The 288358-nt window shown below is 43.6% G+C and overlaps 4 protein-coding genes, 1 long non-coding RNA gene, 2 other non-coding genes and 1 pseudogene across 19 annotated transcripts; 3 read left to right on the top strand and 5 right to left on the bottom strand.

The window, feature by feature from the left end:
- Positions 1-49174: 49174 nt before the first annotated feature.
- LOC130839459 (U6 spliceosomal RNA) lies at positions 49175-49272 on the bottom strand (annotated as a pseudogene).
- A 7909-nt stretch (positions 49273-57181) lies between these two features.
- Positions 57182-66866, top strand: LOC130839290 (DNA replication complex GINS protein PSF3-like). Its single transcript, XM_057713412.1, has 3 exons — positions 57182-57553; positions 64606-64839; positions 65207-66866. The coding sequence occupies exons 1-3, from the start codon at positions 57368-57370 to the stop codon at positions 65435-65437; spliced, it is 651 nt and encodes a 216-aa protein (XP_057569395.1). The 5' UTR covers positions 57182-57367; the 3' UTR covers positions 65438-66866.
- A 51154-nt stretch (positions 66867-118020) lies between these two features.
- On the top strand, positions 118021-160101 carry NDRG4 (NDRG family member 4). Of its 5 annotated transcripts, none has more exons than XM_057712671.1 (17): positions 118021-118099; positions 137662-137756; positions 142813-142857; positions 150278-150383; positions 150638-150758; positions 150849-150911; positions 151049-151109; positions 152266-152352; positions 152429-152485; positions 152858-152961; positions 153808-153864; positions 153956-154007; positions 155364-155411; positions 155589-155624; positions 155734-155785; positions 157123-157161; positions 157963-160101. In XM_057712671.1, the coding sequence occupies exons 2-17, from the start codon at positions 137685-137687 to the stop codon at positions 158115-158117; spliced, it is 1155 nt and encodes a 384-aa protein (XP_057568654.1). In that variant the 5' UTR covers positions 118021-118099; positions 137662-137684; the 3' UTR covers positions 158118-160101. The 5 variants fall into 5 exon arrangements, with proteins under 5 accessions (XP_057568654.1, XP_057568652.1, XP_057568653.1 ...); XM_057712669.1 differs by lacking the exon at positions 118021-118099 and adding an exon at positions 118700-118766; XM_057712670.1 differs by lacking the exons at positions 118021-118099; positions 157123-157161 and adding an exon at positions 118700-118766.
- A 925-nt stretch (positions 160102-161026) lies between these two features.
- On the top strand, positions 161027-166746 carry SETD6 (SET domain containing 6, protein lysine methyltransferase). Of its 2 annotated transcripts, XM_057713650.1 has the most exons (9): positions 161027-161092; positions 161314-161403; positions 161484-161628; positions 161708-161849; positions 161987-162181; positions 162314-162434; positions 164406-164586; positions 164739-164881; positions 165044-166746. In XM_057713650.1, exons 1-9 carry the CDS (start codon positions 161066-161068, stop codon positions 165344-165346), a joined length of 1347 nt encoding a protein of 448 aa, XP_057569633.1. In that variant the 5' UTR covers positions 161027-161065; the 3' UTR covers positions 165347-166746. The 2 variants fall into 2 exon arrangements, with proteins under 2 accessions (XP_057569633.1, XP_057569634.1); XM_057713651.1 differs by lacking the exon at positions 162314-162434 and having other exon boundaries at positions 164339-164586.
- Positions 166747-166994: 248 nt separating this feature from the next.
- CNOT1 (CCR4-NOT transcription complex subunit 1) lies at positions 166995-273872 on the bottom strand. Of its 8 annotated transcripts, none has more exons than XM_057713643.1 (49): positions 273707-273868; positions 246241-246516; positions 232492-232599; positions 231843-231941; positions 231418-231486; positions 231271-231325; positions 230593-230796; positions 229194-229362; positions 227773-227899; positions 227514-227624; positions 222281-222451; positions 221737-221864; positions 219529-219769; positions 216207-216326; positions 215321-215443; positions 215001-215152; positions 203002-203152; positions 201606-201807; positions 200386-200532; positions 199127-199251; positions 198619-198905; positions 197450-197528; positions 194929-195159; positions 194454-194594; positions 193207-193386; positions 191600-191716; positions 191146-191256; positions 190702-190779; positions 190351-190528; positions 189386-189516; positions 186540-186836; positions 185690-185830; positions 185492-185596; positions 184774-184893; positions 182968-183159; positions 182271-182413; positions 181687-181795; positions 181406-181575; positions 180495-180747; positions 178282-178530; positions 177134-177297; positions 176811-176928; positions 175540-175641; positions 172978-173151; positions 171583-171732; positions 170721-170901; positions 168773-168905; positions 167498-167632; positions 166995-167319 (listed from the first exon to the last, which is right to left on the bottom strand). In XM_057713643.1, the coding sequence occupies exons 2-49, from the start codon at positions 246340-246342 to the stop codon at positions 167241-167243; spliced, it is 7152 nt and encodes a 2383-aa protein (XP_057569626.1). In that variant the 5' UTR covers positions 246343-246516; positions 273707-273868; the 3' UTR covers positions 166995-167240. The 8 variants fall into 8 exon arrangements, 6 of the variants coding, with proteins under 6 accessions (XP_057569626.1, XP_057569629.1, XP_057569628.1 ...); XM_057713646.1 differs by having other exon boundaries at positions 180516-180747; XM_057713645.1 differs by having other exon boundaries at positions 200401-200532.
- Positions 192489-192627, bottom strand: LOC130839409 (small nucleolar RNA SNORA46). Its single transcript, XR_009049815.1, has one exon. It is a non-coding gene; the product is annotated as a small nucleolar RNA SNORA46 (small nucleolar RNA).
- Positions 202566-202701, bottom strand: LOC130839412 (small nucleolar RNA SNORA50). Its single transcript, XR_009049817.1, has one exon. It is a non-coding gene; the product is annotated as a small nucleolar RNA SNORA50 (small nucleolar RNA).
- A 5173-nt stretch (positions 273873-279045) lies between the features above and the next one.
- LOC130838997 (uncharacterized) lies at positions 279046-281945 on the bottom strand. Its single transcript, XR_009049748.1, has 3 exons — positions 281766-281945; positions 281548-281665; positions 279046-280599 (listed from the first exon to the last, which is right to left on the bottom strand). It is a non-coding gene; the product is annotated as an uncharacterized LOC130838997 (long non-coding RNA).
- Positions 281946-288358: the final 6413 nt, after the last annotated feature.

Raw genomic sequence — 288358 nt, 5'->3', positions numbered from 1 at the left:
ATTTACTTAATTAGGTTAAAGAACTCCCCTTTTATGTACAGGTCTTATTTTGTTTTAATCAAAATCTGGGGTTGAATTTTGTCAAATAATTTTTTGGTGTCAAGGAAGGTAATCATATGGTTTTTCTTCTTGAATTTGTTAGTGTGATTGATAGAATGCACAGAATTTCTCAAATTAAACCACTCGAATTTCAGGGATTAATGTTTTATCTTTTTATACACTACTTTTCTCCAATGTTTTATATAGAATTTTTGGCATCTGTGTTTGTGAGTTAGATTGGCTTGTAATTTTCCTTTCTTGCTGTTGCATCAGTTTTGAGCCCCTGTGGAATTAGCTGGGAGATAGAAATGGTCTGTTCTCTGAAATTTTGCAGAACTCATTTGAGAACTATCTAGGTCTGGCATTTGCAGGGAAATTTCTAAACGCTGGTTAATTTTTTTAGTGCTTCTAGGCCTATACAGACTGCTCATCTTGAGGTAGCTTTGGCAAGTTATGTTTTTCTAGGAACTTTTCCATTTTTTTAGTTTTCAAATTATCGGCATGAGGACTATAGTACTATTATTTAAACTCTCTATTGTAAAAGCTAACATTCTCTTTTCACTCCTAATATTGTTTATTCATGCCTCTGTCTATTCTTTGTCAGTTTCTCCAGGGTTCCAGTTTACCTGTGTTTTCAGACTAAATTTTTGTCTTTGCTGATCTCTTTGTCTTTTTCTTTTTGGGGGTTTTTTAGGATTTTTTTTTTTTGGGTATCTTTGTATCTTTGGTTTTTTTAAAATTAATTAATTTATTTATTTTATTGGCTGTGTTGGGTCTTTGTTGCTGCACGTGGACTTTCTCTAGTTGCGGCAAGTGGGGGCTACTCTTCGTTGTGGTGCACGGGATCCTCATTGTGGTGGCTTCTCTTGTTGCAGAGCATGGGCTCTAGGTGCGTGGGCTTCAGTAGTTGCGGCACATGGGCTCAATAGTTGTGGTACATGGGCTTAGTTGCTCTGCAGCATGTGGTATCTTGCTGGGGCAGGGATCGAACCCATGTCCCCTGCATTGGCAGGAGGATTCTTAACCACTGCACCACCTAGGAAGTCCCTGTATCTTTGTTTTTTAGCTTATTGCTGATATCTTTTTTTTAGTATTAGTACTGGTTTATTGCTTTGTATCTTTGTTTTCTAGTTTATTATTTTCTGCCCTTATATTTATTATGCCTTCTTCTACCTTCTTTGGGTTTGTGTTCTTTTTCAAAAATTTCAGGCTGGACATTCAGCTCATGAGTTTTTTGCCCTGTTTCCTAAAATAAGCATTCAAGACTTTGTATTTCCCTTTAAGTTCTACTTTCTTGTCATCTCTTAAGTTTTGATACTTGTGCTTTTCTTATCATTCATCTCTTAAGTATTTTTATATTTCCATTATGATTCTTTTTTGACTCTTGAACTACTTAGAAGTGTGTTTTTAAGTTTCCCAATGTATGACTAGTTTTATTTAACTCTTACTATCCACTTCTAACCCAATTGGTTAGAGAATATCTGTATGATACTGGTTCTTCAAAATCTCTGTGGCTTGTTCTGGGGCCTAGTGTATAATAAGAAAGTTTTTAACTGTTTCATGTTTGCTTGAGGAAAATGTAAACTGTCTATCCCCATCAGTTCACCTTCAGCTTGTTAATTGTCCTCTTCAAATCTTCTGTATCTCTAATTTTCTGTCTGCTTGACATGTCAATAATTAAGAAAGGTGCCTCCTATTATGGTAACGTTGTCAATTTCTTCCTATGGTTATAGCAGTTTTTGCTTTATGTGTTTTGAGGCTATTTTATTAGATATATATATCTAGAATTGTCATATTTTCCTGGTGAATTGAACTACAGTTCTCTATCATTACTCTCTGTAGCTACATTCTGTAAAGTTGTGGTAACCACTGAATTAATGGATACTGAGCCATTGTTCCTAGGGGAAATATAAGGTTAGGTTCCTGCGAGCCACTCATTATAACATTTTCATCAACTAATCAATATGCAATCTTGTTTTATGTGTGCTTCTGTCTAAAGGCACCTTATTTAATATATATAGTGTGTTCATTAACACTGAACTTGTGGCCAGCAGCTCTGTAACTCATGCCTGAATGAAGCTTACCTAACCCATGCATTTTCTCAATAAGGCACATCACAGCCTTCTTGCACAGAGGAACACTAGATACCAGCTCGATGCTTGGGGACCATTTTCAACAGCAAAATCACCAACAAAAAGCACAAAAATACAAAAGCCACAGCACTAAATAGACAGCAAAAAGGATTACTTGTTTACAGTATGAACTAAAACAGGAAGGCAGAGCTTGACCTTGTTCGGCCTCAGCTGGGAATGTGCGTGTTGGGTGACTCAAATTTTTTGTCACTCTGTGCCTGCCTGAAAGTGACTGTGAAGCACTGCAAGTATTTATTTCAGGGTTAAAATAAAGTTCAATGAGTTGGCAAATCCGCAAATACAGAATTCATGAATAATATGTATTGACTATATTTAGGATCTCTATCCCTAAATAATTCCTTTAATCTTAAAGTTTATTTTATCTGACATGAGTATAACTATGCCTGCTTTTTATCTGTTGATGTTTCTTTTTCAGTGCTTTTACTTTTTTACTTTCAAACTTTCTGTAACCTTATGCTTCAGATATATCTCTTCTAAATAGTACACTGTCAGATTTTTTAAAAAAAAGAATCCAATCTGGCAATCTGTCTTTTTAATTGGCCTGTATACTCCTTTTATATTGATTGAGATTATTGATATATTTGGAATTTTTTTTACTATCCTCCTTTTTAAAAAAAAATTGTTTGTTCTGCTTTTTCTGTGCTTTCCCCCCTTCTTGCCGTTTTGGCTTGTGTTTTGTTTTGCCTAGTCCACATTCTCTTGCTACTGGTTTGAAATTTTTACACTCTATTTCTATTCTTGTAGAGGGTACCACTCAAGTTATCCCACCATACACATTTACCTTCATCACCTCTCACATTAATTTTTATATAAGCTCCCCCAGGATAATACTACCACCTTAAAATGCTTGCATTTTAATCTCCTTCTTATGATTTACATGCTATTGTCATTCCATATTTTAGCCCTTTCTTTAACCCCATACATTATACTTTTTAAATTATTATGATGATTATGATGGTGATTTTATTCAGACGATTGTTTGCATTTAAATAATATTTATTATGTTATTTTCTCACTGTTCCTTTTTGTATCTTAGACTTTATATCTACATCTTGTATCTCTTCCCAGAGAACATCTTTTAGAAATTTCTTTAGTACGGATTTCTTAATGACAAAAATTTATCAGGTTGTGCTAATCTGTAAATGTCTCTTTGTGTGCATTGCAAGAAAACATCTGTTTTCTCAGTCCTCAGAAGGTATTTTCCCCCTCTTTTCTAGATTCCATTGTTTAAAGAAGGGTCCCCTCAACCTGATTGTTGTTTCTTTATAAATTATCTGTCCTTTCTCTCTTTTAAGACCTTCCTGTTTTGAATGCACTATGCTTTCAGTAAGATGAGTTGAAGCATGAATTTCTTTTCATTTATGATTTTCGAAGTATGTTATACTTCCTGGCTTTGTGTTTTTATGTTTTCTTATAGATTCTGGAATGATCTCAGCTATTGTCTTTTCATGTATTGCCTCTTCTTCAGGATCCCTATTCTTTACTTCTGGGACTCCAAGTAGACATATGTTAGACTGTCTTATTCTATCCTTCACATCTCTTATTATCACTTCGTTTACATCTGTATCTTTTGGTCACTGTGCTGCATTCTGGGTGACTACTGTGGACACACATCCTAGTTTAGTAATTCCCTCTTCACCTGTGTCTAATTTGCTATTCAACCATCCTCTGGAGGTTTTTTCAGTTCAACAAAGAAACAGTTTTATTTTTTGAACACCCATTTTTAAGGTCTCTCTGTTTGTCCCTCATTGTATCTGGTTGGTCCCCATCTTTGTCATGCGCATACTTTATTTCTTTCATCGTTTCATATATATCTGTTCTATATTTGGTATCTGGCAGTTCCAAGATCCGTTATGTGTGAGGTGGAGGAACTCGAAAGATGTTTTCTCTGTTATCTGCTAACTCTTAGACAAAGTGGCTTGCCTTCCCAGTGCCTTCCTGATGATGGGAGTTAGTTTCTTCCTTACCATCTCTGGGGGTCCTCTGGATCTAAACTGGGGACACTTTCTCCCAGAGAGTTTGTTTCTGCCTCTGGTCACCAGAGGGCGCCACTACCAGGGACTGTGGCTTGGCTTCCCACCCTCCCCACCAATGAAGTATTTTAACAGCTGTGCTGCTGAGAGCACCTGCCCCTAAAGCAACTGTGTTAACAGCTCACTTTTCTTGAACTCTTCTCCTGAAGCTTGTGGGAGCAAAAATCAGTCACAGGGTGTGTCCTCTGCACTGTTTTGCACTGAGAGGCTCCCCAGACCACCCAGTCTGCAGCGATGCTGGAAACCGAAAAGCCTGAGCTTTCCCGCAGACCACACGTTAGACACTGGACCCGCAGCCTCCCGAAGGAGCTCCGTGTAATTTCCAGGTAGTCGTGGTGGTACTTCCTATTTCACTTTTGGATTTCTTTGCTACTACTGTTTGGTTTTCTTCATCTAGATTTTTGGCTGCTTTCTCAAACACAGCATACTCTGATTCATTTATCCCAGCAGAAGTCAATCACACTTCGATCCCAGCCACTCCTTTGCTGAATTACAGTATTTACGCTTCTATTTTTCATTACTATTTTTATACTTCATGGGACCTCTTTTGGCCATCCCCTCATTTTTGTGAATTGGGGCTATAGCACCGCACAGACCTGATATGAGAACGAGCCCGGGGTGGACCTGTGACCCAAGGCAGACCCATCAGATCCTCCCCTCCCTGGAATTCGAGTCTTGAGCCAAAGGGCAGAAAGACCAAAACAGCTGGAGCCCCTGGGCCTGGCCAACAGCAGGCCCTGCTGGCTCTGCTACCACATTGAGGGTTCCTCCCTGACACCCGGATCTTCTATAAACTAACTCAGATCCCGCCAGCAAACGTCTTTATTGTGTAAGAGTCAGAGGCCGTTTCTGCTGCTTCTGACCATAGAAAACTTGACTTATCCACTGGTCTTGTGCTCGGAGTATGTTTTATGCCTCAGAATTTTTATGACATGTCTGGTAAATGGCTATTGCCTAATAAGCTCTCTTCAACAATAAGAACAACAGGGGACTTCCCTGGTGGTCCAGTGGTTAAGACTCCGCACTTCCAATGCAGGGCGCAGGTTCAGTCCCTGGTTGGGGAACTAAGATCTCATACACCGCGGGCACAGCCCCCAAAAAAACAAAAACAAAAAACAAAAAAAAGAAACAGAAACAATAAGAGCAACAGCAGTCACTGACAAACAGTGATATTCTCCCACTTCAGTCTGTAACTGGGTGACACACATTATACAACAGCTGCACTGCAGCATCACTTCCATTCAACATGAAACCTTTTTGAAATTTTAATCCTTTTTATTTTCATAATTCTTCATCACTGATTTTCTATCAATGTCGATCGTAGTTCTTACTATGGCTTAGTTTGTAATGCAGTCATAAGTTGCATTTTTCTGATACAAACACATTTTATTTGCATATTAAACAGAAAGGAATATTTCGTCTCCTCCTCAAAGAAATACGTCCTCACACTTTTCATGAAACATGCAACCTTGTCCATTGATCTTCCATTTCCTAATTTTTGATAGAGACTTAGGTTCAAACATTATTTCACATTCTTCTTCACGCAGCTATGAGAAAAAAGACAAGTGTGATGCTGAAACACGACTGATCCCTGTCAGCGTTGTTGTGGTGGAGTTGAATTGGGAGCAGTGGGAACTGCGGGGCTGGAGACCAGGGACCCTCTTTTAAGAGGGTAGCCACAGCCAGATTCCATCAGCAGCCACCAGCTTGCAGTCTGTGTGAGAAAGAAAATCTTGCCTACTATTTAGGAGGACAGAAAAGTCCAAGGCAGGCATGAGTTTATGTGCACACAGGCATTAACGGTTTGTAGGGCAGAGGGAACTAGGAGGTTTGGACTTTTTTTTTTCAAAGATTTATTTTATTATTTATTTATTATTTATTTATTTTTGCTGTGCTGGGTCTTTTTTGCTTCGCGCGGGCTTTTCTCTAGTTGTGGTGAGCGGGGGCTACTCTTTGTTGCGGTGCTCGGGTTTCTCACTGCGGTGGCTTCTCTTGTTGCAGAGCACGGGCTCTAGGTGTGCGGGCTTCAGTAGTTGTGGCCCATGGGCTCAGTAGTTGTGGCGCACGGGCTTAGTTGCTCTGCGGCATGTGGGATATTCCTGGGGCAGGGATCGATCCCATGTCCCCTGCATTGGCAGGTGGATTCTTAACTACTGAGCCATCAGGGAAGCCCCAAGCTTTGGACTTCATCTTCAAAATTTAGACCTACAGACCTCCCAGATCAGAGTCCCTGATGCACCTTTGAGTGTCCAAAAGCAGAGGCAGTGACCCCATATGGCAGATCTTTAGTGGCCCAGGTCCTATACAACCACTGCCTCAGCAGCCACTGAGGACTGGAAGGATGAAAACCAAGTATTCCAGGGAAACCAAGTATTCTCTCATTGCTTAGGACTGGAGATGACCGTAAAATGCACATGCACGCACATACAGATGTGTGCAGATGTGCACATATACATGCAGGCCTGCACATGAAGAGCTCCCATTCCTACCCCTCTGCCCCCACCATGCACATGGCCCCTTTGTCACTCAGGTGACTGACTGGCATTCTGCAGGTTGGAACTGGCCCATCTGAGAAGTCAGTTTGGACCCCATAGAAGTGAATAAAACTGGAATTATTTCCAACGATTCAAAAAATCCAACGATTTCCCATAAGATTATGGACTTCTGACTTCCCTTAAAAGAAAAAGAAAGAGAAAAGAAAACAACCTCAAAACATCTGGTAACATTGGGCCCACATTCCAGCATGGCAACTTAGAGCTCCGAGGTAGCTGCCCCCTCCATACCAGCTGTGCTCTCAGAGTGCCACAGGCCCCACCACTCCCTATTATCTTACACCAGCATGCCACGTTATGGTAGAGCTTCGAGTAAAGGGGAACATGAGGAGAAGATGGGGGCACAGGCTGGGAGCAGGAGAGGAGTAGGAGAAGAGAGAAGGGTAAGGTAGGATGGATACTTCAATCTTATAGACGGGTACCAAGTGACTTCAGAAGACTTCCTCCGTCTGCCACCCATCATCATGATTGCCATGTATTGGACAGCAGGGCTGTCATATTTTCTGGAGGTTACGTATATTATTTTAATTCTTGCAACACCCCTGCTAGATGAGTTTTATTACCTCCATTTTATAAATGAGGAAACAGATTCAGGACATAAGTACCTCGAGCCCAGATTTTAATCCAGACCTGTCTGACTTTCAAGCCTTCCCACCACCTTTTTTAATTTAAAAAAATCTTGAAAATACAAGCACAAAGGGTAATATAACGAGCACTCATGAGCAAAAGTTAATTGTTTTCATATTTTCTTTTTAAAAATTAACACGCAATCAACAAAGTGAAAATGCAACCTATGGAATGGGAGAAAATGTTAGCAAATCATATATCTGATGAGTTAATATCCAGAATATATAAAGAACTCCTACAACTCAACAACAAAAAACCAAGTAACCTTATTTAAAAATGGGCAAAGAACTGCATAGACACTTCTGCAAAGATGATATACAAATGGCCAACAAGCATACAAAACAATGCTCAACATCACTAATCATTAGAAAAAGGAAAATCAAAACCACAATGAGGTATCATGTTGCACCCATTAGGATGGCCACTATAAAAAATAGCAAAATAATAGAAAATAAGTGTTGGCTAAGATGTGGAAAAATTGGAACCTTTGTGCACTGTTGTTAGGAATGTAAAATGGTGTAGCTGCTATGCAAAACAGTATAGATGTTCCTCAAAAAAAAAAAATAGAACTATGATCCAGTAATCCTATATCTGGGTAAATATCCAAAAGAATTGAAAACACGATCTCAGAGATATTTGCACACCTGAGTTCATATAAGCACTGTTCACAATAGCCAAGAGGTAGAAGGAACCCAGATGTCCATCAACAGATGAACGGATAAAGAAAATGTGGTGTATATCCGGGATATATATCCAGAGTACACAATGGAATATTATTCAGCCTTAAAAAGAAATCCTGTCACATGCTGCAACATGGACAAAACTTGAGTACATTATGTTAAGTGAAATAAGCCAGTGGGACACACATGCGTGCATGCGCACACACACACACAAATTACTATGTGATTCCACTTGTGTGAGGTGCCTAGGCTAGTCACACTAAGCAGAAAGTAGAATGTTGGCTGCCAGGAACTGGGAGAGAGGGATGGGGAGTTCCAGTTTTGCAAAATGAGAGAGTTCTGGAGGTCTATTTCACAACACTGTGAATATGTTAACACAGCACTACTGAGATGTACACTTAGAAATAGTTAAGATGGTAAACTTTGTTATGTGTTTTACAATAAAGAAAAGGAAGAAATTAATATCACAGGGGCCAGGGAAGTCCCTGATGTGGCCCAACTGGGCAGTCTCTTCCCCTCCCTCCCAAGGTCATCATTGACCTTGGGAGGACCTTCTTCCCAAGGTCATTACTACCATGTTACTACAAATCACACACGTATCCATAAACAAGACACAGCATTTTGTGTGTTTTTAAAACGGTCTCATACCACATATAATATTCTGCTGCTTGCTTTTTCACTCCACTTTAAGATCTACTCCGTTCAGTTTAATTGCTGTCAAGCAGTCCATCCTATGAATAGGCCTTGGTTAATTTACTCATTCTCATGCTGATGGGCATTTGAATTGTTTCCAATGTTTTGAATATTAACAAATAATCCTGCAGAAAGTGTTTTTGTACAGGTCTCCATATGGAAGCGTAAAGGATTTTTTTGTGTAATCCATGACACTCAAGAAACATCATTGCTTGACTGTGGTGAGTCAATGTAACAATTAGTTTTCCTGGGAGGAAATTTCTCGGAATATAAAATAAATCAACTTATTGTATCTCTTAATGTCGATGACCAAAGCCCTGAAGGAAATGGAAAATGTGACCTAAACATGTTTTGTTGGGGCTCTGGGATCCTTTACAGCAAGAATCTGATCTAGCAGCAAACCTGTATATCTTGCCTCCTCCTCCTGCTCTCCGTAGGGCTGGCCAATGCCCAGTTCCCCCAGGACCCTCTTGCTGTACGGGAGGCTTGGAGTTTCCGAGGCCATGGCATCCAGCCACAGGCTGGCACTATTCAAAGGACAAAAGCCACCCTTTTCCCAAGGATCCCCTTGCAGATTGCATTGAAGACTTCAAGGTCTGCTTTTTCTAGTAAAGATAGCTGTGCTCAAGGCTACCGATGCCTTTAAGAACAAATCCTGCGTGGCCAGTACTCTTCAAGCTGTACATAGAAGGGGGTGCACTCAGTGCCGGGACCTCCAAAAGGCCTTGTTCATCTATTATTGAAGGAGAAAAGCAAGCTATAAAACAGGCTGTGGACTGTGAGTTCATCTCTGGCTTTTTTTTTTTTTTTTAAGTACATTATGAAACAATAGACTTGGAAAGCTAGCCACACCCCTGAGGAACAGATTAAGAACGTGTGTGTCGGTGGCGGGGGTAGTGGCGAGGAGGTAGGGATCTTTTGCTTTGGGCTTCTGTATACCTCTCTTGAATCAGCACATGTTCCTCTTACATACTAAGGAACATTTACCAGATGCAGGCTGCAGTGCTCCTGTGCAGCTCAAATGAGCAGCGTTAATTTTTAAAACATTTTGTTATAAATAATTATTAACAAAGATTATCGTACTTCAAAAAAGACATCGTATCTTTAACATTTATTGGCCAATAAGCACTTGCTGAGCAAGAGTTAGAATGAGGAGATCTTTTTTCAGAATCAAATATGATGTGTCTAAATTAGGGAAGGACTTCCAGGTGTCCCTCACTATAAAATAGAACAATGGAAGAGACTGGTGACCCATCTGTCAGACTGGCAGTTAAGATATTCAGCCTCACTGCAGAAATAGATATCCTAGATTCATCCACATCAGCTTATTGAGACAGAGAGGAGGGACAGGAAATTTGGGGCAAAAAAATACCTCAACTGACAATTGCGTGAGATGGGAAAAAAGCTAGCAGAGTGTCATGATTGTGGCCCAAGTCATCAGCATGGCCCCAATGCAGGCTTTTCCCCAGCTTGCTTCTCTGCACCTCACCCCTGGCCCACCCCCTCCACGGCCTCCTGTGAGTCCTGCCCCCTCACGACTCTCCCTGCCTCCTCCAGTCCACCCTCCATCCTGTTGCCAATCACCTTATTCCAGGTAGCTTTGCCTAGATCTCTTCTCCTGCAGACAAGAAGCCCCGGCATGGCCACGAACACCGCTGCCATCCGGCTCCTGCCAACCCCTGAGCCTCACCGCTTCAGCCCCCCTCTTCTTGAGCACCCAGCTCACCAAACCTCACCACATCAGCAGTGCCCCAGGCATGGTCCCGCCTACCCTCCTCCTGGAAAGTCTCTGTATCCCTGCCCCCACCCCCTGTCCCTGACGCTGATAAATCCTGCATTTTATGTATAGCGTCCTTAAGACTCAAGTCTACCTTCCCCACTTAAAACAGCTGCTATTAATAATAGGTAAGATGTGTTATTGTATTAGCTCATTTAATTCTCACACCAAACCTGAGTGGTAGATATTATTATTGCCATTGTACAGGTGAGGCAACTGAGGCTCAGAACGCTTAAGACTGAGGCTGTGAACCCAGGTCTCTGTCACTCCAAGTGCTGGGCTCTTATCCGCGGAGAGACATGAGAATTGTTTGTGGGCATGTGCGTCATCTGCATGGAAACGTGAGATTTCCAAAAGGAGCGCGTGTGTGTCATTTGCCTTTATAGTCCTAGGAATGAACTTGACCTGGTTCCTCACTGTCACACACTCATGGGGGAAAAAACCACTTTCACTTAATAACATCTTTGATGAAGCCATTAAAGTCAGTAATTGTTTTAAACCTTGACCTTTGAGTACGTGCATTTTAAATATTCTGCATGATTAAATAGAAAATAAGCATAAAACATTTCTTCTGCAAACTGGAGAACAATGGTTGTCTCAAGGAAAAGCACTTCGTGATTGAGTTGCCAGCCAAACCAGCCCCCTTTATTATGAAACATCATTTTTTACTTGACAGTATGACTTACAAACGATGGTCATTCAGACGTGAGTATTTAGCAGGCATTTTCTTGAAAACAAATGAAGTGAAATTATCATTTCAGTGCAAACACTGAAATATTTGTTGACGATGAAATCTGAGCTTTCAAGTGAAAATCAGCATTTGGAAAAATTATATTGACTGCTGTGAACTTGACAGCTTTCCAGCACTTACACACTTTTCTGATGGAATTGGTGGTGATACTAACAAACATGATTTTAAGATTTTACATAATGAAAACATTTGGAAACTCTATACAACTCAGTGAACCAATATTTTCCAAATGACCAAAACATGATGTTAAAAAACCTATGTGTGGTTAAGAGAGACCTTCAAAGGCAGACCAACGAATTTCAATATAACAGAGTACAAACAATCTAGTGATATGTTTTCTGATTCCACACTGCAACTAACCTTTAAGGAAAAACTATCAACTTTCAAGTTTTGGCAGGGTATCAAAGAAGGATGCCTACAAGTGTCTAAATAGGCCATTAAAATAGCCTACCTTTTTCAACTACCCATCTGTATGAGGCCAAATTGTCTTCATATACTTCAACTAAAATAATATTGCAACAGATTGAATGCAGAAGCAGATATGAGAATTCAGCTGCCCTCTGTTATGACAGATATGAAAGAGATTTACAAATATGTACAATAATGAAACTCTTCTAATTGTCTTTTGTCCTGAAAAAATATTTTTCACAAAAATTTGTCAACATGTAATTGGTTTATTATTTTTTAAAGAACTAAAAATTGAATAATAGCTTTAAATGTTTTAATTTCTAATAGTTTACTTTTGGTAGCTATACTCTATATAAAGAAAAGTTCTTTGGAGTCCCTAGTAATGTTTATAGAGTAAATGATTTCTGAGACCGAAAAGTTTGAGACCCACTTGTTTACAATGATAATTTGTGTTTAGATCTTTTATCTGAATATCCCGCGAGGAGACTGACCTCAGGGCCTTTGCACTTGCTCCCTCTGACTCCCACATTCATCATGTCCAGTATTGATGATAACGGGATGTTTGGAGGAGACTTATCCATCACCTCCCCTTCTCTGACATGAGCAGTTGTCATTTTCACTAAGCTGAATACTGTCCTGAATCATCCCCTATACAGAAAATCTGGAGTGCCGTTATTTAGGTTTTAGTCTAAATGTCACTTCCTTGGGGACACTTGGCCTGAACCTCCCCTCCTCCACCCCACCCCATAGATCAGAAATAGGCACTCATAGCACCCTCCCAGCACCTGACACGGGGGAGAGTGTAGAGTGACTTCTGAGCATATTCATTTCAGTCTTCCTCACCTAAAGTAGTTCCATAAGGCTATTTTCTTGTCTCTTTCGTTCACTGCTGGTTCCTCATTTTCTAGGACATTTGAATGAATGAATGTATGTGTTCAGCTGCGTGGGACCAGCTGAAGCTGTGGGCTGTGGGCTTTGCAGCCGTGCATGTGGGCATGTAGCGTGGGAGTATGGCTGATGCTTCACGTGATGTGTGAGGATTTTTTTTTTAAACCAAACCACAGTGAATTTCATTACAGAATCTATCTTTCAGAGCATTTATAAAACAAGGTATCGCTGTGTTGAGTGAGAGAGATGGGAAGAAGGGGGGTGTGCCTTGGATCATCACAACCTCTACCCCACCCCGTTCTGTTGCTCCTGAAGGGTGATCGCATTGAAGGAGAGAATGGAGGGACCAAGAGAAGGAATTAGGTCACCTTTTTCCTGGGATCTCCTTTCACTCCTTCCTCTCCAAGGAGAAGGCAGTGTGCACATAAGCATTTTTATCTTAATGTGGATTTGGAAAATGTGCAATTCAGAGAGGCCCTGTGTGGATTCAGTGGCAGACCCAGAAAATCACTTTTAATGATGAGGAAGGAAGGGAATGATTGTCAAAATATGAATTCATTAAGGCCTATTCACCATGGGCCTATTCTGGCAGTAAAGATAATTAAGCTTAAGTTTTAAAGGTCAGTTTTAACTGGCTCATGAGGCAAATGGCAAGGATGACATCATCCTGGTCCTCTGTATCTATAGCAACGGAATTTCTGAGCCGTGATTCAACATCAAACCAGAACTACTGCATTAGTCCCAGCAACAGCCCCAAATAAATATTCGAGAAAGTAGGTGAACTTTACACAGCCTCTTGGGATATTTCAGCCATTTACTGAGAAAACAAGCAGTAGAACCGGCCGTTAAAACTGCCGGCTAATGAAGCCAGGTCACCTGCCCCAGCCTCCTCTTGCACATGGCCCCAGAGGAGGATCACCCCCAAATCAATTGCTTTTCGTTCACTTATTGGTCTAAAGCTGGAGATCTAAGGTGGCATAAGAAGATGATTACTTGGGCATATGAATTATCTTAAAAAAAAAACTGTTTTCTTCCTGATCATAAAAATAATGAATAATAAGAAAACAATGCAGTCGTCCCTCTTTATCTGCAGTTTTGCTTTCCGCAGTTTCAGTTATCCTGGGTCAACCATGGTTGGAAAATGGAAAATTCCAGAAATAAACAATGCATAAGTTTTTTTTTAAATTTTTTACAATAAACTACATATATTTAGAGTGTACAATTTGGTATCCCAATCTCCCAATTCATTCCCCCCCCCCCAACCCTCCCTGCTTTCCCCACTTGGTGTCCATATGTTTGTTCTCTACATCTGTGTCTCTATTTCTGCCTTGCAAACCAGTTGATTTGTACCATTTTTCTATAGTCCACATATGTGTTAATATACGATACTTGTTTTTCTCTTTCTGACTCACTTCACTCTGTATGACAGCCTCTAGGTCCATCCATGTCTCTACAGATGTCCCAGTTTCATTGCTTTTTACAGCTGAGTAATATTCCATTGTATACACAATGCATACGTTTTTAATTGGACGCCATTCTGAGCAGCGTGATGAAATCTCGTCCCACCCAGGGTGTGAATCATCCCTTTGTCCAGCATATCTATGCAGTATCCACTCCCCACCATTAGTGTAAGAAAAAACACAGTACAGGTGACCCTTGAACAACACGAGTTTAAACGGTGCAGGTCCACTTACATGCGGGTTTTTTTTCAATAAATAGTTACTACAGGATCCAAGGTTGGTTGAATCCAAGAACAGAATCATGAGTACAAAGGGCCGACTGTAAAGTTATACTTGGACTTGTGGATTTTCAGTGGCAAGTGGGGAATGGAGGGGTCGGGATCAGAGCCACTGACCCCTGAGTTGTTCAAGGGTCCAACCAACACATTGAACACGTCAAACGTACGCAACGTTATACGTCAATTGCATCTCGGTAAAAAAATTTTTAATTAAAATTTTAAACAGTCGCTATCACAACTTGAGGCTTATTCTGAGCTCAGTTACATCTTAAGTGTTTTTGTTGTTTATTTAAAAACATATTTTGAGATATAATTCACATACCATACAATTCACCCACCTAAAGTTTAAAATTCAGTGGTGCTTAATATAGTCACAAATTGGTGCCCCCGCCACCATTTTAGAACACTTTCATTACCACTAAAAAAAAAAAAATCCATACCAATTGACAGTCACTCCCTATTTCTCCCCAATGCCCCCTCTCTAGCCGCAGGCAACCAATAGTCTGTTTTCTGTCTCTATGGATTTGTCTATTCTGGATATTTCATTAAAATGGAATAACTATATGGGGAGAGAGGGAACAGAGAATGACTGCTTAATGGATTTGGTGGTGATGAAAAAATTCTGGAACTAGATGATTGACAACATTGTAAATCTATTGAATGCCACTGTACACTTTTAAATGGTTAAAATGGTCAATTTCACACTATGTGTACTTTACCATAATAATTTTTAAAAATCCAAACTAAGGGAAACCAGTATTTGTGAAGTCATTGGACAGGATCATATCTAACTTAAGAATTAGTCATGAACATTTAAGTGAATATTTAAATGTTGTCATATTGTATTAACAGAAACAGACATTACCAGCAAAATATCACCCAACACAACAAATATTTAAGCTTATTTAATTAAAACAAGGAGTGTAGGCATTTCGTTTCTTCAACAGCAAGGTATAATAATTTTAACAGAACAAACATGGAGTTAAAAATATTTTAGCTGAAAATATGAAATGTGCTTTTGCTGCATTTTAGTAGATAATATGAGGCAGGTGAGTGTGAAAGCCTTGGAGTGTCAGGGTGAGGCTGGCTTCACCTTGCTCTTTCTCTTTATTTACAGGAATGAATGATATAACCCTCCAGCTTTTTCAAGTCCCTACAGATTTCTCTCTTGAACAGCATTAGGCTACATCCACAGAACAAACTTCTTCTTCTTTTTTTTTTTTTGCTGCACCTTGTGGCTTGCAAGATCTTAGTTCCCCAACCAGGGATCAAATCCACACCCCCTGCAGTGGAAATGCGGAGTCTTAACCACTGGACCACCAGGGAAATGCCCAAACTGCTTCTTCATTGACTGCTGCCCAAGACCTTCCCTCTCCCCTCAAGACTGCCTGGTTCAGCCTGCGCACAAGGGAGCAAGTCATCTCCCGCAGAGGCTGTCGGATCCTGAAGGTGATCACACACAAAGAAATGGCATCAAATTCTAGAGCATGTGCATAACATTGGGAGATCAGCTTGATGATGGATGATGACTTAGAGGGCTGGGATAGGGAGGGTGGGAGGGAGTCTCAGGAGGGAGGGGATATGGGGGTATATGTAAAAATACAGCTGATTCACTTTGGTGTACAGCAAAAACTGGCACAACTGTGTAAAGCAATTATATTCCAATAAAGAGCTTAAAAAAATTCTAGAGCATAGAATTCAAAGCATCTACCATGTTTGTGCTAAATGTCCTTTTGGTTCCATGTGGAGGAAACTTAGGTCAGTTTCTGAATGGTTTGGGACTTGTAGAAATCAAATGAACCAAGAATACTGCAACCAAACAGGCATACGGCAGTTTGTGACATTGGCTGCACATTAGAATCATCTGGGGGCTTTTAAAAACCTCCATGCCCTGGTCCCACCCCAAACCAATTGAATCAGATGCTGCGTGTGGGACTCGGGCACGAGCAGTGCTTTAATGCTGCCCAGGTGATTCCAATGTGCAGAGGAGGCTGGCTGTAATGGCGTGAGACGCTTGACAATTAAGAGGTCTGAAATGCCTTCCAGCCACCAGCACTTTGCAGAAATAAGCCTGTAGGAGGAATGAAAGTCCCACTCCCAAAGGAAGCTTCAGAGGTTCTGTCCTGAAAGCTCTGGGCAAGCTGAGCAGATGGAAGACACACGAGGAACAGGTGAACCATGGTTCATTCGTCACCCACCCCCGCTTTGCTCAGTCCCTCACTCATTCACTCAACATTTCTGCGGCTCCCCTCTGTACCAGACCCTGTGCTGGGCCCTGGGAAACTGAGCTCAGCGGAAGGCCTGGTGCCGGCCCCCAGGAAGCTCACAGTCAGGCAGCCAAGTGCAGGAAGTGCTCAGAAAGAAGAGTGTCCTGTGTGTCCTGGAGAATTCAGGGGAAGGGGCAGGAGCAGGGGGCACCCTTGAAGACATCTTCCTAAGGAGAGGACAACTGCTTGAGATCTGGAGCCGGGCCAGGTGTGAGGTAAGTGCCGCACTTCCAAGAAATCAGCAGCGAGTGCCCTGTGGGTGTGGTTCTCAGAACGGGCTGCACCCTGGACTCACCTGGGAGCTTCTAAACGCATCTGAGTCTGGTCACACCCCGGAGGCTCAGGTTTAGTTAGTCTTTGATGGGGCCTGGGCATTTACATATTTTTTTAAAATATCATTATAATTTTTATTGTGAAATTCACATCACATAAAATTAACCATGTTAAAGTGAACAATTAAGTGGCACTTAGTACATTCACAAGGCTGTGCAGCCACCATCTCTGGTTCCAAAACATCTCCATTGCCCTAAAACAAAACTCAGCATGCATTAAAGAGTCACTCCCTGTTCTCCCCTTACCCCGGCCCCTGGCAACCACAAATCTGCTTTCTATCTTTATAGATTTAACTAGATATTTCATATAAAAGGATATTTCATATAAAAAGGAATCACACAAGATGAGACCTTTTGTGTCTGCCTTCTTTCACTTAGCATAATGTGTCCAAGGTCCATCCATGTTGTAGCCTGTATCAGTACTTCATCCCTTTTTAAGGCTGAATGCTGCTCCACGATGTGGATATACCTCAATCCGTTTATCCATCATCTATCAGTAGACATGTGGGTTGTTTCCACCTTTCAGCTAGTGTGATTAGTACTGCTATGAATGTTGGTATACAAATGCCTGTGTAACATCTGCTTGCAAATATTTTGGGTATGTACTAGACATCTATAGGTTTTTAAAAGCTCCCCCTAAGATTCCAATATGCAGCCAAGGTTGCCAATCACTGAATTGGAACAGTGGTCCCCAAACTGTGGTTCTGATTTAATAGATTTTCGGGCCTTGGCTCTGGAGAGAGTCATTTAGTGACTCAAGGACTCTCTCCATGGCCTCCTCTCCATCTCGGCACCTTCTTCCTCTGTGTTGGCAGGCCAGCCTACCTGTCAACTGCAGGAGCCTCTGACAATGTGCCCCTCATCAAGCCCAGGAACAGCCCCTTTCCCTTGAGAAGGGGAAGGCCCCTGACTCCCCCAGCTCAGGGTCCCCAGTGCCCTCACAACCTGACGTTATGAGTGCCCCCAGGTGAGGCCAAGATGCTCTTGACCCTTCCTGCCTGGGCCAGCCTGTGGGCGATTCTCGGGCACCCACATCCGCCGAGAACGCGTCAACATGTTGAGAGATGGTGCAGTCTGAATTGATCTTTAAAGCCCAACACCCTCCAACTCTATAAGGACATAGTCGGGCCGTAGCTGCTTTCACCATTCACATGGCCCCGCTGTACATCCCGGTCTGAAGCGTTGGTATCTCAGTTACAAGTTGCCACCACAAACTTATTATATCTGTGTGACTAAAAGGCCCATTCCGGTGATTTTCGCCAAGCAAAGGAAACTGTTCCAAAAGTGATCAATCAACCTCCAGAGATAGAAAACCACCAACAATTTTCACATGCACTTCTTCAGTTCCAAAACAATTAAAGTTCATGAACACTATTTAAATAAATCAAAATTGTATAGATTCTGGCGCCAGTGTCAATTTCAAGGACACTGTGGTGTGACATTTTGCAGGGATTCAGCAGCCTCTTCCCTCATCTAAGAATTGGAAAGCCAGGGAAGCATAAGGCTTGTTTGCCACAATACAAAGGGTCAAAGTAGCTCTAAAAAGCTCAATCAATAAAGGGCAAAACTTTGGGAAATACTCTTATCTCCACAAGTCAGGGAACAAAGCCAGTTAAATACACAGAAAAATACTTATAACATTTATTTTTAGTACAGGCCAAACTCTCTACTCAAGGTGTTAGCACATATTATCTCATTTAATCCTCACAACAACTTTATGAGGTAGAATTTCTTATCCACATTTTAAAGATGAGGCAACTGAGGCCCAGAGAGGCTAAACAACTTGCCCAAGGTCACACAGCCAGTTTGAGTAGTGGAGCTGGGATGCAAACCCAGATCTGTTGGACTTCAAGGTGTGTGCTCTAAATTACAAACATTTGCTTGAAAAATATATTTCAGGAAAGGAATGACCTACTGATCTGCACAGATGCTGCTTGCACTCAGAGTGGTAAGATGGACCTGAAAAAGCATATTCACTGGGCACGTCTGAAAAACAGAACATGATGTGAGCTAACTGCCACACTGTGCAGTCTGAGGCAAGGGACCTGGTGAACATTCTTGCTCAGTATTGGGTGTAAGCAATGCTGAGTAAAAACTGGTCACTGCTGGCACACCACTTCCTATAATGAGAGGTCTAGTTATTCCTATGGATACCAAAGCAACGTGTTTTGTGAAGAACTTATGGGTTAGATTGATCTTGAAAATGTAATAATTCATAAATCAATACAATTCTTCCTTTCCTCCTTCCTTCCTTCATTCTTGGGTTGCACACGGGCTTTCTCTAGTTGTGCTGGGTGGAGGCTACTCTTCATTCTGTTGCATGGGCTTCTCAGTGCGGTGGCTTCTCTTGTTCTGGAGCACCGGCTTTAGGAGCACGGGCTTCGGTAGTTGTGGCTCACAGGCCCTAGAGCAGAGCAGGCTCAGTAGATGTGGCGCTCAGGCTTAGTTGCTCCGTGGCATGAGGGATCTTCCCGGCCCAGGGATCAAACCCATGTCCCCTGCATTGGCAGGTAGATTCTTAACCACTGCACCACCAGGAAAGTCCAAAATTCCATACTTTTAGAGCTTCTATTTTGAGTTTGTAAAACATTCATTTTGGACAAGTTGTTCCAGAGGCTTAGAGGATTCCAGGAGAGTCGCAACAGAAATGGGAACATTTTTTTCTCAACTGAGTAAGTTTTGAGCTCACGTTTACTTGCACATAAATCACTCGTGTTGTCCAACAAAGTCCCGCCAGAGAACTCGCGTTCATCCCCAGAGTCGCGCCGCCAACCAAATGCCACCGCAGCGCCTCCGGGCGATGCTCATTTCGGCCGGTAGGGGGCGATCTTGCTCGCAACGTACTAAATTCGCGTTTCGCAAAAGGGCAGCCAGACGCTGCGCTCCAGAAAATCAAAGGTTTCTATGCTAAGGGTTCCTTGGCTGCGATGCTGTTGTTTGCAAATAGCAAGAGAGAAGTGCTCAAAAGCAAACCAGGGAAACCTGGCTTTAGAAGGAACTGCTTTAAAAAGAAAGAAAAGGGAGGAAGGGAAGAAGATGGGAAAGAAGGAAAGTGCCTACTTTTGTCAACTTATTGAAAGTGTTATAACTGTAATTAAAATTTTGGCTTTTTTTTTCTTCGTTGGTGTCATGTGGCTTTCGCATTTGCCTCATTTTCCAAGGCGGCTTAGCACCTGGACTTTGAAACGCACTCAAAGCAGATGCTGAGCAGGCTGACTGGCGCTGCAGGAAAGTGTGGGCTGCCCTGGGTGGCAGCCCTTAGAATTCTAGTTCTGTAACAAAAGAAACTTGGGGGTCCGGTCGCTCCTCGGTTTCCCTTGCAGCATTTTAGGGACACGCTGTGAACCAGGAGGCTGAGAAGCGACCCCTTTATCGGAGCGCCTGTTTTTGTGTTGGAAATAAAAGGTAAGACTCCATTTGATGAGATTCCCTGTTGCTGGCAAAACAAAGCAACCAACACAACACCCTCAAAACCCACCATTTCCCAAAGACCCAGGGGTGTCAAGTGGCGTGGGGAGGCAGCTGCGGACTGTATTTCGCGTCTCTTGACTCAATAAATAAATGAGGCTGGCAAAGACAAAGACCCCTACAGAAATGCTGTTTAAACTGTTACGGTCATTTTGAACAGATTCTCAAACATGAGTGTTTGTAAGCTTGAATTGTGAATGAAAGTTCAACAAACTCAAGCTTCAGAAAGCTATAATCAAAAAACATTTTATTTTTTTAAAGGTAGTATTTTATTTTATTTTATTTTATTTATTAGTGCATTGGGTCTTCGTTGCTGCCCGTGGGCTTTCTCTAGTTGTTGGTTTTGGGGGGGGGGGTGCTATTCTTCATTGAGGTGAGGTGGGCTTCTCAGTGCAGTGGCTTCTCCTATCTTGGAGCATGGGCTCTAGGCATGTGGGCTTCAGTAGCTGTGGCTTGTGGGCTGTAGAGCACAGGCTCAGTAGTTGTGGCACACAGGCTTAGTTGTTCCACAGTATATGGGATCTTCCCAGACCAGGGCTCGAACCGTGTCCCTCACATTGGCAGGAGGATTCTTAACCATTGCACCACCAGGGAATTCCCCAAGAAACATTTTAAAAGATTACTAGCACATAATCCTTTTCGGATTTGCACAAGTTAGAAGTATTCTAAAAACTCTTGTTTGGGTAGATGGAAATGGACATCCCTGCATAGAGCACAGAGGAGATTTTCCAGGAGCACACCTGAAAATGGGATTGTATAACATCCGTGAGGTTAGGGGCAAGTACTGGGCAAGAGAAAACACCTACTGGTCTCATTCAGACCTCTCTCTGGGGAGAGAGTCTGTCCTCACCTGGCTGGCAAGGTGGGGCAACTCCCCACTGCTGGGGCTCCTTCTCTCCTGCCCTGTCTTCCTCAGTCATTGATTGAGCGCCATGTGGTTGCCTCAAGGAAAAGCACAGTCAAACTCTTTGTTCTAGCTCAGATGGCAAATGGTAAAGGACCACAATGGGTAATGTCGGAGTTGGAAAGGACAGGACTCAGACTGCCACCCCCCTCAGTTGGCAGAAGCGGGGCTTAGTGACTGGCCTGGGTCACCTTGAATAGCACAGCTGGGCTAGAGGCAGCGGACCGGATGCTCGGTTAGGAGTTTTCTCCACTGTATCCAAAGTGACGCGGACCAGTTCAGGGGGACTGCGCACATCAGAAACTGCCTTGAAATGGCTCATGACCAAGTCCCTAGAGAGTTCTCTTTTGGCCACTGATGGAACTTAGTTCCCATGATGTGAAAACCAAAGGAATGATGAGTTTTCAGAAGATTCTGGTTGTTTTATTATTTTTATTATTATTATTAAAAGAGCTTTTAAAAAATAAATTCTGCAATCCCCTCTTTTACTCAAAGTTGGTGTTTAATACGTATTTTTTTGCTTGATTGACTAGAAATGGTTCCAAATTGAAGGTGTCAATTCATAAATTCACAGCAATGTCAAGATTTTCAAATTTCTCTCTTTTAGGCCTTCTCCCCCCTAGACCAGGCCTCCTGAAATGTTTTTCTTCTCTCTTAAAGTTATTCTCTGGATCACTCATTTGGCGTTTAATCTCATACAACCTTTCCTGTTACTTGTTTCACACACGTTTTATTTTCCCACCAACGTTGTCCTCTCCTCAAAGGCTAGGCTAGTGTTTTATGTGCCTGCAGTATCCAGTCAGTATCTGGTACCGTTCCAGGTACAGAGAGAAATTCTGAAAACACTATTGAAGAGAAGAGTTTTGACAACTTAATTTTTTAAATTTGCACATTTTGTTCAAGTTTTTTTTTTAGTTTTTATTTTATTTTTCATCATGGTAAAATTTAAATAACATAAAATTTACCATTTAAACCATTTTTAAGTGTACAATGGCTTTAAGTACATTCAAACTACTGTGCAAGCATCACCACCTTCCATCTCCTGAACTTTTCTCATCTTGCAAAACTGAAACTCTGTCCCCATTAAATAATATCTCCATATCCCTCCCTTCTTCCCGTTCCTGGCAACCATCTTTCTACTTTCTGTGTCTATAAATTTCACTAGTCCAGTTATATTAGTGGAATCCAAGAGTGCTTTTCTTTGGGGGACTGGTTTATTTCATTTAGCCTATGTCTCCATGGTTAATCCGTGTTGTAACATATGTCAGAATTTCCTTCCTTAAAGCTAAATAGTGTTCTGTTGTATGTGTATAACACATTTTGTTCCTCCATTTATCTGTTGATGAATACTTGGGTGGCTTCTGCCTCTTGGCTGTGGTGATTTATACTACCGTGAACACAGGTATACAAATACCTGTTCCAGTCCCTGCTTTTAATTCTTTTGATTATATACCCAGAAGTGCAATTGCATGTTTAATTTTGTGAGGAAGCACTTGCTGTTTTCAATAGTGGCTGCACCATTTTACATTCCCATGAGCAGTACACAAGGGTTCTAATGAGCTCACATTTTCACCAACACTTGTTATTTTCTGTTTGTTTGTTTGTTTGTTTTGTATATTGGCAATCCTAATGAGGGCGAAGTGGTATCTCGTGCTTTGGGTTTGCATTTCCCTTCTGATTAGTGATGTTGAGCATCTTTTTGTGTACTAACCGGTTATTTCTATATCTTTGTTGGAGAAATATTTATTCAATCCTTTGCCCATTTTAAAAAATTGGGTTATTTGTTTTTATTGTTGAGTTGTAAGAGTTCTCTATTTTTTATTTTATTTTTTAATCCTTCCTTATTTTTTTCCTTCCAGTTTTGAGATATAATTGACATACAGCACTGTATGAGTTTAAGGTGTACAGCATAGTTATTTGACTTACATACATCATAAAATGATTACCACAGTACGTTTACTGAATATCCATCATCTCATACAGATGCAAAGTTAAAGAAATAGAAAATGTTTTCCCTTGTGTTGAGAACTCTTAGGATTTAACAACTTTCATATGTAATGTACAGCAATGCTAATTATATTTATCATGTTGTATATTAAATCCCTAGTACTTATCTTATAATTGAAAGTTTGTACCTTTTTTCTTTTTTTTTTGAAGTTTGTTCCTTTTAACTATGTTCATTCAATTCCACCTTCCTTCCCCTCCCATCTCTGGTAACCACAAACCTGATCTCTTTTTCTATGAGTTTATTTTTGAACTATAATTGACCTACAACACTATGTTAGTTCCTGGTATATAACGTAGTGATTCAATATTTCTATACATTTCAAAATGACCACCATGATACAAAAATACATCGTACAAAAATATCATTATTGACTTTATTCCTCACACTGTACATTTAACACCTGTGGCGCATTTATTTTGTAACTAGAAGTTTGTGCCTCTCAATCTCCCTCATCTATTCCTCTCCTCTCTTCACGCCCCTCCCCTCTGGCAACCACGTGTTATCTATGACTCAGTTTCTTGTTACGTTATGTTTGTTCATTTGTTTTTTTGATTCCACATATAAGTGAAATCATGTAGTATTTGTCTTTCTCTGACTTATTTCACTTAGCATAATACCATGTAGGTCCACCCATTTTGTTGCAAATGGCAAGATTTCCTTCTTTTTATGGTGAATAATATTTCATTGTGTGTATATACTACATCTTCTTAGCACTTAGGTAGAGTGAGCACTTAGGTTGTTTCCATATCTTGGCTATTGTAAATAATGCTGCAATGAACATAGGCGTGATTATACCTTTGTTTTCTTCAGATAAATACCCAAGAATGAAATTGCTAGATCATTTGGTAGTAGTTGTTTTTTTTAAGGTATAATCTTTATTTTTATTATTATTTAAATCCATTTTCTTTTTTTTTCTTTTTTTCTTTTTTCTTTTTTGGCTGTGTTGGGTCTTCATTGCTGCACGCAGGCTTTCTCTTCTCTTGATGCAGAGCACGGGCTCTAGGCGTGCAGGCTTCAGTAGTTGCAGCATGCGGGCTCAGTAGTTGTGGATCACAGGCTCTAGAGTGCAGGCTCAGTAGTCATGGCCCACAGGGTTAGTTGCTCTGCGGCATGTGGGATCTTCCTGGACCAGGGATCGAATCCATGTCCCCAGTACTGGCAGGTGGATTCTTAACCACTGTGCCACCAGCGAAGTCCCTCATATGGTAGTTTTATTGTTAATTTTTTGAGGAAAATCTTCCATACTGTTTTGCAAAGTGGCTGCATCAATTTGCATTCCCATCAACAGTGTGAAGCGGATTCCCTTTTCTCCACATCCTTGCCAACACTTGTTATTTGCTGTCTTTTTTATAATAGCCATTCTGACAGGTATGAGGTGATATGTCATTGTGGTTTTGGTTTACGTTTCCCTGGGAATTAGTGATGCCGAGCATCTTTTCACCTACCTGTTAGCCAGCTATATGTCTTCTTTGGAAAAATGTCTGTTCAAGTCCTCTGCCCATTTTTTAATTGGGTTGTTTGCTTTTTTGATGTTGAGTTAAACGAGTTCTTTGTGTAGTTTGGATATTAACCCTTTATTGGATATATTGTTTACAAATGAACTTTCCCATTCAGTAGATGACCTTTTTGTTATGTTGATAGTTTCCTTTACTGTGCAAAAGCTTTCTTTTTTAAATTTATTTTTTATTGAAGCATAGTTGATTTACAATGTTGTGTTAGTTTCAGGTAAACAGCAAAGTGATTCAGTTATATATATATACATGTATATATAATTTTTTATATTCTTTTTCAGATTCTTTTCCCACATAGGTTATTATAAAATATTGAGTATAGTTCCCTGTGCTGTACAGTAGGTCTTTGTTGTTTATTTCATATACAGTCGTGTATATATGTTAATCCCAAATTCCTAATTTAAGGTTTTTAATTTGATGTAGTTCCATTTTATTTTTGCTTTTGTTTCTCTTGTCTGAAGAGACACATCCAAAAAGATATTGCTAAGACCAATGTCAAAGAGTGTACTACCTATGCTTTCTTCTAGAATTGTTATGGTTTCAGGTCTTATATTTAAATCTTTAAACCATTTTGAATTTATTTTATGTATGGTGCGAGTAAGTAGTCTGGTTTGATTCTTTTGCCTGCAGCTGTCCAGTTTTCCCAGCACCGTTTATTGAAGATGCTGCCTTTCCCCGTTGTATATTGCTTTTTTTTGTCAAAGATTAATTGACCTGTGTAAGTGTGGGTCCATTTCTGAGCTCTCTATTCTGTTCCATTGATTTATGTGTCTGCTTTTGCACCGGTACCATTCTATTTGATAATCATAGCTTTGTACTATAGTTTGAAATTGGGGGACCTGTTACCTCCATCTTTACTCTTATTTCTCATTGTTTTGGCTATTTTGGGGTCTTTTGTGTTTCCATACAGATTTTAGAATTATTTGTTCTAGTTTATTAAAAATGCCTCTGAAATTTTGATACGGATTGCATTGACTCTGTAGATGGCCTTGTGTTGTATGGATATTTTAACAATTCTTCCAAACCATGAGTACATAATATCTTTCCATCTGTTTGTATCATCTTCAATTTCTTTCATCAGTGTCTTAGTTTTTTGAGTATAGGTCTTTTACCTCCTTAGTTAGATTTATTCCTAGATATTTTATTATATTTTATGTAATTATAAATAGGATTGTTTTCTTAACTTCTCTTTCTGATAATTCATTATTAGTGTATAGAAACAAAACAGATTTATGTATATTAATTTCGTATTCTGCCATTTTACAGAATTTATTGATGAGTTCTAGTAGATTTTTGGTGGCACCTTTAGGATTTTCTGTGTATGGTATCCTGTGATCTGAAAACAGTGACAGTCTTACTTTTTCTTTTACAATTTGGATGCCTTTTATTTCTTGTCTGATTTCTGTGGTTAGGACTTACAATACGATGTTGAATAAAAGTGGTGAGAATATGCCTCCTTGTCTAGTTTCTAACCTTAGAGAAAATGCTTTCGGCTTTTTACCATTGAGTATGATGTTAGCAGTGGCCTTGTCATGTATAGTCCTTGTTATGTTGAGGTATTGATATATTCCCTCTACACTCACTTTAAGAGTTTTTACCATAAATGGATGTTGAATTTTGTCAAAAGCTTTTTCTGCATCTGAGATGATCATATGTTTTTTATTCTTCAGTTTGTTAATGTAGTGTATTACATTGACTGATTTACAGATATTGAGCCATCCTTGCATCCCTGGGATAAATCCCACTTGATCATGGTGTATGATTCTTTTAATGTACCGTTGAATTTGGATTGCTAATATTTTGTTGCAGATTTTTGCATCTATGTTCATTAGTGATATTGGCCTATAATTTTATTTTTTGTGATATCTTGGTTTTGGTATCAGGATGATGCTGGCCTTGTAGAATGAGTTCAGAAGCATTCCTTCCTCTGCAATTTTTGAAATAGTTTGAGCAGGAGGTGTTAACTCTAAATGTTTGGTAGAATTCATCTGTGAAGCTGTCTGGTCCTGGACTTTTGTTTATTAGGAGGTTTTTTTTTTTGTTTATTTTAATTACTGATTTAGTTTCATTACTGGTGGTGGTTCTATTCATACTTCCTATTTCTTCCCTGGGAAGAAATAGAAATCTTGGGAGATTGTTGGCCTACAGGATCAACGTAACATATTTTCATTATTGGGTAAAACTCCCTCCTTCTCAGAATACCTTGTAAGGAGCTGAAGATGTAGGCGTGGTCCTACAGAAGCAACTAACAAAGGAAAAATGATAGGCAAGGCCATCTCAGGAAAGTTTGTTGCTCTTGGAATTTTTATAGGCCAAATGATATAAATTTTATCTGAAAGGCATATGCAAGGCAACCACGTAGAATAAAATCATACCTCAGGAAACAAAGGAGGACTAGTGAACATGTAACTCTAATCATAGGAGAAGGGAGGGAGGAAGGCTTGAAATATGCACTGATGGCAACTTTGTGCTTATCCTGGTATCAGAACTATCAAAAGCTTCAAGTAAAATTTCCAAAAGATCTTGCTTAATCCCAAAGTGTTTATTTTTTAGTCACTCATTTATGGTATCCATAAAGTTACTTATGTCTACTTTATATGATTTAAAGAAGTTTCTCTTATAATTTCCCCAACTTTGAAAGCTAGCACTTTTTTTTGTGAGCTCACATGAAAATATAGAGTTCACGTGAACATGAACACTTAAAATATAAACTATTCTCAAGTCACCAAAAACATTTGAAGTGTCACAAACACATTTTTATTATATTCTGGTTTGGTATTTTCAAATTTTTAAGAATCATGAGTCTTTATATTGAAATGTAAGTTGACCTTTTTCAAACACTAGTTTTTATGAGAAGAGAGATTGTAAGAAAATAAAATTGATGTGTGTTGTACCTAGAAATTCACGTTTATGGGGAGTTCTGAGAAAGTAATAATGGCAATAACATTTTAGAGTTACTGCTTACTGGGTTGGAGATGATTGTAATAAATGTTTCTCTGTGATGTTGCAAGCTATTCATCAGAGAAAAATAAGTGTAATATATTTTCCACCGATAGGTGGCAGTATTTGTAGTCTCAGCATCATCTTTATTAAAGGGAAATTATTAGAAATAATATTTTTGCAATAAATTTTAAGACTTTTTATTACAAAACATTTTAAAGTTTTACATTAAATGTAGAGAGAGTAGTAGAATGAACCACCGTGTTCCCACCAACCCCTTCAACCATTACCATGGCTGGTCTTGTTTCATGAGCCCATATTCCCTTCTCCACCATCTGGATTATTTTGAAGCAAATCCTGGATCATATGAAATTAAAATAGAAAAATAAAGTTATGATGCCACCTGTCAAACACTTCCAAGAAATTGTAGTAGCACGCATGGAATCCTAAAAAATAAGTGGACCAATAAGAAACAAACAAAAAGCAACCTTCTTGTTAGGAAGATGAAAAGCATTGAATATCATATCCTATAAAACATGACAGGCTAAAACTATCAAATAACGTAAGAATGTTTCTATTATATTATGCGTAGAGTGTATGCAGGTGACATAAAAGGTGATGCTTTGAAAGAAGAAAGCTTTTAATTTTTTTAAATTTTTTTAAAAAGTGGTTACTAAGTTATAGAAATGACAAAACACTAATTGATAGACTATATGACACGCACATCCTCCCTGAGGGTTAAAAAAGTGACAAGACCAAGTTAGAAGTTTTGGTAGGGTGAGTGATTAGATATGTAAAGGGAATACAAGTAAGCAAGGGGGATGGAAAATTACCAACTTGTTAGAACAAAGCAGTGACAGCTGCTAGCTCTAAAATTAGGAACAGAGACAAGAAATTTTCAGAGCACCACCACCAAATCAAAGGCTCCATCCACCCAGCACCTCCCAGAAAGGTTTTAACCCCTAAAAGAATACAACGAAAACAGCTCCTTCCAGAGTGATAATTTGGCAGCTGTTCCTTTCCCGAAACCTCAATGCTCTGAGTCTGAGGCCGTTTCTCTAACAGAGGGCTGCCCTTGGACGACAGCTCAGATTAAAACCAAGGGCAGAGATTACGCATCTTTTTAAAGACTCATATTTTCTATAATTCGTTGAGACTTTTATGATTGCACAGACAGCCTGAAAGTCCAGTCCCTGTGACTTACACCTTCACCATACTCTTTGAGCTCTTCCAGCCTAGACTCTGGAAAGAAAATGATTCCCTAAAGCACTCTAGTTGCCTCACAAGGACCATGAACGTGTCTAGGTACCTGGGTGGTAGATTCTTTCACCTACCTGAAGTAGAAACTTAGCCAGTGCTACTTAATTTAAAAAAAAATCACACATATTAATCTTAAACTGAGAACTTCTGTCCTCAGGATAAATAGAAAGTCTTTTGAGGAGCCCAAGACCTGGCTTCTAGTCAGGCTGCTGTCCCAGGATGCCAAGGACATCACGCAAGCCACATGGGGCTTTCGTTTCCTCCCCCAAGAGGGAGTATGGCCTTACCTACGTCACAGGGATACTGCTAGGAACCACCAAGAAACAACCATAAACACACTTTAGAAAATTTCAGGTGCTAAAAAGTTAGCTGACCCAAGTGTTTCTTTTACTTTCTTTCATCATTGGTTATGTATTTTTTACACTAGTGGGGTCATTTGCTATTTTGGTGGCCTGGCATCAGCATCCCCTTCTGTTGGTAACAGTACATTTGCCCCTCGGGCCACCCCCTCCTTGTTCTCAGTCCTGTGCTTGGGTGCACTGGACCCCCCCCCACACCCCCCCAGTGAGGGGCCCTGTGGCTGTGCATGGGCTCTAGGGGAGAGATGAGTGTCCTTTCTTCTCTTTTCTTGCTGGACTTGAACCTGGAGGGATGGAGGGTGGGAGGGAGAACCCTGAACACCTCGCCTCAACATAAAGCCTGAGAATGAAGCCAGCTCCAGAGCAGAACAGAGCCAGTCGACCAAGAGATGAGGCCCGGGTGCCTCACCTTAAGGTCCCAGAGCCAGCTCCCTGGGGGCTGCTCAGTTATGTCAGTGCCTTCATTTTGCTTAAGCCAGTTGGGGCTGGATCTTCTGAAACAATTACAAGAATCCTAACTGATGAGACACACAGAAAGACACTCACACACAACCTGGTCCCTCACAGCATCACATGGGGAAATTAACTACATCACAAACTGAACCTGACAGATGCATTTAGTCACCAACTAGCCTATGGATTCTGGAGCTAGTCTTGATTACTTCCAAATTAGAACTCATAAATAATGTCTAAAGTGCCTCATTTCGCTTCCTCTTATGCTCTCAAGCAATCAGGGATATACCATTACTTGGAATTGTGAGAATTTCTATGATAGGATGTTGGTTGCTAGGTGGAGAGAATTATCTAAGTCCTATGTATTTGAGAATAATTGCTGTGTGATGGAATTAATGTGGCAATCTTCTCTGCAAAGAAATAAATTTGTGGATTATATCCGTTTTCTTGATCACTTGAAAGCTGAAAGTGCTCTTGCACAAAAACTAAAAGGAGGGGTCCTGACCATCACCTCTCCAAAAAGCTGGAATATTGGTACAATTTTTGGTTTCTACTGTAAAATGCCAAAAATGTAAATTAAGATATGGGAAGAGGTAAGAAAAGCATAAAGTCGAGTTTTGGAATCACTAAACAGGGGAAACATTTTTTAACATAACTTTTCAGAAGTATTTTTGCTGGCAGTACACTGATGCTGTTAGGACCTCCCTAGAACTCCTTTCAGGGAAAGGAGGCACTTTTCAATTCTATCTACCATGATTCCTTGATTGGAAAATTGTAATCTGTGTGGAGCAGGGAAATGCCAGCACTGTGTAGATCAGGCTTTCTCAACTCCAGTGCTACAAACATTTTGGACCAGTAAATTGAGGGCATATTGTGGAGGACTGTCCTGTGCATTCTAGAATGTTGGGCAGCATCCCTGGCCTCTACCCACCAGATACCAGGGGTACCCGTCCCCCAGGGTAACAACCAAAAATGTCTTCAGACATTGCCACATGTTCTAGGGAGAGGGCAAACTACCCCCAGTGTAGGACCCCTGGTTCAGCCACTGAAGCAGAAATGCCACCAGGTTGAAACTGAACTGGTTACATACTTGCAGGCTTGGGATACCACCTGGTACAGTCATTATGAAGATTAATGAAGACGCTGTCTACTGTGGCCCATTTGGTAAATTCCAAAAAGTAAAATGCGAGCTGATAGTCTTACAGTGGTTACATAATCAGACTATAATATACTTAGAATGTTTATAAACTGTATGCAATTTCAGTTCAGTGACGTTCCTTTAAATCATTATTCTAGTGTAAACAACAACTACAAAACTATAGGGTTTATATGATTCCACTTATATGAAGTACCTAGGATAGTCAAATACCTAGAGACAGAAAGCAGAAGGGTAGTTGCCAGGGGTGGAGGGAAGGGGGAAATGCAGAGTTATTGTTTAGTTTGTATGAGTTTCCATTTTGCAAGATGAAAAGAGTTCTGGAGACGAGTTACACAGCAACATGAATGTATTTATCACTGAACTGTACACTTAACATTGTTAAGATGGTAAATTCTGTTATGTGTATTTTACCGTAATAAAAAAAAATTACAGAGTTCACCGCATTTATAGTGGGGAGAGAGTAAACATTCTCCACACTTTAAACTTCCCTCGTAGTTTTCTTAGGTTAATGAGCACACAGAAGGGCTTTGATTGGCCTGACTTTGGAAATGCCCATATGTGGACCAGTCAAAGGATGACAGGATGGGGACACATGATTTTCCCAGGCTGCAGAAGAGCAGGAAAGACCAGATACCTGTCCCTGACCCAAATAACTCTAGCCAGGGTGTGAATCTGTTGTGGCCACCTTTTATCCAAACCACATGACTGAGTGGGCAGAGAAACAAGTTCCGGAAAAAGGTGGGGAGGGAGGGAGGTTCAGGGCAGACAAAACAATAACTGAAGAGTCCAATATTCAACCACTATAATTATGATCTAGTATTTTCTGTCCTAGTTCCCTCCTGTTATCCCTGTCACCAAGTTGAAACTGAGCGGGTTACATACACATAGGACTCGGAATACCATCTGGTACAGTCATTATGAAGATTAATGAAGAGTTGCAGCCTTCTGCAATGGGAAATATGATTTACAAAAACTAAGCCTATGCTGCGTAAGAGCCTGCATTGCGTAGCCCGGGAGGAGTGTGGGGTTGACACGGTTGGCTTTCTCCATTGCCTCATCAATTAAGGCATCAGACATTAGGATGTCCAGGACAGAGCTGCACCACCATCAGCTTTAAGTCCACAAACCTGAACTTATAACTCAGCTTGAAGGGGGCAGGGGAGAGCTGGTTCACCTGTGGGAGCCTCGGTGTCCTTGTGAAAATTAACCCAGGTAGCAACGTAGAGCATTCATATCAGGCAGGCTTTGGAAGAACACAGGTGCAGGCAGGTAATTGGGGCATATCGTGAAAAGCGTTGGCAGTGGGAAAGATCAGACTCTCACCCAGGGACTGCCCCGCTGCAGTGCCTCACAAAAACAGCCGCCACCAGCCAGCCTGATGGAGACCGATGTCGTTCGTGGCAGGAAGAATGCAGCCCAGCTCTGGGGACCAGATGATTTTTCCTCCCCTCTGCTGTGGGTGTTCCTTCATCTCAGTATCGCCTCCTCCTCCCTCCCCGTGCTCTTGCTCAGGTCACTTCACCGCTGCCCATCCACCACTGGGCCCTCACTCTGCACCTTTTCTCTACCTGATTGCTTCTCTTTTTTCCTCAGAATCAGGGCCTGTTGGTCTTTCGCCATGCATCTTTGCAGCTTCCGCTTTTGCTGCTAGCCAAGTCGCCCTCTACAGGTCCCAGCTGAAATTCCCAGGAGATAATCTAATTGGCCCAGCTATTCGCCATCATCCTGATTGGTAGAGCTTTTTCGTTTGGGCCCTCCACGGGCTGCCATTCTCGTTGGATGGGCTGGCCTGAGCCAGCTCCTCATCCCTGGTTCGGGTACCTGTGGTCCAGGAGTGAAGTTTCATGATATAGAAAGTGGGCACCTGTGGCTGCTTCCTCTGCACAGGACTAGATCAGAGTTTTGTCATAGGAGAGGAGGACTGCAATTACGACAGGTACCATCTTGACCTAGTTCAAAGCCCACATATACAGAAGGCAGTCAACACGTGTTAGCTCTTATCCTTAGGACATCCATGTACTGTGTTCCAGCCACTGTGTTGGGTACCAACGGGGCACGGATGGAAAGATTAAATCCCTCCCACCCTGAGTTCACCATGGAGTGAGGCAGGCATGTAAGTTAAAGTGTCGTATGGGATATGGAAGGTGTGGAAGAGATGCTCTGGGAGCCTGACATAAGGGCAGCATGGTCCAAAGAAAAAGTTAGATGGAGAGGGGCACGATCAAGGATGGCCCTGAATGTCAGGAGTGTTTCCCTGTGGCCACTGGAGGGTTTTAAAGCAGGGAGCAATATTTGGGTACAATCAGGACAGCAATGTTGATGTGGGGCTTTCCCAGCTCCCTTCTGGTTCCCTCACCCCATTCCTGGGCTGATGCTCCAGATCAGAGTGTTAGGGTGGTGAGATTTACAGATGTGCAATTTACTTACAAAGAACAAAAGAATAGAGGTGGAAAGAGAAGACTGGAGAGGAGCTCCTACAAGTGGGATGCAGGGGGATATTTTTGGTGGAGAACGATACGAATGGTACACAGGGAATTTTTTTTAATTGGCTTTATTTTTAGAGCAGTTTCAGGTTCACACCAAAATTGAATGGGAGGTACAGTTATTCCCCGTACCACCTGCCTCCACACATGCAAAGCCTCCCCAGCTGTCAAAATCCTACACCGTAGAGGCACATTTGTTACAACTGACGAACCTACATTGACACTTTATCACCCAAAGGCCATAGTTTACGTTAGGGTTCATTCTTGGTGTTGCATATTTTATAAGCCTGGACAAATGTATGATGACGTATCCACCATTATAGTATCACACAGAGTAGTTTCACTGCCCTAAAAATCCCCTGTGCTCGGCCTAGTCATCCCTCCCTCCCTTGAACCCCTAGCAACCACCGATCCTTTTACTGTATCCATAGTTTTGCCTTTTCCACAATGTCATATCGTTGGAATCATACAGTGTATAGCCTTTTCAGATTGGCTTCTTTCACGTAATAACATGCATTTAAATTCCCTCCATATCTTTTCATGGCTTCATAGATCATCTCCTTTTAGCACTCAATAGTATTCCCTTGTCTTGTGCACCGTGGTTTATCCATGCACCTACTGAAGAACATCTGGCTGCTTCCAAGTTTTGGCAATTATGAAAAGAAGTTGTGATAAACACCTACATGCTGGCTTTGACGTGGACATAAGTTCTCAGATCCTTTGGGTAAATACCAAAGTGTGCAATTGCTGGGTCACATGGTAGCATATGTTTAGTTTTACAAGAATCTGTCAAACTGTCTTCCAAAGTAGCTGTACCATTTTGCATTCCCACCAGCAATGAATGTGAATTCCTGTCGCTCGACATCCTCGCCCGCATCTGGTGTTGTCAGTGTTCTGGATCTTGGCCGTTCTAATAGGAGTGTAGTAGTATCTCATTATTGTTTTAATTTGCATTTCCCTAATCACATATGATGTTGAGCATCTTTTCATATACTTATTTGCAATTCACGTATCTTTTTTGGTGAGATATAAGGTCTTTGGCCCATTTTTAATTGGTTTTTTTTTATTGTTGATTTTTAAGAGTTCTTTATATATTTTGGATAACAGTCCTTTATCAAATATGCCTTTTGGAAATATCTTCTCCCAGTCTGTGACTTGTCTTCTAATTGTCATGTCTTTCGCAGAATAGAAGTTTTTATTTTAATTAATCTAGCTTATCAATTATTTCTTTCATAGATCATGCCTTTTGTTGTTATATCCCCCCAAATCGTTACCATATCCAAGGGTATTTAGTTTTTCTCCTATATTATCTTCTAGGAGTTTTGTAGTTTTACATTTTGCACTTCAGTCTGTGATCCATTTTGAGTTAATGTTTGTGAAGGGTGTCAGGTCTGTGTCTAGCATCATATTTTTTTGCATGTGGGTGTCCAGTTAGTCCAGTACCATTTATCTTTGCTCCATTGTATTGTCTTTACTCCTTTGTCAAAGACCCGTTGATTATCTTTACGTGGATTTATTTCTGGACTCTCTTTTCTGTTCCATCGATCTGTCTATTCTTTTGCCAATACCACACTGTCTTAATTACTGTAACCATATAGTAAAGAAGTGTCAGTCCTCTGCCTTTATTCCTCTCCTTCAAAATTGTGTTTGCTGTTCTTTTGTCTCTCCATATAAATTTTAGAATCAGTTGATCTCTACAAAATAACTTTCTGACATTTTGATTGCGTTGAATCTATAGACCAAGTTGGGAATAACTGACATCTTGATAATATTGAGCTCCCTATCCGTGAATGTAAAATGTCTCTCCATTTATTTAGATCTCCTTTGATTCCTTTCATCAGAGGTTTGTAGTTCTTCTCATGCAGATCTTATACATATTTTGTTAGATTTATACCTGGGTATTTAATTTTTAGAGATGCTAATGTAAGTGATATTGTGTTTTAAATTTTGGATTCTACTTGTTCATTGCTGGTGTATAGGAAAGCAATTGGCTTTTGTATATTAGCCTTTATCCTACAACCTTGTGATAATTGCTTATTAGTTCCAAGATTCTTTTATGAATTCTTTTGGATTCTCTACATAGAAAATCATATCATCTGCAAACAGAGACAGTTTAATTTCTTCCTTCCCAGTTGGTATACCTTTTATCTACTTGTTTTGTCTTATTGCATTAGCCAGGGTTTCCCGTATGATGCTGGAAAGGAGTGGTGAGAGAGGATACCTGTTCCTTGAGGGAAAGCTTCTAGTTTCTCAACATTTTTTTTTTTCTTCAGAAACATTAAACAACATAAAAAGTTACAATGATCCATAATACCTCTGTGTGTGTGTGTGTGTGTGTGTGTGTGTATAAAAACCCATTCCTCTAATCTTTCTCTCTCCCTCCACTGCCACCTTGCCCTGAGATCACTACCTGTTAATAATTTTGTGCGTTTCGTGCTTAACTTTTTCCTACATATGCTCACATATACTTTTAAAAAATGTATTGTATCGAAGATTAGTTGATTTACAATGTCGTGTTAGTTTCTGGTATACAGCAAAGTGATTCAGATATATTTATATACATTCTTTTCCATTATGGTTTATCACAGGATATTGAATATAGTTCCCTGTGCTATACAATAGGACCTTGTTGTTTATCCATTCTATATATAATAGTTTGCATCTGCTCATCCCAAACTCCCAGTCCACCCCCACCCGCTCCCCGCCCCCACATTCACATATACTCTTTGGAAAAACATAAATGGAACTGTGGTACTCATCTTTGTTTGCAGCTTGTGGTTTTTTTTACTGAAGAGTATGGTAATCATTTTAGCTTTCCAGGCCAGTGCATATAAATTTACCTTATTCTTTTAAATGACTGCATAATAGGGAAAGAGGATTTGGGGAGGCAGTGTCTGGGGTTAAGAATAGGACCTCTTTAGATATCCTTTAAGATGTAGAGGTGAATGTTGGCAGTATTTTTAATTAACTTTGGTCCCTGGGGTGTGTTTCTTTGAATGTCAGCCAAGCTGAGATAGGCACTGGGAACCCGAAGATTTATTCAGTGTATGTGAGAGAGATCCTTAAGACAGTGGGGTGGAGGATAGACTCATGGAAGATAATGTTTAGACTAGAAAGGGAAAAGGGAGTAAACCCAGAATATCTCCCTGGAAAGAGAAGAAGGAAAAATGCAGCCAGGAAGAGAGAGTAAAAGAGAAGTACCGGGGAAGAATGCTATCCTGAAATGCAAGAGGAGAAAAAGATACCAAGAAGAATGGAGTAGCAAATAGTATGCTTCAGAGAAGCCAAAGCAGGTAAGATCTGCAAAGGGTCCATTGGATTTAGGAGGTGGTGGGTAAGTTCAGTGACATGGAGGGAGCAGAAGCCAGAGCACCAGGCTATATAGCAGGTGTAGGAGTGAATATGGAGCAAAAGGTGGGCACAGCGAGGATAATACTGGGCTTTAAAGAAATTTCACTCAAGATGAAAGCAGAACCGTTAGACAGTGACTAAGATGAAGTCACATGAGGCTATGGGGATAATTTTGAACTCATATCATTGTTATATAGAGAGATGAAAAAAATCGAAGTTCAGAGAGTCCTCTTCAATTTTATAAAACAAACTCTGTCAAGTTAATGAGGCTTACATAAGTGAGTCAGACCCCATTAAAGCATACGTCACTTGGCTGCTATAGGTGCCTGGCCATGACTCAGAAATGCTGACACAGAGCCACGTGGCATCATATATTACTAAGCATCGCCTATGCATTGTCAAACAGAGATTGCAAAGTTTACACAGTGGCGCACAGCTGGCAGACCAGACCAGAACTATGGAAGTTACATTTCCTTTTGTGGAAACTTTGGGAACCCGTATTTTATTAGAAAATGACTTGGGATTATGAAAGCTAAGCCATAGTTACTGAAAAGTTGCAGCTTTTTTCATACTTAAGCCTCTTGAGGAAAAAAGTATGACTCAGAAATGTATCGATTCAATTCCACAGGCCTTTTTTTCTGACTCAAGTAATTCGTCTTTAAAAAAAAAAATAGATGCAGTGTGGTACCGTGGTGAAGATCATAGGCAATGGAACCCAACGACCTTGAGTTTGGATCCCAGGTCAGCTTCCTGTGAGCCAAGAGACCTGGAGCAAATGCCTGATTTGTAAAATAAGAAAAGTTACAGTTCCTGCACAGGGAGGGGTTTGGAGGGCAAATAAGGCCGTGCAGCCGCAGCATCTGCACAGGGCTGGCGCTTAGGAGGTGCTCAGTAAGCATGAGCTGACATTCAGTTCTCTGGGATCGGCAGGCAGACACTGGTACAAAGAGAAGTGCAGGCACAAAGGGCTGAAGGCAGCAAAGACCATGACCTGCCTGGGGGAGGAGAGGGTGCTGGGAGGAAACCAACAGGGAGTGTGGTCGGTAGGGTGGGAGCAAGATATATGGAGCTTCTGTTAGGAAAAAACAATAAAACGAGAGTCCAGGTAGTACTGATATTTTACACACACACACACACACCCCACATGTTACCAGAGGAGTCTTTCCTGTGCTTTGCTAAACCTAGGACAGAGATATTATCTGAGCTACTCCATCTCTCAGTGTTAAGTGACAGAAAAACAGAAACCCAACTTCAGGTGGCTTAAGTCAACACTGGAAGGTACCCTCTCATGTCACTGAAAGCCAAAAGGGATGTCTCTGGCATAGCTAGATCCAGTGCCTGAAAGAGGCCCCAGCCTTGCTTGCCCCACCTCTCAGCTCACCTGTCTCTGCAGGCTCCCAGGTTAGCCAGGTGCTCCCCTCCAGGCTATGGGGATAATTTTGAACTCCAGGTAACCAGAGTTACCTTCACAGCATCCCCTGATCCCAGGATGGGTGTGGTTTGGTCACACACCCAGTTCTTTACCCCATCACTATTGAGAACAGGAAGGAGGAAGGTGCTGATATTCTGATTGGCCAGCCTGAGTTCCACGACCACCCAGGTCAACTTGGCAGAAACCACATGGACTGAGAGCAGGGAAGGGCCGTTTCCTAAGGGCAAATGAACAGTGACTAGATTCTGACCTGACAGAAACAACTCACGTTCTCCATCGCTTCTGTCTCAGAGGCTGGAAGTACTTCTAATGTTTTCAATCTACAAAAAATTAAAAGTCTGAATAAATGCTTCTGCATACTTTTTAAAGGCTCCAATCTTCTGCAGCAGAGTTTTTCAGGCTTGTCACTACTGACATTTTGAGACAGATGATTCTGTGTTGTAGTCAACATCCCTGGCCTCTACCCAGTAGAAAGCAGTGCACCTACCTCCTTTCTCCCTTCTGTTTTGACAACCAGAAATGTCTCTGAAAGTTAGCAAATATCCCTGGGGAAGCAAAATCACCCCGTTGAGGATCACTGCTAGAGGCTATGTGATTTCCCCAGGTTTATTTTTATTATATTTATGCAGATAAAATCCAATTTTATCAAGTGATTCTAACTACAGAAGGTTTCTCAGGGAGTACAGCTGGCATTTGGGGAGCAGGGGGAAGAAATCCTGTCCAAGTAACTCGAGTGAAAGGAGGGTATCATAAAAATAGAGTCCTCACGTAATCCAAAGAAGGCTGAATCCACAGCCTCCAGGGAAGGGTCCCCCTCAACCCCTCTCCCTCTTGCTCTGTTTCTCTGTTTCTCCTCTGGTGTCCGGTGCTGACAGCGGCTGCACTTTGTTGTCAGTTAGCGCAATAGTCAAGGGAGGAATCTGATTGGTCCAGCCCATGAGTCGTGCTCTGCTTGGATCAGAGGTCTGCCTGTCCAATCAGCTGTATCCCAGGCTGGAGGGAAAGTAAGATCCTGTGCTTCATAACCTGTGTTTCCAAGAACAGGGGCTGTGACAGGGAATTCTCCACATATGAGACCTCGGTTTGAACGAGCAGGTGAATCAAAGCACATCTACCATATGATGGAAGGATGGAGGGGAAAAGGTACCGAAGTGTAAGACATGGTTTGCCTAGCACTGACTCAGTTTTATTTTTTAATTTTTAAATTTAAGAAAATTGTATTGAGGTAAAAAATATATAACAAAACTTGCCATTTCAACCAGTTGAGGTGCACAGTGGCATTAAGTACATTCTGCATACAGTATGTACCTTAAGTACACACTATGGCATTAAGGATATTCACATTGTTGTGCAACCATCACCACCAACTATCTCCAGACCATTTTCATCTTCAACTGAAACTCTGCACCCATTAAACAGCTCCCCTGCCCTCCCCCCCAATTCTTGGCAGTCACCATTCTCCTTTCTGTCTCTAAATCTGACTACTCTAGGGACCGCTATAAGTGGATCATATGGTGTTTGTCCTTTTGTGACTGGCTTATTTCACGCCCCATGATGTCCTCAAGTTTCATCCACGTTGCAACATGTGTCAGAATTCCCTTCCTTTTGAAGACTGAATAGTATTCCATAGTATTGTGTAATCCACATTTTGTGTATCCATTTATTCATCAGTGGACACTTGGGTTGCTTCCACGTTTTAGCTGTTGAGGATGGGACTGGCTCAGTTGGGTTTGTTGCTATTTTTAAGAAAGTCTAATATTCTAATCTTAAAATGGAGGACTGGACATTTCAAATTGATCTTATATTTTAGCATTAAGTTGAGACTGTCATTTCAGAGATTATTCTGATCTGCTGCAGAGCACTGACCAAAAGAGCTTTCATAAAATTATGTATTTTACCTCTTTTTATAGCTTTATTGAAGTATAAATGATAGACAAAAATGTACATATTTGATGTACACATTTTTTAAAAAAGTATTCATTATTTATTTATTTATTTATTGGCTGTGTTGGGTCTTCATTGCTGCACATGGGCTTTCTCTAGTTGCAGCGAGCAAGGGCTACTCTTCATTGTGGTGTGCGGGCTCCTCCTTGCCGTGGCTTCTCTTGTTGCAGAGCACAGGCTCTAGGCACATGGGCTTCAGTAGTTGCGGTACATGGGCTCAATATTTGTGGCTCACGGGCTCTAGAGTTCAGGCTCGATAGTTGTGGCGCATGGGCTTACTTGCTCCGAGGCATGTGGAATCTTCCTGGCTGAGAGATCGAACCCAAGTCCCCTGCATTGGCAGGCAGATTCTTAACCACTGTGCCACCTAGGAAGCCCTGATGTATACATTTTGATGAGTGTGGATATATGCATACATCCATGGTTCATCACCACTACAAAGAAATAAACATATCTACCACTTCCAAAATTCCCTTGTACCCCTTCACTTTGTGTGTGTGTGTGTGTGTGTGTGTGTGTGTGTGTGCTAAGAACATTTAACATATTTATCTTCTTAAGGTTTTAAATGCATTCTGTTAATTATAGGCATTATGTCATACAGTTGATCTCTAGAACTTATTCATCTTGTGTAACTGTAATTTTATATGCATCGAAGGACAATTCCCTATGCTTTCCTCCCTCATCCTCTGGCAACCACCATTCTATTTTCCACTTCTGTAAGTTTGGCTATTTTAGATACTTCACATAAGTAGAATCACACAGTAGTTGTCCTTCTGTGACTGACTTATGTTATTAGCATAATGCTTCCCAGGCCCACCAGTGCTGTTGCAAATGGGCGGATTGCCTTCTTTTCTTAAGGCCCAATGATATTCCATTGTATGTAGACACCACATTTTCTTTGTCCATTTGTTGATGAATGTTTGGGTTGTTTCATCTCTTCGTGATTGTAAATATGCTGCAGTGAACATGGGGATGTAGATTCTCTCTTCAATATCCTGACTTCAATTCTTTGAGATATGTACCCAGGAGTGGGATTTCTAGATCATGTGGTAGTTTTATTTTTTTAATAAATTTATTTATTTATTTATTTATTTATTTATTTATTGGCTGCCTTGGGTCTTCATTGCTGTCTGCAGGCTAGTTGTGGAGAGCCAGGGCTACTCTTTATTGTGGCACGCTGGCTTCTCACTGCGGTGATGTCTCTCATTGCAAAGCATGGGCTCTAGGCGCTTGGGCTTCAGTAGTTGTGGCATCTGGGCTCAGTAGTTTTGTCTCATGGGCTCTAGAGCACAGCCTCAGTAGTTGTGGTGCACGGGCTTAGTTGCTCTGTGGCATGTGGGATCTTCCTGGGCCAGGGATCAAACAAACGTCCCCTGAATTGGCAGGTGGATTCTTAACCACTGCACCACCAGGGAAGTCTTGGTAGTTCTATATTTAATTTTTTGAGGAACCTACATACTGTTTTACACGGTGGCTGTACCATTTTGTCTTCCCTCCAACGGTGTACAGGGTTTCCGGTTTCTCCACGTCCTTGCCAACACTTGCTATCTTTGTTTTTCTGATACTAGCCATCCTAACAGGTGTGAGGCAGTATCTCATTTGTGGTTTTCATTTGCATTTCCCTGATGTTTAGCAATGTTGAGCACTTTTTTCTTTTTTTTTCTTTCTTTTGTTTTGCTTTTGTGGCCCGAATATTTGGTATCATATCCATGAAATTATTGCCAAGCCCAATGTCATGAAACTTTCCCCTTATGTTTTCTTCTAGGAGTTTTATAGTTTCAGGACTTATGGTTAAGTCTTTAATTTGGGACCAAGTCAGTTTTAACACTAAAAGTCCAGTGTCCCAAGAAACCCCTCAGTCCCAGACAAATCAGGACAGTTGATCACCCCAGACATGCCAGCTAGTGCACTGGAAGCCAAGACACCAGCACAAGCAGGCAAAGGCGTCACCACCAGTGATGCAGGATTTTGATGCTCCAGGAGAGGCAGCCCTTCCTGCACAGCCCCTGAGGACTGACCAGGTTAAAGACAGATGCCTCTCAGAGGTCCCCAATAGAGAGCTCTGTCCCAGTGACAGATTCCGTGCCCAAAGGGGACACCGAAGATAACTTTCACACACGTAGCCTTTGCCTAAGCCTGGCCTTATTTGTAAATACCTAAGTGCATTAAAGATCTAACCCCTCAAAGCTGAGAGGGTTTTCCAATAACAAGAAACATTATAAACAATCATGAATTTTCAGTAAATCTGAGATCCGTTTCTTCCCTTGTGTTTTTGTGCATTATTTGTTAAACAGGCCAGCTGCCAAAATGATCACTTTTCTGTATTTTTGTTTTCACACTGCATTGCTTGCAAAAAAACTGAATGCTCAGTTTCTGGCATTAAACGTGTTTTTTGGTATCACTGTCAGCATAACCAACAAGGCTTCTGTTTTTCATGGTCTGTAATGTGGCTTGTTGTGTGATAAGAACAGGAACAATAGGTTTTGGGGAGGTGTAATGTTCTATTTGCACTGGTTTCCCAACTGCTAAGCACTGACAGATTTGAGTGTCTTTCAGGTCTGAAATATTTTAGATCTTTGGTTGGAGATGGGGGGAGGGAAAGAGATTTTTTAAAAAATAAGTTCTTGATCTGTTCATCATGGAATCAAGTTATACTTTTTGTACTTTAAATCTCACATTTAAAATTTTAACTGTGTGATACTGTCTTGTCTACTACTAGAGTGGGATGTAGGATTTTTTTTTTTTTTCTCTTTTGGTGGGATCTTCCTGGAGCAGGGATTGAACCCATGTACCCTGCGTTGGCAGGTGGTTTCTTAACCACTGCGCCACCTAGGAAGCCCCGGGATGTAGGATTTTTAAAGTGTATTTTTTAGATGCTTCAGTTAATTTTTCTATTTTTTGTTAAATCTTTATCTCCTAAGAAGAGGTTTCATCAACAGATATTAGGCTAACACGATCAACTGTCAAGGAGTTGAAAGAATTCAGTAATGATGACATGATATTGATCATGTTAAACTAAATAAACTGGGTCCATTTCTAAAGGTCCAACAGCCCCATGTAGCTTCACCGCAAGGGATCAGAATCGTGGGAGAGGCATTTCCCCATCCAGCAGGAGCGTGGGCCTTCGTTATCTCTAGCACCCCCTCCAACTCAACATGTTAATACATAAGAACACCTACGTGGCTGGGTCTGAGAGTTGATTTTAAATTTTAAATTATGTGTAATGATATTTCATAAGTTAAAAGCCTCCCCTGGGGCTGAGCTGTGGTGGCTTGGAGCAGAGTCACGGGCTGTCTACACAGCCAGCAGCAGAATGTTGGCAAACGGAGCCCTGTCAGTACGTGGGGTGCAGTGACACCCTTCCCCACCCCAGATTTCTAAGTTAGGAAGCACAAGTGGCCTTCTGAAGGGGGTGCAGGTTGCTTGCACTGGCCAAGCATCCATTTCCCCTCCTCGCAGTAAAAGTCCTGATTTTCCCCACGGAAAGGGGCACAGGATCTTTATAGGATATAAAGTGATGATTATAAGTGCTCATCTTTACTTTCCTTAAAAAATATTTATTCAAATTTCACATTTGCTTTGTTTTTAAATTTCTTGGGGTTTTTAATATGAAAGTAATGCAGGCATAGGTTTAAAATATCAAACTGTGCAAAAAGTTATATGGTGGAAGGCAAGTCTCCCTCCTCCTTTCTCTAGTCTCCTAGTTCTCCTTCCTAGAGGAAACTAGTTATCATCTTCATTAATATGCATATTTTATTAATATGCAAAGACAAGCATATCTGTAAATAGATATCACTCCTTTTTATAACAATAGTATCACGCTACATACATTGTTCTGCATCTTGCTTTTTTTAATTAAACTTTTAAAGATAATTGTAGGTTCACATGCAATTATAAGAAATAATACAGAGAGATCCATGTATCCTGTACCCAGTTTCCCCAAATGCTAACATCTTGCAAAACTGTTATATAATATCACAACCAGGATACTGACTTTGATAGACTTCACCCGCCTTATTCACATTTCCCCACTTTTACTTGTACTTCTTTATGTGTATTTAGCTCCATATAATTTTATCAAATATGTAGATTCATGTATCCAATACCACAGTCAAGATATAGAACAGCTCCATTACCTCAAGGATCTCTCATGTTGTTCTTTTATTACTATTTCCAGTGCCTTCCTATCCCCTCTCTGTTCCTGAATCCCTAGCAACCTACTCATATATTCTCCATTTCTAACATTTGTCTTTTCAAAAATGTTATGTACGTGGAAACATACAGTATGTAACCTTTTGGTACTGCATAATTTCCTGGAGATTCATCCAAGCTGTTGCATGCATTATATCAATAAGTCATTCATTTTTATCGCTGAGTAGTATTCCATGGCATGGATGTACCACAGTCTGTTTAGCCATTAACTCGGTAAAGGACATCTGGGTTTTTTCCAGTTTTTAACTATTATGAATAAAGCTGCTATGAACATCCATGTACAAGCTTTTTTTTTTTTTTACAACATAAGTTTTCATTTCTCTTGGATAAATGCCCACATTACAATTGCTGGGTCATATGGTAATTGTATGTTTAATTTTATAAGCAATTGCCAAACTTCTTTTAAAATTACCATTTTACCATCCAGTTTCTTTGCATTTTTATCCGCATTGGGTGTTGTCATTATTTTTTCTGCAAATAGAAAGAATTTTATTCCTTCCTTTCCACACTGTATGTCTTTTTTCTTTTTCTTTTGCCTTACTGCCGTGGGTTTTTTTTTCCCCACTTACGAATGTAGCTGTCTGTTCATGAGATTTTCAGATGAAGATCTTTTTCCTCCTTTTCATGTTTTTTTGCTTAAGGGTGAAGCGTTGGTGTCAAAAATCAAGAGATTCTGCAGTTTGTTTAGCATCACTGACACATGTTTGATAAACATAATCACTGGTTTTCCTCAGTTTAATCCCTTTGATGCTGTCAAGTGTGTTATGCATGTTGAACTTGATGCAGGCGTCATTTGGCTTGTGTCACTAATTGTACTTAATCTATCACCTCAAATCAATACTGAGTAAATCAGATTTAAAGTTGATATTTTCAGGTGTGTACTTTGGGCTTGCATTCTTTATCCGTTATCTTTATAAATAAAATCGACAGTTTTTTTTTTTTTAAGAATATAATTGGGAATCAGATCAGATCGGTAATATGAATCAGCCTCATTCTTTTTAATGGCTTCATAGTGATGCATAGTAACATGGCCTCATTTACCAGCATCCTATTGATAGGCCCTTAGTTGAGGCTAATTTTCTACCATGAGGAATAATGCTTCAGTGAATGTCCTTGTGCATATCTTTTCATACACATGTAGGAAATTATAGAAAAAATTCTAGAAATAGAATTACTGCATAAAAAATATGTTCACTTTATATTTTGATAATAGCTAAGTTGCCCTCCAAAGAGATCAAACCAACTTATAGTCCTAACTAACGCAGTGTCTTCTCAATTTTTTAAAATCTGTGCCAATCTGATGGGTGAAAAAAGGATATCTTTTTATTATAGTTGCTGAATTTTGAGATGAAGAGTTTAAACTTTACTTGAAATCAAATTGATAAAACTAAAAAGCAACTCTCTAAAAACAAGGAGAGTATGACTTTATCTTTTCACCTATCAAAGTTAAATAATATTACTATTTTTTATTCAGTGCAGGTCTCCAGGCTGTATTTTAAAAACAATGTAGAGTTCAGGACACATTTCGTTCATGTGTATTGAGGCAGCTTTCGTTGAGGCACTTTAGCAAACAATCCCCTAATACCGGTTTATGTCAGTGAGTAAAACTGCTGCCTTCAAGGAGCGTGGGGTCTAAGCAGAGGAGTCCAAAGAATTTCACTGTAATACAGTACGTATTAGTATAACTGTCTAGAGTGGATGCTGCTCTATAAGACAGAGGGGAAAAGGAACTTAGCTGAATGTGGAGGTTAGAGAAGGCTTTGTGGAGGAGAGCACTTCTGAGCTGAGAAGTAACAGAGGAGAGTGGAGACCAGCCCGGTGAAGACAGGTGGAAAAGGCAGTCCAAGCAGAGGAAGGCATGGCCAAGACACGGAGGCATGAGCAAACTGGAAGAGTGAGGAGCCTGCCGGAAACCCGGCATTTCTGGAGGGACAGGCAGGGGATACAGAAAACTGCTCAAATTGAACACACCCTCGTCGTCAGCACCCGGGCCAAGAACGAGAACATTACCAACATCCTGGACCCTTGTGACCCCTTTCAGTCACTACACCTCCAGGGGTAACTCTCCTGACTTCTATTGCTGTAGATCTGTGTCATCTTTATCAAAACGTTGGAATCCATCTTTATGAAAACAGTGGAATCATACAGTATATATTCTCTTGCGTCTGTCTGCCTTCCTTTAGCATGTTCACCCACCTCGTCCTGTGTGGTTGTGTTTTGTTCATTCTCGTGGGTGTACAGCCTTCCAGTTTATGAATATACATTTATCTGTTCATTCTCCCATTGATGTATATTTGGGTAGTTCTCAGTTTGAGACCTCTATCCACAGTGCTTGTGCATCTCTTTTGATGAAGATGGATATGGATTTCTTTGGGGAGAGGCGTTGCTGAATCATAGGGTAGATATACGTGGGCTTTAGTAGATTCTGCCAACAGTTGTCCAAAATGGTTGTACCATTTATGCTTCCACCAGTGGTCTCTGAAGGAATTCCACTTGCTTCATAGTCTTGCCAACACTTTCTGTCCTTTTCATTTTGGCCATTCTGGTGGGTGGTATTGCATTTTGGTTTCAATTTGCATTTCCTTGATGACTAATGAAGTTGGGAACATTTTCATAATTTTCCCTGATCTCTTTTTCCCTCAAGCTTTTTATTACAAAAATTTTCACATTCAGAAAAGTTAAAAGAATTGTGTAACCGACACTCATGTATCTAGGACCTAGATTCAAACAATTGTTAGCCTTTTGCTCTGTTTACTTTGTGCGTGCATGTGTGTGTGAGATTGTTTTGCTGATTCATTGTAAAGTAAGTTGGATCATAATGACACTTGATCCATAACTACTTTAGGAAGTAGCTCCTAGAAATAAAGACATTTTTCTATACAACCACAAAACCGTGATCATATCTAACAAAATTTACAATAATTTCCTGAAAAATATTATCTACTAGCCTATGTTCAAGTCTCCCCACTTGTCCCCAAAGTATTTGCCACCTAGTTTTTTGAACCAGGAGCCAATCAAGGCTGAATTATTGTATTTGGTTGCTACAGCCCTTTAAACTGACCCATCATCTTCCCCCGCCTCTGTGACATTAACTTTTGGAAGGGCCAAATTATGCTCTGGTTGTCAATATAAAGAAAATTTTAACTTCAGTGGCTTACAACCACTATTTTATATCTCACAATTTTGTGGGCCACAAATTCAAGTCATTCTTTGTTTCACATGACATTAACAAAAGTCAGTGGTGATATTCAGTTGGCAGATAGACGGGATGGAGGGTCCAAGATGGCTTTGCTCTCACGTCTGACACCTTGGTTGTGATGGCTGGAAGGCTGGCTCAGCTAGGAACACCCACCAGAGCATGTCTTTGTAGCCCTTCAAGCATGGTGGCCTCAGAGTAGTCAGTTTTCTTACATAATGGCTCATGGCTCTGAGAATGAGTGTTTTGGTGAGTAGGACTTGCATTCCTTTTATGACCTAGCCTCGGAAGTCACATAGCATCCCTTCCATCATACACTATGGTTTGAAGAAGTCACAAAGCCCACCCAGCTTCAAAGAATTTGAAGCTATGTTTTAAAAACTGCCACGGTCTGCCTTCTGGCCACAAATCACAGATCTTCCTCAATCGATGATGAGGGTGCACCCTGACGGACCATCATAAAGTGAAAACATCACACGTTGAAAATGCATTGAATACACCTAACCTACCCAACATCACAGCTTAGCCTCGCCTGCCTTAAACGTGCTCAGAACACATACGTCATTCTACAGTTGGGCAAAATCATCCAACGGAAAGCCTAGTTTATAATGGAGTGTTGAATGTCTCATGTAATTCACTGAACACTGTACTGAAAGGGACAAACAGAGTGGTCGTCTGGGTACAGGATGTTTCATACGCGTATTGGTTGCTTACCCTGGTGATCTCCTGGCTGACCAGGAGCCGCGGGCTCGCCGCCACTGCCCAGCATCATGGGAGAGCATCTCACCGCATACCACCAGCCCAGCAAAAGATCAAAATTCGAAATGTGAGGTACATTTCTACTGAACGCCTATCACTCTCGCACCGTCATAGAGTCAAAAAATTGTAAGTAGAATCATCATACGTTGAAGAGCATGTGTATTTGCCTTTCTCTCACGTGCAGAATACACACACCCTTTCCAAGAGTCCTCCAAAGTCTCATCCCGTTATGACATCAGGATCAGGCTCTTTCCTATGGAGCTGCTGTTGGACCACCCCCTTAGAAGTCTTCGAAGCACGATTGTCTAGCTGAGAGGAGCAATGAGGCAGGCCCGTAAGGTTCTTAGAGAAGTTTTTGTATACCTGAAAGCGTTAGGGAGCATCACCTGAAGTCTTTCTGAGGTCAGAAACTTCTGTTTTACAATCAACGCACCAGAGTCCCTGGGACAATATTTTACTAGGTGCCCTATTAGGGGGGCACCATGTGCTGATTTTGTCTACTTGTTTCCTCTCAGTGTCCTTTAACTTTTTCTTAAACCCCTCCACTCCCACATTTCTTGTAGAGTTGAGTCTAGAGGCTTGATTGGATTCATGGTAACTATTTTGGCAAGAATACTTCATCGGTGATTCAGCATACCTTATACTGCATGACATCTATAGACACATAATATCAGGTTTTCCCATCATTAGTGTGTTAGGTATGACACTTCCGTAGGCTGGTAACCATCAGATCTTTGCGTTGTAAAAGTGCTTTTTCTCCTTTGTGATTAGCGTGTCATCTGTGGGGCGATACTATCAAAAATATGGAATGTTTCACAAGTTCCTGTCATCCTTATGTCAGGGGCCATGCTAATCTTTCTGACATTCTTCCAGTTTTACTCTGTGCTACGGAAGCAAGACCTGACCTGGCTCTCAGATATGCAGATATCCCATCTCTGGCCCTAGCACCTCCTCCTGCTCCAGGTATCTGTTGACTGAGCTTAGAATATCCCTGAACTGCTCTACTTTCCTTGGTAGTAGGTTTTTTTTTTTTTTTTTTTCTCTCCATGTTTATGCTGTGTTTTTCTTTGCTCCAATTTTTCTATCAATCTGATCCCATCTGCTTTCTATCTTACAGTAATTCATGTATAACTGCTCTTCTTGTGGCACTCTTTATTACTTTCCTGTGTTTTTATGGGTTTCATGTATAGACATGAAATACCTACAGAGAGACAGAAGGTGTCGTTTCAGGACACGTGAGGCAGGAAGTAGGAAGGGTGGTGTGTGTGGTTGTGTTCAGACATCTCTAGCTCATCTTTGCTCTTGGGAAAAGGTATTGCTGGGTAAAAAAGAGCAATTATCAGAGGATGAATATGGAAACCAGACTGGATTGTGCCCTTCTCCCAAATTCATGTATTGAAACCCTAACTCTGCAACATGACTATATGTGGAATTAGAGCCTTTAAAAAGGTAATTAAGGAAAAATGAATTCGTAAGGGTGAGACCTTGCTCCAATATGACTGGTGTCCTTGTAAGAAAGAGGCACCAGGGATGTGCACACACAGAGGAAAGGCCATGTGATGACACAGCAAGAAGGTGCCGTCTGCAACCAAGGAGAGATGCTTCAGGAGAAACCAACCCTGCTGACACCTTGATCTTGGACTTTCAGCCTCCAGAACTGTGAGAACTTTTCTGTTGTTTAAGCCACCCAGTCTGTGGTATGTTGCTATGGCAGCCTTAGCAAACTAATACACAGATCGTGGAAGACAAATGTGACTTACCAAGGAGTTTAAATGTATTCTGTAACCCATGGGGAGCCGTTTGAGTTGTGAGAAGGGGAGTAACAGGATCAGGTCTTTGGGGTGGAAAGATCACCGTGAGAGTAGTGCAAAGGAACTTTGGAAGAAGGAGAGACCAGAGGCAGAGAAAATCCCGTCAGGAGGCATTTTGGGAGTACAGGTGAGACGTGGTGAGGCTTGAACAAAGGCAATTTGATAGACAAAAGAGTGGGGAAAAAGATAGAATTAGCAGAATCTATGGAGAGGCTGGATATGGGGTGATGAGACAGGAAGTCACCCTGAATTCCTCCCAGGGTCCTGAATTGGACAGTTGTCGTCGTGGGCATTTGTCTTCTACCCAGCTTCCCCTTTCGTAAAAGCACCGAGATTGTCACGCAGGAATTGGCCTCCAGTCTCCCCTGCTGTGCAGCCCACGTGCTTTAGGGAAACTGACCCCATCCCAGCTTTAAAGGTGGGCCTTGAGTGACTTGTGCTAATTAGCTTATTCCATTGCTCAGGCTCTAGCTTTGGGTTCAGGAGTGAGCATGTGATCTAAACCTGCCAGAAAGGGTGAATGTCAGAACTCTCTATTGGGACCGAATGATCTCCTTGTTTGGACAAGAATAAAGACCCTGGTAGACCTGACTTTATTGGCAAACATCTTGGGACCCCAGAGGAGTGAGCCATAACCGGACATGACTGTGTCCAGAACAAAGCAGAGATTAGATTCCTAGTGACATCCTTGGGTGGCTGTTGGACCAACGAACCATGAAGTCACGGACTCAAGTTTTGGAGTCTAGAATCCCTGGTCACTTAAGCTGATTTGAACTGGATTCTCCTGTTACTTGACATAGGAAGATACAGGTAATCAGGCAGATGGTGAAGCCATTAACCAGCCTATGAAAGGCAAAAGGAGGGGCTGGTTTGTAAGGCGAGAAGTTTGATCTTGAACTTCCACGATCCCACCATCTTTGCTCGAACTTGATCCTGGGGTCTGGGATGACCCATCCTCGCATTTGTGGGCCTGCTGGAAAAGCCCTACTCACTCTCGAAGGCCCCATCCTGACACCCCTGCCTCTGTAAAGCCTTTGTAAACCCCTCTCCTGTCCAGGTCAGAATTCCCCATTCCTCCTGAACTTCCACGACATTTTGGACATGGCTCTGTCGTAGATTTTGCCACTTCATGTTACCATTTCCTTCTCTGGGAACCAATCTCCTCAAAGCCCAGAACACATCATATTGTTCTACACGTGCATGTCGGTAGCCCCAGGGCATCTAACAGGTGTCTGAACATCCTTTTTTTTTTTTTTTTTTTTTGGCCACACTGCTAGCATGTGGGATCTTAGTTCCCCGACCAGGGATCGAACCTGTGCCACCCTACAGTGGAAGCGTGGAGTCTTGACCACTGGGAAAGTCCAAGGTGCCTGAACATCTTGATGACTAAGTGACTGCTGTTCTTCCCCCAGAGTCCCCTTAAACTAATGGGTTTATTTGCCACTCCACTTCCTTTGGACTGAGAAAAACTGTGGCTCTCAGACCATGGATTAAATTATATAATAAGTTACCAGAAAAAGATAAAAATATAAGAATGGGAGGAAAGTGTATTTTTATGGAGCTGGGAATACAGAAAAAGAAAAGTTGGACTAAATGAGTTACTTCTCTTATGATGATGCTATATCTGCCCCTTCGTCAGGTTCTGAGGGTGACACACACAAAGTCTCTGAATATGTAAGATGGATTTACAATTTCTGCAGAAGATTGTGGGAAGAATCTAAAATCAGCACTACCCACACATAAGGTCGCATTATGCCCATCCATTTATTTTGATCTCATTGAAGGCGTTTTGAAGCAGTGCTCAAGAAATAGCTCAACCAAAAGAACATTTAAATTATGTAAAAATGAACTCCAGTGATTTAAATCCATTAACCTTACATAATAAGATTTCAAACATAGTCCTGTAATTTCAAAACTAAAAAATATTAAAGCGTTTGAGCTCATAGGAGATAAATTCTAACCATGTTTGCACGGAAAAGTTGAAGAATAACCATTTATCATCTTTGAGTACATTTAGAAACTTGAATCGGGGGAGGGGAAGAATGATGATAGTTATTTAACAAATGTTTATTGAGTGCTTGCTATGTGCCAAGTACCGTTTAGAATGTGGAGGATACAGCAATGAACAATGAGTATTTGATGAATAACGATGATATGACGATATTTATTGAGCCCTTACTATAGGCCAGGCCCTGAGCTAAGCACTCTGTATAGACTGGCTCATTCATCCCACGTTCACCAAAACTCTTGAGCTTATCATATTATCCCCATTTTACAGGTGCAGAATATAAGCTTCCAATCGGTAAGTTACCTGAAGTCACAGAGCCAACTGAAGTGTTGGAAGTGGCACTCTACCCAGGCCTGTCAGATCCCAGAAGTAACACAGCAATTGAGTATAAATGGCTGATGGAAATGTCTCATAGGTAGGAGACTAAGCCATTTTAAATTTTGTTTACTTTTTTTTTAATGTCCCTCCATTTCCATTCATCAATTTTATTTACTTATTTTATTTTTTGGCTGCATTGGGTCTTCATTCCTGCATGCAGGCTTTCTCCAGTGGCGAGCGGGGGCTACTCTTCTTTGCGGTGTGCAGGTTTCTCATTGTGGTGGCTTCTTTTGCTGTGGAGCATGGGCTCTAGGCACGCAGGCTTCAGTAGTTGTGGCCCACGGACTTAGTTGCTTCATGGCATGTGAGATCTTCCCGGCCCAGGGATCGAACCTATGTCCCCTGCATTGGCAGGTGGATTCTTAACCACTGCGCGACCAGGGAAGCCCTCCTGTTGACTCTTTACTTAAGCATTCCATTTCCACAGTTGATGTAAAGGTCAAATTCAATAGCATTGCACCAAACTAACAAGCTTAAGTGAGCAGGGCCCAGTCAATGAGCTTTCATCACGACATTATTAATGACCAGATCTCGTGGATGTAGAAAGTTGGGTGTGACTAAACCTGTACCTTGACAAAGTATTTTTAACCACTTAAATCCAATGTTTTCAACATTTCACTGCTACTCTTTGTGCCTGTTGTAATATCTGCACATCACTTGTACTATTAGTTACTTAAAACTGATTCATTGTTTTTACTTCATGTTTTAAACAAAATAACATCACTACTATAAATAAAGACTCACAAATTCATTCAATAAGTATTATGAAGTGCCTACCATGCACTAAGCACTGGAGATACAGCAGTGAAAGATACACCAAAAAGAATCCCTGCCCTGGTACTTCCTAGGTGGTGCAGTGGTTAAGAATCCGCCTGCCAATGCAGGGGACACGGGTTCAATCCCTGAGCCAGGAAGATCCCACGTGCTGCGGAGCAACTGAGCCCATGCACCACAACTATTGAGCCTGCGCTCTAGAGCCCATGAGCCACAACTATTGAGCCTGTGTGCTGCAACTACTGAAGCTCACGTGCCTAGAGCCTGTGCTCTACAACAAAAGAGGCCACTGCAGTGAGAAGCCCGCGCACCACAATGAAGAGTAGCCCCCACTCACCGCAACTACAGAAAGCCCGTGTGCTGCAACAAAGACCCAACACAGCCAATAAATTAAAAAAAAGAAAGAATCCCTGCCCTCATGGAGCTAATGTCCTAGTAGGGGTGCCAATAAGCAAGATAAACAAAATACATAGGACATGAGAGAATGATCAGTGCTGAGGGGAAAGGGCAGGGGATACTGGGTGCCAGTGAGGGAGGGTTAAACGTGTAGGTAGAGTGGCTAGCGAAGGGCCCATTGAGAATGCTTCATTTACTCAGGTGACTTTGGAGGAGACACTGAACAGAACCAGCCATGTGGAAATCCAAGAGAAAGGGAACCTAGGGAGCAGGAACAGACAGTGCCAAGCCCTGAGGAGTGAGTGTGCCTGGGATTTTCAAGGAACAATAAGGAGGTCATAGACAGAAGCAAGACAACATAGGAAGCTACTGAAAAATCCAGACAAGAGATGATGGTGGCCTGGACCAGAGTGATGGACAGTGGTCAGATTCCGGAAATATTATGAAGGCAGAGCCCACATTTGCTGATGGACAAGTTAAGGGTGTAAGGGGAGAGGGATCAAGGAACATCCTAAAACTTTGGGCTAAGCAAGCAACTGGAAGGATGGTGTCCAATATATTGCTTTGTTTCTTTCCTTCCCCTGTTCCCCTGTAGGTCCTCCCCCAGCCCCTACACCCAGGTCTGGATTTCTGTCCCTTGTACCACAGCCTCCCCACTCAATGGAAGAAATTTAGAAAGCACTGGTATTCAAAACAAAACAAAACAGAACAAAACAAAACAAAACAGATTTAAAACTGCTTGTGGTTTTGCTTTATCTAAAGTCTGTGTATGCTAAAACAGTTCTACAATTTTGCAGTCTTGAAATGATTACAGTGGGAAAATGATTCTATTTTTCAGGGATCCAGCAGATACCTTTCAGAAGACACAAATTCCATACATGGTAGATATACTGAGTATACCCTGAATATTGTAAATATACTGAAATTCTGTTCGGTGTAATTCTGGTATGTAGATTGGTTGGCTGGGGACTAAGGGACACAAGCTTTCTTAGAAAAAAGGAGCATTGCTGGCTCCTATAATTTAAGCTATAAGCAGATCTATACTTGATAAACACTGTGCCACTTTTGTCAGTGAATTAATGCAGTTGTTTAGCATCGGAAGCTCAAACGTTCGCTCATTTCACTTTTTCTGGCTTATTCACTTATTAGTTCAAAGAGAAACATGACAAAATTGAGAAAAAATATACAAGCAATGAATAATAGTTTCATGATGAGCCTGGACATTAAATAAGAAAAACAAGTTACTCTGATTTTATCTTAAACACTGGCCTGTTACCTTAGTATCAAAATAACTGCGGTATTTGAGTTTAGAGCCAATATTCTAGTCTCTGTACAAAAATAATGCCTTTCTTTGGCACTGATAGATCATTAAGCATCCATCTCAACTGTTTCAACATAAAAAATAGCTTACTATCTTTGTCAGCAAATAACCTGCATTGCCTTCAATTAGACAAATTAACTTATATTTCTATCTCAAACTATATCCAGAACCCTACATCCATTTCATCAGGGAAATCATAAGTTTTGGATATAAATTATGTTTATTTTTGTATTGGATAGTATAGCAAACTGAACATTTCAAATATGATAAAGAAAAAGATTCTCATGTAACTACCACAAAATAGGATAACCAAAAGTTCAAGGATGGTTTCTCCACTGGGCTGCAGACCTGCCTCTTCAGCGGCTCCTGGACTCCATGAGTACCAAACTGAACTCATATTTTGCCTCCAGCTGCCCATATTCCTGTGCTATTAGTGACACCTCCATCCACCTAGTCAACCAAGTTAAAAACCCGAGTCATCTCTGACCCTTTCTGTCCTTTCCTTCCTACATTCAGCGACTTGCCAGGTCCTGCCCACTGAACAGCTTCCAAACTGGCTTCCCTGCATCTATTCTCTCTCTTCTTCACCCTACTGCCAGAATTCTCTTCTTAAAGCTCAGATATATGTTATTACTTGCTCAAAAACCTTACACTTTTTTTCCCCATCTCCTACGGAATAGCCTAAACCCTTAGAAGATTACTCAAGGCTTTCCGTAATTTGGCCTACTCTTCCACAGCCTCTTGTTTTGACAATACCCAGGATTTAACTTATAGAGGTCATTGAGTAATGACACAGCGTGGTCAGTGCCACTGAAGGAAGTTATATTGCTCACAGTTCCCAAGGGGCACATCATGCCACGCAGGGCCACATGGGGAAGTACCAGGGTCAGTCAGGAGGCAGAAGGAGTGAGGGGAGAATATAGCCCAGAACCTTTACTGTGGTTTCTGTGGGAAGAAATGGGTGAGGCGGCGTAAGCAAGTGTGAGCAAACTTGGGATTGGATAGTTTGGATCAGATTGGTCTCTAATTGTCCAGCACTTGGCCCTGGGGGGATTTAGGGCAGGGAAATATTGCTTGGTATGTGGGAGTTAGATAAAGAAAGTGGTTGGGATATAGGCTTTGGATCAGTTGCTTTGTCCATGGAAGGCAGGCTCACAGGCAAGTTGTTTGTTACTCTAGGAATTAGCTCACCCTGGGAGGAACAGTTCCTCCCGGGGCTGCAAGGCCCCAAGATGTCAAAGCATCGTAAAATACACAAAATAAAAAACATGGTTAGTACACATTCCTTCCCCATGAACCTGCTGCTCACAGCTCTAGTCACCCCAGAAAATGTCCTTCTTTATAAATTCTGTAATGCCTTTCTCAACACTCTGCCACCACCCATAGCCCTGTGCCCTCAAGTCTGATACATGTCACATGACTCTTTCCCTCTCCCTCTCCCACTGACACAGGCACCCAATCTATAGAGTGGCTGGCCACCTATGACCAATGTGGCCTCTCTCGAAGAGATGAACTGGGCCGATCAGATTCCCTCTTTTAAGGATTTAAAATAAAAGCCACAAAAGGAGATTGCCGCTTGATGTTAAGAACTGGAGGGTTCTAAAGTAGACTCGGGACCCTTGCAAGCCATGTGGGCTGGTGCTCCTTCCTTCCTCCCACTCTATTTTATACGTCCTCCAAAACACTACAAATAGTCCATAATAACTATCTGGGGCTAGTACTAGAGTTTTGTTTTGTTTTGAATGTATGTTTCAAAAAAAAAAAAAAAAAAAAAAGAATGTATGTTTCAAGTACCAAGATCAACAGAGATTGGCACACTGTAGTAAACAGCTCAGAATGGAGCAAGCCTGGGAAAGAGGGCGCAATGATATCTTTTTTTTTTAAGTGTTTAAAATTTCATATAAACGTTTAAAGGACCACATACACACAATCCAGCGCAAACGCATCTTGCAGTTTCAAAGGCATTCCCAGTTGCTCTTTAAGTTCTCGCGCTGGGCTACAAAGCTACAAGAGAATCTTGGGGCAGGTGCACCTACTGCTCCCGCACCCCACGGGTAGCGCGAGACCAAATCCTCAGACTTTGTCGATTGCTTCTGCCTGGCCGGACGGCCTGGCTCGACTGCTCCTGTCTGTCCCGCCCCCGGGCGCGGGAAAAGAGTTGAATTCAGCCTGGCGCCGCGGCCACCGCTTCAACCGTCACGATCCTGACCGGCCTCAGCCGCCTCCTCCTTCTTTTACATCCCTGACTCCCCGAGGTCTCCAGAATCACGAGCGCGGAAACGGAGAAGCTCAAGGCGCCGCCATGTCCGAGGCTTATTTCCAGGTGGAGTCGGGTGCGCTGGGGCCTGAGGAGAACTTTCTTTCCCTGGACGACATTCTGATGTCCCACGAGAAGCTCCCGGTGCGCACGGAGATCCCCATGCCGCGCCTCGGCGCTTTCTTCCAGGACCGGAGCGGAGGGGCCGAGACTGACAACGCGATCCCTGAGGTAAGCGGTCCCGCCCGTAAAGACTACAACTCCCGGTAGGACTTGCGGGCTTGAGGCGCTGCGTCTCCGGGCGCGCTGCCCTCTGGGATCTGTAGTTTTACGGGGAGGCTGGGCCGTGCGCTGAGAAGTCCTGTCCTCTGGTCCCGCTCCCGACCTAGCTTTCGCCACTCCTACGGAAACTAAATTTATGCTGAGTTGTCAGGCTCCGTCTCTCCAACACGGATTTCATTTTTGAAACTATCCAAATCCGGCGGTGTCTTTACACCCCTGCGTGTGTTGATGGTTAAAGATTGGCGCCTACGGAATTCTTGAGGACCAGGGTTCTGATCACTTTTGCCTTAAAACAATAGTTTTGGGTTCTGTAGGAGCAGCTGATGTCTGGGAACCGCAAATTGCTAGATTCATTCCTGCGTAATGATGATGGTATCATCAGCCATTTCCTGAGGGCTTTGGCCTGGGATGGCGTTTGGGGGGGGGGGGGGGGGGACTATACTTTTCTATCTAATACCCTTTTAGTCCTTAAACAGCCCTGGGTGGTGTTCTATACAAGGAAATTGAAGTCTGGAAAAGTTGGGTATCTTGGGCAGGGTCTCTTTGTGAGTGGTGAGCTGGGATGCGAACCTAGGACTGCATGACTTCAAATTCGAGTTTGTCCCAGGAACATGGGTTGTTATTTTTGATTTCGTATTTAACCTAAGTTTTGTTCAGAAGGGTGCTTTTTGTTGCTGTTGTTGTTTTATTTTTATGTTTTTAAATTTTTGTTTGCATTGGGTCTTAGTTGCTGCACGCAGGCTTTCTCTAGTTGCGGCCATCCAGGGGCTACTCTTCCTTGTGGTGTGCTGGCTTCTCATTGCAGTGGCTTCTCTTGTTGTGGAGCACTGGCTCCAGGCAGGTGGGCTTCAGTAGTTGTGGCTCACAGGCCCCAGAGCACAGGCTCAGTGGTTGTGGTGCCCTGGCTTAGTTGCTCCGTGGCATGTGGGAAGCCGGGCCCAGGATGGAACCCATGTCCCCTGCATTGGCAGGTGGATTCTTAACCACTGTGCCACCAGGGAAGTCCCAAGAATGGTGTTTTTGTTTGGTTTGTTTTGAGTTGATTTTTATCAAAGTAAGGCATATACAAAGTTTAAAAAGTCAAACAGGGGCTTCCTAGGTGGCGCAGTGGTTAAGAATCCGCCTGCCAATGCAGCGGTCCCAGCTCCAGGAAGATTCCACATGCCACGGGGCAACTAAGCCCGTGTGCCCAAAAAAAAAAAAAAAAGTCAAATAGTACCAAAAGATTTATAACAAAAAATAGCAGGCCCTGCCTTGCTTTCCCTTACGTCCCTTTCCATTTCCATAGTGTCTACTTTTTTCATAGCTTCTTCAGAATTCACCTCCATATTTCTAAATGATGTTCTTAAATTTATATTGATTTTTTAAAAATTTCGACATTATTTATTGACTTTTCATTATAGTAGTTAAGGATTTAGTTCTGTTACACACTGACAAATAGAGATGTGCCATCCCAATTTTGTTCCTATTTCCTTCATTTTTACTTAATGTCCTTTTTCTGTTCCGGGATCGCACCCAGGACACCAAATTGCATTTAGTAATCGTGTGTCCTTAGGCTTCTCTTGGCTTTGACAGTTTATCAGACTTTCGTTGTTTTTAATGACCATGGATTTTGTGGAGCGCTGGGCAGGTATTTTGTTGAGAATATTTTTCATTTGAGATTTGTCTGATGGTTTTCTCATAATTCGACTATGTTTTGAGGAGGAAGACCATAGAGGTAAAGTTCCAATTTTACCACATTGTATCAAGGGTACATGCCATCGGTATGACTTATCATGTTGATAGGAACCTTGATCACTTGGCCAAAGTGGGGTTCCTCAGGATTCTTCATGATAAGTTACTCTTTTTTTTCCACCTTTCCAAACTGCTCTCTCTGGAAGGAAGTCATTATGTGCAGCCGTACTTAAGGAGTGGGGAGTTGTGCTCTACTTCTTTGAGGGTATTGAGTCCACATAAATTATTTGGGATTCTTCTGCACGGGAGATTTGTGTAGGAAGGTTTTGTCTGCTTGTTTTTAAACACATTGTTTATTTTCAAATTGAAAGGTTGTTTATTTTCCTCAGCAGATTATCCACAATGATTCAAGATTTATGTTATTATTTATTTATTTTTATTTTTGGCTGCATTGGGTCTTCATGGCTGCACTTGGGCTTTCTCTAGTTGCTGCGAGCGGGGGCTACTCTTTGGTGTGGTGTGTGGGCTTCTCACTGCGATGCCTTCTGTTGTTGCAGCGCATAGGCTCTAGGCACTCGGGCTTCAGTAGTTGTGGCACACAGGCTTAGTTGCTCCGTGGCATGTGGGATCTTCCTGGACCAGGGATCAAACCTGTGTCCCCTGCATTGGCAGGCGGATTCTTAACCATTGCACCACCAGGGAAGCCCAGTGTAGGAAGGTTTTTTTTTTTTTTTTTTTCCCTCCCTTCCTTGACGCCCCCGCCTCGAGTCCCCCCCACCCTCCCTGCCCCAGTCCTCTAAGGCATCGTCCATCCTCGAGTTGGACTCCCTTTGTTATACAACAACTGTAGGAAGGTTTTTAATGACATATTTAATTTCATTCATAGACACAGGACTATCAGATTTTCTATTCTTGTTTTACTCTTGATACATTGTTTTTTTCCCTTAGGAATTTGACTATTTCATCTAAATTTTCAAATATAGTGGTATAATGTTGTTCAAAATATCCTTTTACAACCTTTTAAACATCTATGCGGGGACTTCCCTGGGGGTCCAGTGGTTAAGAATCCACCTTCCAATGCAGGAAACATGGGTTTGATCTCTGTTCGGGGAACTAAGATCCCACATGCCTCAGGTTTACGCCACAACTAGAGAGCCCCTGGGCCACAACTAGAGAAGCCCGTGCGCCACAATGAAGAGCCCATGTGCTGCAACAAAAGATCCCACATGCCGCAATGAAGATACCATGTGCCACAACTAAGACCTGACACAGTCAACTAATAAAAAAAATTTTTTTAATTAAAAAAAAATCTGTACAATTATAGCTGTGTCCTGATTTTTATTCTTGATATTGAGAAAGTATCTCTTTCTTAATTAGTCTTACTAGGAGTTTATCATCTGTATTAGTCTTTTTTTTTTTAATTGGCTGAATTGGGTCTTCATTGCAGTGTGTGGGCTTTCCCTAGTTGTGGAGAGCGGGGGCTACTTGTTGCAGTGGCTTCTCTTGTTGCAGAGCATGGGCTCTAGGCGCACAGGGTTCTCTTGCGGCACGTGGGCTCATTAGTTGTGGCTCGTGGGCTCTAGAGCACAGGCTCAGTAGTTTGTGGCACACAGGGTTAATTGCTCCACAGCGTGTGGGATCTTCCTGGACCAGGAACCAAACCAGTGTCCCCTGCATTGGCAGGCGAATTCTTAACCACTGTGCTACCAGGGAAGCCCTGAATTAGTCTTTTAAGAGAACTAAGTAATGGCTCTGTCGACTTTCTCATTTGTACTTTATTTTTAGGTCATTAAATTCTTATCTTAATTAGTTCTTTCCTTCTACTTTGGACTAAAGTTTCTTTGTTTTCTTCCACCCACTCATATTTTGAGATGGGTACCTAGGACATTGATTTTTCAGCTTTCGTTTTTGCATTTTTAGCTGTGCATTTCCTCTAGCTTTAACTACATTTCACAAGTTTTAACTTGATTTTCTAATTTCTATTGTGAATTCTTCTTTGACTCATCGATTATTTAGAAGACTGGTGCTTAGGTCCAAACATTTGGAAATTTTGCTATGTTCAGTTCTGGGTTTTGATTTCTGGCTTAATTCCCCAGTCACCAAAGAACATAGTCTGAATGATTTCAGTTTTTTGAAAGTTAACACTTACTTTAAGCCCCAGCATAGGATCCATTTAACCATTCTATATGTGCTTGAAAAGCTCCATATTGTGAAGTCATGGTCTGCAATACATAATTTATATCTGTCAATCTGGTCAAGTTATTTGTTTTGTTGAGACTGTCTGTGTTCTTACTGATTTTTTGTTGTTTGCTACTTCTCATTTATCTAAAGAGATATGTAAAAAAAAATTTAAAAAATAGAGACATGTTAATGTTTCCTATGATGATTATAGATTGGTCGATTTCTCTTTTTGCTTCTGTTAGATATTTATATTTTTCTTGTGGATTTAAGGACCTTTTTATTATTGTCACATGTCCCTCTTTATCTGTAATAATGCTTCTTTCTTTTGATTACTGTTTGCCTAACAGTTTGTCCATCCTTCTATTTTCAGCCTTTTTATATCTTTGTATTTATGGTATGACTCTTAAGCAGCATATAGTTGGGTTTTGTTTTTATTCGGTTTGACAGTTTTTAAATTGGTATATTTAGTGTGTTTACATTTACTTAATTATTGATTTATTTGTGTTTATTTTTACCTTCCTACAATTTTCTTTGTGTTCCATCTGTTTTAGGTTCCTTTCTCTTTTTTTGACTTCTAGTGTATTAATCAAATTTTAGTTACCAATTTTCCTTTTTATTATTTATTCTTCTGTTATTTTTGTGGCTACCTTAAATATTACACAATCATTTTTGACTAACAAGAATGTTATGTGAATTACTACTTTCACCACTTCACAGTCAGTGCTAGAACCTAAGAACATTTTAACTCCATTTTCTCCCTCCTTTCTTTTATGTTATTATTGTCATGTATTCTAATTTGACTCATTTTAAATCCAACAAAACATTATTGTTATTATTATTTATTGTTATCATTATATTTACCCACGTATTTACTCTTTCCATTACTCTTTTTTTTTTTTCCCCTGCATTTCTGTAGTTCTTGCTGGGGTCATTTGCATTCTCCCTTCTTGATTTCTTTACTCTGGGTCTTCTAGTAATAGATTCTCCATTTCTATCTGTACAAGAGGTCCCAAAAACCAAGCCCAGGTTTGATGATTCACTAAGAGGACTCACAGGACTCTTCAGAGAGTCATGCTTATGTTTAAATATTAATACAGTAAAAGAATACAGAGCAAAATCAGCAAAGGGAAGGGTGCATGAGATGAAGTTTGCAGGAGACCAGACACAAGTTTCCAAGAGTCTTGCTCCAGTGGAGTCCTGCAGCACACAGTTAATTCCAGTAATGAACTGTGACAACATATGTGCAGTATTGTCTACCAGAGAAGCTCATTAGAGACTCAGTACCCAAGGTTTTATTAGGGGCAATTTACATAGGTACTCTCTACCTAGCACGTACCAGGATTCCAGACTCCAAGAAGGAAAACAAGGGTTCAGTATGAACCACATTGTTTATACAAACAGTATAGGTGCATTGAGGCACTCTTATCAGCCCCAGGAATGGTGGGAGCTCTCTTAAAATCCAAATTTCCAGATACGAACCAAGGACTATCCTTTAAGCAGGCTTTTTTTTTGGGGGGGGGTGGGTACCAAATTACTTTATTTGAAGGAATGGTACTAAGGAAAGAACTTGTAAATGTTTTGGTACAACTTATAGAAAAGGTAAAGAGTAACCCAAGCATGCATGCTAAGCAGGCCTAAGGAGAGCAGTCTCAGGCTGCTGTGTTAACTCTTTGGTGCACACTTCCTGTCTGGAAATGCCTTTATTTCACCTTCGCTTTTAAAGGATATTTTCAATGGGTATAGAATTTTAGTAAGCAGTTATTTTCTGTCAGTGCTTTGTAGTTGGCTTTAACTCTTATTGTTTCTTCTTTAAAGGCAATATGTTCCTCACCTCCACCAACAGCTGCTTTTGTCTGTGTCTTTGTTTTTCAGCAATTTGAGGAAGATGTGCCTTGCTGTGGTCTTATTAATGGTTATCCTTCTTGGTATTCAGAATGTTCCTTGAATCTGTGATGTTATGTTCCTTTGAATTTTGGAAAATTCGTGGCCATTATCTCCAGATAGTTCTTTTGCCTCAATCTTTCTCTCCTCCCCTTCTGGGATTCAAATTACATGTATGTTAGACTTTTTTTTTTTTTTTTTTAACCATATTCTATATGCCTCTTAGGCTCTTTTCTGTATTTTCTCTCCATGCTTAGTCTGGTTATTTTCTACTGATCTTTTTTCCACTTCAAGATACTCACTTCGTCTATGTTAAAGCTGGTAAACCTGTTAAATTTGAGTTAATCTAGTGAGTTCTCAAGGTCAATTATTGCATTTTTTAGTTCTGGAATTTCCATTTGATTTTTTATTTATTTTAAAGTCAGTGCCTAATTGCTCTTGATATTTGGTGCCAAATATTGGACTTTACTTTTCTCTCTTCTTTCTTGGATCTTGACCCCTTATCTCCGGGCTGTTTGGGCAGCTCTGAACTCAGTATTTTTCTCCCCAGTCCTGTGAGGTTTATCAAACGCTCTGCTCACACACCCCTCAAAGCCGCTCCCACCTTTTACAGCAATTCTCCTCTGTGAGAGTTTTGTGCCTTTGTTGCCTCCTTAACCCAGTTATGCTTTCCTTTTGTTTATTTATTTATTTTTGGATATTTCTCTTAACTTCTTGTCTATCATGGCCACCTCATCTTATTTACCAATTCTGTTAAGGCTTTAAAAAATAAGGAGAGACATTTACCTTTTCTGTCATCTTTAAAGCTGCATAGTGGGCTGAGGAAGGGCTGTAGCCTGAGCTCAGGCTGATCCCATTTTCCCAGAGAGGTGCTTGGCATGTAGTAGGCACTCAGTCAGTGTGTATGTGGAATAGATATTGAATCATCAAAGAAAGCAGAAATGTTTACTATACCTCTGAAGTAGCTACAATTGGACAGTTTTTATTTATGTTAGAAAACTTTCCCTTTGTGCCACATTTTTGTTCTTCACTATGTTTTTGGTATATAAATCCTTTTTCTCTCTCCTTTCCATCATGACATAAAACTGTAGCCCACACAGTTCATTTCTTCAAGTCACAACTACATCTTCTGTACTTGACAGTCACTCCCCCTAAGGAGAACAGGCAGTATTGATATTCCTTCAGGCCATGTCCATTTCCTTTTTGTCACACACATTTACTAATATGTTACTTGTTTTGAAAACCTACAATCCTGTGTGATACAGGGCACAAAGCTTGAATTCCCCTTGTGGCTGGCAAAAGGACTTTTTGACAACAAGCGCCGGATCCTTTCTGTGGAACTTCCCAAGATCTATCAAGAGGGTTGGAGGACCGTGTTCAGTGCAGATGCCAACGTGGTGGACCTCCACAAAATGGGGCCACATTTCTACGGGTTCGGCTCCCAGCTCCTGCATTTTGACAGTCCAGAGAATGCAGACATCTCCCAGTCTCTCCTGCAGGCAAGTAATTGACATGAAAACCTATGGCACTGCACGTCTCAGGAGCCAGCCGGCGGCTGCCAGATGTTACTCTTACCCAGGGGAGTGTATAATTTATACAGTCAGTTTATTGTTATTCCAGGTCAGCCTACAATTAGACTGTGTTTGTCGATTATATATACATGTAAATATGGCTTGTCTGCTGCTCTTCATATTTGCTTGCTAAGAGTTGGGACCAACAGGAAGTCCTGGAAATAAGAAAGGGTGACTGGCAGAAGAGACGCAGACCTCCTTCTGACTAAGTCCCAAACCAGATTCATGCCTTTCGTGCCATTTAAATGTTCAAGGATAAAAATGTATCTGATTTCTCTCTCTCTCGCTTCTTCAGACGTTTGTTGGATGTTTCCGCCGCATCATGGACTCCTCCCAGAACACTTACAACGAAGACACTTCAGCACTGGTAGCCAGGCTAGACAAGATGGAGAGAGGCTTGTTTCAAACAGGGCAGAAAGGACTGAATGACTTTCAGTGTTGGGAGAAGGGGCAGGCATCTCAGATCACAGCTTCCAACCTGGTTCAAAACTACACAAAGAGAAAATTCACTGACATGGAAGACTAAAGGCCGGAAGAATACAGAATTACTCCCTGTAGACTTATCCCTCTGTGCGTCCTTGATAGGAGCCTAGTTGACCTTGTAAAGGGCCAGAATCATGTCCCATCCTGTGACTTATTTCCTGCAGTAGTGTTGGGAATGCTACCATCTGGTGAGGAAAGGATGTGCTGGAGGATGTCCCTGGCCCTATAAGTCTTCCAGGACTATCCCACCTGCTGACCCACAGCCCAGGCCTACTTAACCCAGGAATCCACAGCCAAGGAGAAACCAACGTCCTTCATAAATAAGGATCATTAATACGCATATCGCATTAGAGTTAGAACTGGGTTTCCTCGTGCCCAGAAGTTTGAACGGCCTTAGATGCCCAAGTTTCACTAGCTCCAAAGGACGGGTACAAATGGGTCTTCCTAGCCTGTTCACAAAATGTCCTCTTGAGCTTAATTGCCTCATCTTCCTTGTGGTTGCACAAAGGACAGTACCTCTAGGATGCTGGCCCTACTTGTAAGTATCTCCTGCCACCTGCCTATGGGGAGTTACCCAGTTTCCAAAAACAGTCGCCAAGAATGAGGAAGGAAAAAGGGAAAGACCAATGAGTGGTGTTGCTTTTACTGAAGAGCAGACGTTGCCTTCTTCTTCTGTGAGGAGGGCTTCGTGAACTGGACTTCACATAACTCTGCCGTCAGCCGAGATGGGACATGGTTAAACTGAGCTTGTTTTTGCCTCAGAGATCTTTAGAGCCCCCGCACAGTGATTCCATGCCCTCCCCAGGAACGCTGTCAGGGAGTCGTTTGGAATTGCAAAGCAGTTATTAAAGGGTGTTACCCAGCCCTCACTACATTGAAATCAGGACTTCAGTGTCGCTGGTTATGAAGAGCCCTGCTCAAGAAGCTTCGCATGGCAGATGCAAGTGGGCAAGAGACCTTAGTCATGCCTTTTTTCTCTTCAAGAAATTTTGCAATATTATTATATAGTGGATTCCTGACCAGTTGCTGAGAATCTGTTTAAGCAACCACAGAACTCTTCCCCTGGAGATCAAGGAGGAAACCTCAGGCAGAGTAGGAAACAGCATCCCTGGGACCCACTGGACCTTTTGAAGAGCAGTTAGCTCCACACCATGGCTCCCCCTCCAACTTCCCACAACTGGTGAAAATTGCCTTTGTTGTTGGAAACTACAGTGGGATTTGGGTCTCCAGGTTGTGCAGATGTCTTGATGCAGACTTAGAATGTCAGAGATGGTTTTTAAATGCCGGTTTTAAGTTGGAACTGATGTTTTTATAATTTGATCTTGATGCTAAATAAATGATCTACTTTGCACGTGAATACATTCTGTACAAGTGCTATTTCTGTAACTCGAGTACTACAGATGATCAGGCAAAGCTATCAGAGAATTTTGTTATTGATCATATTTGACAGTAATGCCCCAATAAATCCACGTTTTAGCAACTGCTCCTTTGTTTGCCCAGTACTCATAAATATGGGGGACATTCTCCAGGGGGATGTGCTGTGTCCTCGATAAAGGACTTCCATTGCTGTCACAGCATTTACACAGTCAGGGCTCCAGAGATAATTCATAGTCAGTGAGCAAAGCATATTGTTTAATTTTTCACAGACAGCTTTCTTTTTAAAGTCAGTCCTAAGCCTGCTGCCACTTTTTTCCTTATTAAAAAGAATTTTGCTTGGGGGCCACATGCCAAAAATATGTGGGTACACACATGCAGAATTTATTCCATTTTAAATTCTGAACCAATTATATTACAAGGAGCTTCTGAAACCCATTTCCAATTATAAATTTGCCTTCGAGCTTGCAATTACTAACCCTCCCTCCCCTCCCCCCACTGCCGCCAACCGTCCCCCAAATCAGTCTTTTGGGTTACGATTTGGTCCCTTCAAAGAGGTGAATTTTTTAAAATAGTCAACAAATTGGTTCAAATACCAAATCATTCATAAAATCAAGGAGGGCAAGTGTGCTCTTTCCCCTTAAAGGCTCTGTTCCCAAGTAGCTGTGGCCTTACTTACATGCAAAAAAACCTGTCTTCAGGTTTTTCCCTGGGGTACAAGTTGGGCTGCCCAGAGGAGGGCCCCAAGGCTTGCTCTCCCAGGTCAGTTCCTCCCTCTCTCCCGACCTCTGCGTTTTGGACGGCTCCTTGGTCAGTCCTTGGATCCCTTCTAGCCATTCTGGCTCCCTCCAGTGTTAAGTTTTAAATACCACCATCTATATGCTCATGACTCCCAAATTCCATTTCCAGCCAGACCTCCCTTCAACTCCAGACTTGCAGCCAAGCACCTTGACCTTCCACTTCAACATCTGACCCCGCGTGGCTAAAACGGAGGCCCTAATCTTAACTCTCACAGTCTCCTCCTCCTATCATCTTTCTCATCTCTGTTTTTGACAACTCCTTCCTTCCTTACTATTCAGGACAGAAATGTAGGAGCCCTCCTTGGCCGTCTTCCTCTTACTCTCTATACATCTTTTGGGTCAACCTTCAAATCATTGGCAGAACCTGCCCGCCTTTTCCCCACCTCCACTCCTGTCGGAGATGGTTGTGGCCACCTCCCAACTCCTTCCCTGCATCCATTCACCCTCCTCCTGCCTTCAGACTCTTTCTACCAGGGCAGCCTGAGTGGTTAAATCAGATCTTATTACATCTCTGCTCAAAACTACCTCTTGTCAGAAAAAGGCCACTCTACCATAACAGTACCATTTTTAAAAAGTCTATCTTTACCCCAGTGATTGGGTATTGAATTTTCTTACTGCTTCTATAGCAGAAGTAATTTGTTCCTAATTTTAAATAAAAATTTCACCTTCTGCCTGAAAGATTTCTGAGCATTTTATAGAGCTTCTTGTTAATCTCCCAGCACCACTGGGCCTGAGAAGTTTCTGGAATACTGTGCCTGATGTAGTGAAGTTGGAATGCAGGAATATTGAGCAGCTCACTCAAGTTCGTATAAAAGTCAAGTCCTGCTCTGAGTCTTTCTGTTCTCTTCTGTTCCACCATCCTTCAAGAAATTCCAGGAGAGTTTTTCATCTTTACGCCTGGGACAATGGTGTTTAAGTGAAAATATAACATTTTTACACTGATCTTGGCAAAAGAAGATAATTGCAGAGGCTGTACATGCGTTTCTGGAAGTAGGTATCTTTATGTTCAAGAGAAAAATCTATACTTGAAGTAACTTGTTGCACAAAATATAGGGTAGATGCTTAAACTATAAGAATTACTGCAAGAACCTTAACTTCAATAGCCCTTATCTAATATAGGTAAGCTGAAAATATTGATTACACATAGAAACAATTTTTAAAACACAACTAAGTGCCCTGAACCTAAGAAAATTGCCTAAAATTTGAAATTCTCTTGCTAACTCTTGATAGTGGCATTTTGAGTGAACAATAAATTTCCCATGATTAACAAGTAGTGAGTAAAATGTACAGTGAGTCAAGGGCAAGTCTGAGAAAATATATAGCTACCCTCTTACGAGAGCAAGTGATTAACACAGGTGACAGGCCCAGCCTGCTTTTGTTTGAGCTCATTTTGTTGCTTTTTCCAGGCTTCTGCATTTCTGCCTCGCTAATCAAAGCAGACGTGGTGCAACCAGATACAGCCAGACACAGCTTGCTTGCCAAGCAGCCTTCCTCTAGGACACGAAGTGAGCATTCTCCTTCCTGGGTGTGCTCTCCTGTTGCCTGTATTGTGGTCTAAAGGAAGGTACAAAGGAGGCAACGCCCAGAAGCCAGGGGTCTCCTATCTGTCAGAGATCGGAGTCAAGTCAACTAAAGGGGCATCATTTCTTTACTTATGTATTTATGTATTTATTTAGGTTGCATTGGGTCTTCGTTGCTGCGCGCGGGCTTTCTCTACTTGTGGTAAGTGGGGACTACTCTTTGTTGCAGTGCCCGGGCTTCTCATCGCAGTGGCTTCTCTTGTTGTGGAACACGGGCTCTAGGTGCACGGACTTTGTTGCTCTGCGGCATGTGGGATCTTCCCAGACCAGGGATCGAACTTGCATCCCCTTCATTGGCAGGCGGATTCTTAACCACTGTACCACCAGGGAAGCCCCTAAAAGGGCATCATTTCATTAAACTTTTTTATTTGGAAATAATTTCGGATTTATACAATAGTTGTAAAGAGAGTATAGACAGTTCCCCTATATCCTTCACCCAGCTTTCCCTAACATCTTACATAATCGTGGTATGTTTATCAAGCACTATTAACTAAGCCACAGGCTTTGGTCAGATTTCACCAGATTTTCCACTAGTGTCCTTTCACTGTTCCAGAATCCAATCCAAAGTTCTATGTTGCATTTAGGGAGCAATAATTTTTGAGCGTAATTTTGGAAAGCAAACAGCATCAGACTCTTCCCTATATTAACTTCAGAAGGTACGCTTATTGGAAAGGCGTCTTTGCACTGGGCTGCATAACTGGGGCCAACTAGGGGCCTAGCAGGGCTTCCACAGGAGCAAGCTGCCAGTGAGCTCGTCAAGAAGCAAAAGAGCACTTGCTTTGCCCCTGAAATTTTCACTTTTTCCCCAGTACTTGCATCTGAAGGGAAAAGGCCTCTTTCATTTTACTTAAAACTTTTCGCTTTCTCTCTCTGACAGCAGTAACTTGGTTTTCTCCCTCTTCCCTTCTGGCACATACTAGCTAATTTTCTTCATGCCTGAATGAGTTTAGAATGAGCACGGCTTTCTACACCAATATTATTAACAAATGTCAGCACAGCTCTGAAAATAGTGCCTGGGAACTGCTGCTGTTTCAGAATCCGTAAAGGGAGCACAGAGAACCAGCTACTCTTTGCAAACATCCCCCACCTATGGCCAATTTCAGAAAAAAAAAAAAGCTGAGAGGTTTGTATCTCTATGTCATTCTCTGCTCCCGTATCACCCTTGAGAGAGAAGTTTCTTGGATTCTCACATGATTCACATGACTCCCTTTGGGCAAATAAAATTCTTCCCTGAAGACAGTTTCTTTGGATGCAGGAAAGCAGGTGAAGAGCTAAAAGGTACAGATGCAGGTGCAGCAAACGAGACAGGTGAGAGAAAGAAGGTGTGATTTGTCAAAGGAAAAGTGTGGTGAGGAGGCATTTTGATGCTTGAAGACAGACAGAAACCAGTGTTAAAAGCCGCCATTGCTGGGGTCACTGGAGGGAGAGATGACAACGGTTGTTCCCGGAGAGTGGCTTTATCTTAATGGGAACAAGAGGCCTTGGCGCTTGGCTATCTCTCAGGTTCAAGAGCAAAACATTTAAAAAACTTTTCAAGACACTGTCATTTTCTAATTTAGCATTTTATGTTCACGCATTTCTTCATCCAAGAGTCCAGATAAAATTGAGTGAAGTGCCTCTCTTCCTGTCACGGATCAGTCCAGGAAGTGTTTTCTCAGATTCTGAGCCAGCTCAGCCCCTGATCAACATTTCAGAGGATTCTGCTGGCTGAATTTCTAGATCGTTTCAAAGATTTTTAGGGAGAGCTCACCATATAACACAGTACATCGTGTTCATGTGTAGTCAGCAGTGATAATCGAGCCCTCCAATTTTTAAGGCATTTTTAAAAGAAATCAATAAAAATTGGAAAACCTCACTCCATTTTGGAAGACAGTTATATCCATAGACCACTGTGATTTGAAAAGGCTTTTCTGCCACTGCAGGTTAAACAAAGAAACCATAGGAAAAAATGTCTTGGCTTATTGTAGATGCATCTGTCGGGAGAACAGTGTTTAAGCTGAGTTCCACAGAGGTGGACGGATTGCCTTGCTTAATTACAGCTCAAGCATACCCACCTCCTTCAGTGTCATCCACACCATGTGGCAAGTTCCCTTGGGAACCCGTGTTGTGAAATAAATCTCTTAGGAAAGAGCTTATGTCTCCAGGTCCCGAAGATGGCCTTTCACCCAGGGAAGCCAAAGACAGAGAAATAGTGTAGGGGTGACTTCTTAGTAATATTCTCTGTGGGACCCCTTTGTTCAGTGATGCCACGCCTATTCCCTTCTAGAAGTGTAACGGACGGTAGATGTCTGCGCGATGGCCCACTCATTCCCTGTCTGATTTGGGCCAAAGTGTAGGAAGGTGCAAGCCAAACAGTTTTCCCAGTTTGAGGGTGGCCTGGGAGGCGGGTCAGCCACCTCCCAGCTCGCTCTCTCCTTCTCACAGGATCACTCTTTGTGCCTCTTCTCACCAACCTTCAGCCTCAAAGAAGCTGCACCCAGAATTTGTTTTGGAGGCCTCAAAGGCAGGGCCATGGCTGCCCCTTCCAAATTCTTCCCAAAATAAACAGATGGTGGAGGAATGGAGAGTTTATCGACTCTTCCTAAATTGGTAGCTGCTACCCAGTAGCTTAGAGCTGAAGGGGCCCATAAGGATTAACTGTTTTACAGGCTGATAGAATAACTATCATGTTACGTTTAGCACATGTAAAAGAATTCCTATAACATATCTTTAGATTATGAAGTGTTATAATAACAGGAACACCCAGGAACTACCACTCACTTAAGTTCTAGAAAAAAATCAATGCCTCTGGTTTCTTCTGCATAGTTTCCTGCTGCCCCCTGCCCCCAGAGTTACCACCATCGTGGGTTTTATGTTTATTATCCCTTGTCTTATATATGTAATGAATGTTATTTTGATTTTTTTTTTTAATTTATTTGGTTGAGCCAGATCTTAGTTGCAGCAGGCAGGTTCCTTAGTTGCAGCTCAAGGGCTTCTTAGTTGTGACTTGCTGGCTCCTTAGATGCAGCACGTGGGTTGCTTAGTTGCGGCTTGCCAGCTCCTTAGTTGCAGCACGTAGGCTCCTTAGTTGAGGCATGCAAACTCTTAGTTGCGGTATGCATGTGGGATCTAGTTCCCTGAGGAGGGATCAAACCCATGCCCCCTGCATTTGGGAGCGCAGAGTCTTAAGCACTGTGCCACCAGGGAAGTCCCTGATTTGGTTTTGAATTCTGTAAAAATAATACCCTGCCACCCACATGCTTCCTTCACTCAGTTTTATGTTTTAACTTTCAAGCATGTTTTTGCAGTTCATTTTTACTGCTGAATGTTACTCTATTCTTGGAACATGCCATGATTTCTATAAGCATTCTCTTCTCACTGGACATTTGGTTCGTTTCCAGTCCTTTTTTCTATTACAAACATTGTCACCGTGCCCATTCGTCCTCACATATGAATCTTTATTTAAGAGTTTCTCTGGGCTGAGCTTCACCTAAAAGTAAATTGCTGGCTTGCAGGGTCTGCGAGTGCCCCACTGCACAAGATGCTGCCAGAATGCGCCAATTTACTCTCCCATCTGCCATGTATGAGTCCTCATTATTAGATTTCTTGAGTTTTGCCCAGTTAATGGGTATAAAATGATACCTCATAGTGATGCAGATTTGCACTTTCCCGAGCACTAATGAGGCTGAGAATCTTATTATATGCTCATTGGCCATTCACGCTTCCTTTTCTGTGAAATTCCTTTTTGTGTCTTGCTCATTTTTCTATGAGGACGTTTGTCTTTTTCTTGCTAATCTAATAGGAGTATTCTGGATACTAATTCTTTGTCAGTTATCTGTGTTGTAAAAAGTCTCTCAGTTTGTGCCTTGTCATTTAATTTTCTTTGTAGTATTTTTTGATGCATAGAAAAGTTCTTAACCTACCTTTTTTTTAAAAAGAAAATAGGCACAAATAAGAAAGAGGAATGTTTCAGTATAAAAGTGTCACTGTAGAAGAATGAAGTCAGACCCTTACCTAACACCACATACAAAAATTAGCTCAAAATAGGTTAAAAACCTAAACATAAGAGTTTTCATTTTGTAAGATGACAAAGCTCTAGAGATCTGTTGCAGAACAGTGTGACTATATATAACACTGTTGAACTGTCCATTAAGAGTGTTTAAGATGGTAAGTTTTAGGGTTTTTTTTTAACCACAATTAAAAACTTTTAAGTGTTGTAGCTAATAATATCTGTTATTTATTGAGCATTTACTTTGTGCCAGGCACTGCAATATCCACTTTATACACATTATCTTGTTATTTCATTTATTCTTTACAACAACCCTGAGAGAGAAATTACTGTTTCCCCTCATTTTCCAGAGACAGAGACAGGCTCAGTGAGGTTAAGCAACTGCCCAAGGTCACACAGCAACAAGTGCTGAGCCCAGGGCTGGGACCCTGAGCCAGCTAATCCTGAAGGGAGCTCTTCGCTGCTCCACTCTACTCTCCAGGAAGCAGCACAGCCCAGCCACAAGCCATGAACATCCACTTCCCACCACACCACCAGGCATCTTTCTCTTCAGCTTTGGGCCTTCCCACACAGCTTCTTCAGGCATCACCACGCCATCACTCCTAAACATCTCCTTTGGAGAAATTGGCCTCAGCTATGCCTATGTCACGTAACCATTATCTGCAATACAAACAGGACTCCTCTTTCTGTTTCAAAACACTGCTCATGTCATTGACAATTCATGCTCATTCCTGAGATACAAGTTGCTATTTTTGAAAAGTTATTTTGCATGGCATCTTGCCCCAGGGGCCCTTGGCCTGCTTAATCTGGTATCTCAATTGGCAGAACACAGTGCAGCCCTCTGGATTTGATTATGTGTCTAAGCTGCAACTTTGGCTGTTCCCAAACCTCCCCTGCCTCCCTCCATCCTCCCCTACCCCCCTTACACCACCCCCCCGCCCTGCTCAAAACAAAGTGCTCAGTGGCTGATGGTTGGCCCGCATGGCAGGGAGGTTTGCAGAAAGAAGAACCCACAGGGCAAGCCTGGCTAATTTTCCGGCCTCTTCCAATGTGGACTTCACTGAGAACAGAAGCTAATCCCATTCCTTTGCTTCTCCAGTGATGCTCTGCCCTGTGCCAGCGCTGGGCACGGGTCTACAGTGGGAGTGGAATGGTCACTCCTCCCTGCCCTTGTGGAGTTTACACTCTCAAGGGGGGTTAGACCTGATAAACACAAGATCTGTGATGTGAATTAAAGGGCATGTGAATAGGAACAGCTCGGGGGACCTTCTTTAAACTGTGTTCATAGAAAGCCTAGGATATGGAGTTGAGTTAGGATATGGAGTTGGCCAGGTGAAGAGCCGAGGGAAGATCATTCCAGGCAGTGAGGGTAGCAAGTGCCAAGGCCCTGGGGCAGGAAAAGGTGGGGTCTGTGGCTTAGCCTGTTCTGAGGAAGGGAAAGCAGGCCTGGGTGGCAGGAGCATGGAGGGCAAGGATGAGAGTGAAAGAGAGTGAAATGGGGGAACGAAGCAAGGGCCAGACCTCCATCCTCCCCATCGCAAGCAAGAGGCCATGCAAATTGCTTGAGAGCCTATGACCGAAGCACCGTCCCAAGGCCGGGGGAGGGGCAGGAAGGAAGGGCCTCCAGGGGAGTGACATTTTTTTTTTTTAATTTATTATTTTTTGGGGGGTACACCAAGTTCAATCATCTGTTTTTATACACATATCCCCGTATTCCCTCCCTTCCTTTACTCCCCCCCCCGCCGAGTCCCCCCGACCCTCCCCGCCCCAGTCCTCCAAGGCATCTTCCATCCTCGAGTTGGACTCCCTCTGTTATACAACAACTTCCCACTATCTATTTTACAGTTGGTAGTATACATATGTCTGTGCTACTCTCTCGCTTCGTCTCAGCTTCCCCTTCACCCCCCGCCCCCTCCCAAACCTCGAGTTCTCCAGTCCATTCTCTGTATCTGCGTCCTTGTTCTTGTCACTGAGTTCATCAGTACCATTTTTAGATTCCGTATATGTGAGTTAGCATACAATATTTGTCTTTCTCTTTCTGACTTACTTCACTCTGTATGACAGACTGTAGTTCTATCCACCTCATGACATATAGCTCCATCTCATCCCTTTTTATAGCTGAGTAATATTCCATTGTATATATATGCCATATCTTTATCCATTCATTTGTTGATGGGCATTTCGGTTGCTTCCATGTCCTGGCTATTGTAAATAGTGCTGCAATAAACATGATGGTACATGTTTCTTTTGGGATTATGGTTTTCTTTGGGTATATGCCCAGGAGTGGGATTACTGGATCATATGGTAGTTCTATTTGTAGTTTTTTAAGGACCCTCCAAATTGTTTTCCATAGTGGCTGTACCAACTTACATTCCAGGGGAGTGACATTTAAGCAAAATCCTATAGCAGTGATTCTCAAAGTGTGGTCCGCAGACCAACAGCATCAGCACCACTTGTGAATTTGTTAGAAATGAAGGTTCTCAGGGCCCACCCCAGACATACTGCCTCCCCGGAGCACAAAGAACCAAGCCTGTACCCAGTAGATCCTCTATTTACTGAATGGCTGAAATGCAAGCTGTCCAGCTCCAGAACGTGCCCCAGTGTTATTAAATGCAGAGTCCTGTGGTAGAGGCACACCAGGGCCAGTGGGTCATACCCCCGCCCCCCACACGAATAAGGACAGGGCCCAGCTCAGGTGGGTCTGGCTGATGTCAAGGTGCTAAAGTAGAGAGAGAAATGCATCCCTACAGCTCTGCCAAGAGAAACTTCACAGTGGGCTTCAGTGTGCCCTGGGGCAGTGCTTAGACTTTTACAAGGTGTGGAAGGAATTAACATTCATTGGAAGACTTTAAAAGGGTTTTGAGTTACAAAAATCAGGCAAAAGACAAACAAACAAAACAAACCAAAAACCCACAAACAACCAAACAAACACCAAGCAGGAGGGAAATTATGTTATCTTTAACCTCAGTTAACTCAAGACCAGCTGCAGAGGATGTTACCAAGTTAGATGTCTGTTAAGAAAACCCACCTTGGGGCTGAGAACAAGCCTGAGATGTCAACCCCAGGGGTCTTTTTGAACAGAAAGTTCTCTGCCTGCAATCAGAACAGAACAGAACACTCACTTCTAAAAAGCACCTCCTCCACAGCACTGCAGAGCGTCAGGCCTGGACACTTTAATTGCTGAGAGAAACAAGTTAATGGGCTTTTAATAAAAATAGAACCCAAATAGGTGTCTTGAGTCCCCTATTTGTTTGCAACGGGGTGCTGCCAGAGTTTCAATTCCACAGGTATTAGAGCTGGTCCCCTTTATGCGGGGAGACCCTGTTGAGAATTACACAAGGGAAATGGGCTCATGGATTCAATATTTTGAAAGTCCACAAAAAGCAGTTGGAGAACTTTCTCAATTATGGCCTGTTCTGTACAGGAAAAGAGAGGTCAAAACATGTCCCCAAACCACTACAGGCATTAAAAGCTTGGGGGTGGGGTGTGGTCAGTGAAGTCCATTGGCTGCTCCTCCAGCCAGTTCAAATCTTCAAAGCGTAAATAGGGTGCTGGTTTTTATCTCATTAGTGGTTTTAGGCAGGACCATTTAGTAATGATGGGCCCAGGCCCTGGGCTGAAGCCACCCAAGTTTGAATCCCAGCTTGGCCACTTTAGAGTTGCCTGGCTTTGGGGGCAAGTTGGTTATCTCTGAGCCTCACTTTCCACATCTGTAAAATGGGTGCTGTGATTGTACTGGTCTCGTAGGGTCTTGAGAGCACTAAATAGGTGGTCTGTAAAGTACTTAGAGCAGCGCACCCCCGCCCTCATAAGCCCTGGAATAAATAATGCTGGCTAGTCCGGGACATTGGGAATCAAATAAACGTGACGATTTCAGACAAGCATAGACCCAGGAAGCAGGTACACAGGCTAATGTGATGGAGAGACTGGGAGTGAGAAGGTAGGGGTGTAAGGAGTAGCCAGGCTCACAGAGCCAGCGAAAGCAGGTGGGAAACAGCGCCGAAAGGCCAGGGCGGCTGGAACCCAGTCGAAGTGAGGGAAGCGAGAAGTGTGTAGCCGGGGCGAGGGCCAGATCCTACAGGGGCTCGGAGATCAAGGCAGAGGTATTATTATAAAAGCAAAGAGGGAACAGGGAAGCAACCGAGCTGAGTTGCCTTTTTAAAAACTGGGAGACCATTCTGGCTGCTCTGCAGGAACAGACTAGGAACAGACGGGGCCCGGGAGGCATGGCCTTTGGGAGTAGGGAGACCCGTTAGGAGACTACTGTGATCTTGCAGGGAGAGACGGAGCTGCCTGGACCAGCAGTGGGGACGGAAGAAGTGAAGGGAGCAGAGGATGCGGTGATGACTGAATGTGGGGGAGGGAGAGAAGCGCAGGTCCAGAGGACATGCAGGTTTGCGGCCTCGGAAGCTCTGCGAGAAAGCGCCAGGGAGAAGCAGGTTTGGGCCACCTGGCTGAGGACGCCGGCTGTGGTCCCCCCGCCTTTCCCGTGGGCGCGCTGTGTGCCATTTCCCACTTGGCTTTTGTCGCTTCGTTTCCACACGGCTCCAAGATCCTCATGATGGCTGCTCACGCTCAGGGCATAAGAATGTGCAGTGGGGCTGCACCCCCGTTTACAGAACCATCTGCCCCTGCCCGGTGACCAGCCTGTTTCCAGTCCTGGCAGTAACCAGGACCGTGGTCCTTCCTGAGACGTCCTGGCGGCTTGGACGTGGAGCCCCTGAGCAGCCCCATGGTGGGGGGAAAGCATGTTGGAGTCCGGAGGTTTTTTAATTTTAGAACTCTTTTGTAGTTCAACTGTGTGTGTTTTATTTGGTTACATAAATAATATGGAAAAGATTCAGACAATGCAGAACAGAACATAAAGTCCCCTTCACCGTTACGTCCCCCGCCCAGCTCCCAGTGCCTCCCTGCAGGCGGCTTCCTTCCAGTCCCCTTTCAACGCCTTTACACTCTTACTCACATCTTTATGTTTATTGGACCTTATTATACATCTGTTCTGCAACTTCCCTTTTTTTTTTAACAATGTATCTTGTACAAGAGTCAGAGATCTAGCTACCTTGTTTTCTTTTGAATAGCTGCACGGTTTTTATAATATGGTGGTATTATATTTTATTGAATATTTTGTTTATTTTATTTACTCCCCTTCTCTGAGGGTTTGGGCTGTTTACTGATTTTCACAGTGCTGCCGTGAATGTCGCTGGACTTATGTTCAGGCTCACAAGAATTTCTCTCAAACAGATTCCTGGAAATGAAATTGCTGGATCAAAGGGTATGTACACTTAAAATTTTCATAGCTACTTCCAAATTATCTCCCCCAAAGCTATTATTTTCTTTTCTTTTTTTTAATTTTTTGGCTGCATTGGGTGTTTGTTGCTGTGCATGGGGTTTCTGCAGTTGTGGCAAGCAGGGTCTACTCTTTGTTGCAGTGCATGGGCTTCTCATTGCAGTGGCTTCTCTTGTTTCAGAGCACAGGCTGCAGGTGGATGGGCTTCAGTAGTTGCAGCACTCAGGCTCAGTAGTTGTGGCACTTGGGCCTGAGAGCGCAGGCTCAGTAATTGTGGCGCAGGGGCTTAGTTGTTCTGCTGCATGTGGGATCTTCCTGGACCAGGGATCAAACCCATGTTGTCTGCACTGGCAGGTGGATTCTCAACCACTGTGCCACCAGGGAAGTCCTAAGCCGCCTTTTTCTTTAAAAAAAAAAAAAAAGTTCCTTTGGTTACAAAATGTAATTCATGATGTTCTTGCAAAAAATGTACAGAATACAAACAAGACCAGAAAAGAACTTTTAACACACTCATAATTCCATCACCCAAGAATGACAGCTGTCATATAATCTAGTTATTTGAGCTTTTTACTGTACATATATGTACATATGGGTTTTTAATGAAAATGTGGTTATAATGTGTAGTCTTTTTAGAAACCTGCTTTTTGTAGTTTATATCTCATAAGGATCTTTTCAAGTCATTATAGAGAGTCTTCTGGGGTGACATTCTAGGTCATTAATGTGGTTTAGGGACAAGAGGAGGAAACCTTATGTGGAAGGAGGGAAACTAAAAAGAATTTTTTTATTACTGTGCTAAACAGTTGATAACCCATGTGTAGGATATGTTCACCTGAACTATTTATGTAGAAGGATTATCCTACAACCCTGGTTCTTGGATGTCTCTGAGAATCTGATAAAGCCATCTCCTTCCCAGCAATGTGTATGATCACACAATTTATATATAATTTCAGGAGTCTATGTCCCCCCTCCCCCCTACCAAAATGTCCCCTGTCTACAACATCATTTTAAATGGTTGCATTGAATGCCTCAGTGTGGCTGGAGCACAGCTCGTGTAACCCATAGGGTGTTAAGAATATGGACTCTCGAGTCAGACACACCCCGTCAGATCCTGGCTGGATTGCATGCTCTTCAGTCCCTCAGCCTGTTCCCTCACTTGTAAAATCCAGACAATAATAGGTGGGTTATAGGGTTGTCAGGAGGTTTAAAGAGTTCATGTGCATAAAATGTTTAAAACAGGGTCTGGCACATGGTAAGTGCTCATTAAACGTCAGCTCTTATTATTGCCAGTGTTTGGCTTTTGTAACATTTCTAAGTCTATTTTTGCACAATTCTGTGATGACTTCCCAGGGATAAATTCCTAGATGCGGAAGAGCTGTGTATTTATAAGATTTTGGATACATAATGCAGAATTCCTCTATAAAGATTCAGATTCAATCATTATTCTAGGACTGGGTTTCCAGCGGTAAACAAATGGATGAAAATCCCTGCCTTGGTGGAGTTTACATTAGAAACGGGGTAGACAGTAAACAAAATAGAGGCCTATCAGAAAGAGACGAGTGCTATGGAGAAAAAGGAAGCAGGGATGGGGGTGGGAGGGCTGGGATGAGGTGGGGGTTGCAGTTCTAAAGGGGCCTGAAGGAGGGAGGGAAACAGGAGGACCAGGGGGAGAGGAACGTTCCAGGAAGAGAGAATAGGTACGAAGGGCCTGGGGGCAGGAACATGCTGGATGTGCCTGAGGGGGAACCAGGAGGCGGGAGGACAGAGCCAGAAGCGGGCAGGGACACTCCAGGGAGGGTCTGCAGCTGAATCAAACTACACTTTGGGAGCAGTTTTAATTCTGTCCAACGATCAGTCTAGGAAGGATGCAGTAGATGTCCAAGGGGACAGTTAGAATGAACTGACATGACGTCTTCCTTGTTTCAGTCTATGCTTAAGGGCACTAAAAGGAAATGACAGCACTCATCGTTTCTCCAAGAAAATCAGAGGTTCCTTGCTTTCTGAGTAAAACATGTGAATGTCTCACATACTCAAGTCCAGTCTTTTTTTTTCTTCCTAGAGCAGTAAGAGCCAAGAATAAAATGAAAAGACACAAGCTTGTTTTGTTTGTTCCTGGGCTGTGTTCCCAGGACAGCCTGTTTGCCAGGTGTGTGATTTTGAGACAGTATTTCTCAGGGGAACTCAGGTCTACAAGTCTGAGATGACCTTGCCAGGGTCGAGTGTCCCCAGGTCCCAGGCCTCACCCCCTCCTGTTTTCCCTGCCTCCCATGGCCACAAAGCATCAGCCCCAGAGACGCACACAGAGGGCAGAAAGGCCAGCTCAGGGGTTGCAGGTCATGGCAAAGAAGCAACAAACCACAAGTTCATCTTGGGGACACTGTGGCGGAAATAAGTGACCTGGAATTTCTACCCACTTCCTCCAACTGCAGAACCTCCGCTTCAAATAAACTAGGAAGTTCTGAGGGCTTGGGAAGGACCAGACTTTGAGCTGAAATGGTTATAAATGAGGGGAGACGAATCTCGGTATAGAATTGAGCTGATGGATGTGCCTATTGCTATATGGGGTCAAAGCTATTCCCAGACAGGACGCTTTCGCCTCCTGTTTGGGCGTCATCTGCGCCTTTACCTGGCAGTCCCATTTGTCACTCGGCTTGTTGACAATATGTCATTGATTGCCTCCTGTGTACAGTAGGCACAGGGCCAGTGCCACAGGAGAGGATATAAAGAATTGTATCTGGAGGAGGTGCCCGTTCCTGCTGGGGAGGGAGGGACACTTTGCTTCACTGGTTGGCTAAGTGCCCCACAAGGCTTGCCTGCTCCAAGTTAACAGCTGTTTCTCTGTCTCCCTTCTCTCCCTTCCTTCCCTCTCTTCTTTCTGTTTTCCAGATGGTACAATTTTATCATTATAAGGTGGGCTTAGACACAATAGATAATTTCTCCCAATAACTATACCTCAGTTTATTTTAATTTTTTAGCAAGCTTCAAGCAAGTTTAAATGCTCATTGAAAAAGATAAAACTGGGTTTCCTAGGTGGCACAGTGGTTAAGAATCTGCCTGCCAATGCAGGGAACACAGGTTTGAGCCCTGGTCCGGGAAGATCCCATATGCCGCAGAGCAACTAAGACCGTGCACCACAACTATTGAGCCTACGCTTTAGAGCCCATGAGCCACAACTATTGAGCCCATGTGCTGCAACTACTGAAGCCCATGCGCCTAGAGCCCACGCTCTGCAACAAGAGAAGCCACGGCAATGAGAAGCCCGCACACCACAACAAAGAGTAGCCCTCGCTTGCCACAAGTAGAGAAAGCCTGCGTGCAGCAATGAAGACCCAACACAGCCAATAAATAAATAAATAAATTTATAAAAATATATATATAATAATGAAAATTTTAAATGCATTAAAACATAGATAAAACTATGTGAAAACATCCAAAGACAAAGGGCAAATCTTCACCGTTTTTACTTCCTGCCCTTCCTCTCCTGAGATGCCCACTGTTAACATATCAATATTTACTTTCCAGCTAAGACCCTTTTTCATGCTCACACCTATTTCCACATACAGTTTTTATACAGAAAGAGAGTATAAGCTCCTGTCTAATACACTTCCGTGGTCTCAGCTCCAGAAACATGATAGACATTGAAAATATTTGTGGAACAAGTGAATCAAGAATTTCTGAAATTTGTCCTTCTCATTCAAAAATGCACCAAGGACACCCTGCCACCGTCCTCCAGCTCATTCTTTTCAAGGCTGCGTAGTATTCTATAGGGTGTCTGCACTGTTGCTCAACCACAGCCCTATTGCCAGACATCAGGCTTCTCTGTGCTTCAGTATTTGAAGTCCTTGCACCTACGTCCTCCCACACTCCTGTGAGTATTTCCGTAGGCAACTGCGGTAAACAGAATCATGGCTTCCCAAAGATGCCCACAGCCTAATCCTCAGAACCTGTGAGTTTGTTTCCTTCCAGGGCAAAAGGACTTGCAGGTGTGATTAAGCTGAGGCGCTTGAGCTGGAGAGAGTCTCGTGGATTATCAGGTGTGTCCAATATAATCCTAAGGCTCCTTATACGAGGGAGGCAGGCGCCTCCCCGTCAGAGGAGGAGTTGCAGAGACGGAGCAGAGGGAGGAGGCGCGGGGCAGGAGGAGCTGCGCTGGGCTGACAGAGCAGAGGTGGGGCTGACGCCATTGCCGGAAGGCGCCGTGAGCCAGAGGAGGCGGGCAGCCTCCGGGAGGTAGAAAAGGCCAAGAAATGGGTTCTCCTCTAGAGCCTCCAGCAGGAGTGCAGCCATGCCGGCGCATTTTGGACGTCCGACCTCCAGAAGTGTAAGGTAATCAATTTGTGGGGCTTTTATTTCCATTTTTCTATTGTGATAAAATACGTATCATATAAAATTATCTTAACCATTTTTTAAGCATTTTATTTACTTATTTTAATTTTTACTTATTTATTTTTGACTGCACTGGATCTTCATTGCTGCACACGGGCTTTCTCTAGTTGCAGCGAGCTGGGGCTACTCTTCATTGCCATGCACGGGCTTCTCATTGTGGTGGCTTCTCTTGTGGAGCACAGGCTCTAGGCACTCAAGAGTCAGTAGTCGTGGCCTATGGGCTTAGTACTTGTGGCACACAAGCTTAGCTGCTCTGAGGCATCTAAGTTGCACTGTGCCACCAGGGAAGTCCAAGTCTGGTTTGGTTTTGCTTTTCTATTTTTTTAAAATATAAAGGGGCTAACACTACTGGGCATATACCCAGAGAAAACCGTAATCCAAAAAGAAACTTGTACCACAAGGTTCATTGCAGCACTATTTACAATAGCCAGGACATGGAAGCAACCTAAATGCCCATCAACAGATGAATGGATAAAGAAGATGTAGTACATATACACAATGGAATATTACTCAGCCATAAAAAGGAATGAAATTGAGCTATATATAATGAGGTGGATAGACCTAGAGACTGTCATACAGCGCGAAGTGAGCCAGAAAGAAAAACAAATACCGTATGCTAACTCATATATACAGAATCTAAAAAAATGGTACTGATGAACCCAGTGACAGGGCAAGAATAAAAATGCAGATGTAGAGAACGGACTTGAGGACATGGGGTACGGGGAGCGAAGGGGAAGCTGGGATGAAGTTGGAGGGTAGCATTGACATATATACACTACCAAATGTAAAATAGATAGCTAGTGGGAAGCTGCTGCTAAACAGGGAAATCAACTCGATGATGGGTGATGACTTAGAGGGCTGGGGTAGGGAGAGTGGGAGGGAGTCTCAGGAGGGAGGGAACATGGGGGTATATGTATAAATACAGCTGATTCACTTTGTTGTACAGCAAAAACTGGCACAACAGTGTAAAGCAATTATATTCCAATAAAGAGCTTAAAAAATATAAAGGGGCTAAATCAAAGCTGATTGGATTAGATGTAGAATACTAATGTGTGTAACTATGTCAGGGACTAAACTAACCCCTGGAGACACAAACATCCGTGAGAAATTCCATGCTCTTGGTGATCAAAAATGAGTGTGTAAAACCCTAGAGAAGCTTTAAACAGTTCAAAAGCAGTATTTCCTTTCTGCTGAAGTTTTGCAGACTTTGGTAGTTGTAGATTCTTTTTTGCTGTGCTGTAAAAAAAAAATTATTTTAAAACTGAAAATTTTATTTACTCATTCATCTATCAGCGGACACTTGGGTTGCTTCTATGTCTTAGCTATTGTGAATAATGCTACCATAAGCACTGGTGTACTAATACTTCTTTGAGATTCTGCTGTCAGCTCTTTTGGATATATATCCAGAAGCGGAATTGCTGGATCACATGGTAATTCTATCTTAAATTGTTTGAGGAACCTTCAAACTGTTTTCAGTAGCACTGTACCATGTTTTTATATTCCCAGCAGCAGTGATCAAGGGTTCCAATTTCTCCACATCCTCACTAACACTTATTTTCTGGTCTTTTGTTTTTGTTTTTGTAGTAGCCATTATAATGGGTGTGAGGTGGTATCTGATTGTAGTTTTGATTAGCATTTTCCTAATGATTACTGATGTTAAGATTCTTTTCATGTGCTTACTGGCCATGTGTATATCATCTTTGGAGAAATATCTATTCGAGTCCTTTACCCATTTTTTCTGTTTTTTTCTTTCTAACACATTTTTTTTATTTATACAATTTTTAAGTTACACTCAATTTTTACAATTATTACAAAATATTGGTTATATTCCCCATGTTGTACAATACATCCTTGTAGCCTCTTTTATACCCAGTAATTTATACCTCCTTCTCCCCCACTGTTGTATTGCCCCTCCTTCCTTCCCCACTGGTAACCACTAGTTTGTTCTCTGTATCAGTGAATCTGCTTCTTTTGTTGTTGTTGTTATATTCACTGGTTTGTTGTATTGTTTTAGATTCCACATATAAGTGATATGATACAGTGTTTCTAACTTATTTCACTTAGCATTGTGTCTTCCAAGTCCATCCATGTTGCTGCAAATGGCAAAATTTCATTCTTTTTATGGCTGAGTAGTATTCCATTATATATATTGTATCACATCTTCTTTATTCCACATCTTCTTTATTCATTCATCTGTTGATGGACACTTAGGTTGCTTCCATATCTTGGCAACTGTAAATAATGCTGCTGGGAACAGTGGGGTGCATGTATCTTTTCAAATTAGTGTTTTTGTTTTTTTCAGATGTATATACCCAGGGGTGGAATTGCTGGGTCACACGGTAGTTCTATTTTTAGTTTTGTTAGAAACCTCCATACTGTTTTCCACAGGGGCTGTACCAATTTACATTCCGACTAACAGTGTGCAAGGGTTCCCTTTTCTCCACATCCTTGCCAACACTTACTATTCATGTTCTTTTTGATGATGGCCATTCTGACAGGTGTGAGGTGATATCTCATTGTGGTTTTGATTTGCATTTCTGTGATGATTAGTGATGTTGAGCATCTTTTCATGTGCCCATTGGGCATCTGCATTTCCTCTTTGGAAAAATGTCTATTCAGTTCTTATGCCTATTTTTTAATCGGGTTGTTTTTCAATGTTGAATTGTATGAGCTGTTTATGGATATTAATCCTTTATTAGTCATATCATTTGCAAATATTTTCTCCCATTCAGTTGGTTGTCTTTTGGTTTTGTTGATGATTTCCTTTGCTGTGTAAAAGCTTTTATAAGGTTTTGTTTGTTTATTTTATTGGCTGTGTTGGGTCTTTGTTGCTGCACACGGGCTTTCTCTAGTTGCGGCGAGCAGGGGCTACTCTTCGTTGTGGTGTGTGGGCTTCTCATTGCGGTGGCCTCTCTTGCTGCAGAGCATGGGCTCTAGGCACGTGGGCTTCAGTAGTTGTGGCACATGGGCTCAATAGTTGTGACTCACGGGCTCCAGAGCACAGGCTCAATAGTTGTGGTGCACGGACTTAGTTGCTCTGTGGCATGTGGTATCTTCCTGGGGCAGGGATTGAACCTGTGTCCCCTGCATTGGCAGGTGGATTCCTACCCACTGCACCACCCAGGAAGTCCTGCAAAAGCTTTTAAGTTCAACTAGGTCCATTTGTTTATTTTTGCTTTTATTTACATTATACCCTTATCATATATATGATTTGCAAATATTTTCTCCCATTCTGTAGGTTGCCTTTTTACTCTGTTGATATTATCTTTTGATGCACAAAATTTTTAATATTCATGAAGTCCAATCTATCTTTTGTTGCCTGTACCTTTGGTGTCATATTCAAGAAATCATTACCAAATCCAATGTCATGAAGCTTTTTTCCTGTTTTCTTCTAAGAGTTGTATAGTTTTGTGTCTTACATTTAGGTCCTGATCCATTTTGAGTTAATTTTTGTACTTGGCATTAGGTAGGGGTCCAGCTTCATTCTTTTCCGTTGTGGATATCCGGTTTCCCCAGCACCATATTTTAAAAGATTGTTATCCTCCATTGAATGGTCTTGGCACCCTTGTCAAAAATCACTTGACCATGTATATGAAGGTTTATTTCCAGCCTCTTTATTTAATTGGTTTGTATTTCTTTTGTTAAGCCAGTACTACACTGTTTTGATTACTGTAGCTTTGCAGTAAGTTTTGAAATCAGAAAGGGTGAGTACCCCAGCTTTGTACTCCCTTTTTAAGATTGTTTTGGCCATATGGGGATCCCTTAAGATCCCATATGAGTTTTATTTATTTATTTATTTTTAAAAGGGTTTTTAAGAAAGCTCTCATTTAAAAAAAATATTTATTTTGTTTTATTTTGGTTGTGCTGGATCTTCGTTTTGACAGGTGGGCTCCTTAGTTGTGGCTGGAGGGCTCCTTAGTTGCTGCTTGCCAGCTCGTTAGTTGTGGCATGTGGGCTCCTTAGTTGCGGCTTGCCGGCTCCTTAGTTGTGGCATTCAAACTCTTAGCTGTGGCATGCATGTGGGATCTAGTTCCCTGACCAGAAATCAAACCTGGGCCCCCTGAATTGGGAGCATGGAGTCTTAACCACTGTGCCAGCAGGGAAGTCCCCCCATATGAATTTTAGAATGAGATTTTTATTTCAAAATCACAATGATGTTTTTTGAAGACAGAGATTACAGTGAATCTGTAGATAACATTTGGTAGTATTGACATCTTAATGATATTAAGTATTCCAATTCATGAACATCAGATGTGTTTCCCCTTATGGCTCTAATTTCTTTCAGCAATGTTTTGTGGTTTTCACTGTACAAGTCTTTCACCTCCTTGGTTAAGTTAATTCCTAGGTATTTTATTTTTGATGCCATGGTAAATGGAATTTTCATAATTTCCTTTTCAAATTGTTCATTATTAGTGTATAGAAATGCAACTGGTTTTTGTGTGTTGACTTTGCATCCTGCTATTTTGCTGAATTCATTTATTAGCTCTAATGGTTTTGGTTTTGTGTTGCAGAGTCTTTCGGGTTTTCTACATAGACAGGCATATCATCTGCAGAGATAATTTTACTTTTCCAATTTTGATGCTCTGCATTTCTTTTTCTTGCCTAATGCTTCTGGCTAGAACTTCCAGTACTATGTTGATTAGAAGTGGCAGAAGTGGGCATCCTTGTCTTGTTTCTGATCTTAGAGGAAAAGCTTTCAATATTCACCATTGAGCATAATGTTTGCTGTGGGTTTTCCCATGTATATGGCTTTTATTGTGTCGAGGTACTTTCCTTTTTTCCTTAGTTTGCTGAGTGGTTTCCTTTTTGTTTTTGTTTTTATCATGAAAAGGTGTTGAATTTTTTCAAATGCTTCTTCAGGAGCCATTGAGATGATTACATGGGGTTTTTCCCCTTCATTCTGTTAATGTGGTATATTACACAGATCGATTTTATGTTGAATCATCCTTACATTCCAGGAATAAATCCCACTTGGTGAGGGTATATAATCCTTTTAATATGCTGCTGAATTCAGTTTTCTAGATTTTGTTGAAGATTTTCCCATCAGTGTTCAAAATGGAAATTGTTGTGGTAGTTTTTGAATTTTCTTGTTTGTTTGGTTGTAGTGTCTTTGACTTAAGTATCAAAGTAATGCTGGCCTCATAGAATGACTTAGGAAGTGTTTCCTCCTTTTGGGAAAAACTGAGGAGGATTGATATTAGCTTTTTTAAATGTTTGGTCAAATTCACCAGTGAAGCCATCAGGTCTGAGGCTTCTCTTTGTTGGGAGATTTTGATGACTGATTCAGTCTCCTTACTAGTTATAGGTCTATTCAGAATTTCTGTTTCTTCATGACTTAGTCTTAGTAAGTTCTATGTTTCTAGGAATTTGTCCATTTTATCTAGGTAATCTGATTTGTTGGCATACAACTGTTCATGGTGTACTTATCCTTTTTATTTCTGTAGAAATGATAGTAATGTCCCCAGTTTCCTTTCCGATTTTAGTAATTTGTCTTTCTTTTTTAGTCCATCTAACTAAAGTTTTATCAATTTTGTTGATCCTTTCAAAAAACCAGCTTTTAATTCCATTGATTTTTCTCTACTTTTCTATTCTCTAATCTTTATTTCCTTCCTTCTGCTAGCTTTGGATTTAGTTTGTTCTTTTTCAAGTTCCTTAAGTTGTAAAGTTAGGTTCTTGATTTTAGTTTTTTAATGTAACTGTTTATAGCTATACATTTCCCCCTTTAGGACTGCTTTTGCTGCATTATAGTTTTGGTATGTTGCATTTTTGTTTTCATTAAAACTAAGGAGTTTCTAATTTACCTTGATTTCTTCTTTGACCTATTGGTTGTTTAAGAGCATGTTGTTTAATTTCAAAGTATTTATGAATTTTCCAGTTATCGAAGGAAGTAACAGTAACAGTATCCCGTGGTCGGAGAGAATACTTTGTATGATAGTTATCTTTTTAAGTCTATTGAGACAATTTTTGTGGCCTGACATATGGTCCAACCTGGAAAATGTCTCTGTGCACGTGAGAAGAATGTGCGTGCTGCTGTTGGTGGGTAGAATGTGCTATGTCTGTTACATGTAGTTGGTTTATTGTATCAGTTTCGTTACGTCTGTCATCTTGCTCTATCCATTATTTCTCTTTTCAGTTCTGTCAGTTTTTGCTTCATTTATTCTGATTGTCTGTCATTAGATATGTAAATGTTTATAATATTACAGCGAGAAGATATATTGAACTTCTATTAATACAAATGTCCACTTTGTTTCCTGTAAACTTTTTGGATTTAAAGTCTGTTTTGTCTGATATTAGTATAATCACCCCAGCTCTCTTTGGGTTACTATTTGCATGGAATATCTTTTTCCATTCTTTCACTTTCAGTCTGTTAGTGCCTTTCAATCTATATGTGCTCTTTGATCTAAGGCCTCTGTGGACAGCATATAGTTGGATTATGTTTTTTTATCCATTTTGCCAATCTGTCTTTTGTTGGGGAATTTAATCCACTTACATTTAAGAGTAATTACTGATAAAGGGAGACTTCTGTCATCTTATTTGTTTCCTGTGCATTTTATAGCTTTGTTTTTTACTTCCTGCATTACTGTCCTCCTTAGTGTTTAGTTGATTTTTTTTTTTCTGGTAGAGAAATGTTTAAATTCCTTTCTCATTCCCTTTTGTTTATATTCTATAGCTGTTTTCTTTGTGGGTACCATGGGGATTACATTTAACATGCTAAAGTTATAACACTCTAATTTGAATTTATACCAGTTTAACTTCAATACTACATAAGAATTCTGCTCATTTATAGCTCCACTCCCACCGCTTGCTGTAGTCGATATCACAAAATTACGCCTTTATACATTGTGTACCCTAGAATAATGTAAACTAATAATGATTTTTTAATGCATTAGTCTCTTAGGTCATTTAGAAAACATAGTGGAATTAGAAGCCATCGTTACAATAATGTTAGCTTTTATAATTGCCTGTTTATTTACCTTTATTATCTTTGTTTCTTCATATGGCTTCAAGTTGAATTTTTTTTCTTTCTGTTTCTCAATCTTAATTATTTCCATTGTCCTATCTTCAAGTTCACTGATTCTTATGCCTGTTCAAACTTGCCTTTGATACACATCAACCGGTTTGCAAGGCAGAAATAGAGACACAGATGTGGAGAACAAACATATGGACACCAAGTGGGGAAAGCGGGGTGGGGAAGGTTGGAGGGAGTGAATTGGGGGATTGGGATTGCCATATATATGTTACTAATAAGAAAAAAAAAATCAAATTGTACACTTTAAATATATACAGTTTAATGTATGCCAATTGTATCTCAATAAAATTTCTTAAAAAACATAAAGATTATGTCAAAAAAAACCCAAACAAAAGAAATTTGCCTTTGAATCCCTCTAGTTAATTTTTCATTTCAATTATTATACTTTCCAGCTCCAGAATTTCTCTCTCTCTTTTTTTTTTTTTTGGCCACGTTGGGTCTTCGTTGCTGCACATGGGCTTTCTCTAGAAGAGCAGGGCCTGCTCTTCGTTGTGGTGCACAGGTTTCTCAGTGCAGTGGCTTCTCTTTTTGTGGAGCATGGGCTCTAGGCATGCTGGCTCAGTAGTCGTGGCTCGCAGGCTCTAGAGTGCAGGCTCAGTAGTTGTGGTGCATGGGCTTAGTTGCTCCGTGGCATGTGAGATCTTCCCGGATCAGGGATCGAACCCGTGTCCCCTGCATTGGCAGGACCACTGCACCACCAGGGAAGTACCCAGAATTTTTCTGCTTCTTTTTAGGTTTTCTTTTTAGGTTTTCTGTCTTATGATTGATGTTTCCACTTTTGCTCATACATTTTCTTGACTTTTTCCAAATCGTCCTGTAGTTCTTTGAGCATCTTTAAGACAGTAATTTTAAAGTGTTTTAAGACAGTTGTTTTGTCTGCTATATCTGCATCAGGTATGTTTCAGGGACAGTTCCCGCTGGGTTTTTTGTTTTTGTTTTTTTTCCTTTGAATTGGCTGCACTTTTCTGTTCCTTTGTATGCCTTATGATTTTTTTTTGGAAAAATGTTTGAATATTTGGATTTAATAATATGGTAATTACAGAGACCAGATTCTCCCACTTTCCCAGAGTTTGCAGGGTTTTGTTATTGCCTTTGTTTATAGCATTTTCCCCCATTGCTGTAGGCTATTTATGTGCCAAGGATCAGCTGAGGTATAAATTTAAAGTCTTGGGTCTTTTCGGAGCCTTTCCTTGGGCATGCACGATCACTTGCTAACTTCCCCCATATTTGCAGTTGTTTTGAATGTCTGATGGTTAATTTTGTGTCAACCTGCCTGGGCTAAGGAATGCCCAGATAGCTGGTAAAAAAAGTATTTCTGGGTATGTTTGTGAGAGGGTTTTCAGAAGAGATTAGCAAAGAGATTAGAAGAAAATCAATCCATTGAGTAAAAAAGATCTGCCTTCACCAGCATGGGCAGCCTTCATCCCATCCATTAAGGGTCTGAACAGAACAAAAAGGCAGAGGAAGGGCAAATTATCTCCCTCTTTTTAAGCTGGGACATCCATCTTCTGCTGCCCTCAGAGATATCAGAGCTCCTGTTTCTTGTACCAGCAGCCACTTACCCCCCGTTCACGGGCCTTCAGCCTTTTACTGAATTATACCCTTGGCCTTCCTGACTCTCCAGACTGCAGATGGCAGATCCTGTGACTTCCCAGCCACCATAACATGAGCTGACTCCTGTGATAAATGTCATATATATATATATATATATATATATATGTAGAGAGAGAGAGCTCTATATAGAGATATCCATCTACATATCTCTTTCTCTGGAGAACCCTAATACAGTATCCTAATCTTTAATGTTTGGCTCTAAAAAAGAGGAAAAAGAGAAAAATGAAGAGGGGAGAAAAGGGCACCAACCCTTTAAATCCCCTGGGAGTCCCTTCAGCTGGAGGGGGAGGGGCAGCAACAAGCAGATCAGAAGTAACCACGGGCAGTCAGAGCACAGATCTCCAACTTTTGGAGCACAGGGGCTGCTTTTGCCCACCCTGGCGCCCACACGCTGTGTGCAGGCTGCTCCAGGAACGTGTGCAGAGCTGCCCACCATGGGGATGGGGGTGGTAACTGCTATGCTCAGAGCTGAAACTGACCAAAATGAAGCACAACCTACCTGTCCAAGCCTTTCCTTCAGTAGACTCCAGAGTTCCAAAAGGCTTACGTCAGATAGATTCTGCCTGTGTAATTGTCATCTGGGGGCGGGGGGGGGTGGGGGGGGAGTTCCTGGTGCTTCCCATCCCACTGCCTTTCCAGAATCTTTTCAATCTGTGTTCTTTTAAGCCACCTAGTTCATAGTCATTTGTTACAGCAGCAGTAGAAAACTAATTCAGCAAGAGACCTAGAAATTGTTAGTTCAAAGTGTAAACTCATTTTCTCAGTTCATGTATTGTCTCTCACATACACACGATTTCCATCCTGGTCGTTGCCCTCCAGACAATTCCCAGTGAGCCCATGTTCCTCTCAAAATGTCAGTCCCAGAATGACCCACTTCTGTAGAGCCTGCTCACTGGTACAGAGTAAGCATGTTGTTCGATTTCATCAGCGTGACTGGGAATCTCTCACTAAGCTCTGCTCATTAAGCTAGAAATGAACCGAACCTAAATCTACCTCAGTCACATCTCTTCTGTCCTATTCTTGTGTCCTTGGTTTGTTTTTGACCTTGCGGCAGGATTTTACTTTTATCCTTTCTAAACTTCATGTTGTCTAATTAGTGAACTATTAACATCTTCACCATCAAACTACTGACTAGCTGTTTGTTGCCACTTCAGTTCCTTGTGCTTTCAGAGAATAGAAAGAGTAGGTAGATTTGCCCCCTTAATCTCAGAGGAAGCTAATAGAGGCAACATTATAAATAGAGTAGGTAAAAGCCTTCATATCAAAAATAGCTCAGTTTCAGGGCTTTAAATGCCTAAGATGTGATTTATAGGGGAAAACTTCACCAGAAAGCCCAGCTTAGAGCAGGGACTGAATTTATGTTGAGAATTTATTCTGTCGTTAGTGCCAGAGGAGTCAGGATATCCAGATGTTGGCCCCAGATGCTGCAGGCCTCATCCAGTGCCGGCAGAGAGGAGGTGCCCCTGGGAGCCCGCAGGCTGTGCGCCCGTGGAACAGGCATCTCCCTCCAGGCCCCCTGCCCCATCCCAGGGCCCTGCTCAGTACTTGGCCAAGAAAGCTCTCAAGGATTGATAATTCCTTGGCTCTTTATTGTCTGATGGGGATGGGTGGTTTTACAAATCCAAAGCAAGTTAGAGTTTTGCGAGAGCCAATTCCATCCCAGCTCCTTTTTTTTTACAGAAAGACAACCAAGGCTACTTTGTGTAGACATCGGAGTTCTCTACGTTGTGCTTTGTGGAAAGGCTCTGTGGGCATTTTCCACTCCAGCCAATGGCAGATGCACTGGGCCAGACCAGGAAAATTGCTTCCAGACGAGGCTCGCACATACTTCTGTCGGAGGCACCGGATTCATTTCCTAGGGCTGCTGTAACAGTGCCACAGACTGGGTGGCTTAACACAGTGGCAATTTCTTTTTTTTTTTTTTTTTAAAGATTTATTTTATTATTTATTTATTTATTTGGCTGCCTTGAGTCTTCGTTGCTGCCCACAGGCTTTCTCTAGCTGTGGCACGTGTGGACTACTCTTTGCTGTGGTGCACGGGCTTCTCATTGCAGTGGCTTCTCTTATTGCAGAGCATGGGCTCTAGGCACACGGGCTTCAGTAGTTGTGGCCCATGGGCTCAGTAGCTGTGGCGCACGGGCTTTGTTGCTCTGTGGCATGTGGGATCTTCCCAGCCCAGGTATTGAACCCATGTCCTCTGCATTTGCAGGCGAATTCTTAACCACTGCGCCACCAGGGAAGCCCAACAATGGAAATTTCTTGTCTGCCAGTTCTAGAGGAGATGGTCTGAAATCAAGGTTGGCAGGGCCACGTTGGCAGGGCCATGTTCTCTCTACAAGTTCCAGGGAAGATCCTTCCCTGCCCCTGCCAGCATCTGGTAGCCCCCAGTGATCCCTGGCATTGCCTGGCTTGCAGGTGCATCACTGCAGTCTCTGCCTCTGTCCTCACACAGTGTTCTTGCTGTGTGTCTCTGCATCTTCCCTCTGCACGTGTCCATCTCTGTGCCCAAATGTATCCTCTTCTAAGAACACCAGTCCTATTGCAGCAGGGTCCACTCTATTGGGGACCCTCTTCTTAAACTGATCCCCCCTGCAAAGACCCTGTTTCCAAATAAAGTCACATCCACAGGTACCAAGGGTTAGGACTTCAACATCTCTTCTAGGGACACAATTCAACTGTAATAGGAACCTTCTACCAGGAGATGGAATGAAACAGGTAGCAAAGGCCCAGGGATGCTGGTTCCATTAGCTGTATCCTAAGTGAGATATGAGGACACCTGGACAGGCAGCCCTCACAGCTAGTATTCCTGGCTGACCCTGAGGGGAATTGTAGAAGGAAGGCCTGGTACAGAGCCTAGTCTCTGTACTGTCTTTTTTTTTTTTTTTTTTTCTCATTTTACTTATTTCTTTATTATTTGTTTGGGGGTACAACAAGTTCAATCATCTGTTTTTATACACATATGCCCGTATTCCCTCCCTCCCTCGACTACCCCCACCCTCCCCGTCCCAGTCCTCTAAGTCATCATCCATCCTCGAGTTGAACTCCCTTTGTTATACAATAACTTCCCACTGGCTATCTATTTTACAGTTGGTAGTATATATTTGTCTATGCTACTCTCTCACTTCGTCTCAGCTTCCCCTTCACCCCCTGCCTCCTCCCAAACCTCGAGTTCTCCAGTCCATTCTCTGCATCTGCGTCCTTGTTCTTGCCTTGTCACTGAGTTCATCAGTACCATTTTTAGATTCCGTATATGTGAGTTAGCATACACTATTTGTCTTTCTCTTCTGACTTACTTCACTCTGTATGACAGACTCTAGGTCTATCCACCTTATTACATATAGCTCCATCTCATTCCTTTTTATAGCTGAGTAATATTCCATTGTATATATATGCCACATCTTCTTTATCCATTCATTTGTTGATGGGCATTTAGGTTGCTTCCATGTCCTGGCCACTGTAAATAGTGCTGCAATAAACATTATGGTACATGTTTCTTTTTGGACCATGGCTTTCTTTGGGTATATGCCCAGTAGTGGGATTACTGGGTCATATGGTAGTTCTATTTGTAGTTTTTTTTTTTTGTTTTTTTTTATTTTATTTTTTTGGGGGTACACCAGGTTCAATCAACTGTTTTCTTTTTTTTTGTTTTTGTTTTTATTTTTTATTTTTATGGCACACGGGCTTAGTTGCTCCGCGGCATGCGGGATCTTCCTGGAGCTGGGATCGAACCCGTGACCTCTGCATTGGCAGGCAGACTCCCAACCACTGCGCCACCTAGGAAGCCCAATCAACTGTTTTTATACACATATCCCCATATTCCTTCCCTTCCTTGACGCCCCCCCCTCGAGTCCCCCCCACCCTCCCTGCCCCAGTCCTCTAAGGCATCTTCCATCCTCGAGTTGGACTCCCTTTGTTATACAACAACTTCCCACTGACTATTTTACAGTTGGTAGTATATATATGTCTGTGCTACTCTCTCGCTTCTTCTCAGTTTCCCCTTCACCCCCCGCCCCCTCCCATACCTCGAGTTCTCCAGTCCATTCTCTGTATCTGCTTCCTTGTTCTTGTCACTGAGTTCATCAGTACCATTTTTAGATTCCGTATATGTGAGTTAGCATACAATATTTGTCCTTCTCTTTCTGACTTACTTCACTATGTATGACAGATTGTAGTTCTATCCACCTCATTACATATAGCTCCATCTCATCCCTTTTTATAGCTGAGTAATATTCCATTGTATATATATGCCACATCTTCTGTATCCATTCATTTGTTGATGGGCATTTAGGTTGCTTCCATGTCCTGGCTATTGTAAAGAGTGCTGCAATAAACATGATGGTACAAGTTTCTTTTGGGATTATGGTTTCCTTTGGGTATATGCCCAGGAGTGGGATTACTGGATCATATGGTAGTTCTATTTGTAGTTTTTTAAGGAACCTCCAAATTGTTTTCCATAGTGGCTGGACCAACTTACATTCTCACCAACAGTGCAGGAGAGTTCCCTTTTATCTGCATCCTCTCCAACATTTGTTGTTTCCAGATTTTGTGATGATGGCCATTCTGATTGGTGTGAGGTGATACCTCATTGTGACTTTGACTTGCATTTCTCTGATGATTAGTGATGTTGAGCATCTTTTCATGTGTCTGTTGGTCATCTGTATGTCTTCTTTGGAGAAATGTCTATTTAGGTCTTCTGCCCATTTGTGGTGTACTGTCTTTTTTTTAAAAAAAAATTTATTTATTTATTTGGCTGTGTTCGGTCTCAGTTGTGGCACACGGGATTTTTTTTTTTTTTTAAGTTGCGGAATGGAGGGATCTTAGTTGCAGCATGTGGAATCTAGTTCCCCGACCAGTGGTGGAACCCGGGCCCTCTGCATTGGGAGCTCGGAGTCTTAGCCACTGGACCACCAGGGGAAGTCTTCTGTACTGTCTGAGAGCCCTTCTCAGACCCAGACTTGCTTCCCTGACCCAGCAAAGCTAGCTCTGGAGTCCCTCCGTCACCTGCCTCAGGATCCAGTTAGCAGCTGTCACTTGTATCAATGTCACTTATTCCACCCTCAGTCCTTCCCAAAGCAGTCCTTCTACCCCCCACAGCTTCCCCTGAGAAGAGCTCTGGTTCATTAATGTGATTTTTTTCCCTTCTCGCTGTGTTTCCAGTGTGTCACGGTGGCTTGTATGCAGTGGCATCCCGGGCAGCCCCGGGCCCACCAGCCCTTCAGTTTCACTCTCCTCGCAGCTCTTGGCCGTGGAGTGTGAGCTCCCCATTCCCGGGCCTCGTTGCCGGGGGAGCCTCTGTGCTTGGGTGTTTTCTGGTTCCAAAACATTGCCAGTGACCTGCTTGCTCTAATCCTGATGAGACGTCTCACTTCAGTAAAGATTTGCAGACACATCCAACTCTATCACCTGGAAAATACCAAGAACCATCGTGTCCTGTTTGTGTGGGGCCGCTCAGGCTCATCGGTTCCACAGGGGCAATGGGGGGCCCGCGTTGCTTCATTCCAGGTTCTTGCATCGTTGCCTGGAAGCATTTTCCAAGCCCACTGCAGCCTAGATAGAAAACTGCAGCAAGGCTTTCCATTAGGTGGTTCTAGAAATGCCACCTTAGAGAACCATGAACTTGCCTGCAAGTGACAGGACCACAGGTATTAAAGTGTGAGATTGCCTCTCTGTCCCGGGCCCGCTGGCGAGGACCCTGACATCACCCACTCCATTTCCTCCCATGCCCTCCCTGGAGGGCACTGCCATTGCCCGACAAGCTCTGGGAGACAGAAAGGAGAAGAACTGTCCTGAGGGAACTAAGGTCTGTGGCGGCACCTCTGCAGCAAGTGGCAGCCAGGGATGCTGTGCAGATGTGTCCATTCAATACCCTGTGAGCGGTGCCTTCCAGAGCTGGGCTGTGGCTGCAGTGCAGCGGCCTGGCATGGTTGGGGCAGACATGTGTGAGTGAAGGAGAAGTTTCCTGGAAAGTGTGCATCTCATGGCAGCTGTGTGATATTATGGAGAACGGTCACTAGACTGAAAGTGCCCGTGCTGTCTGTACCTGGACCCCCTTTGTGCTCAAAAAGACGAGAACTCTTGTTGGAACTTCAGTGGGCTGTGTTTCCTTGAGACCCTGCCCCAGGATTGGACCACGTGGGTGTCAGAGCCTCAGTGGGGTTCCATGTGCTTTGCCCCCTGTCGTCCTCACAACACTGAGATGGTGGTGGTGGCGGTATCATCCCCATTTTACAGATGAGAAAACCTAGGAACAGGCAGATTAAGTGACTGGTTGAAGATCTCCCATGACTGGCTTGTGCAGAGCTGGGATTTAGAACCATGGCCTGGACGCCTCACTGCTTCCTGCCTCCTTGGAGCTGTGTGCCCTGAGTCAGAACGGCCCAGCCCAGAGTTGGGAATCGGGTGCTCCAGGGCCTGGAATGGGCCAGAGCTCTCAGAACTGTAAATAGACCCCATTCCCAATGGGACGTGCTGTGTGGAGACACCAAGTCTCCCTGCAGCCCAGGAAAAGCGTCAGCAACGCCCATGGGGAGAGTCTGCAGGGCTGCCCATCCCCGGGAGGGCACGGAGCTGGCTGCAGGCCCCGCAGGGAAGGAAAGCCAGCCCAACCTGCCTCCTGGCTTTATGCCTTTCTCCATTTTGCCTAAGAACAGAGGACATCCTCTGGACATCCTAGGACTTCACAGGCCATAGGGGCCACAATGGCCAAGAAGAGGTAAATCTGAGTGGGTCCTTCCCAGCCGGCTGTCAGCATGAGATTACACATAAGTGACAGTTTCTGTAATTACTATGCTGTTTATTCTGAAGTAAGGGTGGATGAGAGTCAGGGCTCTAGAATCAGTGCCAGGTTCAAGTCCTTGTTCTTCTGTGGTATTGCCTCGTGACCTCAGGCAGATGAGCCAGCTGGCAAGACTCCGGCCTTGGACTTGGCTTACCCTCACGGCTGCTTTCCCTCCAGACCAGCACCCATCCCCCAAGCCAGCACTTGGGTGGTGCCGAGACTCATAAGTGGTATGAACTAGACTTCCTAGCATCTCCCATGAAGACATACCCAGAGTTTGGGGTTCAGGCAGCCCACAGGGAGGAAGAAATTATCTAGATCAAGGGAGCCCAGAGCCTGGGCACTTTACCCGGGTGGCTGGAGAAGGGGCTGCACCAACCCACAAGGCTCCCCCTCTGCCGTTCCAGTGACCTCTGGGTCACACACTGCCACATCTGCTAAACATCCGCTCATCCCTCACGTGCTCATAGGGAGCCACCCAGTCTACGGCCCTTTTTACATCAGCCTGAGCGAAGATGCTGCAGCTCCAGGCACAGAGTGTGCTTCTGAAGCCTCTGGTTCACGTCCATCATTGGGTTCAGGGCCAGGCACCCATCAGCCAGGGAGCTGCACCCACTGTCGTCAGGTTCTCCAGGACGGATGACTGACACTGCATTGCCTGTCTGCTTCCTCAGAACTGAGCCCCCAGCTTAACCGCCACTTGGTACCAGACTCCCCGTGTGCAGCCCCGAGCTGGCAGGGGTCTGTGCCCGGTCGCTATTCCCACAGACCCCACTCCAAGGGAAATCTCTGCTTGACTCCCAGGCCCCCAGGATCTGACATATCAAAGCCTCCAGCCCCTCCCCCAACCCAGGTCGAAGGGCTGCGTCAGGAACACACAGGGCATGTGGGTGTTCATAACACAATAGGCTGGATTCTTTCCCTCGTCAGACTGAGGTCTGGTGCAAAAGAAGAGACTGGGAGGGGCTCACGTGTGAGAATAGGATTCAATTTCTGGAGGATGAGAGGCCAGGCAATGGGTGCCTGTCCAGAGAAACGAGGTGTCTCAACAGGCAGGTGTACAGAGCACAGCAATAGGAAGTTCATGCAACGCACAGGAATTAAGTGCCTGCTGTTTGCCAGGCACTGCGGGGCGGGGGGGGGGGGGGGGCGGGGAGGGTGCTCTGGGATACAGACAGGACACGGACCATGCAGGCTTAGAAGTCAAGCTCTAGAATCAACCACCCCTGGTCCAACCCTGGCTCCTCCATTTAGCATCTATGTGAAGCCAAGAACACCTGTTTTTTTTCTGCCAACATCCATTCTCAGCCCCTCTGGTAACTTTACCCCTATTGTTCTCTGGGAAACCACTCCTGTGGTTCATACTGTCTTAGATAAGTTGACCTCAGCCCAGTTCCTGGGGAAGAGTGTGGGATCCCCCTCACACCAAGCCAATCACTGCCTCCCGTCCTCCCAGCCATGGCAGGAGCAGGCATGTGACCAAGGCACAGCCTTGGTCACGACCCTAGACACCCATGAATCCAGGGGAGAGATGGGATCAGAAGTCCTATCTCCATCCGGCCACTAGACAGAGCCTGAAACTGAAGCAAACACAGCAGAAGCAAGAGCTAGAAATGAGGAGAAACAAGGCCTGATAGCATGTGAGTCCTTGGGTTAGCCAGGCCTGAAAGAGCTGCATCCCCACACCTCTCAGTTCGATGAGTAAGTTAATTACCTCTTTTAACTTAGTTCTTATAAGCCAATTTAAATTAGGTTTCTGTCGTGTACAGCTGTTTTAATACAAATACGTACCCAAAGCAATTGCAGATTTATGAAAATGGGGAATGAACCAAAGACAACAGTGTCTCCAGGTTGTACCTGGTCACACACGGTTGATGAGGGGTTATTGACAAGGGGCTGATTCATAGCTAGTGTTGGCGAGTGTCTGATGTAGGCAGAAGGGCTTTTCATCTAAGTGGCTTTGTGGATACCAGATAAAGCCTGACCTTCTTCCCTTCTATTCTGAGACTGCCTCACAGGCAGACTGGTTACTCCTTGGATACCCCAAGGGGTGAGCTTAGAGGTTTTCAACTCCCCACCCTGATAGCCTGAAATGGCCATAGCTCCAGGTAGACTCTCTGACCCCTGAGTGAGCACTTTCAACTCTTCCAGGAAAGGGATTCTTAGATCAAGAGAAGGGCAAGGAAAGGCACATTTCTGGAGAGGAGGCCACCTGAGCAGGAGATGGAATTCTACATCCGTGTGGGGAGGGGAAGGGGACTGTTAGATCTCCCTCAATGCACAGGGTCTGGTTCGCATAGGTGCTCAATAAACTGGTTCTTCCATAGATATGAATGAGCAGACCTCACAGAGGGGCAGAGTATAGAGACGGTTATCATACAGAGAAATTCCCAAGACCTCAGAAGACCTTGGGATATCACTTGGCAGAATGTGCCTCAAATGTGTCAGATTTTTGCCACATTTGCAGGCCACCTGGCTGTTATTTACTTAATATTTTTATTTAAAGTATCCCCTCCTTTTTTAACTTAAATAAATATACCACTATGGCAAAATACATGTACAATGCAGATGCAATGATTCTAAGCCTGTGGCTGGTCTCTTTGTTAAAAAGAGTTAGCAAGAGCTAGGGAGGCGTTAAAGCCACCCAGCACCTAACAGAGACTTCCTCTTTGTATACTCAGCCCAGGAAGGAAAGACTTACTGTGAGATGTACTGCATTTAATTGTGATTTCACTCAAGATCATCATGTATATCTTCTGTATCCTCGGAGATAGCGGCATAGCTCAGGGATGTTATGAATTCCATTCCAAACTACTGCAGTGAAGTGAATGTTGCAATAAAGCCAACAGATTCTTTGGTTTCCTAGTTCATGTAAAAGTTATGTTTACACTATACTGTGGTCTATTATTTATTGTAATGGTTAATTTAAATGTTTAATTATTTAATGTTATAATATTGCAAGAATTACGAAAACATGACAGAAGCATGAGGTGAGCAAATGTTTTTGGAAAAATGGCACCTATAGACTTGCTCAATGCAGGGATGCCACAAACCTTCAATCTGTATGAAACGTAATACCTATGAAGTGCGGTAAAGCAAAACACAATAAAACCAGGTGTGCCTGTATGTCCTGAGCTGCTGGGACACTCAGTACAGAAATGCAGGACACTGCTAATCACTGGCCTGCGGTCTCAAGGCTGTGCCCTTGGCTGGTCCAGTGAGCCATCCTTCCATCTCTCTGGGCTACCGTCTGGGGCTGCTCACTTTCTTTAGGTTGAGGTCCTGGGTTTCTCTCCTTGATTCACAGGAGGCCAGCTGGTGCTTGGAGCTAGACTAGGTTGCCCAGAGCCCTCCTGGTGAGATCCCCATTCTTCTACAGGCTTATTTACCATCATTTCAAAGTGGTGATGAGGAAAAACAGTGTTTCAAGTTGTCTGTAACAACTCTTGTGATATGAAAATATCTGATTTCTCGTGCAGTGAAGACACTAGTACTGCCAAGATGACTGGTTTGTCACCTACAACCATAATTAAGGGCAGTGCTGAGTTGCAGTTAGAGCTTTGTGAAAAGAAAGACACAATCTCTTTTGCTCATTGTTTTGAAGCATAGATTTTATTATTATTCAGGTATGGTAAGGCCAACAGATCAAGGGATGGTTGCCATTGAGAAGATAGCTTGTGACTCACAGATTCCAGCGGAGGGGTGTGCTGTGCCACACAGGACCAGGCTGGGGGCAAGCACTAGGGAGGGCGGAGGAGCAGGAGGAGAGATGGCTGAGAGCCTTTGCTGCGGTTTCTGGTGGGAAGGAACCAGTGATGCAAGATAAGCAGGCTTAGGATTGGCTAGTTTGAATCATTTCAGTGCGCTCTGGGGTGTAGGGGCTATTCTGGTTGGTACCTGCCCCCGGGAGACTAATGTAAAATGGTTCAAACCCACTTAGGAAGAGGGAAGGGTGTTATCGTATAAATCTAATTATATATCTACCCTGTGACCCTGAAAGTCCTCTTAGCTTCTTAGCTAGGAGAAATTAAAACATATGCTCACAAAAAAATTGTAAAAGAACGTTCGCAGCAGCTTTTTTCATGATAAACAAAAACTAGAAATGGCCCCTGTGTCCATCAACAGGAGAATGGGTAAACTGTGGTTTAAAATGGAATCCTACTTGGCAATAAAAAGGAATAAACGACGATACATGAGATAACATGGATGAATCTCATAAACACGTTCAGTGGGAAAAGCCAAACAAAAAAGAGTATATTTTATTTGTATGAAATTCTAGGACAGGCTACGTAATGCACAAGGGCAGCCGCCAACAGCAGAGGATTATTTGGACCAAAATGTCAATAATGCTGAAGTTAAGAAAATGATGGGAAAAAATCAGAACAGCGGTTGTCTCTTGGAGGATGGAGACGGGGATTACCTGAGGATGGCCATGAAGGAATTTTCTAGGGTGTTGGTAATGTCTCATATTTTGAATGCAGTTCGGGTTAGACAAGTGTATACATCTGTCAAAATTCAGTAAATCCCAGATATACTTAGGATTTTTGCATTTCATTGTATATTAAGTTTGATTAAAAACTGAAAAAACTTGAACCTTAATGAATGACATGTATGCCGAAGTATGTAGGGGAGTAGACACTGATGTCTGTAATTGTTTGAAATACCTTAAAAAATAAGATGTACTGATGAATGGATAGAGGGATGGATAGATGAATAAATATATGTAGATATTGAATAATTATTTTTTCTTTTTTAGAACTTTATTAAATTGTAGTTGATTTACAGTACAGTATTAGTTTCAGGTGTATGGCTTCAGATTCTTTCCCATTATCGATTATTATAAGATATTGATTATAGGTCCATGTGCTATACAGTAAATCCTTGTTTGTTTCTTTTATGTATAGTGGTGTGTATCTATTAATCCCATACTCCTAATTTATCCCTCCCCCTCCCCTTTCCCCTTTGGTAACCATAAATTTGTTTTCTAGGTCTGTGACTCTGTTTCTGTTTTATAAATCAGTTGATTTGTATTTTTTTTAGATTCACATATAAGTGATATCATGTGGTATTTGTCTTGTCTGACTTACTTCACGTAGTATGATAATCTCTAGGTCCATCCATGTTGCTGCAAATGGCATTATTTCATTCTTTTTAATGGCTGAGCAATAGTCCATTGTATACATCTATGTACCACATCTTCTTTACCCATTCATTTGTTGATGGACATTTAGGTTGTTCTCACGTCTTGGCCATTGTGAATAGTGCTGCTTTGAACATTGGTGTGTATGAATCTTTCTGAATTAGAGTTTTCATCTTTTCCGGATATATGCCCAGAAATGCGATTGCTGGCTCATATGGTAACTCTATTTTTAGTTTTTTAAGGAACCTCCATACTGTTCTCCAGAGTGGCTGCACCAATTCCTACCAGCAGTGTAGGAGGGTTCCCTTTTTTCCAAACCCTCTCTAGCATTTATTATGTGTAGACTTTTAGGTGATGGCCATTCTGACCTGGGTAATTATTTACATTAAATTCTCTTCCTTCAAATATTTGATGTGGTTTCTGTCACCTACATGGACCTTCACAGATATATCCAGTGAGCAGCCATTCTAAAAGGCAAATATGATCATGCCATTACCCTGTTTAAGACCTTTTAATAGCTCCCCATCTCTAACCAGATAAACTGCTTAGCCCATCATCCAGGGCTCTTCAACACCCAGCAAACACATACACACTATATACTCTAAATTGTAGTCACAGCCAGCAACTTGCTGTTTCACCAACACAGGTCTAGCTTTTCCACAACCATCACCCTTAGGAGACTTTGTACCTCCTCTTTCTTTGCCTGGACTGTCTTTCTTCTTCTCCTGGAATGTCACCTGCTCCTCCTGGTAAACGTCTACTTGTCCGTTATTGCCTCGGAGAAGTCCTTCTTGATTTTTCTCAGGGAAGGAAAAGAACTGCCTCTTCTGGGCTTCCCCAGGGTCCTCCCAGAGCACGTACCCCACTGTGTGAGTGCTGACACCACTGCCCCCCCAAGAGCAGGGGCTGCTCAAGGCTGGGAATCCACCCTCACGCCTTCCCGCATCCTGTGAGCTTAGAACACTGCTGGCACTGGGCAAAACGCGGTCATATTTTTTAAGTGAAAACATATAGAAACAGATCCATTTGCAAATTTAAGTCAAATCGTGCCCAAGGGTAAAGAAAAGTGGTATCGAATGTTTCACAAATGATAACGTTAACATTTCAAACACTCAAGTTCCATCCCATCTTTTTAGAAACACAAAAATTATTTTAAGAACATACGTGTTATCCTGGGTCTTGTTTTCCCTTTTTGCACAGAGGTCTCCCCATTTTCAGAGAGAGGTCTGCTTCTCGGAGCAGCTTTAACACATTCATAAAAGATCATTTGACAAGTTTATAGTTTCATTTAACAAATTCATAAAAGCTAGGCTTCCCTTGACACTTTGCCAGAAGGATCTCCTCTTATTGAATGCTCATTCTTTTTAATGATAATAACTTTATTCTTATTTTATTATTAAAATTATACATGCTTTTGTAAATTAAAAACAATGGAAAATAAAACAGGTAAGAGATGGGTAAAGAAGAAACTAGAAACTTCCTTAAAATCCACTACCCAGAAATAACCATTCTTAGCATTTGGTGAACAGAATGCACCAGTAAGAACTCAAGCTGCCTCTTTTAAAAATGATCCAGTACTTTAGACTTTTCATAATTTCAGACTGTCCTTCTGCCCAATTGCTGAGTCTGGGCACACAGACAGTCAAGGCTTTACCTTTGGGAAGCAGACACCCCAGTCACAAGACACAGGTCTCGGCTCTGAGATCCACAGGGCTGCGTTCAGAGAGAAAAACAACAATGGGAAGATATCTGGAGGGTAATGAAATGACAGTCCAGTGAACATGTTTCAAAAGCACACTCGTTTTTGAAAGACAGAACTATTAAATTAGCAAAAAGGCATACATTAGACCCAACAGAGCTGAGTTTCCAAATGTCTTTTTGAAATAATTAACTCCAGGCATCAGGGATCAAGTATATTCACTGCAAGTAGAAAGTGGCTGCAGGACCCGAAGCTGGAAGGTGGACCTGGAGAAGGGTGTGTGGAAGATGGCTGGAGGAGGCGGCTATGCCAGGAAAACAGGCATTTCCACTAACATGAGGAATCTCTTGGGAAGAGGAGTGAAGAGCACAGGCTTAGAGATCCAGGCTAGAGTCTTTATCCACCACTTACTGGCGGTAAGATTGTAGTAAATTTCCCCAAGCTTTGATCTCATCTATAAAATGTGGATAATCTGTTACTAGTTCATAGGATTATGGTGACACATATATAGAATGTTTCAGATGGATTAGCAGTTGGTGGTCAGCACTCAGCACTTGCAGGGGATTACTGTGGTTGCTCCTAGGATGAATGAGATGGAAGAGGGTCACAGCCAGTTCTGGGGAGGGATGAGACTTAGCACCGCCAGGGTCATGAAAATGACTTGGAACCTTAGAACCAGACTTGCTGATTCACTATAGGCAAGGAATCACACAGCAGGATTAAAGCAGGCAAAGTCGGCCTCGAGAGCCTATGAAAACATAGATCCATCCTGGTGAACTAGTCAGCTATGGCTGTAATAATACTGTGTAACAAACCATCCACAAATTCAGGGGCTTACCACCACGCGTGTTTGCTTTTCTTGCTCGGGTCTGCATGCTGGCTAAGGCAGTTCTGCTGCAGTCCACAGGGCACTGTCACGCCTGCTCCCTGAACCTCATTCTGTGGCCCAAGGTCTGTAGGTAGCAGCTACCCAGTGTGTGTCCTTTTCAGTTCAACAGGCAGGCGTACAAGGGCAGGCTCTTTAAGTTGAGCTCCCAGGTCTGGGGAAGACTTTGCTGTGATCCAGCTTTGCTCACTCCCCTGTGCTTCTAGGGAGAGACATCCACAGAGCAAACATCAGTTGTCCCAGGTTCAAGAACAGTTATGGTGATTGGAAACTGATCAAGCTACAGAAACCAACAATGCTAAACTGGAGGAAGTGGGAGGTGGTGAGCTTTGGGGAAGCCCACTCGTTCCATTTTCAGGGTCCTAGGATGGAGGACAAGGAGCCAGAGAGACAGGACTCTGGGAGGACTCATTCCAGGGGCATCTGGAAAAATCCCCAGTGGGTCCTTGGTCTCTAATTTCTCACAGTGGGCCACCTGCTTTGGAATCGTTGAGGAAGCTTATTAAAGGCACAGATTCTTTGGTGCCTGTAGTCCCTCCTAACCAGGGTCCTGGAGTCAAGGCTTAGGGGCTGTGAGGGTCACAGGGTCTCCACATGATTCTGAGAACCCTCAGCTAAGTCACTCAGGACCTGGGAGTTTTGAGTTTAAAAGAGAGGAGGAGGAACAAATGCCTGCCCTCTGGTTTTATGTGCTAACATGTGCCAAAAGCCTTAAATTCTGAGGAAAAGAGAGAAAGTTCAGTCCAAGGAGCGATTTCTGTAATTTCCTGGAGTTTTCATTCTCGTTTTCCAGAATTCCATGGTGCCAGCCATGGTGTGAAGCAACTGCTAACTTCAGCTATTGCCCATTTTACGGACGTGGAAACGGAGGTGACGGGGACCCAACTGCTGCCTAGACACTTACCAGTCAGGTCAGCAAGCATTTAGCTTCTCCTTCCCCCTCCCCAGGTGCCCTTCCTCCTGAGAGTTTGTGATCCAAGCTGGTCTGTCCTTGCCTAGAGGGAGGCAGGATAGGGTGCCTGGTCAAAAGATGTTTATCAGTGTCCGCTGTCCCTCAGGCCCTGCGCTGGTTGCTTCACAGGCATTGTCTTATCTAATCTTCGACTCAGGGAAGTAAAGAAGGAGGCACATGAGGCACAGAGAGATGAAGCAACTTGCTCAGTGTCACACAGCTCTAAGGCTGTGGGATCCAGGGACCCTGGGGGGGTCCTGCTCCCAGCCTTAGCACTTGACCTAAGCACCGCTTCCCAGTCCCCACGGTGACGTAGCTTTTGTCTACAAGACCCAGAAGAGGCCACTCACACACGTTCAACTGTGAGCACTTAAATCCATGCCCCTCCCCTGCCCCATGTATAACATCATACACACACACACGCCCTTCTCTCATGACACACATGCACACGTATGCACACACACATACATACACCATCCACCCGTGCACACACACTGGCACCTCGAGCCAGGGCCATGTGGAGGAGATGGTGAATTTGAACTGTGTGGCTGTCACTGCCTTGCTCAGGAAGCAACTGTGTCAACTGGCTCAGCAAAGGGGAATCTGCTCATAACACGGCTCCCATGGGTGGGGGGTGGGATGAGGGGACAGGCCATGCCACACCCCAGGAGCCTGCCGAGACCCACAGAGGCCGCAAGGGGGAGGGGAGAGGAGAGAGTGAGGATGAGGGGGAAAGAGCTGCCCTTGGTCCTCTCCAGGGGATGCAGCGAGGTCACAGCCCTGGCAGGCAGCATCTGGGCGCCTGCAGGAGGTACGTAATGGGCCGTAAATAATGCATCAGGGTGAGGCGGGGGCAGCTGGTGGAAGAGAGAGACTGTGGATCTGGAGCCAGGAGACCCAGGAGGGGATCCCACCCGTGCTATGAATTAAGGGAGGCTGGGACCTCCCTCTCATGAGCTCTGTTTCCCAAAATGTAAGCCATGGGCCCTAATGATAATGACCAGCCACTGTGAGGAGGACAAGAGAAAACAGGATGAGAATGAGTGTGAACAGAAAGGTGTTTCCAAACATGAGGTGGGGGTATTGCTATTGTAGTCATTATTCCACCTAGAGGCAGTAGAGCCCAGTGGGTAAGACGAGAGACCCTGGAGCCCCCCTGCCTTTGTTCAGTCCCAATTACGGGCTGTGACTTTACCTTCTAGCCCTCAGTTTCCTAAGCTGTAAAGTGGGGGTGACGATAGCACCCATCACGTGGTGTTGCTATGAGAGCTGAGCGGGTTAAGGATGCTTGGTGCAGTGCCCAGCACAGTGGAGAAGGACACAGGAGCTGGCGCTTCCCTCCTCTGGTGGGTTGGCATCATCGTGGCACGTGCACAGTGGGGCTTGTTATGGATGGAATGTTCGTGTCCCCCAAATTCATATACGGAAGTCCTGACGCCCTGCGCCAAGGTGATGGTGTTTGGAGTTGGGAACCTTTGAGAGGTGATTAGGTTATGAGGATGGGGTGTTCATAAATGGGATGAGTGCCCTTATAAAAGGATCCCACAGGATTCTCTCTGCTGTCCCCAATGGGAGGACACTGAGAAAATAGCTGTCTGCAACCCAGAAGAGGGTCCTCGCCAGGACCTGACTGTGCTGGCACCCTGATCTCAGACTTCCAGCCTCTAGAACTGTATAAGCCACCCAGTTAGGGTATTTTGTTATAGCAGCCTGAGCTGACTTAGAGCGGTTAGGACCTTCCAGCAGGCGTGGAGACTCAGTGCATGGCGTCCCCTCTGCTTATGGAAGCAGCGGTGTGCACCCAGAGATGGCACTCTCAGGCCTGAGGCCATGGACAGTCCAGGATGCTGACTCTACCTGCCCAGCAGCACGGCTCACTCTCCCTTTCCCTACAAGGCCCCTCATGTCCTTCTCTGTGACCCCACTCAGCCCAGCCTGCCAAGCCAATGGCTTGGTCTCAGAACCAAACTCTAACACATCTTGAGACCTCCCAATAAGGCCGCGGATGCAATAAATCCAAAATATACAAAAACACTTTTTTCTTATATGGCTCTCCTGATATGAAGTGGGGGTACCTACAGTAATAATCCAGTTCAGCTCAACAGTCATTTAATAAGTGACCACGAAATGTGATCTTCAACATCGGGCATTGGGCACAATACTCGTTTTTATTGTTGATGTGAAAAGCTACTACATTAGTGGCTTAACATCACGCAAATTAATTTGCTTATAGGTCTGAAGGCCCAAAGTCTAGAATGGGTCTCCCTGGGTTAAAAGCAAGATGTTGGCGGGACTGCACTCCTTTTGGAGGTTCTAGAGGAAAATCCATTTCCTTGCTTTTCCCACCTTCTAGAGTCCATCTGCTTTCCTTGCACATGGCCCTTCCCTCCATCTTTAAAGCCAGCAATGCTGTCAAGCCACGTCCCCATGCTGCCGTCTCTCTGGTCCTCTCCTGCCTCCCTCTCCCACTTTTAAGAACCCTTGTCATTACATTGGGCCCCCCCAGATGACCCAGGATAATCTCCCTGTTTTTAAGTTTGCTGATTGGCAACTTCACTTCACCTGTAAACTTCATTCCCCTCTGACAAGTAATGCAACGTATTCCTGGGTTCCAGAGACTATGACAACAACATGTTTGAGGGGAGGCATTATTCTGCCGACCACAGATCATCCACGGTAAGCTGAGTGCTGCATTGCATTCACTTATTTATTCAACAGATATTGGTGGAGGGCTTCCCCCTACTGAGCCCATCCTAAGTACCAGGCCCAGTGCTGGATGCTGAGGCTTAACAGCCAACAAGACACGATCCCTGCCCTCAGGAAGCTCATGGTCCAGGGTGGAGATGGCCCAGCACACAGACCACCACTGTACAGTTGAGCCATTTACTTCACTTCACTTCTCTGAACCTGTTTTTTCATCTGTATCATCAGAAAAATAAAGCTACAGCTATCTCTGCAAATGGTGGGAGAATCAAATGAGCTAATGTATGTAGGTAATGCCCTTAGCACTGTTCCTGGCATATAGAAAGGGCCTCCTAAGTGGTAGACTATTATTATTTGTATTATTATTATTAATCATTATTGAGAATGTGGTATGATGGAAGCACAGAGGAAGGGAGTCAGGGAATCAGGGAGTCAGGTGAAATCTAAATTGACACCTGCAAGGATGAGCAGGATTAGCCCAGGGAAGTGTAGGAAGTGAAAGGAAGGGATCCCTGGGCAGAGAGAGTGCACGTGCAAAGGCCCTGTGGTGAACAGGTCTCTGGATCCTCATGATACCCCAATAACCCACTCCCTTCCTGCTATGTACCTGAGTGTGTTCCCACTCCCAAAGTCCAAAAGCCATAAGGACCTCCTGGCTTCTAAACACCCAGCTCCAAGGCAGTACTGTACTCATCACAAAGATCCCACCTGCCCCCACACCATGTGCCTGAAACCACAAAATTCACTGTCCTAACAGCCACTTATGAATGGGCCCCAACTAGGCGCTGGGCTGAAGGCTCTACAGTTAGCAACTCACTAACTCCTCACAGCTATATCATTAGACCCGTTTGAGAGAGGAGGAAGCTCTGCAAGTCTGTGAAACTTACCCAAGGTCACCTTGGTTGTAAACGGTGAGACCCAAGGCTGTCTGACTCCCCATCTTGAGGCCCGCTAGGGTCAACAGTCCAGGCCTTTCTTTGATGGCTCAGCTCCATGCACGGGGGCTGGACCATGAGGAAATGGGATGAAGTGGGACCTTAGAAGGACATCTGGCTGTATAGCACAGGGAACTCTACTCAGTGTTCTGTGGTGACTTAAATGGGAAGGAAATCCAAAAAAGCGGGGATATATGTATACATATAGCTGATTCACTTCAGTGTACAGCAGAAACTAACACAACATTGTAAAGCAACTGTCCCCGATTAAAAAAAAAGAACATCTGGTCTTCTCTAGAGTTTGTACTAGAGGTGCCTGGAACCTGGGGTAAGGGCTGCACCAGGGGCCAGGGCATTTGTTAAAAAGAACAGGCTCCTCTCTCTCCCAGGATAAGCTGCAACAGCAGCAAGGCCCAAGAAGAGAAAGGACAAACTGGCTTGGACGCTTAAGGGAGGGTTCCAGACTGAGCCTTCCTACCCTCAGCAGGGCCTGGTCCTTCCCAAGAGCCGGGACACGTGACCCAGAGCTAATGCAAGAGCCAGAGGGAGCGTCTCAGCCCGTCTGTTCCTTGACTGGGGACAAAGCTGTGCGGACAAACAAGAAAAGCATATGTATCAGATTCACAGTGTACGCGGGTGGCTCCTGGCCCCTTCCCTCATCTTCGGAGCTAACAATGTGGGGCCACCCGTTTTCTCTTGGGGAGTGCTAACCCCATCACATCATGATGTCTGGACCACCTTCTTGGAGTTAAACCTCTTTTCTTGTATGAAATCACAGTGAAAGCAGGTGACTGTGTGTGTGTGTGCATGTGGCAGAATAAGTGCTTGGCATCTGCGCAGTACGGGGTTAGCTCAGCAGGCTTGGGCCGCTTGAATCCTGTGCTTTGCAAGGAAAGGACTGCCCTTGACGCTCCTGCTGCCTGACAGGAGTGTTTGTCCATGTTTGAGGCCTTGGGCCACCTTGTAGAGGTCGGACCAGATAGCTTTCCCTCACAGTGTGACCCCTGAGGAAAGCCTGTGTTTGGATGCCCGAGGCCCCGGGCCACACTGTATGGGTTTGACTAATGGGGGCCTGGAGACTGAGTAGCTTAGATTAGTCGCTCAGGTGCTATGTGCCGATGCGACCGACTCCCAGTGAAAACCCTGCTCCCCAAGGCTCCGGTGAGCGTACCGTCGGTACTCTGCTTGTGATGTATATCAGTGCTGGAAGCATTGACGGTGCCCCCGTGCGACTCCACTGGGAGGAGCCCCTGGAAGCGTGTGCCTGGAGTCTCCTGGACTCCACTCGTGCACCCTTTCTCTTCACTGATTTGATCTGTGTCCTTTCGTTGCAATAAATGGTAATCATGAGGGAAACGGCTTTTCTGAGTTCTATGAGCCTTTGTAGTAAATCATCAAGCTTGAGGGTGGTCTTGGGGACCCTTGACACAGCATCCTATGTCAGTTCTTCAGTTTCTGTTATCTGGAAACTTGGTTGGAACCTCTGATTCAACCCAATCCTGTCATCATGGTGCTGAGGACACGGGCCCCCAAGAGCGGAGTGTGCTCAGGGCAGCCCAGCATAGGGTCCACCCCAGGTGTGGGTCGTGGCACCCCAGCTCTAGGCATGGCTTTAGCTCAGGAGGCCATTCTCTCCAGAACTTCATGACAGAGGCTTTTCCAGACACGTGTGTTCTCTTTGGACGGAGAATGACTTAGCTCTCCTCCAAAGAGCAGATCTTAGCTTTTCGTTTGCTTTCTGCAAATTCTTGTCTACCCAGGAGCTCCCTGGGGCCCACAGGGGAAGCTGTGCCTCCTCCCTGCCCTCTTGGTTCTCCCTTCCCACTGAGATTGGGGGTGATCAGGCCCCTCAAGCTCATGACTGGGGCCAGCCGCAGAGTTAGGATCAAGGAAAGCCTGGAGGGCCACCCACCACCCATCAGAAGAGCTGTCTTTCCCTGGAACATTTCCTACCCTTCAGGGGAAACCGAGGCAGGGAACGCTGAGCTCTGGTCCTTGTGACAAAGTGTAGACTTAAAAACATTCGTTCCTGAAACGGGGGCCAAATCGTTCCCTCCAGGCCTGCCTTAGGTTTGTTTGTTTAACTTTTTATTTGAAATAATTATAGATTTACAAGAAGTTGCAAAAAAAAGTGCAGAGAGGTCCTGTGTACACGTAAGTAAGTTTCCCCCAGTGGTAATACAAGTACCAGATCAAAAAAAAAAAGTCAGTCTTTAAAATGAAATTAGCACAGTTGGGAAGGTGGGGCTGGAACCAGTCCACACTTTCCCCAGGATGCCCCCAAGAACCTGCATAGGTATTAGTCCAGTCAGGAGACCAAATACAGGTCTCCTTTCAAGGATGGGTGGGCTGGCCTTGGTGCAGGTCAGAGACCAAGTAGCCAAGCAGAGGGAGGCTGCGAAGTGGCCTTAGGAGGTCATCCAAGCTATGTGGGCAAAGCAGCATCTAGGTAGATTGCTAGCAACGCTGTTTCCAACCATCAAAGATTGGAAACATCCCATTTAAATGCCCAACAGCTAAATGCCCAGCACTATGGGACTGGCTAAGAAAATACTGAAACACCCACACAATAAACACAGTGCAGCTATTATAAAGACGTTGCAGAAGAATACTTTTTATCAGGGTAAATGTTCATGATATACTGGCAAGTGAAAAAAGATAGAGTGGCAAAAATAGGTGCAGTATGATGCCTTGGGGGGAAACTCTCACACACACACACACACACGCACACACACACACACGCACACACACACACACACGCACGCACGCATGCGCGCGCGCACATGCAGTGCTGAAAGACATACTCCTCCCTGCACCCCACCCACCTCAATGTTAACATGTTAACACTGGTTATCTTTAGGCAATGGAATCATGAAGGATTTTAGTTTTTTCCTCTGCATTGAGTTTTCTTCACTGAGCATATATGACTATGGGGAATTTTTTAAATATGTATTTTATTTATTTACTTGGTTACATTTTATTTATTTAGTTGGTTGCACCAGGTCTTAGTTGTGGCAGGAGGGCTCCTTAGTTGCATCTCACTGGCTCCTTAGTTGCAGCTCACCAGCTCCTTAGTTGTGACATGCGAACTCTTAGTTGAGAGTGTGTGAGATCTAGTTCCCTGACCAGGGATCAAACCCAGGCCCCTTGCATTGGGAGTGCGGAGTCTTAACCACTGTGCCACCAGGAAGTCCCTGACTCCTGGAATTTTAAAAATATATTATTTGATCCACTCCTTGCCTGGACTCAGCACACATTGGGGCTCCCTGTGTCTGGTAAAGCTTCCCACGCATTCTCCAAGGGAACTGGAGGGAGCTCTGCTGTCCTCTGGGATGGGAGAGAACAGAGTCAGGTGTCTGGACTTTCCTGGAGAGCTTAAAGGGCAGGCACTGCAGGGGGAGGGTCTTTACGTGTTATGGGAGAAAGGGGGTGGCAACATAGCCAGTGACTGGTCCTGGGTGGGCCAGGAGCAGGGAGCAGATAATGCTGGCTGGTGAAATTTCAGAGTCAGCCTGAGACCAGGCACTCCCCGCTGTCCATTTGCCCATTCCAGCTTCCTTACCATCTGCTCACACACACCCAGCCTTCTCCACCTCCATCTGGGAGCTCCTGTCAGAGGGCAGGGCTGCAGCACACTCCGCTATGTGCCTCCCTGAGCTTAGTTAGCAGGGACCCAATGTAGGATGGATGGATGGACGGACGGACGGACGGACGGACGGACGGATGGATGTTCTCCCCCAATCACCCGCTCTTCTATCTCCATCTGCTGACCTTCCACCTCTATGCAGGCTCAGATGCCTCTTCCTCCATGAAACCCTTGCTGGCCCCTCCAGGCCCCCACTGTACCGTATAGTAACCTCAACTGCACATGTTAGCAGAGTCTGCCCAGTACCCAGATGATGGGACTCTGAGATGGTTTCCTCCACTGGTGCACAGACCTGAAAGGCAAGGTCAGTGTCTGGTCTGCTCTGGTTCTCCAGTGCACTCAGCACAGGGCTTGGCACCAAAGAGGCACTCAACCAAGCATATAAAAGAAGAGAAAAGATCCTCTCTTCTCTCCCCGAGGCCATCTGACTCATCATTAGTGCGTGGGGAGTGTCCGTGGGGAAGAGGGGACGTTTCCTGCTCCCCCTCCCCCTGCTAAGAGAAGCAGCTTCCATGGCCCCAGGCTCCTTTGCACCCCTGACCCCACCTGCTGGTTCTTTTCACTTGCTCCCAGTCATGGTCACGAGGGGACTGGAGAGGGATGGTGATTCAGCCCAATTCATCACCACAATGGAAAAACCCAGTCACCTGTCCTCCTGGCAGCGGGACCAGAGCTGCCTCTGCATCTGGAAGGGCAGCAAGCCATATGGTTCTCAAGGTCCTTTTGTCTTTCACCTGCTGAAAAATCAAAGACTAAAGGATGTAGGAGCATCATGGCTTGACACTGTAGATGTGCAGTGTGATATGACTCTCAGAGACCCTGAATGGTGTGTTCCCTTCATGTCAGGCTCTGAGTTAAGTGCCCATGTGCGTCATCTCACAGCAGTTTCACAGCAAGGCCATTATGATCTGACGTGGGCACTGGTCACTCTTTTGGCCACCAGCATCTGGCATGCCCTTCCTACAAGGCAAAGTCCACCTCCCACTAGAGGACCTGAAAACACATTTTCCCAGCCTCCCTTGTCGCTGTGACAGAGTACCTGATACAGATACCTCCAATCAGATATCCCATTCTTGACTGTGAATTAGAAACTGGTGACATGAGCAAGCCAAGGCCACACCGAATCCATTCTGGTGACAGTGCAGCAGCAGAGCAGCGCCTCTGGCTTCAGAGGCAACCATGGTCCTGATGCCAACATCCCGTGTCCCTGCCCAGGGCTGGTGCTGGCTGCAGCGTCTGTGCCGGGGGATGGCAAGGAGTGGTTCTGACACCAGACCGATGCTGCAGGGTTGGGCCTGGCTCCTGAGATCCCCAGGGCTGCCCATGGTCCTTTTAACAAAGCCCTGTTTTTCTTGATTCAGACAGAGGAGGCTTCTTTTTCCTGCAATCACCCAGACTGTTGGGTTAGCCTGCGTTTCCAGAGGGGGAAATGAAGGCTCAGAGAGATCTTCAGATAGGCTGGGTCTCCGTCTCTAGCTGAGCTCCAGGCCACTCTCCTCCGCAGTCTGCAAGTGGGAAAAGGGCAGTCCAGAGAGGACAGCGACTTCTGCAGCATCTTTCAGATAATGAGGAGCAAGGCTTGAGGGACATGTCTTAGATGCTCCCTGTCCCAGCCAACAGCTTGGCTATCTGCCATGCTCTGCTTTCCTCTGTTAAAAACCCTGCCACCCAGCCTGCCCCCAGACACTGTGCCTGCCCCTCAGGGATGAAGAAAAGCCCCAGAGTAGAAGGAACTGGGAGCTTGTCCTTTTGCTGACTCAGCTGGGACTCCTCTGCCCAGCACGCGTGACTCCTCCAGAAGGGGTCAGGCCCCCCTCCCTGCCTATCCCCTAAGCACCTTTTCTTGATGCAGTAGCCCCCGGGAGGGCAGTGTTCTTACAATCACATTGCTGCATCATCTGTTGAGGCTCTACTTTTTAGGCGTTCAAATCCTCAACCGGACCCCCCCCCCCCCCGAATACCCACTTGGGGTTCATGAATTATCTGAGCCAGGTGGGTTGGTCCACATTAATTCAAGTCTATGGCAGACACCATTCTGCACACAGACAGACGTGTCATAGTATCAAAGCTCTTTTTAGGCAGTCTTTTATAATACATTCTCCTGGGGCCTGTATTCCTCCAAGGAATTCAGGACAGGCTAGGCCTCATGAATTATGCTACTAGAACATCAACAATTAGTTGTATTCAGTGACTAGGTCTGAAATCATTGGAAAGGGTAGAATTCAGAAAAGCCTGAAAGAATCTCTAATGCAGTAATAACAGTTTTATCATCAGTAATCACAGGGACTATTGAGCACTTCAACCACGTGCTCTAATACCAAATACTAAGCATTTTATGCCATCATTTAACTCTTAGGAACCTTCTGAGGTCAGCAGCATCCCAGTTTTACAGAGTATGACATAAAGCCTCAGAGAGAATAAGTCACACAGTCAGGAAATTATAGATCCAGCCTGTGCTCTTAAGGATCGGTTCCAGGCTTGTTATATATAGAACCACAGCTTCCTGGATGTTTTGGACATAGAGGTTTACTCTGTCACCACCTCCCCTCATCATCCGCTTTACAAAGGAGGAAACTGAGAGGCAAGGATTTCCCCAAGGTGAGCCCCAGGGTTGTAAGGAGAATATATATTTATACTGCACCCCAAGAAGGAATGTGCACCCCTCTGGGGCCACCAAATCTTACTTCCTAAACATTAGTGGGCCTGGAGCTGAGGGAAAGCTGGACCTCATGACAAACCGGCCCAGATAAAGGTCCAGTGAAGGGGGAGAGGCCTTGAAGGATCCTCTTGACCTCTCAGCCCGCGCCATCCCGGACCTCCCAGATGACCTGGTCCAACGTGGTCACTCTGCACCGAAAAAGCTGGAATTGGGATGGGCAGAGCCCCACCCAAGGTCAGTGGCAGAGCTTGAATAGAACCCAGGTCTCCAGGAGCCCTCCGCTTGAGCTGTCCTGCCCCAGTAAATTTTTTCAGGTCATCCTATTTTCATTCCCTCTACAGTAAGACTCCATCCAGGGACTTTGGCGTTCCCTCTTTTGGGGTAACAGGTGAAAGCAACATCACTGGGCCTGACCAGAGTGCGCCTGAGGACCGAAAGGGCCCCCAGTTCCCTTTCCTGCTCTCAGATAGTGGAGGGTGAATGGAGGAGAGCAGGGAGCTCGCCACATTGTGTGTGTGTGTGGCGGGGGGTACCTCGAGGGCCCAGAACACCTTTGCCTGGAGTCACTCCCGCATGAGTTTCCCAAAGAAACCCTCGGGCTCTGAACACGGGGGACGACGACCCTAGGTCCCCTAAGCACCTGGCTCTTCCTGAACTCCCAGGGCTTCTCCCCAGCGGTTCCCAGGCGGCGACAGGGGCGGGGAAAGGGGGGGGGGGGTGCTGTCTCCTCCGGGTTCCTGGGGAATCTAAACAAAGACTGGGGCCGAGACCGCTCGCTCCCGCGGGAGCCCGGCGCGCGGCTCCCCGAGGACTGGCGGGGCGGGCGGGGCCTCCCACCGCACCCGCGCACTCCCAGCAGCCGAGACTCTTCCTCCGGGCGCCTGCGGGAGGTGAGGAGCAGGCCGATCGACCTGGGTGTCTCTGCTAGGTTCCGGGGTCCGGGCGTCTGGCTCGCCTGCCCGCCCACTGGGCGCTCCTGCTGCCGCGGGAGGAGGGAGCCGAGCGCCCAGCACCGCCTCCCGGGTCCAGCCCCCGGGCCGGGCCCGGCCGGGGGGCCGAGCGCCCACGCTCCCCGCGCCCACGTGGGCACGCCCCCCGCGGCGCGCCTCCCCCAGGCCCGGCCCCCGCCCCCGGCAGCGGTGGCTCTGCGGAGGGGCCCCGGGCTGCCGGCACCTGCACCCGCGCGTTGGCGGCAGCGGCGCCGAGGCCCGGCTCCCCGCCTGCGCGTCTGTCTTGCTCGCATCACCCTAGGTGAGTCGGCGGCGCCCCGAGGCCCATCTCCCCCCCCCCCATCCCCCGGCCGCTGCGGCCGCGGCCGGCCCCCCGGTGCAGCCCCCGCTCTTGACCCAGACCTTCGAGCCGGCCCCCTTGTCGCCGGGCCACACTTCGCCTACGAGGGCGGAGCCCCCTCCGCACCCCATTCCGCCCCGCCCGGGCTCTTCCTCCTCGCCCTCCCGGCCAGACGCGGGGACCCCCAGGGCCACGGCCCGGCCGCCGCCCGCGCCTCCCTGATCGCGACATCGGGGGCGGTAGGGCCTCTTTGTTCGGGCGGCGGGCCCAGGGGCCCCCTCCCGCCGCCTCCCGGAGTGTCGCCCGCACCCACCCCGCGCCGTCTCTCCGCCTCCCGGAGTTCACCCCGACCAGGTGGCGGCGGGCGCCTTTTAGGGGTGCGCGGTCGTGCAATTGGTGGATTTTTTTCAACCGGTTTGGAGGGGGGAGCGCGGCGTGGGGGGGCGGCGAGAGCGCTCCCGGCTGCTGCTCCTGCTTGGCTTCTCGCTCTCCGGCTGCTTGCCTCCTCGCCTCCCGCGCTCCTCTCCCCGGCTCGGCTGAGCGCACTCCCCCGACGCCGCAGCCCCGAGCCGGGCAGCGCCGGGCGCAGAGATGAAGGTGCTGGGACACAAGATCGAGCTGCTGACAGGTACCGCCGGCGCATCCCCGCCGCCGCCCCTCCTCTGGGCCCTCGCCGCCCGCTACTTTCCGAGTTGGAGCGGGAGCGGGGCGCGGTGGCAGCGGCCGGGGGTTTGGGGTGGCTTGGATTCGAGCAGGAGGGGGTGCAGATAGCAGCTAATTCCTAGCTCGTGCGCTGCGGGTTCCTCTGCGGAGCCCGGCCCCGAGAGAGGACTTGGGGCGGTGCCCTGCCCGGCTTTGCTCTGTGAGTCCCCTGGGCCCGGTGTCCGGGGTGGGTAGAGCGCTTGCCGCCGGGACGCGGGTTTGGGGACTGGTCCCTTGGAGTCTCCGACTAGTCAAGCTCCAGTCAGTTTGCCAAAAGGGAAAAGAGAGCTTAGAGCCCCTGCCCTTCAATCAGTGTTGCTTGGTCCCCCCAAGAAAGGAGCTCCCTGGGCTGCCAACAGGACCTCTGCCGTGGGCCTCTGATTTCCTGCTTGCTGACCATCTGAGCACCTCTCCCTAGGAGGAGAAGTTACTTGCTGGGAGTAGGGGCCAAGTGGCCAGGAAAGTGGGAAGCCAGATTGGGCCCTGATGACTGGAGAACTTCAGCCTTGGGGCCCCTCTGAAGAAGTGGCCAGACACCCCACTGGACACCATATCCTGGGTGCTGTGGCTGGAGATAACAGAGGATGCTGGGTCTGCCCAGAAGGGGAGGCAGGAGAGGGGACCGGGGGCTGAACGGTGGAGCACTCTCCCAGGCAGGAAGGGCAAACTGTACAGGTCTTCCCAGGGTAAAGGGGTGAAGAGACCTAAACAGGAGGATGGGGGCTAGGAAAGGGAAACGGTCAGGAAGCCCAGATCCCACCAGGTCCTGGGCTGTGGAGGTGCTCACTCAGTGTGTACTGGGTGGACACATGGATCCATCCAGCCTCTGGTACCTAGGAGGTTTGATCTCTGATCTGGAAGACCTTACCATCTGGTGCAAGGGAACAGAGCCCGGGAGCCCTGTTACAAGACACGGAAGGGGGCAGCAGTGTGGGGACACACTCAAGAAACAGGCTGGAGTCTGAGGTGGGGGCAGGAGGGGAGCAGATAGATTTGAGCACCTGGCAGCTTTTGAACTGGACCCTAAAAGACAGAATTTTTATTAATAGAATGGGAGGTGGCATTACAGGCTGAAGGATGGAGAGACCAGGATATGCAGAGGCCCTAGGATGTGAGAGGAGGCTTGAACTGGGAGTGATGTGATGTGAAGCGGAGGCTGGAGGGTCTGGAGTATGTGGGACGGGGTAGGGTAGGCGGTGGGTGACGTTTTGGGCTGTGGGTACGTGTTTAAGTAGCAGTGGCCACTCCTTGCCTCATGCCAGGCTCAGAGAGTGGAGAAGGTGGGCGCTGCTCCTAGGGCACTGGAAACGCTGGCCAGGCGCTCAGAAGTGCCAGGTCTGAGTCCAGTTAGCCATGGGGCTGGTACCCCCGCCAATCCCTTACCAACTTTCCTTGTAGCGCTCACCTGAGGCGGGCCAGTCCTCCTGACCTCAGAGGGCACTGCATGGGCGGCCGAACGTGTTAATGCCCCACAGGGAAATTTTCACCACCCCATGGGTTTTTAGAGCCCAGCATACAGGACAGAACTCCTAGATCCTTCCGTTTCTCCTCTTCCAGCCCCAGAAGGAACTGGAGAAGGAATGTCTGTGGGAGACATGCATGGGGGCTCCAGTGGGGTCCCCGTACAGAGTACCCTCATCTTCTGGGTACGTGGGTCAGGGTCCCTCCTCCCTCATCAGACACGCTCACCTGGTTCTCGCAGACTCTCTATGCCCCTGGCCAGGCTGGAACAGGACTCCCTTGGACACTGTCATCAGTCTCGGGCTCCCATTGCACCTCTCACCAGGCCCTGGGAGACAGGGCATCACCCTCAGTGGTTTTTCCAGCCTTCGCTTTTTCTCCAACTCCCTCCCATCCTCTTCCCCATCCCATTGATCTGGGTTCAAATCCCAGCCCCAGTACTAGCCAGCTGTGTGATTTCAGATAGGTTACTTAACCTCTCTGACTTCAGTTTTCTCATCTTAGAGATGGAACTATTGACCCCTCCCTCTGAGAGCTGGCGTGAGGCTCGCTGAGATAGCACAGGTGACACACCCCAATGGGACCTGGCCCTGGTGGGCGTCTCGAGGGCTTCCTCTCCCCTCGGGTTCCTTGGTCTCGGCTGTCCCAGTGATGGAGGACTACGCCTGCCCTGGCTGGTTGGCTGCCAGGAAGTTGGGATCTGTCTCCACTCACTTTATCCCTGTCATATGCACCTGTGAGATCCTGACCGTCTCCTCTGTTGGATGATGAGCAGCTCACAAGGTGGTGGCCAGTTTGTTGTGGTGGCATACAGCAAGTGCTCAATAATTGTTGACTGAGTCCAGGCTGAGCAGCGACTCCAGGATAATTTCTCAGAAGTCTCCAGGTCCTGCCCCCACATCAGCATTAGGAAGTTATTTCACTGAACCTTTTTGTGAAACTCATGTTTATTTAGCTGTTTATAATTTTCACATTCTCCCATTTTATTATCATATGATCATTTTACCAATGAGGTCAGTCTCGGCCTCACGCCATATGGCTGAGAAGAGGTGGAGCTGGGTTTCACATCTGAGTCCTGAGTCTATGTGTTTCTATCTGCCTGGCTCTGGGCCAGACTCATAGCTGTTCTACACGTCACTTCCTCATCTGAAATAGGTTCATTGCGGTACCTTCCATACCGTTGTGAGACTGTATGTAAAACATTGACAGCAGCATCTGGCAGGCAGGCAGCAAACGGTAGTTGTCCCTGAGCTGCCTCCTCTGTGTCCTGGGGTCTCCTCCCCTTCCCGCTATGCTCCAGTCCCTGGATTCCCTTCCTCAGGGAAGTTCCTCCACAAGGTTCTCCACACAATCCAGGCCTCCCTGAGACGTGCCTCTGGGGCACCCTGCTTTGGCCTCAGGCTCCCGTCACATGGGACGGGGGAGACAACATCTGGGGTTGGGCCCTGCTGGCCGGACATCCACAGCTCTGACAGCAGGTGGGCAGAGCCGGGCACCCGCGCTTACGGGGCGGGCAGGATGCCCACGAGTTGTCCTGCGCAGCCCAAGCGTGTCTTCTTGTTCCAGAGAGAAGGGGCCGTTCCTTCATGGGTGAGCAGGGCTTAGGCAGCCGGCACATAGTTTCCAGATGCTCTCACAGAGTCCTGCCAGGGTGGGGAGGGCAGGGATGTGCGAGTCAGAGGACGTGAATGTCATGGTTTCCTCTCTGCTTCTCGGCTCCCGAGCAAATTCTTAATTTCTCCAAGCCTCAGTCTCCTTATCAATAAAATGGGAATAAAGGCCCTTCCTCATTAGCATGGTAAGAAGGAGCCCAGGGCTCTGTCCTGCCCACACACAAACTCCCTGCAGTCCTCAGAGGGGAGACTCTCTGTGCCTTTTTTTCATTTCTTAGTGAGATGGTGAAAAATGGGATATTCGTCTATTTGCAAGTGGAAAGGTAATGGTTTTAGTGCATTTATACTCCAACAGTCTGTCTCCAAGATGGTTCGGAGTCAGCTCTAAAATGGCAGATTTGGGGCTCTGAAATAGTCCCTTGGGAGTCTCAGTATTAGACGGTGGAAATTTTTAAAAACATGCTTTATGTGTGATTAGAAAGCAAAACTTTTGCCAGCTCAATCTGGAATTTTGGTGTCATTTTAATGCATGGAATGTGTATTTAAATAGTGTTTGAGGGACTTCCCCTGTGGTCCAGTGGTTAAGACTCCGAGCTCTCAATGCAGGGGGCACAGGTTCGATCCCTGGTCCAGGAACTAAGATCCCACATGCTGCATGGTGAGACAAAAACAACCAAAAAAGAAACCCTAAAATTCTATGTTGAATAAAAACATCTTCCATAGAATAAAGGCAAAAATTTTTTAAAAATAGTGTTTGATTGTTGGCAGGTGTGTTGACCCATATATTTATATGTGGGGGAAACTGAGGCATAGATTTACCCCCCCCCACCCCCAGGAGGCTGAAAATAGGACCCTGAATCCTAATTTCCAGTTCATCCATTTTAGTCAACTTCACTGCTTCACTGGGGCACTGATGGTGTGAGGGGACATGTGGTCGTGGTCAGCTAGAGGAGGGGAGAGCGGAGCAGATCATTGAGCGGGGTGTGGGAGGTGGGCAAGTTGTCCCACTGGTCAACTTTCAAGAAGGGCAAGTTGGCGATGATGTATCGAAAGCTTAAAAATATGTATGATCTGTGACCCAGCAGTTGAATTTTTCAGAACAAATAAAGATGTGTTCAGAGGTGTTTGTTCAAGGATGTTATCCCGTAGTTGTTTATAGGAGAGAAAAACAAAACAAAACTGGAGACAACCTAAATGCCTAATAGTAGGGGAGATTAAACAAACAGGAAACCCCAGGCTGTTGTGAATTATGTCACCAAAAGTTATTTACCCACCTGAACAGATGTCCCCTTATATACATGTAATAACATGGTGACAGCTCACCCTTACATGGCATTTGTCTTGTGCCAGGCACAGTCCTAAGCACGTTCTATATGTTAATTCATCATCATAACAGCCTTCCGAGGTATGTGCTGTTATTTCCTCCTTTTAACAGATGAGGAAACTGAAGCACAGAGAGGTTAAGTAACTTGCTTAAGGTCACACAGGTGGAAAGTAAATGGCTGAAATTTGAACCAGGATATCTGGCTCCAGAGTCCAAAAGATGTTTCAGAACAGTGCTTTTTTGTTAAAAACAAACAAACAAACAAACAAAACCCACCTCTTTTTCAGTATAGAGATTAGCACTGAAAGTGAAAGGAGATAAGCAAAAATGTTAACAGCGGTTTCCTCTGGTTACTAGTATTGTATGTGATTTTTTTGTTTTGTTTTGTTTTGTTTTTTTGGCACACGGGCTTAGTTGCTCCGTGGCGTGTGGGATCTTCCTGGAGCAGGGATCGAACCTGTGTCCCCTGCATTGGCAGGCAGATTCTTAACCACTGTGCCACCTAGGAAGCCCGTGTATGTGATTTTTAACTTCTTTTTGCTCTTCTGTTTTTCTTACTTTTCTCAGTGAATATGTATTGTGTGAAATTCAAGTTCTATTTTTAAAAATGAAAAATTAACACATGTACAGGGTAAAGTGCTAAGCACTAGGATTCTGATGAAACCAGAATTCCTGCGGGAATTCTGAAGGAGAGCTGAAGTCCAGTGTTGTGGGAGGTGACGTTGTTGAAAACTCGAGAGAGGAAGAGTCATTCACCGTAGATATTGACGTTGGCTTTCCATAAGTACAGGGTTAACACAGATGGAGTCATGGGGGTGTGTGCGTGTGTGTGTGTGTGTGTGTACATGTGTGCTAGGCTGAATTGTGACCCCCAAACATATTCAGAACCTAATTCCTAGAATCTGTGAATGTTATTTTTTGTGACACAAGGGACTTTGCAGTTGTTAAGTTAAGGATCTGGAGGTGGGCATCATCCCAGGGAGCCCTAAACGCAGCCACACACATCCCCATAGAGGGAGCTGGAGGGAGACGTGATGTGACGTCTGCAGCAAACTGCTTCCCTTGCTCCCACTGTCGGCCTTGCACATGGAGGAAGGGGCCACAGTCAAGGAATGCAAGGGACACAGCTCTAGAAGCTGGAAAAGGAGGGAGAACAGATCCTCCCCCAGAACCTCCAGAGGGAGAGTGGTCCTGCCAACACCTTGATTTCAGCTCAGGGCCGCTGATTTTGGACTTCAGACCTCCAGAAATATAAGACAATAGACAGGTCTTGTTTGAAGCCACCAAGGTTGCGGTGATTTGTTACAGCAGCGCCAGGAAACCAATGCAGGGGTGTGTGCAGATCAGACCTGGTGCCTCGGCCTCAGCAGAGGCTGGCCTCATGGCCGTAGGGTTGGGGTCTGGAAACCTGCTTCTGATCAGGGCCTGCTGTTTGAACGTGGGCTGAGCCTGGCTGAGCCCACAGAGTGGTCCTGAGAATCAGCTGGGAGGGCATCGTGACACTGTTTTGTAAGCAGAAGCGCAGGCGTTGATAGGACGTGAGTTTCTGCTCGCCTAACACAAAGCTGGTCTCTGTGTTGTAACAGAAAAGCTCTCATGGCATGCCCTTCCAACTTTCCTTAATCCTCAGGTGCTTTAAACTCTGAACCACAGGTGAAAGGTACACTGCAACCAGAGTGACCATATGTCTGAAGCCCATAGCCAATACCTTTGAGGACCGAGATGGTTTTTCAGTTTGCATGATGGAGGGGAAGGGGGCAGGGCAGGCGCTGTGTGCCTGGTGATGCTCCAGTCCTGGGCAAGTGAGAATCCTGGCCTGTCCCACCTGAGCACCACCTGTTCCTTGTCCATCAGGTGAGTGGTCTAAGCCCACTGCTCCCAAAGCCCTTGCAGCTCCAAAGTGTTTGCTGTGAACCCAGCATACTGGGGCAGGGCAAGGAGGCGCAGTGGTCAGGGGTGGCCTGGAGGTCCCCTGCAATCTGAAGTGGGCATCCAGGAAGACCACAGGCCCTAGAACATTCTGGGAGTCCTTTTTTTTACCATTGCTTCTTTCGATTCATCTGATGGAAGTGCCTGGGTTGGAGAAGGCCTGAACTGCCAGAGTTGACCATGGCGTTGCCATTCAAGTGTGGTGGGGAAGCCCTGCCTCCAAGCCCATGAGCCCTCTGACCCCACACCTGGACCTGGATGCCCATGTGTGATTGCCAGACAGATGGGTTGGATGCTGGCCTTTGCTTGGCCTCTCTGGACCATGCAGGAGAAAAGATCTTAGATGTTATATTAAGTCTCTTGGTTGCAAGTGACAGAAACTGAACTTAGAGTGACGCAAAGAAGGGAAACTCGGGTGTCTATGCAGCACAGTGGACCTAGGGCCACTCAAGGCCATCAGGCTCTGTCTGTCTCTCCCCAACTCCTGTCAGGTCCCTTCTTTGGGTTGGCTTGGTCCCAAGTCAGTCCCTTCCTTATGGTGGCAAAATGGCTGCTGGCTCACAGACCATCCTCCTGATAACCCCAGCAAAGAGCTTCTCAAGGATTCCAGCAAAGGCCCTGCCCTGATTGGAGCCCGCACCCCTCCCTGAACTGTCCCTGAGGCCGAGTCGTGTGCTGTGTCCACTTGGTTTCCCCAGCCCCGCCTGCCTCCCCTGCTGCTCCTGCACACTCTCTCTTCCAGCGCTTTCTCCTCATCTCCTTTCTCTAGGTCTCATCCTGGGACCGCTTCTCTGTCCTCACTCACCCCCTCGCTGACCTCATCTATCTCGTGAGCTCAGACACCCTCTGTGGTGGTGTCTGCAGCCCCAGCCTCTCCCCTGAAGCGCAGACTCTTGTAACCACCTGCCGTTTGCAGCCACACATGGCTCAGGTCTAAGCTAAAACCACCTGGGCTTTCCCCCAACTTCCTTTTACCTAGGTCTTCTGGACGCGTGAATGGCAACTCTCTCCCTCCGGTGGCTCAGGACGAAACCCAAATCACCCTTGACTCTTCTCTCTCTCATACCCCACATCTCATCCATCCGCAGCTCCCGCTGGCTCTACCCTCGGAACATACCCAGAACCTGAGGACGTCCCGCCACCTCCCCCATGCCGTCTCTCTCCTGGATTAGTGCAGTGACTGGTCTCCCTGCTTCCACCCTCACCCCCTACATCTTTTCTACACACAGAACCTGGAAATCCTATCACATCATCCCACTGCTCAAAACCCTCCAAGGCACCTCACTCAGGAAAAGCCAGAGTTTTTCTAACAACATTTAGACTCAACGTGGTCTGATGCCCCTACCCTTCCCTCGTGGTCCCCGGGCCCCCGCCCCCATCTCCCCCGACTCCTTCTGCTGCAGCTGGCTTCCTCACATCTGCCTGAACACGCCAGGCAAACACCCGCCTCACAGCCTGAGCGCTTGCTGTCTCCTCTGCCCCGAGCGCTCTTCCAGGTATCCACAAGGCCGCCTCCCTCACCTCCTCCACGTGTCTTTGCTCTTGTCACCTTTTCAGATCGCAGCCCCCAGCCCCGTGCTCTCTCCCCGTCTGTGACATTGCTTCCCCGTGCACGTGCCATGTCTGTATATGTATATACTTAGATTTGTTGATTGTTTGCCTACCCCTCCCCTGAAAGTTCCACAAAGGCAGGACTTTTTGTCTGTAATGATCAGTCTTTTATCTCCAGTGCCTAGAATAGTGCCCGGCACATAGTAGCTGCTCAGTCAGTATCTGGTGAGTGAATGAATGAAGGACTTAGGCCTGGGCCCCTTGGCCGCCCCCGGGGGTGTGGTCATCTGTGTAGCACATGCACTGAGGATGGGGCCAGGGTGCCCCTTCCACAACTAGGTGCTGTTATGAGAAGAAATGGCCTGGGGCTGAGCCGCTCCCCTCTTCTGCAGACATCGTATGTGAGGCAGGAAGTCCCTGGGCATTGCTCGAAGTGGGTGCTTCTCTGCCAGGTGAGTGTGTTCTTCAAAATACAAATACATGAGCCAGTTCAGAGGGGAAGGGGGCTTTCCAGGAGAGGAATACCCAGTAAGAAGGCTGTTCCTTCGGGCTCTCTCTTTCCTGCAGACCTCTGAGCTGGAGGAGGCTTGTTGCCTTGGTTTACCCTTTGAATCATGCACAAAGATATCCAGGACAAGTGTATCTGTATTTCTGGGACATTTGCCAAGTTAGGCAAAGATACAGGACTGAATTGAGGCACCTGTGTGAAAGAAATGAGAATTTGTGGCCAAAAGTGCCAACCTGAGCTTTTTAAGCTTTGAATGTGGGTCATGGTTACGTGTGTTGATGCAGTTACTGTGAGCTTGTGAGGGGTGGGCTGGAAGGTGCTGGCTCACTCCTTGAAGCGAAACTGCTGCCCGCTGCAGACAGGAGGCTGCAGGCTCTGGGCCAGCCCTGGAACGTCCCTGTGTCCCCTTGGGCAAGCCACCTCCTGTTCCTTTTCTTTGGGTTCCTTTAGCATGTTAGGCTGGGTCTCTAAGAAAATTGTCCCGAGTTTAGATTAGCTTCAATGACATGTGGCAGAAAACCCAACAGAATAATAGATAAAACAACAAAACAGAAACAGACTCACAGATATCGAAAACAAACTTATTGTTACCAAAGGGGAAAGTGGGGGGAGGGATAAATTAGGAGTTTGGGATTAACATATACACACTACTATATATAAAATAAACAGGGACCTACGGTATAGCACAGGGAACTCTGCTCAGTACTCTGTAATGACCTATATGGGAAAAGAATTTAAAAAAAAAAAAAAAATATATATATATATATAAACTGAATCACTTTGCCCAGCACCTGAAACTAACACAATATTGTAAATGAGTTATACCTCAATTAAAAAATAGATTAAGCAAGATAAAAGTGTATTTCCCTCTTTCATAAGCAGAGTCTAGAGACAGGCTATCTAGAATTGTGACTTCATGATTCTTAGGAACATAGACTTTTTCTGTATTGTCAGTCTGTCACCTTTAGTATCCAGCCGCAGGGTCCAAAATGGCTGTTCAGGATCCCACCATCACATCTGTATCCCAGCTAGCAAGAGGAAGGAAGGGTTGAAGAATGGCATATCTCCTCCCTTTAAGACCACTATCCCAAAGTCACATCCTTCCATTTACATCTAACTGGCTGATTGTGGTCACATGGTCATAAATTGGCTTTATTCCCATTGTCTACCTGCTCTTCTAAAATTTGGGAATCTATTATTAAGGAAGAAGAGAAGAATAGATTTGGGAGGACAGTTAATAGTCTCTGCCCCAGTAGGACTTTTTACTGGCTCCGTACCGAAGCTGCTCACATGAACGTGTTGTTGGGATTCCAGTTCTGTCTGCCCTTGCCCTTGGTCTGGGGATTGGAGGTTTATTATGTCTTTGTTTAATACTTGGAACCACGCTGTGTACATAAACAGCATTCACACATTGGTGCTGTGCCTCAATAGAAGAAAGTTTTACAAAAAGAGCTACGTTATGGCAACTCTAAGATGCACCTTTTTTTTCATAACCTCTCTAAAATACAGTCTGTGTTGGTGAGGTGGGCACCAGGACTGCTCTCCTTGCCATCACATGTACACCAGAATTTGCAGCTTGGAGGGAAATCCTGGATTCAGTAGTGGAGCACTCTTGCAAAATGCTGCACCACGGATGATCTTAACGTCAGAGGAGCAGGGACTTCATGGAAAAGCACAGCCAGCAGCAACTTCAAGCCGGAGTGATTCGGAGGCATCAGACCCTGAATGTGAAGACGTTTTAGGAAGACCTGACACAATTTATTTCACTATGTTTTCTTTTTTAAGGATTTACAAGTGTTATAAGCAACTATACTTCAATGCTTAAAAAACAAATTTATCAGAGTGATAGATGGTTTTAAAAACTTGGGTCTGGGACTTCCCTGGCGGTCAGTGGCTAAGACTCGGAGCTCCCAGTGCACAGGGCCTGGGTTCAATCCCTGGTCAGGGAACTAGATCCCACATGCATGCTGCAGCTGAGAGTCCTCATGCCACAACTAAAGATTCCACACACAGAGATGAAGATCCCATGTGCTGCAACTAAAACCAGCACAGCCAAATAAATATTTTTTAAAAATTTGGGTCTAAGTCTAAAAGAATAAAATATCTAAAAAATAAAGTAAGTACCAAAAGTTCTGAATGATAAGAACTCATTATATAAGTAGCAGTTCTGAAATTACTTTGTGTGTCTACTAGGAATGAACAAACAAAAATATTGGGGAGCGACTTCCCTGGTGGTGCAGTGGTTAAAAATCCGCCTGCCAATGCAGGGGACACAGGTTCGAGCCCTGGTCCAGGAAGATCCCACATGCCGTGGAGCAACTAAGCCCATGCGCCACAACTGCTGAAACCTGTGCACCACAACTACTGAAGCCTGTGTGCCTGGAGCCCATGCTCTGCAACAAAGAGTAGCCTCTGCTCACCACAACTAGAGAAAGCCGGCACAGCAACGAAGACCCAACACAGCTATAAATAAATAAATAAATAAATAAATAAATAAATAAATAAATAAAGTTGGGGATAATTAGAGCTAGGTTTCTCATTGTGGAAGAAAAACAATTACAAATTTACAAATAAAGGGGGGAAGTTAGAATATACTGCGTGGTGTTGAACTGGAATTAGAGGTATCAGTATCAATTCCAGATTTTTAATAGATATACAGATACGTAGATATGGAATGTGTGTGTGTGTGCGCGCGCCTGCGCGTGTGATTGAGACAGAAAAAATACAAGATGAGGTTGGAACATCATATAGGGCTAGAAAATTAGAAACGACTCAAAAAAATGGTGAGCACATGGTGAAAGGACCCAAGAGCCAGCTTTTTGGAACTCCCAATGGCCAAATCTGGCACAATCAGAACAATGAGATAATAATAGGAATTGATTATAATCTGTAGAATAAAATAAGTAATTGAATAAATAAGTAAATGGAGAAGAAAAGACAGCTCTTTTTCTTCCAGGAGAATTTCAATTAATAAATGTAGAAGGGATGATGGAAATAGAAGATTATCGTTAAGCAAATACCACAGGAATAACTGTGGGCAGGCATCACCCGTGGTTGCTAAAATTAGTGGGCGAAAGTCTGATGAGAAGCAGGATGTCTGCATAGTCTCAAAGTATCTTCCCACAAGATACGTATTAATTACAAAGGGAAAAATAGTAACGTTATACTGGAGAAAGCTGGCAGACACCACCTGAATCGGGTGATCAAGCTTAACGTCCCCAATAATAAGGCAGACTGACATCATGTGCCCCATGAAATGGTACACTGACCAGGTCACATCTCTTTTGCTGTATTCTTGATAAAAATGCATAACCTCGGTCTAATCATAAGAAAACAACAGACAAACCCAAACTGCGATATATTCTACAGATTTAACTAATCAGTATTTTTCAAACATCAGCACCATGAAAGGCAGACTGAGGAACTGTCCCCAATTGGAGGAGACTATATGACAACTCTGTGCAGTGTGGCATCCTGGATTGGGAGACTATTGGGAAAACTAGTGAAATTCATCTAAGATCTGCAGATTGCTTCACCATATTGTATCAGTGTTTTCTTTCCTGGTTTCTCTAATTGTAGTAAGGTTCTGTCCATGGTGACATTAGGCAAAGCTGAGTGAAAAGTACGTGGGAAGTTTCTGTGCTTTGTTTTTTTCTTTGATTTTTCTATAGATTTGTAATTATTCCAAAATAATAAGTTAAAAGATAGGGGACATTATTCTGTCTTAACGTAATTGGCAGTGTTTTTACTCTTTTGGAACATAAAATGTTAGTGTCAGCTATAATCAGTGGTATCCTAGATTTGATAAAATCTGCTGTGTAGAATAAAGTCTCCTTTTAGACCCTTCCGAACCCATATCGTTCCCCAGAGGCGAGCATTACAGTTACCGTGATTCATCTGAGGACCTATTTTTTAAAAAATTTGCAAATGTATGTACCTATATGGTGCCTATATTTTTCACATAAATGGGCTTATTTATTTAAACTTATTATTCTGTGACATGCATTTTTCTCTTAACTGCATATTTTAGGATGCTTTCTCTATCTGTTTGAGTGGAGCTGCCTTATTTTTTACATAGCTGCCTGGTGCTCTGGGGTGTAGATGTGCCATGGTTTATTTAACCACTCACCTGATGCTTCTTTGGGTGGTGTTTACTTTTTTCCTGTTCCAAAGAGTGCTGCAGCGAGCATCCCTGTGCACAGCCTCTTAGTGTTTTTGTTTAGGATAAATGTCTAGAAACAGAATTGCAGAGTTGACAGGTATTTGCATTTTTACAAACGACCAACTTGCCCTCCAAATAAACTGCCCACCGCAGTCCAACCAACGGTGTATGAGTGTATAAGCTGTTTCCCCAGAACCTCACCGATGCTGAATGTTATCAATCATCTAATACATTGCACTCTGGGTGAAGAACCATTCATTCACTTGTTCATTCATTCCATCTCATTCAACAAAAACATATCAAGTGTCAGAAAATATTAACAATTGATTTTGTTAGTATTGTTGTTGTAGTGATATGATGGGGAAAAGCATTTCAGGCAGAAGGAACAGCATGAACAAAGGCACGTGCCTCCTGTGGGTAGAAAGGGCCTACTGAGTCAGCTGGGGTCTTTAGCTATGAGTGTCAGAATCCAGATAGGGCTGCCTTGAGCACATGGGAGTGTGTGTGAGTGTGTGTGTGTGTGTGTGTGTGTGTGTGTGTGTGTGTGTGTGTTGGCAGGATGGCGGTGGTTGGGGGCGGATCGGAACTCCTAGACCCAAATCAAGGAAGAAGCAGGAGAAGTGGTCTAGTTCAGGGTGGGCCTAAATCAAGTGGCTGTAACTAGAGAGAGGAAGTGGAGGCTGGGCCAGAACAGAAGATCATGTTCCCTGCCTCCTCCTGTTGGGCCGTGTACTCGGGGAGACAGAATCTGTATAGGGTAGGGTTTAAGAGCACGGACTCTAGGGTCCCTTCCTGGATTGGCAAGTCCTGGGGACGTGCGCCTGTTTTTGTCTCACCTGTGAGGTGGGGATGCTGAGGGAAGGTCTAGTCCCCATCCAGCCCTACCCCCAGTGCTGTCCCAGCCCTCTGAGGTCAGGATCAGGGCAGGGAGAGTGATACAAGGGGCCAGCTGCCCGGATGGCTCTAAACCCTCTGCACAGTGCAGCTGGAAGTTGAGTACCTGATTTTGGGGGTCTCTGAATCCTGGGGCTTCTTTTCAAACCACAGTGCTGGCGTGGTGTGGGTGGAAGGGCATCAGGCGCCCAGGCTGGAACGTGAGTCATGTGCCTGGCCTTAGTGGTGTCCCTCTTAATCTGTGGCACAGACCCCTCCCCCAGGGCGGAGCTGGCCAGGCCAGGTTGGCTCTGCTTCTTGTTCCATTTGCTTGTGGCTTTTCACATGATAACGAGACCTTATAACCAGGACTTTGAGGTGTGTACCATCCACAGCGCATCTTGGAGCAAGACCTTGACCATGACCTGCCAGAGGCTCCCTCACTCCTACGGTTGAAAAAAGAAAAGCCATTCCACAGTCTTGCTTCTTTTGTCGCTTGGTTTCACCCTGTCCCACAAGGTCTAGTTCGTCTGCATAGGCTAACTTTACCCTATTGATGTCGGGCCTTCCTTTACCTTCAGCTCTTGCATTTCTTGGTGGGACACGTGTGGGTGTTTTGGGATGGGGAGCGATGCTTCACTGTACAGCTGTCCCCACACAGCCTTCCTCGCCCCTGGCTCCTGGGCACTAAATGCTGTAGGATCCCCCGGGTGCTAAGACCACCCAACATCCCCATGTGTATTTCCAAACGCCCCCTACTGCTGGCTGAGCAGTGCTTCCACTCAACAGTTGCTTTATTCCATAGCTTATGTAACTGAAGCAGTTATTGACAAGGCTCAGGAATGAGCATAGTAATTGTTTATATATATATTTTTTTAATAATTTTTTATTTTATTTTATTGTTTAATTTATTGGCTGCGTTGGGTCTTCGTTGCTGCTCATGGGCTTTCTCTAGTTGTGGAGAGCGGGGTTACTCTTTGTTGCGGTGTGCAGGCTTCTCATTGCAGTGGCTTCTCTTGTTGCAGAGTATGGGCTCTAGGTGCGTGGGCTTCAGTAGTTGTGGAGCACGGGCTCATTCGTTGTGGCTTGTGGGCTCTAAAGTGCAGGCTCAGTAGCTGTGGCGCATGGGCTTAGTTGCTCCGAGGCCTGTGGGATCTTCCTGGACCAGGGGTTGAACCCGTGTCCCCTGCATTGGCAGGTGGATTCTAAACACTGTGCTACCAGGAAAGCCCAATTGTTGGTATTTTTAACCCTAATAAGTCTGAGGGTTCACATGGCTCCGTTCTCAGCATAGAATCACATTTAAAGAAGCACAAATCAGCAACCAAAAGTAATTGAAAGAAAATGAAATCCTCTTAAAGAATCCACCTACATTCGTGCTGCTGGGGAGCTCCTTTCTGTCACCCAGCCAAAGAGCCCGGGTTTTCTCTCCCTCATCCCTTTCCCATCCCTTTCTTGGAAACATCAGTGGAGCCTCCCTGCTAGCAGGTATGAACCCTTCCTTAAACAGGAGACAAGAGAAAAAGAAACTCCAGGGTTGTCTTAAGTAGGCAGAAGAAGTTTAGGGCCCCAGTCACCTATGTTATCTTTGTCTCATCCAAGTGGGTACAGAAATCTCCCATTTAAAAAGCGTGTTTCTATCTGTTGTCTCTGTTGTACCTCAAAGCTTTCTGAGGTGGGCAGAGGAAGGCTACCACTCCCATTTTGCAGATAAGCAATCCTCTTAGTGATCTGCCCACAATAAAGCTAGCCAGTGCGTGAGACAGAAGAGATTCCAGTGACTCCAGGCCTAACCACTGAGAAGCTGAGGGCTGGAATTCATCCCAGTCCCATTTGCTTCTAAATGGGCCCATTCCCATTTAGGGAACCTGGGATGAAGAGGGGGAAAAAGGCAACGTGAAAAGGTCCATTGCTTTGCTTCACAGCCCCCGGGATCTCCCACCCCATCTGCCCTGTGCTCCCTGACGCCTGACAGACCTGACTCGGGCCTCCCTGTGGGAGGTTGATGGACTCTCACTCTCTGTTGAAAAATTTTTTCCAGCTTTATTGAAATACAGCTGACATATAACATTCTATAAGTTTCAGGTATACATTATAGTGATTTTGATAGGAATCTCATTTTCTTGTCACATCATCTAACTGCTTTTTTTTTTTTTTTAACCATAACTTTCTTAGCAAGAAACTTGTCAGCCACCACCCTGTGGGACTATCGGCTCCGGCCTCTGTTCTGGAGCACCGCCCCTTCCCCCATCACCAGCTGCTGGGCCCCGGGGCTGCCCCTGTTCTCCACGGGCTGAGACATCCCCAGGGCTCTGGATCCGGAGGTTTCTCTCTGCAGTCCCCTTGCCCACCACCCCCTCCATCACAGGCCATCTGTCCCTGCACCGCCCACTCTCAGCCCTTTTAACAGCACCATCCTTGGGGAGGATGGTCTCCAGCGTGGTTTCATAACAGGCCTGGGAGAGGGCGGGGACACCCCAGCGCTGCCGAAGCGTTGAATGGAATTCGGCTACAAAAGCCCTAATGAGGGAAGACTTTTCCAGGATGGGGGCCCTTCCTTCAGCTCCCCACTTGGAGGGATGGGTGAGTGTGCACACATCAGAAAGGATGGGAGAGAAGGTGGGGGAGAGGGGAGAGGACGCCTTTCTAAAAATACAGCCCATCTGCATTGTGTTAGCTGGTTTCCCCGGAGACCACTGGGAACAGAGAGCTCCAGCGTGGCACTAAGGTGCAGGGACCTGGGCGCCTGGGTGGGCAGGGACCTCCCTGCCTGGCCTCTTCATGCTGGGGACAAGGCTTTCCCGGGGGGCTGCACAGCTCTGGACTGACCTTCCAGGAGGCCTGAGTGGCTAGCAGCTCTCAGCCCAGCCTCAGCACATCTCAACCCCAAACTAGACTCAGGTGGGGACACCCATGCGCTCCCAAGGCACCATCTTTGTAACATTCTAGAGGGCTGATGCTTCCTGCTTCGGACAGGATGGAAGGAAGCCCAGGGAAGGTCTGGAGCTGCAACCTGGTCTCAGGACTGCCCTGCCACAGAAATGGGTTCCATCTGAGGCTGTGTGCCCTGGGGTCCCAAACAACCACTGTGCCAACTCCCCAGTCACTAGGGCTTCCACAGGGAGAAACCAAAGGAGCAGGGATGGGCAGGGATGGGGGGCACCTTCTGACCAACCAGCTAGTGGCATTGTCAGCCTTCCGGGGCAGACGGGAAAGTCTGAGGGCCTTCCTCTTAAGAAAGACTAAAAATAGAATTGGGAAGGAAGGGAAGAGGGATGGGAGGGAGGATGGGAGGAAGGATAGGAAGCCATCCTTCCATCCTTCCCGGTCAGGTGGCCGTGGTGTTACGGAATGAGCACTGGACCAGGCTAGGAATCCGAAGACCCCGTTTCCAGGCCTGGCCCCATCTGGGCAGCCATGGGGTCTCTCTTAGCCTTGGTTAGCTCATTGCATTTCCCGTCAGGGTGAAATCTAACAGCACAGGAAAGTACCTGGGGAGCCTTGAGGTGCTTTGCTAGGACAGAGAATTGTTAATGATCTTCCAGTGGTCGTTCTTACATGTTCTTTTACTGATTTCAGACTGTAGACCCTAGTTTTCAGCCCCTCACCCAGGGCTAATGCCTGCTAACTTTATGAAAAGCCTTCCAGGCTTTTTCGTGGAATTATTCATATTTCTCGTAATTTGGATAATACTGTTTTATAACTGCTTTTTTTTTTTAAAAAATCTGTTACATTTTCCCATGTTATTAAAGAATCTTTTACAAGTTATTGACCCATAGTTTGTCTAGTGCCCTGCTTATTGACATTTAGCTTTTTTTAGAGGTTTTTTTTTTTTTCCCCGATTATAAATGGCACTGTGGTGAACATTCTTACAGATAAATCATTAGGTGCTGTCTCTGGTTTCCTTAGGAAATTTCTCCCAGGGAGAGGATTGCTGAGTCCAAGAGTAAGAACCTTTTAAATGATTTTAATTCATTCTGTAAAACTGTCCTCCAGAAATATGTATCAAATTATACATTCACTAGCAGTATAAGAAAAGTGCCAGTTTTGGTGCATCTTTGCCAGCAATGCAAACTTTGCCAATTCCATTGGAAAAAAAAAAAAAAGATTATCTTTGGCTTCTAGTGAGCTTTAATATTTTCCCGTGTCTTTACTGGCCAATTGTAATTCTTTTATGAATTTGCATCTCATATCCCCAGCCCAGTGTTTCTCTCGGTGCATTATGAGTTGAACCATCCTGAAATCAAGTGAGGAGTGGCGGTGCCAGGCTAGACAGATTGTGGGGTCCTGGCACCCTCTCTGCCTGCCTTATCCCACCACTGGATCCTCCAAACACACACACATGTGCACATAGGACCCATTCCTCTCCTTAGGTTCAGAGGCCCAGGGTCTCCCAGGAACACGCAGCCATTAGGGCCTGGGCCCCTCCACCTGGCGGCTGTGGGTTCAGCGATCACCGTGTCATCCCTCCCTGCTGGTGGTACATCATGGCCAGCACCGCCTCCTTCAGTGTCACTCTGCCTGCCGCACTGCCAGCCCCCCCTTATCCGCTCTCAGAACCATCTGTACTCAGGCCTGTCCTTCCAGGCACTCAGCACGGCCCTCAGCTCTGTTCTGCTGTGTCCTCCCAGACCCCACTGTCCACTTCTGACCACAGGGGCCTTCTGACCCTGTGTTTGGCTTCCCCACACTTGTCCCTCTGCTTCTTTTTTTGTTTGTTTCACTTATTTTTTTATTCTTTTTCTTTTTATTGGAGTATAGCTGCTTTACAATATTGTGTTCGTTTATGCTTTGCAGCAAAGTGAATCAGCTATACGTATACATATATCCCCTCCTTTTTGCATTTCCTTCCCATTGAGGTCACCACAGAGCATTGAGTAGAGTTCCCTTGTGCTATACAGTAGGTTCTCATCAGTTATCTTAAATGAAGTTTACTTGAAATTGTTTCAGGGGTCATCCTGTATTGTGCTGCTTTGCTTTTCAAAACTTTTTTCTTTTCTTTCTTCCTTCCCTCTTTCTTTTCTTTTCTTCCTTCCTCTCTCCCTCCCTTCCTTTCTTCCTCCCCGCCCCCCACTCATCGTTCTTTTTTCCCTTTTTTGGGGGGGTGGGGAGGGAGGGAACAGTTTTAACTTTTGAGAACAAATAATACAATAAGCTTTCCTGAGACAAGCAGGCGAGTCTTGCAGACGGAGCCTTGCTGCCCGGGTGACGCGCTGCGCTAGGCCTGCACTTGGAGACCAGGGCTCCGGGGGTGGAGGGGTTGGTGTGATGCCGGATGCCCCCTGCCCCAGCCCGGACATGCTCTGTCCTCTCGGCCGGCGGGAGAGTCCGAGCAGGGCCCAGGCGTCCCCGCCTCAGCAGGCCCCAACCCTCGTCCTCGCCCTCGCCCTCCCTCCCCAGGGCTCCTGCTGCACGACGTGACCATGGCCGGCCTGCAGGAACTGCGATTCCCGGAGGAGAAGCCGCTGCTCCGGGGCCAGGACACCGCCGAGCTGGTGAGTCACCGCTTCGCGGTTCTGGGGCTGAGGGCGCCACCTCGTGGCCAAGAAGGAAACTGCGCGCCTTCCCTCTCGTCTTGTTGATGGCTGGGAGCTGACCCTCCATCCCACGAGCCACCAGCCAGGAATTCTCACGCCACCCTGAGACGCCTTGTCCCCGCCTTGGGAGAGTTCCCGGCCGGGCTGAGCGCCCACGCGACTAAAACCCAGCCAACCTCGCTGTGACTTTGGCTGTCTTTGAGGCTGGGAGGCTCTTTGGAAGATTTATTCCCATCTCAGTGATGAGAAAACTGAGGCACAGAAAGGTTAACTTACTTGGCCAAGGTCACACAGCTATCAGGGAATGAGGCCGTATTCAACCCCTGGTTCTGGAAGGCCCTCGAGCCCCACGAGGGTCCCCACTGGGCAGTGCTGCCTCTAACAGGGGCTCGATGCTTCTCCACGTACCTGGGCCTTTCATGTCTGCAGCTTCTCTTTTTTCTCCTCACAAGCTTCTGAGGTAGGAAGGAAGGCAGTGCCTCCAGGAGCAGTAGGACCAAGGCATTCAAGGTCATTATTTTGTCCCAAAGGGCCCTCGTCCGGACAGCAGGCGTTAGATTTCCAGGGTTATTTCTACCCGCGCTTTCTTGTCGTGGTGATGCCCAGCCGCGCTTCCCTTTCCCTCCCTGCACGCGGAAGCTGTGGGTCCGCTGCTTGAGAATGCTGAGGCATCACAGCTGGTTATGGGCTCCCGGCTTCCCCCCTCCCTCTGCAGATGGAGAAGCCGGGAGCCCAGTCCCTGCATCCTCGGCACACTTGCCTCTGCCCTGCCTCCCGCAGCCTCCCTCCAGGAGGAGGTGAGCCCGAGAGAGCCGCTGAGCTCCACGTGTTGGGACGGAGTGGCTGTCCAGGCGCCAGGGGCCCAACCACATGAGGCCGGCAGTCCTGTCCCCAAGAAGGGTACAGTTTTGCAGTTTTGTTTTTGCTGCACCACTTGCGGGATCTTAGTTCCCCCACCAGGGGTTAGAACCCAGGCCCTCGGCAGTGTGAGCTCAGGGTCCTAACCACTGGACAGCCAGGGAATTCCCAGGGCGCAGTCTTGTTTTTAAGACAGAACCTCGAGTTAACTTATAAGACTTGATTACCTAGGGGCTGCCCCCCGGATGGTCAGGGAACAGCCGGTGAGCCGGACACTTTGTAGTCTCTTGATTCTGATTCTACTCCCTCCCTATTCCAAGCCCCCATCATCTCTTGCCCAGGTGCTTCCTGCTGGTACGGGCTGTGCATCTGTGGGCGGCACAGAGAGCTGAGGGCACCTTGGCCTCACATGTTCTCTTCCACTCCTCGCCTTGGCAGGGCACGCCACGAGATGCCCTCACACCCCTTCTTTCTGCCTGAAGGAGCCTTCCCACTGGTCTCCTTACTCTGTACAACCTTTTAAAATACATCACGTCATTCCTGGCTTTCAAGTGTGCTCCATTCCCTTGTTCCAGCCCTTCCTGAGTCCTGCCCTTGGCTTGGTAAGGCACCCTTGTATCCTAATTATAAATCTCCCTTTTTTGCTTAGGCTGACAAGATTCGATTTCTATTACTGGCCACCATTCCTCCTGAGGCCTGTTTTTAACTATTGTTCTTGGCTTTGGTAAGGTACCCTTGTAATGTAATGTAATGTTTTTTGCATAAGTCAAAAAATAAATAAAACACGTCATGTCACTTTTCTGCTTAAAGGGGGCCAGTGGCTGCCACAGCACTGAGAGTTACGCCACAGTCCCTCCTGGGGCCCAGGACGCACCCCCAGCCCCTCCGCCACGCTCGCCCCCCGCTCCCTCCTCCCCCGTCTCCCAGGCTCACTGCTCTTCCTTGACCAAGCTGATCATATTCCCAGCTGTTCTCTCTGCCTGGGATACACCAGCCGCAGAGCTTTTCAGGGCTGGCCCTTCATTTTATTCAGGCTCTGCTCAAATGCCCCTCCTGAGAAAGGCCTTCTCTGACCACGGGGTCTCATATTGACACCTGCACACCCTCCGTGCCTGGCCCTAGTGCTCACCACTCTCGGGCCCTGCCCCACAGGCTCCGGGGGGCACAGACCCTGTCCGTTTTGTTCCCCGGTCTCCCCAGTTCCTAGCACAGTGCCTGGTACACTGTAGGCTCTCAGTAAAGACTTGGGCCCAGTGGAAGCTATAGATTGTGATGCAACTCGGAAGAAAGAAGTTTTTCAGAACTCTCTGAAAAGTTCCTCCTCCCCACAAACAGCCTGTCTCTGGAGGCATGCAAGCAGAGACCAGCCTCTCTGTGAGGGCATGGTGGGCCGGATGGTGGCTCTCGGGGATCCCTGCACCCATCCCCTGGGCTCAGGGGTGGGAGGGGCTGCCTACTGGTACGGGGTGTGCGGCTGTGGGCGGCACAGAGAGCTGAGGGCACCTTGGCCTCACACGTTCTATGCCTGTCTTTTCTGCTCCTCACCTTGGCAGGGCACCCCAGAGATGGCCCCACACATCCCTTCTCTGCCCAGCCTGGCCCAGCACCTTGCTGCCCCTCCCTCCCTGAGTCCCTTTGACCCGCTCCCTGGCTCTGCCTTCTTCCTGCTGCACTTGGCGTCTCTCACCTCATCCCACCTGGACCAGAGTTTGCCCCCTGCACGAGGGTCTGCATCTCAGTCCTCCACGGAGGCCGCGAATCCCCAGTTCAGTTTCTCTGCTTTCTCAGGTCAGCACAAGCCCCGTGGACCTGGTCACTGGTCACATCTGCTCTTTCCAAGGCATATTAATGGCCCCGTCCTCAACCCCCCAAAATCCTCCTAGGCGCTCCCAGAGTGGCCTTTCCTGATTTAAGTGACAACTGGTGCAGTCCTGTCTCGGAGTTCTGCCTTACTCTCTGCCTCTCTCTCCCAGGCGGTTTCACCCCCAGACAGATTCCCCTGTCCAGCTGCATGGGATGAAAGTGCCTGTCCTTTTCACTTTTTAAGTCTTCCTCAACCTGCCAGGTGCAAATTCCCTGAGTCCACTGAGGAGCAAATACTTCCACACGAGTACCCGCCATCCCTCTGCCATTTCAGACGCACTTGCCTCTGAAGTCCTTGCCTCGTGTGTCCAGGGCTCCGTGGAAGAATCGCTGATTCTCCCCACGCCCGCATCACCCACCTGGGTCTCTTTAGGCCACTCTTGGGCCTCCTCACCTCCTGTCAGCTGGACCCTCTCTCCCACTAGTTTTCCTCAGAATGTTCATGTGGTTCCTCCCAGGTCTCTGGATCGGCTTGTGTTATTCCTGCCGTTTCTTGGTGTGGGGTCCTGCCTATCTGAAGCTTCCCATCCCCTTGAAAATCTCCTGCATCTCTTTCCCTGGCCCGCCTTGAGTGAGGTCTTCCGGTGAGAGGATTCATCAATGACCAGCCTTGTCCCTTTCCCCCAGCCCCCGCCCCGTCCCTTGGAGGGTCCAGGAGTGGCCGTCTCCATGCTCTCCTCCCCTCCCCACACAGAGCCCCCAGGCCCTGGAGGAACCAGGAGCGGAGGATGGCTGTTGTTGATGTCACCTGAAACCTGGCTTTCCTTTTTGGTGTGAGAGCCTCTAGCGCTGTCTGATTTTCTCCACCACCCCTCCAACTCCAACTGCCAGAATGCAGGTGGATGAACTTCTTATTTTGAGAGTAAAATATCAGCATTGCTGGTTTTCATTCTTTTCCTCCCCGCTCCTGTGATTTGGGTTCATTTTCCTTCTTGTTGCACTAAGCAGCCCTGCCCTGCACTTGCTGTCCTCCCATAACATCCTGGTTCTAGTCTGTCTCATTTATCCACAGATGTATTCAGTAGCTTCTGTAGCGCACAGGGTCCAGTGCAGGAGTGCTGAGGACAGAGTGACTGCTGTCTGTGCCACTCATTTAATCCTCACAGACACTGAGGCTTGGAGGCTAAGTGATCTTCCCACAGTGAGTGAGGGGAGCAAAGAGGGTTCTAGACAGACACAGGAGAAGGCAGGCCCCGGATCACTGCTCTTCCTGGATAGGTGAGATCCCCCTATGAGGTTTCCTTCCCCAAAAGAGACCCAGGGAGGGTGCAGAGTGTCCGAGGGCTGACAGGCTTGCATCAGGGAGAGCCTGGCAACTCAGACACATGGGGTTCGGGCCCCCACTCCTCTGCTCTCCATCTCTTTTAGACAGTGGGTGTATCTAAACCACACTCCCCTCATTCATGAAGTCAGACTTGCTCATCCAGATCTGTTTGTGTCTGAGGAGCCTGGTCCATACCAGGCGTTATGCTGAGAGCTGGGCTCGACATGGTCCACACCCTCCCGGCACCTGCAGTCTGGGAGGGATGCGCGCCAATCAGAGACTCACCCCAGTGAGCATAAAACGAGCCTAAAAGCAGGGGAACCTCAGTGCTTTGAGGGCACGGAGCAGGGAGGTCTGCAAATGTGGGAGCAGCTGTCACAGAGGCCCAGACAGCGCCTTTGTGCGGGTCAGAGAAGCCTTCTTCTCCCTCGAGGCGTGGGTCTCGTCTTCCCTGCAGTGGGTGTGATAGTCAGGCCTGCCTCTGCCCTCCTTCCCTGGCCTCTGCATTTGTGCCCTGATGGTCCCCCTCGAAAACCATCTGTGGGGGCAGCGGGCAAAGTGATGCACAGCAAGAATCTGGGGTCAGAGATTATTCCATCACTTTCTAGCCCTGTGACTCAGCCTCTCACCTGCAAAGTGGAAATCTTCACATTTTCAATTAATAGGGTAAAAAAAATTAATAGGTAAAATCAACGTGTGTAGCTGCTCGTAGCCTCATCTGTCAGGTACTTAATGGCCTGATACCTGGCGCTTGGAAAGCCCTGGGTTACTTTTGTTAACATTAAGATAGACTCGGGCAGGACTTTCCTGGCAGTCCAGGGGTTAAGACTTCGTGCTTCCACTGCAAGGGGCCTGGTTCGATCCCTGGTTGGGGAACTAAGATCCCACATTCCCATTCCTCATGGTGTGGCCAAAAAGAAAAAAAAAAAGCAAGGCTGCTCAAGGCAGAGCCCCTGTGGCTGCAGCCCCCTCCCCTCCTGGGCCGGCCTGGGGCCTGACAAGCCACCCCTTCTGTTTGCCTCCCTTTAGGAGAACTCTGACACCTTCCTCTTGGCTGTGGACACAGACTGGAAGGTAGGTCTCTGCTCAGCCTCCCCAGATGCGGGACCAACTGATGGCTGGCCCTTCCCCCACCCAGCCTGTTTCAGAGGAGGGTCACAGCCCTTCTCTGCGCCCCCAGCCTGAAGCCACAGGGACTGAGCATTGGAAGCCTCCAGGACCACCCCCGCTGCCTTCGCCTGCCCCCTGCCCCGTGGAGAAATGCCCCCCTCTCTCCCTGAACAGGACAGGGAAAGAAGGGGAGGTCTGGGGGAGTGAGGATGCTGTCTTCTGAATCAGCACTTTCCTCCTATGAAAAGCCAGGATGATGCTCTGAAATAGCTCTTGTTTCCATGGCAGCAGTTGCCCAGGACAACCATGTCCTCTTTAGTTTGATGCCAGATTCCCTGTAAAAATTGAAATCATTCTTTGTTTTTATCCCCCCACACGATGATTTCTGATTTTGCTCACTTGGCCCACCATTTCTCCCCTATGAGTCCCAGAGTGGCTGTTTATTTCCGGGTCTCAGAAGACATGTAATAGCAGACACAATGGGAGCCTCACAGGCTGCCAGGGCCCCACTGGCCATCAAAACCTACTGAAGAGCAATTATATTCCAATAAAGAGCTTAAAAAAAAAAAAACAAAAAACACCTACTGAACAAAGTCAGACCTTTCTGGGACCTTCCTCTTGGCTGGCGGGAGCTAGCTCTCAGGCCACCATCCAATTTGGGTCAGTCTCCTAGCCCCATGACAGCCTCAGCCTCGTGGTCTGGACGCAGGGGTGACGTGGGAGGGGGGGCGGCCTGCCAGCTCCTCCCCCAGGCGTGCAGATCTGCAGCCAGGATCTGGGGATCTGAGGCTCTGGATCCCAGCCGTGCTTTGGACCCTGGGTCACGCGTCCCTTCAGGGATGCAAGCAGAGGCGTCAGGACAGCCCGTGTGTACAGGCTCTACTCTCCTGGGAGTGCTAGCTCCACACACAAAGGTCTCTGGAGCTGGGCTGGACTGGAAGGGGCCTGGGGGAGTGGGGAACAACGGGGATCCTGGGAGGAGAGAAGGGAGGGATGTGTCCACAAGGTGGCCCAGGTCCTGACGGCCGGAGTCCCCTTTGTCCCCCCTGCTCCAAATGAGGGCTGGAATGTGTGAAGAAACAGCCCCGCCTCCTCCGCAGGGCAACCAGCCCCTGCCAGACGTAGAGTGGGACTCCCTGGATGCCAACAGAGGTGACTGCCAGCCCCAAAACACACCCTGAGAGGTGGCTTGGAGGGTGAAAGAGGTGACGAGAATCCCGGGGTCCTCTGCACCCACATGCCGGGCCTGGAATAGGGCGGTCCCTGCACATTTGTGCAACCCTGTTTCTCAAGATCCTTTGGTTGGTGAAGGGCTGCGTGTAGTTAAAGGCACTTTACTGTCTACTCTGGGTGCACCACAAAGGCTGCTGTTTTTTGGGGTTTTTTTTAAAATTATTTTCTTTAGTAAAGCAGCTGCCAGGATGGCCCTTATCTGGGGGCAGAGGACACACTAGAGCCAGGCATACCCGAGTCCAGGTCCTGGCCCTGCCACGTGACCTCCAGCACAGGTCACTACCTCATTGGTAGAGTGAGACAGGCAGCTCAGACCTCCCTGGGTGTTTGTAGGGTCGGGGATGGCACCTTAGGGCTGGGCACTCAGACCCTGGGCTGACTATGACTAGTGGCCACTAGAGCCAGACCCACTGGCTGTGTGATGTTGGGCAGGTTACAGAACCTCTCTGTGCTTCATTTTCCTTGTTTATAAAGTGGGTGTTCAGAGGATAAAATAAGGTACCGTGTTCAGAGCATCTGGATGGAGTCTGGCACGTGGATGGAGATACGGCATTAAGCATTTGCTACTCTTAATAATGTGACCTCAGGCCAGAGTGCTAAGATGCTGGTAAGCGCCACTGCTTACTAGCTGAGTGGGAGAACTTACTTCTCTGTGCTTCTGTGCTTCAGATTCTTCATCCTTTCTCATAGGTTTGTGGGGATTCTGTTGGTACCCTTGGTCCTTACACTACCTGTGCAAGCAGCTACACTGCTGTTCTCCCATTTACAGATGTGGAGGCTCAGAGTAGTTGACTGACTTGCCCCGAGGTCACACAGCAAAGACTAGCAGGGCTTGGCTAGCAGGACCTGAGCCTGCCTTATTCAGCGACAACTGTACCACCTCCGGGGAAGAGCCAGCAGTTTGGAGAGGCACACAGATTATCCCATGTCTCCCCTGGGCAGGCCTGGGGTCAGGTCTGCAGTGATGTGTGCAGCTTTTTCTCATCCTCATCCTAGCAGCTTTGTGAGGGAGGCACATTTCTTGTTTGACAGTTGGGAGACTAAGGCACAGAAAAGTTTAAAAGTCTGGTCCAAGATCACCCAGCTAGTGGTTGGGGAAGCTGGAGCTTAAACTCAGGTCTGTTGATTTGAAGCCATTGAGCTGAGCAGAACTGGGGGGTCATGGTTTGGAGGTCTCCCAGGTCTAATGGTGCAAAAGGCCACTGAGAGGTTCAGGTGGGCACAAGGTTGGAGACCATGGACGGGTGGGATTTTAGTGGCAGAAAGGGTGGGAAGGCACCCCACCCTGCCATCTTCAAGAAGCACATGGGAGGATCTGGTGGGCAGGTCCACGGACAGAGTTGTGTGTGCACACTGCCTCGGTTGCCAGAGCCTCTTCCTGTGCCACAGTGGTGGCAGGGAGGAGGGAACATGGCCAGGACATGAGGGGCTTGGGGGACACCCGTTCCACACCCTGGCTGCCCCGGGAGAGCACAGGCCCCAGCACGCTGCACTAGGCCCGCATTGCATGAGGTCAGAGGGGGCAGGGGAGGTTATTGATGCCCCCCAGGCAGAGGACATGACCTGGAATAGCATGCATGGCAGGTGCTGACCAGGTCACTAGGCACCCGGAGACGGGGAAGTGACCGCCTTCCCCCAGGGCAGCCAGCCAGCGTGCAGGGCTGTCAGCACAGGCAGGAGCGAGTGGCGTGTTCCTTCCCCAAAGAGACAGAATGGGGGCACAGGCGCCCGCACCCCTCCCTCTCTCTGTTGCTGCTGCTTCTCTCAGTCCTTGGGCTCCCTCCTCCGCTCCCCTCCCTGGCCTATTTCCTCTCCTCCTCTGCTCTCCTTTGCCTCCCCCTTCTAATCTCTTTATTCTACCTGCATGTCTCGGGACAGCTCCTCACCCACATCCTGAGCCACGTGGCCTCCAGCACCCGTCCTGCGGGATGGGGGTGGGGGAGGGCAGAGCTGGTGTGTGCCCACCACATCCCTGGTCCTGCTACTGTGCAGGCCCCCTGGCCCCAGAACCCCCGCTTCCCCAGCATGGGCAGGCGCTGGGCTTACATGTGGGCAGGGTAGGGGCTGCCCTAGGGGAGACCCTGGGAGTGCAGAAGGAGCAGCCCCGTGGGGTAGGGTCATGACCCAGGATGTCCCAGGCAGCAGTGACTCCCCATATCCCCTTGGGGTTAAGGGATCCAGGCCTTCCTGATGTGCAGGCTGGGCCTGGGGCCCTCTCAGGCCCTGGCAGCTCCCAGGGTGTGGGCAAGGGCTGTGCTGTCTGGGGCATGCCTGTGTGGCTCTCCCTGCCCTGTTTGGGTGTGTCATCTGCGAGAGGCTCCTGTGTGCCTGTCACAGGGTACACCTGTACACATGGCCTCTCATCTTCCTAGGACTCCTTGTGCAGCTGCTGCTGTGAGCCTCTGTGCTGGGGGTGGGCAGGATGCAGGGGCCGGGAACCATCAAGACTGATGTGTTGCTGGGGGTGGGAGGAGCAGGAGCTGGACTGAGTGAGGCCCGTGGAAGCCAATCAGAGCCAAGTTTGCCTCCTGAAAGCCAATCTGGGAGCAGGGGCTCTGGGTGAGCGAGTGGCTGTTCAGAAACCCCGCAGGGAGGAGGGGCCAGCGCAGGCCCGGCAGGCTTCGCATATAAATGGCCCAGGAGCTGTGCACCGTCACAGAGCCGCTGGTCTCCCACTTGCGCTGCCCCCTCCCTCTGGACTCTGGTGACTCAGGCCTTTGTTTGACTTTCCTGGTTGAGGCAGGTCGCCTCCCTCGGCAAGATGCCGGAGTGCTGGGATGGGGTGAGTGAGGACTCTGGGGGCGGCAAGGTGGGCAGGGAGGAAGGGGCATCCCTCTGCCACGGTCTGGTGGTGGTTCTGCCTTCAGTCGCCTCACCTTGGCGGTCACGGAGCACGGCCAGCAGGTTCCAGGCTCCCTGGTGACCCTAGTCCGCAGTAGTGGTTGGGGGCAGCTGCTGGTCAGGGTCCGTGGGGGAGGATGGGGAAGGCTGAAATCTCTGCAGAAACTGGAACGGGCTGTGATTCGTCTGTAAGCCTGTGTGGATCAGTGTGCTGGCGTGTGCCTCTCCCGCGGACAGTGTGCCCTCCGCCTGGCACGTGCTCGACTGGCTCTGCCCGGCGCTGTGACCACCTCAGCCCTGTGGAAGCTGTTCTCTGCGTGTCTGGGGTGTCTGTGCCTGCAGACACCTCCTGACCCTGCGAAGGCTGTCTTGGTTGTTTGGGGGACTGCAGGGTGCCAGTCAGGCAAAAGCAGGGAAGTCTGCGTTATGGTGTTAACTGGGCCGTCGGGCTGAGGTCCCTGCAGGGGCGGAGCTGAGAAGGGGGTCGCTGTGCCTTATTTTCTGGGCGTAGGAAGGCAATGCTGCAGGGATGCGCCTGCAGGGCTAGGGGACCCGGGGGGGACCAGGGCGCCTCCTCCTGCTTGGGCAGGAGGTGCCCAGGCTCGGTGCTGTTCTAACTCCAGGAGGGAGAGACAGGGGCAGACCTACCCCTCTACCCGCTTGCCTGCTCTGCCTGCCCTGCCGGGTCCGAAGGCCATGGGGCCGCCGGGTACCCAGACCCGGTCCCCTGACTTATTGATGCGGTGGACGGCAAGAACCCAACCAGCCCCGTGAGCGCACGACCTGAAGCCCAACTCGGAGGGCCCCGCAGCCCTCAAGGTCACGGATGAGGGGAGCCGGTCAGGCAGAGAGAGGACATCAGGGCCCCCTCCCTTGCGGCAGCAGTGCCTCGCGCTGGCGCCCACCTGGAGGCGGGGACGGGCTCTGACGTCATCAGGAGCCAATGAGAGCCCTCGGCCCTGGGGGTTGGGGGGCTCAGAGCTCGTCTGGCTGCGGCCCTTGGGGCGCCCCTCTTGGGGACCTCTGGCCTCTACCAGGATGAGCTGGATCTGAACTCCTGCGTAGGAGAGGGTGCAGGGAGGTCGGCGGAGGGTTCAGCCAAGGTCAGTGGGCAACGGGGCTGTGCCCCCGATGGCGCGTCCAGGCCCAGCCCTTCCCCGGGAGCTGAGCCTTAGAGGGGCAAGCCCTACAGCTGAGTCCCGCAGCTCCGGGTGGGGGGTGGGGACCGGGACCGGGAGGGGCAGACACCCCCTCACACTGAGAAGACCACGCCCTGGGCCCTGACTTGTGCTCTGCGGGGCTAGAGCTGACCCCGCTCCGAGTCCTGCCTGCTCTAAGTGCTGTCTGCTATGCCGCAGGAAGCGCACTGCAGCTCTTGCGCCATGGGCACCCTTTCCTGGCCCGGCCCCCACCCTCCGTAGCACCGTGCACCCCTCCTGCCCCATTCCTTGCTCTCCCTAGCACCGTACATCCTTCCTTCCTGCCACCCCACCCTCCACAGCAGTGTGCCCCTCCTGCCCCAGTCCATGCCCTGCATGGAACTGTGCACCTGTCCTGCCCTCCACCCCGCCCTCCATAGCACTGAGCCCTCTTCCTGCCCCAGGCCCTGCCCTCCAGAGCCAAGAGAGCATGGGGGGTGGGGATGCAGGGCCCCCCAGCAGGGCCAGGCAGCTGTGGAGAGGCTGCCTGCTTGGAAGTCTCTTGGGTGGAGCTTGATCTCTTCCTCAGAAAAGAGCAGTCTGAGGGTGGCACCTGTAAGACCTGCCCTGTCCTCTTTGAACTTGACCTTGGGCAAGTCAGTTCTCATGTCCCAGCTTCAGTTTCCTCCTCTGTGAGGAGTAAATAAGAAGATACATGAAAAGTGTCTGGTCAGTGAGCAGGAAGTGTCCCTTGTTTTGACAGCCCTGAGGGAGGACAGGCCTGGGCCGTGGGGAGGCCGTGGTGGACTAGGGCCCATCTGGAGGACTCCCAGATGGGTGGCTCCCTGGGTGGCCTTGGGCCACAGGGTTGGCACGGCCTTGTCACTCCCCACTGGAGACAGGCCTAGACAGTGGTCCTCTGAGCCCAGACCCAAGAAGGCCAGTCCCCAAGAAGCTGCCTGAGTCTCCCCTTTCCTGTCGGAGGGAGGAACTTAGGTTCTCTCTAAACCTGAGCGTCCTAGTGTCCTCTACCTGAAAGATGGGGAGAAGAGCTCCTTCTCTCTTGCATAACCCCGACACACAGTAGGTGCTCAGTCACACGCTGACTGTCCTTGACCTTAGCCCCACCGCCAGCTCCCCAGACCACCCCCCTGTGGTTCCCAGGACTCCCCCTGGTGCAGGTCAGGGCTTTGACAGACGCTTTCGGAGTCTCCCCATGAGTGGCAAAGGGGCACCAGCTTGCAGAAGGACCAGCCAGCAGGGTGACTCCCCAGGGCTCAGGCGTGCCCACACACAGCAGCCCTCTTTTGGGGGCCCTTTCCAAGTGCTAAACCCTCGACAGACATCAGCTTGTTTCGATTTCACAGAGTCCTGATGGGACGGCTCAGGGAGAGGTGGCTGAGGCACAGAGAGGTGCGGGCCCCGCTCAGAGCCACACCGTACGGGCCAGAGCGGGGCTTGAACCTGCAGCGTCCAGCTCCTGCTTCCTGAAGGACGGACGACCTTGAGCAGCAAGACCAAGGGCGTGAACACGGGAGGACCCCAGGGTGGCCACCGCAGAAGGCCTTTGGGGAGGGGGCGGGTGTCTAGCCCAGTCCTGCCCGAGGGAGGCCTCGGGGGGTCACGGAGAGGCAGAAGCAAGAGTCTGGAGGGGGAACCAGGGGCAGGTGTGGGGCAGGGAGGCTGGGCTGGCCGGCCTGGGGGCTTTGCTCTGGATTCTAGGCGGGCTGTTGAGGTCAGTCCCTTTTAGGAGCTGCAGCCCTTGTGAACGGTGCTGCGTCGAGGGGGAGCGTGAAGAGGGCGGGACTCAGTGGGGATGGCAGAGGTGTCCTGCAGGGGCGGCAGCCAGAAAATGGGCCTCCCTGGACCCTGGAGGCTGGGTGCAGCAGGCCCTGAGCCTGGGCCTGGGCCGTGACAGCTCGCCCCAGCGGCGGGTTTGCAGAGGAGACTAGAACTTTCACGTGCAGACCCGTTCATGTTGCCCCTGTGGGAAGGAGTGGTCTGTCCTCTCTGGGAGCGGCGGGGGCTGGTGAGAAGGCGAGGCCCCCCCCACGGTGGGGGAAGCTCCCCCTACAGGCCCGGCAGCCCCCAGGCTGCCCCACAGCCGTGTGTCCCGGAAGAGCCAGCCGTGGAGGCTGCCCAGAGTGTCCAGCGCTGCCTCTCCCCTCCAGGAACACGACATCGAGACGCCTTACGGCCTTCTGCACGTGGTGATCCGGGGCTCCCCCAAGGGGAACCGCCCCGCCATCCTCACTTACCATGACGTGGGTCTCAACCGTAAGTGTGCCTCAGCCCGTTTGGTCCTCCTCTGCCTCGACTCTGCCAGAGCAGTGAGGCCCCCGCGCCCTCCCCACGGAGCCCCGTAGGTCCCCACTCACACTTAGCCCCGCGCCCCTAGCCCTTTGGGTCTCGGTTTCCCCGCTGAACCGTGAGGCTGGTCACCTCTGCCTCGACCTCCCTCTCAGTGTCCACGGGCCTCCCTCCCCCGCCTCCCCCCGTCTCGGCCACAGCTGAGAGCTGTGTCTTTGCAGACAAGCTGTGCTTCAATACCTTCTTCAACTTTGAGGACATGCAGGAGATCACCAAGCACTTCGTGGTGTGCCACGTGGATGCCCCCGGTCAGCAGGTGGGGGCGTCGCAGTTTCCCCAAGGGTAGGTACCCGGAGCCCCCCCCCCACGCCAGTTTTCCCTGGTTCCGTGCCCCCAGCTGCACCGGGGCCTGACCTGCTGCTCTGCCTGCAGGTACCAGTTCCCCTCCATGGAGCAGCTGGCCGCCATGCTCTCCTCTGTGGTGCAGCACTTCGGGTGAGTCCCCACCCAGCCCTGCCCACCCCTGCCAGGGAGCCAGCAGGCTCTAGCTGAGAGCTAAGGGCTAGGGGTGGGTCTGCTCTGGATGGCAACCAGGGGAAACCCCTGGAGTGACCAGCCATGCCCTCCATCAGGTTCAAGTACGTGATTGGCATTGGAGTGGGAGCCGGAGCCTACGTGCTGGCCAAGTTCGCAGTGAGTCTCCCCACCCCCACCCTCATCCCCAACTAATCCCAGGACTCGTCTCTCCCAGGGGCAACCTGGCAGGCACGTTCCCTGCTCTTTCTTCCTCTCCTCCTCCGCCTACTTCCTCTTCACTTAGGAAAGTCCTTTTTTCTTTTCTTCCAAGGAAATTAACTTAAAAAAAAAAGTTACTTTTTCCATACATTTCTTTAAAACACTGTATACCTTAAGTCACTTCAACCCTTATCCAAAACCAAACTTTCTCTTAGCAACAAACTACACAACTAATTACTGTAGCCACTAAGTAAGGATTATCCTAATCATTCATTCGCTAAATAGGGTAATACTTAAACATGAATCATTTTTTAACCTAAAATTACACTGATGTTAAGTTTGTGAAGTTTAAAGAAAGTCAGGTTTCAAAAACGTCATGCTGGGTAGGAACCCACAAGCTTTCCATTTCTAAAAGCAAAAACTTAATTTTTAGGACTCAAAGTATTTTTTCTTTAAAAAAAAAAAAAGACTGGAAAAAAAAAGGAGTAAAACAAAAAAAAACTGACCAGGAATTTTCAACTCCAGTTTCGACTGCATTACTTAACCACTTTGTTAACCGTCAACCATTCTCTGACACCCTAGACACCTTGACATGAGCTCAGTATTGTATACATATCACCATTTTCCCCTAAATGCGGACGGTGGAATAGAAAACTCAAATCTCTTTCACAATATGTAACACAAAATAGTTTTTTGAATGGTCAGTTTCTTAACATCACTAGGGCTTTTTCTATGAAAGCAAAGAAACAAAATATTTTATTAAAGATGTTTCATGCTTAGTGTTGCAACAGTAGCCTCTTCAAAGATACATTAAAAGGGAGGAAAAACAGTGATATAGGCATAGATTCCAAATACAAGGATTTGGAAAGGTTCCAGTTGGGGAGGAGGCTGAGCAGGGGCAGCTGAAAGGGGCCCCAGGGAAGTTCCCAGCTGAAGGCGCTTGGTCATCAGTGGCACCTTGAAGCCCTTGCAGAGCACGTCCTTCTCTTCAGACCCTCCCAGCTGCCTGTGAGATGGGCGGGGCCAGAATTTTACAGCCCTTTTTTCTAGGTGGGAAGGTTGGGGCTCCCTGCACCCTGCCCCGCCCCCCAGCCCTGTCTCCCTGTCACGACAGCTCATCTTCCCAGACCTGGTGGAGGGACTGGTGCTGGTGAACATAGACCCCAATGGCAAAGGCTGGATCGACTGGGCGGCCACCAAGGTGAGTGTGGGGCACCCGGAGGGGGTGAGGAGGGGGCGGTGTGGGCGCTCACACCGGCCTCCACCTCGGCCTGCAGCTCTCCGGCCTGACCAGTACTTTACCCGACACGGTGCTATCCCACCTCTTCAGCCAGGTGAGGGGGTTGGGGAGCAGGGGTGGCCAGGCGGGGGGTCTCCTGAAGGGCCTGGTGCTGCCCCCTCTCGGGTACCCGGGGCTTCAGCCGGGCAGGAGGAAGAGGGTGGCAGGGTGACGTGGCAGCTGACGTGCCACATCCCTGCCCTGTGGCCAGCCAGGAGACAGCAGCATCGGAGCCAGATGGGGGAGGGGTGCCCTCTCCTCCATGGGCTCCCCCCGCCCTCCTCCCCCTCTCCCCCTCCCCCCCACCACTGGGGGTGGGGCAGAGGATGCTCTGGCCAGCGATGCCCCCTCTGAGCGGGTCGCTGTCTGTGGTCCCCCCCCCCCGCCCCCTGCCCCGCGTGTGTGCTGCTCATCCCCCGGGGCCCAGGAGGAGCTGGTGGGCAACACAGAGTTGGTGCAGAGCTACCGGCAGCAGATCGGGAATGTGGTGAACCAGGCCAACCTGCAGCTCTTCTGGAACATGTACAACAGGTGCGGGCGGCGCGGGGCCCAGCTGGCGGCACCGGGACGGGAGCGCTCAAGAGGCGGGGGGACCCCTGACACAGCCGCCCACGGGGGAGGCAGGCAGCCGGCTGGTGACACACTCTCCCAGTTAGTACACAAGCCTCCGAGAGGGGTGGCCTCTTGCCCAGAGTCACACCCCCCGAGAGGGGAAGAAGGGAAGCAGGGCTCTTCCACTCCTCCCTTGGGCGTTGCTGCTGGGCGCCGTGGAGGATGTGGGTGCCACCCCTGCCCCCTCCGCCCTGAGCCTCCCTGCTGATGTCTGTAAGTGGAGAAGAGCTTGGGTGACGTGCCCCTTGGAGCCCCTTTGGGGTGGCCCTGCAGGGCAGTAGCCTGGGCCCCCCACGGGCCTGCCCTCCCTTCTCTTTTTCCTACCAATATTTATTGAGCGCCGGCTGTGTGCGTGGTGCTGGAGAAACACTGGAGAGGGAGAGAGGCCCCAGCCTGCTTCCCTCTAAGGCCCAGAACTCCCAGCACAGGTGGTGGTGCCCAGCCCGTGGTGACCGCTAAATGTGAGGGCCCACCCGGCATGACTTGGGGGTTCCCAGAAGTCACATGGGGGGACTATTTATGCAGAACAGGTCCCTGTGTCCTCATTTTACCAATGGCATCTGTGAGGCTTTATCTCACAGTTGAGACACTAGAGCGTATGTGAGCCCCAAATCTGGGGCCACCCCGGTACCTCCAGGGATGCTGGGCCATAATTGCCACGTAGAGGGATGGGGTTGAAATACAGCAGCGTCAGGCTGGGGACACACCCCGAGGCCCCGCCCCGGGCTCCAGTCCTGGGATGCCCACCTCTGCCTCTCCCTGCAGCCGCAGAGACCTGGACATTAACCGGCCTGGAACAGTGCCCAATGCCAAGACGCTCCGGTGAGTCCCCCTTCGCCTCCAGCATGCCCCGCCTTCGCCCCACCCCCCTCCGGTGCCCAGGCCAGGCAGCCCTTTTCCTCTGTCTCTGCAGCTGCCCTGTGATGCTGGTGGTCGGGGATAACGCACCTGCCGAGGATGGGGTGGTGAGTGAGGGGTTGTGCCCTGGTGTGGGTGGGAGGCAGGGGTAAAGGGTCGCTGGCTCCTGCCCAACAGGGCCAATTCTTGACCCAGCCCTGGGAAGCCTCAGGGGGGACACTGGATGGTGGGCTTCTCATCCCGCTTCCCTACCATCTTGCCATGTACCACTGGCTGGGGGCAGGCCCCATCCTTCAGGTGAGGGAGGCCTGGAGATGGGAGGGACGGGGGGCCAGGAGCAGGCCACCTGATTCCCCCTCCCTACCCCCCAGCAGTGCAGCCCGTCCGTAGTCCCCACCCATTTTATTTTTTTTTAAATAAATTTATTTATTTTTTAATTTATTTATTGGTTGCATTGGGTCTTCATTGCTGCCCACGGGCTGTCTCTAGTTGCTGAGAGCGGGGGCTACTCTTCATTGTGGTGCGCAGGCTCCTCGTTGTAGTGGCTTCTCTTGTTGTGGAGCACGGGCCCTAGGTGTGTGGGCTTCAATAGTTGTGGCACATGGGCTCAGTAGTGGTGGCTCACGGGCTCTAGAGCACAGGCTCAATCGTTGTGGCGCACGGGCTTCGTTGCTCCGTGGCATGTGGAATGTTCCCAGGGCAGGGCTCGAACCTGTGTGCCCTGCATTGGCAGGCAGATTCTTTACCACTGCGCCACCTAGGACGTCCTCTCCACCCATTTTAGGCCCAGAGACTAAGATCTCTCTTTTCCTGTAAAATTTGATTGATTTGTTATGAAATAAATAATGGATGAGCACAGCAGTGGTCCCCCTTTGACCACCACACGCACCCATTATGTGTGGGGGTCATGTGTCACCTCTCTTGTCGTAACTCTGAAAGCAGGCAGCCTGCGGGTTTCGTGTCCCCCTTAGCGCAGAGGGTCCGGGGTCCAGGAGTGCCCAGGGAAGCCCCCAGCGTGCACCTGAACTAGCACACCTTCCGTGTGCTTGAGCGCTCGGATGCGCAGGGCTGTGGGCTGCACCTGCTGTCTTGACCCAGGCAGGCTCAGGGCTTCAGAGGCTTCCGAGTCTCCCGCTGACCCCTAGCCCTCCATCACCTGGATGCCCGACTCCTGGGGTCCCTGGTACTTTCTCAGCCTCTCCCGCGGAGGTGGCCCTGGCTCCCTGTGAGGACACGGCACCGCCCCCGCCCCACCAGCAGTTGTGAGTGGAGTGGAGGGGCGCAGGGGGCTGCTTCCCCAGGGCCTTGGCCTTCCCGAAGGCACCTGTGTCTGCCCCTGCACTCCCTCCCTCACCCGTAGAGCCTCCCGGCTCTGGGGATAGAATCTGCCTTAGCAGCTGGGGCAGGGGGCGCCCCGCCACCCTCCGTACGTCACTCTGCTGAAGCAAGCTCCCCGTCCCCAGGTCGAGTGCAACTCCAAACTGGATCCGACCACCACGACCTTCCTGAAGGTGAGGCCTTCCCCCCCACCAGGGGCCCAGCTACAGGGAGGGGCCCGCCTGGGGTCCCAGCCAAGGTGGGAGCAGGACAGGGTGTCTGGTCGGGGGAGCCTGTCTAGGTGTACCCGGGACAGGCGAGGTGTGGGGGTGGGTGGCCCCCGCTCAGCTCGCCCCCTCTCTCCCCTGCAGATGGCAGATTCCGGGGGGCTCCCCCAGGTCACACAGGTGAGCCTCCTGGCCCTCCCTCTGTCCTATACCCGGCCCCAGGGTGGGGGCCGCCTCCCCCTTCCCCGGACCCCAGGCAGCCAGTCAAAGCATGTCCCTCACCCTACAGCCTGGGAAGCTGACTGAAGCCTTCAAATACTTCCTGCAAGGCATGGGCTACAGTAAGTATACCTCCGCCCCGCCCCGCCCCAGAGACCGGGGGGCAGGAGGCAAAGTGGGGCTGGGTCGCCTGTGGGCATGAGTCCATGTTTCCAAGGCCAGATGCTGTGCCCCTCTGCCCCCCACGTACCTGGGGCCTCCAGGGCATCGTCACCTAGGTTGTAAGTCGACGGTCCCGGGCCGGGCCCTGCCCTCCTGTGCCGTGGCAGAGGCTTTGGGGCGCCCCTCTCATGGCAGGGCTGGGTCCGTTGGGGTGCGGGCTCTTCTCCCAGCTCGGGGGGACCGGGGCCTGGGGCTGAGTCCTGCCAAGGAAGCCTGCCTAGAGGTGTCATCCACACCACCCGCCCCCTGCTGGGCCTACAGCACCTGAGAAGGGCTGAGGGGGTCCTGGCTGGTGCCAGGGGCCTCAGAGGAGGGGCCTTAGAGCCTGGGGACTGGGGAAGGCACGAGGCCATCCCCTGAGGTAACAGGCTGCGGGGCGGAACTGGCTCCCCGCCCGCGCCCAGCTTCCCCTTGTAGACACTGCTGGTGAGCGCCTCCAGCGCACACGCCCGCGCCCCCGCCCCCGCGGTGACCCAGGCCTGTCTCCTTCCATCGCCCCCTTACGCCTGGCTCTCCTCCTGGAAGCGAACGTCCTCCCCCCAGATTTGTTTTCTTCCCCTCAGACGTCAGCCTCTGGAGTTTGTGCCTCCTGGGGAGGACAGGCCTGTGGGGAGGACAGGAATAGAACTCCCCGCTGGCCCCCAGGGCACCGGGGGCCCCGCCAGCCTGTCTGTGGAGAAGTAGGGCAACGAGAGGCCAAAACCCATCGTGAGGCCCAGCGGGGGCTCTGAGGCTGGGCGCTGAGCCCAGGAGGTGTCCGGCGACACTGCTGGGCTGGGTGGGGGGGCGGCGCTTGTCGGGGCTGGGACCCCCAGGCAGCCCCAGGGCCGGGAGGCATTTGGGAGGTCATACAGGCCTCCCCTGCTCGGTCCACGGGGAGAGTTGAGCCCCCGTGGAATGGTGAGGGCGCTGGGACGAGGTTCTAGGCCCCAAAGGCCTGTGGGCACGAGGCCCCCGGAGCCACCCAGGCTGGAGAAGCATGGCGAGGTGAGTGCCCCACCCTGCTCTCCCAGCCCCGGGGCCAGACGGCCGTCCGTGGGTGCCGTGGTTCCTTCTGGGGCCGCTGCGTCAGTGGGTGGGCAGGAGTGGGCCTCCTGAGGCTCCGGCCCTGCCCCCAGCCCTCTCTGTGCTTCCTCTCCTGTCTGGCCCATCTCGGCGCCCTGGCCTCGCCGGACCTCCTCTTCACCCGTGCTCTGTCTCCCCCCCACCCCGCCCCTCTGGCTGTCTTCTCTCTTAGTTGCGTACTTGAAGGACCGAAGGCTGAGTGGAGGAGCAGGTAGCCCCACAGCCCCTCCCCTGATGCATGGACCGCCCTGCCCCCCGCCACCGTCCCAGGATCCCCTGCTCCTTCCTCTGTGCAGTGCTGCAGCCAGGCCGCATCTTGCCGTGGAAACTTCTTGTGTCCTGCTCTTCCGTGGGCTCTGTCCCGTTTAGGGCTCCAGATTGACTGGGTTTTAGATCAGTCTTGCTTCTAGGTTGCCGTGGGCCCCATGGCTTCCAGAGCTCTGGCAGCTGGAACCAGAACCTCTCAGAGGTGTCGGCCCTGGGCTCAAGGGCAAGCCATGCCTGAGCTGGACAGGTGGCTGGTTGAGGCCAGGAAGGTAGAGTTTGCTCCCTGCAAGTCTCGCTTGTGAAATTCTGATTAAGGGCAGACACTGGATTTAGGGCAGTCTGAGGCCACCACACCTTGCCCTTCTTTACAGAACTGGTCTTACTCCCCCTGCCCCAGCATCCTCTTGAGGGAGGCAGACTTGGAAATAACGTCCCATCCTTGCCCCAGCTCAGGGACACCCGGTCCGCTGTCACCCCGTTTTGGCCACAGCTCTGGCCAGCTGCTGTGAGGAGGGGCCTGCAGGCCTCCGTGGTCCCCCGCCCCTTTGGCTCACTCCCTGTCGCTGGCCTTGCATGCCTGGGGCTTGACAGAGCAGATGTAGAGCCCTGGCTTGGGATGGGCCTCCGTGCCTTCGTTGGAAGAACGGGTCTCGCTGGCCGCTTTGCTTGCGTATATCCTTCTCCCGCCTGCCCGCGCCCGGCCCCGCCTGCTGGTTCTCACCCCCGGTGCCCTCTCTGTCTGCAGTGCCCTCAGCCAGCATGACCCGTCTCGCCCGCTCTCGTACCGCGTCCCTCACCAGCGCCAGCTCAGTGGACGGCAGCCGCGCGCAGGCCTGCACCCACTCAGAGAGCAGCGAGGGGCTGGGCCAGGTCAACCACACCATGGAGGTGTCCTGTTGAAGCTCCTGGTCCCGTGAAGACGCCCACCTGCCCACCACCCGCATTGACGTCCCACTGCCATCCTCGCGCGGCTCATTTCCCCTTTAGTTTATTTTTGTGAGGGCGAAGGGGAGGAAATGGGGTTACTTCTCTTTTGTGTAAAAAGATGAGGGGATCTGTCTTAGATGCTGCGGCGGAACAGTCTCCAGATGGTTTGAGGGGCTCACTCCTCCGCACCCCACCCCACCCCGTCACTCACCTTGCTAACTTGGCTGACTTAGACTCCCCAAGGCCCAGGCACAGTCAGGGCAGGGTTCCAGGGAAGAAGGGGATTAGCTAAGGAAAGACTTTGAGTCATTCTCTGGCCAGGATCCAGGATTATATCCTGGATTGAAGAAAGCTTGTACATGGGATGGGGTTTTGAGGTGGCAGGTGTGGGGACAGCTGGAGCACGGGGTCCAGCTCAGGCACTGGCGTGAGACCAAGTAGACAGCAGCGGGGAGCACTTGGAGGCGGGAGCCCTGGAGCTCTGCAGGCCCCTTCCCCCCACCTTCAGCCCCTCCACCAAGCACATCTGTTTCTGTCTTTAGCACACGTGACAATCACCTGCACAGTAGCCACAAGGGGGCGCTTCTACCAGACAGCAGTTTTCCTGGTGCTCTCTGGGCAGGCCTGGTGCTGTAGGGCCAGGCAGGCCGGGGCTGAAAGGGGTTTCTCTGCCCAAGGAAGACAGAACATGGAGGACTTTGAGGGCAGGAAACCCACAGACTGTCCCTTGCAGCCCACATTCTGCCGCCTCCTGGCCCTGTCCCATTTCTGAGCCAAGGCTGTGAGGCAGAAAGTTACCTGGTCCTCTGCCTCCATAGGGAGCTGACTAGGGCTGAGGTCAAAGGCTGGGATAGACCTTGAGTGTTGGGTGCACCTCTGAGAACCTCGTGGTGATTGCCTGCGGAAGCCAGCGGGCAGTGGCAGCTCAGAGTTCCTACAGAGTTCCCTGAGAGACCCCCTTTATGCCCCCAGGTTCCATGAAGGACAGCTCAGTCAGCAGCAGCTTGGCCAAGGCCACTGGAAACGTTTCTAGGGAGAGTTCTAGTTAAGCTATGACAATGTTTCATGGAGGCATCACTGAGAGAGTTCATTTGGAGAAAACTGGTCCAAGGTAATGGGACTTGGCAGTACCATATCACCATCCTAACCGGTTGGAATGGGCTCAGGCTGGGGCTTGCTGGGTCCTGGGGTGGGAGGAGACGTTTCCTGACGTGGACAAGGGCCAGGCAGGGGAGAAAGGCTCCCCACACACCCCAGCCCTTTCCTGCCACCTGAAGCCCAGGGCTGTACCACGTACTTCCTATTCACCCACCTTACCGGGTAGAGTCTCCTGACCCAGAAACCAGAAGCCATTTGTCTCTGAGCCTAAATCAATTGCCACGAGCCCCCAAATGAGTAAAAAAAGAGAAGAGGAGAGAGCAATGAAAAATGCAGGGCTGTGGAGGGGGGTGGGTGTGTGTGGGGCTGAGGGGACACCTGCATCCACATTTCCTCTGCACACATCACCCCCTTCTATAATCTTAAGCCATTACTCTAGACTGCTCTAGAGCCCAGTGGAGTGTTAGTCCGTCCCCAGTTCTATTCACTCACGTGCTTCCTTTGAATATAGAATGTGACTGTGAAAAGCTGGTAGAATTAATCCCTCTTACTGTAGATAGCGCTGTGAACCTTGGATTTTTTTTTCTGTGTTCTTTCAGATGAGATATCTATAAACATCTATACATTATATATATATGTATATCGGGTCCTCCTGCGTGTGGCTTCCCATCGGAGGTTGTCTCTTTGGTCAAAGTGAACTTTTAATGGAATTTATTATTTTCCTCTCTGTACAAAGTGAAGAGCCTACTTTTGTGTATTCTGGTGGCTAATGTCATGAGACTTTGAGATGACAAAATGTAAAACAAACCCTTGTCAACGTAGAAAGAGTTAACTGTGCTGAAAAACTAATAAAGAAACTGAGAAGAATTTAAGTATGTGATGCCATGCCCATCATGGGAAGCTCTGGAAGAGACAGAATGTTTTAAGCTGATGAGACTGGTGCTTCTTGGATTTTAGGTGGGGTTGAATGTTCAGAGTGAAGACAGGCATTTCCATCCATCTCAGTATTTCCAGATCTTGTCATATTATCTTACCAATCCTTACATTAGTTCCACAGGGTAGATATTAATTATCTTAGTTTCACAGCTGAGGAAACTGAATTTGCCCTAATAAGAGGGAAAGCTGGGAGCTGGCCTTGGCAGTATTTGACTTCAAAACCCAGGCCTGTAACCTCTATATTCGCTGTCTCATTTTCTTAAATTAAAGGGCATGCTATTTCCCCATGTTTAGCCACCATTTCTGATTCATTCACTCAGCCATTTACCCAGTAAGTAGATACTGAGTTCCTGCTGTGTGTCAGCTACTAAAGAAGCAAGTAAAAATAAACCCCTCCATGTTTTATGCATAAGATGAAAAACAGAGCAGGTCTATTCTATCAATAGTTCTGAGAGCCTTGATCACACCATTCCGAAATACGCGTGCAAACTGCTGCACCTGCGCTCCCAGCCGGCCTCCCGCGAGGCCTTCCCTTCCATCCAGAAACCGGATTTTGCACTTCTACTCCGAGGGGGGTCTCAACTGTCAGAGAGCAAAGCGGGGAAGGGTTGTGCCTGGCTCAGACCAGGCTCAAGGCAGCAACGGGCCGTGTCCTCCTGCGCTCCACCGCACGTTTTCTAAACTCAACTGGGGAGAACCGGCCTCAAGGATGTTCTCAGCTGGGCGGGTAGGACCCGGGGCAAACCCTCACCGGTCTTCCGCCTGGAAGCTGAAGCGTCACGTGGTCCCGGGGCGGGGACGTAGGCCCCGCCCCCGAGGGTCCCGCCCCGGACGCCGGAAGCGCCCGGGCGGGTCTGCAGACGTGCGGGAACGCGCGCCCTTGGACCATGGCGACCCAGGCGAAGCGGCGGCGGGTAAGTCGCGGCGGCCGACGCGGGCCCACGCCTGCCCGCCGCGCCTCGCCGCTCCCCCGCCCGCAGCGCCGTCCCGCGCGCCGCTCCGCGCCCTGCCGCGCCCTGCGTCCCCTCCCCCACCCCACCCCCGCGGCCCTTGCTCGGCGCGCGCGCCGCCGTCTCCTCCGCCGGGAGCGAGCTCTGCCGGCCAGGGCCGCGCCACTGCGCTTTGCTCATCTCAGGTGGTGGGGCCTGCGGGCGGCGGCGACCCGGCCCCGGTGGCCGGCTTCCTGAGCTGGTGCCGGCGGGTGGGGCTGGAGCTGAGCCCCAAGGTGAGTGGGGGCGGGGTGGGGGCGGGCACGTCCGGGAGGCGGGCGCGGGGCGGCGCTGACCGGCCGCTCTCCCCGCTCAGGTGGCGGTGAGCCGGCAGGGCACGGTGGCCGGCTACGGCATGGTGGCGCGGGAGAGCGTGCAGGCCGGGGAGCTGCTGTTCGCCGTGCCGCGGGCCGCGCTCCTGTCGCAGCACACCTGCGCCATCGGCGGCCTGCTGGAGCGAGGTGGGCACGCCGGCGGGGGCGGGACGTAGGGGCGGGCCCGCGGGGCCGGCCGCCGCCCCGACCTCTGTGTCTCCCTCAGAGCGAGGCGCGCTGCAGAGCCAGTCGGGCTGGGTGCCGCTGCTGCTGGCGCTGCTCCACGAGCTGCAGGCCCCGGCCTCGCCCTGGAGCCCCTACTTTGCGCTCTGGCCCGAGCTGGGCCGCTTGGAGCACCCCATGTTCTGGTGAGAGCCGTAGGAGGGGCGGGGGAGCGCCAGCACCGTAGGTAGCTCGGCTCGAAGCGCCCTGCCCTTGGGACACGGATCCCAAGCGCTGGTCTCGGTAGGTTGCGTGAAGAACCTGGGTGGGGGTGTCCCTGCAGGCCAGAGGAGGAGCGCCGGCGACTGCTGCAGGGCACAGGCGTACCTGAGGCCGTGGAGAAGGATTTGGCCAACATCCGCAGCGAGTATTATTCCATCGTGCTGCCCTTCATGGAAGCCCACTCCGATCTTTTCAGCCCCCGAGTTCGCTCTCTGGAACTCTACCGCCAGCTCGTGGCTCTTGTGATGGCCTACAGGTCAGTGAGCAGAACCTTGAAAAGGACCCTTGGTCTTTAGAACTCTATTGAGGGACCAGAAGGGAAAGAACAGTGAACCCCACCCCGTCTCTCACCCTACGCTGGGCTTTAGCAAAGTTCTCTCTGTGGCAGCTTTCAGGAACCACTGGAGGAAGAGGAGGATGAAAAGGAGCCAAACTCCCCTTTGATGGTGCCTGCTGCAGACATACTAAACCACTTAGCCAATCACAATGCCAGTCTAGAATACTCTCCAGTGAGTGGATCCCTCCCAGTTCTTGTTCTTATGTGCACTGATGATTGGGCATTTGATTCAAACCACTGTGTCACTTGTGCTGGCCTGGCAGTTGAGCTAAAGGGTCCCCATTCTCCTCATACTAGAAAGGAGTAGGTGGAATTAGCTCTACGTACTTTGTTTGCGTATTCCAGTGAAATCGTTTGAACACAGAACATCTGAAAACCCTAAAAGAAAGCTGGGGTTAATCCTTTGATAAACCTTGTACCATCGATTTGGTTCTATAGGTCAGTTGGTCTGTGCAGTGCCAGTGAGCCAAGATTGTGTCAGGGCCCTGTGGGCAGTAATCTGAAACAGCCATAGTGTTGATACTTTTCAGGAGAAGATGGGATCTTTATAAGACAAGAGGTTTAAGATGATACCCGGTCTGTTTTTATATCAATTTTGTTTGCTAAGTGGAAAGTTGCAAGAAAAGATCTAAGCTTATGGAATTAAAAATTAGGAAATGGCTTTTTTTTTCCCTTTTTTGGGGGGGAATGATTGTTTTGGTTGCATTGCTGTGCGAGGGCTTTTTCTAGTTGTGAAGAGCAGGGGCTACTCTTCGTTATGAACGGACTTCTCATTGTGGTGGCTTCTCTTGTCGTGGAGCACTGGCTCTAGGCGCATGGGCTTAGTTGCTCCATGGCATGTGGGATCTTCCTGGAGCAGGGATTGAACCCGTGTCCCCTGCATTGGCAGGCAGATTCTTAATCACTGTGCCACCAGGAAGTCCCAGATGGCTGTTATTTTTAAAACCTTGTTTCTGTTTGCTGTTCCTACTTTGGTCTAGATTTTGTGTTTTTTTTGTTTGTTTTTGGCCACTCTGGGCCCCAACAGTGAAAGTGCCCAAGCCCTAACCACTGAACTGCCAGGGAATTCCCTTTGATCTGGTGGTGGTGGTGTTTTGGCTGCACTGTGCAGCATGCGGGATCTTAGTCCTCGGACCAGGGATGGAAGCTGTGACGCCTGCAATGGAATCACAGAGGCTTAACCACTGGATCACCAGGGAAGTCCCTAATTCGTTTTTTTTTTAAATCCACCTTTTTAACTTTTGGCTGCATTGGGTCTTTGTTGCCGCACGCAGGCTTTCTCTAGTTGTGGCGAGCAGGGGCTGCTCTTTGTTGCAGTGCGTGGGCTTCTCATTGCGGTGGCTTCTCTTGTTGCAGAGCACGGGCTCTAGGCATGCGCGCTTCAGTAGGTGTGGCCCAAGGGGTCTAGAGCATAGGCTCAGTAGTTGTGGCACACGGGCTTAGTTGCTTCGAGGCATGTGGGATCTTCCCAGACTAGGGATCGAACCTGTGTCCCCTGCATTGGCAGGAGTCTTAACCTGCGCCACCAGGGCAGTCTCATTCATTTTTTAAAGCTAGAAACTTTAAGTTCTTGAGATGACTGAGCAGAGATTTCACTTATTAAACCATTGGGCTGACCTTCCACCTTTGTAAGCCTCACCTCTTTTATTCTACAGTATGGTATTTTTTTTTTTTTTTTTTAAATAAATTGGCTGTGTTGGGTCTTAATTACTGCACACAGGCTTTCTCTAGCTGTGGCGAGCGGGGGCTACTCTTCGTTGTGGTGCGCGGATTCCTTATTGCTGTGGCTTCTCTTGCAGAGCATGCGCTCTAGGCGCGTAGGCTTAAGTAGTTGTGGCATGTGAGCTTCAGTAGTTGTGGCGCACAGGCTTAGTTGCTCTGTGGCATGTGGGATCTTCCTGGAGCAGGGCTCAAACCAGTATTTGCTGCATTGGCAGGTGGATTCTTAACCACTGTGCCACCTAGGAAGTCCCTACAGTACAGGATCTTAACAGGAACTAAAGGTAGAATGTTGGTAGGTATAGCATCAGTCCCATCACTGAACTATACCTGCTGGAGGGAACCATACCTTTTTAGGAGGGAAGTAATCTTCATGAGGCTGGCCTGGGAAGGGCCTGGCCCCAGCTTCTCCCTTCCACCCCAGCATTGTCTTCGGATGGTGGCCACTCAGCCCATTCCTGAAGGCCATGAGATTTTCAACACTTATGGACAAATGGCTAATTGGCAGTTGATTCATATGTATGGTTTTGCTGAACCATATCCTGACAACACGGATGACACGGCTGACATTCAGATGGTGACTGTTCGTGAAGCAGCGTTACAAGGTGAGTGATTAAGCTGTGGACAGTGGTGTATGTGTCTACATCCCTGCCCCAGGTGCTCTGTCAAATAGCAGTTGCCCCCTTTTTGTAGACTAAGGAGAAATGAGCTCTTGGGTATACTGAGACTTTCCACAACAGTACTTTCCTATCTACAGGAACAAAAGTTGAAGCTGAAAGGCTCCTACTGTATGAACGCTGGGATTTTTTATGCAAACTGGAGATGGTAGGGGAAGAGGGAGCCTTTGTGATTGGGCGGGAGGAGGTGCTGACTGAAGAGGAGCTGGCCACCACACTCAAGGTAAATGCTCAAAATAAGTATTTTTAGAGCTAGATGAGAGGAAGGGTGGCATGGATGGAGAGGACACTTAAAATGCTGCCAGGATAGGTTGGCTTCTCTTAATCAATTTCATAAATGTACAAGTATTACATGGTACTTAAAGGGCCCCATGGTTGCTTCTAGGTACTGTGCATGCCTGCTGAGGAATTCAGAGAGTTTAAAGACCACGATGGATGGAGAGATGATAAAAGGGAAGAGGACAGCCTGACAATCACAGATATCCCCAAACTCAAAGCATCATGGAGACAGCTTCTTCGGGACAGTGTTTTGTTGACCCTGCAAACCTATGCCACAGACTTAAAAACTGAGCAAGATTTACTCAGTAACGAGGTCTATGCCACACTCAGCTGGAGGGAACAGCAAGCCTTACAGGTTCGTTATGGTCAGAAGATGATCTTACACCAGTTGTTGGAACTGACAAGTTAGTGGGCTCCCTTTTGCCTGAAGGAGCATCCAGGAGAACTTAATGCTAAGCTGATACACGTTGATGCCTGAAAAGAAGGAAAATCTGGATGTTTTGCTTTGCATTTCGTACTAAATACCAAAAGGAAAAGTAGCAAAATTGTTGTCTAGGATGAACTCCAAGGTAAGAGTGATGTGCTGAAGGATTGGGAGCAGTAGACTTGGGAATCGCTGCTTATTGTTACTAAGACTAATAAATTTTATAGTTGTTCGGTTCTCAGATTGATCCAGTTAGCAGAAATGTGATAGTGATACATTTTGTTGTAGTCTAGCATTTTAATAACATGGACTGTGAAAGTAGACCTGGTTCAGGTCTACTTTGAGCAAGTCACTTTCCCATTTTTAACAGCTGTCTGCTGCTGGAGGATTTAATAGGCTGTGTCACCGGGACTGAGCAATTGTTTTAATTCTTTAGCAGTCTAGATGGCACAACTCATCCTTAAGACAGCAATGACATTCAAACCCCCATGTAAGATTTCTACTATTTAACCTTGAACCTTTTTGTCCTCTCTGGCCATAAAATTTGACAGTCATGAAAGGTGAGGTGTAATATAAAATGGGAAAAGTTTTAAATATATACCTACTCCTTTTCTTTTAAAAAGGATATCAAAACACTGTGAGGGCAAAGGATATTTTTAAAAGGGCATTTTGAAATTGTTTAGCCATTGAAACCTACTCCAATAATTTTTCACTGTTGGAAAGGAAAACAACACTACACAAAAATCGCTTCCTTATTTAAAGATGCCAGATTGATAGTGGGAAAACCTACCATTCAGCAAAAGTTGGTGTTCCCCAGTGGCCCCAATGAGAAGGCTGGGCAGTCCACTTTCCTCCTCACCACCAGCACTGGCTGCTACTGAGAAAGCCACAGTGGACTCACGTGTGTGTCATGACTTTAATGTTTAACTACAGTATGCATACACATACAAGAATAGGGAAGCTAAAGCCCAGAACTAGGAAGGCTACAAAATACAACACATGGACCAATACATTTATAAAACATTCAAAATCCTTACAAAAGGGACTGTATTGGTCCTTTTGACTTTGTTGTTCAGCTTAGTCTTATGGCCATTCATTGGGATAATGGGGAAGGGCAATTCATAATATTTGGTTCCTTTCCACGCAATTTACAAGTTATCAGGAGAGAGATGGAACTTTAGGCCTGGTTTGGCTTCCATTTATAAAAAAGAAATGTTTCACAGGGCCCAAGGGGACGTGTTCTCCAGCAGAAAAGAGAAAATGATGCTCTCCCCACATCCAGCTTTATATTTGGGGAAGATGCAAAATAAAAACCCACAGAATCTCAACTGTGAACTCTTCCCATGTTCCCTGGCATACCAAATTCTACACATCCACATTTTTTTTAACAAATTGGTGATGTTCAAGGTCCCCATCCATATTTTAAAAAAATAAGTTACACAATATTATATTTAAACTGGCTTTCTTGCTATTCTTTGGGACACCAGGAATGTCAGAAGACATGGAGCTATGCCCCCCTCAGACAAGTGCATGGCATGAGCAGCCCTTTGATTATAAGCTGGGAAGGTACCAGTTTATCTACTTGCCTTGGACACATTTTGCACAAACCCAAGAAGTTCCAGACAAAGGTTTCCTCTTTCATATATTTACACAAGTTCAAAATGATATTCACAGCATCTTCTAAATGTTGGCCAAGAGTCAAAAAAAATGCATTTAAATTTGGAACGGGCCCACATAGACAGGAAGCTGACCCAAACAGTAACTGGGGCAGATACCCGAGAACCAAAGGGCTGGGAAAGTCAGGATCTTCAGCCAGTTTATGAACTTGGTACAGTGGGACCTCCAGGCTGACACATTTACAACAGAGATGTAGTTCCATCTAACTGGCACCTGTCCCTTCCATTACTTGCTGAGCCTGCTTTTGTCCCATGCAGCACTGTGCGACGGACTGGAATAACCTGAAGAATGGAGACAGTTACCAGTTTGTGAGAAAAGTTCAGGCCTGACAAAAACTTTGCACCTTAGTAATTTTGGCTACTGCTGCCTTATTAATCACCCACCCAAGCTGAAGCCACCAAATGATTCTCATTCTCCTGTCTTAAAAATGAAACAATTTAAAATCTACTCTTAACTCACTTTTCAATTTCTGGGGCACAGTGTACAAACTCATGGTTCCAGAACTTAAACGCTGGATTTTTAATCAGCTCAATGAAGGTAATAAGAAGACCCCAAGGATGTGGCCTATTCACAATCAACCGTTCCAAAAGAACCCTGGAGAAGAGAAGAAAAAGTTAGTGCACAGAGAAACATACAAATTCATGACCATGTCTCCATTTATCTTTTTTTGTAACTCTTCTTCCCTGATTATTATACTACATGCAAAAGTTGTTAGCTTTAAATAAATGGTTAATGCAGGTAGATTCTAGAATTACATAACATGGGCCTGAATCCCATCTCTTCCCATTACTGAGCCTAGAAGACTAAGTTAAAGTAAAGGATAACAGATTACATGGCACAGAGATGGTAATCCCTTAAAGAATACATAATCAATGAAAGTAAATAGGAAATAAGAACTTTACTACTACTAGTACGTGTGTAAACTGCGTGGGATAATTCTGAATGGCAGTCACTACTGGCTTAAATATTCACATCCTTTGACCTAACCAATTGTACTTCTAAATCTACCCTAAGGATGGAATATAGCACAAGAGCAAAGATTTAAGTACAGGGAAGTTCACTAAAGCTTTATATACAGTCACAAAATAGGACTTTTATCCTCTAAACATCTAATAATAAAAGTTATTTTTTAGTATACAAACCTAAGGAATACTAATACCCAAAAACTATTAGGTGAAGGGGCAAGTTTAACAAGTCTGATCCAGTTTCTTTAAGTTTGCATATATCTCTCTCACTAGAGATGGATGTTTCCATTCCTGAATTCCAATGCTGTACCTAGTCCAAGTAATCTACAACAGATTCTTAACTACTGTTAGTAAAACACAAGGATCATCCTGTTATTTCTCCTGTTTAAAACCTTCCAACCTAGAGGTAAGGAAGATTCATCTAAGCTCTTTAACACTGCCTTTATGAAAGGCCTGGGTAATTCAGGACTCTGGTTAAATATGCTGACACCACCACCTGAGAAAGATGACTGACCTATCAAAATTCTGTACCTCTTTGTTGAAAACTTTGTTTCACCAATGATTAGTAATTCTTGTGATTTTTTTGGGGGGTGCTCATCAGACTACTTATCAGGAGGGCAGGAACCATGTCCATTTCATTCACAACTATTTAACACATGTAAGATGCTCGGTGAACGTGGAATGCACTGCAGAAAAAAACCCACTCAATTCATAATAAAGGGGAGGAGGCGCTATTTAGAACCCTCTAAAAAACAGGCTTCTTTCTTACCTTGTGATCTGTTCTTGGATAGCTTCAGTGTTGGCCTCTGCAAAAAGGTACAGCATGGTGCAGCTGAAGTAGTGCGTGTGGCTATTTGGATACCGCAGTTGATTTGCAATTGCATTCAAGAAGAGATACCGACCTAGAAATTAAGAAAACCCAGCTGAGTGAGAATCTGCTCTGAAAGGCCAAAACGAGAAGACAAATCACTCTGGCTAGGGTTTGGATTTCTGATACTGCTCTCAAATTATCCTTTGGTTTCAACCACTGGTTCTTGGGCCCCCACAGAGTTTTCATTTCTGTGGGTTTTATTTCACTATTTTCCGCATTAAAAAATTGTAGTTAAAAAAAATATTAGTCTATTTAAAAATAAGCTGGCTTCCCTGATGATGCATTGGTTAAGAATCCGCCTGCCAATAGAGGAGACATGGGTTCAAGCCCTGGCCCGGGAAGATCCCACATGCCGCGGAGCAACTCAGCCCGTGCACAACTACTGAGCCTGCACTCTAGAGCCCAGGCTCCACAACAAGAGAAGGCACTGCACTGAGAAGCCCACGCACACCAATGAAGAGCAGCCGCTGCCTGCCACAACCAGAGAAAGCCTGCACAGCAACGAAGACACAATGCAGCCAATATATAAAAAATAATTTAAAAAAAAACTTTAAACAAGAGACCTACTGCATATTAATATAACCTGTTAATAAAATATTTAAGTACCCCCCCAAAAAAAAACTTAAAGTGTCACTGTTTTACATTTTTGCTGGATTCTCTTTTCTGCTCTTGTGTTCAATCTGTTCCAGTATAGTATTTCATGTAGCCTCTGGAAACCTTCACTGTACACTTGTGACAACATGGGTATAAAAAAAAGCAATTGTCTTATTATGAAAATAGTTTTGACCTCACAGCCTTTTTAAAAATATTTATTTACTTTGGCTGTGCTGGGTCTTAGTTGCAGCATGTGGGCTCCTCAGTTGCAGCACGCATGTAGGATCTAGTTCCCTGACCAGGGATCAAACCCAGGCCCCCTGCATTGGGAGCGCAGAGTCTTACCCACTGGACCACCAGGGAGGTCCCTCACAGCCCTTCTGTAATGGTCTTGGGGATAACCCACCAAGGGTTCCCAGACTATACTTCAAGAAATGCTAGTTTAAATTATTTTGGAATAAGTATTGTCTCACTTGGATTTGGTTGTCTGCCTCTGCTTGATATTACTCAGGTTTGCAAGGCTATCAAAGTGAGCTTTAATCCTTCCTTAAAGGCTACCCTCTTCTTTTGTTGGGCTCTGGACGTAATGGTATTCAACTGTATTAAATTTTGATTTAAAGCTACCTCAAACCCCCTTCTAACAAAGAGGCAAGGAGTATATACTCAAAATCAGCCTCTCAAGAATCCATAGTGAAGTTAAAAAGTAGGCATCCTTCAAAAGTATACGCGTGTTAGGACGAGCAGGACTGTACAGCTGGTCTCCTGCTAGGGTCTCCATTAGCAGACCAACCTGCTAGGGTCTCTTATTATATTGATATAATGAATACAGAACACCACAAGATGTAGCTTAACCAAGCAAGATGCAACCCACAACAGGAATTATACTGTGAACTTTTTGCAGAGCACGAAGGGGAAGTTCTAGTCATAAATCTTTACACATCTAATATTTTAACATTGCCTGGCAAAGAGGCACCAATAGATGTTGAAAAGGGCAGGCTAACAAAACAAATAATGTGAGCCCAGTTTTAAAGAGAGGCCAGTAAAAAGAACAAGTTTATTTTCACACTAATGTGGTAACGATTCTGGATGATTCCTTTATACTTTTGTTTTCTGCACTGAGCAGATACTACTGAGTATAAAATAACCAGCCAGACCCATAACTATATTGACAGAACATTCTCTATCGTGGCTTAAAGTATTTTTAGGGCCAGACTGTGGCAAAAAGTGCAGAAAACTGACTGGCTTCACTTACCTTCAGTGTCCAAGTCCACAGCCAGGTTCTGGAAGATGTCCATGTGAGCCGAGTGGGTGATCGTGCTCATTGAAGGTGTGCTGCCCTTGTTGTGGATGTGTGCAATGGCCTGAGTCCCTACATAGAGCACCAGTGCATTAATGAGCTGGAGGTTGTAGCGATTACCAGGCTCATTGGATACCTAAATGAACAAAACAGAAAACTCCTAACTTACTGTCACAGAGGACTGATTTAGGCACGGATATTTCTAAGAACCCTTTTTATGCCTTTCATAGAAAAGCTGAACTGCTCCCAATATTCTCTGTGACTTAAATTTCAGATATTTGCTTGCATTGGTGAGGTTGTTTAACACATACACAGATGCCCAAGGGTGGTAGTATCAATAACAGAAACAAGATTTCCCTTGGAAACCAAAGCTTTAAGAGTTACCAGCACAAAAATAAAGTTTATAAAGTCAAAATATGCACTATCTCACTTATAAAAAAGATCTGGAAAGGAAGAAGATGTGGTTTCTTGGTATGGAAAGACTGGAAAGATAATACAGCCTCAGTCATTTTCTATACAGCAAAGTGAACCAGAATCCATTTACTTAGAAGTGTCTTAGAGTATAGGGGTGATTATCAGCAATCTAGTCTTACAGAAAACCAGTCCGTTCCCTGGCTGCCTCTTCCAAGGCTATAGCTTGTCACTGGTAAAATGTATAATCCAGTTAATCTCATCCAACCATTAAAAATGTCAGTGTGCTTCAAAACCTTTAAAGCAGGTTGAAAAGATTAACTTCCATGAGACCATGTATAGGGCTATGCGTACAAAGTGCTTTCTATGAAAGACAAAACCAAGAGTTTAAGTCAAACCAATTAACCTGTAGGTTGCTGCGCAGATCAGACAGAAAAGTGACGGGTGATCGAGTTTTAAGATAGGAATCCAAATCCTTTTTGAACTGAGGTGGCATCACTCCAGTAAAATTGGTGAGAATCCGGGGTGCGATGTTAATTTCACTCAACATATCCACCTGCCACAAACAAATACAAGAAGCACAATCAGAAGCATTTCCAGGCCTTAATAGCAAACTATCTATCCTAGAAAGTAGCAGGACTGGGACTTCTCTGATGACGCAGTGGTTAAGAATCCACCTGCCAATGCAGGGGATGTGAGTTCAATCCCTGGTCCGGGAAGATCCCACAATATCGTGGAGCAACTAAGCCCGTGGGCCACAACTACTAAGCCTACACTCTATAGAGCCCATGGGCCACAACTAATGAGCCTATGTGCCGCAACTACTGAACCCACACGCCTAGAGCCTGAGCACCACAACCAGAGAAGCCACTGCAATAAGAAGCCTGTGCAATGCAACAGAGTAGCCCCCACTCTCTGCAATTAGAGAAAGCCCATGTGCAGCAAAGAAGATCAAACACAGCCAAAGATAAATAAAATTAAAAAAGTAGTAGGTTTTTCCAAAATTATACACTTCACATCTTGCAAAATTAATCTTTCTGCAGAATAAGCAAAATTTTTATTGAAGTACAGCAACTTAGACGGTACCTATATACAAAATGATAGTAATCTCTCATTCTGTACTATTTTATTATCCTTAAAATAAGGCACGATAGGTACCTTTTGTAGAAAAGTCTAGTTTATACCACTAATTGTTTTTTTCCTGGACTTCAATTTCAAAATAAGAGTACAGAATGAGATTCGTTGCTCACCAAGAGGCCTGGTCTTTGAAAAGATGCCCCAGCAGAACAAAACATACTTGTTTTACTTTTTTAAAAAAAATGCATGTGAAAGAAGAAGAAAGTAAAAAATACATAAAAATTACAGTAGCCATGTCAGGGTGGTATGATTTTAAAACAGTCCCTCTCTCCTTTACTTTGACAATTTAAACAAAACAAAAGTACACACATCCAAAACACCTGTGAAATATGGCATTACAAATGTCTATTCTGCAATTCTGTGCCCCTGGGGCTACCCAGCAAATGACTGACCCAATACCTAGCTTGAGGTTCTGTAAATATAGCTAAATTTAATATCAAAATTGAAAACAGCAACTGGATAAATACTGTGAACCAATATTCAGCAGCTGTATCACACTTTATATCAGCCTTAATAACATGACTGCTTCCCCCAAAGAGCAACCCTTACCCAATAAGTAACTTGTAGCTATGTGTGCTGGGAACAGCAAGTACCCCACGTACTAGAGAAAGGACTAAAATATTAAGATATAACTTTCTTTTCCTTGAATTGTTTAGAACTTTACCTTCAGATTAGGAGTGAATGGGTCTGGGAGCCTCATATTTCTTGGGAAGGCACTCAGGATCAGATTTCTTAGCTGGATACAATTAGGTGGGATCACATCACAGAATCCATAATGGTAATCACAAAGGAACTCAGGGAAATCATGCAAAAGAACCAGCAGCACTCTTAAAGTGCCCTATTTTTTAAAAACAAGAAAAATATTGGCTGTTTCCACATTAAGTAAGAAAATGGGAATAACATTTTTATTATGAATTTAACTGAAGTAATAAAAAAAGGCAAAAGCTTCATATGCATGCAGGCTTTAATTAACACTAAGAATAATAGCTCAAGTGATTTATCAAACTATCTACATCTGGAAATCACAAAAAACTAGGTACCCAGAGTTTAAAATCTTGGATGCATGTGCTAGAAGAGGCCAGACAAGAACAAAAAATAAAAGCAATGATATAAACTGCTATTTTCAGAAATTAGAAAAAGCACAGCTAACGTAAGCTGAAGAAAAAGAGCACAAATCAATTTAAATTTTTTAAAAGTATGGGGGTGGGGAATGGAAATCAAAGCTAGATCAGAGGTTGGTTCTGTGAAAAGATTAACAAAAACTGATAAACCCTGACAAGACTGATGGAGAAAACACAATACCAGTATCAGGAATGAAAAAGGATCATTACTATAAATCCTACAGATATGAAAGATAGTTTAAGAGAACATCAATCTATTTTATAGTAATAAATTTGACAATTCAGATAAAGTACACAAATTACCTAAAAAATACAACTTTCCAAAACCCAAACAAAAAAAGAAAATCTGAATAGTCCTTTATAGTAAAGAAGTTAAATATGTTGCTAAAACCCTTCCCACAAAGAAACTCTAGGCCTAGATGGCTTTACCGGCAAATCTTTACAAATATTCAAGGAAAAATTAACACCATTCACAATCTTTATAGAAAAAGACCATTTTCCAACCTTTTCAGTGAGACTAGCATAACGTGACAAGAAAATTTAAAAAACACCTAAATAGTAGAAATGGAAATCAGTGCTATATCACAACCAAATGATCCATGAATGAATAGAATGGCAGTTTAAGCATTTGAAAATTAATGGATTTATGACAGAGCCCCCCCAAATTACATAATCTTGAATTCAAGAAAGCATCCAATAAAATTCAATACCCATTTTAATGATTTAAAAACTATCAGCAAATTATGAACAGAAGGACACTTCCTTAACCAGATAATGGTATCTGCAAAACAAAAGTATAGATTTACAAAAATATTATACAATTCCACAAAAAAAAAAATCAACATCTGGGAATAAGTCTAAGGAAAGCATTGCAGAGTAAAATTAAAGACCTAATAATTAAATGGAGATATACATGAACTGAAAGGTCCAATATTATTAAGATGTCTATTTTCTCCAAACTGATCTACATATTCAGTGCAAGTTTTTTTTAGTAAGTAAAGCTGATTACAAAGTTTTTATGGGACTGCAAGTGATACAGAATAGCCAAAATAATGTTACAAGAAAGCAAAGTCGAAGAGGACTTAGCTCTACCTGATTACTCTAGCTTTATAGTGTCTTACAATCAAGACAGTTTGATACTGGCCTAAGAACAGATAAACAGATCAACTAGAGAGGTACCCATACATACATAGTGAACTATTTTGACACAGGTGCCAAATCAATTGAAGAGGAAATGAAGAACTTTAAAAATGGTGCTGAAAAGTCTTACGTATTTATTAGGCTGGAGGGTGTAAGGAAAGGGGAGGAAATGAATCTCATCATTCACAAAAATAAAGTTTTCTTTTTAAATGCAAACGTGAAAGCCAGGATTAATGGCTTCTTAGGCCAGGTGCAGGGCAAGTGCAGAACAGGATGCAATTTAAGATTGGCAAAGATTTCTTACCCAAGACACAAAAAGCAACATATAATAAAAGAAGAAAACCAGTAATTTTGACTATTATTAAAGCTTCTATCCCTCAGAAGACATCTTACTTTAAAGGGAGTGAAAAGGCAAGCCACAAGAGTAGGAGATGTTTGATATACATCAACAAAGGGTTTACATCCAGAATACATAAAGAATCCCTGTTAGAAAAAAAGAAAGAAAAACGCAGATAATCTAATAGGAATATGAACACAAGACTGGAAGAGGAACATCACAAAAGGAGGATACCCAAATGGCCAATCTACACACAAAAATCTCATTAAGAAATCAAGGAAATGCAAATTAAATCCACAATGAGATCCTACTGCACAACTGCTGAAATGACTAAAATGAAAAACAATTTCAAGTATGGTAAGGATGAGGAGAAATAGTAATTCTAATGTGCTTCAGGAAGAGTTAACTGGTATACGCATAATACGAACATATGAATACCTACGATCAAGTACTGGTTATGCAAGTATGTTTGATTTTTGCACTTTTCTGAATATGTTATACTTTAAAGCATTATTAATACTAAAAACCAACATTAGGCCTCATATTCCCAGTTGAAGTGTTTTTTAAGTGTTTTTAACAGCTTTGTGTTGTTTTAATTATTTTAATTTTATAACCCCAAATTAATTACCTTGTAGAGGATTTGCATAGGTTTGGTGAGTTCCACATTTCTAAGGAAAGGCGCTAAATATTTGAATAAATCAATCAATAGCTGTGCATACATAGGCCATCCCTGAAAGAAAGAGATGTATGAGTCATAATTATCCTCGGCTGCCGTCCTGCCACCAAAAAAGCTGCCCAAGCAGCTACACTGTGATTTTATTACCTTCTTCATATAACTAGAGAATAGAGACAACAGTACCTCTCTTAAAGACTGAATGGCACGAAAAAAGGAGTAAGGAAAATTATGGAGATAATGGGAAATGATATTTGAAACAAACTGGCTCCAGAAATTCCAGGATATATAGATCTTTGTGCCTGTAGCAACATTTTAAATAGGGGAAGGAACTTTCAGACGGAACACAAAACACCTAGCCAACTAAGAAACTTGGGTCTGCTTTCTTAATTCATCCTCTAAAGTCTTGGATCTCAACCATTTATTTTCCCACTCCCAATTCCCCAACTCTTGGCAAAAAACACCTCATCCAATTTATAACATGAATCCTCTATTTTCACTCAAACTTGGCCTGCTCACCATATTCCAATTATACCAATTATGTTCATTTGGGGGTACTTTTTATTCAGTATATTTCCTCTCCTTCTGGAATGCACTTATTCATCGAACAAAACCAAATCCATTTAAGGATTATTTCACTTTCTTTTTTACTAAACAAATAGAAGTGACACTGTCTTCTGATCTGAAGGGTCAATCAAGGGTACTTCCTAGAGTACTCATTTGCCATTTAATTGCAAGATGGGAGAGAAACTTCTCATGTTAACTGTTTATTCACAGTTAGACTAAAAACTCTTTACTCAAATTTGACCTTAATTCTTCAAATACAGTAGAGACCAATGGTCCTCAACCCTGAATGTAAGAATTTTTAGTATTTAGAGTGAGAACCTGTAAACCTGGCAGGTTCCCAAGGTCCATTACTCAGACAGAGTTTTACACAGCTGTCTACAGAGGTGCTCTAAAGTTTCAACTTTTAAAAAAAATCCCTTAAGAGACTGACATAATGTGACTCACAACAACCTGGAGAAGCAGTACCCTAATCATTGAGGAATGGCTTTCAGGCAGAGGCAGTCAAGCACTTGTTAAGACTCTCTCCATGACCTGACTCCACATTAAATATAAGAACTCCCAACTAGGAAAGGAGTACAATGACGACTAAATGACTAAGAGTGTTACTGAGTCCCAGGTAGTTACAGTCTTCATCTGCAGGAGATAAACTGCAGCCACACCTTCTGCTGTGGTGTATGTGCCAGCATTCTTGCAATAAATATCCGATGGGAGATCAGTTCAAGCCAAGCATACACAAAGCCAGGAGCTTTGGTAGGCCTCAAGATGTGGAATGTGTTGCTGAAAGGAGAAAACCTTAGTCAGAAGCACAAATATGGTTTAAAAAAAAAAAAAAGAATATAATTAAGTAGACAACATACAGGCTGCATTATGAATCAACATGCCTCAAATCCATTTGATTTTGCAGTAAAATCAAATTTTACTACACTAAAACAGCAGTCCTTAACAGGAAATCCTTAACAGTATTATACTCAACAATACTCACCAGAAAGCTGTAAGGGTCTGGAAATTAATGGTTTCCAATACATGCTCAGGTGCATTGAGTTCCAAGAGCAGCATGATAAAAATCCGATGGTAGGGAAGCTGCTGAAATTCACTTTGCCGAACATCATGATCCTGTAGGAGAACTCCCACTACTATACCAAGGACCTACAGAGCACACAGATTACAGACCTTGTAAATCACAAAGACAATTTACTTAGCAGTCTCTAGTCATGCTTCTTTACTTTGCATTCTTATGCCCCACATGAAAGGAAATATAAAATTATATACTGGTAGCCAAAGGGAACATACACTGGTTTGATTTGCCCTGCAGAGTTTTGTATGTTTTCCTTGAATTTCCATACCCTTGGACCAGACACATGTACTCTCCACAAGTTTTTCTAAAGCTCCAGAAATCAGCATGGTACATCATATTTTATCATGATAACACAATCAAACAACCCAATTTTTCTGGCCTGGCATAAAGTTTACAGGAGGCAAATGATTTACACTTCTCTTGGCATCTAGTAGATGGGAGGTCAGGTATGGTGTTAGGTTGCAGAAATGTATAAGAACTACCCTGCACTCCACTTGATTTTACCACTGAACAGTGAAGGATGTGAACCCATTTGTAATTAATTACCCAAGACCAAATTCTAAGTTCATTTTTGCACTATCTTATTTGCACTATCTTATTTAACATTCAAATTTCCAGGAATTCCACTGCATAAATCAAAGAAAAACTGTACTTTGTTCCTTTTCAGAAAATCAAGACAACTGCAATGTCACTCACAGTATTTGAGTTGACAATCTATATTATCAATGGACATGTCTAGTAGCCATCTCATCACAATGACTCTGTACATGGGGCAAATCTCACACTACCTAAATACCTTCTAGTGTAGTCATTACCAAACATTAACACACTGAAAATAAGTTAAACGTTTTTGTTTTGTTTTGGGGAAGGGGTGTCTTTCAGTTAAAGCACCAGACTCTTCTAAAATTCGGTGATTATGTTTACATATTATCTATGAATTTAATTTCTGGACAGAAATGGGGATATTACAAAATGTTTTGAGGGCCCTGTAGGGTTGACAACCACTGAGGCAGACTTCAAGTGTGCAAAGACTAAGGCAAGAAAGGATTTCAGACCTTATTCAGCAGATTAATCTTTGTGACAGTGTTGGTGGCCTCCCCTGAGTGCTTTACTAGCAGTGCAATGAGTCGGACAAAGGCATCCAGGTTGTGATAGCACTTGGCTCGGATCATGGTGGGATTAGCAGCAGGATTGTGCTGCTGCTCTGCCTGAGCCCGATAACTGATTTCAACACACATTTCAGTACACAGACGAAAGAACCTTGTTATGAGGTCATCAGTCTTCAGGATTCCTTGCTGGTGCATCTACCAAGGGAACAAAACAAATTAAAAGGCACAATGAGATAATACACATGAATAAACTTTTAATTTTCATGTAAGAAGTATTCTCTCATTCAATCCTGTTGTCACATTTCTAATTTTTACTTTGTAAAAAGGGTGTCACGAAAATGACTTCTCCATTAAGGACCCATGACAGAATGAATTCCTTCAGTTTTAAGTTTGATGCAAATTGAGAAAGATGATAACATGGCAATTTTGAACAGTAGTCCATAGCCAATAATTTCAAAAGTTAACTATGCAAATTAAACCAATTTTTAGTAACCCATTAAGTGTATTTCTCCCAAGTAAGAGATTAAGTTACATATATTTTACTTTCGCACAGAATTTAAGATAATTTCTTACAACTGACTTAACCAATAGCAACAAAGTTTTTGAAACTCCAACTAGCTGCACTAGAAAAATCAAATAATAATTTATACAGTAGGTACAACAATGAAAATGCTCACAGATCATACCCAGCTATTTTAATGTAAATTAAGATAAAGTGGAAAGGGCAAGTTTATTTAAAAAAAAGAATAAAGTACAAATTTTATGACATATGATCTAGAAGTGAAGCAGAGAAGTTATTTGGCTAGTACGAAAGACAAAAAAAGAAGACAGTGTAACAAGTGTTAAGGCTGCAGAGGGAGGAGGTCAGTGCTTACTAAACAAAGAAACCAAGCCCAGGATGAAAACTTGACCATTATTTTAGAAACTTTAAAACAATTGAACTGTCCCTTGGTAAGCAATAACATAGCTGAATTCACAATAATATACCCTAGGCAAAACAGAAGGCCAGCAAAGGGACCTTTGTACAATGAAATGAGAAAAGCTAAGAGGGGAGAAGAAATGATGTCAGACTGCTGAGAGCAAGAGGGAGCATAAGAGGAAAAAGGATTCTCAAAAGGATTCGAAAGCGAAAAGTATAATACATTATCTTTTTCAAATGGAGAGAAGGAACAAGGGCAAATAAGCCAACAGGAGAGCTGAAACAGGTGCCACATCCATACCCATGAAATATCAATGATCATAAAACCAAGTGATTCGAAATTCCTCCATCCAAATCAGAAATCAGACTCTGAATATGCAGTAACAGCTTTTCAATGAGGTATGTATTATAATTCCCTGGATTCTTTTAAGGCAGAAACTTACTTAATATGATTTACTAAGAAATCAGTCTTCTTGAAAAGTAAATCCAATTCCTAAGAACTTCTAAAATTCAAACCAGCTCTTCCACATTCAGCTGTCATTTATCTGATAATAAATCTAATTTGCATCTTTCTTTGATGGCACACCTAAGCTTTGGTCTCAGTTTAAAGAAATACAATGGTCAAACTGCAGAAATAAGCTATTTTAGGTATGTAAGCTACTTAATTTAGAAAATAAAATAAAAAGCTCTACCATTTAAATAATTCAGGGTATTTTTTGTTGTTGCTGTGTTTTATTTTATAATTTTAATTTTTTTTGGGGGGGGGGGGGGCGGGGTGCCGCCTCACATCTTGTAGGATTCTCAGTTCCCCGAACAGGGATTGAGCCCACACCACAGCAGTGAAAGTGCCAAATCCTAACCACTAGACCACCAGGGTGCTCTTTATTTTACTTTCTAAACATGGGCTATTATAAGAACTTTATTTATTAGCCCATAATCCCATCACTGTTGATTTATTAAGCTTGTAAAATTACTATATACATCTGGCAATTTCAACCTGACCCACTATACTTTGTAGCTGTGACAACTGAAATCAGATAAAAAGAACTTAAAGGGGACGGGAAATGTTCACTTTACTGCTTAGTGATCAATGATGGGAAAATAAACAGTATCAATTTAACAGAGTAATGATGATGACATTTTTGGTTTACATGAGTATGGAGGTAACTGACTGGAAGTACATAATATTGAGCTTTAATATTGGAGGCATCACACCCTACTTATGTTGAATAAAAAGCACCTTTCTTTCCAAAAGCTCTACCTGTCCAACAAACGCAGAGAAAGCTTTGGTACTGTCACGACCAGCTGCTGCTGAATGGTAGAGATTCACCCATTCCCTCAGAAGATACTCTGCCTTCTCCCTCAGGCCTGGAGGATCATCATACTCTGAGGCTTGAGAGATCCCAGAATGCATCATAAAGTTAGGGCCTCCATGAGCACGATCAATCATTGCTTCATAGTTGGATCGCACTACTTCCATCAGCTGGGGCAATCTAGTACAATAAATCCAGAACGAAAATCAGTCTACTCATGATTGTGATTTCACAGACATACAGTTGGACAATTTGCTTATTTAATAGAAACCACAAGAGTGATGATCATTTTACCATTCCCATATTTAAACAAAACTATCCTTGGTTTCTTCATATCTGTTTACTCATGAGGACATAACACATAAGTGACTGACTTCAGTTAAGTCACTTCTTGACAAAAAAAACGATGCCCAATGAAATGGAGCTGATGTTCGTGGTCAAAAAATTATTCACTCCACGCCTGCTATGTGCCATGCTTTGTGCTATTCATCTTAATTCTCAACAGTTCTTCAAGATATCATTTCCATTTTATACAAGAAACAGGCTTAGGGAGGGTAAGTCGACTTGCCTAAAATCAGATTTTAAGCAGCAGAGTCAGGTTTTAAACAGAGGACTCTGACACCAAATCTAGTGCTGTATGTACTGCTCTACAACAAGAAGGCTTGGCAGTTAGTTAAGCTTTCATATTTCATGGGACATCAGGCCTCACCAAAGCTTACCATATGTTGTAGGTAAAGCAGTTATATAACAGGTAATGTTAGTAAGTCTACACATTCATTTCTAAAGCTCTTTCTTAGACTCCTGAATACACAAGCATCCCAAAGCATTTCCTTCTCACCCTTCAGGAGCATTGCCTCTGGAGTGAGCATTAATCCTCATGAGGGTTTCAATGGTGTGGAACAGATCTGCCTCAGTAACATGGGCAACACTCCTTTCATCCACCAGCAGGATTTTTACCAACTGCATAGCAAATGCCACAGCCATGTAGTTTAAACCATTCTCCATTGACTGGCAACACAGAAAGCACAATGTAAGAAAGTCAGCACTTACAGCAACTACCATCCCCCCACATTCCCAACTACCGAAGTCTCTTTTCCTGTTTAATAATGCCTTCCATACCTGAGCTAGGTGAAGATCATACTGTTGCATGTTGACCAAATGATTGCGAATTAGCAACTCCACTGCCTCCACGTTATATTTATATTCATCCCGACACTCAATCAGGCACCTAGAAAAGGCAGTATTTCTTTATTCATAAAGGCTTAACCATACTGTATATCAGATAAAATAAAGCACCCATTGTATTCAATGGTAACTTGTTCCAAATTAAGGATGCCTCGAGAACCAACTGAAAATCAGTTTTCAAAATAACCAGTAATGAAGTACAACAGACAGTGTTAAAACACAAGTTTTGCTCTCAGAGTCTAGAAAACAAAGCATTCCATTTAAGACATTATTTATTTATGCACATCACTTCTATGAAATCACTGAAACCTTTTAAAATCAACGACCTGTAACTTATTCCCCAAAACAAGGTACTGGTTTTTTCCATATCCAACCTGGGCACCAGATGGAAAAAGAACAAACATTCCATAATTCTCACTACTTAGAATTAGAAGTTCTATATGTTTGAACACATAAACAGGGCCATGTATGGGAGAAGGCAAATCAATAAATATTACTCTTCTAAGATGGTTACTGACCTTGTGATCTGCTTGTTACACCATGGAGACCCATATGCCCGACCATCTTGAAGAGCTTTCAGGACCAAGAGGTGGCACTCTCTGTAGCGAAGCAGGAGGTCGGCATCAGCACCACTGGTGGCATCTAGTAAGCCCTCTACAGCCTGTGGAAGACAAAAAGTGTTCAGATAAATGGAAAATACAGTACTCGGCCCAATTATCAAAGTCAATACCCATTCATGCAAAGTACAACGTACCTTCTAAAGCCTAAAGTTAACAATCTCTCCACTCGCCAAAATCCTTCTCGCCTGCCTAACACACCTACTCTCAGTTCTGTCTGGTTTATGCTTAGTGTTCTTTACTGTCAAAAAAGGTGCCACTGTCCCTACACAGTCAAAACCCAATGCTGCCCCATACCCACCCCCTTACCCAAGTACCTGCATCAATTCTCCATCAAAATCTAATGTGCTATCTTTTAAAGTTTCTTAAATAATCATAATAGCAGAAAATCTAACCTTTATGGAAGAAAAGAAAAGACTTCCCACTTTACTATTTGTAACTATTTGTCATGCTACTCTGGAGAAAATCGCTGGCTTATTACAGAACTTGCTTTATATTAATTTTTAAAATTTTAAGCATAACTTAAGTACATAATGGTACAGGTGACTCGATGCTAACAAAGCTAATTTCTTCTAAAATTAACAGTTTAAGAACTAACCTTCTGCAGCAATCCAAGAGCAGCTATGGCATCCCGAGAGTTTCGAGATAATACTACAACCTCCAAAAGACTTCTAAGAGCCTGAGCTTGGGGGTTCATGGCCAAAGCTGGTGGGATGGCGTGAAGGTGCTGCTCCAGTTCTGTAATGCACTTATCATAAATCTGAGCTACATCATCTGTTGCCCAAGCTTGCTGTTTTGGAAGCAAAAATAATCAAAAGAGAGAGGAAAAAAATTAAAGATTTTTCACCGATACAGGTAGCAATTTAAAGGCCTATCGGTATGTTAACTACTCTTACTTTTTTTTTCTTTTTCTTCAAAACATAGAGGGGCACTTCCGTTCCCCCTCCTGAATTTGGTCTTGATGCCATTAGTTGGGGAAGTGTAAAGTAAGCATGGGAGGGGGTGGGGGTTTTACTTGATAGTGAAAAGCCTTGCAGACACCAACACAATCAAGTGATGAAAGATAGCATAATGGGACTTTCCTGGTGGTGCAGTGCTTAGGAATCTGCTTGCCAATGCAGGGGACACGGGTTCAATCCCAGGTCCGGGGAGATCTCACATGCCACAGAGCAATTAGGCCCATGCACCACACTATTGAGCCTGCACTCTAGAGCCCACGACCCACAACTAATGAGCCTGTGTGCTGCAACTACTGAAGTCCACGCACCTACGGCCTGTGCTCCACAACAAGAAAAGCTACCGCAATGAGAAACCTGCGCATCACAACGGAAAATTAATTACTTAAAAAAGAGAGAGAGAGATCATGATAAATAATGGGATAAGCTGAGGGTGGCACCTCTTATAGCATCTAATAATCTCCCTGCACCCTATGGAAGTAAATAATCTGAACCATGGAAAATATCGTATTCAGGCCAACTGTCAAAACCTAATAGGATAGAATAAGAACAAAGCATCATTTCTGTGATATTCCTATCAAAGACGCACTACCTGAATCTATTCATGAGAACATAATGTACAAACCCAAATCAGGTCATTCTACAAAACCACTGGTCTGTAATCAGTGTCAAGGCCATGGGAAGATGAGGAAAGGAGCCGGACTAGACTGACCTGCAGGAAAAATTTCTAATACAGCTAAATAAAATGTGTGGTTCTTTGCAGCAGGGGAAAGGGGGCGGCACAGCTTGTGGGATCTTAGTTCCCCAACTAGGGATCCAACCTGGGCCCTCTGCAGTGGAGGTGCGGAGTCCTAGCCACTGGACTGCCAGGGAATTCCCTGAAATATGTGATTCTGATTTAGGTCCTTTTACCACAAAAGGACAACATTGGGACACTTGGTAAAACTTGAATAAGGACTAAAGATTAGATGATACTAAAATATCAGTGTTAACTTTCTGACTTCAATGGCTATACTATGATCACATAGAACATCTCTGTAGGAAACACAGACCAAAGGATTCAAGAATGATTGACATCAAGGTCAGCACCTATGTTAAAATGGTTCAAGAGGAAAATGTTTCTCCTTACATTTTCAACTTTTCTACAAATAACATCTCAAATTTTTAGAAAATCTTTTTACAAAGAAAAGGGGAAGCCATGAGGTCACCATGTAAATTCCTTTAATTAGGCCAAACGTGAAAGTTAAATCAACTTCATGGATTTAAAAAAAAATTCCTGAATGCCATGCCGATCTGATACAATGAATACCTATACTCTACAACTCAAGAACTATGGGTAATATTTTTCCCTATACCTTAAGCTCCCAGGAACAAGTAACAGATTAACTGACAAAAAACATTCAAATTAAACTGCAAATTACTCAGTTTAATCCAAGCCAAGTACTTACCTTCATGGGCTGAGCTAAAAATCCTGTGGGCTGACTCAAATCATTTGTAGGCAAGAAGCCAGGCACATTGCGCGCAAACTCTTCATAAACAGCCAATTGCTTTGGGTCCACACCACCAACCTTGGAAGAAGAAAACTTATTTTAACAGGATCTTCTTACAATCAAGGAAAACCTGTTTATCAAAATGGAAACTCTGCATGGGAATAAGCACAGGGGCTCTGAGAAGGCACACAGGAATCATTACGACATTTAACAGCATGACTGACTATGCATGTATGTGCGCACACAATTCAGTGTTTCCTATCTCCCTGAGACCCGTCAGTCACCCTCATCTATAAATTAAGAGTTTTGCCTCAAGTAGGGCATGCTGCCAGTACAGTTCTCCAAGGGAGATGGTAAAAATGATAAAATTTCTCGACATCATCTTCTCACCAACAAGCAAACAGCAATAAAACTCAAGTACCAGAAGGGAAGACCAAGTTGGGAAACCAAAACTAAACGGCACATGAACTCTTAAGAGCATCACTTCAACAACAGGGGGAGAAGACACATCTAAGCTATTTCCATGTCTTCTCCACAGGTAGCCTTTAAGTGAAATGAAATGCTTTCTCAGAAATAGCATTTAACCCCCCTATCCTAGTCCTGGTGAGTAGTTAAGCAACAAGAACAGAAAGAAAACAAAGATGGGGCAGGGACAGACAGAGCCCCCAATTCTCACCTTCAGCCTGATTTGCTCTGGCATCCGCTCAGCTTGGTATGTTAACACAACAGGATCGCAGTACCTGCGCCCTTCTTGCCTAGCATGTTTTCTCAGCTCAAATTCCTGCAAACAAAAAAAGTCACTGAGGTTCTTGTTATGAAGCACTTTCTTAAATGGAAAAAAAAAAAACTTAAAAGGCAAATGCTAAACACTTACAGTTGCTAATCTCTTGTCCATCTCAGGGCCTGCTTTTTCTACTGCAGTCTTCTGAATAAAACAGCAAGCTAATTCACAATTGTCCTGAGCTAACTGAGCAGCTGCCTGATCCATCATTTCCCTTTGTTGTGGGGATGCAGTCTATTGGGAGGGGGGGAGACAGAAAAATACTTAAAGTTTTCTGTGGGTACACAAAACAGATAGATGGGATAATAAAAATGCAGTGCTTAGACAAATTAATTTTGGAAGTTCCAACTGTACTTATGACTCATTAGCTGTGACCATGAAATAGTCTAACAATCATCTTCATCTATAAGATGAAAATACTACTCAACTGAAACATCTTACCAGGTTGTTGTGAAGATGGTGAACACTATGAAAGCGGGAAAGCATTAAACAAAGGCATTATTAACCATGACATCTGAGATTCCAAATTAATAAGTTACTTGAAGTGTGTGTGTGTGTGTGTGTGTGTGTGTGTGTGTGTGTGTGTGTACGTGCATGCACACACACATATAGAGTTCACTTTAAACTGTTTTATACTGGGGCTTCCCTGGTGGTGCAGTGGTTAAGACTCAGCTTGCCAATACAGGGAACACGGGTTTGATCCCTAAACCAGTAAACATCTGGAGTATCTACTATCTGCCAAACACTAATGAGGATATAATAGTGAACAAAAACAGACACGACACTTCACCTTACAGAATGTGCAACTAAGAGGAAGACATCAAACATATATGATGACTATCAGAATAAGTAGAAATGCTCACTGCTACAAGTAAAGAAAAAGAAACTTTTTCAGATAAGCAGTAATGAGTTTTATACAACAAAAAGAAAACAATCAACTTACACGAAGGGCTGAGGCAAAACTGTTTTTCAGGTTGGTAGATATGCTCATGAGTAAAGGTTCCCTGCAAGTAATCATAGCCATTCCAGCTGTCAAGTTACGCATCATGTGATGAGCTGCTATTCGCATTCGAGATTCCTCAGAATCCAGGGCAAAATCTTTCCTGACTATTTGCTCACAAGTAGTCATGGCAATCTTAATGGATCGATCCACCACAGGATGGACAAGCTCCTGGACGGCACGTTCAATTGCTTGGCGCACGCACTGCTTCAACTGTGGGTGGGCCTGAAACAATGGAATCTAGGGAGGGAAAGACAAGTCAACAGCTTGTTTAAACAAGACAACCCAATTTCTATTGGTAATCACCCCTGTGTTTTTGAAATTACTTCAAGGTTAACCATGAACTACCACTTTCTACTTTAAATTAACCAATGAAAAGCTCAGGGAACAAGCTGGGCTTCAAAGAGGGTGTAGTAGTCCGTATATCCTGTGATACATGATTATAGATATATTTAATGTGCAAACTGTTCATTACAAGATGCTTAAAGACACTAACCTGCTTAGCCAAAATTTGTGGCTGAAGTACGCCTAAAGAAAGTAACTTCTTTAGTAGCATGGGGAAATGCGAAAAGAATCAAGTTCACAGAGAAGAGGCCTTCTTCCTTTGTTTTTAAATAGGTTATGCCATTTTTTTCCCAAAATGATTATATTATACCCACACCAGCAGTGCATAAGAGTTCCTATTGTACCAACAGCTGGTATGATCATACTTTCAATTTTTGCCTAAACTGAGGGATTTAAAATTTTATGTTGTGGTGTTTAATTTTCATTTCCCTGACAGCTAATGCGGTTTGGCATTTTTTTCATATGCTGGATAACTTTTGATATTTCTTCTTATACAAAATATATCTTCAGTTTTCCTATTGTATTCTTTTCTTCTCAGTTTGCAGGTTTATTTACATGCATTAAATACCAATTCTTTGTGGTTATATCTATTGGGACTATCGTTTCTCTGTGGCTTGTCTATTCACTTTCTGCATGATACTTCTGTTTTTTAAATTAAAAAAAATTTATTGAGGTATAGTTGATTTACAATATTACGTTAGTTTCAGGTGTACAGTGTATTAATCAGTATTTATATAGATTATACTCCATTAAAAGTTATTACAGTGCCATATATACATTACTAATAAGAAAAAAATGTCAAATTGTACACTTTAAATATATGCAGTTTATTGTATGTCAATTATATCTCAATAAAAGTTCTTTAAAAAAAAAAAGCACGTAGAAATAGATAACAGGGACTTCCTAGGTGGCGCAGTGGTTAAGAATCAGCCTGCCAAGGCAGGGGACATGGGTTCCATCCCTGTCCCAAGAAGATACCACATGCAGCGGAGCAACTAAGCCCGGGCACCACAGCTATTGAGCCTGCACTCCTGAGCCCGAGCCACAACCATTGAGCCCATGTGCCACAACTACTGAAGCCCATGTGCCTAGAGCCACCACAATGAGGAGGCGGCTGCACACTACAATGAAGAGTAGCCCTTGCTCACTGCAACTAGAGAAAGCTCATGTGCAGCAAGGAAGACCCAACACAGCCAATAAAAAATACATTTATTTTAAAAAGAGGTAATAAATGTAGATTTATTTCCTTTAAAAAAATAAAAAAATAAAAGTTATTACAAGATAATGGCTATAAGAGAAAAGGCTTTCTACAAAAACTATTATTTTCGGGACTTCCCCGGTGGTCCAGTGGTTAAGACTCTGTGCTCCCAAGGCAGGGGGCCCGGGTTCCAACCCTGGTCAGGGAACTAGATCCTGCATGCACTCCGCAACTAAAGATCCCGCACACAGCAACAAAGACCCCACATGCCACAACTAAGACCCAGCACAGACAACTAAATAAACAATTTTTTTTTTTTTAAATAGCAACCATTTTATTTAAAAAATTAATGTATATTGAAACCTTTTGCTTCACTTGACTGTTACTGGATATTTACTGGAATTTTTAAGAAACTTAAAAAATATTTGTGATGAACTTATTCAGATTATTGGGAGTAAAGAGAATCATAACTTCTAGACCTAGTTTTCCCAAAAACCAAGTGCCACATCTATAAAAACAAAAACAGACTAAAAATACAAAACTTCAATGTATTAATGTTACACCTGTTTCAGTTTCTAAAAAGGAAAGACCATGAAATTTGATTCTGAACTGAACAACTGTGTTAAGCAGAATAAAAGACAGGATAAACACGCAATCACCACCCTCAATATAAACAGTAAAGTACTACCTTTAAGTACAGGAAAAAGGATTGATGGGGAGTCATTTAATATGACTTTCAACCAGACAATCTCCCAGAATCAGGCCACAGGAACATAACGGAGAATACTAAGTCCCACTTCCAAATCTTCTCTCTCTCTCTCTCTCTCACACATACACACACACACACATAGACGAATCAGCTCAGTTCCAGCTATCTTCCAAAAGACGTGGCTTAATGCAAGACTAAGGTGACATGAAAATAAAGAAAAAAACCTATAGTATACACTAAGCATCTTCTGACTATATAGGGAATACATGGAGATTGTGATTACATTGGCAGCTTAATTTTAATATCATGGGTTTCGATACGAGGAACGAATATAAATGATGTCTAGTCGCAATGACATTTTCAGAGTAGAAAAAGAAATCCCATTTATACTACACAGCAATTCCCAGTCCCTACTCTCTGCGACAAAAGTCTACAACCTAGGAATCCAAAAGGAAAAGGAAAAGGGAAGCAAAAGTGACCAGTTTATTTTGTCACAAAGCAGGAGCTGAAGAATGGGGTGGGGTGGTGTTTACTTACTGTTGGGTTTAGAGTAATGTGTGGTGCCAGGCCCGCGAGGGAATAGACATTGATGTCATGGTAACTGTACTGTGGCTGTGGTGGAACCGTGGCTGTACAGGTGGTACTGGTAGCTGGTGTTGTAGAAGTTGCTAAATGTAGAGAGATAAAATAAGAGCCAATAAAAGGAGCACACTTCCTGACTTTACTATAAAATTAACAGGGCATTATGTAGTCATTATCAAATTAAACTAATTGAATGGGGGGTGGAGGGGTGGCACAGGTCACATTTTTCCACCTTGAATTATAAGGGAAAGTGTTACTTTGACAGAGATTTGAACAAAGCATGTAAAACTACGCCAGTAGCAGTGCTCTAGGGCCCAGAAATCAATTGAGGGGTTGTGCCACATTAACAGGCCCAAGCCTTGTTGGATTATTCTATATCATAGATGTTGATTTTCATCCTAGGCTGGTCCCTGGTTTTATCTGGGGATTGTTAAACTATTGAGAGTTGAGAAAAATAAGAAAAGCTGGTTTATTCTAACCCCACCTCCCAATCATTCTACATTCCTGTATCTCCCACACTTCCAATCCTCTAGATCCAGGTCAAATAATCCACTCCCCTAACAGGTTGAGCTAGTCTGGGGATCCTCAGATTTGAAGAATAACACAGGTCATCATGCAAATGCAATTCTTGCTCTGAGACTTCAAACAATATGGAAGATAACCTGGCTTACTTGGGATATGAGGAACAACTGATTAATGATATTAGTTACAAATACCGCAAGAACTACCCAGATGGACGATAATACAGTAAGACAATGCCTAGACATTACTAACTTTTCATTACAAATTTAGAAGGCTCACCAGAAAGCACACAAAGTTTCAGCGCTACATTACACCAAATAATTGTAATATGCTATATGTATGGGAATGTACCATTAAAGAGGACATCTGATAAACAGAGGGCTAATTATCACACTTACTTGTGGTTGTGATGGGCGGGAGCTCCTCTGGCTGCTTGACATCTTTCTTTGGAGCAGAGAGTTGCTCATCTAAGTTCTTTAGGCGATCTTTATCCTTTAGGAGGTTTCCAGGTTTTAGCTCATTGATGTCTAATGCAAGATTCTTGCAGAGGACCTCAATCTCAAACTTCAAGTTTAACTGCATAATTCCAATAATCAATTAGAATATTAAAAATGAAAATTTAGCTTCATAACATACAGTATTCTCACTGATTTGTCACAGTGCTTCCCCCAAAATATCCTTTATTTCCTGTAAATTTTAATAATGTAAAGGCAGAGAGTGTTCCCAAGGATAAAGAGTAACAAAGTTACCTTTAAGTCATGTTCCTGGTGTAGCTCAGCTAATACATTCATAATCGCCATCGTCCAGGGGTTGGGTGGCCTAAAAACCTAAAGAAAACTATTCTGTTAAGCTTGCCCCAAACTCACTCTTTAATTTGTATATCTAAAACAGTTAAGCACTTACACCTATGTGGCCATAATAAAACCCCTAGCCTTCCCATCTATATCGTATTTCAGAAAAACACCAAAACCAAACCAAAATCAAACAAAAAAAACAAAAAGCAGATAAAAAACCAACCCATTAAAATCAGTCCCATAAATACTACTTAGCCTCTCAACTTGGAAATCCCAAGTTTCCCTGAGGAAAACTAACTGAACTAGCTATATATCCATCAGAACTATGGACTTCTTGACCTCATGCTAAAACAAACAAGTCACAAATTAGCAGTCAATAAGATATTAAAATTTACTCACCACACTACGAATGCTAGATTCTAAGACTTTGGCGACAAAGGGGACTACGTAGAGCAACTCTTGCTGTCCTTTAACATAAGCCTCTAGCAGCAAAGATTTTACATCCAAGTCCTAGAATAACAAACGTATTTTTAAAAGCTGAGAATATACTAGAAAATCCCTCACAAAACACCCCCAATTAGACCTTGCCAAGAACTCGCCCCCAGAGTTGGAATCAGTAACTGACCCTTGCTTTATGAAAAGGAAGGGGTAACAATCATACCTTATTGGCTTTTGTTTATCCTGCTCAACAAAGTGAGACCATGAGCATGCAATTAGGGAGTCAAAACATGGGCCAAACTTTTATAAACATCCAATGATCATTAAAACAGCCCCAAATAAAGTCAAGACTTTTAGACAGAATATGCTATATGAACATTCTCAAGTTTTACATAAGCCTTTAGTTGAAACTCACAGTGTGTAAGATGGGTTTATTTTTAGCTAGTGTGATCATTCCTAGCCAATGTCCCAAGTTCTTCAGCAAAGAACGATCAGAGAAATTGGCTGCAGCTTTATCTGAGGTCAGGAGCACCTGAAATAGTGTAGGATTAAGGAAGGTATGACAATGAGCTTATGAAAAGATATTCTCAACTAAATGTTTAAGAATTCCATTAATCTACATTAAAAACAAGCCGACAATACTGAGAACATGCCCCCAAAGTAGATCTCATCCACGTATCACTGTGATACTTTGTGTTCAGTGACATTTTTACCTTCAAATGCCTTTACACTTTAAAAAAAAAAAAAGGTAACCCAAATATATCATATAAAGTAACACAAGGTTAAAAGTATCATGTATGGTCCCACAGCAAAGTATTTTAAAATTGAAAATTTTAGATAAGTTTGAAGCAAACCTGCAAATCTTTTGGAAGAGCTAAATTCAATTCAAATGAATACTACAGTTATACTTTTAAAGTCCTTCCCAGATGGCAAACATACTGAGGAACATAAGACTGCAGTATCTGTTGCAATCTTCAGCATTATTGCTGGCGACAGACAACTAAGATAATGTTCTGGAATACAGTGTAATAGTGCTTACACACTTATCACATTTCTAGAAGACCTAATCCATTTCACCAATTCTTTACTTCTTACTTTCTTAAGGGGAACAGAACCAACACATGACAGCGTCTCAGGTACACACATATATTCATTTACTACACGATATCTTTTAATTTACAGATATAAGCTTAAATTTATAAACTTTTATTTAAAAGAAAGGATCTTGAAATTTAGCTACAGATTGTGTAAGTTTTCATATATCCCTATCATCCTTGCTATCAAATAACAAAGGCTGAATATAATTATGTTCCTTAACTCCACACAGCAACAGCAGAATGGCACAAATTCAGCTGTGCAACAGAAAGGAGCCAGGAATTCTTTTGCACTACAGCGTAACCAAGAATAGGGAAAATTCCTATCCACAGGTTTAAATATAGTGCTGGTTCCTAAGCCTATGTCCCAAGTTACTCAGCAAAGAATGATTTCAGCTACATGCTGGTTCACACTATTTTCTTGAAAAAGTTACTCCTCCTAAGAAAAATACTTGGATTTTATAGAACAAGCATTAGCCCATTAGGAAGAGTCTGACCTTAAACTTCTGAGAATCCTAAACAACAGCTATTCCACAATAGGTGTACAGTCTTGAGATATCTGGCATTTAAGACATAAACGAAAACACAGCAGCACTGTTTTTGTAATAGTGAAAGATATTAACCACCAATATAATGGCTTTCTATAAGACTATTAAAAACAGAGGGATTAAAGCTAAGAGTATATAATCAATAACATGTGGAGGGAGAAAAAAGGAAGGTAAAAACATGCACAAAGGGTAAAGATTTCAAAACCATGCACGGAATGATGAAAACAAAATCATAAGAGTGGTTATTTTCAAAGTAAATAGTACACAGAGTATGTCTGTGAGACTAAATTCTTCACAAAAAGTTAGTTTGAAACAAACCCTAGAGCAATTTACATAAATACTAAACAGTTATAAAAAGAAATACAAGAATTAACACCTACTTTGATGTTTCTATAGGTCTCATTCAGAACCATCTTATTAAATTCAGGATTCTTCAGCGTATCAAGGAAGTTTGAATACAGGCTGTGAAAGTTTGGCTCAATACTGACTCTCTTCATAACCAGGTATTGTGAAACCCAAGGCATAAATTCTTCCTTCACAGTTTCCTTTAGTTCTTCAACCTAGCCAACCATTATACAACATGGGAAGTATACAATTAAAAGATGATAGTTTTGTTTCTGTGAACAATTCTACAGCATGTGGCTCCTTGCAAAATTAGATGCTAAAGCACCATGCTACATCTCTCCCCAGTTTCAGACAGATGCTATCAAAGTACAGTATGTTCAATTCCACGTAAATATAGTCAATCACCTCTTAAACTGGGTGATTAGAACTAAAATATCTATGGTCACTTTAAGCTTTAAAATTACAAAATATGTAGCCCCTCATTCCCATCTTACTCTCCATTTGACCAAAAGAGGATAAATTAGTAATCAACAATCTGCTATTAACCGACCTGACACCAGAACTATGTTTTCCTAAATATCTATCTCCAGGAATTATTTGTAAAGTTTGAAACCTCTCTTCCAAAAGGGATGCTAAATGCTTCAAAATTTTCACTCAATTAATCATGGTGGGATTTTCAAAGACAGCACTTGCATTATATATTATATTTCAAAACTCACTTGTTTAGGCTAATCTTATTGACTAAAACAGACATTTCCAAGTATTGTTTTAGCATATATCTTGTAAGGCAAGCATCATTACTTTTCAAAAGCTCTACCTCAATTATTAGGCACTAATGGTCTCTGGGAGGACATGAATTGTGACTAGAAATACAAATGAAATTTCCATCATCATGAAATCATCTTCAAGTTTACTTCAAAAAGCCGTAACTCACTGCAAAACAGTGCTATTTGGGAATTCCCTGGCGGTCCCATGGTTAGGACGCCACGCTTCCACTGCAGGGGGCATGGGTTCCATCCCTGCTCGGGGAACTAAGATCATCCCACATGCCACGAGGTGCGGCCAAAATATTAAAAAATAAAAAATAAAACCAGTGCTATTTAATGTCTGCAAAATCCACAACCACTAGTTGTATATCCATATTCCTTTCATTTTGATTCTATCATCTCTATCTTTAAAGTATTAAAAAGGGTGTAGAATGTCAAATATAAATCCCCCAACCCATCAAGGAAAAGAATACAGAGCATTTGTAGTGACATATAAACTATTACTTCAGGCTCACCTTTTGTGTCATATTTGACTGGGAGAGGTTGTTGAAGATAAAAGCAATTTTCTCTTGGATATTTTCTGGGGGCTCTACAATTCTCTCAGTTTGATCTGTGGCCACAAGCAATGTATCTATATTTGTAGTATTAATAGAAGGCTAAAGAAATAAAATACATAAAATAAACAAACTGAAATCCTTGCCAGACAAATCCCAGGGGGAAAAATGTATAGAGATTCCTTTAGTATACAAAATGTACATGGTGTGTATGATTGTGCATTGGAAGTGCTGGCAAGATTATGTATTGAGCTATTAATAGTGGCTTCATGTGGGAAATTGGGGGGGGGGGGGAGACAAACGGAGAAGTGCTGATCTTTATGCTTTTTTTTAGTAGGCATGTGTTGTTTATAATAAAACTAAAATAATGCTCACTACTGGATATATTATAACATAACAACAAAATCCAACGAAGAAAAAAGATAGACCTACTTACTGGTACATCTTTCTTAAAGCTGACTCCAGTTGGCCTGGTGACTGTAACCGTTTTAGCAACAGTGGTGGTTGTTGAGGTGGTTACCATAGTGCTAACCTGACCAGCAAGGGGAGCTTTTGCTGGAACCTGGGCCTGGGCCTGGGCTTGAGCCAGTGCAATACTTCCAGGGGTTGTGATAGAGCCCTGCATTTTCACAGGAGGATCTCTAGATTGCTGTCCATACTCAATATACTACAGAGGTAGGGAGAGAGAAACACATTAAAAGAGTTCTTAACAGAAACTGAAATTTCTGAATTACGTATCACTTGCTTCTGAGAACAGAAACCATTTCAGGGCACTCTTTTCGTTCATCTATTCCCCTTACGTCTTGCCCCATTCTGGTCCATATTCCTGTATCTATAATATGTAAGTGGATACCATGAACTCCTTAAGGAGTAAAGGTAAAATATTAGTATGTTTTTAAAGTATTTATAAGAGAACTAGTCTAACAAAACAAGTTCCAAAAAGTAGCCACAAATGCCTGCATATAAATTTCCTTAAATCCCTTACTACATGTAAACTTTAAAGTTTTAAAATTTATATAGTAAACTGATATCTTTTCTATTGGATGCTGCTGAGAAAACCATGGCCTAAAAAAGCACACTGCAATGTGAGTCCCCTGTCAGTAAAGCTATTAGCACAAAACAAAAAACAGTGTATGCCACCTAACCAACTAGAGGGTAAGCAATGATACTGGATGTTCTAGGGCAAGCTTTTTTCTCCCCCTTCATTTCACAGACAAATAAAATTCCTTTTCATACACAAATTAGAAGACTGACAGCTTTCCTGACACTATTTCCCACAGCTTGTACCTGACAAAAACTATTACCTACATATACGATGACTTTATTCAAAAAAGGGGACCTTTTCAAGAAAGAAGGTCAATTTCTGGAGAAAGTACAGCCCTTTAAATTGACTATGAAAATATAAACAATGACCTCCCTTCCCTTCTCTGGGTATCTTGTTACAGTGGGAACTGGGGACCATTGCTTTGTATGATCACTTTTGTACCACCTCCCTCGTTCTACTTTCTAGTCTTCCTAGGTCCATGTTCCCATCTCCGAATTTCAAACACATTTGACTGTAGTAAGCCTCTGACCCTCCCACCCTAGCTTTTCAAACATGCCTTCCTATCTAGTTTTCAGTGCTATAGTTTTGGCATAGTCCCCCAACCCCCTCAGCAGGCATAAATACGCCCCTGCCCGCCACACTATACTTTCCCAGGCTAAATCATTATAATGACCATGTCCTCCTACAAACAAACCCAGTGGGATGAGGTAGAAAGTGCTGGACTAATTATAATACAGGATTAAAACTAGGTTCAAAACACAGGGACAGGGCTTCCTAGGTGGCACAGTGGTTAAGTCTGCCTGCCAGTGCAGGGGACACAGGTTCGTTCCCTGCTCCAGGAAGATCCCACATGCCGTGGAGAAACTAAGCCCGTGCACCACAACTATTTAAAAAAAAGAAAAAGAAAAAGAAAAACACAGGGACAGCAAGTGGGGAAAGCGGGGGCTGGGGGCGAATGAATTGGGAGATTGGGATTGCCATATATACATTACCAATAAGAAAAAAATATATCAAATTGTACACTTGAAAAAAAAACTACGTTCAATTTCTGATCTTTCTGATTTCTTAAAATATGGTCTTATTAAGCAGTTCATCTGCTTTGTATTTTTAAAAAGTTAAAGTTAATAGAGATCAATCAACTTTCTTTTCTTGTTCTCTATAAGGTGACTTTGACCTCATGTAAGACAGATGTGAATATCTGGAATTACCTAAAATCAATCATTAAAGTAATAGTTTACAAATTTCAAGAATAATCACATAATATGGTTTAAAATGTATATTCTCTAGGTCCATTTCCTCAGGGACTGTCTTCTTTTTAACCTCAAAGGAACCTAAGCAGGTAGTTTAAGAAAGCTGTATTTTTAACAAATGCTAGTCTAAAAGTTTTATATGAAACAGCTCTGGGGAACTCCCTGGCAGTCCAGTGGTTAGGACTCACTACTTTCACTGCCATGGCCTGGGTTCCATCCCTCATTAGCGAAAAGCCACCCCCTGCCCCCCCCCACCAAAAAAAAACAAAAACCAAAACAAAATAAAAAGAAACAGCTCTGATTCATATTAACATTTAAATCAGAGGAAAAACTTTACTTATTTTTATGAAAGAGTCCCACTCCAAATACTTTTTAGACTCAGGCAAGGGATTCTTGGTAACAGCGAAAGATGATTATTCCTCAAATAGCATTATTAGGCTAAAAGAACTAGCAAAAAAGCCTTTTATTAAATCAAGCAAAACCATTGCCTACAAAAGATAATCCAAAATTCATACTTTTCATGATTAGGTTGCAAAACAAGCAACAAACAGTATGTATACCTGTATAATGCCAATCATTAAGAAATCTTAATGCCATTGCCAGGAAATCCAAATTCAAATTAAAATAAGCCCTCCAACTACTTAGGTACTGAAGATACTTACCTCCTGTAAATGATGTGGAAATTGCATAAAGTGACTGATCGAAGCCAAGTGCTGACAATACTGGGGATAGTCCTTCAATCTGCCAACAAAAACGTTCATTCATTTACTATTTTATGAAGAACAGAGGCATCACAAAGCTAGCCTAGGCCATTCCCCCCGATTCTACCTTTGAAATATCTTATTTGAAAAGAATGCTGAAAGGAAGAACAAAGAAAAGGGGGAAAATATTTATGAACTTCACCCCTTTTACATCAAAAAACAGAATCTTTGTTTTTTAAAGGTCTTATTCCACTTAAAATTAGATTACAATGAGCCACTAAAACTACTGTCTGGAAACAACTCCAAATGTTCATCAAAAGGTGAACAGAAAAACAATTTGCGAAGGAAGGAAGGAAGGAAGGAAGGAGGGAGGGAGGGAGGGAGGGAGGGAGGGAGGGAGGGAGGGAGGGAAGGAAGGAAGGAAGGAAGGAAGGAAGGAAGGAAGGAAGGAAGGAAGGAAGGAAGGAAGGAAGGAAGGAAAAAAGAAAAGGAAAAAAGGAAAAAAGGAAAAAAGAAAAAAAGAAAATTTGCTAATGGACCCATACAACGGATACTACTAGGCAATAAAAAGAAAAAAACTACTGAAACATGCAGTAACATAGATAAATCTCAAAAGCACCACGCTAAGTGCAGGAAGTCAGACTCATACACATTGTGCATGATTCCATTTAAATAACTCTCTGAAAAAACCAGACAAATCAGATCAGTGATTGCCTGGGGTTAGACGTGAGAGAAAGTTAACTATAAAGGGGCAATAAGAGAACTTGAGAACTTCTTGGGGGTGATGACAATATTCAGTATCTTGATTGTGGTAGTGGCAGTGTTGGTTATACAACTGTTTGCATCTGTCAAACTTCAAAGACCTGTTCACCTAAAATACTGACTTTCACGTATACCTCAATAAACAAAACCAAAAAAAGCGCTATTTCATTTTATACTTTTCCTACCACTTATCTGATAATTATAATGAGTTGAATTGTCTTCACTTTTTCATCTTTTACTTCATACAGTTATTAAGATTAGTCAATATACATATAATGAGAAGGCATGGCAAGAATTAGCTGAAAAGTAAGCTATTATTTCTCCCTATACTAAAAAAAGAGAAGCTTCACAGAAACCTATCCACTCACCTATTTTTAAATCTATCTAGTGCAGCAATCCCAAAATAATACATTTTGGATCCAAAAGGCTTGCGTAAGGCTTCAAGAACATATCGTAGGGCCAAACCTAGTGCCATGTAAGTGACCAGTCCTTTTTCGATTATCCCACCAAACAGGCAGGCTGTTATATGTAACTCTTTATCAGGGTACTGGGGGAAGAACCGATATTCTTCGAACAAGTTCCTTAGCATACAGTTAAATACTTCTCGCTCCCTCTTTATGGTAGAATCTTTAAACCTCTGGAGCATTTCTAATACCTGGAGAAAGCAAGACAAAAGTAATATACACATAAAAGAGCATTCCTCAAACATTCTTAATTGCTAAGCAGAACATATAACAATAAACTGAGCTTGGGACAAATATTAAGGTTTCCAAAGATGCACAGACCTATCAAAACACTTTGTGCTGGATTTCACTTTGAAAAGGGCATTTAAGATTTACCTAAACCATAAAGAACTAGATCATTCTAGACACTCACCTCATCAACAGACATGGTTGGATGTGGTGGGTGATTATATATTCTCTGGAAATAGCTGTTTGCTTCATCATCTATCTCTTTACTAAAGTGCTGATTTGCCTCTGGCCACACCTGAGACAAGTCCGCTGTTAGAAACAGAAAAGCAACCAGTGGGCACTTAGGGTCTTCCTTCACTCCCCCATATAAAGCACACAGAGCCAGAGAGACCAACACAGCTTGAATTTTAAGGAAAGAAATAAAGTGAAGTGTTAAATAGTCAAGTTTCAATATTCAGGTGCTCTAGAGGCACAAAAGATTCTAACAAAACTGCCTCACAACCATAGTCTACCTTAGTACTTTCTTCATAGGGACTTATCACACCATAAAAGTTCCCTAGGTTTAAATTCATAATGCACTTACCCTCAATACAACCTCATTCAAGGTTAACAAATCTTTACTATTTTATAAAAATCACATTTTACATGTAAGAATTCTCAATGCATGTGCATGACACACTGATATAAACACAAAGCATGCTACAAAACATAACATTCAGACAAGCCTTTCACACTAACATTTTCAAGTCAGCTGGTATACTTTCAAACCTTGCATAATGAATATTTAGTCCCAATGACAAGGATATTTATGTCAGTGATACTTATGTATTTACAAAGAGGACTTCTCTGACTGAAATAACCTACTAAAGGAGATTAAAACTTTAAAAACTGGTTTTTATAACATCATATATATGGCAATAATTATGTGTACTATAAGGCTGTATATATCATAAAGCTATAACATAAAAATAAACATTAAAATAAATAAGATATAGTTACTTTATAAACTGCCAAGCTGAAACAGAAATTTGAAACTCTCTGGGCTGGTCCTGATTTGTTTAAAACAAACAAACAAACAAAAAACTAAAATAATCTTTAGGATAAGTATAAGATTTACATACATAGATTTAAATTGCTCAAAGTCTTTTCTCTTTACTTCTTACTTTTAGGATAGCGCCTCAAAGGATGCTACCTCTTATTAACTGTCACCTTGTTCTGACAATCCAGGATCAAAGATGGAATGATACCTCAAATTTTTGTTTTAATGATTTAAATTTGCAAACTTACTCGGACTGCTCTAGGAGGCATATCAACGGCCCTACTAACAATATATTAAGATAAATCAATGTCTTTGTCCATATAACTCTAGGGACAACAAATTGGACATATAATTGCTGTATGCATCAGTCACACTTCACAATCACAGACAACACTACCACTTACAAGGTTTCATCTTACTCTGCTGGAATGTAGGCTGGTTCAGTCCAGAGGTGCCCAGTTTCCTCTGTACAAAAGGATCGTTATTCACCGCAGGGAGTCCAAGAGCCCCAGTTCCTATACCAGTCAGGCTGCCTGTGCCAAGACCACCTACTAGAAAGAACGAACGCAGCCAGAATTCTTATCATTACTCATATTCCTGACTTTATTCACATCAAAGATATGTTTTTAATTAAGAATTTATATTAATTAAAAGGTTAGGATCGGGACTTCCCTGGTGGCGCAGTAGCTAAGAATCCACCTGCCAACACAGGAGACATGGGTTCGATCCCTGGCCCAGGAAGATCCCACATGTGGCGGAGCAACAAAGCCCGTGCGCCACAACTACTGAGCCTGCGCTCTTAGAGCCCAAGAGCCATAATTACTGAGCCCATGTGACACAACTACTGAAGCCCACATGCCTAGAGCCCATGCTCCGCAACAAGAGAAGTCACTGCAATAAGCCTCTGCTATCCACAACTAGAGAAAGCCCGTGTGCAGCAGTAAAGACCCAACCCAGCCAAAACATACATACATACATTAATTAATTAATTAATTAAAAAAAAAAAAAAAAAAGCCGGGGTCTTTTACTCAGTGATAACTAGGTTACAGAGTTATTATAACATTTCACTCCTTAGGTTTTAGTACTCTAAACTTACACTCTGGCAATAAAAAGTGCAGATAGCTTAGGAGAAATGTGGGTACCAGAGGGGGGGAAAATGTAACCTTTACTTCAACATTAAGTTAAAAGCCAAAACATGTGGAAAAGTTTTAGGGATTTACTATCAATTTCAAGGTAGATGCAAAAAGGCAGAACATACCCGAATCTGATGTGTGAAATATTCTACCTTTATTATATCAACCATGAGTAATTCATAAAGCTGTGAGTTATAATCTAAGCCTAATTAACACACCTGTTACTGTCTATACTATCATCTGGTAATAATAGAATCCTTAGTGAATAACTCAACTAACTTTACAAGTACAAATATCCTCATTGCAACTTGACTAAATTAATGTAATAATGTTTTTCTCTTCTCAACTTTGGATATGAAAGCAACTTTCACAATTTAGTTGAAGCAGCTTTCTTTTATCATAGTGACCCCAAACACCTTATATACACTAAGCCACAATGAGGCTTACAAATAATCTGCACCCTCACACACCTCCCCCCGCCCTGCCCTTACCTGGAAGCTGTGATGAAAGTCCTCCAATACCACTGAATGCAGTTGTCTGATTTGGGGTTGAAAGGGGTGGAAATGCTTTTGCTGGTGACTGTGGGGTACTGAATGCAGAACCCAAGTTTGGAGGAAAGCCCTGCATACTCTGGGTGTGAGGGGCAGCTGAACCACCTATACTAAGAGATGCCATTCCAGCAAGAGGGTCAATCTAAAGAAAAACATTATAAAAACGTATTAAACATACTTCAAGCAAAGGCAGACAAATGACAGAGGTAAAGCAATCTTTAGCAACACATCTTCAAGTGCTTAATATAAACTGCAAAACCACACACAATCATGATGATGCTTAAATCCCCAAATCAAGAGTACCAGTTATTTTTCTTATTATATCATAGATGGAGTAGGTTTAAAGAGTTAGCCCCTGGCAAAGAACCAGAGCCACAATATGAGGGCTTATAAAACTTCAAGAATAACATTTCAGATGAATTTCTCTGAAGCTGTATTATTAAACATTTAGTAGTGACAGGGGTGCAGTCCTTATAATTTCCAATAAGCCCCTTTAAAACAAACAAATATCTCAATATAGGTTATTCAACTTCCAACACAATAAAAGCATTAGAGATTAGAAATCTACAAATCTAATCAAAATTGAGACTCTTGGGGTTAGAGATCAGCTCTAATTTAAAAAACAAAAACAAAAAACAAGGTATACTATTCACCAAAAGATTTTATAAAATATCTAATAACTGCACTTCCAAGCTTCTTAGTTTGTTGCATTATTTTAGACCTTTGTGACTATAGAAAATAATACACAAAATGCCTTTTATAAAACGGTCACTGAAGAATCACTAAATGCTCTTTCTTTTCCTAAAATAAACCCCAATCTGCCATTCAATGCAGCTGAAAATAGAAGCGGAATATGTTGCTCCCAGAGAGAAGGGGGTGGTTGGTGTCAGGGAGTAACTTAAATGTACCTTGTTTTTAAAAGAGCAGTTCAGTTGAGAGCTGAAGAGCCCCAGTTATAACAAGTCCTTATGCTCTAGCACTGTTGCTTGGCCCGTGAAGCTACAAACAAGACACATCAGGTTCAAAGGCAGTGCTTATTTCTCAAGTCTACGTTATTCTTATTTTAAAAAGAAGCCCTTACCATTTACCTAAATAAGTTGTTTTGTATCTTTCCTCTCATAGTCATGGTCTTTCTACTTAATGATTAAAATCTATTCTCAACCACAATGCCTATTTAAGGATTTCCTTTAAGTGGATGCTAGACATGCAGTTATCTAAAACGTAATAAACTCAGACAAAAATTTCCTTTGAGTAGATTATTAATGATGATGTAGAAGTTTATTCTATTCCAACTCTATGAACAAATGGAAATGTACCAAGTGCAGTGCTCATTTACCTGAACAGGAGAAATGGCATCTAAACTGCTAGCACTAGGAGGGCGTCCTTTTGGCATAACTCCAGGTGGTGGTTGTCTGGCCTTGTTCATAACATTACTGCAGTTGGCTACCATGGTGAGGATGGTTTCTGATAACTCCTGAGAAACACTCCTTAAGAGAAACGAAAAGTGAAAAATATCACTTATTATTCCCTAGAACACCTAAATAGACAAATCTGGGTTTCTAATAAAGAAAACCTGCTGGAACCTTTGGCTAAATTTCTACCATGTCCCATGTTTTTTCATCTGTCATTAATCACCAGGATTTTCTGAGCACTGCTTTTCTCTTGAAAATGTTTTTTAAACCTCAGCAAATAAGCCTTGTGTACAGTGCTGCCTATATATTTCGAAATACTACTAAGAAACATTCCATATCCTCAACTACTTCATCAAAAATTATGCCCAAATCTGGATATATCAAAGTAAACAGGTAAGCAATTTTTAGACTAGGTTCTCATAGTCAATAAATAAGATACTTATTTAAGTAAAGCTAAAAATGCCATACACACAGTCAGTAACTATATTTGGCAAGCACATAAAGAACTGACTTCTAAAACTTCAAATAGGATAAATGTTTGACAGGAAAACCCACCTTCCTATCTTAGGGTGTTATTGTCTTCTAAAGCTGTGGAATCCCCCTGTACTCATAAATGCTACACAAACTCAATACTGTCTTATATCTTACTTCCTAAATTCATAATCATTCTATTGACACTAAGAAGTAAAACTAGTCACCCAGACAAGAAAGTTGTCACATTTGGGAGGAAATAAACAGATCAGGATATTAAAAGTACCAAATAAAACTCCACATTAAAACACTAGCGGGGAGAGTTGAGGGGGAATGAACTGGGAGACTGGGATTGCCATATATACATTACTAATAAGAAAAAAATATCAAGTTGTACACTCTAAATACATGCAGTTTACTGTATGTTAACTGTATCTCAAAAAAAGTTCTTTAAAAAAAAGAAAACAAAACAGAACAAAACAAAAAACATTACAGGGACTTCCCCTGGAGGTCCCCAGGTTAAGACTCCAAGCTTCCACTGCACGGGGTGTAGGTTCAATCCCTGGTTGGAGAACTTAGATCCCAAATGCCTCACGGAGCAGTCAAAAAACAAAAACCACAACATTACAGCAAAATCTACAAATTTTCTACTTGTGCCAATATGAAAAAATAAATGGTTCAAATGTGAACTACTGGGCTTCCTAGGTGGCGCAGTGGTTGAGAATCCACCTGCCAATGCAGAGGACATGGGTTCGATCCCTGCTCCAGGAAGATCCCACATGCCTCGGAGCAACTAAGCCCGTGTGCCACAACTACTGAGCCTGCGCTTTAGAGCCCATGAGCCACAACTATTGAGCCCATGTGCTGCAACTACCGAAGCCCACGCGCCTAGAGCCCGTGCTCCGCAACAAGAGAAGCCACAGCAATGAGGAGCCCGCGCACCACAATGAAGAGTAGCCCCCACTCACCGCAACTAAAAAGAAAGCCTGTGCACAGCAAAAAAGACCCAACACAGCCAATAAATAAATAAATAAATAAATAAATAAATAAATAAATAAATTTAAAAAAACGTGAACTACTGGGAAGGGGGTAATGTAGGGGCAGCGGACTAAGAGGTACAAACTATTATGTATAAAATAAGCTACAGCTTATACTGTACACCACAAGAAATATAGCCAATATTTTATAACTATCAATGAAGTATAACCTTTAAAATTTGTGAATCAGTACACCTGTGACATATAATATTGTAAATCAAGGATACTTCAATAAAAATAAAAAATATGGACTACAAATGAAAATGAACAATGAGTTATTTTTTCATCCATTGAAGCAAGGGAGAAAAATATTACAGACCATGGAAAAGAAAAGGGAAATGTCAACTCCTAAAGGTGTGGGTCTATATTTAACTTAATAATAAGTAGTAAAACCATTAATTTCCAAAAGGTATTTCAAATATAAGAACATGAGTAGCTGTCTCTAGCCCCTATGTATCTTTAAATATATATATATACATACATTTAAAATACCCACTCCCCTGCAATTAAAACTTCATGTTAACAAAACTTCACGGAGATACCATATTTCATCTTTCAGATTAGCATAAGGCTATGATCAAACAGACCAGCTGCCTCTGGTTATCCTAAACAGAGAACTTGCTACTGGAGAAAAATTCTGCAACACGTAACAAAATTACACATGCATTTCCCTTTAGCCTAACAATTCCACTTCTGGTGGGCAGAAATATACACTGGCAAAGAGGATGGATGCAAAATGCTACTCGTTGCAGCACTATTTGTGATACCCAGTGAAAACAAACAGAATATCTACTGACAGGTACTGATTTACTAAGGCACAAAACATCTATTCAGTGAAGTACTACATAGCGATTACAAGGAATAAGGAAACTAATTTTATGGCGTGAACTCTGGGATATACGATCAAAGGAAAGAAGCATGGTGCAATAAATATATAATATACTACTTTTCCTATAGGAAAGAGGAAAATATATACTTTTCTAACAGAGATAACCCACAAAATAAATGAAAATGGTTAACTTTAGGCGAAGAAAAGGTGGAAGTAACAGAGTTCAAAGGAAAATTTCACTGAATATACCCTGTTTTAGAATTTTTGAGCTTGAAACTATATCTCTGAAAACAAACAAAACAACCCTTTAACTTAAAAAAGAAACCATTCCAAAGACACCTATGCTGTGTTAATGGCTACTAGTAATAGATAGTAATTATCATTTTGTACTGAATACAAAATGCCTTCGATTGTAAACCACACCATTATTTTACACACTATACAAAACGAAAATAACTGGGTTGATTCTAACTGTAAGAGGTCACCAATGAGATGCATCATCATTTCAGAGAGGCTAAAATATTAAAAACTGGATGTCTCAGAATTAATAAAATATGGTTAATTAAAATATTATTCCTTACTATTTCAAAAGAACATATATCTGACACAATTCCAAACTTAAAAGAGGCTCCACTACTACAAGGAACTCCCATAAATGCTTCACTGACCAATTAGTTACAGTTTGCCCTATTTATTTAACCATTCTTTCTAAGCTACCCTCTCTCCCAAACATTTTAGGTTAGATATATCATGTATCCTTTATCCCTAAATACTTCACTACCTATTTTCTAAGAACAAGGACATTTTCTTACATAACCTTGTAAAATAATGACAGAGAAGTTTAACACAAGTTTAACAATGATAAAATAAAATAGGCCACATTCAAATTACATCAATTGTTCCCATAATGTCCTCAATGCTATTTTCCCCTGGGATCAGGATCCAATTCACTGCACTCTGTCACATCTCTTTAGCTTCTTTAAACTGGAAGAATTCATCCAACTTTTCTTAAACTTGATTTTTTTTAAAAGTACAAGTCAGTTTTTTAATACAACGTCCCTTGATTTGTGTTTGTCTGCTACTTTGTATTTTAGATGCACTGATGGCAGGACTATCACATAACTCACACAACAGTCTTCTCAATGCATTTTCACATGAGGCACTTCATGTAGAACTGAGCTGGTGATCTCCTTACCAATAAATTAATGTGGTACGGACTTCCCTGGTAGTCCAGTGGTTAAGAGTCCACCTTCCAATGTAGGGGACATAGGTTCATTCCCTGGTCAGGGAACTAAGATCCCACACACTGCCGAGCAACTATGCCCACACGCTGCAACAAAGGATCCTGCATGCTACAACGAAGATCCCATGTGTGGCAACTAAGACCCGACGCAGCCAAATAAATAAATATAAAACAACAGAAATTAATGTAGTATATGCCAGATTTCTCGACTGAAAGTTAACTACTTTTCCTCTCTGTGATTATTAAGTGATTTGCGGAGAAATACTTCAAAATTATGTAATTATTCTGTCCCTCAAATATTCGCTTACTACTTTTAGCATCCAATGAAGTTTTAACTCGGTCGCAGTTACTTCTGTATTTATTTATTTTTTTCTTTCAAGGGATCTTCCCGGACCAGGGATCGAACCCGTGTGTCCTGCATTGGCAGGCGGATTCTTAACCACTGCGCCAACCAGGGAAGTCCCTGTATTTATTTTTGAAAGAACTTTCCCTCTTTGGCATTTATTTGCTTTTAATGGTACAGACTATGAATACTTTACATGAATTATTTCATTAAATTCTTCAAGACAGGTATTTCTTTTATACATTTTATATATATATAATTTTTTAATTTATTTTTATTTATTGGCTGCATCAGGTCTTCGTTGCTGCACACAGGCTTTCTGTAGTTGCAGAGAACAGGGGCCACTCTATTGCGGTGAGTGGGCCTCCTACTGCAGTGGCTTTCCTTGTTGCCAGGCATGGGCTCTAGGCAAGAAGGCTTCAGTAGTTGCGGCTCATGGGCTCTAAAGCGCAGAATCAGTAGTTGTGGCACACGGGCTTAGCTGCTCTGAGGCATGTGGGATCTTCTTGGCCCAGGGATCGAACCCGTGTCCCCTGCAGTGGCAGGTGGATTCTTAACCGCTGCACCACCAGGGAAGCCCAAGAGATGTATTTCTAATAAACCAACAAAAGAAACTGAAACTGGGAGTTAGGTAAACTATCTCCCTACACACAATCCAATATATTTTATCCAATTTTAATATGCACTTAAATTTCCAAGAGAATATTCAATTCCAGGTGGATTAAAATGTATAAAAGTGAGGGGCCAAATTTTAAAATTTAATTTTAGAACACTTAGAACTTACATAGCAGGGTTTCTTAACTGTTGCACTACTAGCACTCTGGACTGTATAATTCTTTGTTGTGGGAGGCTCTCCTATGCTTTGTAAGATATTTAACAGCATCCCTGGGCTTTACACACTAGATAGCAGCACACTTTTCTCCAATTATGAAAATCAAAAACAATGTCAAATGACTTTAAGGAAGCAAAATCATCCCTGGTTAGGAACCAGGTTTAGAGATATACATGAGGAAAATTTTAAAGCAAGGAAGAGCAAAATAAAACTCAAGCTCTATGTGGGAGAGTTAAGGAAACATGATTGGAAGACAAAGGTAACGTCAAAAGTACTGATCATGTTATCATTTAAGTTGCACGGAGAATCACAGGTGTTCATTTTATTATGCTTCAGAACTTACACTGGCAAAAAAATACTATAGGAACCAACTTTTTCAGAACTCCAGAAATTAACCAAAAGGCTTTACGACAATCAAGGGAGGGAATTTCCTGGCAGTCCAGTGGTTAGGACTCAGCTCTTTCACTGACCAGGCCCAGGTTCAATGCCTGGACGGGGAACTAAGATTCCACAAGCCACATGACATGGACAAAAAGAAAGAAAACAACAACAGCAAGAAAACAATGAAGGTAATTTTTATTCCAGAAAGATGATTAGATCTTGGTAACAACAGCAAGCTTTATGGCATCTTCATTTGCCCTACTCCTATAATCCCCTCAGAATTGAAAACACACAATCACAGTGAAAACCAGCAGCCTGACAGCCACCAGATGAGAGGGCTCAGAACTGGGATGAAACATCTTCAAAGCTTCATTCTCAGAGAAATGTCATTATTTCAACTATCTGAGGATTCCCTGTGATAGCACAATGGCCAGGTTGTCTTTATTGGACCTAAGAACTGATCCAGGGCAAACAGCCTTTTCCTCATGTGGTATTTACAGAAAACATTTTAACAGTAATTGTTTTAACTTCCTGGCTACCTGAGGTAGAAGACAACAGTTTTTGAGCAAACAACAGACTAACCAAAAAGTTTAAAATGAAAACTTAGGAAATGAGGATCCCATAGGTGGAGCTTTGAAAAACTCCCACATTCTTCTAGGAATCTAGAAGGCCTGAGGTGTGTGCAGAGCTGTGCTAAAAGCTAAAACTGTGCCATTTCCAGGAAAGACCTAAGAAGGCCCAAGTTCCCACCTCAAACCAACCTTCAGGCCCTGCCTAAGAAGCAAGTGGACATTAAAGTGTTGTCAAAAGACTGGTTTAGTGTTAAAGATGTGCCTGAACACGCACACAGAATCACGGGGTAAAGAGTAGCTTATTGAGTCCAGACTTTTAAGGAAACCTCCCATCTCAGCTGACCACAAGGCTCACCCAAACAGAGATTTCACGACCAAAGACAACAAAGAATACAGACATTATTGAGCGTGTTCGGAAAACAGCAGTGACAAAACAAAAAATGCTTGTACGGGGGTAAAATGTGATTTCAAGAATTTCCACATTATTTAAACTTTGCAGTTTTCAACTATAAATAAGACATGCAACACACACACACACACACACACACATGAAGAAAGCATGGCCCATACTTAGGAATAAAATGCTATCAAGAGAAATTGTCGGACTTCTGTGGTGGTGCAGTGGTTAAGAATCCGCCTCCCAATGCAGGGGACATGGGTTCGAGCCCTGGTCCGGGAAGATCCCACATGCCTCAGAGCAACTAAGCCTGTGTGTCACAACTACTGAGCCTGCGCTCTAGAGCCTGCGAGCCACAACTATTGAGCCCGTATGCCACAACTACTGAAGCCACGTGCCTAGAGCCTGTGCTCCACGAGAAGCCACTGCAATGAGAAGCCCGCTCACCACAACGAAGAGTAGCCCCCGTTTGCCACAACTAGAGAAAACCCACATGCAGCAACGAAGACCCAACAGAGCCAAAAAATGAGAGAGAGAAAGAGAGAGAGAGAAAGGCTTCCCTTGTCTCCTGAGACAAAACCATTCAGAATGGATGGTATGGAAAGGAAGGAAGGGACTGTCCCTCAGGAAGAACAGATGTTAGATTTAACCAAAGACTTTAAATCAGCTATTTTAACTATGTTCAAAGAAATAAAGAAAAAAAATCTCAAAAAGAACTACAGGGAAGTTTGAAAAAGATGTCTCACAAAACACAGCATACAAATTTAAAAAGAAGAAAGGAGTATAATAATTGAAATGAAAACTTCATTATAGGTTCCCAACAGCTGATTCAAGCAGGTAAAAAGAATCCAAGAACTTGAAGATAGTTTCAGTAAAGATTATCCAACCTGAAAAACTGAAAGGGGAAAAAACACAGACTGAGACATGTGCAACACTACCAAAGGTACCAACAATGCATAATGAGAGGCGATAGGAAGGAGCAGAAAGAGTATTTGTTGATATAATGGCTGATAACTTTCTGAATTTGGTGAAAACTATTATTTACACATCCAAGAAGCTCAACAAATTCCAAGTAATATAAGTTCAAAGAAACCCATGCCTACAAACAACATAATCAAGCTGTTGAAAGAAAAAAATCTTAGCAGCAGCAAGAGGGGCACCTTATCAGATACAAGGGAGCCTTGAAAAAAATTAGTAGCTATGGAAGCCAGAAAGTAATGGGACGGCATATTCAAGGTGTTGAAGAAAAAGCAATGTCAATCAGAAATCCTTAAGTTGACAAAACTATCCTTCAAATATAAAGGAAAAATTAAGATATTCTCAAATAAACAAAAACTGCGGGAATTCATTGCTAACAGACCTGCCCTAAATAAGAAATAATAGAAACCCTTTGGGCTGAAATGAAGACAATACACAATAACTTGAATCCACATGAAAAACCAGAGCACCAGTAAAGGGATACAGGTAAATATAAAACACAGTATGATTGTATTTTTTGCTTATAATCTTTTTATCTCCTACTTGGCTTAAAGGACCATAATTACATAAAAAATAACATCAAATCTTTTGATGGGCAAACAATGTATAAAAGTGCCATGTGACAACAGCAGCACAATGAAGGAGGAAGGAAACAGAACTATTTAGAGGAAATTTTTGCATCTTATTGAAATTCAGTTGGTATTAACTGGAACTAGATATATTTTGAGTTAAAAATGTTAATTTTAATACCCAAGTGGGAAAAAACAACTCAAAAACATGTCAAAGTAACAGCAAGGAAATTAAGATGATACACTAGAAAGCATCCATTTAATACTAAAGGAGGTGCAAAAGAAACCGTAAACAAGACAAGAAGACAACCCTCAGAATGGGAGAAAATACTTGCCAACAAAGCAACGGACAAAGGATTAACCTCCAGAATATACAAGCAGCTCATGCAGCTTAATACCAAAAGAGCAAATAACCCAATCCACAAATGGGCAGAAGACCTAAATAGACATTTCTCCAAAGAAGACATACAGATGGCCAACAAACACATGAAAAGATGCTCAACATCACTCATCATCAGAGAAATGCAAGTCAAAGCCACAATGAGGTATCACCTCACGCCAGTCAGAATGGTCATCATCAAAAAATCTAGAAACCATAAATGTTGGAGAGGGTGTGGAGAAAAGGGAACTCTCCGGCACTGTTGGTGGGAATGTAAGTTGGTACAGCCACTATGGAAAACAGTTTGGAGGTTCCTTAAAAAACTAAAAACAGAACTACCATATGATCCAGTAATCCCACTACTGGGCATATACTCAGAGAAAACCATAATCCAAAAAGAAACATGTACCATAATGTTTACTGCAACACTATTTACAGTAGCCAGGACATGGAAGCAACCTAAATGCCCATCAACAAATGAATGGATAAAGAAGATGTGGCATATATATACAATGGAATATTACTCAGCTATAAAAAGGAATGAAATGGAGCTATATGTAATGAGGTGGATAGACCTAGAGTCTGTCATACAGAGTGAAGTAAGCCAAAAAGAGAAAAACAAATATTGTATGCTAACTCATATATACAGAATCTTTAAAAAAAAAAAAAAAAGGTACTGATGAACCCAGTGACAAGACAAGGATGCAGATGCAGAGAATGGACTGGAGGACACAAGGGGGGGCGGGGGGGGGGGGGGGGCAAAGGGGAAGCTGGGACGAAGTGAGAGAGTAGCATAGACATATATATACTACCAACTGTAAAACAGATAGCCAGTGGGAAGTTGCTGTATAACAAAGGGAGATCAACTAGATGATGGGTGATGTCTTAGAGGGCCGGGGACAGGGAGGGTGGGGGGAGTCGCGGGAGGGAGGAAATATGGGGATATGTGTATAAATACAGCTGACTGACTTTGGTGTACCTCAAAAACTGGTACAAGAGTGTAAAGCAATTATATTCCAATGAAGAGCCAAAAAAAAAAAAAAAACACTAAAGGAGGCAGTAATGAAGGAATGGAGATGCAAAACAGACATAAGCATACAGGAAAACTAACAGCAAGAGTATGGATAAATCCTATCTTAGCAGTTATTATGTTAAATGTAAACAGATTAAATACTCCAATTAAAAGGCAGGAATGGTCAAAATGGATTTTTTAAAAATAATTCAATTATATATTTAAAAGAGACACTTTTAGATTTTAAAAAACACATATAGCTTGAAAGTAAAAGATGAAAAAAGGTATGCCTTGCAAACATTAACCAAGAGAGAACTACAATGGCTATACTAATTTCAAACAAGATAGCCTTTAAGAAAAAAACTAAGAAACAAAGACATTTTATAATAATAAAAAGGCCAATCCAAAAGAAAGACATAAGAATTATAAACATATACACACTTAAAAACAGAGTCCCAAAACATATGAAGGGAGAATTAAAAGGAGAAATAGATAATTCAAAAATATAGCTGGAGGGTTGCATACACCGCTTTTAAAAATGGAGAGAGTCAACAATATTATATTATAAACTTCAAAGTTGCTGACAGACTAGATCTTAATTGTTCTCACCACAAAACATACATGATAATTATGTAACATGACAGAGATGTGAGCATAAAAAACCTAACCTTCCAATTAATAAATTTTTTAAAAGTTAAAACTAAACCGAAAATAAACAGAAGGAAGGAAAATAATAAAGTTTAGAGCTGAAATAAACAAAATGGAGAATAGAAAAACAACAGGGAAAAACAAAGCCAAAAGTTGCTTCTTTGAAAAGCTCAACAAAATTGACGTTTATTTAGTTACACCTACACAACTACAAAACAGGGGCACACACAAGAGAGGACTCAAATTACTAAAACCAGAAATTGAAAGCGAGGACATCATTACCAACATTACAGAACCAAGAAAGATTATAGGCTATAGCATAAAACAATTGTATGCTAACAAATCAGATAAGCTAGATGAAATAGACAAGTTCCTAGAAAGATACAAACTACTGAATCTAACTGAAGAAGAAACAGAAAATCCAAACATAGCTATAACAAGTAGAGGTATTGAATTAGTAATCAATACCCACAAGAAAAAGCCCAAGACCAGAGGGCTTCACTGAATTCTATGGAACATTTAAAGAACACCAAACCGTCCCACAGAGAGGACACTTATCAACTCATTACAAGAAGCCAATATTATCCTGATATCCCCCAAAACTAGTCAGACAACACAAGAAACCTAGAGAACAATATCCCTTTGGAAAATGGTGACCAAATACTAGCAAACTAAATTCAGCAGCATATAAAAAGGGAAGTGTATACAAAGACCAAGTGAGATTCACCCCAGGAAGGCAAGGTTTTTTAACATCCAGAAAATCAATTAACATAATATATCACATCAACAGAATAAAAAAACAAAGACCACATGATCATCTCAATAGATGCAGACAGAAACATTTCACAAAATGCTTTAATGAAAAAACACCAAACAAGGACTTCCTGGGCAGTCCAGTGGTTAAGACTCTGTGCTTCCACTGCAGGGGGTGCAGGTTGCATCCCTGGTCAGGGATCTAGGATCCTGCGAGCCTCGCAGCACAGCCAAAAACAAAACAAAACACACACACACACACACACATCCAAATAAACTAGGAGGTAAGGAAACCCCCCTCAATGTGAAATATAACTATAAAAAACCCACAGCTAACATTATAGTTAATGGTGAAAGAGTAGATACTTTCTTCCTAAATCAGGAACAGGACAAGGCTGTCTGCTCTCACCACTTCTATTCAACTTTAGACTTGAGGTTCGTGATTTGTATAAAATACCTAACGATAAGCATAACAAAAGAAGTGCAAACATAACTGAAAGAAATTAGAGACCTAAAGAAATGAGTAAATATCCCAGATTCATGAACTGGAAGACAATGTTAAGATGGCACTATTCCCCAAAATGATCTAAAGATTCGACATAATCCTTATCAAAATCCAACTGGGCTATGCAATTTCTTTGCAGAAATTGATAAGGTGACCCTAAAATTCTTATGAAAATTCAAGGGACCCAGAATGACCAAAACAATCTTGAAAAAGTAGAGCAAAGTTGGAGAACTCATATTTCCTGATTCTAAAACTAAAAAGCAATAGTAACCAAGACAGTGTGGTACTGGCAAACGGACAGACATATATAGATCAGCTGAATAAAATTAAAGCCCAGAAATAAACTCATGTATTATGTGCAACTTTTTACAAGACGATTCCAAAGGGAAAGACCAGTCTCCTCAATAAATTGTGTTGGGACAAATGAATATTCACATACAAAACTATGCATTTTGGACCCTACCTCATACCACATACAAAAAAACTGACTCAAACAGATCTCATATATATTTTAAGTAGTATAGTACTTTGAACTTAAAAACCACTGGACTGGGCTTCCTAGGTGGTGCAGCGGTTAAGAATCCACCTGCCAACGCAGGGGACACGGGTTTGATCCCTGCTCCAGGAAGATCCTACATGCCGAGAAGCAACTAAGCCCGTGAGTCACAACTATTGAGCCCGTGTGCCGCAACTACTGAAGCCCACAGGCCTAGAGCCTGTGCTCTGCAACAAGAGAAGCCATGGCAATGAGGAGCCCATGCACCACAATGAAGAGTAGCCTAGAGAGAGCCCGTGTGCATCAACGAAGACCCAACACAACCAATAGATTAATTAATTAATTTTTTTAAAAAACCCACTGGATTACCTTAGATGCTGTCACTTTTAATTATCCAATCCCTCTCCCTCAAATCAACAATTATCCATACAATCCAATTCCAATATTAAATAGTCATTTTCAAGCATGCTCTTCTTACCCTGCACAAGCTTGTAAACAGGCCAACATTGTTGCCAGAGTTTCTGGAGGAAGCTGAGCACTTTTGGGCTGATCTTTCTCTGGGGCAAGTCCACCCAAAATAGAAGGACACCGTCTTTTTAAAAAAGTCATACAAGCCTGGATAAAAGGCTCCTGAAAAAGAGAAAGTCTCTCAGTGTACTTGAAATTCATCACTAATTGCTTTCAGATAAAGACTAAGCACTACGACTAAAATCCAGAATATATCTTCATTGCCATTTTCTTCAGCTATCTTGACCATCAAAAATTAAAAGCAGTAATAAACAGACAAATTCTGCTTACTCCATGCTCTCGAATTTTATCTGTGAGCCACTTGTCAAGTTTGAGGTATTCACGACGTGAAGCAAGTGCAGCAAGGTCAATAACAAAGGCAAATGGAGTACCATTTAGCAGCATTGACAAGGCCTAAAGAAAAAAAAATATCAGAAACTACAAGTCAAGCAATTGAGTGACTTTTCTGTCCAAATACTGTCTCCATTTTCTATTTTCACAAGTCTAAATAAAACATATTGCTAATATTTTCTTAGTCGTAATTTTTTAAACAGCCTTAGTAGAAATCAACTTGTCCCTACTTAAAATAAGATCACATTTCAAAGACAAACACATGACTTCACCTTCAAAATAAACTTTGCCCTGTGTTTTTTCAAATAACTGAACCTAAAGCAAAGCAAAACACAAAGCATGAAAAATTACCCTTAACCATTTTTAAAAATCTAAACTCAGGCTTACTCTAACAACTACAACACCAGTACTATGTATCTAGTGATCAAAGACATCAAGAATCGACTATTTGTCAAAAGACCCTGTTGATGCTAATGAAATCTGCAAAGGGTTGAAAGCCAACCAGTTTCTCCTAAAACTGTTCTCTCACAGATTACATCTGAGGTCAATTATCACTTGCTTTAAAACAGCCTTAAAAATATCACAGAAGATGAAACAAAATTCCATGAAATGTAAATGAAAACATTTTTACATTTCTAAAACCACTCTTCTTCCAATCTCTTTCTACGTACAAGGAAAACTAAATCTCAACCATTCTAGCTAAGAGTTAGTTACATGTGAATTATTCCTAAGGCATCTATGTTACACAATCATTTTATTTGTTTATTATTTTTTTTAAATTTTTTTACCATTAATAAATAGTGTTAATCTGTCCCTCCAAGCTCACCTTCAAGTCCTGGGCCACATCAAGTATTCGAGACAATTTGGCCTGGTCATACTGCTCCCCTCTCATGTACCATTCTGCCATTGCATGCATGATAAGTTGGCGGATTGAGGGAGACTGTCCCTGAGAAAAGGAAAAGGAGGGTTAAATAGCAATACTACTAACTACAACACCAGTACTAACCATCTTGATAGGCTGTTGCAAATGCTGATTTTACTTGTATTTATGTAAAACTGAGGTGTCTCAGTGCAGACAACAAAGGTCAAGCCTCATGGACTGATTACAGTCACTTTTTTTGTGTGTGGAAAAGCAGTTATTTCCACATCTTCCAAATGAAGCCTACCCCAAAACCCTTGGGTCATATAGTCACATACGACAAATTTACCTGTTCTATAAAAGTCTGCCTATACATTTTAAAAGCCAAATATGATGAGAAAATGAGGATGCATGAAGTTTATATGATCCCTTAAATGACATATTACTGGCCTATAAAAACAGAACAGTTTAAAGTAATCATCTCTCATGTTGCAAAGGGTAGTATTTTATCAGTATTTCTGGGGCTAGAGTTTGTACATCCTAAATCTAGTTATTTTCACAAATAATTATGCTCATTTTTTGTAATTATTCAATTTCTTTTTTTTTTCTTTTTTTTTTTTTTGGCAGAAAACAGCCTGTCTTTGAAGACTGATCTAAAGGCTTGCAGTTGAATGGTAATTTAGAGAATGTTTCTCACAGAAGCAACAGCAAGGCAATTACTATCACTGCCTAAATCACTTCCCAGTAACTGTCTTAGACTGACAGAGAGTCCAAGTGAAACAAGTATCTAACCAGGAGTGGAGATGCAAGTCCTTTCACTCTGCCCTTTCTACCTCACAGATGTGGTGAGAAAAGCCTAAGAATGTCTAGACTGCAAACTGTGCTTAACTCTTTGATAAGCATTTTGTGAACTCTAAGTCTGTCTATCTTGTGATTTGAGTCTCTAGAAATGGAGTTGGTCTGACTGAAAGGCATGGAACCAAGATTAATATTTTTCATTTATAAAGTCTTCTCTGATTTTTTAAAAAGCACTTGTTTACAACAAACTGCAGCAGGACTATTTTACAAAGGGGTACCTGATGTAATGGGGAAGATGACTGCTTTTTCTTAAAGCTTCTACATATATCTTTATATAAAATGTAGGCTACTGGGGGGAGAGATAAATGGACGAAAGAGTATTTCTTTGTCAAATACATTCTACGAAATGTATTATGTCCATATGCTTGTTTACTACAGATGTAGTAAACAAACATATAGACACCAAGCGGGGAAGGGGAGGGACCTGGAAGATTGGGATTGCCATATATACATTACTAATAGAAAAAATATAACAAATTGTACACTTCAAATACATGCAGTTTATTATATGTCAATTGTTATCTCAATAAAAGTTCTTAAAAAACATGAGGGGGGGGTGGAGCACAAGGGCTTAAATTCTCAGAAGAAACCAAAATAACATTTAAATGCTGAATTTGGATAAAACAAAATTATGTCAATGAAATTGATTTGTGATCTTCTCCCATTTACTGCTGCTAAGGCAAATGAGAACCTTCTGGTTGTATGATAAATGATTAGGCTCTTTACTGCTATCAAAAGGATACTGGTACACCTGCAATACAGAGTTTTCATAATAGTGATCTTTTTTTAACTGTCTTGCCTCCTTGCTTTTATACTTTAATACCCACATATGCTAAAAGATAGAATAAGTTTTATAGAAGTGTGACTTTTTCAGTGTCAGAATTTCCAGATTGACAACAACTCTAGTTGAAGATCATGAAAAGAATGTCAATTATGCAGAAATAGAGTCAGAGAAAACAAACTTGCAGTTACCAGGGGGAGAAGTTGTGGGTGGCGGATGAATTGGGAGACTGGGATTGACATATATAGACTATTACGTATAAAACAGATAACGAGGACTTCCTAGGTGGCGCAGTGGTTAAGAATCTGCCTGCCAATGCAGGGGACATGGACTCAATCCCTTCTCCAGGAAGGGATGCCACAGAGCAACTAAGCCCATGCACCACAACTATTGAGCCTGAGCTCTAGAGCTCGTGAGCCACAACTACTGAAGCCCACGCACCCAGAGCCTGTGCTCCACAACAAGAGAAGTCACCACAATGAGGAGCCCTCACACCACAATGAAGAGAAGCCCCCGCTCGCTGCAACTAGAGAAAGCCCATGTGCAGCAACAAAGACCCAACACAGCTAACAAATAAAATAAAATAAAATAATAAAATAAAATAAAATAAAATAAAATAAAATAAAATAAAATAAAAACAGATAACTAGGACTTCCTAGGTAGTGCAGAGGTTAAGAATCCACCTGCCAATGCAGGGGACATGGGTTCAATCCCTTCTCCAGGAAGATCCCACATGCCTCGGAGCAACTAAGCCCGTGCACCACAACTACTGAACCTGTGCTGTAGGGCACATGAGCCACAACTACTGAACCCACGTGCCACAACTACTGAAGCCCGGGGCATGGAGCCCATGCTCTGCAACAAGAGAAGCCACTACAATGAGGAGCCTGCGCACCACAATGAAGAGGAGCCCCCTGCTCACTGCAACCAGAGAAAGCCTGCACGCAGCAATGAAGACCCAATGCAGGCCAAAATAAAATAAAAAAACAAAACAAAACAGGTAACTAATGAGAACCTACTGTATAGCACAGGAAACTCTACTCAATGCTCTGTAGTGACCTTAATGGGAAAGAAATCTAAAAAAGAGTGGATATATGTATACGTGTAACTGATTTACTTTGCTACACAGCAGAAAGTAACAACGTTGTAAAGCAACTATGCTCCAATAAAAATTAAAAAAATTAAAAAAAAGAAAGAAAGAAGAAAGAAATGTCAGGACTTCCTTGGTGATCCAGTTGTAAGACTGTGCTCCCAATGCAGGGGGCCCGGTTTCAATCCCTGGTCAGGGAACTAGATCCCGCATGCCACAACTAAAGATCCCACATGCCACAACTAATACCTGGTGCAGCCAAAAAAAAAAAGTCAGTTATGGGGTGAGGGGAATACATTGGAAGATTGGGATTGACATATACACACTACTATATGTAAAACATAAAACTAATAAGGACCTACTGTATAGCACAGGGAACTCTACTCAATACTCTGTAATGGCCTATATGGGAAAAGACTCTAAAAAAGAGTGGATTTATGCATATGTATAACAGATTCACTTTGTTATACACCTGAAATTAATACAACATTGTATATCAACTATACTCCAATAAAAAAAATTTTTTAAGTCAATTATTAAGACAAATAGTCATATCTTACCTGCCCATGCCACGCATAGTGCAAAATTATAGCTGAGTTAGGGTGGTTTCCAAGGAAAATTGGCATCAGAGTGGAGATGAGTTCGTGGCGCAAGGTGTGCCAGGAGGTGTTGATTTGTAGTAAGGCCAATACCAGCATGTCTGGACAGTGTTTGATAGGGAAGCTGAAAAGTTGTTTGACTTGCTCATATTGCCCTACCTCTGCAAGCCTCAGCAGAGATTCAATCAAATCCAAGCTCTTCCTAACAAAAACGGAAGCAAGATACTCTTATCAATGAAAATCTAAGTACGCAAAGTTCATTTTCCAAATAAGTGATACCAGCTATTGAGATAAAACCAAGTTGTTGTCATCTTTTAAAATTTGAAAAATATTTAAATTGGTGCTGTTCATCTCAAATATATAATGCTGGTATGCTTTCAAACTAATTTCAAAGGCAGTCCAAATTAAGAGAACACGTGATGGAGAGCAGACAGACTGACTATTTGCATAACCATGGACTCCTTATCAAAGGGTTACCATCAAAAACTTTTGTGATTAGAGTGAAAAATAAAAACAAGTAATATCAGAGTTCAGAAACAGTAAAAAATCCAATACAAACACAGACATAATTTATACACAAGAAAAATTCTACATAAAAATACAGCCTGACACAGCACTATAAATCAACTACACTTCAATTTTAAAAAGCCAAAAAAAAGCCCAAACACTTACTTTGGTAACACAAAGTTTTAAAACTTCGGTGCACAACACCCCCCATGAATTATTCTTGCCCCAAGAAGCTAAATGTGATTGACTTCAATCAAGCCTCAAGGTTAGGAAACTATGGGGATAGAGATCAAATTAAATGCCATGAAGAAACAGATATTCATATCATAGAGTAGAATACAGGATAACTGAGCTTATTTCTCCATTAAATCAATGGTCAAGAATTATATTAAAAAAAAAAAAGAAGAAGGAAAAGGAAGACTTACAGAATAAAAGGAACTAGGTGGACCTTGTTTGGACTCTCAATGATATAAACTATTAAGAAGCATTTTTGAGACAATTAGGGAAACCTGAATATACAGCTATATTAAGGAACTGTTAAAGGTACACATCTGTTTTATAAAATGGAAAGAGGCTTTTATCTGTTAAAATAAAATAAAATGAAGAAATACTGCCGTACAACAGAAAGAAGAAAAAAAAAAAAAAGACTGCAGATCCAATGTTGGCTAGCACCTGGGGAAAGGACACACTTTAGGACAAATCACTGCTGGGGTCAATCTTTCAGAACAGGGATCAGCAAAATACATTCACAAGCCAAATCTTACCGGCTGCCTATCTTTATAAATACTGTTTTGCTGGAACAAAGCCACACCCATATTTATACTGTGCTACAATTAAAGAGTTAAGTAGTTGCCACAGAGACCACCTGGCCTCCAATACCAGATGTCAAACCCTTTACAGGAAAAATTTACCATTCTTTGTTTTATAAGATGTGACAATACCTAAAGGGCTTTATACTGCCCTAAAACTAACACCCAAAGCATGCCCCCCTCCCCCACCAAAGCACTCCTACCACCAAAAAAAGGACAATCTGTTCATGTTGGAAAAGTGTCCCAGGGGAGTATGGTTGGAAAAAATGGAAGAAACATTATAAAGTAGATGTCTTTGGAGACCAGTCCAGTTCATGTCCCCTTCCTACAGCCGTGAGCGTTTATAACAGTGATGGAAATATTTTTACCACCCTTATCTCACATCCCAAGAGGGGAGTGACCTGAGTTCCAGGAGAAACTGGCTAAGCCAGTCAGATTCACTCTCAGAAATTTTGAATTGTAACTCAGAGAAAATACATAATTTAAAGTTTCAAATTTCATGGGTTGCCCATTCTGAGCCACTTAGAAAAGAAAGCAAGCAAGCAAATCTACAGAGAGAAGAAAAGGATGTATTTAACACTAAGAGAGAAGTTTCAAGCCTTCTTCTAACATTTGATAGTTACAGAAAACATACAATGGCAGACATTACAAGAGGAAAGATAATATCTAGTGATAAGGGGACGAAATACAGATTTTCATCCAACAACACACTACTATAAAAATTTAGGATAAGTAGGTTTACTAAAAATGCTGTTTCATTTAAACCTTTTAACTACACAGTGGGCTCACTATTAATCTTACATTTCAAAAGAGCAGAAGTGACCCTTTCAAGAAAAGCTAGATGAGTGTTTACCATGTGGCAATTTCTCGATTGTCATCCTCTGGCGGTGCTTTCAGAATATCAGTGGCAACAGTATGACAGGGATAGTCAGCAAAACAGAAGATCTCTGGATTTATAAGGGAATGCTGGATGAAGGAGAGCTGGAACAAGAGAAAAAAGTCCTTACTACCATAAATGACTGTGGATGTTTTAAAAATTTAAAACATTTCACTAGGCTAATCTCAGTCTTAGGGCTATCAGAACGAAATTTCCCTTTAAAATCTTAATTATTTGATCTTTCAAAACCACAGACGATTCAGACAAATGAAAAGTGCATGATGAGGTGGCCTTGGAGACAAATATCATTAAATTATTGGGGAAACAGTTTGACTGCTACCCTTCAGCCGAGTTTGACTGGTACTAAACTCTACTAATGTTCCTTCAAAATTTATGAGAGTCTCAGCTTTCCTGAGCAATGCAAAACAGATTCTACTTTAAAATAATATTTTAATCAATGGACAGACAGCACTACATAAGCCATTATTTTGTGACTCTTCTATAGCTAAACAGCACTTACCTGGCCTTCTGCATGTTTCCAAGGTCTGTATATGAGGTCTACAGGGAACACTTCCATACCCAGACCCCTCTGAATGCCATACACTACATTATGAAGTCCTTTACTGTCACGGATTTGAAATCCAGGATGATCCAGTTCGTAAGTTACTTCCTTGAAATTCAAACTCGGGTTCTGAAAAAGAAAAGCAATTCAAATTTGGATGAACAAAAGTGTACATATTTTGATTGCTTTATCCAAAATGCCATATTAAATCGGAGGTTCAATCAAGATGGTCTAATTATGGACTCAAAATCATCTAAATCTTTCTGGCATTTCCAAAGAGACTTAGAAAGGTAAATTCTTAATATTCAAAATCAACTGGCTCTACTAGCAAGTTACTCCAACCTTTCAGTTCACAAGATACTTCTGAGTACATGAGTACGTAAAGGGGAACCCTCTCTTCCCCTACTTTAGTCCAATTATAACTCCCATCACAATATGGCAAACAAATAACGCTTCACTCAGTGCCTCATCTTTAAAGTAAGATTCCACTACCTTGGAACAAAGTGGCAAAGATAAATCAATTATCCTAAATATCAATCTTAATTAACTAAAGATCTCCCCTAAAAGCATCCCAATGTATGTATGCATCAGGAAAAGTGGTCTAGATTCTTTATGTCAAAATGACTAAAAATTCCATTCAAAAATGTTTTATGGGGGGACGTCCCTGGTGGTGCAGTGGTTAAGAATCCACCTGCCAGACTATACTACAAAGCTACAATAATCAAGACAATATGGTATTGGCACAAAAACAGAAATATAGATCAATGGAACAGGATAGAAAGCCCAGAGATAAGCTATGGTCAACTAATCTATGACAAAGGAGGCACGGATATACAATGGAGAAAAGGCAGCCCCTTCAATAAGTGGTGCTAGGAAAACTGGACAGCAACATGTAAAAAAATGAAATTAGAACACTCCCTAACACCATACACAAAAATAAACTCAAAATGGATTAAAGACCTAAATGTAAGGCCAGACACTATACAACCCCTAGAGGAAAACAGAGGAAGAACATTCTTCGACATAAATCACAGCAAGATCTTTTTTGATCCACCCCCTAGAGTAATGGCAATAAAAACAAAAATAAATAAGTGGGACCTAATGAACTTCAAAGTTTCTGCACAGCAAAGGAAACTATAAGCATGACGAAAAGACAACCCTCAGAAAGGGAGAAAATATTTGCAAACGAATCAACAGACAAAGGATTAATCTCCAAAATATATAAACAGTTCATCCAGCTCAATTAAAAAAAAAAAATTAAAAAAAAAAAAAAAACAAAAAAAAAACCCAATCAAAAAATGGGCAGAAGACCTAAATAGACATTTCTCGAAAGAAGACATACAGATGGCCAAGAGGCACATGAAAAGCTGCTCAACATCACTAATTATTAGAGAAATGCAAATCAAAACTACAATGAGGTATCACCTTACACCAGTTAGAATGGGCATCATCAGAAACTCTACAAACAGTAAATGCTGGAGAGGGTGTGGAGAAAAGGGAACGCTCTTGCACTGCTGGTGGGAATGTAAATTGGTACTGCCACTATGGAGAACAGTATGGAGGTTCCTTGCAAAACTAAACACAGAGTTACCATATGACCCAGTGATCTCACTACTGGCCATATACCCAGAGAAAACAATAATTCAAAAAGACACATGCACCCCAATGTTCACTGCAGCACTACTTACAATAGCCAGAACATGGAAGCAACCTAAATGCCCATCAATAGATGAAGAAGATGTGGTACATATATACAATGGAATATTACTCAGCTGTAAAAAGCAATGAAACTGGGACATTTGTAGAGACATACTGTCATACAGAGTGAAGTGAGTCAGGAAGAGAAAAACAAATATCGTATATTAACACATATATGCGGAATATAGAAAAATGGTACAAATCAATGGGTCTACAAGGCAGAAATAGAGACACAGATATAGAGAACAAACATATGGACACCAAGTGGGGAAAGTGGGGAGGGTGGGAGGGGAATGAACTGGGAGATTGGGATTGCCATATATACATTACTATTGAGAAAAAAATACCAAACTGTACACTTTCAATATATGCAGTTTATTGTGTCAACTGTATCTCAATAAAAGCTCTTAAAGAAAAAAAGAAAGAAAAGAAAGAATCCACTTGCCAATGCAGGGGACATGGGTTCGATCCGTGGTCTGGGAAGATCCCACGTGCTGAGGAGCAACTAAGCCCATGCACCACAACTACTGAGCCCATGTTCCACAACTACTGAAGTCCATGCACCTAAAGCCCATACTCTGAAACAAGAAGCCACCACAATGAGAAGCCTGCACATCACAACAAAGAGCAGCCCCTGCTTGCCACAACTAGAGAAAACCCGTGTGCAGCAACGAAGACCCAACGCAGCCAAAAATCAATCAATAAATAATAAATATTTATTATCTTTTCTTTAAAAAGAAAAATGTTTTATGGGGACTTTCCTGGTGGCACAGTGGTTAAGAATCTGCCTGCCAGTGCAGGGGACACACGTTTAAGCCCTGGTCTGGGAAAAGCCCACATGCTGCGGAGCAACTAAGCCCGTGCACCACAACTACTGAGCCTGCGCTCTAGAGCCCGCGTGCCACAACTGCTAAAGCCTGTACACCTAAATCCTGTGCTCCGAAACAAGAGAAGCCTCGCACTAAGAAGCCCATGCACCGCAGTGAAGAGCAGCCCCCACTCACCACAACTACAGAGAGCCCACACGTAGCAACGAAAACCCTATGCAGCCAAAAATAAAAAACAAAAATACAAAAAAAATTTTTTAATGTTTTATGAAAAGGTATTCATAAAAACAGTATGAGATTCTTTAAAGAAACATAAAGCAAAGGAAACAAGTTTATAGAAGATAATTTACCAAACACTCTGCACGAAGCAATAAGAATATTTTGTGCTTGGGACTTCCCTGACGGTCCAGCAGTTAAGACTCTCCATGGTGCAGTGGTTAGGAATCTGCCTGCTGATGCACGGCACACGGGTTCGATCCCTGCTCCAGGAAGATCCCACATGCCGAGGAGCAACTAAGCCCGTGTGCTACAACTATTGAGCCCGTGTGCCACAACTACTGAAGCTGATGCACCTAGAGCCCGTGCTCCGCAACAAGAGAAGCCATGGCAATGAGTAGCCCCCGCTCACCGCAACTAGAGAAAGCCCGTGTGCAGCAACGAAGACCCAACACAGCCAATAAATAAATGAATAAATAAATAAAAGAAAAAAAAATTAGTATCTAATAAGTTAGGCAATGAACTAGATAACTTCACAAAAGTTTTATTAAAAAAAAAAAGACTCCATGCTCCCAATGACAAGGGCACAGGTTCGATCCCTGGGGAACTAACATCTCGCATGCCGCAGCCAAAAAGAAAAGGGAAAGAAAGAAGAAGATGGATGATGATTATGTGCTTGAAAGAAGAAAAGGCTGTGCACACTTCATAATTAAATCTCCAACCAAAGCATTATGTCCAGTTTAGTTCTGCTCTAAGGTGACGCCTTTCAACCCATGAAGACTTTAATGCTTGCTTCTGCACATGGTACAAAGAATAAACCTCTATTGAAGTATTCACTCTAAGGCAACAACAGCATTCAGAGGTAACATTTTTTTCTAAAATTTGTTTCAAGGACTGACTATGACAGAACACAACCATAAATATCCTGTTAAACAGCATTATCCTAGAGAGAGTTAAGTTTGGTAAGTCCACAGGCGTGCCCCTATGGTTTCCTCCTCCCATCCTTAAAAGTAAATGAGAAAAACAAATTATTAACCCAGTGTGTACCTGAAATTGTCCTCTGCTCCCTGTCTACAAAAAATGTACAGAAATGTACTCAAATAGATAAGAGAAAGGAAGAAGAGGCTACTAATTCAACTATTCAAATCCACAGTGAAGGCATTCAATTTACAACCTTTGTACTCTCTGAAATCAAAACAATACAGGTTCAAATAACATGGAATACTGTCCTTGTCTGCAATTTAAAAAAAAAAAAAAAAAAGAGGACTTCCTAGGTGGTGCAGTGGTAAAGAATCCACCTGCCAATGCAGGGGACACAGGTTCGAGCCCTGCCCTGGGAAGATTCCACATGCCATGGAGCAACTAAGCCCATGTGCCACAACTATAAAAAAAAAAGAAAAAAAGAAAAAGAAAAAGTTTTTCAATAGGGCAATAAAGTACAAAGATGAAACCGAGGGAAAAGCATGTTTTCATTTTTGCAAGGCGACCACAGGTTAAAAACAAATTAGTAAGTGGTTATCCATAAGTGATAACACTGGTTTTATTTTGCTTTTCTTTCTTTTCACTTTCTAAGTTTTCTACCATGATCATGTGTTATTTTCCCCCCTCTATTACTAAAGAATATGTCTGAACACCATAAATCCATCTACTATTAAAAAAAAAAATGATGTTAGTATTAAGATCATACAGAGAATAGTATGATTCCCTGTTACTCAATTTTACCTATAAGTTACAAATGTAGAAAACATGGATGAGAAATAGGATAGACAAATGACCTGATATCTTACCAAGAATGCTATGTAAGTATGTATTCATAGTCTCTAGTGTTATATTTTGTTCCCTGACATTTTATGAACAAGACTGAAAACATAACATCTTGATCTTGACTCTACTGTTCTTGCACTGACTAAATTTCATCACTCCCTTTTAATAACTAGAAATTTCACCTTTTCATGTCTTATTTAACAGTTCAACATTTTAGGGGAGGTACTTTGTTTACCTGGGGGCCAATTATTTAGTTTGTGTATATCCCAGAAGTGGAAGTAGTAAGATAAAGTATGGATTTTTATTATCCCTATCCACCATAGACAAGGTTGGCAAGGTTTTTGTTGCACCTTCCAGAAAACATTCAGAAGACTTCCTTTCTCCTAACTCCTCATCCAATCATTACTTTGCAACAAATTCAACCCTCCCAAAAAGCCACACACTAACAACCTACCAAATAACTTCAGCAGTGCTACTCAGAATTGCACAGCAACAATTCATTATGAACAAAGAGTTTGATTGCATACGATTTCCAGCACATAATTATCTCAGACACTTCTTTACTTTCAAGCCAATGAGTTCAGAAATTACAAAACACTGCAGCTCTCATTCAACTAGGCACTTTATTCATTAAAATTTTCCTTCTTTGGACTACACCATACTAACACCATAAATGTATAACTCACCAGTTCTTTGAGAACATCAATCAAAACTTCTACATTCCATGTGTGCGCCTGTGCTCCATCACTTTTATCTTTTCCATCACTCCAGATTCCACTGCCAGGAGCAGAGATACTCTGCAGAAGTAAAATAAAATCTGGATTAAACAAAGCCAACCACTTAATGTGTTCAGCTCCGGTTGCTAGAACAATCATACTGTAATTTAATAAATAAACAGGGCAGGACATTAATTCACGTTGTAAAATAGTTGATTTCCACACTTACCTGTAAAGGAATTCCGTCTGTTAATCCTGAATGAGTTCGAGCCATCATTCCCAAAACCCTTGCAACCTGGGCAGCCGTGACCTCCCGAACACCAAACTGCATGATTATATTGCGACATTCTTCAATACTGAAACAGAAATTTAACTTCAGAAAAGTGGTACCCTCAATACCACAGTTAAGAAATGCTCATATAAAATAAGCTTTTGAGACTTCTCTGGTGATCCAGTGGTTAAGAATCTGCCTTCCAATGCAGGGGACGTGGGTTCGATCCCTGGTCAGAGAACTAAGATCTCACATGCCGCAGGGCAACTAAGTAAGCCCACATGCTCTAGAGCCCGCACGCCATAACTAGAGAGCCTGGACACCACAACTACTGAGCCCATGTGCTGCAACAAAAGATCCTGCATGCCGCAACTAAGACTCAACATACCCAAATAAATAAATAAATTTTTAAAAAATGAGCTCTTGAGTGAAGTGGCTAGAGTTTTACTAACATAGAGAGTAATAAGTTTCATTTCTTGTTACTTTCACATAGCTAGAAATGTAAAAACCACCTACTTAAGAAAACAAAAAAAGTTTGAAATGATGGAAGAAGGAAATATGAGTTAAGAGTAATATCTTTCACAAAGAAACAAAATCATCCTCCTCAATCTTCAGTATAAATTAAGTTATTCTTTAAAATACGGCTACTCAAGGGTTATTCTGATACGTACAAAGCCTTGAAAATGTATGTCACCTTTTTCACTTTGCATCAACAAAAGTTTTATGCCAGGCACATACACACACAAGAAACACACCTTCAAACATAAGTGGAAATGTAGTTTGTGTGAGTTTTAAAAACATTAAATGTTACACTTAAAGTCAAAGCAAAAGCACATTAATGCCTTTAATAACACAGTCTTAGAAAAATATTAACAATCCACTATATCACAGTCCTAAGTACTACCATTAGGGTGATACAATTTCCTTTGATGCCCCTGGCCAGTGAGGAAAATATGTGAGGCAGAGTACGGAAAGGACAGAAAAGGAAGACTGTAGAAAATCAAGGCACAGTGAGGAAATTGAGGCTGGGGGCAGGGAGGAGCAAATTAGACACGTCAGATGGGAAATGATGCAATTCCATAAACACTTGCCTCAACACCCTCTCTCTCTCAAAAGCTAAAAATGCCTACGGTGGGAACTAGGCTAGGAATCTCCGATCCTTAAATTTGACAAACTAGGAGGGGATGGAGAGAGAGAAATTTAGCCACCAGAACATTTATAATTGCCACCAAAACTAATATCTGGAAGATGAAATTTAGAGGCAAAATTCTTGAAAGGCAAAGATAAATACATTAAGGAATCTTTAGAAACTTGCTTTAAAGAATTACATTGTGCTTGTCACAAGAGTAATCAGAAGTTTAAAATGTCTCACTACCAACCTTGCACAAAAGCCATAGCCCACTTCTTGCATGAAATCAGCCAAAGAGCTCTCCATCATGGTTTTAGCTACCCCTCCGGAATCAGGCAGGATTCTGTCCATTAGAATGTCCCGTTTTTCAGGGTATAAAAGTGGTGCAAGCACCACAGGACAGCGTTCCTGGGGAAAATCTGAAGAAGAAAAAAGATAATTATAACTGCTGTATTGATTAAAAACTATCCTCTTTTACTCTTTAAAAGCCTCTCAAACCTGCGCTTTCACAAGTTCATATTCAAAGCAAAGTTTATTCAGTTTTTCCAATCCAGTTAGCCTAGCCCAACTTATGACTTCAACACCAATTCTAAAATTTGAATGTTCTAATGTCACAAAAAATGGTCATGAGTATATTTTTTTTATATTAGGATCCCACTATCTACTGACCAATTCACACCCTAAATATTATTTTAAAATTTCACAATAGGGCTAACTATCAACTCCCACGCAAGGAAGGCATCAGAGACAACTGGTACATCAGTGTCTCCTTATTTCACTGACAAGTGAAAAACTTCCTATTACTGAGAAAGTTAATGCAATTTAAACTATATAAATCTTAAGAAGTAAACAATAATAATAGTGAAAATGGATAGTGGTTAGTCCACTATCAAAGATTTCTTTTAAAAACTATCTCTAAAAGGATCAGAGGGGAGCTTCCTTGGTAGCACAGTGGTTAAGAAACCACCTGCCAATGCAGGGGAGACGGGTTCAAACCCTGGTCTGGGAAGACTGCACATGCCGCAGAGCAACTAAGACCATGTGCCACAACTACCGAAGCCCACGCGCCTAGAGCCCATGTGCCACAACAAGAAAAGCCACCACACAGCAACAAAGAGAAGCCCCCGCTCTTCACAGCTACAGAAAGCCTGAGCATAGCAACAACACAGGCAATAAATAAAAATAGATGAATAAATAAATTTTAAAAAATAAAAGCATCAGAGGAAGGGGGATGGCAACAGAACCAGGAGTTATACTAGCATAACAATGCCAACAGCCAAAGAGGTAAAGTGGGTATATCCAAAGTGATCAACATTTCAAACCAAAAAGAGCATGTCACAATACCGTAATCTCTGTCTCCCTAAAAGTGAAAAATGTGACCACGTGGAAATATACCAAGTCTGAACTGAGACTGTACTTAGATAACAAGATTGTTGCTGAAGTGCTCTTCATTTTATACCTTTTCTATAATGAGGCTCACTTTCATATTTTAAATTATAAAAGACTCTCTTACTTGAAAGATTACCAAGTTAACAGAAAGGTAAACCACTGTCTTCACACTTGTATTCTAAAATCCTTTTGTCACACAGTCCACCCAAAGAAATCATCTTTTGTATCATCTTTTGTAGGCTACAGACACTCCTTTTTACCTCTGCGCAGCGTCTTTAGAAAAGCGTCTATCTGTTCCTGTCCAACTCCAAAGGCTCCCTTCTGCCCAAAGAGGAGATGGGAGAGGAGGAGGTGTAGGACCTCTATTGCTATATCTTGGAAGCCACCTTCTTGATTTCCACTGACGTCTGCGTCAATGTAAGAACGCAGAAGATCTGGAAGCTTCTGTTTGATAAACTGGGCAGCTAGAAGGTAAACAAAAAACCACAAGTTATTTTTGTACCACAACTGGTAAGAAGTCACATACCATCAAAATATAGAAGATCATCATTCTCATTCACTAGCTCACCTTTCACCCTCTAATGTCTTCACAGCTCTAGCTGGTAGGCATAAAAATAAAAGACCAATTGCCAGGGGCTTGGTGGGGAGTTGGGGAATGGAAAATTTTTAGATGGGTATAGAGTTTCAGTTTTGCAAGACAAAGAAGTTTCAGACATCCATTACATAACAGTGTGAATAAAGTTAACACTACTGGATTATACACCTGAAAATGGTTATGAAGGTAAATTTTATGTGTTTTTACCATACATACATATACCTACATACATAAAAGAGACCAAAAGAAAATAATCTTACTCTCTAAACTATGGAGGCTCAAGACTCAGAAATCCATGGATGTTAAATGACTCTAACTTCACTATAAGATCTTTAGAACTTACCAAAACCTCTGAGATCTGAGCTGGAAGAATTCAAGAGGGCAAGGCCAAAAATTACCTGAAAGAAGAAGGGTTAGATTGACCAAAGAGTAAAACAATTGTTTTATTTCTAATTTTGCCTACATCTCTTTCTTAAATCTCTTTCCTTACCTCTTGTACTTTGCTTAACTTGAGAACTTTACTCAGCTGGGCAAATAAGTGGGGTGCAGGCTTTAAACTCTGAAACAAACCAAACTTTATTTTAAAATAAGAACATACAATTTCCAAAAAGTTTATAAAACCATCTTTCACCCAATTATGGTACTACATAGGAGTGACAATTCTGAGGTGCTGCTGGCAACTGCTGTGGAATTGTATTCTGACAAGCTTAAGCTTGCACATGATATGGTTTTATTAAGATTCTAATTATTATCAAACTACCTTGACTTTTAGCTACAACCCCCCCCCCCCGCAAGAAAGTATTTGAAATGTTTTAATTAAAATATGGTATTATGAGATCAAGGATTAAGGCCTTTTTAGAAAACCTAATAAGAGATCACATTGTTAGCACTACTAAAGATAAAAGGAATACCAACCTTCTGATAGTGCAATGGATTATCAATGGCATAGGACAGCGTGGAGATAAAGTTTGGCTTTGTAATCAGTGACGCACACTCCTGAATCAGAAACTGAGTCTTTAAAAATAAAAAACAAATTTTCATTAGCACTAAATCTTCCTGCACAAAGAGAAGCAGCATTGCTCAGAACATTAAAGGGTAACCTGATATTGTATACTGTTTCTACATTATCAAAATCTGCTCTTTAAAATTCCCATTGAAACTACCAAAGTCTATCAGCAACCAAAACCTCTACAAAAGTCCACTGACAAGATAACTAATAAGGAATAATATCACAACAAACTGTTCCCAGACTGAGAATCAAACCATAGAAACTCAACCTAGGACAAGAGATCCTCTGCTTTACTTACTTGGCAAGCAGGACTTCCCCACAGTCCTGCTTCCTTCAGGCAGGTCTGATTCCCAGCTCTCTAAGCCTGAACTAAGTAGCTGTAACAGTCTGCAGTCAAGCAGCAGAAGAGAAGGACAAGAAAAGGAAAAGTCCCGCTACCTTTTAGCTATTCAGCTAAGATTATTTCTGGATCCTATTTATATATGTTGTTTGCTACACGACCATGCCCAAAACACAATTCATGGAACAATGAGATCCTATGTAAGCCCCAAATACCTGATGAAAATCTTTGCCACTGCTTTTACCATCGCCACTGAAATCCACATGCGAAAATAGGCAGCGTAATAAATGCCTGTCTGCCTCAGGACCGTGCCGATTCACAATCTAAAAACACCAAAAATATGAGTTCGTAGTCAATACTAACAGTGATTTTCTTTTCTTAATTCATCTCTAGGACAACATCCCAAATTACATGAATTGTTCATTGTGGAACAAGAGTTCTAGGAATTATTGAGATGGAGGTACCAATATTTTATAATTAAATATTTTTTAAATGTTTCCTATAGGCAACCAGCAGGAAGGAGAGAAGAAAAACTACCAGTAATTAGCCCCATGTAACTGTGTGCTGGGATCCATCTCTACACCAAAAACACCAAACAGCACAAATGATACATTCAAGTTATTAAGTTTGTTATTTTATAACAAACTGGACTCATGAGAGAATCGTTTTTGCTATTCATTGCTGTTTTTTACTCTAAAAAGTATAACCTGACATCTAACACAACTGTGACTCTTTACAACAGCCTATAGGGCGAGGCCCAAAAGGACCTGGTCTGATACTGGCCCTGAGCTTCTTGCTTTTCCTCAGATTTACCAATGTTTGTACTTCCTATTCCCTCTAACTAGAAAACTCCAGATGTGGTTTGTTCTCTCACTTCCTTTAGGTTTCTGCTCTAAAGTCACTTCATCAGTGAGAGGTTTCCTAATTACCATCCCTAAAATATAACATGACCTGCCCCACCATCACCCCTCACCCTGCTTTACTTTTCTCCACCACCTGATAATTTGTTTTCTACATCTCACTAGACTATAAGTTGCATAAGAAAAGGGAATTTATGTAGTTGTATTCACTTCACATCTAGTCAGGAAAAGAGCTTATTAGCACAATGTATGTGGAGAGTAATTGTTTATTAAATGCCACATTAAAATTTTATAAATAGTAAATATTTAACTACCTGCTTTGGCCTAGAAATGGGACTGGGCTTCCTTCGTTTAATTTTCAACAACTCTGCCAAAAATTACTTCACATTTTATAGATGTGAAAGTGGATACTTCAAACAGACTCCATGAGCCTAAAATCCAATAGTCTATGAATTAGGAGTCTGGTATTCATAGTTCAATTCCAAAGCCTATATACTCTTCCTACTGCATCATAATTATGTCACAGCCAGCTAAGTTAACTTATTTCAGTTTCAGTTTTCCCCATCCAGAACATGTGAGAGTTAAGTGAGACCAAGATTTACACTGTCCCAAAGACATCTTAAAGTTAAAATCTATAAAATCATAGATTATTTTTCCTATCCCCTGGAACACTGAAGACATTACCTTAAAGTGTCAATTCAAATTAAGAAGAATTACCTATGCTTCAACCAACCAGACCTCTCCCTCAAAAGAACAAGAATATCTGGCTTTAACAAACATTTGTTGAGCACATGCTAGATATCATTCAAGGTACAGCAAATACAGCAGCAGAGGAGACAAATGGCTCCACAGCTCTTATGAAGTACATTTTCACAGAAGAAGGAAAGTACAGGCAAACAATTTCTGATAATATTAACTGTCATATGAAGAAAATAAAACAGGGTTATGTGATATTGATGGGATGAGGAGAAGGGCAAGGGGAGGATACCTCAGAAAGGCCATCCCTAAAAATGTAGCATATAAACTGAGACTTAAAATATTTAGGTGACAATCACAGACAGAGCTGAAGGAGGAGCATTTGAGACAGAAGGTAAACAATACATAAAGGATTTCAGTAACAGAAAAAAGGCCAGAGGGAGTCAGGGGACAAGCTCGTGGTTAATTAGCATACTGACTTAACTGGTACTGTTATACCAACCTAAAAAATAGAAAGACATTCCAATACTGTCAATGGCCAAAAAATCCAAAAATTTTTGAAATTTTTGTTTTAACTAGAATCAGCAAAATTTTATGAATATCCTTTCTTATCCTTAGTATATTTTTTTAAATAAATAAACTTATTTATTTATTGGGTGCATTGGGTCTTCGCTGCTGCCTGGGCTTTCTCTAGTTGCAGAGAGTGGGTGCTGCTCTTCATTGTGGTGCGCAGGCTTCTCTTTGCGGTGGCTTCTCTTGTTGCGGAGCACGGACTTAGTTGTCCCGTGGCATGTGGGATCCTCCCAGCCCATGGCTTGAACCTGTTTCCCCTGAACTGGCAGGCAGATTCTCATCCAGCATGCCACCAGGGAAGTCCCTCTTATTATTTATTTCTATAATACAATTTTAAAATTGCTTTTACAACTCAATCTTCACAACCCTAAGAAGTATATATATACATATAATACATGTAATATATCATATGTTGTTACAGATCAAGGTTGCAAAGACTAAAGACAAGTATCACATAATTTGCTGGATGAGTGGTAGAATCAGAAGGTGTGTTTTAGGGCTGCTAAGTGAATGAAATATTCTTCCTGTGATATCATGTTATCCTTCTCTAGGAGCAACTGTTTTCTTTTAAAACTAAAGTGGTATTTTAAAAACATGATCTTGGGTTGCAAAGATGTTGAAATAAGATTTCACTGATCCTGGACTTCCTAGGTGGTGCAGTGGGTAAGAATCTGCCTGCCAATGCAAGGGACACAGGTTCGATCCCTGTCCTAGGAAGATACCACATACCATGGAGCAACTAAGTGCCTGTGCCACAACTATTGAGCCTGCACTCTAGAGCCCGTGAGCCACAAATACTGAGCCCGTGTGCCTCAACTACTGAAGCCTATGCGCCTAGAGCCCGTGCTCGGCAACAAGAGAGGCCACCACAATGAGGAGCCCATGCACTGCAACAAAGAGCAGCCCCCACTTGCCGCAACTAGAGAAAGCCCATGTGCAGCAACAAAGACCCAACACAGCCAATAAAATAAATAAATAAATAAATAAATTTATTAAAAAAAAAGATTTCATTGATCCTATAAGATTAAGGCCTATATATTTTACCTTAAGTTCAAACCATTCCACCCACTGGGCAGAGGAGACCAGTAAAATCATTCAACCCTTTTAGTGAAGTAACTATACCTTACAATCAGATAGCAAAATCTTTGGCTATTCAAAAAATAAAGTAACTATATCAAAGGCATTCTACAATACTTTTATAATAATCTGATTTGTGGCTACAGTAACATATTCTCATCTAAGAGTCACATATTAAGAGAAACATTAACAAATAGGGCATCCATGATTGATGGTAGAGATTCAGAAAACCACGCAGAATGGTTGGGGAAATGGGGCACTACTTGGCCTAGACAACACATGAGGGAAAAATAAAGACTTAATTATGTGAAGGGTACTTACATAAAATAGTAAATCTTCAGAAAAAGAGCCCCAAACATGTTATTTTAGCTTGTCATAAAGACATTCCTAATAAGGTTGTCCACAAACAGTAGTGAGTAAATGTATGAGGTAGTCAACTAACTTCCATATTGAGAAACAACAAAAGTCCCTATCTCTATTAATACTTTAAAAATCATTCTTTGGGACTTTCCTGGTGGTACAGTGGTTAAGAATCTGCCTGCCAAGGCAGGGGACATGGGTTCGAGCCCTGATCCAGGAAGATCCTACATGCCGCAGGGCAATTAAGCCCCTGCGCCACAACTACTGAGCCTGCACTCTAGAGTCCAGAAGCCACAACTGCTGAAGCCCATGTGTGCCTAGAGCCCATGCTCAGCAACAAGAGAAGACACTGCAATGAGAAGCCTGCGCACCACAACAAAGAGTAGCCCCCACTCACTGCAACTAGAAAAAGCCCGCTTGCAGCAACAAAGACCCAACAGAACCAAAAAATAAATAAATAAATAAATTTATTTTTTAAAAAAAGGATATGGTTTTAAAAAAATCATTCTTTGGGTAGAATACTGATAAAGCAACAATTATCTGAAAAACTGTGCCTTCAACCCCAGCTCCTGAAACCAGATTTTAAAAACCCCACATCGGGACTTCCCTGGCGGTCCAATGGTAAGACTTCATGCTTCCAGCGCAGGGGGCATGGGTTTGCACCCTGGTTGGGGAACTAAGATCCCACATGCTGCCTGGCTTGGCAAAAAAACAAAAACAAAAACCAACCAACCAAACAAAGAAACCCCACCACATCTGTGGAGATTTTCGTATAAAAACATTTACATGAAGAAAAATATAAAATCTAGCCTAACAGATGATCCAGAAGCCCAAGATTCTATATAATGACAATGTACCAGATTTTTAAAATTTAAATTGAAGACAATAATGCGCTACATTACAATTATTAGTTATAGTAATTGGAATAATTAGGCTGTACCTAAATATACATATGTTTCATATATAAATAATGGAGGACATTCATGTTAAACTTGTTAAACATATTCTAACCCTTAAAAATATTCAATCCAGGTTTTTACTGCATTTTATGTATAAACACTTTGGGTTACTTTATAAAAAATAGTGCATCTATTCAAAACAGTTTAACATATTGAAAAGAACATGAAAATCTTTTGCAGTAAACATACAGGGTTACTTTTAACAAAAAGGCATTAATTCAAGGGCAAAACTGTCAAACTCCTAAGTAAAAGATGGTGGAACTAAGCGCATTTTTTTTCCTATTCTAGCCTCTCATATTTAAAGAAAAAAACATTCCATTTTCAGCAAACATTCACATAAGAAGTGGTCCAGAGAGATATGACAGATAGCTTATTCTTAGTACCTCAAATGACAGGCCAAATGCAGGTTTCTATTTGGGACTGATAAACCCAGAAATAAAAATGTTTAAGACTGATGAATGTCCCAAGACACACGTAATTATCCTTTGTTCAAGCGATGAATCTGGAGCACAGATGAGCCATGAAAGAAGACTGTCCATTTAGAGACCCAGATCAATATACAGAAATTGGAAAATGGCAAAGGAGACAGAGCTGAGGGAACAACCAAGCTCAAGATGCTACTTTTAATGTTTGCAGGCAAACCATCTAGTTAAAGGAGAATACTGGAAAAGCAGAATAAGGAAGAGGAAGAGGCAACTATTATCAAATTTGTATACAGAACATTGCAGACTACCCCACCACACTTCCCCACCATCAAGCATCCCCAAGATGGTTTATATGTGAGTAAATAATTGGGTTGATTCAAAGATAAGCAAAAATCCAAAGACTCAGCATGGAACCTATTTGAAGAACTGTAAAACAGAGCAAAGAAACAAACAAGACAGGTGAAGGACATACTTTTCAAAAGACAAGCCCCCTTTGAAAAAAAATTTTTTTTTAATTTTAGAAACAAACAAAAGACTTACCCAAACAAACAAATAGAAGAGTTCAGACAAACCGTATTCCATATCCTCAAAGAAATTATAGGAACTGTTTTTGTTTTTTAAGAGGAAAAGTGGGGCTTCTCTGGTGGCGCAATGGTTAAGAATTTGCTTGCCAACGCAGGGGACACGGGTTGATCCCTGGACTGGGAAGATCCCACATGCGGTGGAGCAACTAAGCCCTTGTGCCACAACCACTGAGCCTGAACTCTAGAGCCTGAGAGCCGCAACTACTGAGCCTGCATGCCGCAACTACTGAAGCCCATGTGCTCAGACCCCATGCTGCACAGTAAGAGAAGCCACCTGCAATGAGAAGCCCGCACAAAGCAACGAAGAGTAGCCCCCGCTTGCAGCAACTAGAGAAAGCCCGTGTGCAGCAATGAAGACCCAACGCAGCCAAAACATTAAAAAAAAATTATTTAAAAAAAAATGAATGCAAATAAAGTTATTTTCAAGAATATAAAAACTGCAGTAAAAAAACAGGCTGAAAGCACTCAATCCATTTCTAATAAGACTAAGCTACTCTTAAAAAATTTTTTTAATTAAAGTATAGTTAATTTACAATGTGTTGGTTTCAAGGATACAGCAAAGTGATTCAGTTATACATATATCTTTTCCAGATTCTTTGCCATTATAAGTTATTATAAGATACTGAGTATAGTTCCCTGTGCTATACAGTAGGTCCTTGTTATTTACCTATTTTATATACAGTAGTGTGTATCTGTTAATCCCAAACTCCTAAAGTATTTCCCCCTACCCTCCACTATCCCCTTTGGTAACCACAGTAAGTTTGTTTTCTACCTCTGTGAGTCTCCGTTTTGTAAATTAGTTCACTTGTATCATTTTTGTAGATTCCAAATGAAAGTGATATAAGTGATATCATATTTGTCTTTCTCTTACTTCACTTAATATGATAATTTCTAAGTCCATCCATGTTGCTACAGATGGCATTATTTCATTCTTTCATTCTTTTTTATGGCCAATATTCTGCACTGTGTGTGTATATGTGAGTGTGTGTGTGCGCCTGCACACCACATCTTCTTTATCCATTTATCTGTCAATGGACATTTAGGATGCTTCCATGTCTTGGGTATTTATTGTAAATAGTGCTGCTATGAACAATGGGGTGCATGTATATATATGCCCAGGAACAGGATTGCAGGATCATATGGTAACTCTATTTTTAACTTTTTAAGGAACCTCCACAGTGTTCTCCATAGTGGCTGCACCAATTTACATTCCCACCAACAGTGCAGGAAGGCTCCTTTTTCTCCATACCTTCTCCAGCATTTATTATTTGTAGACTTTTTAATGATGGCCATTCTGACTACATGAGGTGATACCTCATTGTATAAACTACTCTTTTAATAAAGGTCATTTTATAGATTTGACTTTGAAAATAAACATTTCACATAATTATCAAGCAAAATTAGATTACTATAAAAGTATTTTGTAAATATTGAAAATAATATGAAAACAAAGAACCCAAACTCCATATCCAGTTAGTGGCATAACTATGCTGAGAAGAACTATTCTAAATGACTTTAAAACATTAATTTGATTTTACATCTGTAGTGACATATACCTTAAAAGCTCCCCCCAACAACCCCACCAAAAAAAGGTAAACTTTTTCATAATCACAGAGCTGTTAGTAGAGTCACAGATAGTCTGAGACTCTTGACTGTATGGTGTGGAATAAAACAAATGACTTCTCATCACTGAAAACTGGAATTTTCTGCACTGGAAGTAAGGGAGAGACAGGTTTTAAGTAACAGATTGAAATAAAAATCCCTTGATCCTGAAATTAAATTGGAAGTATTAGTATGGGCTCATGCTGTATTTTTCTCTTCAGCTTTGTCCACTGAAAGACTTAATAATGGCCAACTAAGTATCAGTGAACAACAGAAGTGTTGAAATAACTTTCTAGGCCCAAATTGGAGTGTTCCTGCCCAGGGTGCAACATCAGCAAATCAAAACTTAGATAACTCTGGAGTCCCCGTAAATATTTCACTTGATCAGAAACACAGTATATTCAATCAGCCAACCCCAAACACAAACCAATTCTGGGTGTTCTAAGCCCTAATAGGGTTGACTATGTGGTCCCAGCCAATCAGATATTTTCTATTTGTCTTTTCTTTGTTCTTTATTCTTTTTTCTTTCTTTCTTTCTTTTTTTTTCCTGGCCGCACCAGGCAGCATGCAGGATCTTAGTTCCCTGACCAGGAATCGAACTGACCGGGAATAGAACCTGTGCCCTCTGCACTGGGAGCGTGGACTTTTAACCACTGGACCCTAGGGAAGCCCCAGGTCTTTATTCTTTATCCTATAAAACCTTTTTGTCTTCTGTCCCATTTTGCATTCCTCTGAAACAAGACTGTCCACTTCATGAAATGTTAAATAAAGTTTGTTTGTATCACCTAAATTGTCTTAATCATTTTTTAACACAAGAGACAGTAATCTAGATACCACTTCCCAGTCAAATAAAACCAAGACCTCAGCTAATTCCAGGTCTGAAGCAAGAAACATAACAGATGAGTCTGGAATATTTCAGTCTCCATGTTTCTAGAATCACATCAAAGACTACAAGTAAGAATAGGGTCAAAAGGACTCAGAAGCCAACATGAATCAGCTTTCACTGGCCAAAGAGGATAATGGATGAATATCAACAACACTTTCAATGAACTCAAACACATCAAATATATTAAAAAAACTCATTCACTGGTCATATTTTGAAGATGCTAGGAAACAAGTCACTTTGACAACTGGCAAATAAAGGGAGAGAATCAAGCCCTTCCTATATAAACTGTACTTCAGACAGTTACAGTTGGTAAGGGCAAATTTCCCTTTATGGAGCTATTTCAACTAATAAAAACCTCATAACAGGGACTTCCCTAGTGGTCCAGCAGCTGAAACTCCATGCTCCCAATGCAGGGGGTCCGGGTTTTATCCCTGGTCAGGGAACTAGCTCCTATATGCTGCAACTAAGACCCTTGCATGCCACAACTAAAAAAAGATACTGCAGGCCGCAACTAAAACCCAGTGCAGTCAAATAAATATTTTAATTACAAAGGGGGGGCAATACAACAAACAGATGGGGGAGGGGTTCTGACTCAAGTCAACTGTTATTAACTTTTGTTATGAGGTAAACTGAGGAAATATGAATAGTAACTGGATTTTTTTAACTGGGTTTTTAATGTTTAAGAATTATTCTGCTGGGGGAGGGGGTGTGGCGGAGGAGTGGGAGTTTGGCATTAGTGGGTGCAAATTATTACATATAGAATGGATAAACAGCAACATCCTACTGTATAGCACTAGGAACTATATTCAGTATCCTGTAATAAACCATAATGGAAAAGAATAAGAAAAATAATACACATATGTATAAGTGACTCACTTTGCTGTATACCAGAAACTAACACAACACTGTAAATCAACTATACTTCAATAACATTTTTTTAAAAAAAGAATTATTGTGCTTTTTAAAAAAACATGTAGGAACTTCCCTGGTGGCACAGTGGTTAAGAATCCTCCTGCCAATGCAGAGGACACGGGTTCAATCCCTGGTCCGGGAAGATCCCAGATGCCTTGGAGCAACTGAGCCCGTGCACCACAACTACTGAGCCCACGTGCCACTACTGAAGCCTGTGCACCAAGAGCCCATGTTCTTCAACAAGAGAAAGCCACCACAATAAGAAGCTTGCGCACCACAATGAAGAGTAGCCCCTGCTCGCCACAACCAGAGAAAGCTCACATGCAGCAACAAAGACCCAACGCAGCCAAGAGAGAGAAAGAGAGAGAAAGAGAGGATGGGTGGGAGGGAGAGAAAGAAAGGGAACATCATAAAATCCTGACTGAGGGGGCAAATTAAATTCTAAACTTGTTTTTTCATCTATAAAATGGTAATACTAGCTAGCTTGTTGTTCACATGTTTTAGGGAACTCATACATCTAATAAATTTGATAAACATTCCTTCTTCCCACTTGTCAGTAGGAGAAATAACAAAGGGAACACAATCCCAGCCAACCTATTAGTCTAAGCCACAACAAAGTATGGCACTAAAATATATTAGGCATCTAAGAACTGCAATAAGCCTTTGTCCATCACCAAAGAAAATAAAGACAGAGTCAAGAACTAGAACCCTGCTCCCATCCCAGTTCTAAATTGCTAATCATTCTAAAAGCAAAAGAGAGGGGGCTGTCTGCAAGGGTACCATTGGGGACATACTTGTCTAAAGAAAATCTGTAGACACTGAACACCTCAGCCATAGGCTGAAACCAAGCAGTCTAACATCTACCTTCAATATTAATTACTAAATAATTTACTCCCTGCATCCCAATTGCATTTGAACACCTACTAAATGTGAGGTATAGGAGACATAAACTAAAGGACAGTCCCACACCTTAAGGTCTTGGGAGTAGGGAAGATGATCAAACCAATAATAATATAATATTAAGCTGACCAGATCAATCAGAGCCTTGCTGGCTAAAGGTGAAGTTGCAGGTGCCCAGGCAATCAGCTCCTTCAGTGTTTGTCTAAGTGCAATCATATTAGGAAAGGGCACATGCCCTCCAGAGGAAGCCCTCACACAGTAACAACAGGGATATAAAGGCCTAGCCATTTGGGTCCCCTATGGGACAACTTCAATATCCAGCCCAGAACTTGGGGAGTTGGCCAAGATTTTTACTGAGTTTCCACCATAGTTCTCCTGCCCGATTCTGTTTCCAACTTGTCTTCCTCCTCCTACAGGTGCTGGAACCTTGTAAATAACCTGCATTCCAAAGTGTCTCATATCTGCTTCCAGAGAACAGCAACATAAGCCCAACTTAGGATCATGAGCTTTAAATTGAGCAGGACAGAGACACACAAGAGATTTTAAAACAGGAAAGAGACTACTAGCTATACATTTTAGAAAGGCCACTCTGACATCAAGTGGAAGATGTTTTAGAGTAGGGGCTCTCAAGGGGTCAAACTTGGGACTAGAAGACCTTCCAATCCAGAGTCTCTAATTTTCTTCTACTTCATCTTCTGTGAACAATTATAAAGAGATTCCAATCTCACATCTGCCACTTTCAGGCAGTGTACCAGTGGTCAAAAATACTAAATGTCTTTGAACCATAGTGTAAAATGGAACAATACTACCCACTAGCCATCTGGCATGAATGTGACAAGAATGTGAGAACTGACATAAAATCATATTAAAAATAATGCCTGTGCCACAACGAAGAAGTCTGAATGCTGCAACTAAAGATCCCACATGCCACAACGCAGGTCCTGTGTGCCGCGACTAAGACCCTGTGTAGTTTAAATAAATTAATAAATATTAAAAAAAAATGATGCCTGGAACACTGTAAATGCTTGAATCGTTGCTATGAAGATGAGAGAACTGACTGTACACAGAGAATTGCTGAACTGACACAATGTTAAGCATTTCTCACTCAGCACTGTGAGAGCAATCCAGGCTGTTCTACATAATAGTCTCATTACCTCAGAGTATACCTTGCTGATGGGCACTTCGCTGTCCCCGGTTTTGGGCTATCGTGATATGTGTATTTTTTGATGAATGTGTATATGCATTTCTGTTTGGTACATTCGCAGCTGGGCCAGGTAGGATGAAGTGGAAGATTGGGATTGCCATATATACATTACTAATAAGAAAAAAAAAATCAAACTGTCCACTTTAAATATACGCAGTTTATTGTATGTCAATTATATCTCAATAAAAGTTCTTTAAGAAATGACTTTGTAACAACACTGGCAATAGCAAAAAAAAAAGCGGGGGGGACTTATATAACCTAAATGTCCATCAATAGTGAAGAAAACTATATATGATTCATCCATACAATGGCTTACTATATACCCATAAAAGAATGAAGAAGCTTTTTGTGTATGGATAAAGAATCATTTCCAGGATAGACTGGTTAACTAAAAAATTAAATATTCAGAGTGAAGTAAGGAAAGAGAAAAACAAATACTGTATGCTAACTCATACATATGGAATCTTAAAAAAAAAAAATGCTACTAATGAACCCAGTGACAGGGCAAGAATAAGGATGCAGATGCAGAGAATGGACTGGAGGACATGGCGGGGGGCGGAGCGCAAAGGGGAAGCTGGGACGAAGTGAGAGAGTAGCATAGACATATTTACACTACCAACTGTAAAACAGATAGCTAGGGGAAGCTGCTGTATAACAAAGGGAGATCAATTCGATGATGGGTGATGCCTTAGAGGGCCAGGACACGGAAGGTGGGAGGGAGTCATGGGATATGGGGATATATGTATAAATACAGCTGATTCACTCTGGTGTACCTCAAAAGCTGGTACAAGAGTATAAAGCAATTACATTCCAATAAACAGCTTAAAAAAAATTAAACATATCAAGATGCACAACAGTTTATATAGTATGCCACCATATGAAAAGGAATGGGAAATATTTCGCTATTTTCTATATGAAAATATCTTTGTAAGGACAGTTAAGAAACAGCTAATATCAGTTGTCTGTGGGTAGGAGAAATGGGTAGCTAGGATAATCAGGTAAGTATATTATCTATTTTAAAAATAAAATTAAACTACACACACAACTCCTACACACACATACACCTCAAAAAAGGAAAAGAGAAGAAGGTTCCCATACGTATCCTCTCAATTCTTAGATTTCTCTCTCAATTAGGCACCTACTTCATCAGCAACTTTGTACTTGTGTATTAACTACTTTATATAATAACTATAATTTTATACTGAAGAGGGAGGAGAATTAACTGTTTCTGGTTTTGTTTTTTTTTGGCGGGGGGGGGGGGGGGCCTGTGTTGAGTTGTGCGTTGCTGCGTGTGGGCTTTCTCCAGTTGCAGCAAGCAGGGGCTACTCTTCCTTGTGGTGCATGGGTTCCTCACTGCTGTGGCTTCTCTTATGGAGCATGGGCTCTAGGTGCATAGGCTTCAGTAGCTGCAGCACACGGGCTCAGCAGTTGTGGTTCAAGGGCTCTAGAGCACAGGCTCAGCAGTTGTGGCGCATGGCCTTAGTTGCTCTGCGGCATGTGGGATCTTCCCGGACCAGGGATCGAACCCATGTTCTCTGCATTGGCAGGTGGATTCTCAACCACTGTGCCACCAGGAAAGTCTCTTTTTTTTTTTTAATGCTTGTGACAGGACCTGTGCTAAGTGCTCTATTTGAGTTCATTTAATCCTAACAAGGATGCCAGGCAAACTTTATTGCTTTTATCCTTAATTTGCAGATGAGGTAAAACAAAGTTCATAGAATTACCCTGGGTCACAGAGCTAGGAAGTTACAATAATTTAAAAATACATACAATTCTAAATATGATACTCCATTTGATTTAGAAATAGGAAAGGGGTACAACCATCATAACTAAAGCACAGCATACTATTTAACTTTCATAAAGACTGAAATGCTCTACAAGTCAAACTTATATTTGAGTATTTGAGAACAATAATTCTAAAAGACTGGGGGGGGAGATGAACAAAGGAATTGAAATGACCTTTCTTTCTCCAGATATACAAATAAGCGCACGAACAGATGCTCAACATCACTGGCTTTAAATCAAAACTACAAGGAGATACCAGTTCACACCCACTAGAATGGCTAAAAGCAAAAGGACACACAATAACATTAATGTCATTAATGAGGATCAGGAAAAAAAAAAGTCTTTATACACTGCTCCTAAAAGTGAAAAGTGATACAGTGCTCTGGAAAACAGTCTGGCAGTTCTTTAGAAAGTCAGTTACCATATAACCCAGCAATTCCATTCTTTGGCATATACCCTCAAAATTTTAAATAAACATCCACCCCAAATTTATAAATGAATGTTGAGCCACAACATTCACAACAGCCAAAAAGTGGAACCAAACCTAAATATCCAAATGCATGCTCCAACATGGATCTACCTTAAAAACTTAGGCTAGTGAGAGAAGTTAGAAACAAAAGACCTCACACAGCACGATTCCATTGATATGAAATGTCCAGAAAGACAAATCCACGAAAGCACAAAGTGGGTTAGTGGTTGCCAGGGGCCGGAGGGAGAGAGATGGAAAGCAACTGCTAATGGATTCACGTGTTTCTTTTTGGGGTGATGAAAACATTCTGGAGGTAGATGGTGACAGCTGAACAACTCTGTGAATACTACTACCAAATTTTACACTCTAAAATGGGCAGTTTTTGTGAAGTATATCTCAATATTTTTTAAGGTAAAAAAGAACAAAAAAATGGGACTAGACTAAAATGAATCAGACCAGATTTCCTAAGTTTGATAGAAAAATTAAAATCTGTGAATCTTAAAATTTAGAAAAAAGGAATGGGGTAAGGTTTCTTTTATATATTAAGCTGAAATCACTTGCAGTAAGGGGCAAAAGTTACTTTTCATGCAATACACCCACATAAATTTTCAAGTTTCTTTTCATTACATATTCATTAATTAATGGTGCTTATTTCCTGACTACTTTACTTACATGCTGTATTTCCTGCTGGCTGGCTCGGTAGTTTTTCTTGGTTAAATTGTCCACCAGGTAGCTGATTTGAGACAAGGCCAGCGAGAGCGAGTCAAGATTCATTGCTGGTTGGGGCGGAAGCAGGCGGCCGAGCCCGGCGCAAAATCACCATTATTCCCCTTTAGTCACCTCAGAGGCAGGTTAATGCTTTCTTTGTAATTAGCCTATATCTGGTGTTTGTACAGTGTCTTCAGTTCTTCTTTACCAGGGGTCTTACTCTGTTCTGAAACATGGCACCTGTTTAAAAAAAAAAAAGATTTTTTAATTAGTTAATCTTTTAAAAGGATTAAATAACCATCTCTACATCTAAATACACAAATACCACTAAGGACCCTTTTTAAAAAAATTAAGATGTCTCAAGCACTGCTGATAAAACATGCCAAGTTTTAAAAATTAGGTAGGGCCAGTATAAAAAGAAAATACCACACCCATCCCCCACAAAAAAGGTGTATTTTTAGTAAGACGTCCTATAATATTTGCGGCTTCTACTTTATCAATTTCAATGATAATTTATACTACACCCTTTAAAAGCCACAGGAAAGTACTTAACTAAAATTAGGGTTTGTGGAAAGAAACACTCAACTGACATTTTCAATCCCTCTTCCCATACTATCTACAACTTCTTTGATCCCATTTATTCACCTTACACTTATGTATTGCTTCAGAATCAGACAGTAGTTTGGTCTTAGAGTTGTATCTTAGGATACATGTTTTGGGTATTTGAACAGCTGAGTTAAAAAGTAAGTTAAGGGCCCCGGAACCCAAATTCCTTCCTGTACTGTTGAAACTTTTCACTAGGAGAATTTAGAAAGGGAAGCTCAAAGCAGCAATATAGCTAAAATGACAAGATGCTTATCATTTTAATTCCAACCACCTGCTAAGTCAGAGGAACTACTCTACATCACAACACAAAAATTATAAAAAACACCACAAGTTTTAAGAATTCACCAAGTACCTCTGCTGAAACAAAAATCTTTGAATGCGAGGAGCTGAATTTATCCACAGCTTCATGATCTGAAATCTGCTCATAATTTCATTACCATCAGTACTATGTAAGGTAAAGAAAATTCATGAAGATTAAAAGCCCCCTTGGTAAGGGCATTTAAACCTTTATCTTTAATAACTTCTTAACAATGTAGAAAGACTACATTGCTTTGTTCTGTTTTGTTCATATAAAGCAAAGATTCTACCTATGCTATCCTTCACCACATCTTCCTTAAAAAACAAGAGTAAGAGAATCTTGGGAATATGGCAAAGTATTTTTGTTTCTTCTAAAGTAATAACATATAAAAAGTTAAAGATAAATTGTGCTTATATCCATCCATCATATATAACTAAACTTGCCTGCTAAAAATTCTTAGAGCAAGTTGTTTCCTTCATGTTATGATAGCATATTTTCTGTATCAGACTAGCAAAAACCAAGTTTGAGAACACACGGTAAAACAGAGGACTTGGGACTTCCCTGGTTGTGCAATGGTTAAGACTTCGCCTGCCAATGCAGGGGACATAGGTTCGAGCCCTGGGCAGGGACGATCCCACATGCCACGGAGCAACAAAGCCCATGTGCCACAACTACCGAAGCCTGTGCGCTCTAGGGCCCTTACTCTGCAACAAGAAAAACCACCGCAATGAGAAGCCTGTGCACCACAAGAGTAACCCCCACTCACCACAACTAATGAAACCCCACGTGCAGCAACAAAGACCCAAAGCAGCCAAAACAAAACAAAAGAAGAGGACTTACCAGATTGTTAACAACATTATTAACTGGTACAACCTTTTCTGAAACTCAAATTGGCAATATTGTAAAAAGCGTTTCTTGCACTACCCCTGAACCTGTAATTCCACTATTAAGACTGTATCCCTCCACGTATATTGCCTTAAGAACTCAAAGGAAACATTTTCATTGAAATATTGTGCATCAGAGCAAAAAGAAAGTGCAGTAAAAAGTAACTGCTTAGGGCTTCCCTGGTGGCGCAGTGGTTAAGAATCCACCTGCGAATGCAGGGGACAAGGGTTCAAGCCCTGGTCCGGGAAGATCCCACATGCTGTGGAGCAACTAAGCCCGTGAGCCACAACTACTGGGCCTGTGCTCTAGCGCCTGCGAGCCACACACCTAAAGCCCGCACGTTTAGAGCTTGTGCTCGGCAACAAGAGAAGCCACCACAATAAGAAACATGCGCACTGCAATGAAGAGTAGCCCCCACTCTCCGCAACCACAGAGAGCCTGCGGGCAGCAACGAAGCCCAATGCAGCCAATAAATTAAATAAATAAGTAAGTAACTGCTTAAAAAATAAACTATGGTATATCCAAACAAGGCAGTTTATCAAAAAAGAATGAAGCAAAATTGTGCAGGAAAGATACTCATTAAGATTTAAAAAAAAAAAAGACACAGATGGGAATTCCCTGGCAGTCTGGTGGTCACGACTCAGTTCAATCCCTGGTTGGGGAACTACGATCCCACAAGCTGCCAGGCATTGAGAAAGAAAGGGCGGGCGGGCAGGCAGGCAGGCAGGCGGGCAGGCAGGCAAGACTACTACTACTAGTGTAACACAAGTTTCAACAAGCCAATCTTCATCACATGAGCAAGTTAATGCATTAAACTAATGACCAATTTTGAGCCCTCACCTTATGAGATCTATTAGTAGAGGTACTCTACAGGTATAAACTAGGACATGTTATCACCTTTATTACCCAGAAAACTTAGACAAGCTGATCCCTCCCTCCAAGATACACTGTTTCTAAAATGCCATTTCACTGGTCTCTCCTTCTCAGTCTCCTTTACTGGCCCTTCCTCTTTTTTTTTTTTAATAAATTATTTTATTTTATTTTGGCTGCATCATGTCTTCGTTGCTGCACACAGGCTTTGTCTAGTTGTGGCGAGCGCGGGCTACTCTTTGTTGTGGTGCGCAGGCTTCTCAGTGCAGTGGCTTCTATTGTCGTGGAGCACAGGCTCTAGGTGCGAGGGCTTCAGCAGTTGTGGCACACGGGCACAGTAGTTGTGGCTTGCAGGCTTAGGTGCTCCACGGCATGTGGGATCTTCCCCGCCCAGAGATAGAACCCACGTCCCTTGCATTGGCAGGCGGATTTCCAACCAGTGCACCACCAGGGAAGCCTGGCTCTTCCTCTTTTGACCTCCCAGTATTGGAGTCCCTGAATTTCTTCTCTATATTCACTTGATATACTTCAGTCTTACAGCTTTAAAAACCCATCTATAGCAGTAACTCCTATAAGTTCTATCTCCAACCCAAATTTCTTTCACGATGTTTACAACCGTATTATTTAACTTCCTAATGACACCTCAAATACATGTTCGAAAATGAGCTCCTGGGACTTCCCTGACAGTCCAGTGGTTAAGACTGTACTTTCAATGCAGGCGGCACAGGTTCAATCCCTGGTCGGGGAACCAAGATTCCACAAGCCATGCAACAGGGGGGAAAAAAAAAGAGCTCCTGATCTTCGTATCACGCCCCCCCCCCCCCGCCCCAACCCCACCAATGATGTACACCCGTATGTGTTTTCCCCATCTTGGTTGATACCAACACCATCCTTAAAGTTACTCCGGCCAAGTTCTTAGGAGACTTCCCACTCCCCACAATCAATCTGTCAAAAAATTCTTTTGGCTCTACCTGTAAAATATATACAGAACCCAGTCATCTCTCACCACAGCTATGATAACCAAGAATCATCATCTCTCACTTGGATTACTATGTTAACCTCCTAACTAGTCTCCCTGGTTCCACCCTTGCTCCCTGTAAGTCTATTCTCAACACAACAACCAAAGAAAAAATGACTTTTCAAATATAAAAAACTCAGGTCATCCTGTGCTCAAAACCCTCCACTGACTCAAGAATGGAAGCCTGAGCCCTTATAATGACCTATGAACAAGCACAGCTTGATGGAACCTAGCCAGTGGAACTCTTCTGGTCTCCCTCTTCTTCATTCCCCCTTGCTCTGTTCCCTTTAGCTACAATGGCCTCCTTGCTTCTTCTCCAGCACACTCTCACCTTAGATCCCTCTGCCTGGAATCCTCTTCCTCCAGATACCAAGATAGCTAACTACTTCACTTCTTCAAGTCTACACAAATGTCATCTTCTCAGTGAGGATCACCCTGACTTCAAAATTGCAAACCCCCATTCTTTTTTCCACATTACATCACCAAACATGGGTAACATACTTATATTTGCCTATCTCCTCACATGAAGGCAGTGATCATAACTGCCTATTGTTCACCAACTTATTACAAGCACTACATGGCCCATAGTGGGAGCTCACTATGTATCTGAAGAACTGTAAACTGAAGCTTAGGATTTTGCAACCTATATTTTGACTCTAGCAAAAGGCATGAATACCCACTGAAATCTTCCTAGTCAAAAATAACAATCACAGGACTTCCTAGGTGGGGCAGTGGTAAAGAATCCACCTGCCAATGCAGGGGACACGGGTTCGGGCCCTGCCCTGGGAAGATTCCACATGCCACGGAGCAACTAAGCCTATGCGCCACAACTCTTGAGCCTGTGCTCTAGAGCCCGTGAGCCACAACTATTGAGCCTGTGTGCTGCAACTATTGAAGCCCACATGCCTAGAGCCCATGCTCCACAACAAGAGAAGCCACTACAATGAGGAGCCTGCGCACCACAATGAAGAGTAGCCCCTGCTCGCAGCAACTAGAGAAAGCCCATGTGCAGCAACAAAGACCCAATGCAGCCAATAAATAAATAAAATAAATAAACTTATAAAAATAAATAACAATCACATGAGAGTAAATAACAGATGATTTTTAATTTAATTGCCTCAGTAGCATACACTGTATCAAGTTGTCAAGACCCTTTAGAATCATAATGTGGATATATAAATTGGGTCACAGTGTCTTTATAGGCCATGTTTATTGAAATACCTAAGTGCAAAGCTATAAAGTGATTATTCAACAGCTTTCCACTAAAATGTTTAGATGTTAAATTCTTTCAACATCACTAAATTTGAAATTCTAAGATATTCCTTAACCATAAAGAATTTGTGGCCATGGAGCACTATATCTGTGTATGCAGTGCCTAGTATTGGTCTCCATATATACCAGGGACTCAAATTTTTAAATAATTATTAACTTCCTATCAAGGCAAAGTCTTAGAGAACAGTTCAAAAACAGCTACCACTTCAACAGGCCTCCTTATCTTCATTATTAAAAATGTACATATGGGGACTTCCCTGGTGGTCCAGGGGCTAAGACGTCATGCTCCCAATGCAGGGGGTCCGGGTTCCTTCCCCATTCAGGGAACTATATCCCACATGCCGCAACTAAGAGTTTGCATGCTGGAACTAAAAAATCACACACGCAGAAATGAAGATCCCATGTGCCACGGCTAATATCAGGTGCAGACAAATAAATAAAAATTTTTAAAAATGTACATAGGCATACGCCTTCCAAAACCCCAAAGGATTTGTTATTATGTCACTGGGATTTCAACAACGCAAACAATAGCAGCAATCTTGCAACACAAATGCTAAATCCTTCCAAGCAGTTATTCTACCACTGTTATTCCCCCCAGCACTGTACACTGGTGTACAGTGTAAATGAAAGGGCACTGACATTTGACACCAATATATTATAAGACAACTGTTACCTGAACAGTGATAACAAAAAACCTACCAAAGACATAGTTGTATAAAAAGTAAAATAGCAATTGTGGAAGACAAAGATTGTTTAAGTGTGTTCTCACTATTTTCTCTACTATTAAAAATATTAAGAACCATATATCCATCAGTGTAAGCATTATCTACCTACATGCAATGGTATTCCACCCAATATGTGAAACAAGACATTTAAAATGTAGTTTCGGACTTCCTAGGTGGCGCAGTGGGTAAGAATCCGCCTGCCAATGCAGGGGACACGGGTTTGATCCCTGCACCAGGAAGATACTACATGTTGCGGAGCAACTAAGCCTGTATGCCACAACTACTGAGCCTGAGCTCTAGAGCCCGTGAGCCACAACTATTGACCCCATGTGCCACAACTACTGAAGCCCATGTGCCTAGAGCCCGTGCTCTGCAACAAGAGAGGCCACTGCAATGAGAAGCCCATGCACCGCAACAAAGAGTGGCCCCCGCTCACCGCAACAAGAGAAAGTCCGTGTGCAACAACGGAGACCCAACACAACCAATAAAATTAATTAATTAATTAATTAAAAAAATAAAATGTAGTTTCGCTATAAACATCCACTACACACTGCTGAATGAAAAAAAGCTTATAAAATGATATGCATAAGTCCAACTTATGTAAAATTATTTCACATTTTAACTGTAGAACACTACACAATATTACAAATTTTTTCTTGAACATCCAATCTAAGGAATACCAAGCAGCTGTCGTTTCCAGTTAATCCTCTAAGTTTTAACATAAAAGAATACCCATGACACTGAGTGAAAAGCTGCAGTACTCTGAATGGCATGATTCCCATCCCATAAACACATCCCTGTTTACGTGTGCAGAAAAAGTAAGCTGTAGGTTCACAGAGATTACAGAGAGGCTTTCACTTAAAATTCCATTTTTAAAAAAGTCCAAGAAATCTATACGCTTCACATGTATAACATAACATATGCACAATATTATTTACTGCAGCAATATTTATCATAGCAAAGGAATGGCCATGAGTTGATGACTGGAAGTATTCTACTCTTCAAGCTTTTTTAATGTCTATGCTACTTTTTGTTTTGTACAGATGCACACATATACATTGTTGCTTTTTAAACTAATAAAAAGTTACCTATTCTGAAGTAGGTGAGAGGTGGGTAGAAGACACAGAAATCAGAACAAAAATTCACCGATTATATATTTTATATCGTTTTGACTTTGGAACCGTATTATATGTTTGAAATTTAATTAAATAATAAAAAAAACTAATATCCAACACAAAGAATATATGAACCTGAGTGTCAAGTTGATAATAAAAAACATGGTGAAAAAAAATATTTCAAGTAACTACTGAACACAGTATCCTGAACATCCCTGATATACAATGGGATACATTTTTAAGGACAGAGAGAATTCAAAGAAATTTGACTCAATAGGCTTACTGTTAGCAGTAATATTTTATTGCAATTTTTAAGCTACTTTTATAAATTACTGGATATAGAAAGTAAATTAATAAGAATCCAGATTTAGGGGCTTCCCTGATGGTGCAGTGGTTAAGAATCCGCCTGCCAATGCAGGGGACATGGGTTCAATCCCTGCTCCAGAAGATCCCACATGCCACGGAGCAATTAAGCCTGTGTGCCACAACTATGGAGCCCATGTGCTGCAACTACTGAAGCCCGTGCACCGAGAGCCCATGCTCCACAACAAGAGAAACCATGGCAATGAGGAGCCTAGGCACCACAACGTAGAGTAGGCCCCACCACAACGTAGAGTAGCCCCCACCACAATGTAGAGTAGCCCCTGCTCGCCGCAACTAGAGAAAGCCCATGTGCAGCAACAAAGACCCAACACAGCCAATAAATAAATAATTAAATAAATTTTTTAAAAAAACTGTTATCACTAGAAGAAATGTGTTAGCTAACATTACAATGGCAATCATAGTGCGATATCAATGTATTATACACCTTAAACTTACAATGTTGTGTGTCAATTCTGTCTCAATTTTGTTTTAAAATGCCCTAGAAACAATGATACCCCAAAAGCAATGAGCCCATCTAACTTCTGGATCTTGGTTTCTAAGTACTAAAAAGAACCAAGGTTCCTTGGCGATATGACTAATTCCGGAAGCTTAAAACAAGGAAGATGCAAGCTGAGTTTGGATCATCCTATGACAAAAATAGGAAACAGAAAAAATTTTAGGGGATAATGTCAGAAAGACATAAGAGACAATTAAAAGGATTCTTGCTAATTTGGGGTCTATCTGAGCACCAAAAGGGACTTAAGACCAATGGTCCTATAATTTTCCCCAAAGGCACCATCATTTAGAAATGCTAGAGGGAACAAAACATAGAAATAATATGGTTATTTTACTTTTGCCAATCTGTATACTCTAAATTCTTAATTTATCTCAAACATATATTTTTGAATCCACACTGGTGAGCAAGTTTACTTTTTGCAGCCACAAATTTCTTTCTATGAATTCTAAGATCTTCATATGTGTGCAGGTGAAAAAAAAAATCTAAACAGTTAAGCATCCTGACATAAATAGAAGATTAAATGAAAATATATTATTTAATCTGAAATTTCAGTAAGTCACTACGGGTAAAAGTACAATAAATCATAGGGCAATAAAACATTGACCATGAGTAGAATACAGTGAATAAGAATCCCTGAATCCATGATTACACTTAAAGAGTAAGGACAAGACGCACCATGTACAGAAAGGTGCTGGCTAACAAATTTAGAAATTATAAAAGAAAAATAAAGTTATCATTTTGTAATACCCCTGACCAGCATAAAAACCGATTCAGGCAAGAATCACCAATGCCTAGAAACACCTCAGGTGAAAGACTACTGGGACATTTGTACACTATTATCCAACAGATTACCTACTAACTAACTGCAAAGGGAAAAAAATATGCTTCTACAATAGAGATATGGTTGTTACTACCTTAACTAAAGGATCAAGTTATCAATGGTGAGACTACCCAACAAATGTGCCTACAGAGGGGTTGCAATATGAAGTGTCACTTTTGAGTATTCTTGACAAAGATGGCTAACATAAACCTAACTACACCTCTACACCTATCAATTCACAAGAAATAAAGTGTTTAAAGCAACAAGTTTGGACTTCCCTGGTGGTGCAGTGGTTAAGAATCCACCTGCCAATGCAGGGGACAGGGGTTCGATCCCTGGTCTGGGAAGATCCCACATGCCGCGGAGCAACTAAGCCTGTGCACCACAGCTACTGAGCCTGTGCTCCAGAGCCCTCAGGCCACAATTACTGAAGCCCAAGCGCCTAGAGCCTGTGCTCTGCAACAAGAGAAGCCACTGCACTGAGAAACCCGCGCACCGCAATGAAGAGCAGGCCCTGCTCACCACAGCTAGAGAAAACCTGCTCACAGCAACAAAGACCCAATGCAGCCAATAAATACATAAATTTATTTTAAAAAATAAATTTAAAAAAATAAAGGAAGAAGTTTAACTACACCTAATCAGACAAATCCAAGCACTGGATTATTCTACCAGACCACTGGCCTACACCCGCCAGTCAGCAGTAAGAGAGAGGGAAAAAAAAATGGGGTTTGTACTAGACTACAAAACTAAAATGAAAAAGTTTAATGTGAACCTTAATCAAATCTTTATTCAAAAAAGCTGTAAGAGATACTCTTGAGGCATCTGGAGAAGTTTTTAAATTGGTTATTATCAAAGTACTTAATATTCTGGGAGGGATACACTGGGAAACTGGGACTGACATACACACACTATATATAAAACAGATAACTAATAAGGACCCACTGCATAGCACATAACTAATAAGGAACTCTACTCAACACTCTGTAATGGCCTATATGGGAAGGGAATCTGTGGATATATGTATGTGTAACTGATTCACTTTGCTGTACACCTGAAAATAATACAACATTGCAAATCAACAATACTCTAATAAAAAAATTTTTTACGTACTTAATATTCTTAGATGTAGTATGACTATGTCAGAAAGTCTTAATTTGTAGGAGATATATGCTGAAACATTTGGGATCAAATACTTCAGCAAAAACAGAAATACATGGAGGAAATAAACATAGAAAAATGTTACTTGTTGACTCTAGGAAGAAGTTATGGATTGTTCACTGTACTGTTTTCATTTTTCTGTACATGTGAAATTTTTCTTAACAAAACTGGGGATGGGGGCATACATTACCTTTATAATTTAAAGCAGAAATTACAAGCATGTGATGGGATTTCCAAAACCTGACTTTGAAAGCAACTTTTAAAATAATTCAAACTTAAAGTATAAGACCAGTAACTACACATAACACGAGAGTAAATGACTTTGAATAAATGACTGAAGCTCTATGCTTCCCCCTCCCCACTTGTAAAATTCGGCCTCAACTGTATCAGAGCTATCCTAAAAGGGTTTATCTTTAAGGGGTAGGAGATAGAGCAGAGATAAGGATCTCCTAAGTCCTCAAGGCAACAACAGGAGGTATCCATTAAAAGCACAGTGGATTGATGCTCTATCAACTCAACATCAGCTTTAACAGCTAGCTGAAAAGTAAGCAACTGTCAACCTTTTCAGTGGAGCTGCTGAAGAAGTTTACATACCACATGCCAAGGAGCATAGCCAGGCAGACCTAGCTGTGACTAACTGGTCCAGAGGGATGATATGGTAAAGCTGAGTGCTGGCTCCTGACAGCAGCAACTAAAGCCTTTAAATCTCGTCTTCTCTGTTTAAGTGGCATCCAAGACTGCTGCAATGCTGCTATGCACACAAATCCTCAAATTAAAGCTTTACCTTTACTTTTACATCATTATTTTTAATGATGGGCTCACTTTCACTCATTTATTGGCTGCGTTGGGTCTTGGTTGCTGCGCATGGGCTTCCTCTAGTTGCAGCGAGCTGGGGCTACTCTTCATTGTGGTGTGTAGGCCTCTCATTGCAGTGGCTTCTCTTGTTGCCAAGCACAGACTCTAGGCATGTGGGCTTCCGTAGTTGCAGCACACAGGCTCAACAGTTGTGGCACACGGGCTTAGTTGCTCCACAGCATGTGGGATCTACCAAGAGCTGGGGTTGAACCCACATCCCCAACATTGGCAGGTGGATTCTTAACCACTGCGCCACCAAGAAAGTCCCAAAATACATTCACATTTTTCTAAAAGTCAGTACTACATTTCATTAATAAGAAAGGATGGGACTTCCTAGGTGGCGCAGTGGTAAAGAATCTGCCTGCCAATGCGGGGGACATGGGTTTGAGCCCTACCCTGGGAAGACTCTACATGCCAAGGAGCAACTAAGCCCGTGCGCCACAACTACTAAGCCTGTGCTCTAGAGCCCGTGAGCCACAACAACTGAGCCCATGTGCCGCAACTATTGAAGCCCACACGCCTAGAGCCCGTGCTCCACAACAAGAGAAGCCACAGCAATGAGGAGCCTGCGCACTGCAATGCAGAGTAGCCCCCGCTCGCAGCAACTAGAGAAACCCCTGTGCAGCAACGAAGACCCAACACAGCCAATAAATAAATAAAATAAATAAATTTTTAAAAAAAGGATGAACCTTCACCTTTAAGCATTTCAGTTTTAAATTTTTCAATGGCTCGAAAAAAACTGTTTAAATGTCTCACATATTTATTTATGCAAATGAGCCCTCTGATGATGGTTGTCAATAATTTGGAGATTATTAACATGTATGTAGTCTTTTCAAGCATAAAACTGACATAAATCTGACTACAGAAACACGCTCAAGTTCATTAAACTTTGAAAATATTAATTAAAAAATTTTACTATTATCATTCCTTATTTTATCAAGATTATACAAAATGTCAAATGATCCTTTTCCAGTTTACTCCAGTGTACCATAAAAATCATTTGCTAGAGGTGGCCCTCCTATTAATTCACTTGAGCCTAACCATATACCATGTACATACCTTAGATGCTACAGAAAACACAAAAGTAAACACTAATCAAGGGGCTTAATAGAATATACAATTTACTATCATGTTTGCAACTAAGGCAACTGTATGTAAGAATTAGGAGAAGAAAGAGAGGTATTTAAAATGTGATTCCTGGGAATTCCCTGGCAGTCCAGTAGGTTAGCACGCCAGGCTTTCGCTGCCATGGGCCGGTTTCAATCCTTGATGGGGAAACAAGATCCTGCAAGCTGTGTGGTGTGGCCAAAAAAAACAATAACAAAAATTAAAAATAAATAAAATGCTGATTCCTAAGCATTACCCTACACCAAAAGAGTCAAAATCTTTCGGGGCAGAGAACAGGACATTGCATTTTAAACTCTGGAGGTGATTCTTATGCATTTTCAAGTTAGAAAACCACTCACTTTAGGACTTCCTAGGTGGCGCAGTGGGTAAGAATCTGCCTGCCAATGCAGGGGACACAGGTTCGAGCCCTGCCACTATTGAGCCCATGTGCCACAACTACTGAAGCCCATACGCCTAGAGCCCGTGCTCTGCAACAAAGAAAGGCCACCGCAATGAGAAGTCCACGCGCCACAACGAAGAGTAGCCCCTGCTCACCACAACTAAAAAGAAAGCCCGCGCACAGCAAAAAAGACCCAACACAGCCAATAAAATACAGAAATACATAAATTTATTAAGAAAAAAAAGAAGAAAAAGAAAAGTACAGCTTGATTACTAAGATAAGGAAAGCCCCTCCCACTGATTCCTTTTTCTCCCCTTAATTCCTTTTGGCTGGACCAAAGACATCTCTGTAAAGACCATTTTGTTTCCCCTAACAATGATGCCAGCAATCTTCACAGTATCACCTAACTTGCCCTAGGTTTAAGTATCAATAGATACTTTAAGAAGCCAATTTAAAAAAAAAACGAAGAAGCCAATAGTTCAGACAGACCCAAAGCTATCAGTTTATTGAACCCCCAACTTCCAATATTAAAAATATATAGGGCTTTCCTGGTGGTGCAGTGGTTAAGAATCCGCCTGCCAATTCCGGGGGCGCGGGTTCGATCCCTGCTCTTGGAAGAACCCACGTGCCACGGAGCAACTAAGCTCCTGTGCCACAACTACTGTGCCTGTGCTCTAGAGCCCAAGAGCCACAACTATTGAGCTCACGTGCCACAACTACTTAAGTCCATGCACCTAGAGCCCATGCTCTGCAACAAGAGAAGCCACCACAATGAAAAGCCCACACACCACAACAAAGAGTAGCCCCGCTCACAACTAGAGAAAGCCCGTGCACAGCAACGAACACGCAATGCAGCCAATAAACAAATAAATTAATTTAAAAAAATACATAGAATTCTTAGGTCTAATAATACCAAACTCAGACCTTGAAAATTCTTCTCCTCCCAAGTCTTAAAAGTTGCATTCCGACTGAGCCTTCTTTTCTCATTCATTTTCTCCAATTATGGAAATGTTCTACAACCGCACTGTTCAATGTGGCAGCTACTGGGTTTACCAAAGAGTTCGTTTTTTTCCGTAAGATGGCTCTAGTAGTGCTTGTCTTCAACTTCATTTTTAACAATTTTGTTAGACTATATTATGACAGCTGTCATATCAGCATACATTTTTTAAAAAACTTGTCAAAATTGGTGAATTTCTATGCTGTCGTATTAATAGGCAGACCAGTTGAAGTGGACAACGAGCAAATCGAGACATTAACTGAGAATAATCAATGTTATACCATGTGGGAGATAGCCGACATACTCAAGATATCCAAATCAAGCACTGAAAATCATCTGCACCAGCCTGGTTACGTTAATCACTTTGATGTTTGGGTTCCACATAAGCTAACTGAAAAAAACCTTCTTGACCATATCTCCGCATGTGATTCTCTACTGAAAGGTAAAAAAAATTCCATTTTTTAAAAAAATTGTGACAGGTGATGAAAAGTGGATACTATACAATAATGTGAAATGGAAGAGATGGTTGGGCAAGTAAAATGAACCACCACCAACCACACCAAAGGCTGGTCTTCATCCAAAGGTGATGTTGTGTATATGGTGGGACTGGAAGGGAGTCCTCTATTATGAGCTCCTTCCAGAACACCAAACGATTAATTCCAACAAGTACTGCTGCCAATTAGACCAACTGAAAGCAGCACTCGACAAAAATCATCCAGAATTAGTTAACAGAAAACGCAAAATCTTCCATCAGGATAACACAAGACCGCATGTTTCTTTGATGACCAGGAAAAAACTGATACAGCTTGGCTGGGAAGTTCTGATTCATCCGCCATATTCACCAGACATTGCACCTTCAGATTTCCATTTATTTCAGTCTTTACAAAGTTTTCTTAATGGAAAAAATTTCAATTCCCTGGAAGACTGTAAAAGGCTCCTGGAACATTTCTTTGCTCAAAAAGATAAAAAGTTTTGGGAAGACTCAATTATGAAGTTGCCTGAAAAAGGCAGAAGGTAGTGGAACAAATGAGTGTGTCTCTTTTTACTTTAAAACCAAAGGAACTTTTTGGCAAACCCAATACTAACTAAATGTGGCTACTTGAAATGTGGCTAGGGTGACTGAAAGACTGTATTTTTAAAATTTTAATTAATTTTAACTAATCCCAGTCTAAAATTAGTGACTTCCCTGGCAGTCCAATGATTAAGACTCCACATTCCCAACGCGTGCGGGATCTTAGTTCCCTGCTTGGGGAACTAAGGTCCCGCATGCCTTTCAGTGCAGCGCCCCCACCTCCCCCCACCAAAAAAGGCAAGCCACATGTGGGTAGTGTAGTGCTACCATACTAGACAAAGTTGTAAAGTGCTAATGGCCCGTAGAAATCAGGGCAACTATCTACTCTAGCATCCAGAAGCAAGCAATACTAATTTTCCCAGCTGTCCCAGTTTTTTCCTTTGGTTTCCTTGAGAGCTCACTTTTTCTACAGAACTTCATGACCAACTAAGCACTAACTTAAAACAAAATACAAATACTGACATTTAATATTTCTCCAGGAGGCAGGGACTCTAGATTTACAGTACATAGTTACAGGCCATTCATCTAAAATGTTGGTTCACTTTTTTAAATTGTTTAGTTATACTTATTGTGTACATAATAGAATAACTTACAGAAGCATAATCACAACAAACACTTAAATACCTGAATTGTTCTAAGCATTTCACATATAGTTGACCCTTAAACAAGGGTCTGAATTAAGAGGGTCCACTTACAGGCAAGTTTTTTAAAAATAAATATGTATTACAGTACTACATCCAAATTTGGTTGAATCTATGGATAAAAAGAGCCAACTATAAAGCTATCTGTGAATTTTTATTTCAAATGGGTTGGTGCCCCAACTCTCATGTTGTTCAAGGGTCAGCTATATTAGTTTCCTTAAACCTGGTAACTCATTGAGGAAGATATTACCTCAGCTTTAAAGAGAAAATAGTTTAACTTGCAGCTACTAAGTAGTAAAATTGTGAAGACATGATAATAGGGCAATAGATGTATGATTTAAAAAACAAACTTGTATTATAACTTCAAAATCAATATTTTAAAGACTCTGTTTTAATGCCATTTCCTGATATAAATATCTCCAACCTTACAGAAAGTGATCAATAATAAGATCTTTAGGCCCCCAAACCCCCTATCTCTGCACGTTGGCTTTTAATTCATTCCTTTTTCATACAGGAAATGAGCAATTCTTTAAAAACATATCAACTGAGAACTGCCTAGGTATCCATCAAAACAGCACTGGTTAAGTAAATCATAAAATGGAATATTATGTAACCCTAAAAAAGGAGTTAGAAAGACTGGAAATATCTATTAAGGGTTAAAAGCAAGTTACGAGAGTATCTAGAAGGATACAAACAGTGGCCATACATGAAAAGTTAGATGAAAGAAGCTTGAGAAGGGAAGTGAACTTTCTTCCCACTGATGGAAAAGTAATTTTCAAAAACAAAATATTAGGTCAATAAAGTTTTTTGCTTATTCCAAGATTCTCTATAAAAAGTCCCAATCTATAGAGGTCTGAACCTCACTCACTGTGCAGAAAAGAGTTAAATTAACATAGAAGGCCTAAGACTGCTATCATTCTTAGGAAGGCTTGCCAGGTTGGCTCTTGGCTGGTGTCAGAACTCGGATTTTGAGAGAATTAATTCCCACTCTCAGAACTAATAAGAGTGGTTCACGGTCCCTAAACTGAACCCAAAAATGTGGTTTATGCTGAACACCTATTTTCCCTCTGGGACCGTGGAATTTTGCTATGGGGTAGGCAGAAGGTGCCTACATGACCAATCTAGGCACTAAGTCTCTAATGAGCTTCCCTGCTGGGCAACATTTCATACACATATGTTGTCACAATTGCTGGAGGAATTAAGTGTGTCCTGTGTGACTCCATTGGGAGAGGCACTAGGAGAGGCTCATGCTTGGGCGAATGAGCCTAGTTTCCTCTGGACTTCACCCCATATGCATTTTCTCTTTCCTGATTTTGCTCTGTATCTTTCTGCTGTAATAAATCACAGCCCTGAGTACAACTATATGCCAAGTCCCGTGAGTCATTTTAGTGAATTACGGACCCTAGGGGTTTAGTCCTGGAGACCCCCCCAACATACTCATCCTGTTACTAGCCAAGAGGAAGTGCCTTCTGAAGGTAACTGAGACTCAATTTGTGTGCAGAACCCATTTCAGAATTTTGCATTTTATCATAAAGACAATCCTGGAAGCTCTTTGGATTGGCTTAGATATGTTTTAGGGAATAATGAAGTGGCAGAGTCTGGTTAGATGCTCACTAAATCTCTTTCCTCTTCCTGGCTAAAAGCTAGACTATATTTCTCAGCCTCTTGCACAGGTGTGTCCAGTAGACTAAGTTCCATCCAATGAAATGTAGGCCAAAAATGATACCAGCCACTTCCAGACCTGGTCCATAAAACCTCCTACTCATGATCCTCTGATTCTATCACCAACTGCCAGATGAATGAATAGAACTCCCAACACTTAGAGGAGGGTGGCACCACAAGATGGAAGGAGCCTGGGCTCTTGAATTACTGCATAGAAGGTAATCTAAATGAACACTCTCAATGGAAGTTATCTGAGGAAAGTTATTTGAGAATAAATGTCTACTCTGCTAAGCCACTGATATCTTAGGGTTGTTACAACCCTAGTCTGCTTTGCCTACTAACAGAGGACATGACTGAGTGAAAATTTTTAGAAGTTACTATTGACAATGTGAAAAACTGAGAAAGAAAAGAATAGGTCACAGAGAAATTAAGACTATCAGTGGGAAAAAGGAGTGAATGCATTCAAGAGGGAACTGCAAGGACTCTAAAACTGTGAAGATTAAGGAAAGAAGTGAAGAAAGAGGAGGAACCAAATACTCACCTTTCCAGACTAAGCACTTGAGTTCCACTTACTCCTGACATGAAACAACTAAGGAAGAGAAAGTGTGAAGGGCAAAAAAGACAAGGAGGAATGTCTGGAGTGAGGCATACAGATGAAATCCACTGGGCAGTTGGATTTACAGTCTGGAGCACAGCAAGTATGGGCTGCAAATAATAGATCTCAGAGTCATCAACATATAGATGATAACATGAGAGAATTACAGAAATGAGAATAAAAGAGGACCTATAGAGAGTCCTAAGGAAGCTTAGCACTTAAAGGTAGGTTAAAAAAGAAAAAGAGGAACTCAAAAACTAAAAACAGAACTACCATATGATCCAGCAATTCCACTCCCAGGTATATATCAGAAGAAAATTAAAACCCTAATTCAAAAAGATACATGTACCCCAATGTGCACAGCAGCATTATGTATAATAGCCAAGATATGGAAGCAATCTAAGTGTCCATCAACAGAGGAATGGATAAAGAAGCTGTGTCCATTTATATATCTATAAAATGCACTAGGGCTTCCCTGGTGGTCCAGGGGCTAGGACTCCGCACTTCCAATGCAGGGGGCCTGGGTTTGATCCCTGGTCGGGGAACTAGATCCCACATGCCACAACTAAAGATCCTGTGTGCTGCAACTAAGACTTGGAACAGCCAAATAAATAAATGAATATTTATTTAAAAAAAAAAAAAAGGGACTATTGCTCAGCCATAAAAAAAAAAAAAAAAATTCTGCCATTTGCAATATGGATGGACCTAGAGGATATTATGCTTAGTGAAGTCAAAGACAAATACTGTGTTATCACTTATACGTGAAACCTTACTGTATGTGATCACTTATATGTGATCTAAAAAAAAAATGAATATAACAAAACAGAAACAGATTCACAGAACAAACTAGTGGTTAAAGGAGGGGAGGAATGGGGGTAGGGGCAGGGGATTAAGAGGTACAAGCTACTATGTGTAAAATAAGCTATAAGGGGGCTTCCTAGATGGTGCAGTGGTTAAGAATCCGCCTGCCAATGCAGGGGACACGGGTTCGATCCCTGCTCCAGGAAGATCCCACATGCCATGGAGCAACTAACCCCGTGCGCCACAACTATAGAGCCTGAGCTTTAGAGCCCGTGAGCCACAACTATTGAGCCCATGTGCTGCAACTACTGAAGCCCACGCATCTAGAGCCTGTGCTCCACAACAAGAGAAGCCACGGCAATGAGAGGCCTGCGCACCACAACGAAGAGTAGCCCCCACTCACCGCAACTAAAAAGAAAGCCCGAGCACAGCAAAAAAGACCCAACACAGCCAATAAAATAAATAAATACATAAATTTATTTTTTAAAAAATAAATAAATAAAATAAGCTATAAGGATATACTGTACAACACAGGGAACGTAGCCAATATTTTATAACTTTAGACAAGAGCATAACCTATAAAAATACTGAATCACTATAGCGTACACCTGAAACTAATGCAACACTGTAAATCAACTACACTTCAATAAGATAAAAAAAAAAAAAAAGAGGAACTCAAAAAGGGAAATGAGAGTGGAAGGACAGAGGGGTGGAAGAAACTTAGTGATTAATATCAGAAACCAAGAATCCTCTACTTAATAGTAATAAGTAAAACCTATAAACAGATAGCATCCCTAAGAGAGAGTAAGAATCTTTGTCCACTGTAGTAGGCAGCCTCTAAAATAACCCCAACGATCCCTGCCTAATATTTACATCTTTAAGTAATCTGCTCCCCTTAAGTGTGGGCTAGTCCTTAAGCGTGGCTTCAAAATAAGAGAACAGGAAGTCATTTCTAAGATTAAGTTACAGGAAGACTGACTTCTGTCTTGTTTATCTCTGAGCCTGTGCTCTGAAAGAAAGAAGCAAGCTGTCATGGTGTGAGTAACCCCGTGGAGAGGGCAATGTGGCAAGGAACTGATATCTCCCAAACAAGAGCCAGTGAGAATTTGAGACCTGCCAACTGCTACATGAGTAAGCTTGTACCCTTCAGACCCTTCTCACTACCCTTCAGACAGGAGATGATTATTGCCTGTGGACACCTGCACTGCAACTTTGTGAGAGACACTGAGTCAGAAGCATCTAGCCAGGCTCTGCATGTGAAATAATAAAAAGCAAAAAAGTTTTAAACAGCTAAATCTGGAGGTAATTTATTGTACAGCAATTTATAACTAATACATTCATAACAGTCTATGAAAACCATGGGAGAAAGTTTTTACAACATATACTTATCAGTATAAAAAAAAACCAGGGACTTCCCTGGTGACGCAGTAGTTAAGATTCCACCTGCCAACGCAGGGCACATGGGTTTGATTCCTGGTCTGGGAAGATCCCACATGCTGCAGAGCAACTAAGCGCGTGTGCCACAACTACTGAGCCCACATGCCACAACTACTGAAGCCTGCGTGCTTAGAGCCCATGCTCTACAACATAAGAAGCCACCACAATGAAAACCCCGCACACTGCAATGAAAAGTAGTCCCTGCTTGCTGCAACTAGAGAAAGCCCATGCATAGCAACGAAGACCCAACACAGCCAAAGATAAATAAATTTTAAAAATGAGGCTGTGAGCCACAACTAAGGAGCCCGCCTGCCGCAACTAAGACCCAGCGCAACCAAATAAATGTTAAAAAAAATTTTTTTTCAAAACAAAGACATTATTATACATTACGAGAATTACCGACTAGGAGATCACTAATGATCTTCAAGAAAGGGACGTTAGTATTCACCAGGAGGCAGGCCGAAACTCCTCCATTAAAGAGGACAAAACCATCAGGTAACAAGACAGGGCCTAGCCCAAGCCCTAGCCCCTCCAAAACCTTCCAAACACATTAGATGGTCTACAGGTTGATGTGCTGATCTACCTCCACTTCCCCCTTCAGTATGCGTGACACATATGTATTATCCTTTTCATCAGTTCCTTGGGGGAGACACCTTGGGTTTATTCCGTATCTCTTCTTTGTCACCACTCTCAACCAAACAACCAGCTTTGAGGGCATCAAAAATTTTCCATAACTTTCAAGTCCAATACCAGTATTCGATTTCTAAGTCCCTAAAATGCAATTTGACTAGACTTAACAGAAAACAAAATGTAGTCAAAGTTTCGTAAATTTATTCCACCTTCATCACCCATCGAAGGTGGAGATCATTTTCCATAATCTCATTTCAGGTTGGTTTGTCTTTGTGATAGCATCACTACTTTACGTATCATGAAGTTTATTTGGCAGTATTTTTTTCTGACATGATACATCCCAATTTCAGAGGTGTTAAAATGCTAAAAGTGTGTTTTAGAATCAGTGAAATATGGTATTCCTTTTCCACACATATGTAGTGTTTCACATCTGCCACTGTAAAATTAAAATAATTTTAAGTAAACTTGTGACTTACCCCAACAATAGCTGGGATAGAAAGCAAGTAAAATAACCCTGACAACAAATCTGAACCCCAAAAGGGTATTTATTGGAATAAACTAGAGGGCAATATCATCTCCAAAAGCATTTTGAAATGTGGGAGTGAGAGAGCCACTGGCATTCAATGAGAATTAGATATGCAACAAAAATCCTGTAAGGAAGGACAGCACCACCAATAAACTATTCTGCCAGAACATCAATAGTGCCCTTGTTGAGAAAATAGCTCCTGCATCCACTTTCTGTAGGGTGGACCCTACAGGTGAACACCTCAAGTCTGGCTTCCCACAAAGTTAACACAAAGCCAAGCACGACTTAAATCCACCAAATGGTAGGAAATAGTATGTGACTAATGTGAAGTGGCTACCAAAACTTATCAGAGAAACAGTTTACGCACTACTATTATGTATATTAACCCAGTCAAATACTTGTTGAGTACTTCTATGTGTGAGGTGTTTGAGATACATCAGTGAAGAGCCATACATACATCCCTGCATTTCCACTGGGGGGGAGAGAAACAGTAATCATAAAAAATTATCAAGCATGTTAAGAGACACTAAGTACTATGGAAAAATAGCAAGATAAAGGTAAACCAAATTGTGGGGGGCGGGGGGCGGAGATTGCAAAGTAGGGTGGTCAGAGTAAGCCTTACAGAGAAAGTAGTATTTGAGCAGATTTTACAGAGCTGAGTGGTTTAGCCACACACACATCTGAGAGAATAATGTTTCAGGCAGAGGAATGTCAGTTAATTCAAAGGCTTCCTCCGAGAGTACATAGCACATGTGAGAAAAAGCATGGAGGCTAAGTGTAGCTGAAGCAAACTTAGTGAGGGGGAGAGTAAGGAGAGTAAGTTGGGGGGAAAGGGGAATCTATGAGGCAGTATAGGGCAGGACTAAATCCTGCAGGTGATGAAAGGACTTTCTCTGGCTTTTACTAAAGACAGAGAATCAATGGATGGTTTTGAACACAAGACATGATATAATTTTTAAAACTATAAGAATCACTCTAGATGATGAACTGAGAACAAACTATAGGGGAGCAAGAGTAGAAAGCAAGGTCGATAATAGCACATTAAGTGAGAATTAATGGGGCTTCCTAGGTGACACGGTGGTTAAGAATCTGCCTGCCAAGGCAGGAGACATGGGTTCAATCCCTGCTCCAGGAAGATCCCACATGCCTCGGAGCAACTAAGCCTGTGTGCCACAACTATTGAGCCTGCGCTTTAGAGCCTGTGAGCCACAACTATTGAGCCCATGTGCTGCAACTACTGAAGCCCACGCACCTAGAGCCTGTGCTCCACAACAAAAGAAGCCACGGCAATAAGGAGCCCGCACACTGCAATGAAGAGTAGCCCCCACTCACCGCAACTAAAGAAAGTCCATGCACAGCAAAAAAGACCCAACATGGCCAATAAAATAAATAAATAAATTTATTTAAAAAAAAGAGAGAGAGAATTAATGACTGAAACCCAAACACAGAAGAACTCTACAAATATCCCAAAACTAGGTTAGCATATTAAAGTAAGTTATTGTACCAGCGTTTTGTGGTTGCCAGATCCCTGAAGGCTTACTGACTGGAGAAGACAAAAATCAAAATGAAATACTCTCAAGTTATTTTTACATTTTACCTTTGGACAGAATCTCAACTTCTGTAATCTTTGGTATCATTGTCTGTTTGAAAAGGGAAGAGTAACATTCCTAAAATATCCCTGCCACAACAGTGGATATATATACATGGTGCACTTATCTCTTCATTATCTAAAGAACTAAAAGCACTAGTGTGATTAATTCAAATCATGGACATCCCCAAATTATGTATTACTGGGCTTACGAAGGTCTAATGTAAAACTTTTTGAGAATCAAGTTAGTGAGAATAAGGAAATATTCAAGGGCATAACAGTCGACAGGTAATAAATGGCTTGAAATGAAAGCTCTGCGAAGGACAAAAACAAATGGATCAAGACTTGACTTACTTCATAACTATGTCACTATGTCACTTCAAATAAGTCAATTTTACTCAATGCAACGGAACCTTAATACTAACTTTTACACAATATCTAATAGTCTTGTGTGGTGGCTTCACAGTTTTATCATATTTTATTTTTCTTTGGTTGTGAGGCATGCAGGATCTTAGTACCCCAACGAGGAATCGAACCCTCACCCCCTGCAGTGGAAGCGCAGAGTCTTAACCACTAGACCACCAGGAAAGCCCCGTCACAATTTTAGAAGAATACAATCCATACATCAGCACAGTTTAAATGACTTCGTGTTAGCAAATAACAGTTTATTTTTAAAAACTGAGAAAGTGAAAAGGGCATGCTTACTCCAAAGTCAGAAAAGAACCAAGTTCTTGATGTGAAATCAACTGAATATTCAGAAACATTTTCCCAGTAGCAACATGCAAAATTTAAAGCTATGCAGTATATACTTAAGACTACTAAAAATAACAGAGAATACCCTTCTTAGAGCTACTGTATTTTAAAACTATAACTATACCAAGAGAACATTTACTCCAGTATCTGTCACAATTCAACTTACCGTGCTGAAGAACATTTTAAAACAAGTCTCAGACTTGCCTAGTGGCACAGTGGTTAAGAATTCACCTGCCAATGCAGGGGACACAGGTTCCATCCCTGGGCCAAGAAGATCCCACATGCTTCAGAGCAGCTAAGCCCCCGCATCACAACTACTGAATCTGCACTCTAGAGTCTGTGAGCCACAACTACGGAGCCCATGTGCCACAACTACTGAAGTCTGTGCACCACTGAACCTGCACTCTAGAGTCCGCGAGCCACAACTACTGAGCCCATGTGCCACAACTACTGAAGCCTGTGCGCCTAAAGCCTGGCTCTGCAATGAGAAGCCACTGCACTGAGAATCCCACACACCTCAACGAAGAGTAGCGCCCCCCCCCGCCCCCGCTCGCCACAACTAGAGAAAGCCCCTGTGTAGCAACAAAGACTCAATGCAGCCAAAAACAAAATAAAGAGCTGCTAAAAAAAAAAACTAAAACAAAAAATCTGAAGTCACTCCATTCTTTGAAGGCCTCAACAGAAATGCAAGTTTATTACACTAAGGTTAAGTAATGACCACTCCCAATAATTGTAAAAGAACAGACTATCTTTTTGTCAGTTTTATATTTTCACACTTCAGAGATGAAAAACTCAAATCTTATGCCTTGTCCTCCAAAAAAAAGTGGTTGATCATAGATTATTCTCACCTTTTTGATGAATGATCAAATTCATAGAACTTCTTCCTTATACTGAACTCTAGCAGTATGGAAAGACAGAATCAACATTACTAGGCTAGAGTACGAAAACCTGGTCTAACATTAAACTAAGGAAGTCACCTCACTTTCCTGGGCTTCAATTTCCTAAAGATGATACCATAATTCTATATGACTAGATTTCAAAGCTTAACCTTCTAAAAGATGTCAACAGAATTATACATGTATAGCTTCAAGAAAAAACAGTCTCTGCCCTCAAAAAACAAAAACCAGGGTATACTGTTTTCCAAGAACGCCATGTTCTATAAATCTACCCAAGTGTAACAAATGAAGCATTATTCAATTACAATTCAGGGCAACTGTATACATTTGGAGGATGGGAGACTCCTTACCTACTATAAAAATGAGACAGAAAACTTACAAGGCAATATATGGAACAGGTAAGTGAAACGAGCCAAGAGGAATGTAAGAAATCAATTTTGCTTAGGGAAATCAGGGAAAGATTATATACAGTACCTCTGAGTATGAACTGGAATGATGAATAATGTTTTGGTAGGTACAGACAATGACATTCCAGATAAAAGGGGTGAAAACGTATTTGGAAACCACTGTGCAACAGTCTTTTAACTACAGCCTAAGTTAGTAATATGCTGCTATCAGTAGGGAGGAATCAATACTTATTCAGCTCCAGGCCAAGGTACTTGAAAAACTTTTAAGTATAGGATGCCTAGTTTCAAACCAATGATTTAGTAGACAACCTGGCATTAATGTATAGAATTAACTGTATTCCTGGAATCATTTACAATTAGAATGTATTCACACATTACTTACATAATAAAGAAATCCAAAAAACAAATCATGGGGAAAAGATACTGGAGAGTAGTTAGAAAGCTATTGCAAAAAAGACAGGGTCTGAAACAAAGGGCTAACTATTCTTATAATGAATCCGCAAAAAAAAATTTTAAAGTAACATTGCATTTCAAAACTAAGAGCTCTAAATTCAAGGTGACAAACTTTCAGACTAATTATCTGAAAGGGGAAATGCTGCGCTCTTAATATGAAGTTTAAGAGTAATAAAATGCTGTCTTTCAAAATATGCTTTCATTTCACTTTACAGTTCTTATAATTAGTCCAACACCACAAAAAAAACAAACATACTCCACCCACCCCCACAAAAAAACCACAACAAAACCAACACCTCTCCTGCGGACACTGAGCCTTCCAGCATTAAAGATAGAGATGCACTTTTTTTTTTCCAGAAATGCATTTCTTAAACCTACACTCCACATTCCCAAAGGCGGAATTTCCCTCAAACCTGAACACATGATTTCAGATTAAGTCTACACCTCTAATAACTGACTTCCCGAACAATGCTTTTCCACCAATAGTTTGTTCTGTTTGCTTTGCTACATTCTTGCAAATGTATGAATGAAAAGGACCTTAAAGTTAACTACTGTTTACATATAGGGTGCAAAAGCTTTTGAGCCCATTTTAGCTTTGAAACATGCTTGTTAAAAACTGTGAGCAAACAGAAAAGGAATTGCAGGATCTTTCTTTATATAAGATCTTAAAATAAAACTCAGTAGGATACCATTTTCAAACTTCCCAGGAGGAAGTTCAGTTTGGTCAGAGGGCCCGAGTTAACAAATGCTTCAACTAATATTTTTTAAATGACTTGAAAGTTTTGTTCTTTTACAAAAGAATATACCAAGTTCATGGCAGGTACTACTTCTGTTGATTCAAAAAGCATAAACATCTTACAAAAAATGTCTTGAAAAAATCTGAGCATCCAATTAAAATTGTGGACAAATTCTCTTCCATGGTACTGAGTACCAAAGATTTGTTACGTAGTAGAATGAAATAAAGATTCAAGTCCACAAATTTAAGTTGGTTAAAAAGAAAGCTTTTCATAATTAGATCAGACTCTAACCAAAAACATACTTGGAAAAACCAACATGCAAGGATAATCTGAGATTAGCCTTTAAGCATGGTGTCAATAGGAAGCATTTCCTCTTCTGTCCTCACAGTTGTTTTTTGCTTTTTTTTAAATGACAACCCAAAATTAGGATGACATTCCAGTACTTAGCCTGACAAGATCCATTATAAAGAGATCGGGATTTAAAACCCCAGCAGAAATTTAAGAGACAAGAAAGAAAGAAGCTAATCCATTCTACTAAATTAGGAACCAAAAGCATTTCACTTCTGTTCCACCAAAATGCCACAAAGGGCTGCCTTAAAATTTCTAAGATTACAATCTTACACAAGAAAGGGTATTACTTTCAATTACTGATGGTCAAATCTTTGTGCCTGGATTCTAGACTTAAGTTTCCATGGAAGGACTTGGGACCCGCCCCCCACTTGTTGAAAAGGGACCAACTCACCAAACAAGCTTTATCTCACACGACCATTTCAGTCAAAGCACAACTAGATGCCTCAAACTTTATGTATCAGCAGCTCATTTTCTCCTTAGACAAGGTAACAATTTGCAGTGTCCTAAAACAGGGTTATCTAAACTGTTACCATACATCTTATCAATAGCTAAAATACCACACTGCCAATCTTTGGCAGGGTAGGAATGTTAACCTGAGCATATTAAAACCGAATACTTCTACACAAACAAGTTCTTAATCTGTTCGACCTACTTCCTGATTCTGTACTTGTACCACCAATTTTTCATCTGTATATCCCTACTCCTATCAAACGGACTGCCACGAGGCAAACGTTCCGAGTTTTTTTCGCAAAAAGTAATCAAGTGTACTCACTCAATTATTAACTGTTAAATTCCCCAAGACAACTGAATTACAGAGAAATAAAGAGGGAGACTACGTGCTATTACTTTCAGGAAGAAAATACTTTATTTGAGTCCTAAACAACGTGACGTCTGAGTGCCTTCAAGGGAAAAGTTTTCTGCTCAAAGTTTCTTTTAAACACATTTCCAAACCCACAGATATCAAGCATTAAAAGCTAATCCTAATGAGGGTCCTCATCTGCGGGAGCCCGGGAGGGTGAAATCTGCAGAGGAGGTGGTACTGGAAAAGAACACCTGTGCGTCTGGCTTCGTGTGACCCCGACAAGACCAGCAGTGTCTCTCTCACCAGCACTGAGGCCCGCAAGTGCTCGGCTCGCTAAGGGGGCACGGCCCGTGGGTGAGCAGGGCCGCCCCTACAGCACAGACGCTGGGCCAGGTGGGTGGGGGCCGACTTTGGTTGGAGACAAGCGGGAGCGCCCGGGCGCGCGAGTGGAACAAAACCTGTGGCAAGAAGTAACGAGGAAGTGCTCGCTCCCGCCCTCCCCTCCCACCGGCGGACACCCGAAACACCGGGGGTTTGACAACGTCCTGGGGGCGGGGAGGGAGGGGGACTGGCAGCTCCCAGGTCCACCGAGCGGAACTGGGAGCCTGCAGCTGCTCCACACACGGGCCCCTCGCCCCCGGAGCTAGGCCTCCGCAGCCGATGCCCGCTGCCCCCGCCCGGCAGTTGAGGAGCTCGTGGGGTCTGGGAAGGGTGCAGTCCGCGTGGAGCGAGGCCCAGCCGCCCCAAACGCCGCCGCCGCCGCCCTCCGAGACTCCAGGCCCGGGCCAGGGGCCATCCCGGCTCTCCTCCCGCGCTCTGCCTTCCGCTTCATGGAGTCGTCGCCTCGGCTTCCTTCTCTTCTGAGCCCGAAGACTCGGCGAGCCGAGGGGAGAGAGCCCGCCCTCTCGCTCGCCTCGCCACTTCCCCGTCCCGACTGCCCCTCGCCCCGCGGAGCGCCGGGAAACGCTCCCAGTAGCCCCGGGACCACCCCCGTTCCGTCCCGCACTGGCACCTGCGCTCCGTCGCTGACACCGCCCGTGCCAGCCCCGGCGCCCGACCCCAGCCCACCTCACCTCAGGCGGCTCCGGCGGCGCTGGACACAGGAAACTCCTGGGTCCCCGACTCCGGCTCTCCTCGACCCCCCTCTTCGGTTAACTCCGCTTGTTTCTCTACAAAATGGCGCCGGAGGTCGCGCGCTCACGTCGCGGCCTTTCCCCTCCCCGTTCCCATTTCATCATTCGCTGCCCGCCCGATGGCCGCGGCGCCAGCCAATGATCGCTCCACGCCCGTGGCTCCTGCCCAATCACCGACGGGTGCCCGCGGATTTAAACCAATCACACACTATCACTTGCAGAAGTCAAGGAAGAAACCAGGCTCCTGCTAGCAACTACCAATCCAGACTCCGACTTCGCGGGCTTTGGCCAATTGCCGCTCACCAGTCCCCAGGGACCGTACTCGGAGCCCTCGCGCCTGCGCTCGAGCCTGCGCTCGAGGCTAGAGCCAATGGGGAGACGCAGATAACTTCGATTTGGGGCTTCACAGACTTCCCACCTGACCTCGAGGTCCTCGACCAATGGGGGCCTGGCATTGCCTCTGGGAAAGAATAAATGAAGGAGGCGGGGGGTCCTTAAATTCTCGCTACCTTGCGCGGGAACTATTCTGAGTTCGGGTGAAAAACAGCCTTCCAGTACTGTCCTTCCTCTTTCGAAGTGTCAAGTCCGGTAGACTACGGGGCTTATCCAATCTCAAACACTGCGCCGCCACCCACCCACCCATCCCGTGTCCCTTTGGCGGGGAAAGCCAGCTACCAGAAAGCAACCCAGGCTGTAACTGGCATGGTGGCGCTTTGCATCCTGGGATATGTAGTTCGTCCCTCCCCATTCCTGTCGCAAAAGTAGTACGAGTGCTTCCGTCACTGACTGCGCCCTAGGAGGAGCAATGCATGCTGGAGAACGTAGTCCCCCGACTTCCCATTTGGTCCTAGCTCGCTTCATTTTCGTCAAGAGAACTTTCCCATCTAGTTCTGCCTGCTGAGGAAGGGACTCCTTACAGAGAGGTAGGAAGCTCAGGTTCTGTTTTTGGCTTAGTACCTGGAAGTGGTATCAGAAAGAATACTTATGCCCTTTGCTCTCGAGAGAAAAAAATATAGAAACGTATCTTTTTTAAGATATTGTGGCCACCTGTTCCCAGCGAGAGTGGGAGAAGTGGGAAAAATGTGTTGACTGGTGGCTTTTTTACCTTTTGGAAAAAACGTACCCTCATTACCCTCCTCATGTGGCTACGCTGAGTTGCTTGTCTCCTAGCCATCTCTCTCATACTACCTTTTGTACCTAGAAATACTTTTTTTTTTTAATTGTGGTAAAAACACCTAACATAAAATTTACCATCTTAGCTGTTTTTAAGTGTACAGCATAGTAGTGTTAAAACTATATGCAGGGGAGGGAGGGCATATGGGGATATATGTATAAATACAGCTGATTCACTTTGGTGTACAGAAAAAAACTGGCACAACAGTAAAGCAATTATATTCCAATGAAGAGCATAAAAAAAAACCTACATGCATATTATTGTGCAAATGATCTCTAGAACTTTTTCATCTTGCAAAGCTGTGCATCTTTACCCACCAAACAACTCCCCATCTCCTTCTTCCAATCCTTGACAACCACTCTTCTATTTTCTAAGAGTTTGACTACTTTAGATACCTCGTGGAATCATGCAGAATTTTTCTGTTTGTGACTGGTTTATTTCACTAACATCCTAAAAATACTTTTTAACACCTGCCCATTCCTTGGTTGGAGGCCAACTCTTTCAGCAAACATTTACTGAGTGTCTGGTTGTTTCAAACAACTGTGGGATAGCCAGGGACCCCACATATAGCAAGATCAAGCGTTGCTTCAGTCTTGTTCATAGCTGTATCCCATCACCTAGCACAGTGCCTGGCACATGGTAGACTGTGAGCAAATAGATGTTGAAAAATCAGGAAATGGAGAAATGGAGTTAAAATATTATAATGTCAGTGATAGAAGGCCCCTCAAGTATGAGGATTGAGTCCCTTCTGTACCTCGTTCCTGTATAAAATTGCTAAAACCTCTGTGGATAGCAGAATTTTGGCCAAATTTATCAAAACGGAAAATACACAGACCCAGTGACCCAGTGTCTAGCACTTTATTCCACAGGTAAATATTGCAAATTTGTACACAGATGAATATATAAAGAATTCACTAATGACATTCACTGTTAATAGGGTCCCAAAAGATTGGACACAATAGAGAAGAGGATAAATAAATGTATGGTACTGTCATACACTGGAACGCTACATAGTTTTTAAAAATCATGAGGTAAGTCTACAGGTACCGATATGGAGTGATTCGAAGATTTATTGTTAAATTTAAAAGTTAGGTGCACAAAAGGAAAAAGCAAAACAAAACAAAAAACTGATGGTGTAATCCATCTGTGTAGGAGAAAATAACTGTATTTGTATTTACATATAAATGAATGCATAAAAAAATTTGGAAAGATACAGCCTTTCCCCCAGCTGACACCAATGGTTATCGCTGGGGAGGGGAGTGGAATGAGAAAGATTAAAGGGAGCTTTTGCTTTTTGTTTTGAGTATTAGTATACTCTTTGAGCTTTTTGCAAAGACAATGTATTCGTGTTTTATTCGTATAATTTAAAATAATTTTTTTTTGAAAAAGAGACAGAAAATGACACCCATAGAGGTCAACTATCTACGACCAATTCTATAATTCTACAACTAACTCAGGTCTCAGACATAAATCTCCCAAAGTAAAGCAAGTTGAATGAAATAAAGCTGAGTTGCTTTTCCCCACTTCAGCCTGTCTTTATACTGAGGCTGCTCTGTGAGACCCTTCTACCCACTGCCAGTGCCACCCTCCACCCCCGACACTTACCCCTAGCTACACCAACACCACTCCTAGGATTTGACCTGCCTTGGGGACTTAACCTAGTACCTGCAGGATTCCCACAATAAATAGCCTGGAGATCAAAGTCCTCCAACTGTGTGTTGTCAAGAATTCTGGGTGGCATCTATCCTTATTAGAAAGGAGAGACTTCACAGAATGTTTACAAATTGGAAGGGTTAGTGGAGATCACCTAGTGTACCTTTTTTCACTTTACTCAAAGACATGGTTGGAAATCATGCCCAGACAAATTAGTTTACTAGAGACCTTCACAAAGGATTCACTGAATCACCTTGTAACTCAGCAATTATGTGTTCTGGGGTTCAAACATATTTAGAAACAGGATATTTTTACCAGCTGTTAATCGCTCACCTGGCCTCTTTCCTTAGCCTTCTTCCAGTCCTTCACCCCCCAATTAATTGTACATCCCAGGCTCTGGAAGAACTATATAAACTCTTTTAATTGTTTCCTAAAATAGCCTGGAGAAGGAAACATAAGTGCTAGGAAACAAAAGCCTTATTGAATTGGCTTGGGGTGGAGGCAAAAATACCTGGAAGACAAAGGACTTTGAGACTTTGAGATCTGTGTTATAAAATGTTTGGAGGTGCAAGGCCTTTTTATTTCGCATTCTTATTTTTCAGTCCCATATATCAGACAGTAACTTCAACTTACAGTAGTTTTAACTGTCTTATCCAAAGCAACTCACTGACAGCCTAAATCTAAATTCTGATCTTCTAGCCCATCACCATTGCCTAATTCCAGAGCTTCTGGCTCCTAAGGCATCTAGGCTTTTTTTTTTTTTTTTTTTTTTTTTTGGCATCTAGGCTTTTATGTGAGTTTGTTGGCTCTACCCTGTTGGGAGGATGACCAGGGAGGCACATTGCAAAAATCCCGTTGAGGAATTCAGAAAGCCAGTCCCTAAACCTGGCTGTGCCCCTTTCTGTGTAACCTTGGGAAAGTCACTTCCCCTCCCTGTACTTCTTTATCCCTCCTCATTATTTTGAGGATATTAGATGTGGCTCTCAAACTGTGTTCTGTGGACTCCTAGGAAGCCAAGGACTTACTTACTGTGGGGTCCTGGAATTCTTATGTGCACGTAAGTTTATTTATCAACTAATATACTCTAAAACTTTACATGCTTTATCTCATCCACACCTCAAGACCCTGTGGGGTAGGGACCCCATTTTACAGATCATAAAACTGAGGCTTAGAGAGGTGTGAGTCACTTGCCCAAGGTCACATACCTAGCCAATGGCAAAGCAACCCAAGCTCTCTGACTTCAGGGCTGACATTCCCAGCCATCATCCTCTAAGCTTTCGTTTGGAAACCCCCATGCCTGGGTGATGTCCCAACTGTCATGTTCAGTGATCCAGCAGTGACCAGATATTTTCCAAGCCAAAAAATGTGATGCGTTGTCTGACAGAGGGTTATAAATTAGTGAGACAGGTTCTGAAAATACTGCTGTGAGTTTGGTGTTTTCCAGTTGAGTTTACATCTGAATTTTTAGATTCTCTCTTTAACAGGGGATTTTGTCCCAAGACTATGTAGGAAACTTCTGACTTTTTTTTAAGGTGATTTATCCTGCTGTCTCTTTTCATGAGAGAACAGGGAAGAAGCTAAGAGGGAAAAGGAAAAGCAGCAAAGCCTCTCCTCTGGTTCATGGTTAGTTTAGCACTGAGTGGATGCTTGTGAACAAGTTAGAGCAGGTCTGAGAAACCTGCCTGGGCTCTAAACAGATGCACGGACCTTAACACTATTGATAGACTTCTGCGCGGGACAGAGTCTGTGTGACTCTGCTCTGATTTTCTGTTTCCTCACTGATCGCAGACCTGATCTTTGAAGTGATTGCCTGAAACCTGGACCATCAGTCTGAAGTCTTCATCTGGGCCCCTGCCTGGGCAGATAGTTCTCAGTACTACAGACTTCTCTGGGCACTGTCTCAGCTCCTCAGCCCCCAACTTACACTTAACATCATTTACCCATCTCTTCTGTCATCTTAGAGAGGTAAACTCATACTATATCCTGAACTGAAGATGGGAGGGGGCGATAAGTTGAACGTTGTCTTTTAAATTCCTCTTTTTTTTTGGGGGGGGGGGGGGCGCACCTCCTGGCTTGCAGGATCTTACTTCCCTGACCAGGGATTGAACTCCAGCCATGGCAGTGAAAGCCTGGAATCCTCTAACGACTAGGCCACCAGGGAACTCCTGTTCCAAATTCCTCTTGACCATTCCACACTTCCTTCCCTAGGTTATTAAGTCCATCAGACATGTAATCTCTTCCATATACAGTATAGATTCTTAGGAGTCTGAGAAAAAAGAGGCCTCTGTCTTTAAGATCTTTACAGTCACTCTTTGGAGGAGCAAAAGACAGACCAGGTCCAAGTAAAAAAGGAACCATGTTGATTAGTGTCGTTCAAGTTGCTGTAACAAAATACTATAGACTCCATGGCTTATAAAAACAGAAATTTATTTCTCACAGCTCTGGAGGCTGGGAAGCCCAAGATAAAGGCACGAGCAGATTCAATGTCTGGTGAGAGCCCACTTCCTTGTTCACAGATGTTCGTCTTCTTGCTATAACTTCACATGGTAGAGGAGCCAAGGGAGTTCTCTGGATTCCCTTTTGTAAGAGCATTAATCTCATTCACAAGGATCCCACCCTTATGACCTATCACTGCCCAAAGGCCTTAGCTCCTAATACATCACACACACCCCTCCACCACCAGGGCAGAAGCCTCGTGTCTTCAACAGATAATCATTGATTAAACATCTGCCGTGTCCCAGATCAAACAAAGAATTACAAGCATGATAAATGTTAACAAACAGGGAACATAGGGAGTTTGGGGGAGCCTGCAACCCAGTCTAGGGATTCAAGGACTATCTAAGTATGTGAAAGGAATAGGCATTCCCTAGACAGAGCTGCAGATAGAGCGTACGTTCCAGCAAAGAGCTACAGAGCTGCAGATAGAGGGTACATTCCAGCAAAGAGCTAAGTCTCACAGAGATGATACTGGCATCTTTGAGGAATTAAAAGACCAGGAAGGTTGGAGCCTAGAGAGGCAGCCAGAGGAAGATTTAAGCCTCTGTGGTCAGCCCTTTAGCCTAAGGGCTCTGGGAGCCTTTGAAGGGTTGGATGAAACAGCTGACCTGCTAATATTTGCATTGTTTGAAGGTCACACTGGCTGTGGTATGAAGAAAGGACTGGTGTCCAGCCAGAGAAGTTGCTGGGAGACTAACCAGGAGGCCACCGCACGAGTCCGGGGAGGTGGTGGCCATGGGAACGGAGCGAAGTGGGGCCACCAGAAATGTGGGAGGTCAAAGTGTCAGGCTTTGGCAACTGATGGAGTGCCAAAGGTGAGGGAGAAAAAGTGAAGGATTGTCTGCCCTTGGGTACCTCCTCCCCACAACCTCCACCTCACCCCATGAAGCAGGGAGACTGGAGGAGTAGGTTTGGGAGCAGAGACAATTTGAAGGTGAATGTGTTTCACACAAGTGGAGTGGCCCCCATGGGTGACTGAGAGCCAGAACTGCTGATGGAGGGAAGAGTCTCCAGCACAGCACAGCCCAGGAGGCCTGAGGACGGCTGGAGGCTGAATGAAGTCACAGAAGCTAGAGGACTGAGGGACTCAATGTGTTTGAGCAGGCAAGCAGGGAGGAGATTGACAAGGCCTTGGGCTGTGTGACCTTGGAGAGAACCTTTTCTGTGGGGCTTAAACCAAATGGGATGGGGCTGCTGAGGAGAGCTGTAGCTCGGCGGGGCGGGGGGAGGGGGGTTGTTTTCAAGATAGACTGGGGCACATTTAAATGCTAATAAAGTTCTTTAGGAAAGAGGTTCTCTCTCCTCCCTGTGATCCAGTGGAGTTCAGTTTTAGCAGTTTTAGATAGCTGGAAGAACAAGGTCTTCTTCTTTGTTTTTTGAAATACTTGGGCTTTGATCTTCTCCATCCCTTCTCTTCCTCCTGAGGGCTCTTCTCCAAAGCAGAATGTGTCCAGGGACAGCCCCCACTTAGAGCTGCACGGGAAACAGCTCTTCCTCTGGCTGCTGACTTCTAGAAGAAGAAAGGGCTACAGCCACTCCACCCCCACCCAGGCCGCCCCAGGGTCCACCCTTCCCCTGGGGCATCACGTCCTCACTGGCTGCTTCAGGGCCTCCACAAACCTCTCCCCACCCACAAAGTTGCAAGCCAGGTCAATGTCCCCTTTATGGCCAAGGGCTCAGAGGTCATTCTGCAGTAGTTCCCAGGGGAAAGGGGCCCTATCCACTACTGTCCACAGTCCAAGGCTACCTCTGGTACTGAGGACAAACCTGGGCGCTGCAGGAAGAAGCAGCTGAGGATGTCCAGACAGCCCACATATACTCTGGGACACAGGGAAACTGGGAACTGGGATTCCCGGAGCCCCTTTTCAACCTTGCTTCTTTTTTTTTTTTTTTTTTAATTTCTTTATTTGGGGGCACTGGGTCTTAGTTGCGGGATGTGGGATTTTCATTGCAGCATGTGGGATCTTTTAGTTGTGGCATCTTTTAGCTGCAGCATGCGGGATCTAGTTCCTTGCCCAGGTATAGAACCCAGGCCCCCTGCATTGGGAGCATGGAGACTTAACCACTCGACTACCAGGGAAGTCCCTCAACCTTCCCTCTTAATCAGCAAAAAGTTGCTCCCGGATATGGGCCTATCTACTCCCCCAGGATAACAATTCTTCCTCATACCCTTTTCCTGGACTTTAGGATCCCCACCTCCATCCCACCTGCGTTCACTTGCAACAGGTGCCTCTCCCTCATCCATTTCTTCTTTCAGCAAATATCTGAGTGTTTTCTGTGTTCCAGGCACGGTTACAGGTGCTGGGATCCTGATAGTGAACAAACAGCCTGCTCTTGCCTACATCTTATTGTCTGCTGTCTCTGCCCTACCTCTCCCCAAGAAGGCCCCCCAATCCTGGGAGGTCACATCCGCGCTCTCATGCCTCTACCAGTGGCTGCTAGATCTCCTCGGGCTTACCTGCACAGTTCCCAGCAAGGAGGGGGTTGGGGATGTGGCCCAGCTATGTGGTTCAGCCACAGGTGCGTGGTGTGGCCTGGATACATTCAGACACCCCAGGGATGTGGCCATTAGGAAGCTGGAGACAGAGAGTATGGAAGGAGTTATGGGGTTGAAAGCCTCAGATAGTCCCTCCCACCATCCCATTTTCCATTGCAACAGGTACCTCTCCCTCGTACCTTTCTTCTTTCAACAAATATTTGGTGAACCTCATAGAGATGCTATTGGGGACCCCACAGGCTCTTTCCTTGTTCTACACCCTTGAGCCCCTTCTGTAATTCTGCGCATCCTCTTCCCACGCAGACTGAGTCCTTCCCCTTCTCTAGACTTCAGAATCCTCTTCTGTAAAATAGAAGAGTTGGCCTCGATGATCTCAAAGTCCTTTCTATCTGGAACTCTTCTGACTTCCACAGCAGCCCCTAGTCTACCCTGTACACCAATGGGAGTTGTCAGGGAGAGTTACCTGGAGAAGGCAGGATAGAGAGAGGAGGGGGAGCCAGGCCACTTTGCACGTCTTCGTCTCTCACCATCACCACGTGATAATCCCAAGAAATAAGAATTCCAAGGACACGCTTGTCCTGGTCCGGGGACCCTGGGGAAGGGCTTCCTGTCCCCCATTCCCACCATCCTGAGCATCCCACATCCTGTTGTCTTTCAGGCTCAGACCGTGCTGTCCACAGTCCAAGGCTGCCCTAGGTAACCTTGCACTGGGATACCACCTCTCTAAGCTTCAGTTCCTTCATCTGTGAAGGGGGATCACAATAATACCTACTGTGGAGATTCTTTAGAGAGCTAAATGATGAGATGGAGTATGTAAAATACTCAGTGCCTGGCATCGAGGAACTTCACTTATGCAGTCATTGATTCGACAATTAGTTTTTAAGTGCCTCCTATGTGCCAAGTGTTGGGAATATAGCAGCAAAAAAAGCAAAGTTGCTTCGGTCATTGATCTTGCATTTAAACCGGGAGTTGTGATAAACAGTAACACTAGAGAAATAATGTTAAGCAGTGGAAGTACTGTGAAAAGTAATGAAGCAGACCAAGGTGCTGGAGTGCCAGGGGTGCGGGGGCTGGGGAGGTGGGCAGCTCTTTTTGTTTGGGGAGACCTCTCTGACAAAGGATCTGAGCAGAGACCTGAAAGAAGTGAGGGAGGAAACCACACAGACATCTGGTAGCAGAGGGTTCCAGGCAGGAGATCCGAAAGTATAAAGTCCCTGAGGCTGAAGTTTGGTGAGTCCGTAGCTGAGGCTGAGCAGTGGGGGAGGAGGTGTAGCAGAAGATGAGGTCAGAGAGGAGCCAGAATTGTGGGGCCCTGTCAGCTATGGTGAGCACTTTGGCTTCCATCCTAGGAAGAAGAGACACCATAGAATATTTTGACCCGAGGATGATGTGAGCTGACCTTAGGTTACTGCAAGGAGAAGAGACTACAGGAGAGCAAGTTGGGGGGTGGGGATGGGGGCGGGGCGCGGTGCAGCAGGAATTTCCAAATTAGAAGAATAGTCCAGGCAAGAGATGATACTGGATTGGACTCTCTGCAAAGCTGGAGAGAAGCATTACCTGTATAATTACCTCCAGACTACAGGGCATAGCCCTCATCATTCTCCCATCACACCTCACCAACCGGCGACTAGGGTGGCCACGTTGACCTGGTGTCTTCACAAGAGGTTGCTCGTGTCAGCAGCGTAAGGCCCCTGGTAGCCATGTGCCACCCAGCAGGGTGAGTAGAGGTTGCAGGTGTGGAGGGCAATGCCCTGAATCATACCATAATCTTCCAGGACATGCAGAGAGGAATCAGTCCAAGGACTTTCCAGGGTTGAAGGTAAAAACACAATTTGCTACACTTTCAGGCACGGGATCTGTTGACTTTGACACCTAACATGGTGAAAATGGCCAGCAACGTGTGAGGGACCTGAGCCTGTGCCCTCTGGCCTCGGGGGCGGGGCGGGCAGTCTTGGCTCTGACCCTGGGGGACACATCCATGCCACACCTGGGGAGCTGAGGGCATGCTGCCACTCTCCTTGTGAGAGAGCTATCAAGTGCAAGCCAGCTCCACCAAGTCAGTATAGGCCAGGATTCATAGTTTTTTTTTTTAAGTTTGGCCCATTTAGATAGGGCCAAAGGTTCAGTGGTCCTCTTATCTCACCCATTCCTACTCCTACTGGTATTCTGCTATCTCCATGTGGGCATGCACAGCAGGAACTTAGCAAGGCTGCGTGGCAGGTAAACTCCTTGGCAGAAATCTGAAGTTAGATTGCCCAGTAAACACTCCTAAAATGCTCATTCTTATTTGAAAATCAAAATTTGGTAAGCAGTAATAGCTCCCTGTGTAAAATAACCCTTTGTCACGGGTCAAAGGAAAGTGTGAGGAATTTTAGATTCTGGCAATGGCTAATCAGAACCTTGAGGGGGGACTTCCCTGGTGGCACAATGGTTAAGAATCCACCCACCAATGCAGGGAACATGGGTTCGAGCCCTGGTCTGGGAAGATCCCACGTGCCACAGAGCAACTAAACCCGTGCACCACAACTACTGAGCCTGAAAGCCACAGCTACTGAGCCTGAGTGCTGCAACTACTGAAGCCCGTGGCCTAAAGCCTATGCGCCACAACAAGAGAAGCCAATGCAAGGAGAAGCCCGCTCACCGCAAGGAAGAGTAGCCCCCACTCGCTGCAGCTAGAGGAAGCCCTTGCACAGCAATGAAGACCCAACACAGCCAAAAAAAATAAAATTAGTTAATTAATTTAAAAAAGAGAGAGAGAGAGAAAGAACCTTGAGGGTCCATCATCAGCCCATGGAGCAGAGGCAGAAACATTGCTCTGGGAAGGTCATCCCCTCAGAGTTGTCATCGTTCCTGGTGAGCCCTCCTACTTACTGTTTATCTGGTTTAAAAAAATCGTAGATTGCTGAAGTTTGCACTCAGATTTGCATCATTTGCATTAAGATATGCACAGCCTCTTGGGAAGAAGAGACGGGAGTGGTGTGACAGCCAATACCACAGGAGGAATTGGGGACCCTCCTATCTCCTGAGTAAATGTTATCTCTGATGTGGATCAGGGCCTATCTGCTGAGTGTTTTGCCCAAGCCCTTTGTAGGTTTCTTCTGGAACAGGGCAGGGTAGGGGGCAGAGTTGGAGGCCCTTTGGGAGGCCACACAGCCCAGGGGACAAACCCTGCCCTTGGACACAAAAAACCTGAATTCTAGTCCACACTCTGCCCCTTATTGGCTGGAAGGCCTTGGGGTAGTTTGTTTTCCTACCAGATGGGGAGGAAATATTGCCTGAATTTTTGACAGTATGTTGTATTTGTAATTTAAAAGCAAAAAGGAACAAGATGTTTTAAATTTACTTTTTATGTATTTAAATTATTTTCTAGTTTTATTGGGGTGTAATTGACAGATACCATGGTATTAGTTTGATTTGACACATAATTTGACATATGTATATATTGCAAAATGATTACCACAGTAAGTTTTGTTAATATCCATCGCCTCACATAGTTACAATTTTTTTCTTGTGATGAGAGCTTTTAAGATCTACTCTCCTAGCAACTTTCAAATATACAATACAGTATTATTACCTATAGTCACCACGCTAAACATGACATCCCCGGGACTTATATTTATCTTATAACTGGAGGTTTGTACCTTTTGACCATCTTCAGAAATTTCCCCAACCTCCAGAAATAAGACTTTTTAAATCCCCATGTGAGTCCCACCAACCTGCCTGCCTCACAGGGCTGCTGTAAGCTGATTTGGGAGCTTGCTCTGTGTGTGTGTGTACATAAGGACACCTCTGTGCACTGGGGTTCTGAGCTCCTCTTTTCCTTTACTCTCCCACCAGCTGAGGAGGAGAGAGGTGCCCTCTTGCTAACCCTCACCAAGGAGAGGGCTGACTCGCCACATTGAAGCAGTTGTCCTCTGCGGTGTAAAAACAGAGCAGTAGAAGGTGTTGAGGGAAGCCCAGAGGCTGTGGGCTGAGACCTGGAATCAGGCAGTGAGGGTGTGGCCACCTGGCCTCACCTCCACTGCCATGGCAGTTACCCCATATCCTCCCTATGATCGATCTAAACTGGCCTGCCTGGTGGCATCACCTGCCTCTGGCCTGAGGATGGCAGAGAGCCAGCTGCCTCAAAAGTAGACATGCCAAGGCCTAGAAGGAAACAGAACTTACTCAATGCCAGTGAGGCCATGGTAGTAACCATACTTTATCAGAGGATCTTCACTCAGGTGGTAGTTGCTCATTTCCTTTCCCATTCCAAAGCCCTGACTCCAGAAGACACAAATAAGTGCTGAAGCCCCTTGTGATGGTAACAGTGATAATGGCTAAGCTTGAGTGCTAGGCCCTGCTCTGAGTCCTGTGTATTCATTGTCTCCTTTAGTCACCATAATCCTGTGAAGCAAGTACTATCGTGTGATCCCCAATTTTTTCTCGGGGGTTGCACCGTGTGGCTTGCAGGGATCTTCTTTCTTTCTTTTCTTTTTTGTTTATGCACCCCCATTTTACAGATGAGCAAACTGAGACACAGAGAGGCTAAAGAGCTTGCTCAAGGCCACACAGCTAATCAGTGGCAGAGCCGGGGTTCAAACGCAGGTTAGTGCCATTTCCAGGTCTACACTCTTAGTGACTTGTCTATACTGCCTCATGTAGAATTAACACAGAACCGTCATCAGAATCTCAGAGCAGCTGACGTCTCAGATTAGCCTTATGTACACACGGGGAAAGAGGCCAGAGGGGACAGGGATCAAGGTCAGAGACTGGTCTCTGTCTTCCAGATATATCCCAAATCTTTCCCTTGATCTCCACCTCCAGTGTGCTCATTCTAGTCCACGTGTCACTGTCATCTCTGCCTGGACCACCAGAACAGGCCCTACTGGTTTCCTTCTTTCTACTCTTGCCCCATCCTCTGCAATCTATCCTCCTGCTAACACCCCTCCAGTGGTTTCCTAGAGAATCCTTCCCATGGTTTACAAGGCCCCCAGGATCCTGTTCATCTCTCCACCACGTGCCCTTGCCCACTCTGCTCCAGCCGCAGTAGCCTTCTTTCCAACTGGGTTATTCTGCCTCAGGCTTGCACTCGTTTTTCTTTCTGCCTGGACCACTTTCTTGAGGCTCTCCTCACGGCTTCTTCTTGTCATTCAGCTCACTTGTCTCCTTCTCAGGAAGGTTTCCCAACTATGATGTCTAAAGCAGTCCTTCAGAGCCCTTAGCATTCTCTGAAACGGCCTTGTTTATGTATGTGTACCCTTATTGTCTGTTTTCCGCCACCTAGAAAGCAGAGATTGTGTTGATCACCACCATATTCCAGTTTGTGCCAGCTGGGATGCTCAAAGAACATTTGAAGAATGAAGGACAGGATAAAGAGTGCTGGGCATTGCTGGCATTTGACTCCTGTTCAGCCAGCCAAAGACCTGAGACTTACCTTCAGGTTGATGGAAAATGGACCTTTGACAATGTGTGCACTCAGGGAGGGAGGGGCATGTATATACCCCTATAACTTTCTCCAAAGACATAGAAGTCATGGCTGGCAAAAGTGGGGAACTGTTCAAAGAAATTCAGCCGTGCTTGGCAGTTGTCAAAACCACCTAAACGGAGAGGAAATGGGACCTAAGGTGGAGGTCAAGGTGGGAAAGAACAACAGACAGGCTCTCCTGCCCTAGCCAAAGGGTGAGAAGAGATCATTTACTCACCTGCTGGTCTCCCTCAGCTCCTGTCTTACCCTCTCTGGTCCATTCTCAGGCCCTGCACAGCTCACCAGCCCCAGCTTCTGTGACTCTCTCTCTTTTTTGTTTGTTTGTTTGTTTGTTTGTTTGTATCTTTTGGCTGTACCACACAGCGTGTGGGATCGTAGTTCCCGACCAGGGATTGAACCCGTGCCCCCTGCATTGGAAGCATGGAATCTTAACCCCTGGACCACCGGGGCAGTCCCTGTCACTCTCCCTCTGAAAGATGATGCTCCAGCCTCTCAGGCATCAGCTTTCACTATGTCCAAGCCTTTGTTCCCCGCTCTCACTTTGTGAGTAGACTCCTTCCTCCACAATCACTGGGCTTTGTTTCCTGAGGCCCAGGGTGACGTACATCTCCCTGCTCTGTGCTTCCCCGTCCCCTGTAGCTCCTCATACTTGTAATGACTAGTGTGATGTCTGCTTCTGCCCTAGACTGTAAGCTCCATGAGGATAGGGACCGGACCACCTCCTTCACGGCTGTTTCCCCCATGCATAGCACTGTACCTGGCACACAGTAAATTACTAAGAAGAAGATTGTTACATTCAATTCAGATTAGAAAATGAAGGTCCAGGGAATTCCCTGGATGTCAGTGGTTAGGACTCCATGCTTTCACTGCCACGGACTGGGTTCAATCCCTGGTTTGGGAACTAAGTTCCAGCCAGCCACATGTGGGGATAAAAAAAAAGAGAGAAAAGAAAATGAGTGTCCAAAAGAAACAAAGAAAAAAAAAAGGGAATTCTCTGGCGGTCCAGTGGTTAAGACTCCACACTTCCACTGCAAGGGGCCCGGCAGCCAAAAAAAAAAAGAAGAAAGAAAAAGAAAATGAACATCCAGATATCATTTTGTCTGGCTCCTTAAATTCATAGGTGAGGAAACTCAGGTTCAGGAAAGGTGAGTGACTTGCCCAAGGTCACACAGACAGTAGCTTGCAGAGTCAGCTGCCTGGTCACCACCTGCTTGAACCCAGCTCAAGCTTCCTCCAGCCCAGCTGATAAATCCCTTGTCTTTGTTCGGTTCCCAGAGATTCACAAAGTCTCTCTTCGTATACAGT

The sequence above is a fragment of the Hippopotamus amphibius genome, chromosome 16 (genome assembly GCF_030028045.1).
Source record: "Hippopotamus amphibius kiboko isolate mHipAmp2 chromosome 16, mHipAmp2.hap2, whole genome shotgun sequence".
Taxonomy (NCBI): Eukaryota; Metazoa; Chordata; class Mammalia; order Artiodactyla; family Hippopotamidae; genus Hippopotamus; species Hippopotamus amphibius.
This window is presented reverse-complemented; position numbering and strand designations above follow the sequence as displayed.

What these genes read in the sequence shown, in the direction of transcription:
- LOC130839290 (XM_057713412.1), top strand. Translation starts at nt 57,368, where the DNA reads ATGTCCGAGGCTTATTTCCAGGTGGAGTCGGGTGCGCTGGGGCCTGAG. An exon ending in CTGACAACGCGATCCCTGAG is followed by an intron (nt 57,554 to 64,605) that starts GTAAGCGGTCCC and finishes TGTGTGATACAG; the next exon opens with GGCACAAAGCTTGAATTCCC. An exon ending in TCTCCCAGTCTCTCCTGCAG is followed by an intron (nt 64,840 to 65,206) that starts GCAAGTAATTGA and finishes TCGCTTCTTCAG; the next exon opens with ACGTTTGTTGGATGTTTCCG.
- NDRG4 (XM_057712669.1), top strand. Translation starts at nt 118,730, where the DNA reads ATGAAGGTGCTGGGACACAAGATCGAGCTGCTGACAG. An exon ending in CCACCACGACCTTCCTGAAG is followed by an intron (nt 155,412 to 155,588) that starts GTGAGGCCTTCC and finishes TCTCCCCTGCAG; the next exon opens with ATGGCAGATTCCGGGGGGCT. An exon ending in CCTGCAAGGCATGGGCTACA is followed by an intron (nt 155,786 to 157,122) that starts GTAAGTATACCT and finishes CTTCTCTCTTAG; the next exon opens with TTGCGTACTTGAAGGACCGA.
- CNOT1 (XM_057713643.1), bottom strand. Translation starts at nt 246,342, where the DNA reads ATGAATCTTGACTCGCTCTCGCTGGCCTTGTCTCAAATCAGCTACCTG. An exon ending in CTCAGATCTCAGAGGTTTTG is followed by an intron (nt 230,797 to 231,270) that starts GTAAGTTCTAAA and finishes TTTACCTTCTAG; the next exon opens with CTGCCCAGTTTATCAAACAG. An exon ending in GGAAACATGCAGAAGGCCAG is followed by an intron (nt 221,865 to 222,280) that starts GTAAGTGCTGTT and finishes CTCTTGTTCCAG; the next exon opens with CTCTCCTTCATCCAGCATTC.
- SETD6 (XM_057713650.1), top strand. Translation starts at nt 161,066, where the DNA reads ATGGCGACCCAGGCGAAGCGGCGGCGG. An exon ending in GGCTGGAGCTGAGCCCCAAG is followed by an intron (nt 161,404 to 161,483) that starts GTGAGTGGGGGC and finishes CTCCCCGCTCAG; the next exon opens with GTGGCGGTGAGCCGGCAGGG. An exon ending in GCTCTTGTGATGGCCTACAG is followed by an intron (nt 162,182 to 162,313) that starts GTCAGTGAGCAG and finishes TCTCTGTGGCAG; the next exon opens with CTTTCAGGAACCACTGGAGG.